Here is a 288,358-nt window from a genome sequence, read left to right as displayed (position 1 = left end):
ATTTATGGATCTCCTAATTTTTTTTTTTTTTTTTTTTTTTATATTTACTCCACACAGGAGGCCCTGAAAAAAATAATTTCTCTCAGGGCCTATGTCATCTTTGGGGATGCTGTGTGGAGGGTCTTTTTGTGGAGAGGAAGGAGTGAACATGAGTCTTGAAGAGTCCCATGTTGTAGGAGGGAGGAAACACAGAGGCCGGCAGTTCGTTCCACAGCCGAGCTGTTGAACTTAAGAACGAATCGTAGAAGCGACCCGTTCTCATGTGACAAGTGTCAACTGTGTACAAATGTTGGGCGCGCGTTTGGCGTGTATCCCGACTACGCACCGGTGCCGAAGGGATCAATGACGCTAGTTCCTCAGAGCATCTTCCATTGTAATACCGATAGAACAAGGACAGTATACCTACCTGACGCCTGTGCTCTAAAGATTGCAGTCCGTTTGTTAAGATTGGGGAATCTATCAAACGGACCGCCCGTTTCTGCACAGAGTCAAGGGTTTTTTTCAGGTATTTTGGGGCTCCAGACCAGAGATGGCTGCCAAATTCGACAGTAGGGCGCACTTGCGATTTGTACAGGGTGAGCAGTTGTGTACTAATAAAGTATCTGCGGGCCCTGTACAGTACGCCCAGCTTCTGAGAGGCCAACTTTACTCTAGCTTCGATGGAGCTCCCGTACCTGGTCACTTATAGTTACACCAAGCATATCAATAGAAGGCCTGTTCGGAAGATTGCTTCCGTTGAAGGAGACTAGATTATCATTTGGATCCATTTAAGACGTAATCAGACAGGATTGGGTCTTTGAAACATTAAATTCGACGAGATTATTTTTACCCCAGGAGGAAATACTCTCGAGATAACCGTCCATTCTCTACTTCAAAGCCCTCCGAGCCGTTGGAGTTTGTGTGCCCTTTGGGGGCTTGTCAAACAAAAAGCTATCATGAACTGTACTGTCATCCGCGTAACAATGAATCGGTGCACATGTCAAAAGGTCATTGATGTGCAACAAAAACAAAGTCGGAGACAAAACCGATCCCTGTGGGACGCCAGCATTTATGGAGTGCGAGGAAGAGGTGAAACCGTCAGCAACCGCCTGAATCGACCTATCCTTTAAAAAGTCAGCAATCCACGTACACAGGGATGCGGGAAGTCCGTAAGAATGCAATTTGTTGACAAGTCCTCGGTGCCAGACCCGGTCAAAGGCCTTGGATATGTCTAGTGCGACCGTTTGGGTCTCACCGTGACGTTCCAGGCACCGCCCCCAAACATGCGTCACATAGGCGAGAAGATCACCGCACGAGCGGTTCCGCCGGAATCCGTATTGACGGTCGTTGATAATTTTGTTCTTCTCGAGGTATGTGAGCTGTTTGTCGTTGATCACACGTTCCATCACTTTGGACAGAACTGATGTGATCGCTATGGGGCGGTAGTTGAACGGGTTGGAGCGGTCACCTTTCTTGGGAATAGGGTGAATTACCGCTTTTTTCCAACCAGAGGGCACAGTGCCACACTTCAGGGACATTTTGAAGAGCTTTGTCAAAACTGGAACTATTTCCGCAGCACACCTCTGCAATACCAGGGCAGGTATTCCATCAGGTCCACTAGCTTTGTTAACATCGAGCCCCCGTATGACGTGGAGTACATCCCGATGCCGGATCTTCAGCTTTTTCATATAGAAGCCGCAGTGAGGAACCGACGGCGGAACAGCACCCCCGTCGTCAAGGGTCGAGTTTTCCGCAAACATTTTCCCTAAAAGGTTTGCCTTTTCGGTGGCGGTGTTTGCTAGTGAGCCGTCAGGTCTGGTAAGAGGTGGCAAACTGGGTTTGCAAAAATTTCGACCTATTGAGCCTGCAAGCGACCAGAATGCTCTGCTGCCATGCGGGCAGGCAGCCAGCTTTTTGCTGATCTGCAGGTCGTGTTCGAATTTTGACATATTGATGATTTTCTTGCATTCCTTTGCCGATTTGTTGTATGCTGATCTGCTTTCGGGCGTTCGAGATGTGTTGTAGGCTCGGTAAGCCGCGTTTTTTCGTCGAACTGCTTCGGAGCATTGTCGACTGAACCACGGCTTTGAGCCCACACCAGTTTCTTTAGTAGTCGATTGTATGAAGCCATCCATCGCCGAATTGATGACTTCACCAATCTCCTGGGCACATCTTGAAGGGTCCGAAGTCCGAAAACAAACAGCTGACCACGGAAAAACATTGAAATGGGCCCGCATACTGAACCAATCTGCTGACCTATAGTGCCACACTTTTCTCCTCAGCCTCTTATTGGTTGGTCTGAGGCTAACGGGGATTGATGTCGTCACTAGGCAGTGGTCAGATGATCCCAGAGGCGCTGCGACGTCAATCTTATAACCGTGTGGCACAGTAGTTAAGAATAGGTCTAACAGATTGGAGCGGTGAGTCTGGACATCAGGAACCCTTGTAGGCTCCTGAACCAATTGCTCTAATCCGTAGCAAATGGCAAAGGATTCCGCCTGTCGGCCAGCCGAGTCCGTTGGGCCTGAGAACTTCAACCATGGTTCGTTATGAACGTTGAAGTCCCCCAGAACAACAAACTCGGCCGAAGGGTAGCGGGGCAAGAGATCATCAATAGTATCGCTCAAATGTTTGAAGAGCTCGGAAGTGTCTGATTCGCTATGGTTCGGTGAGCGGTATAGACATGCGTAGAATCTTGCCGTACTGGCAAGATTGACGCGCACCCACATTACGTCGAATCTGGAGTTTTCCAGACTCAATAGTCGCACACAGTTGACGTCAGCTCGACTATAGAGGCAGACTCCTCCTTTCAGTCGGAATTTGCTTGCGAGGGTAAAGCCCGGGCAGTCCAGATAGGAGGAGTCTGGCGGCTCGGCTATCTGAGTTTCGGATAGGAAAAGAAGGTTGGGACGTTGGGACAAAAGATGGTGATGGACGGAATTTAAATTTGTGTGCAGGCCGCGAATGTTGGCAAAATTTACCAACAGTTTTGGCCCGCACCGGGGACGCCTGCTACTCGCCGCTGTAAAGATGTTAAGTTTGTTTTTATGTATATTCATGATTTATATATTTTTTTTTTTTTTTTTAAGGGTATGAAGTGAAAGGAAGGTCTGGAATGGAAAGGTATGAAGGGTGGGTAGGAATATGGGGTTCAGGCTGTCCAGGAGTGATGAGCGTTTGGTTCCAGCCCACCCACTGCGGTGCTAGGCGATAGGCTGGGAGAGTCCGGCTGGAGAGGGCATCCAATGCGCCCCAAACGCTGCTGCTGGGTCCCCTCCGATCACGAACCGGCACAACAGCAGTGGCGGGGTTTTTTCACTCGCTGATGGGGCAGCCCACCCTTAGTCGTGAGCCTGAGGGTCGGGCCCCTGTACTATCGAGCGGCCCGGACAGCGGTATCCGGTTGTAAAGGGTCTCCCTCAACCAGCATCTCCCAACCGGCCCGCCACGCAGAAGGTGGGCCGACGCACCCGCCACCAAGACCTGGGCAAACCTTAACCCATGAACCCGGGCACCCCTGCTAAGTCACCAAACGTAGCGAACCACTTGGGGTGACCTGTGGCAGAGGTGTTGGTCATCCAATAAATGGTTCCCAGGGCGGCGGTACCCATTCCCGCCTACCAAATTGACGATCATAACACGATCATACATGGTTTTACCTTCATCCTTCCTCTGCCAATTCCATAGATCAGGGTAGGTACCAGCACTCCATTGTGGACTGCTAGCTTCGATTCTCAAGCAAGCAGTCCACAATTTTTTTATTTTTTTTTTAATAATTAAATAGTTTACTATGAATAATAATATTTGCTAACAATAATGATATATAAAAATTAGTTTTCACAATTTTTTTTTTTGAATTTTTTGTTGTTACTCTTTTATGGAAGCAGACGCTTGTGTTTAAAAGAGATGCTGAGTATCGAGATGAACATTATTTATTGTGAGTATTCTTATTAATAATTTAAGGAGTTAAGAACATTAAAAATAAAAATGTATATCAACAATGTACAATTTAACGATTTATAACGTTATATTATTTATTTGAAGAATTTCGTTATTTTGATTTTTTTAAATTGAAATGTTCTTTGATAGCTTTGAGTAGGGTTTTGTCGTCTTCGATTTTTCTGATATTATCAGGTAGGTTATTAAAGTATTTTTGCCTAGAAATGTGTAATGATGTTGTGCAAATGAGGTGTTACATTTTTGTATTGGGAATATATGTTTTTGACGAGTAAGTATTTCAGTTGAAAAACTGTGATTTTGTTTTTCTTTTATTATTTGAATTATTATGTTTTTTCGGAATGAATATAAATAAAATATAAATATATAAATACAATGGAGTGTTGGCACCTACCCTGGTGTATACAATTGACGCATCTTACAAATTTCGAATTAAAAATAATGTTAAAATTTTATGTGATTCAAAAGTGTCAAAATTTAATCGATTTGAACATCATTACTTCGAAGTTACCGGAGTATTAATACATAAAATTACTTTAATCCCTTTTCCAATTTTAACAGAACACTTCTTATTACTATGATGATAATTCAATAAGACCTATAAAAATGCTCGAAATTGATTAAAATGTCCATTTCATCTGTCAATAAAAAGACCCCTCTCAATTTCAAATCAACCCCAATTTGACTCGATTATTCTAAGAAGCTTGGATTATTCATTCAATGCACGTTTGTAGATCTAGCTTGGACCCCTAATCTCGAATCAAATACCATCTCAGACTCAAAACAATACTACTGTGATAGTAGTTTGAACAACAATAAAACTGCAGACTCTATCTACGGCTTTTGAGGGAATCGTGTTTAATCCAAATAGGATAGTCTGAAAACCGGAGAAGCCCATAATTCCAGGACTAATCCAAGTGTCCCAAACTAGAAGCGAAGTTACCCGACTAAAAAGCAAACAGAAGAAAACTGGATTTTAGTTGGTGGTTTCTCGTGACAGTGAAGCACATTTTAAAAGGGGTTGGCAGTTTAATTTGTAATATCTAAACGATTTAACATTATGTTTTGAGACCCAAATGGTCATAATTATGAGTTACTTTAGTTGTAAGTTGTAAAGTATTGGGGCTCTGACATATAAATCTGGCTTCCAAGAAACTGGTCATTTTATAAAGAGGACTGTTCAATAGTGACCAGCTGCTAACCATTCAATTGAATTTTGAAGTCGCCTCTGGGCTAGAGCCCCACAAAACTTAATAATCTCGCTTGATTCTGTGCAAAGTAGGGTTGTCTGTTTGATTGACTGTCCATTGTTAACAGACCGATTTCCATCTCTAATGCGCGGACGCAATGTTGGCGTGCTGAACCTGTTTTACGGGTATTTTATTGGAGCTTGCTCTTAGAAGCTAGCAGCTTTGATCCCGGTGCACTGGTGCACAGGCGTGATACTCGACGTACATGAGCGCAACACCCGTTCACAGTTGATGTTGGCTTCATGAGAACGGGCCGCTTCTTCGACTCGTTTTTGTGTAAGACGGTTTGTAATTGGAACGAGCTACTGGCATCTGTTTTTCCTCCTTCATATAATCCTGGCCTCTTCAAGACTCGCATTAAAAAAATCCCTTCCTACAGCCCCTACCTTAACCTGTCAACGCTGCCCAACCTGGTGGCGACATAGCTCCCCTGTACAGACAAGGACCTCCTGCGAGGTGTTGCGTAAAAATATAAATGTTTCCTTTTAGCTGCAGTATTACCATAACTTCAAAACATTCATTATATACCCACTTGTATTAAAAAAAAAATTTCATCATGTAACTTTACATTCCACTTCATCACAACAATATTACTTTACAATACCGTAACTTTTAAATTACGTTATAACCTTATTACCTTGATGTTGTTTTATATATATTTTTTTAAAGTACATTTCCATTATTATTTTATCAGTTAATTTTTGTTACATTACCCACACATAGGCAGTACCTTAATGGGATCCCTTTACTAACCTCTGTTTTATATTTTACATGTATTATATAACCATTAACCAATATTTTTAAATATTAAAAGATAGACAAATTTTCCCGGGTTACGAATAACCTGATAATATTTCTGACCGAGGAATTGAACACTCTACTCCTGGGTGGGACCCAAACGCGATGTCAACTCGGCTACTAACCGGTCTATATATATTTATTTCTAAATTTTTAAATTATTTCTGAAAGAATAAATAAAAAGGCACTAGTTTTAATTCTTAGTTGTAGATCACTTGCAAATAATCTTAAATATTATCTTAAAAATTAATTAAATGAAAATAATCAAATAATTATTTTTATTTAAGATAAATTTTTAATTTTTGGGGGAATTTATTAAAAAAATATTGGAACAATGATGAGTCATTTGGGGTTGTGTTCTTACATGTAAACACATATTTGTATATTATTTGTGAACAGTATTATAACATGAACACATATTATTTGTTAACAGTATTATAACATGAATACTTATTATTTGTGAACAGTATTATAACATTAACACATATTTACATATTATTTGTGAACAGTATTATAAAATGAGCTATATTTAACATTTCTGGCTAATTTTTACGGTTTTGGGAATAAACGGTTCCATGATAAATCAACACAATCAAAACTCAACACACCTTTAAAAAGTGATATAAATTCATTAGAAAAGATCAAAAAAAATTTTAAACCTAACCTAAACTAACCTACTTAACCCAGTTAGTAAAATTTTTGTTTCATCACTTTCCATGACTTCATATAACTTTTTAAAGATGTGATGATTTATCATTTTGATGATTTATCCGGTCACCGTTAAAAATATGTAAGAATTGGTGTTAGAAAGATAATATAAAAAGCTTTATATTCAAATATAAAAATTAAGCAAAGAATTATTAAAATGTAAACTGCTATGAAACCACAGACTCCGACCGCAATTTGAGAAAAAAATATAAAACTTTGTGGTATTTTATTAATTATTTTTTATGAAAAAACGTAAGGTGAACCATTTTTTTAAACTTTTTAATTTCAAAATTTCAGTATTACAAAAATGATTCATTTATTTCTAATAACAAAAATCTGAAAGCATCTTTAAATTAAGCATTTAATGATAGAACGTCCAAACCCTTGTCCTGCCGGAAGGAGCTTCCGGAAGGACAATTCGACGAGTGTGCGTCCTGCCAGCAGTACGCAATTTTTTGCGGTTTTTGTATGAATATAAGAGGCTGTCCTTCTAGCAGTACTCGACTTTTATGCATGTTAAAAATAGGCAGAGGTGACAAACTTTCTGTATTTTATTTAATAAAATTAGATATGGGCGCTTATTAACATAACAGGGTAGAAAATAAACAAGAAAATGAAAAAAAAAACGAAAGTGAAAATTGTATTTATTTTGAGAAAATTAAAAAAAGGTATAATAAAATAAGACATGGGCGCTTATTAATATAACAGGGTAGAAAATAAACAAGAAAATGAAGAAAAAAAAACGTAAGTGAAAATTGTATTTACTTTGAGAAAATTAAAAAAAGGATTATGCTGGAATTCCATTCGCGATATGGTAGGTGAAGCAGTTTCTTCCTGTCTGTGGAGAGCATAAAACACATCGCGGACCACATGTCTTGCAAAAAAAGCTCGCCTTCTGCTGTTTTTTGTTGACTCTGGAGCAAACTATACATTTGCGTTGAACTCTCTTTCTGTCATCTGATTTTGACAGGGCCTCAAGAATGTGTTCTCCGCTGTGAGCGATGTTCTCGTGTGGTGGCGGCTCATTCTCTTGTAGGTTATCATCGTCATTAATAGTTAGAGCTAATACCAGGTTGGTAGTAAACCACCTGTGAGACACCTGATCATGTTCGGAGCGAAAGAAATTATTAAAAACCAAATACGCATTCGTTTCTATAATGCCCAGAACTGAGGCATATATTCTATGTTCCCATTTTTGTGTGCCCCAAGCTTTCTCCAATGCCAATCCATCCTGCCTAATGTGATTGTGAATATCGATAGCCGCAGCCCCGTCAAAATATTGCTGGACTAATTTAGGCCGATCGACTTCTCGGTAAAATAAATTTCCTTCATCGTCCCACCTTCTTTTGCGTGATGGCAGGCCAGGCAGTGTCGTTTCGCAAGTGGCTACAAATGTATGAATCTTTTTGTCTCTCCAGGCACAGGCAGTGAGCTGCACAGAGTCTTTTTCTGCTGTACTCACAACAGATGCCCCCTTATGCGTAGGACACTGAGCTGCCATCTCAGACACAGGATAGAAACTATGTGCTGTCTTTACCAGTCCAATAAAATACAATCCAACTTTGAATAACTCCACAGCTGTTTTGACTGAAGCAAACCAAGAGTCACCAACTATAACTCTGCCAGAACCATACCATGGCTCTGTCAATCTCAAAGTAGTTGCAGTTCCTGCGCCAAATTCTCTTTGCCATTTCTTCGTACTCATTGCTTCTTTGCCCTCATTAATTTCCATTCTGATCATAATGTTTGTGTCACTATCACACGCTGTTTTTACTTCACAACCGACTCCTTTTGGTTTTCTTTTAATCTTCATAACTGCTGGCATTCCGTTTTTGAAGTACGCACCCCTTCCATACCAGGCGAACATGGATTCATCTACAGTTATTTTTGACCCAGGATGGATGGTATCTTTTAGTTTATCATTCACCATCGTTACTAATGTTCTAGTGTTACGCCATTTATCAGAAAAATCAAGGTCTGAGGATTGTGTGAAGCGCAATGCCATGAGAATGATCTCAAATCTTTGGCGGCTCATACCAAATCTTTGTCCAAAATTTGCAGGGGGATATATTCCATCAGAGGTGGTATTCCAATAGGATCGTCGATCTGGAAGTTCTTGAAGAGTCATAGCATATAATATGCCAAAAACAGTTAATAATTCCTTCTCGTTCAACAGTTTTTGTCTTGCTGGAAACGAATAGTTGGTGCAATGGACTATGTAACTAAGCTTCTCTCTCGGAAATATCATGAAAAATGCATCCTTGATACTTCGTGCGGGCCCCAATGGTACTAGCAAGGTAGCTTTGAAATAGCCTTGTTGTCGTTGATCGACACGTATTGCTTCATGAAAAGTCCAGGTAACACCCTTTGCAACTGTTGTATTTCGAGCAGAATTTACGTTGCTTGTACTTGAATTCGGATGTACTGAAATACTTGTCTCGTCATCTTCGCTCGAAGAAGAAGAACCCGATTCAGACGATGCTGAAAAAAAATCCATTATTAGTGATCAACAGACGCAAAGGGGTGTAGGTACTCAATATATTTAAACTTAAAATTATTTTCCAAATAAATATAAGCAATAATTATTAGCCAGAAACACCCATACAAATTGAAAAAATCTTCCGAGAAGAAATAATAACCGCCGACGCGTCGCGACGGTACTCACACCCTCCTGATTTCCGGTCAGGTGATCGATCCATTGAGCTACGCCGGCCTATCTCCTGTCCCGTCAAATTATTCAATATGTATTAGAAATATTTCGTTCAACAACTATTGCTTATTTTATTATTTCACCTAAGAACAACATACTTTATTATAGTAGGGAAGGCAATTTTACTTGCTAAATTCCCCACTAGATAGCGTCGCGACAAATTATGTCTACATTTTATTGGTGAATACTTAGAATTGTCAAATATTATTATTTTTCGTCGTCGGCAGTTATTATATCTTCTCGGAAGATTTTTTCAATTTGTATGGGTGTTTCTGGCTAATAATTATTGCTTATAATAATTTGTAATCCTTTGTGATATGCATAAAAACCTTGTCTTATAAACATTAATAAAGTTTATCAGTTAAAAAATAATAAAAATATTTTTAATACACACACACCCAGGCACAGACACACAGGCAAGCACGCGCCCACACACACAGACACGCAAATACATACGCATACATACCCATACAAGTCAAACTTAGCAAAGTTAATTTATGTTGTGCCTGTCAAAAAAAAATTGTCAATCACGTAAATAATGGAAACGAACAAGCAACCTCCAAGTACTATTTTTTCTATGGGAATATACTAGGCTTACTATAAACGTAAGCCTATGAATAAAATAAGAAAGTTTGTACTTACAATGTTCTTCATTTGTATTTGCTTCCACTAAATTGTCATTTTCGGTTTCAGCAATTAGAACTCCAACGGGCACGGTTGATATTTTTTTGTCAATTTCCCAATATACCCTTGCATAATTGTTTTCTAACTTTTTTACAGTGCCCCAACAATAACTAATGTCGTAATTATCACCAAAATGTTTGCGACTCCATGTGTTTAGGCCATCATTTTCGTCGAAATACGTGGCTTTGACGCGAACGCGGACCCCACGTCTTATACTCGCCGCCATTTTGGCCAGACTGATCGCAGAAATACGATTCAAAAACTCGCTGAATCAGAAAGAGACGCACTATGCAATGCAGTTAACGGCATCCTGCTAGCAGGCCTACAAAGCCGCATATAAACAAAAAACTTACGTCCTACCGGTAGTACGTAAAGTCCTGCTGGCAGGACGCTGGACGTTCTATCATTAAATTTGCATTAATTAGTTATGAGTTTTAGGATAGTTCAGATATCTAGAAGCGGAAATACACAAAAATTCTCCAACTTTCTTAGAAAATTTTTAAGAAATGTAACGGTGTATATGCTAAAGACCTAAAGGGTTGGGCTAACCACTAAAAACTATAAATAAATTGTTGTATTGCATTTTTTTTAATTTTTTTTTTTCATTGTTGATACATTATTTTACAATATTTCATATTTTAATTCAGTAATGTTAGCCTCACTGGGTTGTTTACCCGTGCTGAGGCCCCCATTTTATAATATAAGAAATTATACATTTAAAAAAAAAAAACAACATTAAAATAAAGATAAATTTAAACTAAAAATAAAGATTAAAAATTAAAATATAATTATCACACTAAAAGAAAAATATTAAAAGAGAATGTAAATCGGCATTTATAATGATTTATGTGTTTGAGCGTGTTGCGTGTTTGATTAAAAATTGTTTGATTAAATTTTGCATTAAAAATGTAATTGAGGTTAGAATAGTCCAGCAATATTACAACACATTAAATATTCCAATAATATTGGGAGCACAGCATTCCAGGTTCAAGAGGTGGCACTTAAATATTTATCAAGATAAATAATTATGTCTCTATGTTTTTCTATTTCAGTTATTGAATTTTTTTTTAAATTTTCTTATTGAATGAAAGATAAAAGATATTTGCCGGTGTACAAATAAATTGACAATTTATTTTTAGAATCCCAATAAAATAAAACAAACCTTCTTTTAAAGCGGCAAGAGAAAATAACAAAAAACATATTATGCGAAGAAAGAAATTACCAAAAAATTGTTGAGTAATTTAACAAGAATATAATTAACAAAAAATCCCACACGGGCGATAATAATGTGTGGATATACCTGAAGTAGTTAAGGTAGCATAAATTAATGAAATGTTTATATTATAATATGATGTATGAGTATACGAACGGATCTATATACAATCTTTGAATTCTTGCTAATACTGAAAATTATGAAGGATTTATCCAGCAAAAATTGAATCTGTAAAGCCTGGTGGGAACTAAAATATGTTTAGTATTGTTATAAAATATGCCAAAAACTATTCTATCTTTACTTACAGCAACTTTTAGACAATTTAAATCGCTTTTTTCTGTTTTACCTACCAGATAAGTCTTAAATATAATATTTACATACACACGTTAAATCTCGAATTATTCGAATAAAATACAAAAAACATAATACTTTGATTATGTTTGACTATTCAAATAAATATTTTTTTAGTCATAAACATAAAAACTAGAAACAACGAAACTGTGATGTATGGTAATAAGTTGAGTATTTAAGCGACAGATGGCGCTAGTCATAAAGCTTACTCCAGAGTCCGACAGATGTCGCTTGAGCGTAACAATTACCTGTGAGATGATATTGACAAGGAACAAGCTTCTGGAAACAGAGAATTACCAACCCTCGGGTAATGAACAGTGTAGCTAAATCCTATTATTTGTAACGTAAATAAACACAATAATAATTCATGATATTGACAAGGAACAAGCTTCTGGAAACAGAGAATTACCAACCCTCGGGTAATGAACAGTGTAGCTAAATCCTATTATTTGTAACGTAAATAAACACAATAATAAGTAGAAACTTTTACTTTTTACAAATAGTTCCCAACACTTAAATCTACAAAGTAAGGCAGATATAACAGAAACAAACAAAAAAGAATCAAAAAAGGTATCGCATTCTCAGAGTTAATTTTTTAATGGAAATACCAAATCAACGATAGTAATTTTTTCGTGATATTTGATAAAATGTCACATATAAATATTTATTATCTGGCAAACAACCCTTCTCAAAGGTTTAAAATATAATATTTTAATCCCTTACGAAAGTAAAACGTTTAAACATTTTCCCGACGAAATCTTATTTTGCCTAATCCTCGGGTTCTGGCGATACATTTTGTTTGTTTAGGCATTAAACTGAAACTTTACAATTTCCTTGAAACTATTGGAAGGTTGAAATATGTTGCTTTAGCAATTAAATATTAATGTATGAACGAGAACTTAGTTTAAAATTTGTGTTTACATTTGGGAAATAGCTTCTTAATCGTAAGATAAGTAAGCAGAGCAAACGAGCGGATTTACATTGCGGAAAATAGTGGAGATTTAAACTGAATCTTCCTAAATGTAAAGCTCGTGGCTTGGAGCATTGAGATACGTTCAATTAAGCTTACGGCTTTATCAAAGTTTGCTAACACTTTTACATTCATAATTATTTTTTAATTACCGTGCTACAGATATAACTATTCGAGGCCACGAAATGGTGAACTATGGCGATTCCGGTTTTAATTTTAAGGAAGTTGAAGAAGAGAAAATGTGATACATATATTAATTTACAAGGTTGATACCATATCAATTTCAAATTTTTTAAGAAATTTTTACCTACAGTTTTCAATTACAATGAATTCCGTATCTACAAATACATTTTTTAAATGATACATTAAATGTAACTGTACCTAAAACATTGAAATGTCTTCTGTCATAACATATTATTTACGCACTCTTTAAACTATCCCACAGCCAAGTGAGAGAGTAGGTAGTACCCAAAATTGCTATCCTCCTTATATTGGCTTAAATACTTGTAATGAAATTGCCTTTCGTGGGTGGAGGAAATAAAAATGGACGTAAAGAAAATAAAGCTTCGTGATTTGCAAATAGATTAACCTCCTGGTCAAGTGGATCAAATGTGATGAACCAACCTTGGAGCTACCTATCTGAGCCTCTCGACCCATCTTTCTCTTTCAAACGGCCGCCAATTGAGATGGAATGACCTTCTAGCTACTGTGAAAATTAACCCTTCGTGGGTTTAAAGCTCCTAACTTTTTTTTTGAAATGTAAGGAGGTTCTAACTTCTATTGCCTAAACTTCCACGAGTCCCTATGATTTTTCACATAGTAAACAAGAACTTTGTGGCTTTATCGTACAATAATCTTTCATCTAACGTTGTGTAATTTTTCTGATTTAAGATATGGAAAAGTTAATGTAATTCGTTGGTGTGGTAACCCCTATTCTTAGAAAATAGAGTGAATGAAGAACTCAGCTGTCGAAAGACTTTTGAAAGAAATAAATCGAATTTAAGAGATGTTTATATTATCTTTACTTCAATTCTTACATGTCTTACTAATGTGACCTACCCGTTTACATAAATTATAAAGTTATTTCTAATACCAACAGTCACAGTGAAAATTATTACTTTTACAACACACGAAACATGATTTTGAAACTATTAATTTATTTGTTGATTTATTCCTCTACTCAAAATGATAACTCGGTTTTCTTCTCCTCGTTTTAGATTTGCGTACCTCCTTATTGTAAACCACATTTAAAATATAATTCAAACAATCTAGACCTAGAACGAATTCCCAAGTAGAAGCTAAATTTATACAATCTACAAAATAACTATTTGAAGCCTCTATAAATAATGTATGCTTCATTATTTTACTGTATAAACCGACAGCAAATATGTCCTTTAGACAAGACCTTTGTTCTAAGTTGCACAAGAAGCTATAATTTTGTTTTAATGTTTAACAGATTCGCGCGCAAATTGTTTTCACTAGAGTCTAAAATATTAAACACTCGCTTACAATGAGCACATAACACTTTGAGAAACTTTTTTGGAAAACATAGATCACTTAACAAGGAGAAATTTTATTCAGTAAGGTTACCAAGCAAGAACGATCTTTTACGTTCTGGTGACAGTTCATAATCATATAAATGAGGGCCTGGTCCAATCTCTCTTTGAACAAAGATCTCCTTGTCTGAGGACAGTCAGTCCAATTTTTTTATAATCTCTCTTCATTTGTAAATAGCTGAAACAGTTTATAAAAAAGTCCTTATCTCAGCGCTTACGGGAAGATGCACTCCAAAGAACCAACGTCCATGTTTCTTGGGCCACTTCGAAGGCCCAAGAAACAACGGCAGAAGCCCTTCCGGTTGCTGACTCCACGGCCCGTCTTCCAGCACCCAACCTATCCTTACTCCTTCCTTTTCATATAAACTACAGCGACAGAAACTATTTCCCAGTTTCCGCTAATTCCTTTTTTGCCCGATTTGTGTGTCTTGATATTAATTGATGATATTTGATGATTGCCTCCTCACTGACGCGTGAATTAGCGTGACTACGCACATAGCCCAATTGTTGTGGCTTTTTCACTTTTGCGATTCCAACTATCGCCAGACGCGTAAAGCTGCTCCCATATTTTTACGTCTATAATTTTGCAATTCCAAATATTGCAATTGGTCGTATTCTGCGTAGTTTTTTTTAAATTCTGTCCCGGCTGCGCTATCTGTAAGGCGTTGTTACTAAGCATGCAGGTACGTTTATCCAGGTAATTATTTTGGAGCAGATAATGTAGAAGAGATATTGAGACACGCATTCATTCCTATATATAAACTGTGCATGCATTCTGTCTCGCTGGCACACATACTCTTTTATGAAAATATTACAGAGAGATTTATATATTAAGGTATGAAATTATGTCTTTCTCCAAGTTGACTTTCTTATTCTTTTTATGAAAGTTTCGCAAATGAGATCTGGCTGCCGGAGACAGTGGGACTAGGTTATCTCCAGTAAATCTAAACTGCTGAGTTGAATGCGCAAACAGAGGAAATAGGTGGAAAAAAGGAAAGGTAAAAAGTGTCTGACTATTCAGATCTGGTTTCTTAAGGTGACTAGTGCCATTTACAACAGATTCTGAATCATTATATACCAACGGCGCTTTACTGAACGTACGTATGCTTTTATATTTTATAACGCGGTACAAATACATAACATGAAAACGACATCCCGAGATAATAAATCTCACTCGACGGGGGTAATGCAGCACTTCTGAGTAAACTATTAAAGGGCTACTCGTCAAGTGATTCAGATAATATAAAAAAAAATATTATTATTTTTGGTGTATAATGCAGTATTGCGCCACCTCCTTCTTGGGCACCATTATAGTGCTAATAATCAGGGCATATGTATATTTTTATTGTGCAATAACTTATTGAGGAAAACCTCAAAAAATCTAAGAGTTGTTAATATTTTCAGCAATGATTACATAAAAAATAAACATTTACTTTAAGGGTAACGTTACTCAGCGGTATGGAAAATCAACAATAAGCGCTTATCATAATATAGGGAAAAATCAACACGCCTTTAATGACACAAAAAGAGTGATAGAAAATGAAAATTTCACAACTGGAAACTTGATGTTGAACTTTTTCAATGAATAGTTAGATTTATCGAAGATTTTCTTCTCCTGTTAATTATTTTCTTCTTCATTGCTCATACTTAGCAGTACTCAATTTTTAAAACCTTTTTAAATTATAAATTTTATACTTTTAGATATTTTATTATTTTAACATTTTATACTTGTTACTTTATACCTTTCTTTGAGTTGTCGAACTTTTACATTTTATGCTTATTACTTAATAATTTGGTTTGAGTTTTTGTACTTTCTTACTTTTGTTGATGGCAACATTATGCCGTATATATATATATAAAAAAAAAAAAATCATCAGTTTATTTACTCAGAAGGCGTGATATGTGTGTTTAGGTTAATCCTCATGCGTTTAAGGTGAAGTAAATATATGTTTTGTTAAATTGTTTAAAGAAGGCTTCTTCTTTATACTGCTATTATTGTCCGACGCAGTCCAGAAGTTATTATTTTTTTTAATTAAGATGGGATTCTTTATTTTAATTTTTAATTAAAAGATACTATTCTACAATCTTACTAATTAGATTACATATTTTTTATTGTTCTTGTATCACTGAGAATATCCTATATTGAGACAGGAAAGTTTACAAAACAAAAGTTCTGTTCGATTTTTTATGGTAGGTGTGTTATCGTGTACCCTTTTGGATTGTTTCATTTTATTTGTAGGTGGCAATTAACCTTTTCGCCAAATACAAACGGTAACGTTTTGAAAAACCTGAGCATTTTGGATTATACCATGAATGGAGGCTTAAAATAATACGCACTTAATCTTTAAAATATTTTTATTGGTCATAGGGGTGCAATGCACGGATTTTAAATTGTCGTTTGGGTGTATAAGGGTTTGTGAACCAAATTCTTTGTAAGGGAGGCTAAATTATTACCATACATTTTTCAGGGTGTTATTCGCGAAATTTAGGCGATATCATTTGGCGAAAATTTTGATTTTTTAAATAAATTAACAATTGCTTTACTGCAATGATGATATAAGACATCTAGACTCGTCATTGTTTCAAACCTTGTTTATATTTGACAATGATAGACATTCAATAACTATGTGCGTATGACCGAAACAAACGATAACGGATGGGGTTTTTGTATTTTCGTCAAATACTACATTACACATCACTGGTGTGACTGAGATGACACTATAAGACGAACACGGAATAATGTTTGAGTCGACCTACTGCTATTAGGTTGTCCTTTTTAAACTTATTAGTGGCTAGGTTCGCTACCTCACTTTTTCTGATGGAGCTGAGAATATTTGGGAAACAATCGAAATAATTGTATTTTTAATAATAATAAAACAAACAGTTTTTTTAAAAGAATTGCTTCATGTGTGACAAATGCTTAAGATTTCTCAAATAAATGTGCAGAAAATGAGACGTAAAACATTGAAATCAATCTAAAAAAAAATAATTTGCGTTACGGACCATAAAACTTGAAGTTTTATAATGATATGCCAGTAAAAATAAGTACAATAAATGGTATTAAAAAATATATTTTATTCGGTAACGACATGTAGGTATTCATATACCCTTTAAAAGAGAGAAATCATAAAATTTTGAATAACGGTAATGTTTGCCCCTTGTACCCTTTCACACAAAATCAGTTGACTTCAATATCTCTACCGTTTTTAACCCTTCCCACCAAATAAGGGATGAAATTTATCATTCGCTTCTCATTTCTACCGAAAAATTGACAGCTTTTAAAATTAATCAAGGTTGACTTTTAAATGCGACATAGAACCGTTTTTGCCCTAAATCATTTTCGAGGTGAAAAATAATATCCATTTTGGAAAGAGGCGAAATGTGTACTGTCATTAAGTGTATAAAAAAGCTTTTGTATACTAAACACTGCCAGCTTGTATATTGTCTGGAATATAAAAGGCTACTATATGAATATGTTTGGAGGAGTACAAAGCTGCCTTTGTAGACCTATTACGAAGAATGCAAAGGTGAAAGAAGATGAAATTATTCAAGAAAGGTTTCATCTTTTAGAAAGAAGCTAACATCCACCAACATTCAGATAATACATATGTGGATAAATTAAAAAATTGTAAGAATGAAATTATACATTTACGGAAAATTTGTGCGTTTTTTCGTATTAGGCGAGAAGTTATCACTTTTATCGGCGATTTTGAATCACATTTTGATTAATTCCTACGTTTTTCCTACAATTCATAATTGCACGAACCTTTTTTTTCAGAGGCTTCACACGGAATGCAAGTTATTTTGATTTAAGTTTCATAAAATCAGTACATTACAATAATTTTCTGTTATTGTACTTACTCAGTGTACTTAAACACGCCAAACGCGCTCCTAAAATATGTACACCGTTGACATTTGTCTCACGATAACGGGTCTACGAGTAGTTTTTGTGTTCAACGGCTCGGCTGTATAACGATTTGCTGGCCTCTGTGTTTCTTCCCTCTTACAAAATGGGTCTCTTTAAGACCCCAGAGATGACATAAGTCACTAGGGAAATTATTTTCTTCAGGGGCTCCTGTGTGAAGTTAACGTATTTTTTTTTAAACTTATAAACTTTTCGAGTTGGATAATTTATAAGGCTTTTTTATTGCGAATTGTAGAGAGATATTTTTTATCGGTAGTTGTTTTGCAATAGTAGAATATCAGTAAATTGCAGTGAAGGCATAAATGTATATTTTAAAAGTCATTTTTTAGCTAAAATATTTGAGTTTTTCAACTGTAAACATGTGAATAAAACCATTATTATTGTGCAACATATTAGATAGGTTACTAATTTTTAACGATCTCCATAAAAATAAATATAAAATCATTAGATTTATGAGAAAACATTGCTTGATTTTCTTTGAAAGTTCCGAGAATTTTCATTCCGGTTTCTACCTTTCTAACAAGATATACCATAGAATATAATAAAAAGTTTATATCAACAATTGTTAAGTATTAATTTTCAAAAGGGGAAAATGAAAATCATCCCTCTAACTTTTCTCAAACAGACTAGAATCAGTTAAAGTTCTCATTTAACGTCTTGAACCTACGCTTCCATACAACGCATCGCCGAGCATTACGGAGAAATAGAATAAGTAATTTGGAAATGAAAACGTTAATAAAATCCCCTTGAAAACAATAAACTCCAATGATTAACTCAAATAGCACGCACACCTAATCGTATTGTTATATATATTGATACTTTTCCACAAATATATTTGTTTTGAAAATTTAATAACACAGCCGCCTATTGTCCTGATAAGTTTTCCTTTGTGACTGTTCCAATCAGCGCCCAATATAATGTAACTAGAGGGTTATATAATCCTCCCCTAATTCCCGACTTTTCCAAACAATTCGAAAGTTGAGCAGTATAGTGGAACAAGTTCAAAATAACAACCCTAAAAAAATTGTTAAAATTATCTATTATTTGACACAATGTTGCGTTCGAATATGCGTGTGTTTTTTATATACCTCTATTATATAAATGTCACCTGTGATAGGTGAAAACATGTAGATGTTTTTAAACAGCGCCATCTGTTGTACGTAAAATCAACACGCGCTATTCTTTCTCTATGAGCACAGATAGACTGAGCCACATCAACAAAAAAATTAAAAATCTGATACGAAAATTTGAAACAGAAAAATCAGAAAAAATACGTTCGCATTTAGAAATTGAACCCAAGAACTGATTTAACCAGTGAGTTAATTTGACCCTTTTTCCTTAGATCATATTCAAATGTATCATACTTCGACTAAGGACTACTAACATATCTTTATTTTTTAATGCATGATTTTAGTAGCTGCTACATTTATGTATGATTACAAGATTCTTCTCGAACTAAATGCAATCTAGATAGTGTCTTGGATGATTACATCCGTTTTTATTTTAATGTGCGACATCTTTTGACTTTTTTGCAGGCATTGGATGAATATTTTTATATATTTTTTTAATAATTTTATGAGTAAAACCTTGAGCAAATGAAAAATGAGCCAATTATCCATTTCCAAAGACAGTAGGAAAACAGCGTGATAGTTGTTGGTTTATAAATACTTCGTCAAACTAGTTTCATAATTAAATATTAGCCATCATATAACAAAGACACTCATTTTAGACCAATCTAATGTTACAGCATTTTTTGCACCTATATTTTCATGAGATATAGGAAATATACATTGATCCGTCACAAACAAGATAAGATTGCTTTATTGTTTGTTCTGTAATAGAGAAAGAAAATCTATAAAGATTGTCTAAATTTTTTGAAACTTCCATCCATTTTATTCTCAGCAGAATTGTACAATAGTCCTTTATGAGTTTGTTTTCCGACCTAATCTCGTTTGACTATTTCCTCTGATGTTCCTCCGTTCCTTCCTCCTTCTTCCTTTCTAGTAAGTACTGGTGGAAGGGTTGATCGGAGCAAAGGAGTGGGCGGGCTTTTGTCACAAAAGGAAGACTGGATGGTAGAAGATGGAATCCTGATGGTAGAAGCGCTCATTTTATGGAGCAAGATTCAAATCGGATCTAAATATTGCGGAAACATTTTGAAAGGAAACTCTCATATCTTAAACAGATCTGTTTCCCACAATTTGCAAAGAACAAGTAAATAAAATACGCTTTGATAATTGATGATTGACTACTTGATGATTGATTAATTGACGATTGATTAATTGATGATTGATTACTCGAAGATTGATAAATTGTTGATTGATTATTTATTGATTGATTAATTGATGATTGATTAATTGATGATTGATTCATTTATGATTGATTTAATTGATGATTGATTCATTGATGATTGATTATTGATAAATTGATGGTTGATTAATTGGTGATTGATTAATTGACGATTAATTAATTGATGATAATTGATAAATTTGAAATGCATTTTTACCAATTTGAGGAGCAATAATAACATATAAGGACGATTGTTTCACAGAATTTGAACAATTCATCAAATTTCAAAAGTTGGTTGATTTTCAAGTTCTGTTAAGGTTCTATTAATTTTTTTTTCAGTTTTTCAGTTTTGTGATATAACTGGCCAATAATGATAAACAACATAACTTGAATAGAAACTTCACAGCACTTGAAAATCAACTTTGATATTTGATGAATTCTTCAAATTCTGCGAAACCCCAGGAGGCCAATTTTAACTTTGTACTTTTTGAATATTCATTAATGCCTATGCCCCATCATACGCTATTATTTTGTATTATTTACGGATGATTTTCCATAAAATATCTTCAAATTCTGATCATGCCGTAAAACCTACGTGAACCGTTCCCAACTACGTAGTAAGTTATTAAATTCTCGAACATTGATGAGAACGTCTGAATACGATAAAATACATACCATTGATTTCATAAACTTGCGGCTCACTTGCGTTGTGTGGCCTGTCTGTACGTTTTGTGGCCTGTATGTACGTTGTGCGGCCTGTCTGTACGTTGTATGGCCCGTTTGTACGTTGTGTGGCCTGTCTGTACGTTGTATGGCCCGTCTGTACGTTGTGTGGCGTGTCTATACGTTGTGTGGCCTGTCTGTACATTGTATGGCCCGTTTGTACGTTGTGTGGCCTGTCTGTACGTTGTATGGCCCATTTGTACGTTGTGTGGTCTGTCTGTACGTTGTATGGCCCGTTTGTACGTTGTGTGGCCTGTCTGTACGTTGTATGGCCCGTCTGTACGTTGTGTGGCGTGTCTATACGTTGTGTGGCCTGTCTGTACATTGTATGGCCCGTTTGTACGTTGTGTGGCCTGTCTGTACATTGTATGGCCCGTTTGTACGTTGTGTGGCCTGTCTGTACGTTGTATGGCCCGTTTGTACGTTGTGTGGCCTGTCTGTACGTTGTATGGCCCGTTTGTACGTTGTGTGGCATGTCTCTACGTTGTATGGCCCGTCTGTACGTTGTGTGGCGTGTCTGTACCAAATTATTACCAGATACTTTGCCTAAGATAAAAAAATAAATTTAAAAATAAATAAGGTTCAGGATATGTCTTTCTAAAACCCAAAGCTCACAAGTCCTGTAATGTAGGTGGGAGCGGTGTTAGTATGTGTATTCAAGATGTTTATTGGGAAGAGGATTACACAAGCATTCACACGACATCTGTGTAAGCATTCCATCTTGCTTGCACATATGCTCTTTTATTGATACATTACAGTTGCCTACAGAGAAACAATTACGTTTTGTCTAAGGGTAGTTTGATCTTCAGTATTAACAAGTCAATAACGGTGACTCGTACTTAATGCAAATTAAAAGGACGTCCCTAAGTAAATAAACAATTCTGAAAAGTACTCCCTAAATATAATTCGACAGCTGTCGAGATATCGGCTACTTTAAAAAAGATCTCTGAAATAAAATTTATGGAAAACCAATACTTAGTGTGGATCACGTAAAAGACTTATTTCAACACTATTCCTAAATAGAAGTTGTATTTTTGTAAAACAGTTTAATCGCTGAATTTTTAAATTTATGTTATTGTTATTTTTAATTTTGTTTCTTGCATTTATTATTTTTCACTGTAATTTTTTTTATTATTTTTTTCTCAAGTTTCAAAATTGTCTGTCATCAAAATCGTACCACCTACATGTAAAAGCCCTCCGGGCGTTAAATAAATAAAAATATAAAAATTAGTAAAAATAAAATAAATAACTAAGTTTTCGACGGAACAAGTAAAAGGCGAGTAACTGATAAATCTCCCCTTCCCCGGGGATGTGAAATGTTTTATAGTCTTGACCGATCCTGTTTCAACTTTACTTGTACCTAAATGTCTGATTTCCACGTAACCGTTTTCAATATTTCGCATTAAGTATCTTTTTTTTTTTTTATGGTGAATACCTCACAAGAGTCCCAACTGCTCCCGTCTGGAGCCAGTGAGACTATGGCATCCCCAATTGGGGGATGTTGTGAGGCTGAAGGTAAGTGGGGAAGGGAAAGAGGAAGGTGAGGAAGTACCTGGCTATTCAGATCTAGTCACTAAACACGGCTAAATCCATTTGGAGCAACGTTTCAATTCTGAATGGTGGTCTCACACCAGGGCGATACTGGTAGCATCTTCCACTCTGGAACGTGCCGCAAATATACTATATATTATTTTAATTAATTAATTGTGAAATAACAAATTAATCAAATAAAATTTATTTGCGCACGCCGGGTTCGAACCCGCGACCTTCGGAATGGCAGTCCAATGCGTTACCACTGGACTATGCCGGCCGTCAGAATCTTATCTCAGAAATTACATGGTCATCTATGACCATGTAATCATCATTGACACAAGATAATAAAGAAAAAATGAATGCAGCACAGATTTCCAATGAAAATTTTCCCTTTTAAATCATTTACATGTTATAAATATTGTATAAACATATTTTACTTGTTTATTAATTTATTGAACGCCTGTAGGGCTTTTACCAATATAATGCATGTCGAAAACAATTTACAAACATTACACAGAAAAAAACAAATCAGTACAAACATATATAATTATTTTTCCTTAGGTATGGGACGGAGAGTGATTTATTTTGGGGGTATTATGCCGTACTGCGCTACCTACTTTATTCATTGTTTCCGACCGCATTGTAGTGTTCATCATCATTGCATTTTTTCTATGTGTTTGCTCTATGCGACAGAACGGACGATCTCCAAAAAAATATTACACTTTCGAGGATGTAAACTCGGTCACCCTGACAAATTGGCAATTGTCGAACATTTAATTGAAACCGGCCATTACATTTGATTTGTTGCTGAAATTTTGGGAAGACCCAAAACATACAAAGCACGTCTAATTACGAAGGAAATTTAAATTTATAAAAACCCTATTAATATTTATAAGGACGACATGGTTAAGCCCAATAGTTCTTGGTATCCGATAATTGACGGCTACATCCAAACTAAACACAAAAAAGATCTTAATTAATAATGTATTTTCAACTCTTAGAGGATTAGCGTTGGCGTCACGGTATCACATCTACATACATTAGCACACACTTCACCCCAATCTTTACATATCGCTAGACGCTGAAAATGCTTCCAAAACCTTGGCAAAAGAAAGAGGTAGCGCAGCCCAGCATAATACCCCCAAAAATCACTTTCCGTGTACTTCAAATCAAAAATAATTAGTTGTGAATAATACAACTGACATGTTTCTGTATTATATTTGTACAATAATAAGTATTTATTTAACTGATACGGATATATAAAACACGTTAAATTTGATGTAATTTTATGGAATTATTTAGTAATTTAAAAAATAAAAGAATATCATTAATAGTTCAGCGGGTACAAACTAGCTGTAGTTTTTGATTACATATTAATATTTCTTTTTGCACAAAAAATGTAATAAGTGATGTGAATCATTCTACTTAAATTATATGCAATTCGGTAAGCACCTCCAGTATTTACTCAATTTATCATTGTGTATTGGTTAGATTGCCAACCCTGGAATTGGACAGACTTAGGTTGTCACAACTGCGCTCAGAAGACAAAATCGTAGCAGTTCAAAACGAAGGCACTAGCATTTCTTGTTTGACGGAGAATTGGATGTTCCTTTTGCCTGGTGACCGATGAGTCCAGCTCGAAAATCTCGTAATTATTTGAAAACTGGAGACTTCATCCTGCGAGATTAGAAATCGTAGGACTGCTCATTGTGCGTCTGGATTGACATTTCACATGAAAAGAGTAGATGAAAGGCTTCCCGCTCCGTCGAGGAAATAATATTTTTGGATCATCCTGGTTCCCGTTGAGGAATCCTGTATGCCACGGAGTTCGATTTCAACATCGCCACGAAACTGCAAGGTATCGCAGCAAACTAATCACTTTAGCACGCCCTTTTGCCTGATAGATTAACATATATAAATATGTGTGTTTTAATTATTACTCTTTCTTACTGTTATAAAAAATACGTTTCAGAGCTATGGATGAATATTTTACAAATAAATTTATTTATTACGTTGCCATCTAATCCAACAGTAACATTTTGTAGCAGACATCAATTATGAGTTGTCTCAAACCTGAGTTCAACATATCATTTATACACCCACAGTAACAACACGACAAAATACAATATTCTACAGCAGCACACATAAGCGTAACTACATTGCCCACTCTCTGATACATCGACTTCACACCGTGGGAAATCATTACTTGGGTGATGTTGACATATTCAATACCAACTTGGCAAGTTTTGTGGATCATTTAAAACATTTATTTCAACAATACTCCTAAACACATCATGTAAACCTACAAATAGCTGTAATTTTCTTTTTTTGTTTCTTGTGTTTGTATGACTTGTTGCACAGCTTTTATCAAATGTAATTTTATTCTTATTTTTTATGTTTCAAATTATCTGTCAAATTAAAATTATACTACCAACCATGTAAAAGCCCTCTGGGCGTTAAATAAATAAATAAATAAATAATATCTAAAAAACTTTCTACAGCCTCCGTGGTCGATCGGTAAGGCTCTCGACTAGCAAGCTGGAGGTCGCCGGTTTAATCCCGGCGCGCACAATTAAAATTTAGTTGAATAATTTGTGCTCTTTCACAAATTTAAATAATAAATAGTATATTTGCAGCCCGTTCTAAGTAAGTGCCTTGATGTAAGAAATTGAAACTTTGCTTGAATAGCTATGGCCGTATTTGGTGACAAGATCTGAATATATGGGTACTTTTCTACCTTCCTTTACCCCATTTCCTTCCTCTACCCCCTATCCTTTCTCTGCCCACTACATTACAGCCTCACAACATACAATTGGGGATGTCATAGTCTGACTGGCTCATTTTTACTGGAATTATTATTATAACTGGAATCACCACTCCTTAGAGACACGTAGAGGTATTGCTCTGATTAAATATTTGATCTTGTATTAAACGGACACATATCTAACAATGAGATTCTGCTCAAATAAATTTATTTGTACCAGAGTCTCACCCTCAAGGACGTCGCCATAACCTCCTTTATTGTAGAGCAAGCCGCACCAATTTGTTCATGAACTCTCCCGTAAAGATAGCCACGAACTTTTTAAATGTAGTTGATCAATAGATCGTTTTGTTTTCATGTCTTACAATGTTCTTACAAGGTTTTTGTCACTGCAAATACATTGCATAAACGGTACAATTATAATAACCTAAGAAAAGATCAGTCAGCGGCAGCATTCAAAATGGAGATATTTGACAAAGAAAAAATATAATAAGTAAAAAGCAGATATAATAATAAAACTTGAATAAAACCTTCACAGAACTTGAAAATCAACTTTGAAATTTGGTGAATTGTTCAAATTCCGCGAAACAACCCGTCCTTGGTTGTCCTAAGCTCTGGCGAAAGATAACCCTTCATTTGTATTTTATCAATTTGTCTTATTTCACAATTTATTAATTAAATACAATATAAAGTATACTTGCTGCACGTTTTAGAGTGGTAGATACTGTGAGTATCGCCCTGGTGAAGTACCCCCATTCAGAATGGAAACGTTGCTTGTTACTTTACTGTTTGGTCACCATATCTGATTAGCCAGGTACTTCATTCTTCGTTATCATCTCCTTCCTCTCCCCACTACCTTTAGCCCCACAACATACATAATTATACCCCAATTTGGATTACCATAGTCTCATTGAATCCAGACGGTTGAGAGAAGTTGGGACTCTTAAGCGTTGCTCACATAAAGCTTAATAAATATTTATATAATATGTACTAAAAAAAATCGCTTGATATTGCTTTAGCCGTGTTTGGTTAGCAGATCTGAACAACCAGATACTTCTCAACATACCATTTCCCTATACACATCTCCTTCCCTTCTTAACTCCCTTCACCATCACACATACTCCGAAATTAGGATTTCCATAGTCCCACCGGCACCATTCAGTATGTATTCACATAACAAAACTCTCTCAAATTAATACCGTTGATCATTGTTTGTTTTAATATTTTTTAATGTTTTTAATCGGATTTGTGTGATGGTTTTGTTTTTGGTAAAAAAAAGTAACACCATTAAGGGGGTGACAGCTTACGCTATACGCATCAAAGCGATTTTATATAACACCATTGCGCTCTCATTACAATCCCATACAGACCGGTCACACCTGACAGAAGGTGTGGGCGTGAAGACTGTCAAGGTGACAGATCCAATACAAGAAATGATATTCCGCGGCAGTTCCCCAGTAAATCAGACACCCTCTTCTGAGGAAGATTATAGCGTAGTGTGACATCTCAACCCTTAGTTTGTATGAGTCACGCCCATTAATGGGTTATTGGTATAGCGCAATGTGTCTTGGGCTTTAAACATATTCTAGACCAAAAATAAATCCTTTTTTAGTTACCTAGAAACAAAGGCTTGCGTATCCTTAAAAATACATTCCGTGGAAAAATAATATACCTTACGTTTAAAAAATAAATAAATTGTGTTGTAGAGGTTTTAAATTGGTGCTTTAAATTATGCAATCTATTGGCAACGAATAAAAAAACAACCGTTTAGAAAAACATTTTAAAGATACCCAATGGAAAGTACTATTTACGGATTGTAAATGATTAATAATAAATTTATTTCAGTTTATCATTAAAAAATAATGTTTATTTGGTTTTATTTCGTCCACTCTACTTCAAAAGTTCTCGAATTCACAATTTTGGGATTGTTCCGTTTGAAGGCTTTATTTAAAAGGCTTTGTTTATCCCGCTGTCACAATTCACAATTTCATAATTTCAGCACCTTAATTGTGTTGAAAAAGGTAATTAATGTTTAGCGGAATTATGAATATTTATTCAGACGATTTGAATTTCTTCATTATACAGTGAATACTAATTTAAAAAACTTATTCTTTAGTATTAATTTCTTAAACTGAGGGTACGTGAGGCGTTTATGATATTATAAATCATTTCATTTTCTATCTTTACAAATTTATTATTGTAGTTATTATTGTTAGTGCTTTTTAGTATCTATACGGAGAAAAATGACTATTGCTAATTTATTGAATCCCTACAAATTTTTGGTCTCCGGTTAAAAACGGGATTGCAGGCTTTACGAATGAATTAACAGGTTTCCTCACTAAATTTTAGTAAATTAATAATCATTATCATGACATTGGAACGCGTGTTAACGAAAATCTGAATATTTTTGCATTCCAACGAAAATAATGGCTTTTAAATGAGAATATTAAGAAATATACATTATTTATTGTACATATCTGAATTGCTTCATTAACAACATTTTATATTTGTTTAAAGATTAATAATGTCCACTGACTTCGTATAATTGTTTACATCCATTAGTATTCTGGGCAAAGAGGATTTTTTTATGTTTTTTTTAAATTTATTTACCAATATAAAGTTTTATTACATAAATTTTTCTACATCTGTCTCACTAGGGTATACCTGTGTCGAGACAGACGTATTCAGGTACTTATAGATTACTTACAATGGGGCTATTATAAAATTGTTGAATCTCTTATTTTATTTTGTATGTGAATTGTCGTTACTCTTTACGTGTAATTTGGTTTACATATGTTTGTGATAGTGGGACGCCCAATACTTGTTATCCATTTCTTTATTTCATGTTTGAATTTGGTTATTGACTCTTTTCGTCTAATAGTGTCTGGTAGTATATTGTATAGTTTGCAAGCTATGTATTTAAAATGTCTTTGCCCAAAGGTGGTTTTAGCAAAATGAGTTTGAAGAAGTTTTTTGTTTTTGGCTCGAGTATTGTGTATCGTTTGAGTTGGTTTGTATAGTGTTTTGCTGTTTTGGTGTAAATTAATCAAGATGGATCTTGCAAAGAGCTGTTTTATGTCCATAACGTTGATAGTATTGAAGATAGTATCAGTACTGGTAGAAAGAGGAAGTTTGAGAATTATTTTATGATTAATTTTTGTGGTTTAATAATGGGGTCGAGGGCAGTAGAATTTGTATCGCCATGAGTGAAAAATGCTTTTAAGATTGCCCTCGTGTAAGAAAACTTTCAAATATTGACACGTTGATTGAAATACCTTTGGCCTTGTTTGGTGACCAGATCTGAATAGTCAGGTACTCCCCCACCTTCCTCTACCCCATCTTCTTCTCCTTCCCACGATTGGGATGCCATGGTCTCACTGGCTCCAGACGCTTGCAAAAGTACACAAATATATTTACATTGTTAAAAGGTGAAATGAATCTGGAAAAATTGTTGAAATTGCCTGTATACTATATATAGTTAGCCACTATAATTGTTCGTTTTCTTATTTATTAATTACAAGCTGACGTGTACCCAGCGTTGCTAGGGGTTATAGACATATACCATGGCAAAATTTTTTGTAGACTTTTTTGAGATATTCAATTCCGTAGTAGTTAACTGTGATATATCTCATGAGGTTTAGCCAGCGTTTGCAATGTAGTGCCTAAAAATATATTTTCACGACTTTATTATAAAATATCAACTTTTTTCTACTTTCTATAATTATGATATGCATGTTTTATATATGTAAGCCTTTCGGAAAAAAACTCTCTAAGTGATAGTGAAAACCATATCAAGAACCAAGCGCACAAGCATACAGACGCGGATGGCGATTTTATTTTATATTTACAGGTTCGTTATGTTATATTTGGGCTTGTAAATGATTAGTCGGTCCTCCAAACAAGCAGCATAAATGCATTAACGTCTGTAATCTTCATGTGACTGTTTGTGGAAAAAAATATTTCTACCCATAATGATTTTATACGTGGACTTCCAATTTATTTGAATTGAGGAGAAACCATAGACATATGAATATTAGTAGACCTGCCCTAAGTGATTAAAAGCGTATTATCCCCACTCCCCATACCGGTTCCATTGGAGCCGGCTGGGCTCGCGTGTGGCCTCAAGTGAAATTTGAAAACGTGACGTCATCATTCTTGTGCGAACTATGGTCGAGGCATCATCGGTTCATTTTACGAAATAACACAGCAAAATGTTGACTTGTGATATGAAAACTTGTAAAAATAGATGTGAAAAAGAGAATAAACCCAATTGTCGTATTACATTCCATAAGTAAGCATTATTTTACTTTATTTTAAGCATATTCACATAATATAATATGAATCAGTTGTTACTATCACATCGAGAAACGTCTGGACGCGAAACACAAAGCTGGTTGGTTGCTGGTAAGTAAATTATGAACATTTATAAAAGTGTCTTAACTAAAAACTTAAACGAAATATTCGAAAATGGAACCGAATTTTTTTGCCGAATTTGGACTTCGCAAATTTGTTCATAACGTGGCGAGTAATTTGCGCTCCCATGTAAAAATGTCTATTCATTCAAAAGCAGATTTTACTTTTAAGAAGTAAATGGTGATATTATAATGCGAGATGCCTATTTACTGTCAGATTGATTTATTGACGAATCACAGTCAGCTTCACTCCCTTCGTTCTTCAACAGTTGATTTTACCCCTCGCCATTATCTTCTCGTCTATTAATTCCTATGTCTGTGGGAGAAACACAAATAGTTTATATTTGATTCATTTTTATTGATGCGTAACCCATATAAACGACAAATACAGAGAAAACGCCAACAAAGTTTCGAACACAGAAAATATCGATAAATTGTGAAAGCTGTTTGTTTCCATTAAACAACCATGAGAAATGCTTTTTCTGTCACTGTTAATACCTTTTTTTTGATGTTTTATTTCAAATAAACCCAGGCCGACCAAAATTCCTAACACAATATAATATTTATATTATTTTGGTGAAATTTTGGCCTTGGTGAAAAACCGTTATTCAGAAACTAAAAATTGAAATACTTTTAGCCGTGTTTAGGTACTTACTCAGATTCCTCTTCCCAATCTTATTCTTTTCCAGTTCCTTCGGCCCCACATCATATCCCAATGAGGGATGCTATAGTCCAACTTGCTCCAGTTATTCAAAAAGTCTTTAATAAAAGTGTTCAATGTCAACAGAGATTTTTATTTTATTTATTTAACACAAGATTCTTCAATTTCAAGTTCTTTCAATTAAGGCAAATTAAAGCAGTGCGGAGAAACCTGCCAACAGAGGCGACTAAATTGCTAGTCAATTCCTATGTTGTTTCACGTCTAGATTATTGCAACGGAATATATGCAAGTCTCCCTAAATGTCAAATCAACAAATTACAATCCGTTTTCAACGCCGCGGCAAGGCTTATCATCGGAGTATCTAAATACTCCTACATTTCAGAGCATCTCAAAAATCTGCACTGGCTCAAATGTCCTGAAAGAATCCAGTTCAAGGTATGCTGGATGGTATTTAAGTCACTTAACGGAATGGCTCCGGCTTATTTATCAGAATTGTGTATTCCAGAAGATTCCAATTCCCGACAGTCAACCCTTAGGTCAGCAACGTCATCAGCTATCGGAAGGTTGAAGGAACCAAAGCGCACACCAGATACTAAGTTCGGTGAGCGTGCTTTTGCCGTGTCAGGACCTAAAGCCTGGAATGGACTGCCACATGATTTGAGAATGATCGCAGACTCGACAGAATTTAGGTCTAAACTTAAAACGCACCTTTTCAGACAGTCGTATCCATAATTTCAGAAACCTCCAGTTTCACAGTTGACGGCCATTTAAATTTAAATTAACAAAATGTAAAAAATACTAAAAATAAAATAAAATAATAATTAAAAATAAATAAATAAAAAAGATAACAACTAACAATTTGTAGGCTTTTAAGACAGTTAAAATACATTTAAATTAAAATAAAAACTATAGCAGACTTAAGATCATGCGACGACCAGTGTTTTTTGATATAGTGTCCTCTGCGTGCAGTTCTATCTTTTATAAGCATAAACTTTTTAATATAAGTGTGTTTGTTGGAAGTGACTTGCCAGGTAAGTATGTTTTGGTATCTTTTCTAAATAACAAATGTAGATCCTAGGAAATAAATTGTACAGCGCCCTTGAGGTGATTTTTCACAAAAACGGCGCTCTACAAATTATCTAATTATTATTATTATTATTAAGATACATACATACCAAATAATACGTTTTTACTTTGCGTCGTACAAAAATGTTCACCTTCTGAACTTTAAGTCGCTTACCGTAATGCTCGCTAATTATTCAACAAGTTTTACTTTCGTAATAATGCGTCAAAGCTTTACAACAGCAATATAATAATCGGAATAAGTCTTGGAATTACGTCATATAAGTGTACGTAGGGGTAAATTCTTACCAGAGATAAATAAGTAAAGCGGTGTAAATGTGAGGGAAGCAGGGCTGGAAGATTAATATTTTTTTGTGGTGATTTTGTGAAGAAACTCTTCAAAGACATTCTAACAAAATGGTTACCGAGTAATTTAAAAAATATATTTGAACATTTTTTTAATGTGTATGTATATGTATATAAATATCTGTATCTATCTCTATATATATTTAAACAATAAGAATAACAACAACGACAACAAAAACAACACAACAACAAAAGCAACACAACAACAAAAGCAACAACAAACAATATTATTTTTTTATTTTTTTTTATTATTTTTTTTTATTTAAATATTTGTGTTTTTTTTACAATTTTTATTTATTTTTTTTTTTAAACAAATTCAATTTATTCAATAAACAAATTTACAATGTGTGATATACATATGTTTATTTCACTAGTAATAAGATAAGATATTATGATATGATTAATATTTATTATTTTTCAATCTTCTCCCATAATAAGCAATTGCTTGTGTGTATGGGATGAGGTATTATTTGTTTAGTTTCTTAGATTTTTATTTAATTTTTTGTTTTTGTTTTTCTTTTATTTATTTATTTATTTTTTAAATTTAGTTTAGGTTTTCAGTATATTTTTTTAATTGTGTTTTGAATTCTTTGAAACATTGAGTGATCTTATATTTTCTGGCAATTTATTGAAGAAATTTGTTCCTAAGTATTTGTAGTTTTGCTGACCCAAAGTTTTTTTACAAATCGGAATTGGTAACATGTATTTTTGCCTGAGATTTGCTATGTTTTTGAATGGTACGGTTTTGTTTAGGATATCATCTTTGTAAACTTGTAAGGTTGCGTGATACAGAAAAAGAGTATTTAATTTTCTGACTTTAAATTCTTTGAAAATGAGTTCAGATGAATATAAAAATGATTTCTTTAATATTATTTTAATTATTAATTTTTCGCAATGTAAAGAGGTTGTGTGTGAGTTTTATAGGCGCCCCCCCATCCTATTATACCATATTGGATTATGGATTGACAGAATGCGAAGTACGTCATTCTCAGTAGTTCTTTATTTAGAATATGTCTCAAGCAGCTAAAAATTAAGGTTAATTTTCGTACTCTGTTTTTGAGAATGGTTTTATGTGGTATCCATTTTAGGCATTGGTCAATAGTGATCCCTAGATATTTGGTTGAAGTATAAATATACAATGCTTACAAGTTATACTGTTTTAATATATACTACACTTCTATTAAAAGCATTTGCTTGTGGATGGAAGAGGAGTGTATAACTAGGTTACAGAGTAAAAAAATTACAAAATTAAAATCCATGCAAATTATTGTATTTGGAAGGAAGAAAAAACATATATTATGGAGGATAAATAGAGTATAGTAGGATAATTCGTGCGATTTTCAAGTGAAACTAGGGGAATCAATTTTTGTTAACGATTTCCCTATTTTTTTTTTTATTATTTAGTTCAATATTTATTTTTGTCATTAATGCTTCTAATTCCTTCTGGAAATTTATTAAATAAATGTTTTCCTTGGTGGGTTTAATGGTGCAGGGCAAAATAAGTGTGTAGTTTAGGGCATGCAAATATATATTTAAGTCTGATTCGATTTTCTTCTATGAATGAGTAGTTATCTTTTTCTTTTATAATTTGAATAAATGTATTTTTAATAAATAAGAGTTTTGGTGTCGCGAAGCTGCGACTCCACTATATATTTTAGAGGTGGTGTGATATGCCACACGCCCAAAGGACCAGTCCCAAACTACTCCGAATGATAGGTATGGGACGATATATGCATCCGACAAACCCGATGGACAGTGCAATAATCAAAGGTATAAATCTGGGCTTCTGGAGCACAAGATAAGCCCAGATTGGAATGCAGGAAAGATGGACTCACCCGTTGATGACTATCACACGTCTCCAGGAGTATTAGTTGATTTCACTTCACAAAATATATGTATATTCGCCCTGTCTGATATTAATTATCACTCCGAACTCTGATAAGCAACTGACACCACTTGTCAGATTTCACATGTGTCGCAACAATATTTTTAATATGGTGACATTTTGGGATGGGTAAAAGGGTAGGTAGGACATTTGCAGGATTTGGTATTGACATTACACTTGTCCATTAAGCCTGTGGATGCATACCTAACAATCCCATATATATTGCGCGAACATTCTCCCGGCGTTGAAAGTACCTTCCGAAATTTTAAGTACTTTCAAATAAAGTAAAGAATTAAATGTAAAACGAAGTAAGATGAAATATAAATATTCTTATCAATACGCTATTAATATTACAAAGTTAAAACGAAAATTTATAAAATAATGAAATAAAGAAATAATAATTATTGTGTAGGCAAAGGACACAATTTTACGACTGGTCGTTTAAAGTTCCCGGAAGGGGTCCTTACGCGTGCGACACGAACCACTCCGTCTTTACCAGGGAACACCTCCTCAACAACGCCCACCGGCCAATAAAGTGGAGGCGCATCCTCTTGATTCACCAATACTATGGTACCTACTAGAATGTTATTCGCGGGACTATTCCATTTTTTTCTCATCTGCAGAGAGTGAAGATACTCTATATGCCACTTCTTCCAATAAGATTGAACGAGGTGGTCCAAAAGCTCTTTCCTTTTCAGTAGACTAATGCGTTCATTAGTCAAATCATAAGCGGGTAGATGCTGAATCGGGGTAGACATCAGAAAATGAGCCGGAGTAAGAGCTTCTGGATAATGAGAACTGCTTAATAAACATAATGGCCGTGAATTAAGTACAGCCTCTATTTGTGTCAGAACTGTGAGAAGCTCTTCATAACATAAAAGTTGAGTACCCACAACCCTATACAGATGCGATTTAATGCATTTAATATTTGACTCCCATAATCCTCCAAAGTGAGGAGCGCGGGGTGGAATCGTCTTCCATTCAATTCTCCGAATGTTAAATTCATTGCGAAGAACTTCTTTAGTTGAATTTGCCTCTAAAAAATTATACAAGTCATCCAGACAATTCTTTGCGCCTATGAAATTTGTCGCATTGTCACTGTACATACACGAAACCGGTCCGCGTCTGGATAGAAAACGCTTAAATGCGTTTAAAAAATTGTCCGTGCTTAGATCTGATACCACTTCCATATGTATAGCCTTCGTTGTTAAACAAATAAATAGACATATATATGCCTTTTGACTTTTTACCCCACGACGCCTAGAAAGGGTTATATTTATTGGTCCGGCAAAATCTACACCCGTATGTGTAAATGCCTTTGCTTCCTGAACTCTAGCTGTAGGTAAATCTGCCATTAGCGGTATAATATTAGAAGGTGCAGTTTTAAAACAGAAATTACAAGCATGTACTCTTTTGCGTATTAGATTTCTCCCCGATAAGATCCAATAACGCTGTCTAATTATTGACATAAGGAGATGTGCACCAGTATGACAATTCACACGATGATGAAAGTCTACAATTATATCGACAATATGATCCTGTCTTGGCAGAAGTACTGGATGTTTGTTTTCAAAAGGTATATTCGCGTTTGTTAATCTACCACCTATACGTAACAAGCCATTATGATCTAAGAACGGGTTTAGTTTTCGGATTGAAGGTGAGCATAATTTATCCCTTTGTATTAATTGTATATCGGTACCAAAATACCTATTCTGTAAAGCTTTTAATACATTCATTTCAGCAATGTTTAATTCCGTGGAATTTATAACTGTTGAGCGTGATAACTTTCGCATAAATCGTAAAATATATACCACAATTCTCAGCAGTTTTGGCCATGAGGAAATTTTTAAAGCGAGATTATATATCGGAGAATTTTCCTCTATTGACGTTATCGTAAATGTATGCGATTTTTTCAATTCCAAAGTATTCTCCTCCTCTCGTGAGGGGGAAAATCTTTCGACAGGCCACTCGGATACTGGGTTCGCAGCCCAGGGCGGACCGTGCCACCAAAGAGAATGATCGACCAGCTGAGCAGGCAGTAGTCCTCGTGATAAACAATCACTAGGATTGGTAACGCCATCTATGTGATAAAAATGTTTCGCGGGTAAATTTTCCTGAATTTCACTAACTCGATTAGCTACAAAAGTTTGCCACCGGTGTGGGGACGAGTGAATCCAAGAAAGTGCTATTTTTGAATCTGAAAAAGCAAATATATCGTTTATCGAAATGCGATTTCTATAAGTATCTATAATAGATCTAACGAGTCTAGATAAAATAAGCGTAGCGCATAATTCCAATCGAGCGAGCGATACTGTTTTCAGAGGGGCCACCTTGGATTTAGAACATATCAAATTCATTGTAGTGTTGCCACCCTTATCCGTGACATGAAGATATATTACACAACCGTATGCTTTCATACTCGCATCTGCGAAGGCGATAATATTTATCGTGCAGTCCTCCTTTACTCCCAAATATCGAGGTAAATTTAAATTAGAAAGCATCGGTAATTCTTCCTTGAATTTGACATATCTATTAACAATACTTTGGGGTAGTTCCTCGTCCCATCCTACTTTCTCTAACCACAGCTCTTGTAAAAGTAATTTGGCATATAAAATTACCGGAGCAACCAAACCTAATACATCGAATAAACGAGCTATTGTGGAAAGAATTGATCTTTTACATATAGTTTTTTCCTCCGTCGGACATATCATAAATCGAAAACAATCAGATATCGGATCCCATTTTAATCCTAAAATGCTACATTTATCCGAAAAATCCACTGTCGCGCGGTGCGACTCTGGTAATTGGGCCAGTAAATGAGGAGAATTACTCGACCATTTGACTAATTCAAATCCTCCACACTTGAACATCGCCATTAAATCTGTAGCCAAAGTGATGCCTTCACTTATAGTATTTACAGAATATACAAAATCGTCCATATATAAATCATTAATTGCAACTTCCGCCGCTTTCGGATAACGATTTCTTTCATCGCTCGCTAGCTGCCGTATAGTTCGCATGGCTAGAAATGGTGAACAGTTCAAACCAAACGCGAGTGAATTAAATTGATAAACTCCAATTTGTTCATCTTCGTGAAATCTATAAAGAATTTTTTGATATTTTCGATGGCTTTCCGTTACCATTATACGTAGATACATTTGCTTAACATCTGCGGTTAATGCTACAGCGAATAAGCGAAATTTAATTAAAAGTGTAAATAAATTAGATTGCAAATTTGGACCTGTATACAAAGTATCATTAAGTGACAACCCTGAACTGGTCTTTGTACTTGCATCTAATACAACACGAGTTTTAGTTGTTGATTTATCTTTACGAATTACTGCGTGATGAGGAATGAAATATCCCTCATCAATATTAGATGAAGACGGAACTTCAACCCTCATATATCCCTTTTCCAGATATTCAGAAACTACTTCATTATAACTGCAATGCAATTCTGGCGAAGTATTAAATTTCCGTTCTAAATATTCATATCGACGCTGCGCGACACGGCGCGAATCACCTAAACTATTAGGATCTATCTTAAACGGTAAAGATACAATATACCTTCCCGATTCATCCCGTTGGACTGACTCGAGGTACATTTTCTCACATTCTGCATCTTCAGCACTCATCAACGACTTAATAGGCATGTCTTCCATCGTCCAAAACTTGGATAACGCATTATATAAATCTACATTGGTTATGGGGCCGAACGTCCACGAAACCTCCGGCGTACACGTAGGTATTTCACCCATTACAATATACCCGAATACTGTCTGTATAGCCGGTGGTGCATTCGTATTATGTTTAGATAAAACCTTATTCCCCAGCAGAATATATGGAAATAACTGTGCACCTAATAAGATATCAACATCGGATGGAACGTTCCAGGATTCATCCGCTAAGTTTAAACCCACTAAATGCTCACATGACTTTGTGTCAACATGTTGTGTAGGAAGCTTATCAGTTATTTTATCGACAACTAATAGACTAATTTTATAAGTATCTTCTGAAACGCGGGATTTAATTTTTAACGCAACGTGTCCCAATATTGGTGTCTCTACTGAACCAACACTTTTAACTACTGAATTATTTAAAGGAATTATTTTAAGATTTAATTCATTACAAGTGTTTAAACTGATTAAATTTTGTTGCGAGGCGCAATCAATTAAACACCTTACGGTTACTTGATTATTTTTATTGTCATAAGCAAATAACTGCGCGGTTGACAGTAGTACATTCGTAGCTATATTACCCGCAGAAAAATTATTATAATGTTTATTATTACGCGCTATTAATGTAATGGCTTCGTTTTTCGATTGACTTTCAGTATTCACCGTGCTCTCAAAATGCAGAGCGGTGTGATGTCGTTTTTTACAAATTCTACAATCCGATTTAGATGGACATTTCACAGTTTTATGTTTATCGCTTAAGCAGTTTACACATAAATTATTTAATTTCACAAACTGAAAGCGAGCATTTGGTCTTAATTCGTTAAATTGTTCACATTTAAACAATTCAACATGATCAGAATGATTACATTTCCGGTACCTATTACGATTATTATTACTTGACTTCGGTTCGACCACAGCGAATGAATGCGTAACTTTGTTTTTATTATTAACAACTTTATTATCATTTTGCCCAGTTCGTTCTAGGATTTTGACATGCGACCGAATGTATTCTATTAAATCGGTATATGTAGGTATAGCTTTCTCCCGTATAGACATTTCGAAATTTTGCACCAACTGTATATCTATTTTTTTCAGTGCAATATGTAATATTATAAAATCGGTTAGGTCATCAATACCTAATTCCTTGAGTGCAGCTATGGAAGACGCAAACCGTTCAATAAAATTATTTAACTCATTTGGGTTACTAGGTGCCAATAATTTTAAATTCAAAATATTGTTCAGATAAAAGGTACCTAGCACGCGTTTGTCCTGATATTTCTTTTCGAGAGCTTCCCAAATTAAAAAATAATTTTGTTCGTTCGGAAGTATTCCCGCAAAAACTGATAACGCCTTTCCTTGGAGTTTCCCTATCAGATATTGCATCTTTTGCGACGTATTCAAATTTTCATTTGAGTGAATGTTTAATTTAAAAGCTTCATAAAATATCGACCAATTCTCTTGATTACCATCGAACGATGGCATCTCGATCGGTGGGAGCTTAATTAATGGTGAATTATTTAACTTCTGTCGATCACGTGATGAATCTTGCTTTGCTATAATGCTTTCGCGTATAGAAACTACAAAACAGTACTTATTTTCGAATTTACTCCATAAATCGAAATTCATATTGTAATTTGAATCCTTTTTCAACTGAAGTGTATGAAATTCATCACAAAATGTGTTAAATTGTGCATAATATGTAGCTATATTAACCGTTTGTTTAAGAAAATCCTCCGAACTTCTCGTCTCCCTGTCCGCAATACTTTTCGCTTTCTCGTATAATTCATTAACACGATTATGCATCAAATTAATCTTCGATTCTACTAACTTGATTTTAATATCCTGAGTACTATCGCTAGTCGCCATGATTAATTGTATGTAGGAATTTAAACACAACAATAATTACAAATGCAACCTAGTACATACAAATTAACAAAGTATAAAGAGGAAATAATATTTATTTATAACTTTAAATATGTTAATTTTAAATACCCCGTTGGTAATCCGGCTCGAAAGAACCAAAAATGGTGTCGCGAAGCTGCGACTCCACTATATATTTTAGAGGTGGTGTGATATGCCACACGCCCAAAGGACCAGTCCCAAACTACTCCGAATGATAGGTATGGGACGATATATGCATCCGACAAACCCGATGGACAGTGCAATAATCAAAGGTATAAATCTGGGCTTCTGGAGCACAAGATAAGCCCAGATTGGAATGCAGGAAAGATGGACTCACCCGTTGATGACTATCACACGTCTCCAGGAGTATTAGTTGATTTCACTTCACAAAATATATGTATATTCGCCCTGTCTGATATTAATTATCACTCCGAACTCTGATAAGCAACTGACACCACTTGTCAGATTTCACATGTGTCGCAACAATATTTTTAATATGGTGACATTTTGGGATGGGTAAAAGGGTAGGTAGGACATTTGCAGGATTTGGTATTGACATTACACTTGTCCATTAAGCCTGTGGATGCATACCTAACAATCCCATATATATTGCGCGAACAAGTTTAAATGTAGAAATTTTGAATTCTTTCAATACGCGTCAGTGGGGAAGTCTGGAGGTTTTTTTAGTATTATTTTTATTATGACTTTTTGAACAATTTCTATGGGGGTCAGGATAGTTTTGTAAGCTGCTCCCCAACTGATATTGGCATATTGCAGAACAGACTGTACTAATGCATAATAAATTGAGTAAAAATTTTTTATAGATAAGAAATTTCTGAGTCGAAAGAATATATAAATTAATTTCCTAATTTTCTTTATTGTATGGCAGATGTGATCTTTCCATTTTAGGTTTTTATCAATGATTATTTCAAGATATGTAATTTTATCCGCTGTTTTCAGAAATTACCATGTTTGTCGACAGAGGTTAGCGTCGTTTTGTGTGAGGGAATGATCATTTAGAATTATTTGAAGATTTGGAGCTGTTGGTATTTATTTCAAAGGGGATATTTAGTTTTGTGTTTTATTATCTATAACTTTCTTTGTAACAAATAGAGATAATTAGCTGTACACCTTCAAGCGTTGCTGTGAGCATTCTCGAACTTTCCAGAACCTTCTAGACTCACTAACCCACTCCGCCACTCAGATTGGAACCTTGTAGAACCTTCTTAAACTTTCTACTTTCAGAACTTTCTAGAGCATTCCAGAACCTTAATGATTTTTCTGGAACCTTCCAGACTCACCGGCGCATTCGGCGGGCCCATTCTAAAATAATCCGGAGTGTTCGCAGCCTTCCCATAACAAAGAACATTTTCGTCACCTTCGCCCACTCACGCTCAGCCACCCCCACCAAACTCTCTTACTTTCGATGTGACACCAAGGGCTATCTACCACTATAATCGGTCATAGTGGTCTTTCATGAAGGCGATACTGAGAGCATCTACCACTGTGGAACCTACCGCAAATATATTCATTTTAATTAATGTGAAAGAAAACAATTACAATAAATATCATTTGTTCTACCACGGAGGTCTTCAGAAAAATCAAAATTCTTCACAAAAAGTCAAATTAGATCATTTTCAATTTCAACATCGCCCTGGTGTAAGATCACCATTCAGAATTGAAATTTAAAATAAAAAGTTGTTTAAAATAGCTTAGCCGTTTTGGTGATCATATTTGAATAGCCAGATACTTCCCCACCTTCCTCTTCCCCACTTTGTTCCTCTCTCTAATAGCTTCAGCCACACAACGTTCCCCAATTAGGAATTCCATAGTCTCACTAGCTTCAGACAGTTTTTTTTTAATTTACCAGTTATTTACAAAATAACTGGTAAATTGATCACTTTTAGGTTTGGCAGACAATTTTTAATGATAACTACTTGTATTATTATTTAGTTAAAAAAAGATTTCTTTTTTTATTTTATCTTTTTTTAAACAAATCATTGATTTTTTAAAAAGAAAGTAGTTTTTCTTTTAAATGACCTGGTGAATTTAATCATTCTCGAACCACAAAAGTTATTTCGGCCCACCGAAGCCGTTGCGAACTCCAATGTGGCCAGTACACCCCTGGAGGCAAGTGAAACTTTGAATGTTTTCCTAAAGGCCGGGCTCGAGCTAGCTTGAGGGAGTGGAGGGCCGGGCCTTAATGCCAGGAAGGGATGAACATCCCTTAATGATGAAACTAAGCACTCAACTTTTTTCACAAAAGAACAAATAAAATCAGAGGCTCTTATTGTTGTGATGCCGATTCAAGTTTGAATAGGACTAGAAACGAGGGGGATATTTACTAAACAGTCCTGATTTGATGTTGAGTACACTATCTTGACCTTTGACTGTTCTGATTATCTTGATTAATTTAGATAATGATCCAAAATAATGAATTAGATTGTTGTTTTTAAGCACCTTGTTAAGCTGAGAAAAAGATTAGGTTAGATTTGTAAATCTATTTACACAAAAGAGAGAGTTCGACTTTTATACACACTTACATTTTTATTCCGATATTGATTAAATTCGGCAGACTTGGCCTTCAAAACAAGAGAGAGGTTACTGTATACATGAAATTATAAATAACTCTGCGAAAATCCCGGGCAACGCCGGGGAATTTGGCAAGTACATAAATCGTCAATCTGTACATCTAACCATCATGTAACGCTGTTTCTCCGAATGAGTAAGTAGAAAGGATGGATCTCTACACAATTCTGTCTTGGCATAAATTGACATGACCGACTTGACATCATTAATTTTGTGGTGTCGTGTCTTTCTATGGCGTCCGCGGCTTCAATTTCTGGTCGAACATTCTCCATACTCTCTTTTCTCCCTCCATCCGCTCTACATTTGAAAACCATTTACGCGTCTCTTTGTTTATCAAGTTATCTAACTTTGGGCTTGCATTCTTTCCAAATCTTCGCATTTATAAGACGGTCAAACATGGTTTTACTACATACCCGCCTCAGGGATATTATTTTCACGCTAGTGGGACTATAGTTACCTAATTAGAGAATATTCTGGCTTTAAATATTCAGATATAGTGATTAAACTGGTTCAGCCATTCGTCCAATTTCCGGCCCGTATGTGCTGATTTGTAGACTTGTTGATGTAACCAACCACTGTGTCTGGACAACAAACCAAGAAAAGGGTTATTTGTAGAATAAGAGATCAATGAAACTGGATGTAATGATCTGCCCTTTCTACTTCAAACTTTTCCTTCTCTTCTTTCTACGATAAATTTTCCTTAAGTCCCGTAGGTAACTTTTCCATAAGGCTTTGGTTATATATATATCCGGGGTAGGAAGGTCCTCCCTGCCGTCTTTTCTTTATTACACACCTCTTCAAGTGTGTACATCCTAGTTTGTCTACGTGACGTACGACCTTGAACGTACTCATTTCACGTGACGGTTCAGTATAAAAAGGCTTCACCGAACGTTGTGTTGGGTTTTTGTTTCTCGGTTTAGAAACCTAGTTATCTATATATGTGTGGTATCCCTTGGTTCTTTTGAGATAGAGTGAGTTGAATCCATTACCGCTGTGTTTTAAAACCATTTTATAAACCTTATCTTCTAAGTCGCCTGCTCCCCCCCCCCCCCTAGCTACTCGATTCTACCTATCGTAGGGTAATGTGAATATAATAAAGTGTTAGATTTTATATATGTGATATACATACGATAAGTTTATGGTGTTAGTTGTCGGCGCCATCCATGTATATATTTTGGGAGGGGAAGGAGAGGAAAGGAAATGAATTTTTTTCAAGCTAAGATTGACTCCTCCTCTTACCAAACAAAACTGATGGGTGATAATTTGAGCAAGGCGATCGATATCTGCGTGTCTGAATATCACAACCGGCCGGGTCTCCCCTTGTTCCAAATCGGCAACCGTCACGCCAGAATAAAGAAAACCAGGTCTCATCACCAATTTCAGAATTGCCCCAACCTCAAACACCTCCAGGAAATCTACTTTACTGAGTGTAGAAGGGGAAAGCCATGACATCCCTTGTCACGAATCTAGTCGCGAAAATGTGACACGCAAGGTCCTAAGTTACGTGCCACCTCTAGAAAACGTTGTAACTCCCACGCCGTCGGGGATTTACATCCCTTTCTAGGTCAATACATAGATAACACACGACGATCTTGTCGACATTTAGCCTGCTTTTTAACGATAGGTTGTGTGCCTACCCATTCAGCCAATTATCATGTGAGATATATGTAAGGTCTATTCGAAATGCCAAATTTAGGATGAGGACTGTCTGTATTTTAATATTCGGTTCTAGTAATTATTTTATGAGGTTACTAGCATCCTCGTGTATTAGGTATGGGTAACTCCTACTGAATACCTATCCTCTCAGGTAGGTATAAACGGATAATTGGTTTGATTTTTGCATTTAATTTAAAGAGGCTGCCTACCTCTCGAAAGGTACCTGTTGAGAAAAGTTGTTCGGTTGGTAGTTTCATTTCGGAGATTACCATCTCCCTCTTTCGACTTTAGATTTGTTTTTGTGCATCCCACTTCGTAACTTAGAAAGTCAAACAATAGATGAAAAGTATTAAATTAGAAAAGTCAAATAACAGAAGAAAAGTTTTCATTCTGTTTTGTCTGGTTGCATCCGATCGCTTTCTATTTGGGCGGTCATACGCTAGCAAAACTTCCCCTTTGACTGACTGTACCTGCGTCTTGTCCTATATATGAAAAGGTCGTTGACTCGTCTCTCGCTCACAGCTGATTGACGGTTCGCCTAGCACATCCCTGTTAATGATAACATTATTTGGGCGGCAGGTGTCGTAAACTTAGTTCCTGTACCTCGGTTGTATCCGTCTTTTAAAAAGGTCCTCTGAAATTTAATAAATAATATAAAACTCACCCAGTTAGTCACCTCTCATTCTCAGCGTGAAACTTACCTGGTTACACTATATAGCTAAATCACTTTAATTTTCGACCTCCTCCCTACGCTTATAAAAGGGTAATTAAATATTCCTGTAAATAAAATTGTACCTCCCTAATCTGTCAGGATTCGAACCCACAGTTAATAATCTATTTGATTCTCTGGTTTTCGGTCTCCGTGGATAGAATGCCATCTCGCCAAATCAATAACCTAGCCCGATTAAACACTTCCTGCCTTTATATGTTCACTCTGTTTTAAAAACGCAATCATTATTTTTATCATTTCCATGTTTTTAAGACAAGTCACTTAGTTTGAACTACATATTTACGAAATCACGTTTAATTTAACACATTTTATATTATAATCGCGATCGCCCAACCCTTAGCGCCCCTGGGGTGATTTTTCACAAAACGGCGCTCTACAAATTATCCAATTATTATTATTGTCATTATTATTAATTGTTTTCTCACTGAGTCGAACCACTTTCACTTCACACAAACACCGGATCAATAATCTTTCACTTTAATTCAATATTCCACAATATTCTCTAATACCATTTGAATTCAATAATTAACTGTAATTTCAAACAACACTTCTGATTTGTATCCATTTCTCGGGGCTGTCAATGCACCCAAGTTCAAGGCTCGACTGTCCCTCCGGTCTCTCCTTTCCCGTGGGAATCTGTTTACTCCAGGCCTGTCTGTCAATAAATCTTCCGTCGTTGTCTAAACAAAAAATTTTTTTGAGCACGTTCGTTTATTATTTATCGTTTATTTTTGTGGATATTCAAAACATCACATGGTTCAACTAAGTACTTTCCATTAAAATGTTGATTAGACACTATAATACAAAAGATATCTTTGGCTATTGATTGGATATAATATTAGCGATTTTTAAACGAACAATTTAAAAATCGGTAAATAATAACCTATTAAATAGGTAAATTATAACCGATAGGTTATTATTTACCTATTTTTATTTTGTTATTTTATTTCTTCTTATAATTTATTATTCATAGTATCCATATTGTAATTGTTAGTATGGTTAACTTATGCGTGTGTCTGATAAGCCAGCACAGGTACCTTGTACTTTAGTTAACAGAAGAATATTATTGTTGCCAACTTACTTACCAACGCTTCTTTTGTTGACATTTTTGTTTTGTTTTTCGTACATTTGTTACTAAAATTTTGTTTATTTTTGTCTATCAGTCTCGAAACGACCGTGTCATAAACTTTTCTTTTTTGATTTAAAATTTAATGTTATTATTATGTTAAGTTTATAAATATGTATTTTTTAAAATGATATAATTGTAAAGCTGCACATCTTGATACAGGAATGCCCTAGTGAGATGTGCAGATTATGTTTTTTATGTTAAAAACTGTCTTTTGAATACGAAAATAAATAAATAAATAAAAAAAAAAAATTTATAATTTGAGTTTTTACTCATTAAGTTATTACAAAAAAATGAGAAATGATGTCTCTGGCGTTTTGGTTCTGTACTTGAAATAATTTCGACTTTCAGCTTGCTCATCTTCTTCTCATCTTCCTCACTAAATTTAGTGCGCCCCACTATTGAATTTAACAGCCACCTGGCCACCACATAACATATGTATACGGTTGACTTTGTCACATAAGACCGGTTCGCTTTGACGACTCATTCTTGTGTATAACAGCTCGGCTGTGGCACGATTTGTCGGCTTCTGTGTTACCTCCCTCCTACAACATGTTCACTCCTTCATCTCATCAAAAAGACCCTCCACACAGCATCCCCAAAGATGACACAGGCCCTGAGGGAAATTATGGTAAACTTGTCGAATTCCGCTAAATACAAAATCTAATGTTTACAAGTTGGGGGCTTAAATTGTACAAGCACCAAATAGGTTTTTAGGGTGTTAGTTTGGGTTATTTTAATAATAAAATAAAATTAAATATTTTTGGTTTTAAAACGACGAGTTTTTAATAATTTTTAGAACCGACTGTTTTCGCTTTACTCAAGCATCTTCAGGGTACAAATTATTACTAGACAAGAAGTACAAAGTGTGAGCTTATATATAAAAAAATTTGAGGGAGACAACATGATATAAATAAAACAAACACAGATAAATCATACAATTTAAATTATTAAGTTATCCTATATGTATTTAAAATGACTAATTTTGCATTTTAACATATACATTTTTCGATAGATTTAATACGCCTAAATTTTTAATGAGAGAGCTAGGTATAATGCCAGTAACCAAAATAACGAATGGTAACATTTTTATAGTCTGAGAATGCCAAATTATTTTTATCTCATTTGAATGTAATATTATTCCAGTATTATTAATATTATTTAAATGAATAAGTAACTAACCACTTAAAGTGGTAACTGAAGGAGAAAGATGAGTATGAAAAAAAGTCCTTGGATATTCAAATCAGGTGATAGTAATAATAATAATTGGATGACTTTTATAGCGCCGTTTTTGTGCAAAATCACCTCAAGGGCACTGTACAAACTTATAATACATCTATACAGTGATCTATGTTATTACTTAACTATTTATGGAGATAATATACAGTACAATACTTACCTGGTAGGTCACTTAAGATTAACACTTAATTAACATTGTCTAATTGTTTATTGGCGAAATTTAGATACAGGATTTAGGACTTTATTGAAAAATTGAATGTAACTGGACTTTCTCTTAGGAATGGTATATTTAATTTAAGGGTACGACAGCTTTAAAAGGTAAGTTTTCAGTTTAGACCTGAATTCTGTTGGACTTGTTATGGATCTTAGTTCCGGAGGGAGTTTATTCCAAGCCTTCGGCCCAGATACTCCGAAAGCGCGATCAGCAAACTTAGTATTTGGCTTGCGCTTAGGTTTTATCAGTCTGCCTACAGCTGATGATGTTGCTGATCTAAGCGTTGACTGCCTCAGACCAGTGTTTTCCGGGACGCATAGTTCAGAGATGTAGGGTGGGGCCATTTAATTGATGGATTTAAACACCATCCAGCACAGTTTGTACTGGATTCTTTCAGGGCACTTGAGCCAGTGAAGGTTACGAAGGTGTTCTGCAATGTGCGAATATTTAGAAACCCCGGTTATGAGCCGTGCTGCTGCATTAAACACTGATTGAAGTTTGTCAATATGATATTTTGGAAGGATGGCATAAATGCCGTTGCAGTAATCGAGACGTGAGACTACGTAAGAGTTGACAAGTAGTTTTGTTGCTTCTGTAGGAAGGTTTCTTTGGACAGACTTGAGTTGTCTTAGGTGAACAAAACCGGTGCTTAAAGTCGTATTTATGATAAAACACATCTAAATCTATTTATAGCTCCATAACCATAGACCTGATGCTATGTGGTGGGTCTTTTTAAAAAAAGGAAAGACAGTCAGTTCTGGGAAGAAAATATGTGTGAGGGGTGTGTAGGAATCTAGGGATCAGTGTTCAGTAGTGACGTAATTATGAATCTTTAGACCTAACCAGCCTCTCCCGATCTAGCATGCCACGCAGCTGGTGGGTAGACGCATCCTCATCACATCTCACCCGATAAACCCGGGCACTCCTACTAAATCACCAAACGTAGCGAATTACTTGGGGTAACTTATGTCAGAGGTGTTGGTTATCCAATAAATGAATTTGTTATGGTTATCCTGGGGCGACGGTACCTAAGTAAATACGTGGTGGGCCTTTCGAAATTGATTCACAACTGTCGATTTGAACATTGCAAAATAAATAAAAAATAAAATAAAATGACCCCCTTCATATGAATACAGCATTTTCTCCCCTAAATGAAATCCCAAATGTGTTATAGTCGGGGATTTATGAAGTTCTATGAAAACCCTCCTCTAAAGAAGTAGGCATCTCTAGCTCTAAGGTTGTACTTGTTATATTGGTTTCTCCTAGACAGCCAATATCTGACGAATGACACGGAAAATTGATGAATAGAATAACTTATATTTTTATTTGCCGAAAAGTATTGACGTAAGAAACATGTGGACGTAGCGTCTAGTTTTAGTATGTAGCTTCGTCGCTAAGCATGGAAAAGGAGAAAAACGTTTATCATGTTTTTTATATGAGTATAGTTAATAATGTTTAGACGTGTATTGGAAATGAAAGGAGAATTCAACCCCAAAGCAGCGAAGATTTATCATTTTCCGTACAAAACAATAAATTTCTTGCGTTTATATTACATTTTTCGGATTCACTGCCCAAATTTAAAAGTGATATCATGTCAATAATATTATAAACTATTCAATACGCATACATATGCATACACACTCACGCACGTGTCCCGGTAATCACTGAATATTCATACCACGTACGAGACATATATCATAGGTACCTATTCTGAAATATTTAATATCTGTTTACTGTTTCATCACTGTAACCAATCAACTGTTTGTTTCTATAATATAAAATAAATAAATATACAGGAAATTTAGCAGTCTACGAATAATGCATTATACAGGGTGTATCGGCACGTACCCAACAAACTTTAACCAGTTATTCCTTAGCACATTTGGAGTAAAAAATGTTATGGGCACTTTGCTGTCCGGTAACGTTGTTTTTCAATTAAAAATTAAAAATAAATAAAAAATCCACACTCCGTCACTGTCATGGGAACTGTTTCTCGTGTTCAACAGCTGTTATTAACAAGTATGTCAAAAAGTGTCCTCGCTCTTTCGTACACACTAAATAATAATAGTTAAAAATGAGACGAATGGTGCCGTGCCATTTTGTTGTGATTGTAAAAGCGCGCCAACGTAGGTACGTACGTACATTATTTAACGAAACTCGAACAAAATATTGCCAGACGGGTTTTCAAACTTTGACAAAGGATAAAACATTGGTGACATGTGGTGAAAATATGAATAGTAAATTTTTTATTAAAAAAAATGTTACCGGACAGCAAAGTGCCCATAACATTTTTTACTCCAAATGTGCTACGGAATAGCTGGCTAAAGTTTGTCGGGTACGTGCTGATACACCCTGTATATAAAAATGTTTTTGTGCAGGCGGCCAAAAAGATTGACGAAAGATTTTTTTTAACAACGATTATCAATTATCTCAAATGAGTACTGATTGTGATCAGTTTGTAGCTATGTGCACAAATGCGTTGAGTTTCCACCCCAAGAGGCCGCGGAATCAATCCGTTGCTCGCTCTTTCTTCATAAGTCCTATATCAATGAACTATAAACATTTAAAAAAATCTCCATTACCAAATCTGTTGAAATGTAAATTGATACTGAAAATTTTCAGGAATAAAATAATAGAAGTATATTTATTTTTTTATTGAATTAGTTTTGAAGGTTATTCCTGTTGTTTGGTTGTTTGTTTCACAAAATTTGAACAATTCACATAAAATTTCAACGTTAATTTTCAAGATCTTTGTAAGTTCTATTGAAGTAATGTATTTATTTTAGTACTGTAAACCAACTGGATAGTGATATTAAAACAGATCTTGAATATATCTTTCACAAAACCTGAAATATCATCTTCGAAATTTGATAAATTATTCAAATTCAGAAAAACGACTCGTCCTTGTCATCGAAGGAAAAGATAATACTAATAAATATAAATGAAACATAAAAAGGAACAATTTATAAAAAAACATAAAAAAAAACTAAAAGGTAAAGGTGGGAATTGAACCCTGGATCTCTGTGCGCCCTTGAGGTGATTCTACACAAAATCGGCGCTATACATGTCATCCAAATATTATTATCGATATATATGTCGATCACATATTTCAATCGCAGAATTTCTTTAATTTTCTCAACTAAATAAAAAAAAAAAAAATTGAAAATTTTGTTGTTAAATTGTCGTTAAAAATCGGGTCATAATGGCCGAGAGGTTAGAGGCAAGACAGAGATCCTGGGTTCGATTACTAGTTGCGACCGTTATTTTTATTTTCTGTATCACGTTTTGTTTAATTTATTAGTACTTACTTCTTTTTAATGATTAAATATAGTGTAAGTTTAGAATGTGTATTCGCATTTTTATTCTTGCACAGTGCACAAGTAAACTGTGCGCCCTAAGGTTTAATTTTAGACTTAACGAAATACTTCGTTTCTATGAAAGCATTATGAAACTATACAATTATACACAAGGATGAACTTTTAAATATTTACAATCGATATTTATGCAATACTTTTCGTTAGTAGTATACTGGATAACATTATTGTTGTTCTATGAATGTCAATCTGAATCTGTGAGTATTTTTATTATGTAACTACGGAACAACATTTTCGTGATGTATGGTAATAAGTTGGGTATTCAAGCGATAGATGGCACTAGTTATAAAGCTTACTCCAGAGTACGACAGATATCGCTAGAGTGTAGCAATTGCCTGTGGGATATTATTGACAGACAACAAGCTTCTAGAAACAGAGAATTACCAACCCTCGGGTAATGAACAGTGTAGCTAAATCCAGACCTATTTATTGTAACGTAAATAATCACAATTATAAGTAGAACCTTTTACTTTTACAATAAAGAGTTCCCAGCACAGAAATCTGCAAGTAAAGCAGAGACATAACAATTTTAAATATTAAAATTTCTCGGAATAGTATCAGTGTAATTTTATAATTTTATTAGAATAACTCCGCTTCCGTGGTCGAGGGGTAAGGCTCTCGACTATCAATCCAAAGTTCGCGGGTTCAAATCTCGGCGTAAACAAGTAAATTTTATTTGATTAATTTGTGTTATTTCACAATTTACCATTTGAAAAAATGTAAACCACATTTTCGGCACGTTCCAGTGTGGAATACACTCTCACTATCGCTCTCATGTAAGTCCACCATTCAGGACTGAAACGTTGCTTGGAATTCTTCTGGCCGTATTTGGTGACCAGATCTTAATAGCTAGGTACTCCTCTTCCTTCTTTTACCCCATTTCCTTACCCTATGGCCTATGAAATCTGCCATAGGGGAAGTTGAGAATGCTGTGTGGAGTGTTTTTGAAGGAAAGGAAGGAGAAAAAGGAGAAGAAGATCTGGGAAGGACAGAGGTATGATGAGTGAGTTAGAATCTGAAAGTCAGTGTGGCCAGGAGTAACGGACGTTTTAATTCATCCCCCCAATGCGTTACAAGGGGTCGAGAGAGTCCTGCTGGAGAAGTAAAAAGATTTCCCTCAAACAGTCTCCCCGAATCCGGTCCGCCACACAGTACGTGGGAAGACGCATCTGCAACCAAAACCTAAATAATCGTCATCCCATGGACCCCTGCTAAGTCACCAAACGTAGCGAACAGCTGGGTTGACCTAATGCAGAAGTTTTGGTTATCTAATGAATGGTTCCGGGGTGGCGGCACCCATACCTGCATCCCAAATTTAAATTTGCCGTTTTCGGTGACCAGATATGAATAGCCAGGTACTTACCCATCATCGTCTTTTTCATCTCCTTCCCCTCCCAATTAACTTCAGCCTCACAAAATACCACAATTGGTGATGCCATAATATCACTGGCTCCAGATGTTTGGTAGCAGTAGGGACTCGTTTTCACAGAAAATTTAAAAAAAAAATTCACCATTCGAGTCCAAATAATTACCATTGAGGAAAGTTAATGGTGAGCCAAAATAACATTACCAAAAATATTAAAATGTCATGTCCAAAAATTTCAGTTTAAAAGTAGAAAATCTGTAAATGTACGATTTTATCAAAGCCATCAATTTTAAGAGCTACTTGCATTTAAATTTGATTCCGTTCGTATGATCTTACATTAGTGCTTATTTACATTAGACAAGGGCCTTCCAGGAAATGACACTCATCAAAAAGTCTAATTTCTTAAATCCAACAAAACAGTTTGTTGCCTCTGAAAACAGAGGCATTTTTACTTCTTGGTTGAATTAATACGAAGATTTCCCGATTGCTCTGGCGGTGAAAACCGAAAGCTTGGTCTGTATCTGGTATGAAATACTTTTCCAGTTAGTCGCCCAGCGTTCGTTGAAGCGAGTTGACGTCGGACGCTCCCAAGTTTTGGTGTTTCGGGTACGCCCTCTTGCGGGATTTTACATTACCATAAAACAATATAAATTATTGTGTATTTAATCAATTATATTTTTACCTCAACAAAAACAAAAAAAGTGCGTAAAATAAATTTTATAAAAATGTGAAAGAGTTTCAATATTATTATTTTTATGTTGTTACGAAATGTTTTAAATTTTATAACTCAAGTGATATGTTTGTTTTCGTTAAATGTTTGGCAATGTCAATTTTTGTGTAGAATTTTATTTTCGGACTAGACTAAAATCACATGCGTAAAAACTGAAGACTACATTTTTTAATGTGTGAAATTAATTGACAAATTAAGCAAAGTGATAGTTGGACAATTACAAATCAAAATGACACCATCATTAAATTATTGGATAATGTCGTTGGCAGCCTTCTGGAAAATGGGTACAGAACCAATTTAATTATTTATTTAATTACTTCCGATAATTATGCGTTATTAAATATGTCGTGATATTGTTTAGATAGGTACCTACACAAATGATACTTCTTACTCAATTTTTGTTTTCATATGCAAATAAGTGGGTGTAGTAAAATTATATTTTAAAACCAAGTATGCTACGGTCAAATGGTAATACACGAGTAGGTACCATCGTAAATTTTTGATATTGTGATCGAGGTATTAAAATAGATGTTTAAATTTACAATATGATTTCTTAGTACGTACGTGCGAGTGTGTCATTTTCAAAAATATTTCTGATATACTTGTAAAATATTTATTTATTTTTTTATCTGAAATCGCACTAGAGTCCCAACTGCTCCCAACCTGTCTGGAGACAGTTAGACTATGGCATCCCATATCGGGGTATGTAATGAGGCTGAAGGTAGTGGGTAGGGGAAAGAGATGAGAAAGAGGACGGTGGGGATGTGGCTGGCTATTTTGATCTGGTCATCAAACATAGCCATAGTCATTTCAAGCAAAGTTTCAATTCTGAATGGTCGTCTTACACCAATGCGATACTGAGAGTATATTCCACTCTAGAAAGGGCCGCAAATATACTATATAGTATTTAAAATTAGTGAATTGTGAAAAAAACAAATATTATTTTTTTGAATATTACTTGCGCACGTCGGGATTGGAACCCGTGATATCTGGCTCACCCTTCTACCAAGGAGGACGTCATAGTAAAATTATTTTTTCAAATCCAGACATACGATTAAGTATCTACCTACCATATGCGAATATTTTTATCCTTTATTTGAAAAATTTAAAAAGAAATGTTTCTGTTCAAACAAAAATTTTAGTTTTCATCTTGGCAGGTCATGTTGCATTTTGTATTTTTTCTAGTGTAATAAACACTTTTAAAATAATATTGTGTAATTGTTCGAGTTCTGATCGTAATAAAGCGTTTAGAATAAGAGTAGGGAGTAACACAAATAAGGCGTAGAAGCAGGGACCAGCATGTCATTTTCAATTATTATGATTGAAAGTTTAGGAGTCAAACTCAAATAATAAGAGCAGACAAGAAACGCTTATTTGTGAAATAACTACGCAGCCATGTCAATCCAAGACTTGATATTAGTTGTTATAACTCAAAGATCAAGTTCTTGATTGTCAGAACTTCTATTTACAATCGTATATACTTAGGGATGCTGAAGATTGTAAGAGGAACGTTTGTTCGGCCTTTTTTACACTAAACTTACATTTAGATTTGAAGCCAAAATACTAATCCAAAATGAGAATTTTTTTTTTGATCAAGAGGTAGGTAAAACTGACCTTTTTATGTGTTTTGCTATACTTTTTGTCTAATTTGTAATCTTCTCCATAATGTATTGGTGAATAACCGTTTTACGGAGAACATGAAAAAATAAATAAAATAAATAAATAAATAAATAAATATATTCATAAAATATTATAAAAATACTTTAAGATAATAATGAGACTATTTGAATGAGAGTATTTCAGTTTATGGTTAGTTTATTATTAACAATGCATTTCAATAGCTAAATTACAAAATGGATTGTATACAAACATGATAATACTACCAAAATTTCATAACATAAAATAATAAAACCTACACGTAACACACAAAACCAAATAACAACAACTAAATAACACACACACATCACTCACAAACACACAACATATAATATAAATACATCGATTTTAAATTCATTTCATTTTATTTTATTTTATTTTACTTTAATTTTAAATTTATATTTTTGGTTTAAATTTATCTTAATCTTATGTTTTTTTCTTACTTACATTAAATATATTTTCTATAAATGTATTATGTATATTTTTTTGTATTATAAAATGGATGCCTCAGCACGGGTAAATTACCCAGTGAGGCCAACTTTACTGGATTGTACTATGAAATGTAAAATAGTGTACCAAAATTATAATAATAATAATAAGTATGTATTGACAAAATAACATTAAAATAGTTTTTAAATGCTTTCTTTTAATAAAAAAAAACAAACTAATAACTTATTCTGGGTTAAATAAGAGAACACAAAGGTAACCTTAAAACTTTCGCATTAATAACGCCAAGTAAACATGGCTATTTGATTTTGATTTGAATGAAATAACTATTAAATGCATAATTTTCCGTTTTCAGATTTTGAAATACTTAACTACAACGAAATGGTTTTTTTATATTTGTAGTTAGCGTGTCTATGTTATGAAAAGGCATGGCAAATATCTAGTGCGGATTAGAGCGACTTTTTTATTGTATTTTGAATAATAAAATATTGACCTTTAAAGAAGTCGATTTTTGGATATTAGTATTGTGAGTTAATGATAATTATTTTATAAAATAATTTGGACCCTACCTACTAATAATATAAAGAGACAAAAAATAAAATAAAATATTTAAAAAAAACGTTCGGTGTACTTTATCGACTCCAAGGTGTGCTCCCCACATATTTACTGCGTGCAACATATTATGCTATTATCCACTCCCACCTGAGTTATCTAGTTAGTATCTGGGGAACCATTACCAAAAAAAAGTTCCGAAATACAAGTAATTCAAAATAGAGCCGTACGTAATACATATAATCTTCCATGGGATACACATGTCAAAGATATATACTCACAGACACAAATACTTCCTTTTACAGTCCTGCCAAAGTATAACATCACAACTGCCATTCTACAAATAATTCAACACTCCTCACACACCAACACTAAACCAGTCTTCAATTCTGACATACACCAGCACAAAACACGATCACAAAATCAAATACATTTATCGTCATCTACTTAAACGACCAAATTTGGAATTAACTCTTTACAATACATTGCACATAAACAATATAACGCATTACCTAGTAATTTAAAACTTCCGGCAACTAACAAAAAAACATTGACAAAAGCTCTTAAAAGATATTTCCTTAGCAGTTTCATTAATGACTAACACAATCTTTCTCTGGTACTCCATAATAACATCTGCGTTTATTTATTTTAATGTAATTATTTTAATGTATATTATTTATATGCCTTGTCCTTTCTAATGTTGTCTTTCCCGAAATGAGTTTTATAAACTCATTGGGAATAATACATTATTACTTTGTTATCATTTTGTAATGTATTATCTTGTAATAAAAAAAAATAAAAAATAAAAATTTGATGGGCTTAGATTTTCGTAAGAACTTAAATTCGTCGAATGTAAATTAAAAAAATTCACCTAAAAAACACCTTTGTCAAGGTTTATTTATTTTAATTTTAAGTTTAGAAATATTAATACGATACGTTAGGTAAGACTATTTTTTTATAATTACAATTAACTTACAAAAAAATGCGAAATTTGCCTAAAAAAATCATGAAAAATTGATTTTTTAATAGCGTATATTTTATAATTTAATCCGTACTAGTTATTTGTTACATCTTTTGATTAAAGAAAATACATTTTTAAGTTCTGTTCAGTAATTTGGCCTCATTTCTAAATTTAAGTGTTGTAAGAAAAAAGTTGCGCAGCCGTTTCTAAAACAATAGGTACCTACCAGTATTTCAATATTTATAACTATGATGAATTAAAATAATTTAAAATTCCTTCAATCTTATTATTTGACTACTTGTATAGCGAAGGTAATGGTTTTAGGCATTTGACGTTCATCTGGAAACATTTTATTATATGATTTTGAGTTATTAGTGGAAAAATATTCAAATATATTTTTTTTATTTATTCAGGCGATGCTAGATGTCGGTGTCACTATATTGAAAGGAATTTGTTTCTTATTCACAACATAACATATGATTAAAAAACATTGTTAAAAATATATGTTTATTCATACTGTGTTTCAAATCCTTCTAAGGATATTATTATGATGAAAAAAGTGTCTCTATATCTGTCATAAGAAGAATAATATATATAATCAATTTTTCATTTAAGGGTTCCATTTCAAGTTTTTGTGAAGCTAACATAAGATACTTATAGTATCACCTAGGTGAAAAACCACCATTCAGAATCAGAATTTTGTTTTAAATAGCTGTAACCGTGTTTGGTGACCAGATAAGTATAGCCGGGTACTTCACAACCTTATCTTCCTTTTTGTCATCTTCTTTACCTCCTCATTCATCCCGGCCTCACAATATTGCCTCAAAATGGCTGAAACCGTGTTTTGTGACCACAACTAAATAGCCAGGTACTTGTTAACCTTTTTCCTCATTCAATTCAGTTTTAATCATAGCCTGATTGTGGATTATATAGCTCCACTGGCTCCGGATAGCTGGTAGCAGTTGAACTATCGTGCGGAATTCAAATAAAAATGTAAATAAGCTTATGTATCCCAAAAGTAACTTTCTTTCGAGGAATTAAAGCGTTTTTTAAAAGGAATTCTTTAAAAGAGGCAAAATACTAAAATAGTTTTCTATTTCCGACAGAATGTGAAGTTATTCAAATGATAAAACTCTAATGATGATTACAATCTAAATTAAAAGAAACAAATTATCATTAGATGTACATAATGATCCTTTTCCGGTTTCCAGCACCGCGCTCCCTCCCTCACTCTTATAGAGTCAATTAAATAATAATCGTTTCTTTCTTCCGCTCATTCAAATGGAGAAAGTTTGAAAAGTTTTATTATTTTATCCTGCTCTTTCAACTTACTGATGCCATCTTCTTGCTTTTGCAGAAGTTCCCTGTCATCTTGTCAATCCTTTGTAATCCTTCTGAGAGGATCGTTTCTTTATCTTTACATCTTTTCACTAAAAAAAGCCTCAAGTAAGAACTCTTGTTTTTATTTGTAATTTTATTGTTTTTATATTAATTATACGACAGATGGTTCATTCAATTACAGTACAACCTTCTCGTTCTGATACTCTTAACACATGGAGAAAAAATGAGTATTACTAATTTGTTAAAACTTTTCTTATTAACATTATTTTAATCCGATTAAAAACGGGATTGCAGACCGTTTCTTGATAAACTTTTGGTAAATTCGTAAAAATATATTTGAACACGTGTCAATCTACCTGCGTAAAATTTTATAATATATAGTTACGAAATGCGAAAATGTTTAGATTTTTTATGAACACGTGTTCCGACATCGTGAAAATTCATTGGTAATTTACTTAAACGATATCAAAAAACCTATCGATTCATTCGTCTAGTATTTATCCCGTTTTTAACCGGATTACGAATATTTTGAAGATATTCTTAATATATTGCTAATATTTTGTATCAGTAAGTTTTCTCCGTGCATCTGGGAAGATGATTATATAAGGAATTTAAAACATCCACTTTTTCAGAGATATCATTCAACAACACCATCCCTCGTGTCATGCTATGTTGCACTCGAATATCTGTTCTACCATGTGGTATCTTGAACAAGTCGTGGCGAAGACTATGGCTGAAGTTTTCAGGAACATATATGCCATAGCATTCTAATAGGAGTTTATATATGTATTTTTTTTTGTTTTGTATAATTTACGAGTAAATAATTTCCCTGTTTTCAGTCTCACTGGTTTTGCAACAAACATGAATAATTGTATACATCTAAGAATGTACAATGTACATAATTACATTATATTTGAAAGTTTGCTTTATTTACAATATCAGGTGTTATTATTTGGATTTGATGTAAATCTTGGTATAAGCATTTGATTTTTTTTTCTATATAGTTATGCTATTATCCATGTATTATGTTACACTTACATACATAAATTGTCAATTTCATGTGTAAAAGCTCGATATGGCCTTAATGAACAATAAATAATAAAATAAAAAATAACATTAATTCATTGAAGTAATACTATCATACATATAAACTCAGTCCTCACATTTTTATTTATACTGATATTTATTCAGATGGGATTGGTTAAAAGATTCTGTTAATACATCATCCAGCTATCTCCACTGCTATACAGAAATATTATACAGAAATATTGAATATTACTTTCTTCTTGGACGAAGTGCGGAGGGCGATAATGTAATCCGTCATTCCGCCATAAAATTGAATAATTAAGCAACACTTTTCATGAATAGATATTACACTCCGAATAAGTTCTTTGTATTTAGACGTCTACTTTACTTGTACATACAAAGTTTATCTTTTCTAGAACTTTTCATCCGAGAGTAAACCTTTTTGTTCAGAGAGGATTCCATCCATATTTATTTTGTTTTTGAGTTAATATTGTTGAATTTAATTTAGGGAACGTTCCGTTTTTTTATATAATTTACATCGTTCGTATTATTTTAATTTAAACGTATTATTTCATTACTTCACATTCAAAATTTTGTCAGAAATTTTTTAATTTGATTTAAAAAATCAATATATTTTAAACATTATTTGATAATGTGGGATTACTTACTGGATCCCTTACTGGATGCTTTACCCGTGCTGAGGCCCCATTTTACAATTAAATAATATTTAATTAAAATATACGAGTATTTCGAATGATAAATCAAAATAAAACTGAGATAAAAATAAAATACAATAATAAAGGCGGTAATGAAATTTAAAAAAAAATCGGCTAATATTAAGAGGTATGTTAATAATGATTTGATTTGCCTTCATCGGGCATCCTCTCACATTTTCTACTATTCAATTGATGTAGTATCATGACATCCACATTGTTACTGTAAACTATAAAAAAACTTTATTATTTGTACTTCAATTGAACTCCGTATCTCATTCCTGTTTTTATACATCAAGATAGATTGACGTATATCTACTCGTAGTATGTTAAACATGGTTTGTGTTAGACACTCTATGTTTTTATACATCAAGATAGATTGGCATATATCTAGTATGTTAAATATGGTCTGTGTTAGACAATCTATGTTTTTAAGTACTACTTTTAAGATGGTTTTCTGTGCATTTTCCTTAAGACTGATAACTGAGTCTGTTGCTCCTCCAAAACAATGATCGATTCTATTACTGATTAACTAAGTGCAAAATATATAGTTTTAGTTTATGTATGATTCTTATTTTTAGGAAAATGGGTATTTTTTTGATGAGTTTATGTGTGATTCAAAACAAACCTTACTTACGTATCATTCGTGATGATGCCATTATTATTTTGACGATCAAGTGATATTTTCTCCTGGTAACACTAACTTCTCTGCAAGTCCTTTAAGATCGTTCAGCAAGTTTTCCGTGGAATGTTGCCTAAGCCGGAAGCCTTTACTTGGATTCGTCCACTGTCCTAATTTCTAATGGCTTTATAATCCTTTTCTGCATAAATTATAAATGCATCCTAGTGAACTAGCTATTACGCTGCTGGTTATGATGGTTTGATAGTTATGTATACTTTCTTCTTATTTGCTTCTGTATCTTTACATATCTTCTGCAACCCCTTATTTCTGGCCTACGATCATCATAAAGATAATAGGTACGTCTTTTTTTTAAACACGGAAGACGTGGCACTTTAGGAATCCCGTCTGTGTCCCACACAGGCTTCGTGAGTTCAATTTCACAACTGGCTAAGTCCTTCTTTAGATACAAACAACATTTTCCACTTACTGTGGTGAAAGTAGATTTTCAATTATTGTCACGTTGTTCGTAAGCCGGTAATGTTGGAATTTCTTTAAAAAAAAATTATTTGTAATTACAACAATTTTCAATGAAAATACGAAGGAGATAAAGACGTAAAAAATAAAAATGTTAGCATTATCTTTTTTTATGATTAAATATAAGATTTATAAGCGTAACTAATAAAATAATTATTATGATATTTCGGTGTAACTGGTTTAAAAATGTGAATGTTTTTACTTTGTTATGAAATCCTCGCTTCCCAAAATCTTTTATCATGGTGACTGCGTAACGCAGACCTGTTAAAATTCGATTATAATTCCATCTTTTAATTTTCTTGCAATCACTCATATTCAAACGGAGGTAAGAAAATGTGAGTTTGTTTTCGCTGATAATTCTTTTACATAATATATAGATTATTCTTTTCAACGTTGTTTATTTTTCATTTTCAAAAACCATTCATAAATTTTGTTTTATTAGAATTCGTCTTCTAGAATTTTTTTCAGCACCGTTTTAACTATCAACAAGAAAAGAGAAAATCAGCAACAAACGAGAAAAATAAAATTTTATCATTCGTTCAGTGAAACAAAATATTATTCATGGAAAATAGTTGAAAGAAAGAAATGCGGAACAATCAAATTGATAACACGTTCCATATTATACAGAACAGTTTGTGAGATTTCACAAATATGTATCTTTATCATGATTTTGTTATGAATTTCCTTCAGTAAAGGTAAAAAGTACCAGCTAGCATCTTGTGCTGCGTATAAAGATGACAAAATAACCCCGGTAGTTATCATATTATTTTTGAGATATTGTAGTTCGCCCATAGTTGTCTATAGCAAGATATTATCTTATGCTGCGCATACATACGCCAGCCGAACTGCCGAACTGAACATCAACTCACGGAAAATAAGCGAAGCACCCGCAAACAGCGCGAAACGCGGCTTTCTGTTGGTTTGTTCCTTTTCCGTAATTCTTAGTTCGGCTCGCGGAAATGTTGTCAGGTTTATACGCACCATTAGACAATGACATTAATTTTGTGCATGTTCTTCACATAAATCAAAGCTGTGTGTATTTGTTTCTCGGATGCTGTAGAAATAGTTGTTCTGAGTTTATTTTTCGTTAGAAATACAAATGAAAATATATATTATGTGCTCTAAAAGCTGAGGGGGTTTTGTTAATTCATTTACAGCCAGAATACCTTTCTAATGTACCTTTATGAAAAGCAATGCTCACTGTAAATAATTTTGTATTGTGCTCCTTACATATACATAAAAAGGTACATTTATTTTATTATAACTGGTACAATTTTATGACAGTTTTATCAGGGCTTGCCAACTGATAATATTTCGGTTACAACAAAAATTTGTTTCAAGAAAAATTTGGCAACATATTTTTACTGGCGACGTGATCTGCAATATATAGAGTGTGCAAGGATAAAGTCCGGTTACTTCAGGAGGTGATTCTATATGATGGTAGAAATAAAAAAAGATAAATAACTTTTTCGAAATTTCAATGTTTATTTTCCCGTACAAGCAATTCAACGTTTTACCTAATAACTACCCTAAACCGTTTCAATTTTGAAAAAAGTAGTTAATTTTTTTTTTACCTTTACTATCATTTAAATTCGTACCTAAAGTAAGCACACTCTACATCCGGACAGCCTGTATATTAAATATTTAATAACATTATTTTTAAATGTAATATCAAAAATTATAATATATTTAAATAAAATAAATACCTAAACATCGCTATTTAATCAAAACGGATTAACATGTTTCAAAACCAATGACTTCTTCGTCAGGATAAAGTATAATTAAATGGTGGTATTCGCAAAGTATTTAATTTAAATTAAAATGACGTCACAAAGGGATTTTGCAATCATGGAAGAATTTTTTTTTCACATTAACCTCACCTAATTTCATCTTTGGGGAAGCTGTGTGGAGGGTCCTTTTAAGGAAAGGAACTTCTGCGAAGGAAAAGGGTATTATTATGTCCAGTAGTGACGTATAGGCACATCTTGAACACACCTCAACCGACGAACCCAGGTACCCCTGCTTATTTACCAAACGTAGCGAACCACTTGAGGTGACTTATGGCGGAGGTTTTTGTTATCCATTAAATGGTTCCCGGGGCGGCGATACCCAAACCCGCATCCCAAATTGAGGAGTATAATATATTAATAATATTTAAGCGAACAATCGGTCATGTATACCTTCTTCTTATTTAATAAGATGGGGGGGGGGTCAGAGACGAACATCTAGGTTAGTGAGCTTGTCTAGGGCACCAGGCTTCGCCCTGTGGACCACATCAATCCCGCCGGGGAACGACTCCAGCGGGCATTCTTTGACCATGTTTTCGGTGTTCTGCACCACATCGCATTCACACATCGCCGACTCTTTAAGTGTACCTGTGCATCATGTGAGCACCGCTTCTGTGGGAGGACCTTATTCTATTAATGGAAGACCAGAGTTTACGAAGCAGTGAGAATCCAAGCTGTCCCAGGGAAGTCGTGCAAGAGACGGGCATTTCTCACGTTGGCCGATTGTCACTCAAGTTTCCACCTATCTTCTGGAGAGAGAGATATTCGAAGATGCCTGTCTTCTGCCACCCAGAAGGGTTTTCGGGACTTCAAGCGGCATGCAAGGTGAGAGACGACATCATTGTGCCAAGGTATATGTATACCTTATCAGTAAAGAGGACCTCTTGTGCCAGATAAATGAGTCAAGATTTTTATTTTGGATCCTACATAATAATATAACATTGCTTTTATTTATAAACGAAACACATTTTTGAAATTTTTTCATTTTATTTAGTTTTTTTTGATTGGTCCGCGATATAGTTCAATCTAGTAGGGATATTATTGTAATTTGGATGGCACGGTAAGTACTTGTTTTAAAATTAGATGTTATACATCGGTTTCCATTTATCGTAAGTTGATTTTCTAACATTTACTTATTTATTAATTTTCGGGATCGACAGTATACATTTATTTCAGTTTGTACGTAAGAATTATATAGCCAAAATAAACTAATTATGGATTTCCTCCTTGTGACTTTACCTCTACTGAGAAATCATAATGAGGAATAAATCAATTAAGGAATATAAATTCAAAAATTTATACAAAACAAAACATTGAACAATACATTTATAGCCATAGAGAGAGGTTGTAGATATAAATCAAATCATAATAGAAATATAAAAAATAGAGACATAACATTATTCACAAACCATCAGATAAATATTCTCTTGTGGACCTCTTGTATTTTGCAAGTTCGCAATTGAAAATATCCACCTTGGATAATACGCTATTGTAATTATCGCATAGTGTATTATGCTTCCTTATCAAAGCGATGGACCCCCAATGACTTAATTTATTGAATGGGCTATTTGAAATGGGGGTTGGGTCTCTATCACAAAGGCCTGCCACAATATCGAAAACACTGAAAGAATTTACAAGAATGAAACAAAAAAAAAACACTTGAAAAATATGCTTTTCCCTACCAAACCTATTTTACCGTTTTTACGCACTCTTTCCAATTTTGGCGGATTACCGTTAGTACAGTCGAAATACTCACCCATAATATATGTTTATTATTCGTCACGTATGTCTTATGAGATATTTATCGGGAAATGAAATTTAGGGATACTGTAAATACCCATTAATGCAAAAGTGAATTTTTATTTTTTTTAATATGTATGTATACCGCACTTGAGCCCCAAGTGCTCTCGAGCGTTTGGAGCCAGGGAATAGCGTTTTCCATCCAACTGTGGTATGTTGTTAGGCTGAAGGTTGTGAGGATGGGTACATGATGGAAGAGGAATGTGGAAGAGTACCTAGCTATTCAAATTTAGTCATCAAACACGGCTAAAGCCATATCAAGTAACGTTTCAATTCTGAGTTGTAGTCTCACACCTGGGCGATTATGAGAGTATCTTCTACTCTGGAACGTGCCACAATTATACTATATATTATTTTAAAATGATCAAATTGTGAAATAATACAAATAAATCAAATAACATTTACTTGTGCACATTGGGATTTGAACCAACGCCCTTCAGCGTGCTAGTCCAAAGCTTTATACCTCGACCACGAAAATACACCGTAAAAATTAGTGAACAGTTACAATATTTGGCAATAATTTGTTAACTATTTTAATTCCTGAAATGTGTAATGATCTGCCCTTTCTTACTTCAACTTTTTCTTCTCTTCTTTCTCCGATAAATTTTCTTTAAGTCCCATAGGTAACTTTTCCATAAGGCTTTGGTTATGTATATATCCGGGGTAGGAAGGTCCTCCCTGCCGTCTTTCAATCTCTTGCCTCTCTCTTTATTACACACCCCTTCAAGTGTGTACATCCTAGTTTGTCTACGTGACGTACGACCTTGAACGTACTCATTTCACGTGACGGATCAGTATAAAAAGGCTTCACCGAACGTTGTGTTGGTTTTTTGTTTCTCGGTTTAGAAACCTAGTTATCTATGTATGTGTGGTACCCCTTGGTTCTTTTGAGATAGAGTGAGTTGAATTCATTACCGCTGTGTTTTAAAGCCATCTCATAAACCTGATTTTTCTGAGTCGCCTGCTCTTCAAACTAGCTACGTGAGTCTACCTGTCATAGGATTATGTGACTATAATAAAGTGTTAGATTTTATATATGTGATATACATACGATAAATTTATGGTGTTAGTTGTCGGCGCCATCCATGTATATATTTTGGGAGGGGAAGGAGAGGAAAGGGAATGAATTTTTTTTCAAGCTAAGATTGGCTCCTCCTCTTTACCAAACAAAACCGATGGATGATAATTTGAGCAAGGCGATCGATATCTGCGTGTCTGGATATCACAACCGGCCGGGTCTCCCCTTGATCCTAATCGGCAACCGTCACGCCAGAATAAAGAAAACCAGGTCTCATCACCAATTTCAGAATTACCCCAACCTCAAACACCTCCAGGAAATCTACTTTACTGAGTGTAGAAGGGGAAAGCCATGACATCCCTTGTCACGAATCTAGTCGCGAAAATGTGACACGTAAGGTCCTAAGTTACGTGCCACCTCTAGAAAACGTTGTAACTCCCTCATCGTCTGGGATTTACATCCCTTTCTAGGTCAATAACATAGATAACACACGACAATCTTGTCGACATTTAACCTGCTTTTTAGCGATAGGTTGTGTGCCTACCCATTCAGCCAATTATCATGTGAGATATATGTAAGGTCTACTCGAGATGCCAAATTTAGGATGAGGACTGTCTGTATTTTAATATTTGGTTCTAGTAATTATTTTATGAGGTTACTAGCATCCTCGTGTATTAGGTATGGGTAACTTCTACTGAATACCTATCCTCTCAGGTAGGTATAAACGGATAATTGGTTTGATTTTTGCATTTTATTTAAAGAGGCCGCCTACCTCTCGAAAGGTACCTGTTGAGAAAAGTTGTTCGGTTGGTAGTTTTATTTCGGAGATTACCATCTCCCTCTTTTGACTTTAGATTTGTTTTGTGTATCCCAATTCGTAACTTAGAAAGTCAAACAATAGATGAAAAGTATTAAATTAGAAAGTCAAATAACAGAAGAAAAGTTTTCATTTTGTTCCGTCTGGTTGCATCCGATCGCTTTCAATTCGGGACGGCATACGCTAGCAAAACTTCCCCTTTGACTGACTGTACATCGCGCCTCTCGGCCTATATATGAAAAGGTCATTGGCCTGTCTCTCACTCACAGCTGATTGACAATCCGTCTAGGGTATTCCTTTTAATGATAACATTATTTGGGCGGCAGGTGTCGTAAACTTAGTTCCTGTACCTCGGTTGTATCCGTCTTTTAAAAGGGGTCCTCTGGAATTTAATAAATAATATAAAACTCACCCAGTTAGTCACCTCTCATTCTCAGCGTGAAGCTTACCTGGTTACACTATATAGCTAAATCACTTTAATTTTCGACCTCCTCCCTACGCTTATAAAAGGGTAATTAAATATTCCTGTAAATAAAATTGTACCTCCCTAATCTGTCAGGATTCGAACCCACAGTTAATAATCTATTTGATTCTCTGATTTTCGGTCTCCGTGGATAGAATGCCATCTCGCCAAATCAATAACCTAGCCCGATTAAACACTTCCTGCCTTTATATGTTCACTCTGTTTTAAAAACGCAATCATTATTTTTATCATTTCCATGTTTTTAAGACAAGTCACTTAGTTTGAACTACATATTTACGAAATCACGTTTAATTTAACACATTTTATATTATAATCGCGATCGCCCAACCCTTAGCGCCCCTGGGGTGATTTTTCACAAAACGGCGCTCTACAAATTATCCAATTATTATTATTGTCATTATTATTAATTGTATTCTCACTGAGTCGAACCACTTTCACTTCACACAAACACTGGTTCAATAATCTTTCACTTTAATTCAAAAACCAACAAAGCTTTCTAACACCATCTGAATTCACTAATTAACTCTAATTTCACACAACACTTTTGATTTGTATTTATTTCTCGGAGCTGTCAACGTATCTAAGTTCAAGACTCGACTGTTTCATCGATCTCTGCTCCTTTCCCGTGGGAACATGGCACTTCTAGCCCGCCTGTCAACAAATCCCATCTGTTAGCCCAAACAAAAAATTTTCAGAGCACGTTCGTTCACTATTTATCGCTTATTTATGTGGATGTTCAAAACATCACAAATGTAATATCAGATATTAGAAGGATTGATTATATTTAATTGGTAATTTGAATTTTCGTATTCGAATTACCTTCAGCCATTTCAGAAACATTGAATATTTTACAAGATAGGGAAAATTCAATTCTCGGGAAAAATTATATTTTTAGACTTATATAGAATGAGGGTCGACGTAATACTCTGGAAATCAAATCATTTTTCCATGAATATATCATGAAAAAAAAGCTTTTTAACTGTTCGTACTCGATTTTTTTCCGGTAAAGGCGTTTGTGGAAAAAAAAGATCAATAAGTTTATCTCATAAATGTGGACGGCAAATCTTGCTCAGAAAATAGAAAAATATACCAGCTGCATTGCCAAAGCTTTACACAGAGTTTTTCGAAATCAGACCTGGAAATTTACTTTATCTTGTGTGTAAAATGTATTTACATCGAAATGAAACGGTAGATTTTTATACAAATCAAATCCGCATCACCCGTAACAGACCCTTTTCTTATATAAAAAGATAGTTTTCCAAGTTTCGTAAATTTTCTTATGGGGGATGCTGATTGAAAACTTCGACGGTTCTTTTAGAAAATGACAGATGGCACCACTTCCGTTTACAACAATCCTTAACGGTGCAGTCATTAAGATAATAATAATATTGTCAGACGAAAGTTGTTTAGTATGACAACATAACAGATTTGCATTATGCATTAGGATAAGTTTTACTTTTTATTTCTAACTTTACTACCATCTTGGTTTGAGATTTGGAAATTATTACTGAATATGGTGTCTTCCTATATTTGATAACATTACCGCTCATAAAGTCTTAGGCACATTACTCTATTTTGTGTGCGCATAGTTGGGGCGTGGCATATACGTATTTTATGTTGGAGTGACACACTACGCTTTAATCTTACTCTGAAGAAGGCGTCAGATCGATTGGGGAACTGCCCCCGAATATCATTTTTTTGTATAGGATCTGTTACTTTGACAGATGACAGCCGCGTTATTAAGGCGCTCCGTAAATTGTTCTTATCCTTTCTCCTGCCGAAGGTAGGAGCAGGGGTCGTATATTTTTTTAAATATAGCCTGGTTAGTGGATCGCTGCGCAAATCATCGCTACGCTCATACTTATAACACATCATCTTTTAAGGTGTGACAGATCTGCATCAGATTGTATGGCGAGTAATATGGAGTCATATAAAACAGTCAGCCCCTTTATGGTAATTAATGAACAAAAAATAGTTTGTTCATGTATGCACCGCCAAGTACCAAACTGCTCTGGAGCCAGTGGGACTATGGCATTTCCTATTGAGATACTATGTTGTGATTCTGAATGGTAGAGGAAGGTGTGGAGTTACCTGACTATTCAGATCTAGTAATCAGACAGGCTAATATCATTTAAAGCATTTTTTAGATTTTGAATGATGGTCTTTCACAAGGGTGATACTGAGAGCTTATCTGTTTTCTAGTAGATTTATATAATACATCAACAACTTACCATAATACTTTGGGTATAATACAAGGTGGGGCAAAAGTAATGTCACGATGTGAATGTGCCATGATTTTTGTAAATGGCGTCAAATGTCATTGGGATTTGGCATTTTTATTGTCGACGGATAGAGACTTAGTTGACAACAAGCAATAGAGCAATACACACCTAAAGAACGCGGAATTATTGTTACTGCTTACTTGAACAATTTCCAGTCTGTTGGTTGGGCAAAAGTAATGACATAATGTGGAGTGGCTGCCATTTTGTTACCGATGAAATATAGTTCAATTTATTGGCTTTAAACGACAATAAGGACGGGTTGTCTCGAAGAATTTCAACAATTATTCAAATTTTAAAGTTAATTTTCATGTTCCGTGAAAGATTTTATCAAGTTCTGTTATTAGTTCTGTCAAACAGCTCGCCTACAATGATATAATAACAGAACTTGAATGGGAATTGCACAGAACCCCACAGTGAACTTCGAAATTTGAATAATTGTTCGAATTCTCCAAAGCAACCCGTCCTTAGTAATCTATATATTCGGATGTATGGTTTTTTGATTGAGCGCGGACGAATCCAGAACACATCGCTCGAAAACCTCCATCGCTCAAGGCATTTTTGATAGATTGAGTGATATATAATACTCCTACAAATATTGCATATTTGGGTTTCTAAGACCATCAAAAAGAATGTAAAGTAGTTCCACTTTCCCTTACGTGAAATATTGAAAACACGCAAGATTGGGTGCTATTCTCTTTCCACTTCTCAATATTGATATAAGAACCTGTTTTTCTTCTTCTTTGTGAAGGAAATAATTTGAATTCATGAGCGTTTCAGAATTCGGTCCCAGTTTATATTCAAGGAATGAGGAAACTGAATCAAATTTAAGGTTCTCTCAGTTTTTCACGGCAGTTTAGGTACTGATTGCCTTATTTCTCGGAATAAGGGCGGATTGACAAAAACTTTTCTTCTTAAACTTGCTCGTATTCATCAAGTTTTCTTATTAGTATCATGTTTGAAAGGATAATTTAGGATCTTTTTTATTTCATTGCGTGGGGGTACATGTCCTACTTATTACTATACACTATTTATTGAAATTAATGAATTTATCCTATTTAAATGAGATCATAAGATCAAAATATGGAGCGGATGAACGATGAGAAGAAATCTATGAAGAAGAAGACGAGGATGGTCAAGGAAGACATGGCACGATCAAGTTTAAACAAATCTCCGCTTCTCTACACAAGCACTGCTTAATAAAGAAGCGTAGTATTGTAACTGAAGTATGTATGTGGTCAATGTTAATAATAAATAAATAATATATAATGATTGAAGAATGTCACATCTAGGACTTAAACCCAGAACCCTTGCCTTGCCAGGGCACCACTCTACCAACTGAGCTAATGAGACCCTATCTCCTTCGGTCATATTTAACTGTATCATACTTCGAATAAGAACTACTGAAATTTCCTTAATTTTTCTCACCGTTTTCTTTCATCTTTATGTATGATTGCAAGATTCAACCCGAACTAAATGCAATCTACACAGCGTCTTTAGATAAACATATCTTATTTTAATTTTAATGTGGGACAGTTGAAGTCTAGGATGAATATTTATTATTTGGAATAACTTAGTGCTTATCGGTGTATGTTGGTAGAGCGGTGCCCCGGCAAAGCAAGGGTCCTGGGTTCGAGTCCCAGATGTGACCGTATCTTTTTCGTATTTTTCTGTTTCGTATTTTTGTTTAAGAATCGCTAATATTGTTTTCAATAATTAAATATTTCAATTTGAGGTTTTGCTCACTAAATTATTCCCAAAAATAAATAAATAGATACTTCATTCGGGTTATGAGTATTTTCCGCAGAGTCAGAGTGATGAGTCAGAATAATAGAAGAAAGGTTTATGAATGTAAATGAAGCAAGGAATGTATGCCAGAACAGAGTCGTGTAGTGGTTCATCCTCTTTGCCTACCCCTGGTTATGGTTAAATGGTTACTTTAGTTAGCTATACTTTATTGTCGTTTTGAAATCCGTATTTTTTATTATATCCTGAAATAGTCCCATCTGACCTGGGCAAGTGAAACTATGTTATATCTTATTAGGTTTGCTATGAGACTGAACGAGTGGAGAGGGGAAGAAGATTAGGTAGAGGAAGGTTTTGAAATACCTGACAAGATGTGGTCGCCAAACACTGTCAAAGCTATTTCAGATTCTAAATGGTGGTCTTTCACCAGGGTGATACTGATAGTAAATATAATTCTGGTAAGCACCAAAGTAATAAATTAAAATAAAATACAAGCTGGTATGTGAAAAGGACGCCGCTTTATCTGCATATAAAATTCGACAAACGTCTACATAATTTCGATTCTCACGGAAATATAAAAATGTATATTCATCTAAAATAAATGTATTCATCTTTCTCTTTTTAAAAGATCCCCGTAATGCATTCCTTAAAATGACATAGACCCTGAGGAAAAACTAAGAGCTCGTGTGATTTAATGTGTTCTTTAAAAAAGCGCTCATATTTTCAAAAAGATTTTATCTTCTGATGGTTTGAGTAAAAAATATAGACTACACCAGAATTTAAATGAAAAAAAAATGTATTCTATCAGACGCTACTAGTTTTTTTTTTAATTGCCGGCAACCCGGGCGTTTATTGCAATAACATGATCAAAATTACAAACATGAAAGTAACCCGCCTCACTAGAAGATTTCTGTTCTTAGGCGGGTACATATATATGCTTACACATACATTTATACAAATATATACATCAATATATACATGGAGCATCCCATATATAGTTACATAAAAACAGAAATTTCGTAGGAACTTTAAATTTACATAAATAGTAGCGTCTAAATCTCATAATAATAACACATAATATACATATAATAGTTAAACAAATACATTAAGTACCAGTGACTGTCATAATAATATTTAAAAACTATTACAATTTTCAAACTTTTTGGTGTTGTTGTTTCTTATTTAAAAAAAATATAGTACGTGAATCAGTGTCCACAAACTTTGATAAAGATGATGCATGGGCAAGTGCTCTAATTTCAGAGAGAAAATACTAATTAAATGTCAAACTATCACCATATTTTTTTCGTTCTTCCTGATTTATTTCAAACTGCAAACATTATTTTCCATAACAATAAGGAGAATTATGTCAGATCTGGTTGTGTTACGCAGAGTCATTAACAACTTAATTGACAGCCCTGCCATCGTCATCACTATTAAATTCCATGTACCGACTGTGAACACAACCAATTATGTGAATTCGGCTGCATTGACGTCACCGCTCCGGGTAAAGTTGGTGACGTTTGGAACCGTTTCAATATGCGCGGTTTTAGATCTTTTTTGAAATCAAAGATTACGAATGAAAAATATATATTTCATAAACAGAAGATAAAAATCTTTCACACTTTCTTAACGGTATTCGTGGTTCGTGAAAATACCCCAATTACAATGCTAAAATGATTACAATGCGTGTTTCTTCTGCCTCTGTTTCTGTCTACTTGCGCGGCATAAATCTTCTCTTCACTCCCCTTTTCAACTACCGACTCTTCATGTCAAAACCAAGTGTTTTTTTTTTTAATATCGTTCATTACGTAAATACTGTGCGTATCGGCCCAGCGTTCATTCCAATTTTTTAAAAATCATGATTTATTGAGTTTTACGTGGTATTTGTGCACGTTAATATCGTTCAATGTTTATTAAGGAAAATCGTAAAATTACGTAAAATTTAGCTATAAAATTGTCGGATTCAGAGATAACAGATAATTTATCACTCGGTCTGAAAATATTTTTGACAAATTTATCACAAGGAAACCATCTCCAAATCCAATATAACTTTATAATATCGCGTTCATATTGCATTGCCAAAAAAGGCGCGCAAATAAAGCGCTCCGTGTACGAAATGTAAGCAAATGGCACGCCAAAATATGGCACGGTTAAATGATTTATGGAAAAATCATTTTTTCCCTGTGGAATGGGAAAATCCCGTGGTTCTCCGGTAAAATTTTCTCCCCAGCACGTGCCAACATTCACACACATACATTTTTTAACGATTGTGGTTAAATAGATACCTCTACAAAAAATATTTATTTTCCTGAGAAAATTATTATTTTTCTTCGAAAATTTCCGGTTCGTGTTTCCATTTTAAATGCCGTCGTATCTTTTGGCAATAATGCTTTAAATTTATTGCCTTATTGATTAAACGAGATCATGCTGAAATTTTATTTTAATATATTGGAGAGGTAAATAATGAGAGGTTTTCAATCACTTTTTAAACATGAATTTGATCGATAATATTTCAGATTTTCACGCCCAACAGTATTATCATGATGTATTTTTGTAGTACAGGGTTTTCCAGTAGGAAGTGTTATTTTGAATAGCCCGTTATTTCGGTAGATTTTACTTTTGAAGCTGTCATTTTTTGTCATTTGACAAGTAAAAACTACGTCATTAATAAAAATGAAACGATACACGCTTCAACAACGCATTGAAATTATTAAAATTCACTTGAGTAAATCAAATGCAAATCATCTTGAGTGATGAGGCGCATTTCCACCTCGGTGACTTCGTAAACAAGCAAAATTGCCGCATCTGGGGTTGGAAAACCCAAGAGTTATTGTTGAAAAGCCTTTCTATTCTCAACGTGTGACTGTTTGGTGCGGTTTATGGTCCGGCGGAGTCATCGGACCTTACTTTTTCAAAAATGAGGCTGGAGCAACAGTTACGGTGAATGGATTACGCTATCAAGAGATGATTAATGATTTTTTATGGCCGGAATTGGATGATATTGATCTGGACAACTTTTACTTTCAACAATCAACGAAACCATTGATCGTTTACGATTGAATATCAAAATAACACCTCTTATTGGAAAATCCTGTATTACGCCGTGTTTGATGATGGACAATGTAATACTGTTCGAAACATTTGTTGCGATGTTAAAATTTTTGGCTTAAAATGTGTGTTGTTAAACGGCTTTTTGTCAATTTGATTTACTTTGAAACTGCGAAGCATATTTATAAGATGCTATTAAACGTGCGCTAAATTTTTAATTCATTATTAAAAGAGATATCTAAGTGACTACATGATACAGTACAAAAATTCCCCGTTAACACGATTGACTTTTCATTTGACGAATGGAACGAGTAATTTGTCCAGTATCACTGAATGACTTGTAGGAAAGTGGTATTCTGGGAAAAAACTCTGACAAGAACACTCGAAAAAGTAATAAATACCTTTTCAATTAACCATTCCTAATGAAATACCGAGCACACTTTCCTTGTCTCAAAGGCATTTTTTCTGTTTCCTTTTGTTTCAGCACTTCCCTCACCCCTCCGGCCCGGAAAGCGGCCATTTTCTTTTATTTTATTTGAAAAAGGAACCTAACCCCTACTCTTAGATATATCCCGCCAAAGAACGAAGAGCGGGGGTAATTCTCCTTGTAGAAATCTTTCTTAACACTGCGGAAATTTATACCAATCTTTGTTTTTATAAGGCTATGAGTAATTCCTGCTGATTTGCATATCTTTGTGGATAAAGATAACTTCTCAAATACGTCTGGTGTCCCTTGTGTTGTTTGTTTCAGCCGGATAAAGTAAAAGAAAAGATTTGAGACAACATGCGAAAATCGGGAAAGCAATAATAAATACTGTAAAGTAGAAACAGACCATTTATGGCGGTGAGTCATCGTGTCTTTGTTGCTTTGAGATAGGTCGAGCCAAATGGCAGATATTATTGTTTTAGTGAATTAAGAAGGTACTAGGTACCTATATCCTTACATATGAATGTTTCTTTGTTTTTTCCATTAACCGTTCCTATACCATTCATCCGATTGCGAAGAATATTTCAAAGTTTGTTTTTATTAGTTCCAGGAGTGTTTAGAGATTGATTTAAATGGTATCAGAAGTCGTGGATGCTTGAGAAAGACGTAGTGCATTATTTCTGCACTGGGTTGAGATACGGTGTAGAATTAAGTTCGATATAATATAGCCTTTTAACAATAATAATTTGTATTTCATGATACTACATAAATTGAAAATAATTATTTGTGGTAAAATTCGATGTGGTGAAAGTGATTTTTTTTATTTTTTTTTTATGTGACACCTCACAAGAGCGTCCCTACCTGTGCAGTGTACAGACAGGGGAACTATGTCACCACCCGGTTGGGCGGCGTTGTGAGGCGGAATAAGGTGGGGGCTGTAGGAAGGGATTTGTTAATGCGGGCCTTGAAGAGGCTCGGATTATAGGCGGGAGGAAAAACAGATGCCGGTAGCTCGTTCCACATACGAGCCGACTTACACAAAAACGAGACGTAAAAACGGCCCGTTCTCATGAAGCCAACGTCAATCGTGAACGGGTGTTCAGCTCGTGTCCGTCGAGTTTCGCGCGCGTGCACCGGTGCATCAGGACTCAATGCTGCTAGCTCCTTGGAGCAGGCTCCATTGAAATACCTGCAGAACAGACACAGCATGCCTACATTGCGTCTATGCATTAGAGAAGGCAATCGGTCTGTTAACAACGGATTGTCAATCAGACGGATCGCTCTCCTTTGCACAGATTCAAGCAGGTTTATTAAGTATTTTGGGGCACCAGCCCAAAGGTGGCTCCCAAATTCAATAGTTGGGCGGACTTGAGACTTGTACGGAGTCAGCAGCTGGTCACTGTTGAAGAATCTCTTAGCCCTGTACAAGACGCCCAACTTCTTGGAGGCCTGATTTACTCGGGCTTCTATGGATCCCCGATTCTTGAGCCGGTCTGATATAGTAACTCCAAGCATTTCAATGGAGTCTTTATTGGGGAGAGTGCTCCCATCAAATTGCACCAGACAGTCATTGATCTCCCTCTTTGCTGAAATCAGACACGCTTGGGTTTTTGAGACGTCGAAACTAAACATGATAAAGTGATAAACAATGAAAGACGTGTAAGGAGAATGTATGACCTGAAAGTGAATGGTTGAAAAGGTGGAGGTCTTCCGAGAAATACATGAAACGAACAAGTGAAAAAAAACATACTATAATACGATTGTTTTTTCAAATATTTCCACCTAAAATTAGACTCAGCTGTCAGGTGCTCTAGAATTCACAACCTCAAAACATTACTCCAAACCATTTACACTCGTGCAGCGCCGGGTGCACGTCAGCTCGTAAGTAATATTTTTTAACTTTTTGTTTGATATTAATGTTTTAAATGTGTATTATTTCGAGTAGTCTTAAACGTTTATACGTAGACTGCGAATATTTTAAATTTTAAGAAATGTCTTTAAAATTTCTAATAAGGGAAGACAGGAATTTTGATTCTTAATCATTTACGTTATTGTATTTGATAAGGGATACCTCCCCACTAATCTGAATTTAAATTCATTTTTATAAAGTTCAATTATTACTTTTCAGTTTTTAGCATCTGAAAAAAATTTTAGTGACAGGATAATGTAAGTAGAGAAACTTAAAATAACGTCCCCCATAGATTAAATTCACCTCCCATAAAAATATTGAAATTTAATTTTTAACTTTTAATGAATTAAAGTTTTTTTTGCACAGAAGTGACATTTTAACAGAATTATCAAATTAAATTTTTTCCAAAATCTAAAATTCTTATTATTTTTGATGTGCACTGAAAAAACTTACTTCTTTAAAATAAATTTAATTCTTTAAATTCTGTTCAAACTATTCGTAATCCGGTTAAAAACGGGATTGCAGGCATTACATAATGAATTAACAGGTTTTCTTGTAAGATTTCATCAAAACACGAATATGTTGTCGCAACGTCAATACAATTATTCATAAAATTTTTAATATTTTCGCATTTTGTGATTGTATATTAATAGGAATAATGCAAGTGCATGAGCACGTGTTCCGATATATTATGAATGTACAAATAAAACTGTAAAGCATAAAATCTGTGGGACATGCTTAGTAGCAAAATTCTAGTAAGGCAAGCCATGGCTTCATTAAGAAAAAAAATTACACTATATGCCATGTGTTACAGATCTTTTAAACCAGAGCTATATTATTTGTCATTACTTCTTTATAAAATAATAATGCAGTGTGTCCGGAGGTAGAGTGCAAAAGTTTAGGAGGTGATTCTACGAGAACTTTTTTCGAAATTCCAACGTTTTAAGGTATTTTTCTGGTAAAGAACTACTGTTTGTATAACTTTCTACCATGGAAAATTTTTTTTTTTTGGGAAAAAACAATGGAATTTGTAGTTTACCCCCGGACACCCTGTATTGTACCTCTAAAAAAAGCAAATGACGTGACTCTATTTCTATATAAATTACTCACGTTATAAAATTAAATACCGGTGTTCCGTCAATCCATTCATTTTTGTATAAAGCTACAGGATGTTCCATTTAATATGTGATACACACAAGAAACCGGATACAGACTATTCATGTCTAGTCATTCAATTGTGGTAGGTAGTAGTATTCTTATTGTCTAATAAACACAGCTTATGGTGATAATATTTTATAGAGATAGCAATTTTATTGTTTTACCCAGCGTTTCTCAAACTTTTCCATTAAATAAGAAATAAAGTTTTTTTTCTCACTAAAATCTGCCTGTCTGTACAGTGTGCAATCAATTGAATTATATCAGAGGTAGTGGGAAGACGCAGGATTTGAGGAAGGAGAAAATAGGGAAGTTTTTGGCTGATCTGGTTTTCAATAATGGCTGAATCCATTTCAAGCAACATTTCAATTCTGACCGTTGGTCTTTCGAAATTCTCTTTCTCAGTGACGTTTAACAAGGAAATCTCTGTCAGAAGTATAAAAGTACATACAGTACTTAGTGTATGTCGATTGAATCAAAACTATTTGCTCAAACTATGAAGACAATTGTGTATGTCTGTATGTAAAGTCACAACCAGGGGAACTAAAGCACCACCTGATTATTCGTCGTTGTGAGATGGGTTGAGGAAGATTATCTAGGTATAGGTGGTCATGCACCACATGTTGAGAACCTCTGGCATTACAGTGTAAATTTGGGTCGTGACCTATTAGCTGGGCAATTTGCAACAAAATTCATTACAATTTGGAATTACTGTAATTATTCAACATCGCAATATGATTACATGTATGATTAACAATATTATGTTGTTTGAAATTACCAGGTATTACTAGTTTAACACAACACGAATAATAGGTAATATAATATACAACTACTTATAAGTATTATTTTAACCTTAATAACATACTTGCATTGAAGAAATGCTCCATCATTTTTGTAGTTTTAAGAAATTTCCAATATTGCTTTCAGTATCGCCCTTATGAAAGACCACCATTTTGAATTGAGACGTTGTTTGAAATGACTTTAGCCGTATTTGGTGACCAGATCTGAATAGCCAGGTGTTTTCTTATATTCCAATTTTCAATCTCCTTCAAATTAAAAGATTTAAATCTTAAAATAGTTGACTGTTTAATGAGAAGGCAGAATTCTGCTGATGCGCTCATATCTGATTTCACAATATGTAGTAATTATTGAGTTGTTTTAAATTATAAAGTAAGTAAATCCTTTTTTTTCTCTAAATAGAATCGAGCTTTACATAAATCAGTTCATATTAGTAGCATCCAAAACATGTTGTGGAAGTTTGTTCCATTTTTGAACTACTTGTATTTGCAAGGTCCTAGAACTGCATGCAAAATATGTTTTGATATTTTTTTGAGTGTCCTCGGAGATTATATTTTTGTTAGTGGGGAAGATTTCCAAGGCAACCACAATGTCCAGGTAGCCCCTTTTTTTTCTTTTAACTTTCTTAATCTTAATTCTTTGAATCCATCTTGTTATTTTAATAATTAATTACAATCGGATCATTATTCTGGCAACTCCATATTTATTTTCTCGTTTGAATATTTTATCAATCTTCACATATGAAAATTCAGCTGCGTATGTTTGCGTTCGCATAACTTGAAAAGTAGTTAACTGATATCTCTGAAAATTTTAAAGCTAATTCTTATTAGCGCTAGTAGTGTTTATAGAGTGGTGGAAAAAGTCGGGATATCTCTGTAATCTAATGAGATACGGAGTCGAATTAGAGTGAATATAGTTTTTTTTAACAGTAAGGTATACAGTAGTGAATTATGGAAGAAGTCTGAGTCGCCCGAGAAAGATTGAGGGCTCTCGCGCCACAGATACTCTTATTTATATAAATAGTTATAATTTAAAAGCCCATTTGAATGCCCACAAACAACTTAATAAAAAATGCTAAGGCTATATTTACGGACTACAATAGGCAAATACTTAATCTCGCTTATTTTCACTCATGTCCCTTCATCCAATTCATTCAATTCCGTCACTCAATATGCCCCAACATTGGGAATATTATTGACTTACCCACCGGCTCTGTTCCGGGTATTGGATCCCAAAAATGTAATCCAATAACGTCTCGTTATATCGGAAAGGGACATGCCTACACATCTTTATACGAACAAACAAGCGAAACAATCCTCGGAAATTTTCCCGTTTTTATTTAGATAGCTGACGCGAAATTCCTACCAGTTCCTTCCACATTTGTGATTTTGGAAGTCTCTACGAATCCAGCGAGTTGGAAGAAACCGATGCAAATGAATCAGAAATTCGTCTTGACCGTAAATTCCCCCCGATTTACTTGACAGTGGACCAACTCCTGAATGTGCTTGCGGTTGCAATTTATTTCATGTGATTTTATAATTATGAAGACTCTATTTAGAAAAAAATTGTCTTAAATTACGATATGATGATAGAGTTATTTTTTTTTAATTATAAACTAATGTTTATAAGACAAGGTTTGTATGTATAGCACAAAGGATAAAACATTATTATAATAGCAATATATAAATTATTTGTTTTGTGCTATGCATAAAAACCTTGTCTTATAAAAATAATGTTATCATTAAAAAAAATAATATTTGACAAGTCAAAATATTTCACCAACAAATGTAGATATAATATGTCTTAACGCCATCTAGTGGAAAAATTTAGCACTAACAAAGCCTTTCCTACAAAAATAAATGTGGTTGTTTACAGGTGAAAAAAAATACAATAAGCAGTAATTGATGAAGTACTATTACACATTGAATTACTAGCCGACGTGGCTTAGTGGTCCAGAGCGTCTGGCCGGACATCAGAAGGCGTGGTTTCAATTTATATTTACTCGGGAGATATTTTCAATTTGTATTGATGTTACAGGCGACTAATAATTGCTTATAATAATTTATTATGATGATAATGGTTTATTTTTTGGGTATTATGCCGTGTAACGTTACCACCTTCTTTAGTCAACATTTCTTACAACAGCATTAGTGTCTATCATCAGGGCAGATTTATAAACGAATTATAAGCTTACATTTATTCCACACACTCCAGAAAAATAATTTCTTTCAGGGCCTATATCATCTTAGAAGATGCTGTGTGTAGGGTATTTTTAGGAAAAGAAAGAGTGAACATGAATCTTGAAGAGATCAATGTTGTAGGAGGGAGAAAACACAGAGGCCGGCAAATCATTCTAGAGCCGAGCTGTTTAGCTCAAGAACGAGTCATAAAAATGATTTCTACTTCCTTAATGTTACATATATATCATGCAATGATTTTAAATATTTTTCTAAATGTCTTGATATTTTCTTCCGGGTTCCCAATATCTGACAGTAGTTGAAGATGTAACTGGAGATAGGACAGCGTCCCAAACGTGGACAATCAGATTGGTAAAAGTTCCATGACTTACATAACGATATTATTTGGTAACAAGATAGGTTTGTTCACAAAGGCACGGATTATTATTTGGGCTCCATTCGATTTGAGAAGCAAGTTACACGGACGATTTAACTACGTGAGGGGTGATGGATTGATGTAGTGGAAATGTGGTTACTAAGACGAACGATTCGGAAGACGAAGTACGGACGAGTTGGAGTATGAACGAGTTGAAATGAGAGTTTTTTTCTTATTCGCCAAAATAGGAATTTATTATGATTTGGGATTTATGATATTGAAGATTTGTGTGAGCCGTAAAACCATAAAACAAATAAAATTTTATTCTTCAAGAGTAGAGTTTGAGCAATATATAGACAATAAAACAAGAGGTGGCGGATGTACTGAATTATTAGAACGTGGGAAAATTAAAATTGTGCATAGTTTAAATCATTTTGTGTTTCGCAAAATTGGGTTAAATGCTGTCATATTTAAATTATTTCTTTTATTATTATTTCCAATAATAGGAAAATAGTTTTCTTCATGGCCTTTTTTTTTAATATTAACTCCACACAGGAGGGCCTGAAGAAAATAATTTCCCTCAGGGCCTATGTCATCTTTGGGGATGCTGTGTGGAGGGTCTTTTTGTGGAGAGGAAGGAGTGAACATGGGTCTTGAAGAGTCCCATGTTGTAGGAGGGAGGAAACACAGAGGCCGGCAGCTCGTTCCACAGCCGAGCTGTTGAACTTGAGAACGAATCGTAGAAGCGACCCGTTCTCATGTCAACCCTGTAAAAATGTTGGGCGCGCGTTTGGCGTGTATCCCGACTACGCACCGGTGCCGAAGGGATCAATGACGCTAGTTCCTCAGAGCATCTTCCATTGTAATACCGATAGAACAAGGACAGCATACCTACCTGACGCCTGTGCTCTAAAGATTGCAGTCCGTTTGTTAAGATTGGGGAATCTATCAAACAGACCGCCCGTTTTTGCACAGAGTCAAGGGTTTTTATCAGGTATTTAGGGGCTTCAGACCAGAGATGGCTGCCAAATTCGACAGTAGGGCGCACTTGCGATTTGTGGCCTACGTCATCTTTGGGAATACTGTTTATTGGGTCTTTTTGATGAAAGGGAGGAGAGGAAGTTCTAGGAATAAAAAGGGTATGAGAGGTGGGTAGAAATCTGTGGATCAGTGTGTCCAGGAGTAACGGACGTATGAATATATCTCTTCCACTGGGGCGCAAATCGATGGGTCGAGAGACCGGTTGGAGAGGTCAAATGGTCTCACCAAACTAGCCTCTTCCGATCTGGCACGTCACGCAGCTGGCGGGCAAGCATATATTGAATTTACCTCATCCGAGGAACTCAGGCACCCCTGCTAAATTACCAAACGAGCGAACATTATGACAGAGGTGTTGGTTATCCAATAAATGGTTCCTGAGGCGGCTTTACTAAAACCCGCCTCCCAAATTGAACAAGCTGGTTAACAATAAAAGCAACTAACTAAAAATCACGCTGCTCCCCCGCAGGGGTAGGCAGAGAGGACGTATTGCCAAAAAATTTCTTTCTTGGAACACACACCTCGCCTCATTCAAATTCATACATACTTTTCTATCATTCTGACTCTTGACATGACCTAACTCAAGTATGAGTATTTGATTAATTTGCATAATATATTTTCCTTACACTCCCTCCATCGTTCATTTGCCCTGCATGCCCAAACCATCTAAGCGTCTCTTTCTTAATCATACTACATACATTATGACGGCCGGCATAGTCCAGTGGTAACGCATTGGACTGCCATTCCGAAGGTCGCGGGTTCGAACCCGGCGTGCGCAAATAAATTTTATTTGATTAATTTGTGTTATTTCACAATTAATTAATTAAAATAATATATAGTATATTTGCGGCACGTTCCAGAGTGGAAGATACTACCAGTATCGCCCTGGTGTAAGACCACCATTCAGAATTGAAACGTTGCTCCAAATGGCTTTAGCCGTGTTTAGTGACTAGATCTGAATAGCCAGGTACTTCCCCACCTTCCACTTTCCCTTCCCCACTTACCTTCAGCCTCACAACATCCCCCAATTGGGGATGCCATAGTCTCACTGGCTCCAGACGGGAGCAGTTGGGACTCTTGTGAGGTATTCACTATAAAAAAAAAAAATACTCATTACGCTTACATCAGCCTAACATCCTTTGCGTATCTTCACATTTCTCACTCGATCATACTCGTACATGGTTTTATCACACATACTCGGGGGTTCTTATTTCTACAGCATTCAGTCCACAAAAGTAACATCAAATATACCTCTCCTACTTCATTTCTGAGTTACTTACGTATCATTGATCTAATTATATAGTACCCTATAAATAATAGTCACACCTTGTTTTATTTTAAACACTTTTGTTTTATTTATTAATATTTTGTAATGATGTCTGTACTAAATAATGTGTTAATAGTACCAAAATACCTATCTTCTTCTTGTTTTTTTATATTTAATTTATTTATGGCGCTCATTTTACGTAAGTTATCACAACCCTTGCAAGGTCCTTACCATTTCCAGCAAACGGTTCAATCCTACTGATCTCCTGATGATATGGGCTTAACCTCGGGATCAACTATCCCTCTGTATTTAGGTCTTCCTATGCACAACATCCGCAATATAATTTTTTTTTATTCTTCATTACAAGCACCCGCTAAATTGCCACAGCATTTTTTCAACAGGTAAATTTCACATTATTAGTTATAACACTAAAGAACATATATAACTAGAAAGCATAACATAGAAAATAGAGTGGAATATACTCTCAGTATCGCCCTGATTAAGACCACCATTGAGAATTTCAAAGTTGCTTGAAATGGCTTAAGCCGTGTTTGCTGACCATGTTTGAATAGCCAGGTACATCTACACCTTCCCTTTTCCCATCACTTCACCCCTCCCCACTAACTTCAGGTTGGGACTTTTGTGAGGTATTCACACAAGCATAAGATTTCAGATTACTACAATACAAAGGCATAAAATATAGACATATCTATAGATATACCACAGTCAACATACTCATAGGCATATTTATTCAATTACCTGCGTACAATCAATGGATACTAACGTATTTAAAACCAATATAAATATTGGCATCTTATTAAATATAGAAAGTACTAGATAAGCGAATGTTCGTTTCCCATATTTATTAGAAGTTTTTGGAATGGACATACTCCATTTTGGAATGGACATATTCCATTTTGGAATGGACATACTCCATTTTGGAATGCACGTACTCCTTTTTTTAATGGACATACTTCATTTCGAAAAGGACATGCTTCATTTCGGAATTGACTTACTCCGTTTTTGAATGGACGTACTCCATTTTGGAATGGACATACTCCATTTTGTAATGGACATATTCCATTTTGGAATGGACATACTCCATTTTGATTTTGATCTTGTATTGCGTGTCTGATTTACTTTCTTTTTATATATGCAATCCGACGATAGGTTTTGACATACATTTTCAAACCATAATATCCCTCAAACAGGTGATATATTAATTGACTCATATAGTACTTTCACTTACCGAAAGCTTAGTCATAGATTTAGAAGAATATTTCATGGTCGTCAATCTTTCACATGTCCAACTGGGTCGTCCATTTTATGAACCTTCGATATAACTTGTTCATCAAATAACATTTTTACCAATATCTCCAATAATTTTTCCAAGAATATTAATTTGAAATCAAAGATATCGTATGTTATCGTACGCTATATTTTCGTAAGACCTCAGCGCTCTCAGACGTTTTTCAATAATGATGAGTTTTTATTCAGTGTAGGTTGATGTTTTCTCTCTAGCAGGGGTTCCCAACCTTTTTGTACTCTAGAGCACATTCTAAAATATCGGTAGGGTGGCGGGCACCACCTATTTTTAATCGACAAACTCGGGGTAGCAATCGCAATCAAAGTGACAGTTCCAGGCGGGGAATGCTATTGGCATATCACTCCTTGTACACGCCGAAAACCCGAAGTGAGCCGATGATCGCTGAAGCGATCGGGACGGTACGAGCACGTGACTACTGTCAGTTTGGTTGTCAGAACCATGCTTATTGCTTTCATTGACAGACAGAGCTGGCAGAGTCATGTACCATGTGTTTTGGCGCCTTCGGCGTTCATCGGCTCAGTTTGTGGCGTTCGTTCACTTCGGGTTTTCTGCGTGTACAAGGAGTGATGTGCAAATAGAACTCTCAGTTCCAGGCTAGCGTGAAAAGCGCAGTCTGGCTCGCCGCTAGACAGGTTGTGACAAGTACTGTCAGCAAAGGAACCACTGATACATAAAATATCGCAAACATACGAAAGTATTTAATGAACCTAGGCACTCAAAAAAAATAAAACTCTAACAAATAAATAAAAATAATTCACATTTTTAATTAATGTTTATGAAAAAATAATTTCACTGTCGAATAGTGACGGGCACATACGAATCGTTCCGCAGGCGCCATGGTACCCGCGGGCACGGGGTCGGGAACCCCTGCTCTAGAGCTTTTATGTTAAAATTTTCAAAATTGTTAAAATAATTAAATGACCTAAGTTATAATATTGATTCAATCAAAACAGAAATTAAATATTATTATTCCCATGTTACAATAAATAATCCAACTCACTTCGAAAGAAATAACTTATAACGAATGAGATAAATAATAGATTTATATCCTATATCAAGTAAACATCAAAATAGTAGACTACTATTAGGATACATTATTTACTCAGCGTGCTAAGTGCTTACTTAGAATGAAAAATTTGTACTAATTGATGTATTCAATATGGCTGAAAAGTGAAACATCGTTTGATGGATGTTATTGATTGACGAATAGGTTGTTCTGTGAAATAATATTATACGCTATAATAAATAATTGAAATTGTTAATAAAATATTATTTATGGTGGTATATTTTTGGGGTAATATGCCGTGTGGCGCTACCTCCTTCTTTAGTCAACTTTTCGGACAGCATTACAATGTCCATCATCAGGGCAAATGTGATGATGGATAATAAGTATAATGTATTGGTCACCGTGAAACAGGCAGTTTCCTAGTATGGCGATTCAGTGTATCAATGGCTTGTAAATGTCTAAAAAAAAAACCTGTATTTTATAAATACGTAAAAATAAAATAATTGTGTAAAAGAAGTTGATCTTTTTTTCTAATAAAAATGATGCTCAAGTAGTGATTTTCAAAGGGTTTTATAATTTTTTAAATCTGCAAGATTTGTATTAAAAATAATGCTGTAAATATTTAATATCCTGACAGACCTAAAGCAAAATTTAAATATTGTTTAGCAGTAGGCGGCTACGAGTTGTAACTTCTCGAATCTGAGTCTAGAATGAATAACACGACACAGGAGGCCAACCGCCACGCCTCATTGATATTTATCATCGTACAAATTAACACGAAGGATACTGCGTTTGTGTGGGAATAATGTCTCTTTAAACCAGCGATTCCCAAAGTGGACGATAACGCCCCCCCTGGGGGCGTTGAAAATACGGGTATGATATATTAATCGCCAGGAATTTCCCCACCTTCCTCATCCCTATCTCATTCCCCTTTCCAATACCTACCTATCCTCTCAACATACTCTAGTCGGGAATGCCAAAAATCTATGTACCTAAGTCATAGCCTGCCAAGCCAGTGGGGCAACGGCTGGTGGGTAGTTGAGACTCTCGTGCGATACGCACATTAAAAATAATATTGTTATTATTGATACCCATTCCATGTTTAATTGTAAACCTAGAAAATATTTCGATAACTACTTTTGTAGCTTAATAGTGTATTTATATTTGTAATAACTTTTGAGTAAAACCTCAAATTGTAATATTTAATTATTTAAGACATTTAATTAGGTATTTAAAACATAAAAATGGTAAAAAATACGATCGCAGCTAGTACTTGATCCCAAGACCCTCGCCGCTCTACCAACTGAGTTAAATGTTTTATGTGTATTTAAAATTTTATTTAGTTTTTACATTTGAAATATTATTATTTTAGTGGTCATTGTTTTAAAAAATCAAAACACTATCAAATACGAATGTATAAAGATTGTTTATAATGCAAATAAATAAATAGATTAAAACTCTCCTTGGGATTATGTGTTCCACTGAATAGGAAGTTTCTTTAGATAATTCACAAATTATTTTTATATTATGGATAGTATATTTCAATAAAATGTAATCTATTTAATGTGAACAACTATTTGATTGTAAATTTTTTTTCAACAAACAAGTTTAGGAAACTCTGATTTAAATGATAATACACATTTTAGGTCAACAGACGAGACGCCATCATTAACCAAGGCGTGCCGGGTTCGTTCCCCTCAGTAAAAGATTTCCCACTGAATAGACAAGACACACTAGAAAGGCCTTTCATGAAGATTTGACTGGAAAGCAGTGTCGCCACTAAATTAATTCATTTGTATCCATTTGAATTACATAGAAACACAGTTTTGGATTAAAGATTTAAGATCCAAATGGCCAGACTCTTTTCGATTTATTTATTTTTGTAATTGTATTTTACGAATGTCGAACACAATGTGAACTTACTTAGGGTACCCGTCCTAAGGTCAAATTATTCATGGTTTTGTGTGAATTATAAATTAGGTAATTGTTTTTGTAATTATGATATTTTTTTTGTAATATTGATAAATTTTTTTTGTAATTATGATCATTTTTTTGTAATATTGATATTTTTTTTTGTAATAATGATCATTTTTTTTAAGTACGTTAAAATATTACAAGAGGAAAATTCTAAAGCCGTATCTAGAATAAAAACATAACACAGCGTTAATCTTTGTTAGGTTGCAACATTATTTATTTGTTCTTCCTTCCCGTGTTCATAATCCATATCTTAATACTTCTTTTGAAGTCGGTTATGTTTTTAATGCTTTTATTGCAATAGGAGAAAAAAGACGTATAGAGAATTACTGCATATTTTTTTGTCTAAAACTCTTTTTTTGAATCATGAAATACATCCACATCGCATTACTTGTGTTCTTCATTATTTTATGTATTAGCGATGAGTCGTATAGGAACTAAACAATTGAGCTAGCTCTGTTTGATGAGGCGTATTTGTACGACTCCCCGTAAACCGTAGTACGGCTCAATTGAACGGTTACTCTTTATATCAGGAGAAATATATATATCATAGAAAAATAACGCTATTAAATTTTTCTAATTATTAATTGTTTTTACATACTCAGAGACGTAAACGACAGTCCGACATCTGAATTTGGACGTATGTACCTACTTCTGCTAACTACCTAACATCTTATTTTTCTCGCGGCGTACCAAGAGTCATACGATCATTCATACGCTTACGCTGGGAGCATTAGCGGGGGAGCCGTATCGGGGGAGCCGTAGCGAGTGAAGTATTATCATTGCTCATACGCTCTGAGCCAAGGCCTCCTTTTAAATCCATTGAATTGAGTCGACTCTTTGAGCTGAAAATATTGAGCTAATACCGTGACTCCCGTTCTTAATAGAACGAGTCGTGGCCCATCGCTACTATGTTTTCTTTTATTAAGATCGCGGGTCTCGGGCAACAAATTAATTGACCTCAAAATTTAAGATGATTGAAACAAGATGCTGGTACAATAATGACTGGCTCCCGAGCCATTAATCTATTATTCACCGCAGCGACGGAAGACAATAACACATTTAATATTCTAACAACTGTCCCTTTATTGGCTCAATTGTTATGACTTCTTATTAAGAGCTTCATCAAGAGAGGGAACGGAATTAATTGGCTAATAAAGGACCGGTCTTACAGCTGCCTTCTCCTAAATGAAGAACACACAAAAGACGTATAACGTTTTATTAAAGTATTAAAATGTTAAGTATCTCCAATCTTTACAATGTAAGTCATATTATACAATAATTAAGCATCATTTATACTAAAAACACAAACTTAATTTATTTGTATGTATTTAGTGTGTTAGACCAGGCTTTAAAAAACGTATTTTTAAATTGAACAGTTTGACATTGAATGAAAAATGTATTGGGTCTAAAGCACCGTCGGTTAAATACTTCTGCTAGATATGTCCTCTATTATTATGTCCGGTCACTGACTGAGTTGGCATCGCGTTTGGGTCCCACCCAGGCGTAGCGTATTCAATTTTTCGGCTGGCTAAGTCCTCCATCACAACACAAGCGACATTTTCCGCTTACTGTGGTGTTAGTAAGAGATTTTAAAATATTGTCAGGTTATTCGTAACCCAGGATTGTTTGTCTTTTTTTTTTTAAAATACACAAGCAAAATATTCCGCTTATAATGATGGTAATGGGATTGTTACAAATGGTGACCGTATAAATCATCAAAATGATAAATCATCACACATGAAAAGTGATGAAACAAAAACATTATTAACTGGGTTAAGTAGGTTAGGTTAGGTTAGGTAAGGTTTAAATTTTATTTATGTTTCATCGTTTCTAATGACGTTATATCACTTTTTAAAGATGTGTTGAATTGTCACTGTGTTGAGTTATCATGGAACCGTTTCAAATACATTCAATCAATTATTTAAACAACTGATAAATACGACGCAAACAAAATCTGTCTGATGTTACCATTTCAAAATAGCATTGATCTTGATATTCTTCTTAAAAAAGCTGTCCAAAATCAAATTCAACTCGTATTACTTACTGAAGTATTTTTTCTTGTGGAAGGTACACTTTGCGAACCTTCCAGTTAATGGGGACGACGCTCTATATTGCATAAAATACTTATATCAATATTTAGTGCCTCAATACCAACTGCTAAACTATCTGGCCATCGTTCTTGTTTTGAGTGAGATTGTGCGAAAGGACAAATACTGTTTTAACGTATGTAATGAATTCAGAGAAAACAATCTAATATTTTGAACATTTCTGCTCGACTCGTAAGATAATTACTAATAATGACTCGTGACTTTAATATATATATATATGATTTGATATGATAAAACGGTGGATTAACAGTTAATGATCTTTGAAGTAATTAATTATTGATAGAATCGTTCATTTTGTCCGCCACTAGTAAAAATGCACCCGATTGTAATAGTCAGCTATTAACTCATAGTTAATTGTTACATTTATTTTTTCCCATACTCTAATCTATGCTAAGATTGAAAACCAGTATCAAAATACATTATTTATATTTTAATTTCGTTTCCTAAGACCTCAAAAATATTGCCTTATCTCTAAAACATATGTAGACTATGAATATAATAGTAATGACATTAATATAACACTTGTATAGCTCAATTTTGTCAATAGTGTGCTTTACTATCATAAACTTAAAAATAATTTTTCTATTTTTTATGCTGTATATACTGTACTGTGGATAATGGTATATTAAAACCATTTATACTTTTTTCACTAATTTTGTTTCTCAACCGTTACCGGGTTCAACTTATTATAGCCATATTCAGACTGGTACAAACATTTGGTTAAGGGGATTAAGGGGGTGGTATACATGTATACAATGTTTTTATTACAATTATATGGATTTTCCTATCTTTGTTGCTAGGTGGTGTTTCACAGCTGAATTACCATACTTTAATGGTTTCCATTTACAGTTGTCAGGCAGGTGTCTATTATGATTATATTCCTGGTAACACGGTATTTTTATTGATATTTGTTTTATGTTTACACTTTAATAGGATATATATTTTACATTGGAGTAGGAAATAATATTTTAATGGACTCTAAATAATGAAAACACATATTTTAAGAATAAATTAATAATAACAAAATACTATTTATCTTTAAAACCAGGGTAATTATGCCACTGTTAAACACGACATAGCCACGAAGTGGGCAAAAACCATAAAATTGTAATAAAATCATTGTGCACCATTCTTGTTAACCCCCCTGGCCCTCCCCCAAATGTTTTTTGTACAAAAAATGATACGAGGAATAATTTTACCAATGTAAAATAGGTGGAAAAAAGTTCGTATTTGTTTCAACATATTATAAATAATAATGATTTAGTATTCATTGGTCATATTCTTAGAACTGCTCATTTTAGGTGATTCTTACATAATATTCATAAATTAACACGAGACAACCAATCCAATGATTTTCGGCATATTATGCAAAACGTCTTGAGTGATCTCACGCCATAATATGCCATTTTTGATTCGCGCTTTTACAATTTTCAATTTTTTTTTTATAAACCATAAAAATTTAGGATAAGCGTGAAAATAGGGGTGAATTCATTGACTATATAGCACAATATGCAGTTTATATGTATCCTTATTAAAATTAAGAGTTTTTTTTTAAATGAGGACGATAAATTGAGTTCTAATCACCATTCACCGCTATTGTATTCGTTAGTGGAGGAGCTAGCGTAGTGTGAAAGACATTTTATTTGTATAGTTTACCCCCTTTTCTTTTCCCTCCCCCACTGCTTATTCCTTTCCTATAATAAGACTAAGTGTATGTCAAAAAATCTAACATATATCAGGTGGAGACGCCCCAGAGTTGAGATAGCAGAAAATCCCCGAAACCCGATACCCTATGCATGTCGGTTCAATAACTAACTAACTAACCATCACGCCGTTTGTAGGCAGGTGTGGGCAGAGGACGGACCGCCAAACAACTCGGTCTTGGCACACACTCCTCGCCTCATTCACATTCATACATCGTCTCATACATACTCTTCTATTGTTCTGACTCTTGACATGGCCCGACTCAAGTATCTGATTCACTTGGTCGTGCCATATCTTCCTCCTTACACTAATTACTCATTCGCTCTACATGCCCAAATCATCAAAGCGTCCTTTTCTTCAATAATACACTAATTTATGCAATAACGAAACTTTTTCATGTTCTCTGATTTTAATTCAAGGTCGGGAAAATTAAAACATACAAGTAACGAGTACAGTATTAGGATTAGACGTCCTGTAAGGAACAAGAGGGGGTTAGAAGCACGGTTGTAGTGAGTGGTATTTTTTAATTAATTATTATGAATACATTAATAAAATCTCTATTGTTTATAGAGAAATTCCTTGGGAAGTTACTAATTCATCGACTAAAAAAATAAAATCTGGTGCTTCCCGCTGATCTTATACAGAGTTTTCCAATAAGAGGTGTTATTTTGATATCCAATCGTAAAAGATCAATGGTTTCATTGTTTGTGTGGCACGTAGCGCCGTTTTATTAAAAGTAAACGTTGTCTTAATCAATAACATCCAATTCCAGACATAAAAAATCATTAATCATCTCTCGATAGCGATCCATTCATCGTAACTGTTGCTCCAGCCTCATTTTCGAAAAAGTAAGGTCCAATGACTCCGCCGAACTATAAACTGCACCCAGTCACACTTTGAGGATAGAGAGGCTTTTCAAAAATAATTTTCAAGTTTTCCAAGCCCCACATGCGACAATTTTGCTTGTAGTTGAAGTCACAGAGGTGGAAATGGGCCTGTTCACTCAAGATGATTTGCATTTGATTCACTCAAGTGAATTTTGATAATTTCAATGCGTTGTTAAAGCGTGTATTGTTCCATTTTTATTAATGGCGTAGTTTTTACTTGTCAAATGTCAAAAAACGACAGCTTCAAAAGTAACATTTACCGAAATAGCGGGCTATTTAAAATAACACCTCTTATTGGAAAACCTCGTAGTAGGAATGCCTCTAGAAACATTTAAGATTTTAGTATAAGTTCATAAGAAATAATTAATATTTGAGCGTCGGGGAAATTCCCCGTTATCAGAGTATTGTCACCTTAAGTATTTCTTCTACCATTCAAACACCCCTGGCACTAATAAAAATAAACTTTTAAATTTTCAGCGATATCGTTTGACTAATTTTAGAGTTTGGCTAGCCCAAATATAAGCAGACTGAATTTTTATATACATATTAAGAAGATTGAAAAGAAGTGAGATTTACGAAAAGATTTTTTTTTAAATAAATTAATTTCTAAAGCCCGTTTAAATTTTTGACATTAGTAAGAGCTGGGAGAAGTTAATTCCAAATGAGCAGGCCTGTTCCACGAAAAGATAATGAAAATGGTGTGATTTATACCTAGCGTTCTTTGAAGTAGGAAATAATATCAAAACTCGTGATAGACTTATATAATATCGATCCTCATTAATAATGTTCATTACAATAAATTATTCAGATAATGTTTATCTTTTTGTATAATATAGTAATTATATTCAATCTATCCGTACAATCACTTATGCCTGTACTTAACTGTGTGGCATCTAGATGTAAAAATACCTATACATTTGCAAATGAATCGCGAACTGAGCCACGAATGAAGAAACTGAATGCGGCTTTCGCGCCATTCGCTGTTGCTTCGGGTATGATTTGAGATTTTCACAGCCAAAATTATAATAGTGATTTGTTTTTGGGGTATTATGCCGTGTTGCGCTATTCCTTTTTAGCCAACGTTTCGGAAAGGCATTGCAGTGTCCATCATCAGGGTATATTTGTAATCTAAAGTTGTGGTGAAATGTGTGCTTAAGTATTAAGGTGCGATACCGTGTTGCCAGCTTCAACTAAGAGCTGACAGTAACGAATAATGAAAGTGGTTTTCTGCGTTTAGTTCTGGTGTAGCCATCAATTACCGGATACCAAGAACTAAGCTAAGCTCAGTAGTATTATTATAAGCCCACTTAAAGGATTACGAAAGAATCCATAGAATCTAAAAAAATATAATCTAATTCTCATAAGTTGATGTTTAGCTCGGCAGTTCGGCTCGCATATGTATACATGGCTTAAGATATCTTAAGCCGTAGCCAACTATGGGTGAAATACAATATCCCACAAATAATATGATGGCTCCCGGGTTATTGCAACGCTTCGACGAAAGCTTCCATAGATGGCATTATTCTTCTGGTGTTTCTTTCTTTAGCAGAAATTCCTTAGTGCATATGGCTTGACTAGGTACCTATCTTATTTGTGTATAAATTAATGTTTTTCTTACTGTCCCGTTTGCTTTCCTAAACCGTTCATACGATTTCGTTTTTTCTTTAAGTGCGAAGTTTTTTCTTATTTGTGCGAAGAGTGTTTAGAGAGTTGTTTACTCACTCACTCAACGTTAATGAATAAGGGAAAAAGTGATGGTGTAGTTGTATACATTAATGAAGATATAGAAGTTAATGTTGAAGAGATCAGTATAAATAATGCAAACTGCCTAAAAATATCAATTGGGAACGATACAGCCATACTAGCAATTTATCGATCGCCCTCAACCAAAAACATAGAACCTTTCCTTCATTCTCTATCTCAAGAACTAAATCAACTCAAAAACATTAAAAACGTTTTCGTTATTGGTGATATCAACATTGATATTCTTCAAAATGGACATCCAAAAAAATTTGACTATATGCAGACGCTTGCTTACCATGGATTCAAAAGCCTCATAAATGAACCAACTCGAGTATCAAATGAATGCAAAACTTGCATCGATCATATCTTCAATAAGACCAATAAACAAACTCAAGCCATTATATATACATCCACGATTACAGACCATTACTCAACAATTCTCTCCATTAACAAAAATAAAACAGGAAAAATCCAAAATCATAAAATTACACTCCAAATATCGGAAACCAATTGGAAGGAAGTAAAAAAAAAATTACAAAATACTGAATGGACAAACCTTTATGAAACAGATGATACAAATTCTGCTTGGAGCTATTTTAACGAAATTATACAACATACAATACAATCGAATACCACATTAATAGAAAAAAAGATATCCCATAAAAATAAGCACATCAAACCTTGGATTACACAAAACATCATCAACTGTATAAGGAAAAGAGATGAAATACATTTAAAAGTTAAAAAAGACCCTTACGATATATTTAAATTAAGATTCTATAAAAGATACAGAAATATAAGTAAAAATGTTATTCGCAACGCCAAAGAAAACTACTATAAAAGGAAAATAGAAGAATGTAACAATGACTCCAGAAAAATATGGAAGATTATAAAAGAAATCACTAACTCTGAACCCTCCTACAACAAGAAAATGGTTGGAGAATTAAACATTGACATGATTCCAACTTCCTTTGCAGAGCATCCTGACAAAATTATGGAATATATTAATACTTTTTTCACTAACATAGGCTCGAAATTGGCAAATAAAATCACAAAACCAATTAGTAATGAAAAGGAAATAGAAAATAGTGAAGTCTCAATCCAAGATAGCACACTAAATCTAAACCAAATAACTAGCAACGAACTAAGAAAAGTGATTGCTTCACTAGCTAACAACACTTCTTCAGGAAATGATCCTATCTCAATCAAAACTATAAAACATCTCCAAGAGGAGTTGATCCTCCCCCTGACATACCTTATAAACCTCTCTATATCAAAGGGGATATTTCCTTCTTGTCTAAAAAATGCTACAGTTTTACCAATTTATAAAAATGGAAGCAAAAATGACATAAATAATTATCGCCCTATAAGTATCCTAAGCACTTTCTCAAAAATCCTGGAAAAAATTTTGAAAAGCCAAATCGTCCACTTTCTGGAAATTAATAAAAAAATTTCCCCAACACAATATGGATTTCGGGAAAGTTTGAGTACCGTGGACGCAATTGAACATTTAACAAGAATAGCCATAAAAAATTTAGACGGTGGAAAAAAATGTCTGGCTGTTTTTATAGACCTAAAAAAAGCCTTTGACACAATAGATCATAAAATTCTTCTCACAAAACTTAAGAAAATTGGCATATCTGGCACTCCACTAAATTTACTGATGACGTACTTGACAGGACGAACACAACAAGTACAAATAGGCCAATAAAAAAGCAATCCTCTTCCAATAAACTACGGCGTCCCTCAAGGAAGTGTCTTGGGACCAATCTTATTTCTCATCTATATAAATGAAATAACCAAACTTCCCATCAATGGAAATATAATTAGTTTTGCCGATGATACTGTTATGTTTTTCCACGGAAAGGACTGGATGGACACTTATAAAGAGGCTGAACATGGACTAACTGCACTTCAAAATTGGCTTCGGATGAACTCTCTTACGCTCAATATAATTAAAACTAATTATCTAGCCTTTTCAATAAACTCAAGAGGTCAACCGGGTAAAGAATACACTCTAAAATTGCACGAGTGTCAAAACAATAAGTCACATTGCTCTTGCCCTATTATAACAAAGGCAAAAAGTATTAAATATCTAGGAGTGGAAATAGACGAAAACCTTAGATGGGACATACACATAAATGGACTCACTAAAAAGCTTACGAGACTTGTATATTTCTTCAAAAACCTAAGAAACATACTACCTAGGAAAGACATCAAAAAAGTATTTTATGCTTTGGTTCATTCCCGTCTTGAGTACGGAATTCTAGTATGGGGATCTGCTACAGCTAATAATATGAACCACTTAGATATTGCTCAAAAGAGCATTATAAAAACCATACTAAAATTACCCATCAGAACCTCCTCAAAAGATATTTTCAAGTGTTTTGATATTCTAAATTTAAAACAAATATATGCCAAGAATATTTTAATACATCATTTTAAAAACAGAAAATCTCCTAATGAAACTCGGATACATGATACAAGAGCCTCAAAAAGGGATATACGAGATGTTCCAAAATTCAAGACAAGTTTTGGCCAAAGAAACCACATATATCTGGCAACCAAACTTTACAATATCCTTCCTCCAAGTTTGAAAAAGATAGAAAAGATAAATAAGCTTAAGGAAAAAATCAAAACATGGGTGAAAGAAATTGATGCAGACATACTAGAAAATGTACTAAAAACATCATAGAAACTAAATAACAGAAAATCAAAAAAATCTACCAGCCGCCTCAGCACAGGACTACCTAGTGAGGAGGACTAAGAAGAAACTATATGAATGAAATATTATAGATTTTTATATAATGTAAATCTCATCACACCTTATTAAATAGACACTAATAAAAAAAAATAAAAAAATAAAAATAAAATAAATAAAAATAAAATGGTAGAAAAATCAATTGAGAAAAAATTCGCACACCATAAAAATTAAACAAATATATTTGTATGTACCTGTTTAAAACTGAAATATATTTTTATGTCACATAAATCCAATCACTCACTCAACAAAAGCAATTTTTAATTCTATTTGATTTGCGAATAAAATCATTTCCAATGGTTGTTCTATCGCGATCAACTCCCGATTCAATTTTCTAAATGAACTTTTCTATTTTAAGCGAACAATGATATCGTTTTATTTTGTAAAATAAAACGTTAAATCAACTTAAATGTGCCTTGCGACAAGGGAAAATACAAATACGCCATCGTTGTGATGTGACTTCTCTAACATTGTGATGTTTTTCGAAAATTTTCTATCGCTTGAAAAAAAACAGAAGGTTCATCTTTGTGTAAAGTACAATGAATCACATTAACTGGCCACTAGGCAATTTATATAATGTGCCTTGAACAAATCACTTAGTCGGACCCTATAAAATAATAAAAGATAATATATATGTATATATATTTTTTTAAAGTGATACCGTACAAGAGTTCAACTCCTGTGGAAGGAGATGGGGATGTGTGGAAGTACTTGGTTATTCAGAGCTGGTCACAAAACACGGCCAAAGCCACTTTAAGCAACGTTTCAATTCTGAATAGTGGTCTTACATCACTTGAAACTTGGAGTATCGCCCTGGACCATTCTGGAGCGTGCCGCAAGTATTTATCAAATTAAATTAGATAAAGTATACAATGATTAAATTAGTGAAATAATACAAATTAATCAAATAAAATTTACTTTTGTCTTTCCACAAACAGTTCCCCAACTTGTCGTGGAAAGAGATTATAAATAATTGGTTCATTGTGATACATCAAAGAATTTATTGATACTTCGCGTATTATAATGGTAACTCTATAGTCGACCTAACAAGAAGCTGGCTAAATGAGATCTGGGAATAGTAAGTTTGTCTGGGAGCATTCTCACTGGCCCTGGCGACTACTGGCCACTAGCTGCCATCTTACGGACTTCCAAGAAAGCTCTTTGCACTGCCCTCTATGAGTGCATCTGTGAAGCTTTTAACTAACTCACTGCTCAACACTTGCGCACGCCGGTATTTGAACCCGCGACCTCCAGTTTGCTCGTCGAGAGCCTTGCCCCTCAACCATGGAAGCCTTCATATGTAAAAAAATTAATTTACAAAAAAAAACTAAATTATCCTGAAAGTATTTAATATGTTTTTTTTTGTTAACAATGTCGTTTCAAATACATACTTCTAAGAGGTATTTACAAAATTCACAATAAAACTAATTTACTTTTGTATTTAAGTGTGCTTGCATTATTTAGCCCCAATAATAGAAAACCGAGGTTTTCAAAATAGGGCGAATAATCCAACTATAAAATAGGCGGCCAAGTCTTTTAAATTCCTTCGTCTATTTGTGTAAATTAAAACTGTGGAAACATAAAAATGTACATAATAAAGCTGAATAAAAAAAGCTAAACTTGTACAAGATAATATTGTAGTTGGCTTGTTTTTCTTAAATGCATTTACAAGAAAGCTTTTAGCCGGCAACTTTAGTTCAACTGTATATTCGCTTCTCTATATTTTGTTTCGTTCAAAAAATGTTTCTCAGGTTTGAAAGTAATTTTAAAGGCCGCAGAATTTCTTGTTTGAATATTTTTATTATCCATTTTGTATTTACTGAAGACCCAATAATATACTCTCGCAGATAAAATAATACTGATAGTAAGATGATCACGCTTTTTTTATTAAGCAAAGCAACAATGGATAAAAAATTATTATAAGCAATAATTATTAACCTGAAACACAAATTTTTAGAATTTTTCAAGACAAAAAATAAATGCTGTCGACGGAAATTGAACGAAGTAGTACAGTGGTTCCGTGCACCTAACCGGCGATCAAAAGGTGCTGGTTCAATTTCCATCGGCGGCATTTATTTTTCTCGGAAGATTTTTTAACATTAATATTTTTGTTTCAGGCTTATAATTATTGTTTATAATAAAATATGGTTGTGTATTGATAATTTTTCATTTTGTAGGTATAAGTAGGTAAGTACGTATTAGGAAAAAAACATAATTCAACTCAACTCTGACATTTCAATTCTTTTCGTAGGATAATAAAAATATAAAAAAAGTTTTGTATCAAACGAGCGAACTTTACGCACAGCCAAACGATATTCTCAAACTTATCCCAATTATTTGGCCTCACTTCTTCTAAAATGGATTAATAAAGAAATTCTATCTTCGACAGATATTAAGTTTTTTTTTTCTTTTATATATTCAATATATTATTTTAAATTTCCAATAAACAGTAATTTATAAACAGGATCTGCTGTGTACTTATTTTAACCTGTGACAGCTGAAGGCATTATCAAACTGTCAGAGGGCGAAACATCTGTCAAGCGTAATAATAATTACACAGCAGAACATGTTCATAAATAAACTGTTTTTGTAAATTTAATAATAATATTATTTGACATATTAAATGAAAATCTAAAATTAAAATAGAGTTAAACATAGTAAACGTGATAGCAATAAATAATAAAAATAGATTGAGATTGGTATCTGATGTGGAATTTTCTTTTTAAAGCCTATAATTCCCTTACTGTCGTCACCCGTGCGTCATTGAAATTGATTATATTTCATGTTCTTAATAGAGTTACACGAACTAAAAATATATTTCAGTGCAACAATAATGTAAATACCAATTCGTTTATAAACCATCACCTTGGTTGGACAAGGTTCTAACTAACTTTTTTTTTAAAATTGACCTTTGACTGCAAAACCATTTATTTTTCTCGTTTCTGTAGCCAAATACTTTTCAAAGTCTTTTAGTTGTATTTTTGTGGATACCTTTATGAAATAAAAAATATAATAACTCGATATAGTTCTAATATCGAGTTATTATTTTTTATTTTATTTTACATGGTACAAAAATCACTTTAACCTTTTTCAATCGACATTTTGTTTGTATCTGACAATTGATCATTGTTACGAGATGCAGGATAATTGGTTACTTTGTTGGATAGAGTTAGAACTTCGCCTTTCCGTGTTCTGAGAACAATTTAGAATCAACGTGACCATCTCTTGGAATGAAGACAGGGAAATGTAGTTAGAACCTTATGCAATCAATTATCAAGTCCTAGCTGGTTGCAAATGGTTCTGTCTGCATGTTAAGGTATGATCTAAAATTATAGTTCATATTTCAATATTTTCTTTTAAATTCTGTACGTTTTATTTATTTAAGTTTTAAGTTTTTTTTATTTATTTATTTATTCTTCAATACAAACTGTCAAAACAGGTTGACAGCAGATCAATTTCACAATATTAATTGAACACTAAAGCAAAAATAAAACAAGAAACCAAATTATATAAAATAGAAATGTAGTATGAGTAATACTGATTTATTAAAAATATGTCAAAAAATTATTGGTAATCTTATTTAAAACGGGACTGCAAGCCGCTTCCTGATAAAGTATTAGTAAATTCGTAATAATTTCGGAACACGTGTTCATACACTTGCGTTTGACAGAAACACTCACTGACCGATAGGATGCATGATCTGGGCAACAAGTATGGGGGTGCTATTGATTTATTTATTGACTCCATTTATAGAACTAAGCATAATCTATACCAACACTTCGTCGAATCCTACAAATTAGAGTAGCGTTGGTAAATTAGTTTTAATGATTTGTCTTATATGTAGTGTTGTTGTTATTTCTTTTTTACTTTATGTTACTCTTACGTTTTACTCATATTGCTTCGTATTTGGTTTTTTATTTAGTTTTTTTTATTATTTATTAATATTTTATCATTATACTTGTAATCACAATTTTACAATTGTGTATTTTGAAGCTTTTTTACAATGGATTACGTCTATTTACTGTGAGTATCTCCTGTATAAAACAGATATTCTTCTATGTACACTGTATCATGTAACACTTCTATGTAAAAGCCTTTTTAGGCGTATTTATAAATAAATAAATAACGACTTGCGAAAATGTTCGGATTTTGACACCTGACATCACGACAAAACATTGGCATTTTACTTAAATTTTATCGGGATACCTATCAATTCATTCTTTAATAGCCTTCAATTCCGCTTTAACAGGATTACGAATAATTTGAAGAGATAAAATAAATAAAACAGAAATATTTTTTATCAAGAAATTTTCTAAGTGTGACTTCAATACAAAGACATAAACTAAATAGACAGATTGATATAACAGTCAACATACTCTTAGGCATAAACACACTCATATTCAACCTAAAAATCAGAGATTTTATATTTTTTTATTTGGTACAGTACATATATTATATTATTTGATAATATGGGCCTCACTGGGTGCTTAACCCGCGCTGAGCCCTCCTGAGATTGGTAAATAGATAAAAAGAAATGGTCTTTGCAAACTTTGACACCTGTCCAACCATGATGACAAAACTCCTTTACACCAGCTTAGCTAACCAAAATACAGAAGTAGTTGATATTTTTAATAGCATCCAAAGAACTTCATACAAAAAAGGTTTGAAATTTTTATTTTAACAGTTTTTATTTCCTATAACCTCTTTGAGAAATTTAGTTTATTTTAATCATATTACACGGAAAAAAATTGCTGAAAAAAAAAATATTCTAATTTATTGAGAATCTCTTCTAATTATATGTTATCCGATTAAAAACGAATGAATTGAAAGGTTCCTAATAATCTTTCAGTAAATCACGAATGTATTATCACTATGTAAGAATACGTGTCAACCGGATTTTAATAAATCGGCAATACAAAATTTTCTCCGTATGGTACTTATGTTTACACCGATTAATAATAATATATATCTTTATTTAAGAATGTTTACACATTACAACTATAAATGCATATTGTAATATATATTGTGAATTGATTTGTCACATTTTTTAAAGGTTATAAAATTAACAGAAAAATATAAAAATAATATGATGATGGTAAAAATAAAATAAAAGTACAGTTAGTTGAGGTTTATCAATTATTGCCACTAGGCTAGCCTGTGTTGAGGCAAAATTGTATTGCAATCTTTTTGTATAAAAGCGATTTGATCTGTGTTAATTGTACTTGTACTAGTAATAGGCACGATCGAAAAATTTACATGATCGAAATGTTTTGATCAAAACATCAAAAGAATAGAGAGATTAATCGATATTTAATCGCTCGGAGCAGTAGCTGCGGCCAGGGGCAAATTTATTTTGTCGGCGTTGGTAGAAGGGGGGGGGGGCGCCTATACTAAGTATGGTACATTGGTATAGCAATATTTTAGTAGGTAAGTACTGCATTTCCGAAAAACTGGCAATGATGTTTATTGTTTACTTGCAGAGAGCAACGTAATGATCGTAATATTATTATAATGGGTCCCATGATAACTCAACACAGTGACAATTCAAAACACTTTTAAAAAGTGATTAGAAACGATGAAAAAAACAATTTAAACCTAACCTAACCTAATCTTACCTAACCTACTTAACCCAGTTAATAAAGTTTTTGTTTCATCACTTTCCATGACTTTATATAACTTTTTAAAGATGTGATAAATTATTATTTTGATGAGTTATCCAGTCACCATTATAATGATATGAATGACTACGAATTTAAATGCTTTTCATGTGACGTTAAATTTATTGTATATATACATATAAACTGAATAAATAATAAAAATAAGTTTCATTTATTTTTATTTATTTAACGCCCAGAGGGCTTTTACATGTAGGTGGTACAATTTTGATGACAGAAAATTTTGAAACATGAGAAAGAAATAATAAAATTAAAAATTATATTAAAAAATAATATATGCAAAAAACAAAATTAAAAAGAACAAGAACGTAAATTAAAAAATTCAGCAATTTAACTGGTTTACAAAAATATAAGTTCCATTTAGGAATAGTGTTGAAATAAGTCTTTTACGTCATCCACAAAATTCGCTAAGTTAATATTAAATATATCGAAATCACCTAAGTATTGGTTTCCCATAGTGTGAAACCGTTGTATTGGGGAGTTCGCAATGTAATTGCGCTTATGTGAGTTGCAGTGGAATAGTGTATTTTGTCGTGTTGTTATTGTAGGTATTTCTAAGTTTATGAGTTGCAGAAGTTCGCAACAGTCGAATTTAGAGTTTAGAATTTTGAATAAAAAACTTAAGTCATTTATTTTACGACTTTCTTCCAATGTGTGTATAGTTCGTATCTACTTCCAATTATACGGAAACACTACCCACTTGAATATTCCTACTGAAGGTTTGAAATCTTTTCACATTTCTCACTATTCCGTGAAATCATTCTTCAACAGAAAAAATAAAAAAAACATAAGACACAAAAACCTGGATACTAAAAGAATACCTAATATAATATTTATATATAAGGCTGATAACATCTTTCACATAAAATTCGTTCAATCTTAAGATTTTTATGAAGTGCCCTCGAGATGATTTTTCGTAAAAAGCAGCATCATAAAAATGATCAATTTATGTTTTTAATAACCTTCCTAACTTATTATTAGTCAGAATGCCATTTTTTACACACACTAAATGCACGGGCGTCGTAAATCCCAACCTTAAATATATAAATGTACATATATATTTCTTATTTTTTAATAACAATGTACAATAACCATTAAAAAAAACCAACTTACATTTCTACAAGAAAATTAAAATTAAACCAATACACATAAATACTTGTACCACTTAATCATAACCACGTAAACACCTCAGCACAGGTTCTCCCAGTGAGGTGTTCACTAAACATATAACATTACCCACCTCAGTTTTACCTACTCAAACCTACCTTACACCCAGCATAAAACAAACACCATATTAAAAAAAATAATTGTTCATTTAATCGTAGAGATATTTTTGACATTTCTCAGAGTTGTGGAATCGATTTACGTTTTCGAGTGAATTCTGACCAATGACGTGACAGCTGTTGTTTCGAATGATTTTCAAAACGATTGTCTCGGTCTGCGGGATGATTTTTGACAGAATCGATTCCTTGTTCGACGTTTCAAAAAGATTCTATTGGACTGTCTAATGATTTTTGACAGAATCAATTTTTCCATGATAATGAATCGAAATATTTCGGTGATCAAAAGATCGAATTAGTAAATCATCGATAGTTCCCATCGCTAACTTGTACCTTAAATAAATACATAATCAGTTTCTTTAGCTGTTTATTACCCAGGAATAGAAATACTTATTTATTTTATAAAATTTTTAAAAAATAAATCTGAATACTCCACTGCCCAACATAAATACTCAACTAAAGCAATAACCTAAAATATACTGGACACTCCCAGTTATAATTCGTCTTTTGAACATAGTGTTAAATTCTATGCTACGAAATTATACCATAGTACTCTACCAAATCAAACAAAAAATTACGGAAATGAATATATTTATAACAAAAGTAAAAACATGGCTGACAGAACAAAGTGATATTCAATATAAAAACATTATGAAAACGACGTAAAGACAGGCAACTAAATACAAAAGCTTAAAAGCTACAGGCCACCTCAGAACAAGAAACCCTAGCGAGGACGACTGCGAAATAATTTGAAATTATACTTTGTACCTACATCATGTACAAACTTTGCCATTGAAACTAATAAAAAATAAATTTAACTGTCCAGTTTTGACTGCAAACATCTATTTTTGAATTACGCAATGAGTCAAATCTCAAATTTTTACATTTAATTATTGAAAACAATGTTAGCGATTCTTAAATGAAAATTTGCAACAAAAAAATCAGAATAAGATACGACCGTATCTAGGACTCGAACCCAGAACTCGCATATAATACTTTTAGAACTTTCTATAGTTTTGTCACAACTTATATAATGGTTACTATTATAACAGACAAAAGTACTAGATTTTTCCCCCTACTGAATCAACCAATAGTGTTATTAAGGCGTTCATTTGAGGGGCCCCACCGCTTTCACGCCATGTTAAGTTAAGTAACTAATGGTTACTCCTTCAAGGATCACTTTACCGACTCTTCTTTTTTTTAATTTTTTTTTATAGTGAATACCTCACAAGAGTCCCAACTGCTCCCGTCTATGACTATGGCATCCCCAATTGGGGGATGTTGTGAGGCTGAAGGTAAGTGGGAAAGGGAAAGAGGAAGGTGGGGAAGTACCTGGCTATTCAGATCTAGTCACTTAACACGGCTAAAGCCATTTGGAGCAACGTTTCAATTCTGAATGGTGGTCTTACACCAGGGCGATACTGGTAGTATCTTCCACTCTGGAACGTGCCGCAAATATACTATATATTATTTTAATTAATTAATTGTGAAATAACACAAATTAATCAATTAAAATTTATTTGCGCACGCCGGGTTCGAACCCGCGACCTTCGGAATGGCAGTCCAATGCGTTACCACTGGACTATGCCGGCCGTCTAGATTAAATAAAACTACATTCATGTAAATACGACTCTACACCCTTAAATGTCCCTGCGCAGCAGGAATTCATACAATATGCGAGTGAACAGTTATGAAATTTAAACAGACAACAAAGAATAATTTTGAACAAAATCAGATTAATAGTTAACAATATCATGGTACAAAAACAAAATGATCAATGATTTTTTATGTTTATGTTTCTTTGTTTGTCCCGTATGCGTTCCTATATCATTCATCCGATTTTCAATAATTGTTCTTATTAATGCCAGGACTGTTTAGAGAGTGGTTTAAATGGTAAAAGAAGTTGCTGATGTCGAAGGAAGATTGAACGCATTATATCTGCAATTGAATGAGATACTTAACGAATTAAATTAATTCGTTAAGTAACAATGTTTATAAGTAATAATTAGTCGCCTGAAATATCAAAACAAATTGAAAATATCTCCCGAGTAAAAATAAATGCCGCCGACGGGAATTGAACCCGCACCTTCTGATGTCCGGTCAGGTGCTCTGGACCACTGAGCCACGTCGGCTTATTTCCAACACGCCATATAATTCAATGTGTAGGTACTATTAGTTCAATCAACAATTACTGCTTATTTTTTTTCCACCTTAAGCAGCCAACTTTATTTTTGTAGTAAAGACTTTGTTAGTGCTAAATTTCTTACTAGATGGCGTCGAGACTTCATTTGTTGGTGAAATATTTTGGATTTGTCAAATATTATTATTTTTTAATGATAAACTAATGTTTATAAGACAAGGTTTTATGCATAGCATAAAAGATAACAAATAATTACAAGCAATAATTAGTCGCCTGAAATATCAGTACAAATTGAAAATATCTCCCGAGTAAAAATAAATGCCGCCAACGGGAATTGAAACCGTACCTTCTGATTTCCGGTCAGGTGCTCTGAAACCACTAAGCTATAACTATTATATTATTTCCTATAGGTTTCTATTATTTCCTATAGCTAACAATAATATTATTTCCACCTTAAAAAATGCACGTAGTTTCCTATAGCTTCTTATTATTTACTCTTATTTCTTATAGCTTTCCTATATCTAACAATAATATTATTTCCACCTTAAAAAATTTACCTAGGATCACCTAGTTTCCTATAGCTTCCTATTATTTACTATTATATCTTATAGCTTTCCGATAGCTAACGATAATATTATTTACACCTTAAAAATGCACCTAGTTTCATATAGCTTCCAATTATTTACTATTATTTCTTATAGCTTTCCTATAGCTAAGAATAATATTATTTCCAGCTTAAAAAATGCACCTAGTTGTCAGGTACATTTACATTCATAACCTCAAAAATTTACTCCCAACCATTCATAACACTAGCAACGCTGGGTAAACATCAGCTAGTATGATATCAATTTAACAAGGAAACATAACGATAAATAAAACGTACATTCTATTCGCGTATTGATGAGATCAATACTGCGCAGATAATGAAATCCTATTTTTTTATAGTGAATTTAAATTAATGTAACGCCAAAGTTCCGTTCGCCGGATAATTGAAAATGGAGTATAATTTTTTGTCAATTATCCCAATTGAGTAGCGTTCGTAGGCCGTATATTACAGAGCACACTCCTCTCTCAATTAATTTCCTCTGACCCCAATTGAATCATTGCACACAAAAAGCCGACATAGTATCAGTGGCGGAGACAATTATTTTCTGACCCCAGGGCATCCTTGAAAAAAATGGCTCGAACCGTCAATATTACATGATTATAGGTAATATTTATGATATTATTATTACATTTAATCTAGTCTTTCCAAAATTAAAATTAAATCTTATACGCAGCACTGCGAGCATCGCATCGTCGGCCTACGCTGTGCCGCGGGCTGTGAAGTCAATCAAGTTAACAACTAGCCGAGAGTCGTCAGACAGACGTCGCATCGTGGGTTCAATTCCTTTGCTTGCTTAACCTTTGCTTATCTGTGGTGTATATTTACTACACATTGCTTCTAATAACTTTAATAACTCTATAAATATAATAAATTCTGGGCTTAGATTTTAGGTATTTCTCCGTTATACATTTATGCACTGAATAAAAAAATAATATTTTACATAGTTTTCAAATTCAATGAAGAATCAGAGATTTTTGTTAAAAATCGGGAACAAATACAACAATACAATCAACCGTGTGATTCCAATACGTGAAGAGTGTACGAGGAAATGACACGCTATTGATGTCCCGCTTTAATTTGCTATGCGAGAACATGAGACATCCACACGTCTGCAGTTGTATTTTGATTAAGTCCATCGATAAATACGACCGCATAGCTGTGTTTGTGCCAGCCGCCAGCCGTTAGCCAGTCGGCCGCGAACCGTTGTTAAATGTGGACCCCTCGCACGTTTCTTTAGCATCTGCCGACGGTTTTTTAATGTTTTCAGCAATTAAATTACAATTATTATCACTTTTGATATAAAATATAATAAACATAATCGATTAGATATGAATATTAATATTTTTCCGATATTAAATGGCTTATTTTGAGATGTGTATTGACTACACAGCATCGGAACGCGTGAATTTTTTTAGCACAGTAAGGGAAAGGTTAATCTTATATCATTGCATAAGCAACACTTTCCCACTGTAATTATGGAAATGGAGGAACGCAAATATTGTCAGGTTATTTAATGAACCACCGAACTATTGTTAATACTAAAATATTGTTTTTTTTTTTTTTTTTTTTTTTATTATTTTAATATACATCATATGGGTTACATTAATACATACATATTTTGCAAAATATAATATTAAGGTTCATATATGGTCATGTATACCTTATCAGAAAAGAGGAGCTCTTGTGCCTGATAAGGGAGCCACGATTCTTACTTAGATTCATAATTCATAATGAGATATAATATAATAATAATATATATATATATATTTTTATTTTTGTTTAATATATGTTTTTTTGGAAAAAAAGTTTGATTTTATTTATTTGTTCTTGTTGGTTCGTAATACAGCGCAATTCGGAAGGGAGATTATTGTAGTTTTTTATGGCTTGGTAAATATAATGGTTTTGCATTTGAGTTGTTTAAAAGATTGGCGTAATAAATTGATTTCCATTTCTCATGAGTTTATAAAATTCTTGATATTCTGTGTTATTTTTTTCTTTACACATTTTTATAATGGAAGTTTGCTTAAATATATCATCAATATTTGGTACTGGAAACAATTTAAAAAGCAATTTTGTTGGGAAAGTAGAGTTTTTTTTAAGTATTACTTTTATAATAATTTTTTGCGAGACTTTTACTGAGTTTAGGTTGTTTTTATAAGATCCTCCCCAACCTATGATTCCGTAAATAAGCAGGGAGTGGACAAGAGCATAATATACATTTTTTAGTATTTTCACATTTAAAATATTTCTTAACCTAACAAATATATATATACATTTCCTTATTCTCTTTACTAACTCCCTAATATGGCTTTTCAATTTCAGATTTTCATCGATGATCACACCAAGATATTTGATTTCAGAAGAAGAGTTGATTACAGTACACATAGGATTAAGTAGTTGACAGTTGATATTGTCACAATTTTCATCATGGATTATGATATTTACTTCGTGTTTAGGTATTTTTTGTAGTGAAAATAATACATATGTTGTTTTTTTAGCATTAAGTGTGAGTAGGTTATTATCAAACCATGATTTTAAGATATTAATACATTCATTTGCAAGTTTGTTAACTAGTTCCCATGTTTGACCTTTTATTAATAAAACAGTATCATCAGCATAAGAGATTAATTCACCTTTGATTTTCTGTTGGAAAATGTCATTTACATACATTAAAAATAGTAATGGTCCGAGGACCGTGCCTTGAGGAATGCCAAATGTACTTGTTAGTGGTGTACTAAAAGTTTGGTTTAATTTTACAATTTGAGGTCTCTCTGTTAAGTAGCTTTCTATCCATTTAAGGGCTATGTGGTCAATGCCATTTTGTTTTAATTTTAATATAAGTTTTTCATGGGAAATGCTGTCAAATGCTTTCTTTAAGTCAATAAAAATTCCTATACATTTATTTGATTTGTCCAGGGTACTCTGAATACTAGATGAAATTTTTGCAATGGCATCTTGGGTACTTTTTCCCTCTGTGAAACCGAATTGATTTTCATTTATAATTTTGTTTTTATTTAAGAATGCAGTTAGTCTTTTTTTAGCAATTTTTTCAAAATTTTTCGATATATTAGATAAGAGTGAAATGGGTCTATAATTAGAAATGTCCTCCGGGCTACCGGACTTAAATATTGGAGAGATTATGGTTTTCTTATACGTGCTCGGGAAAACTCCTGTCTTAAAGCTATTGTTTATAATATGAGAGATTGGTGTAGAAACATAATTTTTAATGATTTTTAGTGTTTTTACGGTGAGACCGTCAAATCCCGGAGCAGAACCACCTCGCATTTTTGATATAATTTGTACAATTTCAGACGGATTGGTTGGTTCGAAGAGTTCAAGTTTAGTTTTTATATTCGGAATATTTTCAATATACATATTATTTATTTTTTTCACGGTAATTTTTTCTGCTAGACTCTTTCCTATATTTGCAAAGAAATCATTAAAAGCGTTTGCTCCTTTTTTAGGTTCTTCAATACAGTTAATTATGTTATTGCTTTGTATTACACTCTTAATAGTATTACTTTTGGTTTTTTGTTTATTTTCCATGATTTCATTGATTATATTCCAAACTTTCTTACTGTCATTTTCAGAATCATCAAGTTTGTTTTTATAATAAATTTCTTTCGTGTTTTTTATGAGCGTGGTTAATTTATTTTTGTATTCTCTAAAATGAACATTTAATTTAATGTCTAGTGGTTTTTTTTTTGTTTCTTTATAAAGCCATTCTTTGTGTCTTATGGACACAACAAGCCCATGTGTTATCCACGGTTTGATTTTACGAAATTTTGCTGTATTTCCTTTTGGAATAATTTGTTTTGAATCATTTATAAAGTTTGTTAATCTATTTTCAAATATTTTACAGCACTCGTTGACGTTTTCACTTCGGAGAATATCTAACCATAATTCCGATGACAATTTATTTTTCAAAGATTCGATATTAACAATAGATATTTCTTTCTTATTATTAGCAGTTTGTCCGCAATGTTGGTTTATCGCCTGAGGTATTATTGAATTGTAATGTAGCAAAGTCATGTAATGGTCGGTAATTGAGGTTTTTATAATTCCCGAGTTTAAATTATTTATATCCTTGATATTTGTGAAAATGTGATCAATGCATGATGGACGTTGCCCATTGACGTTTCTGGTGTAAGAGTTAATACACGACACATAATTCAATTCCGCCATCATATTTAAGTAATTATCTTTATCGTTCGATGTATAATCGTGCGATATATTTAAATTAATGTCACCTAAAACTATTGTATTCGCGTTTCTGTAGTTTAATAACACATGTCTTAATTCTTCTATAAACAAACCTACAGTAGACGAGTGCGTTCTGTATAGAGAGATAATATCAATTTTTTTGTTATAACACTTCATTTGTACGTGTAAGCAGTTTGTTCCATTCACATTAATTTCTTCCTCGCACAATATGTCACAATTATTTTGTAGGAACATAACGATTCCACTGTTTTTGTTAATTCGGTTTGTAGTAGATACACAGGTATATCCCGGTGTAGTAGATACACAGGTATGTTGAATGTATATATATCTTCATAAAACATTTTTTAAGTATAATATTAAGAGTGGAGGTGTGTTTGAAGTCTTGACATTTGGAGAAGCAGTGGACTTAAAATTAGTTTGAAATAAATTTTTAAAATTAAAAATAGTGGACAGAAGAGACATCTCTGGTCAGTTTTGTATAGATTTTGCTCTGCAGGTGAGTGATAATGAATTACAGTCATCTTTGCATTAATCAGATGGATTCATCCGAATTATATCGTTTGTCAAAAGAGGTCGCTTTAAGACTAAAGGATTAAAATATTCTGTCACAATAATGTGGCAGTATTTTTGGAATTACAATGTGCTAATTCATTATTATTCTAAATTCCACTATCTTGAGAGCTGGTGGTGACAGATTATAATTTCATAGTGCGAATGAAAATATTATTGTGCCGATCACCAGTCCGCTACCGAATTTAAAGATTAAGGAGCTTAACTCAATGCGAGTGATATTTCTGGTGAGTCTTCTGTTTTTATGTATTTGGTGGCTGGATTATAAGTTGTTACTTCTCCTGCAGAGTGAATTTAATAATCAATCCATTTTTTTCACAGGGAATTAATTTAATCCCTGATTGTCTGTGTGACTACAAGCCAGATCATCACCAACATTCATAAACTTCAAATCCAGTTAAAGCTTCGAAAATGTGTTATTTCTAATTTTATAGTTGCTCTAGGGGTGCGATAAATCAAATTTTGCTCCACTCACCGTAGCGCGATTTATTGTTAAAAGATTAAAATTAATTAAAAAAAAATTAAATTCTATTCATAATTGCAAATGATCTAAGATTAATAATTAACTCAAAACTTCATACCTTCACGATGTGCCCCACTTTGTAAAAACGAAACATTGTTTTCTTGTATTCTGAAATATCAAATATTTCTAGAAAATAATATAATTCTGTGATTTATAAATTTCTGCACCGCAAACTGTTCGTTCCATCATTTCTCGTCAAACTCGACGGAAAATATTATCTCACTCAACCCCGAGTCATGATATTATCTTTTGCACTCCAGAATCGAGCAAATCTATCAACTCGGGAATAGTTATATATTTCCAAGGAATTGAATCGATTCAACACAAGTATTATTACTTCAAGATGTTGGTACTTGTCAAACTTAAGTTCATCTCAGTCAGAGTAATTTTCTATTATTACATGTATTATGTACGGTATTAATAGATTTCAGCATACCTATATTTATACCCATATTTCATAATAATCTAATAAAAAAAATTAAACAAGATAATATAGAAAAACATATAAATGGTACAAAAATTTATATAAAAAGTAGCGTTCCTTATTTGATTTTTTTAAAGTTCTATTGTGCTCGTAGCTCTACAATACCAACGAAGATATCCACATTAGGTAGTATAAAAAAACTGCCATTCGCATAGGTAAATACGGCGTAGCCAATCAGTCGTTAGGTTTTAATAATTTTTTGAACGTTTCAAAACTACAAGTTGTTTGAAAATAAACGTTTATTTTATTGGAAGTAGACAAACATTAAAATCGTTTCTTTTTAATTGCGTTAGATTCTTGCGCCAAGATATTGAAAAATTCTTACACATAATGTGTGCAGAATGTTCTCTTGATAAATATGCACCTTTAGTTTATTCAAGTATTTAAAATTCCGAAATAACCCAACGAAATAACACCAGGGTTGTAAAATATGGGCTGCGGGAGGTCTATGAGTTTTTACCTCTTCGTTATATCATTTTTTCTGGGAACATGTCCTTCACCAACAGTATAGCATCTATTTGTTTAGTTTTATTCTCTTTTTTCTTAAATGTATCTTTTAGTACACTTCATGTAGTATCCTTTTCATGTATTTCCTCCTGGGGATAAAAATAATCTCGTCGAATTTAATGTTTCAAAGACCCAATCCTGTCTGACTACGTCTAAAAGGGATCCAAATGATAATCTAGTCTCCTTCAACGGAAGCAATCTTCCGAACAGGCCTTCCATTGATATGCTTGGAGTAACTATAAGTGACCAGCTCAGGTACGGGGGCTCCATCGAAGCCAGAGTAAAGTTGGCCTCTCAGAAGCTGGGCGTACTGTACAGGGCCCGCAGATACTTTAATAGTACACAACTGCTGACCCTGTACAAATTGCAAGTGCGCCCTACTGTCGAATTTGGCAGCCATCTCTGGTCCGGAGCCCGTAAATACCTGAAAAAAACCATTGACTCTGTGCAAAAACGGGCGGTCCGTTTGATAGATTCCCCAATCTTAACAAACGGACTGCAATCTTTAGAGCACAGGCGTCAGGTAGGTATGCTGTCCTTGTTTTATCGGTATTACAATGGAAGATGCTCTGAAAAACTAGCGTCATTGATCCCTTCGGCACCGGTGCGTAGTCGGGATACACGCCAAACGCGCGCCCAACATTTGTACACGGTTGACATTTGTCACATGAGAACGGGTTGCTTCTACGATTGGTTCTTAAGTTCAACAGCTCGGCTGTGGAACGAACTGCCGGTCTCTGTGTTTCCTCCCTCCTACAACATGGGACTCTTCAAGACCCATGTTCACTCCTTCCTCTCCACAAAAAGACCCTCCACACAGCATCCCCAAAGATGACATAGGCCCTGAGGGAAATTATTTTCTTCAGGGCCTCCTGTGTGGAGTTAATATAAAAAAAAATTCATGAAATTATGTCTACGCAATATGTAATATCATGTTGTAACAACTATTAGGCAATTAATTATACAATACTGCCACCATGGATGAAACCACAGTATCCTCCTTGAATATATAAATGAAAATGATTTGTTTTTACTTATGACGGCATAAAACCTCTTTTCTAATAATAGATAGATATCCTCATAGTGAGGTGATCACAAAACTTTTGTAAATTGTATATAAAAATGAATTAGATGTATACTATGGCACGTTGCATTTTGCTTGACAAAGTCGATCTGGATATTCTCTAATCTTCTCATACAGACGTCCATTACGTTCCTTCCGCTCCATGGCCGTCCTGTTTTTTTTTTCTCATTTAGGATTGAACCGGTCTCTTTTACCTTTTTGTTCACAGATTTAATGAAATTTATACTGGGAAACTAATTTAAATCGAGCTTTAGGTGGCCGCTGACCACGAGCCCCTTCCCTGTTTGGTCGCCAGCAAGAGCGTTATCGAAAGTGCAAAAACTTTAGGCACACCCTGCATAAAGGATCGAATAGGTACACAAACACATAACTTACCGAAAACATGCCTTTTGTATATTTTTACTTAGGATTTTCTGAAATAAATTGTTAACCCTTTATGTTAGATTTTCATGAATCTCCCACGAAGAAAAATGACAATTGGTAATTTATCAAGAATCTCTTCAAAATTATTGGTAATTCTGGTTAAAAATGGGATTGAAGGCCCTACTTATGAATTCAAAGGTTTCCTGATAAACTTTTCCTAAATTACGAACATATTATTATGATGTCGGAACAAATGTTCATGAAAATCCGAATATTTTTGCATTACAACGAAAATTCTTTGTATCGTCATGATACATTATCAAGGCAAATCGATAAAATATTATTAAATTGATGTTTTATTTATAAGGCCTGTTAATTTATCTCATGTGCCAAAATTGATTTCTCCTCGTACCCCCCTATTAATGTATATTGATTATTGTGTGTTAAATAATTAATGTATATTATGTTGTTTTTTTATTTAAATTTAATCTGTCACGTTGTTGTGATGTATGTTTATTTATTGTACGTCTTATCCATTAAAGCCTATTTTGGCGTTTATATAAATATGGAAATAAGCACAAAAAAAATCAATAGAAGACGCTGTCCAACGCCCGACTCTCAAAAAATATGTGCGCTCAGGATTCAGCTCTTAAGCTACTTAAATACCCAGATTTGTGAAAAAACTACGTACCGAAAAGAAGAAAATGGATTACGATGAATTTTTTAGACGTTGTGTTACATTATACACTGTGATCTACGCTCATGCCGCGAATCTTTTGGGGTGGATTAATGCTAATTTAAGAAAAACCCTAAGGAAATATTTTAAACAAATAAATAAAGCAGTTCTAATTTCCAAAAAAACCTACTAACCACTTAATACTCGGTTTTTTGAACAAAAATGAAACTAAAAACGTCAGGTTATTTTTTTATTTTTATTTGAAGAGTTAACATAATTTAAAATTGACCAGTTTACTTGTTTTAAATTTTGCACCACTGATGAGTTGCGTAAAATTTAATACAAGTTTATTAGTAAGGAGGAATATGTTTACTGTTATATCTGAATTACTATGCAGATTTCGGTGTTGGGAACTCTTTGTAAAATGTAAAAGGTTCTCAATCATAATTGTTTTTATTTACGTTACAATTAATAGGACTGGATTTAGTAACACTGTTAATTACCCGAGGGTTGGTAATTCTCTCGTTCGAGAAGCTTGTTCCCTGTCAATATCATCTCACAAGTACTTGTTACACTATAGCGACATCTGACGGACTCTGAAGTAAGCTTTACGATTAGCGCCATCTATCGCTTAAATACTCAACCTTATTACCATACATAACATTTACTAATCACGTACAACCTGATATGAATACGGACACCTAAATAGTATGCAAGGACGGTGTAAGATAAGTATTCGGTGACGCCCCAGAGAAATATTGACAAGAAAAAACTTTTTTTTTATCGGAATACATACTTCAATTGAGTCGTGTAATACAAGGATATGATTTAAAAGAGGTGTTTGTTAAAAGTACATACGTGGGTAAATATATTAGTTTATAGGCGTTTCAGGTTCTGTCTCTGCCTCTGCGGCCAAAATGAATTTTAAGATGGTTAGTTAAATTATTGAGAAAAAACTTGAAACTCTTTACGCTTTTTTAATTGTTCGTTAATTTCATGACTTAGAAGTAGGCCCCTCGGCAAGTGCTCATAATGCCAGCTCGGTCGCTTCGCCACTGATATCATGAGTGCACATAGTGTAATGCTTTAATTAATTCTCCGTTCAAGCCTAAAAGCTACATATATATTACGCTGTATTGATTGGCGGTTCCTCTATTTAGTACATGACCAGATTAGGTAGGTTTATTGTGTTCCAAAGGTACCAAAACTGTTTGCGAACCTATTCATTCACTTTGAAAAATTCGATGCCTGTTTAAATTGATAATGTTTATTTTTTAATGCGAAACCACTCAAGAGTCCCAACTGCTCCCAACCGTCTGAAGCCAGTGGAGCCAGGAAGAGAAAGTTAAGTTTAGTTTGTAGTAAAAGCTATTCAGATATGGTCACTAAATACAGCCTAAACCATTTCAGGAAACGTTTCAATTCTGAATGGTGGTCTTACACTAGGGCCATGCTGAGAGTATATTTAACTCTAGAACGTACCGCAAATATACTAGCGAAATTTATTTGCGCACGCCGAGATTTTAACCCGCGACATCCGGCTTGCTAGTCGAGAGCCTTACCCTCGACCACGGAGGCCGTCAACTGTTATGTTATTTAGAAGTCGATTTAGCCCATGTGCCTGTTTCATTAATTTCGCTTTAAAATACGTAATAAAAAAACGGAAAAAGTGTATTAATTATTCAATATTTTTCAAAGTTTTAGGTTCGTTTATCAAAATTGGCATATTTTAAGCAAAGCGTAGGTAGATACATACCTACAATTACATTGTTTTATAACATATTTTAATGTAGAAATGTTTGCTTTTAATGAACTAAATACTCGCCATTAACGTTGTCAAAAGAAACCACACTCATTCTTATTGTATTGTATTTTTATAATTTAACATGATGTATTTTTATAATTTACCATAATGTACTTTTATCCTGCTTTAAGATATTATGATTTTTATTTCTATTTTCTTTAATATTCCGTTTTTATCACTAAGTAAATTTTTTCTTTGTTATTATCGTTTTTTTAAATATTAGTTCGCTCTCTCTAACGTTCGTATTTGCAAATCTCCCTTTCAAACCATCTTTGAACGCTTACTACGAGTTCTCAAAAAAAAATCACAAAAAATGCATTGTAATATCAAGTAAGTATCATAATATACTATGCAATCTATGCATGTAAAATTAAAAACTTTTTTAATTTCCAAAAATAACAGATACCTTTGAATAAAGCTATACTTGCAAAAACACGAAAATGCTTGTTATTTCCGATAATTTAAGAGATTTTAAAGGCTTTCCTATTAATTCGTTGAACATTATTACTCCTAAATTTAAAAAAATAGGCCAGTTCAACCATGAATATCTCGGAGTTAATTTTTAATTCATTACCAGAAAAAATTAGAAACATGAATGTAAATATAAACGAATTCAAAAGCCATCTTAAAAAGTATTCCTAACATTGAACTGAATCATATAAAATTGAAACAAAATAACAACACCCCCCATACACACAAGCCTTGATTATTTATGGGGGTACATCAAATACTTATATTATATTATGTAATTAAAAATGGTATTATATTGTTTAATGTAATTCATGTATTTTATTAATAAAAAACATTTAAAAATAAAATTAAAATTATATGAAACACCGATGAAATAGGATCAGGCAATAGGGAAGTGGTAGTAGTATATGGAATAATCTCCCAACGGAGTTCGTGTCTAGCCGCTTTTGTAATATTAGTTGAATGATTGCGTTTTCACCCTCAACAACCAAAATGGTGCTTTTAACATTCTAACTCGTTTTGTGTTCTTTAGCCGACATTAAAATGAACACAAACGTTTTACAAATTGCAAAACTCTAGAAGGCTATTCAAACCGATGCATCAATCTTTTACATTTATAGAATTGTGCTGTCGTCTGACACAAATATTGACACAAGAAGAAAACATTCAAGACAAAAGTTTTCGAGCGAGTGTCTTTATAATAGTGTTTCAAAATAGGAGTATTTTTCAAAGTAAGTCTTCTTGATCAAAGGCGAAGTGAGCGAGTTTGTCCTTGATTCTGTTCACTGTAGCAAGCAGGAAAATGTAAACATAGAATTGAAATTTCGAATCGTTTGTTTAGAAAATTTGAATTGCAAAGCGCCAAGTCGAGAAATTTCTCATACATTTCTTGAATGTGTTCCAATATCGGACATGGGATTACATTCTAGCAAATTCCCATGGAACTTCATTTCAGATTGTTTCTGCGAATCCAAGAAAAATCTCATGACATTTTTACGAGTTTTCCACCGTGGAAATGTGGCAATTGTGGCGCTAGCAAAATATTAAGAGTTTTAGATTGCTTTTCCAATAGAATAACTAGACGATAACATGTGCTTATACACAATCTCTGTAAGAATATAAGATAAAATAAGAAATATGAGAAAGAAATGAAGCATGGTTTTGGAAAACGTAAAATTTTTTTTTGGATTCATATTGTTCGAATTGCCACATATCACACAAATTCCACACATTTGTTTTGTTCGCTTAGTATTAGAAAAAATATATATGTCCTTGATAAACGATTTTTTTGCTATAACTAATCATAAATGTGTCCTGATAAGTCTTACCTGACATTTGAAAGCATCAAAGAGAGATGCAAGTCACGTTTGAGTCGACGAAGGTCGGCAGACTTTCTAGAGCCCACTAAAGTAAACAGAATGCCAAAATTTATAAAGAGCCGAAAAAAACTTTCACTTGGCCAAGACTGCTGAGACAATACCTTATATTGAAAACTTAGTTTTGCAAATTTATTAAAATAAATTTCAAATTATACGTCATCCGTTTAAAAATAGGATTGCAGGCCTGAATGAGTTAATAGGTTTCCTTTTAAACTTTTACTAAAAGAGGAATGTATTATCACGATGTCGGAATACGTGTTCAAAAAATCATAATATTTCGTCATCATTATCGTCAAGGCAAAAGCAGGTGCATCAAAATGTGTTCGGATATATTAGGAAGTGACTAAAAGTATATCGGATTACGAATAATTTGAAGAGGATTTTAATAATATTTTTTCTCCGTGAACTATGACGGCGTTGCGTTGCATTCAATAGTTTTAGTATTGTTTATCCATTATCTATTTATCTTATTTTTATATAAATAATAGTCTCAGTGGCAGACACCAGGCTGGCCCCTTGGGTTTGATTTTTGTAAAAATCTACAGTTTTATTCCGAGGTTGACAAAATTTTTCACACTTGACCATCAACATATGTAAGAGGAAGGTAACTGTTCACATCAGATTTCGAAAAAACTTTGCATAAATCCCATGGCGAGCGATGTGGTTTGTTTTTCAGTTTTATTATGAGATTGATGAAATTTTACACAACTAACCTTCAAAGCAAGAGGAAGGTCACTGTCTCCATGACATTTCTAAAAATCACCCATATCTTTTCCGCACAGCCCTTTTACCCTTTTCACCCTTTCAATACCAGAGTTCTTCCTCAGGAACACGAAGAATAAAGTAAATATCACTTGATTTTGTGAAATAAATCTTCCCGTAATCCGGATGTTACTTATAATGTTTTTTTCTGCTAGGTTGCAATCTTTGTTGCAGCGACAAATATCATATATATAATGACAGATCCCGTTTCGTAAACAAACAATCAATATATGTATTCTGCCAATATCGTTCATAGATAAACTGTAAAACATATTTTTCTGATAATTTCTACAAAAGTATTCTATAATATCAATCGTATAAATCCCTTCTGAATTTTGGACTTAATTTTAAACTTTATTAGGTTAGTATTAGTACATCTGGTGTTTTGAGTCGCTTGGTTTCGGTAATGCAATTCATATTTATTAGTGACACGAAGCTCTATCTCATGCAGCCGTTTAAGAGCCGTTGGCCATATCAGTTGGGCATATGAGCATTCCAATCTTTATTTGCGTTTATCAATGTTTTTGTAGATAGGCCCCTGTGATCCTTAACCCCCAAACGGTAGACGAAGAAAATAATATTTATGACATCTGGTAATAACACAACGAGTGAATAAAGAATTGTGGTAGTGAATAAGGTACCTCTATCACTGAAAACCAAACTAAACGACCTTACACTACTACATAATATATGGCCCTATATCTTTCATCATCTTTCAAAGTACCTAAAGACTCCTTGCAAGTGCGTTTTGACGTCTGTAAGTATGGACAACGGGATAAAAGCGTCTGACAAGTAATACATAATATCTTTACAATATTGTGAACAATGATTTTGTAAGATTTATGCACATAAATAGCCCATGGTTATGGGGTACCCGTGATCCTACTGTCAGAACTACAGATAATTGTATTTTTAGATTAATTTTGCAGAAAACCAATGTCTTTGATAAGGTTTCTATGATTCCCACCATCTCATGGCGAATTACCAGAAAGTTTTATGAAGATTATAGATAACTACAATAACAATAACCATTTAAAAAAAAAAAAATTAAATCCCAACTTACACTTATAGAAGAAAATTTAACCAATACACATAAATACATGTACCATTTAATCATAACCACGTAAACACCTCAGCACAGGTTCTCCCAGTGAGGTGTTCACGAAACATATGACATTATCCACCACAGTGTCACCTACTCAAACCTACCTCACACCCAGCATAAAACACTATATTAACAACAGTTCTAAATTTATGTATTATATACAAATGTAAATATTTGGTAGACACTGTAATGTATGTATAGAAATAAATAAATAAAATAACCACCCATCCTTACTCTACACCCTATATAAAGTTAAATATTATTGTTTTAAAACTACGTACGTAAGTACGCATCGTACTACAAGACTAGAAATAGTACCACACGTACGTCGGTAGCTGGCGGTAGTATGTAGGTGAATGAATGAAGAGCAAGAGTGTTACGCGCTGCGTATACACTCGAGGATCATTGGTCCAGGGCCTCGATTCTCGATGAAGTCACTCGTTGTTCGAGTGGAATGACTTTTGACGTTAGGTATATGTAAGTGTGTACCTTCGATGAGACTCAAGAATAAGAATGTCGACCAATATATGTTCTTTCGGTGACGATTGCGAGCGGCCTGGATTGGAGAATCTCGAAGTCGTCAGCGCTACGGGTCGACCAACACGACGGTACGCATGACTCTATTTCCAGCCTAAATAAAGCATTTTCTAAGGTTACTCGAAATCAAACACTTTGGGTGTGACATTATAAATATAATGAAAAAAACCACTTTGTAATAAACCGCTTTTTGATTGAATTAATAAATGACAGCCTCAGTAAATATAGTAGCCCTAACAAAGCTTGAGATAGGCGAAACCTGGTTGGCTATCATTTATTAATTCAAAAAAAAGTGGAGTATTACAAAGTGCATTTTTCATTCAAAGTAAAAATATGTTAGGCACCTACATTAAAAAAAGTATTAATTTGATACAGCGAAAGAGTCTATTGTTTGTAGGTGTATGTTATTTTCATTTTGGGCAGTGCTTTGATGATGAAAGAAGTGGGAGGAGACGATAAATTACAAATAAACAAAAATTTCTACATATCAAATGAAAAATACACTTTGTAAAACACCACTTTTATTTTGAATTAATATTAACAGCCAACCAGGTTTCGCTTAGCTCAAGCTTCATCAGGGCTTATTATATCAACTATCAGTCTACACTGTCTTGGTGAAACATATTTAAATGATATTGACAATACTTTGAATTAAGCAAGCTTCAAGAGCCGTAAACGCGAACTATTTCTACCTAGAGTCTTTATCAGTTGATATAATAAGCCCTGATGAAGCTTGAGCTAAGCGAAACCTGGTTGGCTGTTAATATTAATTCAAAATAAAAGTGGTGTTTTACAAAGTGTATTTTTCATTTGATATATAATGTCACATCACAAAGTGTTTGCTTCCTTCGATAAAAAAATTTCTACGATTCGTAAATATTTAAATTCACAAAACATAAATATAAGTCACTAACCAAAATTTTTAATATCCAAACCTAAAAAATAAACGAAACAAAGGACCCAATTTTATTAAAATATTATTGAACTCTAAATTAGATTGTTCTGAACTGATTCAGTCAAATAAATGATTAGGTAGAAACTAAAATTTGCATAACACTAGATAACGTATTTCTCATTCCAACTATGTTTTGCATTCTCCAATGTCCCCAATGTCTACAGTCTACACTGTCTTGGTGAAACATATTTAAATGATATTGACAATACTTTGAATTAAGCAAGCTTCAAGAGCCGTATACGAAAACTATTTCTACCTAGAGTCTTCATCAGTTGTGTACATTTAAAAACAAGTTTATTATAAGAAGGCTAGTATACTATTCATACTAGTTTCATAGTTTACAATAACCAAGCATTTATATTAATATTAATATGAATGTTGATTTGGTGGATATTGGCAGTCATTTTTATTTTCTTGTACAATTTTGAATTTTGAACTTAATAAATAAATCTCAAAATATGTGTAGGCATTATAAATATGTTAAAATGGGCGCTTAAGGCGATGCACTACGTCGTGTAATATTTTAAATTGAGCCGCTATCAATAACAACCCTTACGTAGATGGCGATAAGGTTTAAATTTCCGATTAACACCATCCGCCTGTTTTGATTTATGCAAGAAAAAAACATGGCCAAAAATTGCCTTTTATTTTATTTCGTGGATGTTCAGGCATAAATATTTAATTTTTTCTCGATCATTTTATAAATAACTTAATTTGCCACATTATCCAATAAAATCATAACCGAAAATGGGTTCGTAAGTAGGAGATTTTGAACTTTAAAGTAGTTTTCATAGGCCTTATGCATTATTTTTTTCTGGGCTTATAAAAAGACTTATCTAAAAAATACTCTATTACTACAAAGGCCAAGATGTATTCTAATCGCAGTATTTAATTAAAGCATCTGAAAAATTTCTGGTCGACCAAATTTTCAAACCAAAAACACATGATTTTGCGTTACTACGTATGGCATCGCCTTAAAGTAAAATAAACGAAATATAGTAAATCTGCGTTTTGAATCTGGATTGTGGTTTGTGACCAATAATATTAGTAATTATAAGCCCATTAACTCCACATAATCGTCTCGCTTAATATAGTCTTCCTTAGTAATATCTCCATAGAGTGTCCTCCGCGTTGTGTATAGGTCTTTCAATTAACCTAGATGTTAATTAATTAGGCCACAAATTGACATTCTTCCTTTCCCCACCTGTGCGCTTGAGTTGTCTCTAACGACATCGATTAGATGTGTAATCTGTCTGAGCACGTCAATTAGGTACCTGCTACCGCTTAACATAACCTCTCGTGCTAAGGGACTGGTTAATTTGTCAACTAGGTAAGTTCTATCTGGGTACCAAGAAATAACTGTCAACATACTAATAATGATAAATTCCTTACCTGAGGTTAGGATGGGTACAAGGTACTTAGCAAACATTTCTGACCTAATATTATGCTTTAGTTTATACGCATAGTTTCATCGTTTCATAGGCAGTTGTTGTTAAAATCTGGACAAGACTATCTTTCAAAATTAAGTAACTTTATTAAATCTTTGCTTATTTTTTTCCGTAATTTTGTAGGAATAATCCATCAAACCATTTCATATACCCACGAGAGCTACTCGTTCTAAAATTTTGTTTATACAACAATATCAGGACTGAGTATTCCAAACACTCGCTTGTACCTAGGTTGCATGAAGTTAGTAATAGATACGCAGATGTGGCAGATCTATTTAACTGCACGCAAGGTAGGTACAAGAGGGCTATGCTATCAAATCTTTTCAATCAATATTAATTTAATCTAATTCTACCATATTTGCACTATAGAAACTTATGTACTTGTATCTCTTGTTTACTTACTTACTTACTCTCTAATGTCATTTCACAATCAAATGCCACATATATATTTGTAATAATTTTTTAAAAATATTTCTATGATTTTAACTGTGACATGTTATCATTGTTTATGGTATATTTATACCGTTGATATTAAATAAATAAAATCAAGTTTCGAAAGCATTCATATTATAATGATACGATACGAAACGATACAATTGTATCATCCCAGCCAGGAGGACTCTATTTCCGGTGCGACCGATACACCAAGGGAAAATGAACAGTTAGGACTTTGAACAACTTTCGCTGTAAGGATGGAAAGGAGGTTGTAGTTTAATCCACCTGTATAAGTGGAAACCTAATCAGCCAATGTTGGAAAATTAGAATGAGCAGATATAAATGAATTGATTGAGCGTTGTTTTTTTTCTTTTTTCTTTATGTCTTCATTATGCTTGGCCTCTTCTCGGGTTTTATTGGATCTTCTCGTCTCTTTTTTGCTCCACTTGACTCTTCTTATCTCTTCCTGGCTCTTTTTGGCTCTCCTTGCATCTTTTTTTGTCTATTAAGCTCTTCTCATACATATTTTTTATGGAGAAAAAATCAGAAATCATGTTTTTGTGATAATCAAATCTTGTGGCTCTTCTGACTCGAAATCATAAATAAGTAAACCATTCCGCCATGGACGCTAGGTGGTCAAAAATATCATTAAATTTGTCTAACCTTTGCAATGTTGTGTTCATTATAATATTATGTTACGTTTTGGCAATATGTTTTAACTGAAGTAACTACAACCACAAACATCACAGTGAATTATCACCGGGTTGGGAAATACAAGACTTACAAAAATACGTATTCATCTATTGAACCCCCGTAGGGTTTTTTCAAATATGATTCAAGTACAGGGTTTTCCAATAAGAGGTGTTATTTTGAATAGCCCGCTATTTCGGTAGATGTCACTTTTGAAGCTGTTATTTTTTTTTTTGACATTTTACAAGTAAAAACTACGCCATTAATAAAAATGGAACGATACACGCTTCAACAATGCATTGAAATTATTAAAATTCACTTGAGTGAATCAAATGCAAATCATCTTGAGTGATGAGGCCATTTCCACTTCGGTTGCTTCGTTAACAAGCAAAATTTTCGCATCTGGGGCTCGGAAAACACAAAATTATTGTTGAAAAGCCTCTCTATCCTCAACGTGTGACTGTTTGGTACGGTTTATGGTCCGGCGGAGTCATTTGACCTTACTTTTTTGAAAATTAGGCTGGAGCAACAGTTACTGTGAATGGATTGCGCTATCGAGAGATGATTAATGATTTTTCATGGCCGGAATTGGATGGTATTGATCTGGACAACGTTTAGTTTCAACAAGACAGCGCTACGTGCTACACAAACAACGAAACCATTGACCTTCTACGATTGAATATCAAAATAACACCTTTTATTGGAAAACCCTTTAGAATAATACATAGTGCAGACACAATGATGCAGAAATTTAATATAATGTATTTATGATAAATATCATAAGTTACAATAAATACTTTTCATGCTACTTAGTAGTTACAGTATTGTAAAATTTGCATAAAGGAGTACAACATGTTCACAATTTTATTTATTTATATTTTTTACAATATATTTTTTCAAACATAAAAGAAAGATTTTTTTAATTTTTGAGACGTCATACTACTTTATTTTGCTCATCAAGAGTTAAGCCATTTCACTAAAAATTCACGTCTATTTGAAGACAAGAAACGTATTAAGGCAAACTGGTAATGTCACTTTTTTTAACCAAATATATCTACAATATTAGAGTATATAATGTCGCGCGTGGGACCTGGGGTGCCCTGACTTTCCCTCGGCCAGCTCAGAGCGGGGCATGAGACGTCTCTCTCATAGTCAGGGTTCGGGGTCAGCGCGAGGCTCAAGAATCCATATCCCACCGTCTACACAAAACACTCCCATACGACTGCTATTCCCAAATGAAAGAGGTTAGGTTTTTTATGAATCAACATTGTATTTGAGCGGCAAAATGGACATTACATGGGTGAATAACAATAGAATACAGGTTGTTACATCCTAACTGGAATTATCATCAAAGGGTTCCCTAATCTCTCTCTGGGGAGTAATTAACAGCTCTCTCTCTAGACCGACAGGCAGCGTGGACGAATTTAGGTTATTAGCGGACACATTCAAGGGGTAATAGGAAGCGTAAGAAACTCACAGCGTGGCGTGGTCGGGACATGGGAGTCCTCGGGGCATCCTGTTGATTGTAGGGCTGAGCGCCGTGTTTCAAACAAGCGGTGCCAGCCTGTCGATGTTCAAAGCGCGCCATTCTCGTACATTATGCTTTTTGACCGTGCGGTGCGAAATTGGGAACGCGGGGCCGGAACGCGCACACGTCCAGCTAGGTCAGAGGTCGGGGCGTAAGAAAGAACGAGGCGCTTGGTCGCCGGGGGTGGGGGGAACTCTAGCGGATCTTTTGTGCGTTTTCAACTCCGTTTGGCCCAGCAACCAACCTGATAGTTCCCGCTACTCAGGCTAGCAACTGTAGGATCTTCGCGCCTAAAATCTGTTATATGACACCTCCCCCCGCGCTCGTAAAAAAGGCGACGTGGCAATGGAGCATCAGGGTTAAAAGATCCTCTATATGCCTCCCTTGGGGTTTTTTTGACAAAACAAAAGTTGCCCTTAGTTTGAGAGACTTGGATGGCCAGAGAGATGCCTAGCTAAAACATAATGACTAGCTTATGCCATAGGCTAGGTAACAATATTTGTGGGGAGAAATGAGGAAGGGTACATATCATGTTTGGAGCAAATAATTTTGGGGAGAGAGCAGGTGTGGAAACAACAAGTAAAATTATGCAATTAGAAAACAATAGACATGGTTATGCAATTGAAAGACAAAAGACAAAATTATGCAATTGAAAGACAAAAGGGCATGGTTATGCAATTGAAAAAAACAATAGACAACATTATACAATTGAAAAACAAAAGACGGAATGTTAAGGTGTGATTCTAGGGTTTCATTGGTCTGGAAGCTAAGTTTGCGTTGCGTTGGTTTTTTTGGTTTCGAAGAGTTGCGAAGGAAACGAGATTTCACTGACTCTAAAAGATTACATTATCACTGTAATCTGACCCATTGAGATAACACTCAGGAGTACACTTAGGCCTTGGAAAAACACTTTGCTTCGTTGTGGGCGTTGATGTTTGCGAAGTGGGGCTGTGGTTTGCGGGGCTGCGGCTATGGTTACAGTGGTCATTGGAGAGAGTAGTCCAGGTTCCGTAGTTATGCCAGTACGAGTCCTATGTGCTATTATGGTGGGCACGGATCGTATGTGTTGGTTATCGGAGCATAATGTAGCCCAGGATAACTTTTTAGAGATGCGCAGTTTGTGTTTACTGGAGGGGCAAAGGGTAATTATGATTCACCCATGACCTGGTATGCGTCACTGCATGACAGAGCAAGAGACGGTATAACTGGCATTGGCATTGAGGGCAAGAATTTGAACTCCGGGACTAGCGTGTCCGAAAGGTAGTTCAGAGTGTCATAAAGTATAGTGGGACAACTCGGCTTGCAGTGGTGCGACAAACGTCATACATATGAGTGGTATGGTCTGTGCTTTCAGGAACAAGATGGAACAAGTGTGTAGCGAGTAGTAGTCGAGGGACCTTTGTAACCACAGCGCAGGCTGCTAGGAGGTGAGGCTCAGCTTGGCTGCCGGAGATGGCATCCGCCTGGGCTTCTTTTTAAATCCGGGGGGAATTATTATTAAAGCAAATTTCTTGAAGTTTACCTGCCTAGGGACCAATGAAGAAAAGTTTGGAGAGAAACAAAATGTGTCCAGAAAAATAAACAAACGAGGTTTAGCTGCCGGTCCAGAGAGTGACGAAGAGTGTAAGAGAGAGTTAGAGAGAGGTTCCTAACTAGTTTTGATTACATAAACATTATCCTTTATTAGGATGACTTGGCGTTTGCCGAATGACAAACTGTCTTGGTTGAAAAAACAACCGGCCTTCCTTGGCCTATGTTAACATACAGGTGGTAACATTTTCGTAGGATTTCAAAGAACAAGACAAAAAATTCGTGAACGAGTCACGGCAACAGCAGGGAATTTAATTCATGAATAAAGGTTGTCAGAAGAGACAGACGATACGCCAAGTGCGTATCATACATATTCAAAATTCATGAATGTGTTTCGTTGAGGAGAGAAAAAAATGACAACATACGTGAAAGGTGAGGTAGGAAGCCTGTTGGTGACCGGAACAATTACCGATTCGAACTCGAAGTGAGGGCGAAATATGGTCGACAACAGATTTTCCACTTCATACATATGCCTGAGGGCATGGGGGTAGGGAGGGGGAGGAAAAAGGACGAGAATTGAGTTACGAAATTTGCTAGAGACTGAACTAATTTCCAATTCAACCTCTATGTGAGAGTGAAACATATTCAACCAGCAGATTTCCTGACTCTTTACATTTTAATAAAGTGGATTAATTTTAAACAGCATTTGAATACACATTGTACTAAAGAGGCTAATCTTTTGCGTGTGTTTGGCAAAAGATTAGGGGTCGTTTTAAACTTCTACATGATTGTGAGAAAAGACAGACCCTAGTTCCAATTTCACAAACCTGGGATTCTTCTTATTCGTTTCCCAGACGACGAGTTTAGTGGTTTTGTGCCCATCGATTAACTCCTGCGGCACTATGCCCCATAATTGACAGTGAAGCTGAAAACTAGTCCTTTTGGGATAGTAGATATTCCTGGGCTTCTTTTCTTTTTGGAAAGCAGCAAAAACAGGAAGTCCACGGGCATTGGCGTTGAACAAAGGGGTTTCTGTGAAATACTTACGTAGTTCACATATAAAGGTTTGATATTATTTCGTTCGCACGATTCATGGTGAGTATTGTAACGTCTTCACGTATAGTGTACAAGTATGCAGTATATGCAAGGTACAACTCAATTATAGACAGAAGTCAAAGAGTGTAAAAACAGTTCCTTAAAGGAGATGACGATGTCGATATTATGTCGTTCACACGAATCACGGTAAGTATTATTATTACGTCTCCACGTCTCGTGTACAGGGTTGTACACAATTATACACAAAAGCGGTTCTCATGACATGTTAATGACACACGACCAAATTATACACAAGGGCGGTACTCATGGCAAATTAATGTCACACGACCAAATTATACACAAGGGCGGTACTCATGGCAAATTAATGTCACACGACCAAATTATACACAAGGGCGGTACTCATGGCAAATTAATGTCACACGACCAAATTATAACACATGGTTATAAGTATTAAGTAATTGTAACGAACTTCTCGTGTAGTGGTGGATTTTTTAAGGATCTCTCCTATCGCGTGACAATTTTTACATTTAAATATAATTCAACAAAAGCTAGCAGTATCATTTGATACTGTTTGCAAAGATTTGTTAGATTGACTAACTCCGTAGCCTGGAGAGGCGTACGATGGAACAATAGAGAAGATAAACAATTTTAATGTTACTTCATGTGTTACAAGGTGCAAGATGATGGTAGAAGGTATTTCTACTTACATCGTGCGATGGGTGAGAACAGGCCCATAATGGCTTTACATACTGTTCATTGTAGCGTGCAATTGGGTTGCAAACACTTGGTTAAATGGTGAGACAAAGGTTGGGTGTTTATATTATGCAACGATGATCGAACAAAGTCCTGTTGATTTACGTTGTGATATAATTATTTGCGTTCGAAGATCAGGATAAGGGTCATTCCGCCGTTTCGTTCAAATTTGCCTGTTTCCGCGGATTTTTTTTTTTTTGCCTTTTTACTATATATTTTTATAGAAATGGGTTCCCGTACCTATCAGATGTATAAAAGTGAAAAGGGCACCTTTGTGCGACACTTGGATTCGAAGAAAATTGATGGAAGGTAATGAAGGTGTGGATGGTAATGAAAAACTGTTGGATGGTAATTTAAAAATTTGGATGGTAATGAAGTTTGGTAATGAAATATTAATAGATGGTAGTGAACATGTTTAAGGTTCTTAAAATGTCTGTGAATAATGAAATTTGAATAGAAATTGAATAATAAAATAGATTTCAAATCATGCTAAGTATCATTTGACGTGGTGAGCGGATTAGGAAAAAGAAGAAAAACCTATTATAGTGAAAAACTAAATGCTTTATTCAGACTTTTGAACATTGGAGACAAGAAATACATTTTTTCATACGTAATCAGTTCTGCTTACTTATGCTTTTGCAATATCTGTATGAATTGTTAAAAAATAATGGAAAAAAATATCAAAATACAAATTAAGAAAAGGCAGCTGGAACATCAAACCCAACACAACTAAAATTTTCCTATTATACTACTTACCCAGAAATTATAAGGAATAGTCAAATTCTTTATAATTACGTTTTATAAGTAGGTTTGTACACAAGAAATACAAAATTTTCACATTCCTAAGCAAACATTGTAATATTTGAAAAATAGAAATAATAAAAATAATAATTAAAAATAAGAAAAAATCAGAAGTCAATTGAAATGCAGTTTAAAATAAAATCAGAGATACTTAAAACAAACACAACATATGTAACTAATAAGTACAAGATAAAGGTCTTATATCTAAATAGGAACATAATATTTAAGGAACTTGAGATCATTCTTGTGAAAGTTTTTGCTGGAAAACTATTTCAAATCAAAGTTCGGCAAATTTTTGAAAGTGAATTGTCCTCTTTCATTCTCATCTGGATCTTGCAAGCGCTGAAGAATTTGTGATTCCAAAATGAAATCGTCGTCACTAATTGTTGGCCAGACAAATTTTTTGGAATTCCCTTGAGCTTTTTTCAAGAAAATTACTTTGTACTCTAGTGTGTACTCATGTTTTCCAATAATTTTCCCAATGAAATGATGTGTCGTGTTAGTTATTTTATATTGAACCATTATCCAGTCATCTAAGTAGTATTTGAATGGCGCCTCCTTATCCTCTTTGTTGGTTTCCTCGTCAATGTCCATGTGTGGGAGTTCCACAGTTTTGGGGGACTGCTGTTTTGATTCATCGAAATCAGGATATTCTACTCTTAGGGATCGGATGAACTTCTCGAACTCACATTGATCGAAAGGATTGAATTCTTGCGTACTATTTTTATAAAGGGAATAATGCTGATAGTCGAACGGGACGTTTGAGAGTATTTTCACTTTACATTTCTTTTCTATAGTTTTAGCAGGCTCTGGCGTTGAAGCAATAGTATCGTCCAAAAACATGGAGCCGTCGAATTCGCTCAATAGCATATTGTCATCAATATTATTGAAAATAGTAGGCGAGTCAATTTGTAGGCTTAAGTTTTCAATATTCATGTCAACTGTGACATCTACCCGTCTGGCTGTCTACATAGTAAAGTACTCCTGTATGAAGAGAGACTTGTCCTCGGCTGCCACCAAAATGAAAGGACTGAATTTCTTCATGGTATTTCAACCAATAGTTCTCGCTAAAATCAACTTGTATGAGAACCTCCGTGTCTGTCAGATTATCTTTCAATTCTCTGATAGCGGAGTACTGCATTACGATGTTTCGTGTGTGTTTTAAGAAAACATCCATGGTGGCATCTAACTTTTCGATTATTTTACGAGGGTTGTCCTCGAGCTTCTTTTTAGTTGTTATGGTTTTCATTTTCTGGATTCCATCCTTTCCCCTGTAGGTTTGTTTTTCTATTGTCCACTCATAGTAGTTAATGTTTGTGCTGTTATTAAATTCTCCGTAATTATATCATTGAATAAAAAAATCGATTTTCAAATAAAAATTCGCAGGGTAAATTTTAACAGATTGTTTTTCCATATCAGTAAATAGATAAAACGAAAATATGTATTTCACCAAAACTGAAATTGTCCGACGCTAGAACGCAAGAAACTGCTTTTATTGATAATATTAACTTTTATGAACCCCCAAACATGGTCCCAGATGCACGTAAAAATAACCCTTACAAATTTATCATTACCCTCCACACCTCTAAATTACCATCCGGCAAAAAATTTTACGATACGGAAGGTAATGAGACGGAGGGTAATGAGGTTTTGACAATCTTTCCTTAATAACTCGCTTAATAATGACATTACAAATCTTTATGTTTCAATAAAAAATAGTCCGACTAATTATAGTTTATAGGTTCATGATTCGAATTTTTAAAACATGTACTTACTTTAAAAAATGCTGGAAGGTAATGATGCCTGGTCGGTGACAAAGTCGTTTTCGAGCACGGAGATCGCAGATATTTCTTTATTCAGCGACGCACGTCCTCCCCCGTCCAGATATAGCGGTACACTGATTAGTAACGGAGGCGCGGGGTGGGGTACAGCTGACGAAAAGTGACAAACACGGTCACAATTTTGGTCAACAGTGACAAACACGGACAAAAACAAAATCTCAATTCTTTCTATGATACAGTAACTTTAAAAATAAATTAAACACCAATAAATATGCAAAATTAGTTGTACATTCAGGTCGATTAATGAATGTAGTGATTTTACTAGTGTAAAATGTTCTTATTTATTGATCAATTTACCGGTCCCTCATTTACACGGGGAAGGTAATGAGATTTTAGCATGTTTTTTGTATACCATAAAGTTATTAAGTAACAAATGCCTAATCCGGTAAATACTACTTTTTCCTTTTTTAAATAACTACATTTTCCAATAAAACTTTCTTGAAAAACATTATTTTTCATATGACTTTTGTGCAAGAACATGCGATTTGAACGAAACGGCGGAATGACCCATTACCGTAAGGTTTTACTAACCTGTCCCGTAGGGTTGAAACGTGAGGTACGAGACATGCGTGACGTAACAGTAGAGAAAAGAAATCGAGATCTCGTCATACAATAAAAGACCTTAATGGGTTTTACATACTTTTAGTTGAAGCGAGTCCAGTTATTTGTATGTGGTTTTATAGGACCGACATTTGGTTTTCTTTTATAAATACAATTTCCCAAAATGGATGAGTCAAAATCCAATTTTTGGTAAATGTGAGCTTGGGTAGGACGCCATCAATTTTTAAAAGGAAAAAATTGAAAAAAATTATATACATACAAAGAGGGTAATTATGTAATTAATTGCTACTTGGTTCTTGCCTTTGAGACCACTATTGGGTTTTACATACTCAAGGTAACGTTGAATTGGACAAGAAAGAATTAATGGCTGTACTTGACAGGTTTTCTTTTTTTTTAAAAAAAGGGGTCGGTATTTAACACTTTGGAATTTTACAAAATCCGCACTCTTTTGGATGGCACTCTTATGAGTGATTACCAATCGTTATTTTACAAGGACAAAAACAAAAGTGGGGTGGTTCTTTCTAACACGACGAAGGGAACAAAATGAAACGAAAATGGGGTGACATGACATAAACATTGCATAGTGTAGAAGTTGAGAAGCAAAAGCGGGTTCGCGACTTCCCGGCGATTGTAACTCGAAAACGTGTCTCTATTCTAAAATGATCAGTTTCAGAACAGGTGAGAAAATAAAAGGTAAAAAGGGAGAAAACGATTGTCGTGAGGGAAAGAACGTTATTACAGGAATAATACTTCATGGTCATAATATGTTAATATACATTTATTTACAAAGGTAGGTTAAACTCGTTTTTGACGAATAGGTTGACATGTAGTTGACACTTTACACGCCTAATTATGGTAAGACTTCATAAGCTTACAATAGTTTGTGATAATACACAATGGGTTAGTTTAAAGTTGCTGGGGTGGTGGGGCAGTTTCAACTGTCTCCTCACTTCCAGACTTTACAATGTCCTTAATATGGTAATTACCAGTATGTTTGCCGGAGGAGTCGGACAGGTAGTAAACTAAGTCCGATATTTTTCTTACAACCTTGGCCTTGACAAAACGGGGTGCCAGCTTGGCAGAGAAGTACAGGGCTCCTTGAGAGAGGGTGTTATTCCTTCTCCAGACAACATCGCCTACATTAAAAGTGATGTGTTTCCTACGTAGGTTATATCTGTCCGCACTTTTTTGGTGGGCCAGCAATAGGGCATCAGTAACTTCACTATAAATGGCAGTGAGTTCTTCCAAACGATGAGCGTAATCAACGGCAGGATTGCTTGTGGAGGTGGTTGACGTGGGGAAATTCGTGTTCCAGTGCAATGAACCATGTACCACCTGTTCCATACCGTGTTTTAAAAAGAAGGGGGTGTAACCAGTGGTTAGGTTAACAGTGTTATTCATGGCAGCTTGAATTTTATCTAAATTCTTACACCAATTACGTTGGTCTTTGTCAACCAAAATGGCCAGAGCTGTGTTAATAGTCTGGTTATACCTTTCGACAGTGTTATTTTGGGGAGTGTACAAGGTATTATTATAAATATCTTTAATCCCGTATTTAGCAAGGAAATCTTTAAATTCTTGTGCTATAAACTGTTTTCCGTTGTCAACTATTACGGTTTTGGGTGTTCCGTAGGGTATGAAAATGTGTTTTTCCACAAGTTTGACAATGGCGGCGGCGTTGGCTCTTTTTAAGGGGAAGATCCAACAAAATTTGGTAAAGATATCCACAACGCTGAGTATATGCATGTGTCCAGAATAACTTCTGGGAAAAGGTCCGACGAGGTCCATAGATAACGATTGGAGGGGTCTATCAGCACGTTTGGGTTTTCCCATTAGGCCGGCAGGGGGTGCCGTACTGTGTTTGTAAGCTTTACATGTTTCACATTTGGAGATGTAGTTGCGAACTTGCTTGAAAAGACCAGGCCAGTAATACTTCAAGGAAATCTTTTTATACGTCTTGAAGGTTCCTGGGTGTATAGAGTCGGGAGCACTATGATTGTCGATGATTACTTGTTTTCTCTTTTCGAGGGGCACAACGAGTTTCCAAGAGTAGTCTTCAAGGATGGACAGTGGGGTCTTACAATTGCGATATAGTTGTCCTTCTTTTATAATAAAATTGGGAAACTTTTGTTGATTGTTTTTGCACCCTTCATAGATTTTAAGATACCATTCATCTTTTGTGGATGGGGTAGAGGCAATTGTATCGATGTTTAATGTGGCAAGTTCAATTCTTGACAGGGCATCTGGGACAATATTGTCCGCACCTTTACGGTGGATGACATCGAAAGTGTATTGGGACAAACGAGAAGCCCAGCGAGCGAGTCTGCCGGAGGAATTACTTAGAGAGATCAACCATTTCAAACTACTATGGTCTGTGACTACAGTAAATTTGCTACCGTCTATGTAACCGCGAAAATGGTGAACAGAATCCAATACTGCCAGTAACTCTTTTTCGGTGATTCCGTAATTTTTCTCGTGTTTATTCAAGGTGCGGGAAAAATAGGCTACAGGGTGTTCGCCATCGGGGAATTCCTGAGTTAGGACTCCACCGATCCCTACGTTAGAAGCATCCGTATGGAGGGTAAAAGGTAGTTCAAAATTAGGACAATTCAGGACAGGGGCTGTTTGAAGAGCATTTTTTAAAGTCGTAAAAGCTTCTTCGGCTTCAGTGGACCAACGAAAGTTGCTGATACCTTTACGGATACCAGTAATTTTGTTTAATGGGGCCGAAATAGTGGAAAAGTCTTTAATGAATCTCCTATAGTAACTTGTAAGTCCAAGGAAACCTTTGACTTCTTTCGCGTTTTTGGGTCGGGGGAAATTTGCCATTGCTTCCACCTTAGTAGGATCTGTTCTCAGACCTTTTTCGTCGACAATGAATCCCAAATAACGCAGGCGAGACTTACAAAATTCAGACTTCTTTAAATTGATGGTTAAACCAGCAAATTTAAGTTGTTGAAAAACTTTTTCCAGCATTAACAGGTGTTTTTCGAAGGTGTCACTAACGATGATGAGATCATCAAGGTAGCAGAATAGGTTGTTGTCAACTTCAGGGCCGAATAGTTTGTCCATCAGCCTCTGTAGTTCGGCGGGGCTATTTTTTAGACCAAAAGGTAGCCTTTTAAAGTGGAACATTCCCCTACCAGGTACAACAAAAGCAGTTTTTTCGCAGGATTCCGCATCTAAAGGTATTTGCCAGAAAGCTTTGCTTAGATCAATGGAAGAAATGAATTTGGCGTTGCGTAATTTGTCTAAAGTTGCGTGAACGAAAGGCAGCGGGTACGCGTCGGCTTCAGTGCAAGAGTTTAAACGTCTGCTGTCGAGGCAAAAGCGTGCAGAGCCGTCTTTTTTGGAAACCAAGAGGGTTGGGTTGGTCCAAGCACTTCTGCTGGGAACTACCACTCCCATTTTCAACATTTCATCAAGTTCATTTTCTAAAAGTTTCAATTTTTGGGGGGCTAAATTGTAGTAGCGTTGCTTGATTGGTGGGCCGTTGGTTTTAATGTGGTGTTTTACCAAATTAGTTAAACCCAGTCCGCATTTTTCGAAAGATATTGATTCAAATTTATTGATCATTTCCTTTAATTGGAGAGCCTGGTCAGTGCTTAGGTTTTCGTGAGGTATTATTGTACGAATCTCACCAACTTGAGCGACCGGAGGTTTTTGGCCAAGAGTATTAAATACTTGTGGAGCAACGTTAAAAGCCTTCCAGAAGTCAACGCCAAGGATGAAATTCTGGGATATAGAGGGTACTATTAGAAAGTTAATTGTAACTGTGTTATTGTTAAATTTAATTGGTAATGACAGAGTACCGATGACTGTCTGGGGAGCATTGTCCGCAGTTGTCACGAGTGTAGGTTTGGAAAAAACTTTAAAACCGTTGTTAACAAAAGGCAGGTGGGCATTGTTGCCAAGGCAACTAACAGATGCACCACTATCCAGTAGTCCAGAGAAGGGGACATTGTTAACGGAGAAAAGGGCATAAGGTCTTCCATCTTTAGCCTGTTTGCAACAAACCGAAGAAACATTTAAGGTCTGGTTAAAATATTTAATGTGTGATAACCAATCAGTCCATTCCTTAGACCTTGGTACAGAATGAATACCTGAGAGGTTATTATTTAGTTTTTTGGTTTTCTTGCATGAAAATTCGGTGGGGTTTAGAGAAATCCACTTGAGGTTTAACAAAGTGAGGGTCTTGCAACCTTTCCATGTTATTTCTTGATCTTTTGAAAATTTCACGCAGTTCGTCGCGTGGAGGAGAACGATCCCTGGAGCGATGTCTCTTTAAGGTTCTGGGTTCTTTAGCTTCCAGAAATTTGGCCTGCTTGAAACAAGTGGTAGCTAGGTGACCTACTTTTTTGCAAAAGGAGCAAACTTTTTTGTTGTCAAATTCTGGTTTTAATCCAGAAGGACGGCTTGGTACAGTGATATTGTCCGTGGTGGTTTTGTTGTTTTTCCTGTCTTGGTGGGATTCCAAAATGAGGCAAACTTCGTTTAAATGGGCCAACGACACAATTTTCTGTGAGGTGATAATGTTTTCATATCTTTGTAGGAGGCCATCAGTTATAACTGGTAATAATTCGGCTTCCGAGACAGGGTGGGAAAGTTTGATGTTGATGGACTCGGCCCTCTCTATGAATGTTGCCACAGTTTCGTTTACTAATTGTTTAATGGATAGTAACGATAATTTAATTCTGTGTTGGGCCTCTGATTTGCCGAAGCTAGTGATCAGGGCTGATCTGAGTTTATTCCAGTCCTTGCATTTTGATTTTTGTATTCGGTGCCACGGGATTAATTCTGGAGATATTAGTTCTATAAAGTTTTTCTGCAGCACGTCAAATGGAACATTTTTAATTGAGGCCGTTTCTTCGATTCGGTCAATGAAATCCAGTACATCAGAAACACCGTTATATTTGATCCTCCAAGGAGTGAGATCGTATGTTTTTTCTTGTGCCGTGATGGGTGCATTGTCTTGTTTTACTGTAACATGTGTCCTGGTTTCTTTGTTAGAAACGGGGATTTCCAAAACTGGGGTATTGGGTGCCTTGTCTTCACTTGCAACGGATAGGTTTATTTTCCTGATGAACTTCTTGTTGAATAACAAAGCGTATGCTTTCAATGCTGACTTTGATTTGTTTAGTGGTGATATTCCTCTGTCTTTTAAGACGGCTTGTAGGTGCACTTTGGATAAGTTGTGTACATTGGGAATGACACCCATGTCCAAAGATGTAGCCATTTGATTGGAATTCATTGTTAAAAATGGTTTAAAAAGGGAAAAAAAAACTCCGAAATTCTTCTAAGTCTTTTTGAAGAAAAATTGGCCAGGGAGACACTTTAGGATTTGCATTTTTTAATTTTTGTGGGCACTATTCGCACTTATATTCACTGCACTTGAGGAAAGGCACGAAAAAAGGCACAAAAAACAGCACTTCAGAAGCAAAAAAACACTTTTGATGGAAAGATTTTATATTTGCTTCATTTACTGGCACTAAATCGTGAGATTGAACACACGTTCTTATATTGCGTCGAGAAAGCACTTCTTTGCAAAAAAAAAACACTGCACTTCTGAAGTTAATTTGAAACAATTCACTTAAAATCACTTTTATAACAGTCAATGCTGAAAAAAACAAGAATATGGACAAACACCGTACCTATATAATTAATCGGAATAAAGAATTATTTGTGTTTTACAGGTTGTAGCTGATATACTTTTTAGAAATCAGCTTCGATGGGCCGTTGGGTGTATTGTGCTTTTTTTTTAAAAAAGTCACTTCCGGTGTAAAAATTGGCTTCACAGTTCTAAATCCTGACTGTTATTATTACGGTGCAATTTATGCCGAAATTAAAACAGTGGGTTTGTTTTGTTAAACCGAGAACACAGAATCTAGGTTATTGAAACAAAACATTATGTTCGAACTTTCGTTATCACAGCATTTGGCGGGAATTTCGCGCGTCTTTTTTATTCGTTCGAGAGAATTCCTACCGTTATTTTTTCGCGGCAAAATGCGCTTGGCAACAAGGTCACGACGGGATTGCGTGCGTTTCTTATTTATTCGAGAAACTTCCACCGTAGTTTTCGCGGCAAAAATGCTCTTGGCACAAAATTGCGCGCTTTGTGTGGACAAAATTGCATAGTACATGTTTTCAAATTGGGGACAATCGTAAAGGTAATTCTGTGCAGTCGGGAAGGATATGTTTAAAAAAAATTCTGCCCCATGTTGGTCGACAGTGTCGCGCGTGGGACCTGGGGTGCCCTGACTTTCCCTCGGCCAGCTCAGAGCGGGGCACGAGACGTCTCTCTCATAGTCAGGGTTCGGGGTCAGCGCGAGGCTCAAGAATCCATATCCCACCGTCTACACAAAACACTCCCATACGACTGCTATTCCCAAATGAAAGAGGTTAGGTTTTTTATGAATCAACATTGTATTTGAGCGGCAAAATGGACATTACATGGGTGAATAACAATAGAATACAGGTTGTTACATCCTAACTGGAATTATCATCAAAGGGTTCCCTAATCTCTCTCTGGGGAGTAATTAACAGCTCTCTCTCTAGACCGACAGGCAGCGTGGACGAATTTAGGTTATTAGCGGACACATTCAAGGGGTAATAGGAAGCGTAAGAAACTCACAGCGTGGCGTGGTCGGGACATGGGAGTCCTCGGGGCATCCTGTTGATTGTAGGGCTGAGCGCCGTGTTTCAAACAAGCGGTGCCAGCCTGTCGATGTTCAAAGCGCGCCATTCTCGTACATTATGCTTTTTGACCGTGCGGTGCAAAATTGGGAACGCGGGGCCGGAACGCGCACACGTCCAGCTAGGTCAGAGGTCATGGCGTAAGAAAGAACGAGGCGCTTGGTCGCCGGGGGTGGGGGGAACTCTAGCGGATCTTTTGTGCGTTTTCAACTCCGTTTGGCCCAGCAACCAACCTGATAGTTCCCGCTACTCAGGCTAGCAACTGTAGGATCTTCGCGCCTAAAATCTGTTATATGACAATAATTAGAGTATGTTTGTAGAGTGTGTTGTCCTGCCAATATACATCAGTATACATATCAGAGAATTTAAAGAATGAATACAACTTAAACATATATTTTCAGAAAGCACTTCATATATATTGCATTCGAACCGGTGATACGTAATGAATACGGTTTGGCGGCCACTGTGAGAATTTAACATACAGTCAATCTTACTATTGTTAACGGGGAACCAAAAGATCTTCACGTTTCTTCTCCATATCATCCATTACGTTTGAGTATGCATTCCCTCTTTGCGGTTTCATTTCTCACTCGGTTACATTTTCGCCATTTGCACATTCTTCTCAGTGATCGCATTTTCATTGCATCCGACCTACTTTCACCCCCATCCCTCCCCTATTCTTCCACTCTCATATCCGTATTGTCAGTTTCCTCTCTAGTGGGATATCAAACGCAGTTTATGGTTCTGTGATATTTTATTCTTTAGGACAGCAGTTTCTGAAACAGATTGTTTTATTAAACAAAAAATCAAACGATTATTTTTCTTTCGCAAGTAATGATCCCTCGCAGTAGTAGTGACAAACATTTTCTTTGCAAATAAAACATAAAAGGAACAATTTGTAGAATTTATTTAATTTATCATAATGTATTTCTGTATATTACAAGATCAACAAACAAATATCAAACATAACAACCAATTTTTGATTTTAAACATTTGTAATACCATTTTTGATTTGATGGAATAATCATATTTGAAAATGAGATATTTATCTTTGTTCTTATTGTATTAAAGTTTTTTATTTATTTATGGCTTCTCACGGAATAAAAAACATTCTTTTTCACATAATGATCAACCTTACTAGGACTAAGCCTGTATCGAGGTTAACAATTAACATATGTGAGTGAAGCGATATAAGCGCAATCACTTCATATTTATGTTAACACAATATATTACTAGGATAATGAAAAAAATATGTTATATGAGTGGCCAAATGGATGAATTACAACAACATTTGGACCACATTAGAATAATAAATCATTATTTCCAATAAAAAACAGAGTAAGCATAAAAACAACTAGGGTGGCTCTCTATTTTGTAATATTTATGTTGATGTGTGAGTATTTCACAGACTTTTATATCGTTGTATGTAATAGTAGCCAATCTTACGTTAAAAATATTAATCATATAATTTTGTCGTCGTGTTCTGTACATTATATTAGTATTAAAATTGTTAATGTTCTCTAAAAAAAGTATATAAATTGTGTTTAAATTTCAGAGTGAATTTTAGACAGTTAATTTTAAAATTGAAGCAATGCAGTGATTTAAGATGTCATAATATTCAGTTTGAGAAACAAAGCATACCTTACAACCTCTCTTGGATTACTTTATAAAATACTAGCTCTGTGCCTACTGAAGGCACGGTCCAACATTATCTTGTAGAAGAAGATGGAAGAATAGTAAAAATAAATGCTTTGTCCAACAATTGTCAGCCATTTTCATCTGTACTAGACTTCGGCAAACCGTTTTTCGTGAAAAAACAATAATATATTATTACGACTTTATTTGCGAAGGATAAACAGTAAATAAACTAAATGAAAATCGACCACGTACAAGAAGATTTGTTACTCGATCCAAAGGAAATGAAAAAATTATCTGATAAAAGCTTCTTAACATTTTTTCATTACGCTCAATAATAAGTTTACTTATTTACTAAATTACTGTAAGTCGCTTTGCTAGATAGATACCTAAGCGAGACAAGAAAGGAATTTGATGAAAGCACAGAAATTTTTTAATCTTCCTTTTTTTTAGGAACTCAATTTATTTTATAAAATAAATAGGCCAAGTGATGATTTAAAGTGCCAAGTAACAAGTTAAATTCTACAAATTAGTTTTTGGACAATCTATCAAAAAGTCGCGAACCCGTTTTATAATTAATTCTTTCCCTATTGGATTCGACAAGTAACGCCAATCGTTTTCAATTAAGCTTAGTATTATATCCCTATATTATAATAAGATTTAAAGTACGAAACGAATTGACAGCATTCGGATGTGTGTTTCTGGCAAATTATCCATCCCCAAAATTAATGGTTTTTTGATGGCATGTGTTACATTTGACAATGTTATTATTATTTATTTTTAATTCCATATCAACTGACAGAAAACGTGATTTTTGCTTTCTCGAATGTTGGGTTTTTTGGGGCTGAAAGTTTGGAGCTGGCTCTTAACCAATACCTGGTCAGGTAACAAACGTTATCATTTCAAGCAACAATGTTCCGATTCACAATGACGGTCATCTACCAGGGTGACACTGGGATTAAAACAACCACAATTGGTTTACGTCGATTCACGCAAAAATTTTTGCCGTCGGCTTTTAGACCCTCTTAGGGTTTTAAGCTAGCCAAGAAGCTAGCTTAAAATCTAGCTAAAAAGGTTTCCAAATAAGCAAAAAATAGATTATATCCTCGTTGAAAGGTTTATTAAATTATTTAAGAGTCTCCTTTAATAAAAAAAGATTATTTAAAAAAAACTTTAAGATTTGAAGAAATTTTATAACTTGCTCCATAATAAGATAATCAGAGGAAATCTTATAAAGGCTTTCGTGAAAGCTTTGAAAAAGCTGGAAAATGTAATGACAAAGACGCAGCAGAGACAAAGAACATTTCTGAATTCCGCTGAAAACCCAAGAACACATTAAGACCCGAATACGTTATCCGCATTAAATAATACCGCCACCGTCCCCTAGTTTTTCATCCCCATTTGGTCTCCCGACCGCGGCTTTGGAGTTGCCACCACACTGCGACAACTCTTCTCGAAGAAGAAACTAAACTTGATGATCTGTGCTCGAGCTTAGTTTAAAAGCGAGCTGAATTTACACTACTTTGCGGAATGCCCCAGGGAATCTTAATAAAGACCTCTGCACTCAACTTAAAAGCGTCACCCGGAAATTAGATGCAGGTTAAGGATTTAAGAATTTTACAATCTTTACTCCTATTATTGCATTTTCTGGTTTTATCAATCTTCTTCGCCCGTAATCGTTTTGACAGTTAAATTTATTTCAAGTGGAAGTAGAAAGCCGAAATAAATAAATGATAACAAGAAGTAATCTTTATCTTGGTCTCAACACTATTTTAAAAATATATGAGTATATATTATTTGATAATGTATTTTTATAAATTTTCCATTCTTCTATTTTAATTTCACTTTTGTTTTCACTAATTAATTAATGCAAATCTCGGAAGTGGAAATTAACCGACTTCCCCGACATCCGATCAAGCTGAAACTCAGCAGATATACTCGCTGTCGATGACAACAAAAATACGTGAATTTTCCAATTACCTACTAAATTTTTGTTTTTATCAAATAATATATTTTTTTATAAAATCGCTTTATAACAATCTCAAAATACGTGTACTTTTCTACGTCCGTATCGTATTCAAAATCATTCTTCAAAGTTGTTATCAATTGGTGCATATGTTGAATATTACGTAGGTTTTTGCGATGCGCAAAAATCAAACCCGCATGAAGTGTATAGATTACTATGCTGCGTTACTTAGTCGTGGCCGTGGCTTTTACTTTGAACGAGTTGAATAAGAAATCTAACCTACCGTTTTGAAGATTTTAACAAAAAAAACTACTAAGTAATGAGGAAGTGTGATAAAGAAACTAAATCTGATTTCATAACTTAACTTTATCAAGCATATTGAAATAATAACCAACAAAACTTTGAAAATGTTGGGATTTATTTTAAGGGTATCTAGTGATTTCAATATTGTCAATACTGTAAAAACATTATACCTATATGTCACTAATAAGGAGTCACGTAGAATACAATTCCATGGTTTGATCCCCAAATTATGAGGTTCATTCACATGCGATTGAAAGAATCCAAAATAAATTTTTAAGATATGTAAATGTTAAAATAGGCATTCTTAGAGAAAACTTAAATAACGATAACGTACTTTGTTCATTAAATTTAATAAAATTATCTGATCGTAGAATCATTTCCGATTTAACCTGTTTGTATAAAATCATTAATTCAATGTTTAATACACCTGATTTATTTTATGTAATTTATTTTCATACTCCAAGCAGGTCGATTACAAGACAGTACTACCATATTATTGTAGCATTTCTATATCAACGTTCCAATATCACACTCCTATGCGACGGATTCAACAGCTAGGAAACAAATACTCCGATGTTGTTGATATATTTAGTACATCAATTTCTTTATATAAGCGTACCTTATTGAAGTTTTTTTCATCAAGTTTAGTGGGGAAATATTTTGATAAAGCTATTTAAATTGACAGTATTACTGTATTTTTCACATTAACACTATTTTGTCGGCTGAAACAAAAAAAATATTTTGGAAATTTTATATTTATATTTTGTACCTACATACTGTGTGGATCAAATTCAACAATATTTTTTTATAAATGTGTTTTAAACAGACATTTCCTGCACTATTTACGAGTATAATTTCTTAAATATTGTTATATATATATATGTAAAAGCCTTAACACGCTTGAAAAAAATCCGTAAATTCAAATTCCTCCAAAGATTCCAGTGAAAAATTTTCGCCTAAAAGCTTCAACATCGCATAGAGCTTATCCAGTATCTGATGGAAAATACTAAGGGATAAAATAAAAAAATTGGTGAAACTGAGTGACAATGTCAATTCTGGCTACTTGCTGACGTCATTTATAATTTTTCACGGAACTGGAATTATTTTAAAGCAAGACTTTCAGGTAAGGGATATTTTACGATCGAACCGGAGCTTTTTAATTTTTTGTATAAAAATTGTAGATATAATGTCTTTGTTCAATAACATTGCATTGTTGGATTTCTTAAAGAGAAACGCTGCTCAAATAAACAGACCTTTCTCTACGCTCCATGTTTCTTTTTTTAATATTTGAATACCTCTCAGAAGTTCCAACTGTTGAAAGCTATCCGCAGCCGGTGGAGCTATGGCATTCACGATTGATGTATTTTGTGATGCTGTAGGTATTGGAGGTTTACGATGATGACGAATAGGAATAAGGTCGGGAAAAATCTAGCTTATCAGATCTGGGGGCCTACTCTGTATCTTTAGAAATTTTTTTTGCCGCCGGTTTAGCAACGTTACAAACGCGTATTAACCCTTCCCTTACGCTGTTCAAAAATTCCTCGTCTTCCGGTGCTATACACTCGGTAAATATATATTTATTGTAATTACTAAATGCAATACATAAAGGTATTGCGGAAGAATACCTAAATTTTGAAATCTGTGTTTAATATATTTAGCGAGATATTTTATTTATTAGGGACAATGTTCACTCAGTTGACAGCACCGGCAAGGGAAGGTTAAACCACGAACTCACTGGTTTGTTAACCCGTAAGATACAAAAATTCCTCATAAAAATAGTCACACAGTTTAATACCTGAATATTTAATTCACTGAGCTTAAATGTAGCAGTCTGTTAATTTTTTTGTACGTTCCGTTTCCAGTTCAATGGGCGTTTTAATGGTGCAGTAAAGATTATTTTTGAAATGCAAAATCGCATTTTGTCAATTTTATGGTACCTACCTGTCTGATGAAAGTTTGTAAAAAGAATTGTGATTGCGATGCTGACGTTTCTTTGGACAAATTGTATAATTCATAGCATAATTTTTTGGTCTTTAAATATTTACCTACTTACAAATAATCTTAATATTTCAGAGGTTATTTAATTTGATTTATTAAAAAAGAGAAATTATTTTTTGGACGTTAGGCTTACTGTCCACAGAACAGCTGGTTAATACAATGTTTAGCAAAGTGCGAATATTATAGTATATAACCTCCTTGATGTCATTCCACTCCTCGATATCTATTTACTTCAGTGCTCTGGAATCTTTCCGGAATGCAATTATGTGTTGTGTATGCATTGCATCCTATTCCTTATTCCTTAGCAAGGGGTCGAACAACAAAAACTCTTCCTTGGAAGCTGTGGAATGTGAGCCTTCCAAGATTCCAATCTCCGCATCAATATCATTGCGATGGCTCGTGTTTTCTCCGAAGAAAATAAGATTGAGCACTAGCTCAGTTGTGTATTTTATCCACTCACATCAAAGGGTGTTCGGTTTTCGATTTGACCGTTTGATTTAATTATAATGTTTCCTCAAAATATTCATACGGGAATATATATCAACTACTTACGTCTGTCAACGCCAATAAAGCCAATTACTCCATCTATAATTCAGCGCTTATTAATTTTATCAGGTTTCATAAATTTGGCACATAAAGGTAATCGATCGCTCAAGACATTTTTGCAAACTTGCCATAATGTAACAAAAATAGTTTAAGTGGTTTATTTTAATCAAAATATTGTAGTTTATACTATTCTCAGGTTGAATTTTCCTACCTAAGATTGGCTGTCATGATCTTCATTCCGTCGGCTGCAACCCGTAATAAATAATCTGTGGAACTGAACACCCGTCATGTACATTTAGAAACAATACAGCTCGGCGTTTTCCTTTAGCATGTCTTCCATTATCGTACCCTTGATTTTTTTTAAATTGAGATGTCATGAGGAAAATAATTTTTTTTTCTTCCCATCTTAGGCGATACTTTGTGGAGGGTTTTGATTCAAGGAAAGGTGGTGGAGGAAGTTTTGGTAAAGAAAAGGTTATGAGTGGTCTGACATCTGACATTTAAACAACACGTAGAAAAATTAAAAGCAAAAATCATCCCACTAATTGGTGTATTTGGTAGAATAGTAATATCTGGCAAGCCACCCAGTGAGGCCTACATTACTGGAAAACATAAATTGTAACAAAATAATGTACCAAATAAAAAAAAAAAAAAAAATTGCCCATCTCCTACCAAAAGAGGTAAAGAGGGGCTTATACTTTAGTTTAATCCAATTCCATCTAAATTATTTAATAGAAATATGGGGAAACACATACATTACATACTTAAATGATTTACAAACAATACAGAACAAAGTTATTAAAAAACTCAATTTTAACCCGGACACTCCCACAAAAAAACTGTATCAGGAAATGAAACTTTTGAAAATAAGAAAATTGTACGAATACAACATATGCCTCCTAATCTACAAAATCCAAAATGAACTAATACACACAAACACAACATTTAAAAAAACGTCACAAGTACTCGAACATTATACTAGGCAGCATAACAAATTGTACACACATGCTGTAAGGACTGAAAGTGGCAAAAGAAGTATTGGCCACGAGGGTATACAAATATACAATGTCCTTCCAGATAAACTTAAAACGGAGAGTATAAATGTATTTAAAAAAAACTTTTTTATCTTAAGTTATTAGAACAATATTAGAAAACTACTTATTTAATGTTATTTATTTAAGTTAAGAAAGTGAAATGTAAATTTCTTTTAACTTAATAAATAAAAATATAAAAAAAGGGTGGGTAGGAATTTTGGGATCAGTGTGTCCAGGATTGACAGATATTTGAATCTATTCCTCCTACTGCGGCTATGGGTCATGAGAAACCAGTTACAGAGGTCAAAGGGTCTCCCCAAACGGCCTCTCCCGAACTAGCACGCCACGCAGCTTGTGGGCGGGCGCGTCATGAACCCGATAAACCCGGGCACTCCTGCCAAATCACCAAACGCAGCAAACCACTTGGGGTGACCCATGGCAGAGGTGTTGGTTATCCAATAAATGGTTCTCGAGTCGGCGGTACCTAAACCGGTCTATAAGATTAGTGGATATTATTAAGTATTCAAAAAAAATATTTTAGTCTGTTTTCAAACACACCTATTTTTTTCTACGGGATATAACCCTAAAGCCTCTTTTTGAGGCTTTTTTATATTTTCTGCAGAATGATAAAGTAATTTTCAAGCTTCCGAAAGAAGTATAACATCATTAAGAAGGCAAACAAATAACAAAGATTATGTAATAGTCCATCAATCAAAAAAAGATCTGGTAAATTTCGGTCATATTTTAACAAAAGCCCTGACAATATCTAACAAAGGTTTCTTGTTTAATGTTTGTGGAAAATATACAGATTGTAATTTTTAAACTGATATATATTGGTTTTCGTCGTTGAGGAGCACGGCTAGAGGTCACGGGTTCAAATCCCAGCGTTGCAAGTAAATTTTATTTGATTAAATTGTGTCATTTCGAAAATTACTCATTTAAAATAATACATAATATATTTGCGGCAAGTTTTGGAATGGAAGATGACCATTCAAAATTGAAACGTTTCTTGAAATGGCTTTAGCCGTATTTGGCCACCAGACCTGAATATCTAGATATTTTACCACCTTCCTCCTCCACATCTCCTTCTCCCTCCTACTTTATTCAGTCTCACAACATACCTCGATTGGGCATGCCATAGTCTCACTAAGTTGCATTTAAAGATACACTGTGTATTTTTATATGCCTATAACTTATTAAATAACGGAACAAAACGGGTTTTTAATAATTTCTTAAATTTACTTTGATTTTTTTTTTCATACAATTAACGTTTTGGCATAACCAATGTACATATATTATCTTCAAAAATAACATTTTATTTTTTTCGGAACTTGAAAACATAAAGAGTTAACGAGAAACTTGTAGTAAGTCCGTAGAAATTGGGTATGCGGGGGCTTTAAACATATTTCTCGACATGACAATGAGGGAGATACAACTATTTCTATTAGACCATATGAGCTGTTCCCAAAACGGATAGCTTACGTTAGGCTTACTTTTTACACTAATAACAAAATAAACCAAAATAACCAAACTAAAAAATTAGGAGTTTATGAACTCAATTGCAATGTTTGCAATTTCTTTTACATAAGTAGAACCAATAGAAACTTTGAAATTAGAACTAAAGAACATCTCAGAGCTCTAAATGGAAATTGTGAATCTGAGTTTGCAGATCATCTTTTAAATAACGATCACACATTTGATAAAAACTCAGGTCTTTAAGTACTGCACACAGGATATAAAGCTTCACAAATAAATAATTTAGATATTTTAGAAATTATAAAACATGTAAATAAAAAAGCAAACTTAATTAAAAAAAAACTTTATAAACCCTCTTTTAAATATTTTCCCACTAAACTGGTCTTTCCCGTCTAACAATATTTTAATTCCTTATTCCGAAAAACTCCGTTAACTCTTACCCCTCCCCACTCCTTCCACTGTTCAATTGTAATCTATATTTAATTTTTTGACTTGCTCTTAATGAGGTGAACTTTGTTTGTGAAACATGTAGAGGTTATGTATATATATATATTAAAGTGACGTAAACAAAGTTATTTGTGTTATAATATAATAAATAGCTGTTGATTCCCAAAACCAAACAAATTTACCAGAGGGCTTGAAGTCTTAATCCCTGCATTACCGATAGCTATACGCCATCTACGGGTAACCTCTTAAACTATTTTATTTAATCTTTTTATTGATACATTGGTATAATTTTTTAATAAAATATGATTCGGTACTGTAAGCCTCTCTGGGTGCTTTTCCCGTGCTAGGATATCAAAAATATCATATAATTTTATTTCAATCAGTATATTCATTATGTAGTCTAAGTACATTGCCAACTTTGTATGTTCATAAAAACTACTAAACCAAAAGCTCTAATCCAAATTCCGCGAGAGTTTAACTTCTGGCGGTGCTGGTGTATTTTTTTCCGGCAACGCACATTGCCCCGTGAGTTGTGAATCCCATCTCACTATTTCTTTACACTTTTTACAGCGCTGTCGTACAATTTTACGAGAGGGCCATAAAAGCGCGATATTCCACCGACAATGGCCTCGGGTCTCAATGTAACCGTTCTGTTCCTCTCGCGGATTTAGTGTAATGGTTGCCTTGTAATAATCATGATATTGCAGAGTACCATTTGTAATGTATAAATGTATACGCTTATCGGTGCATGGCAATAGAGGAAGACCAAGAGTTTAAATAATGAGGAATACACAGAAATTCTCTTCTATCTTACACATACACAGAATAAATATTTTCCAGACTGGTATATATTTTCAGTATCGCCATCGAGAAAATACAATAATCACTTTATAGTGATTCGTTTTTGGGGTATTATGCCGTGTTGCGCTACCCCCTTCTTTAGCCAAATTTGACCAGATTTGAATTGCCGGGTGCTTCACGACCAATCTCTTTCCCATCCTCTTACCTTCGCACTACCATCAACCATACAACAAACCCCATATGGGGATACCATAGTCCAACCATATTCGGCTGAATATGAATTTGACTTCGAATATGACTTTCCAGCTAAGGGTACAAGGATACATCTGAAAAAAAAACAATAACAAAGCATTAACATCGTTTTATTTTTATCGTTTGTGTTTTCCCATTCTAGAGAAATGTTATTTTATCGTTGGTACTGTAGCTTTCATTCGCAGAGAATAATGTTTTGTATACACATTCACATAAATGAACCGCTGCAATAAAACTCAATGCAATGTCAGGAAACAAGCATTGTTAAAATAAGTACCCGTTATATCTCTGGAGGTTATTCAGCGAGTGGAAAGTAGGTTTGAAATGTTATCATAATTAATTATAAAGGTTTTATTTTAACAATAAACTAAATTCAATGTATTACCGACTCTCATAATGAATGGGTGGGTAATTTATCACTTTGATGTTACACCTACAATCATTACTGTAACGTATCGTTGTTTTATAGGATAGAATACTGGGCCCTTAATCTCCAGTATTCTAACGAGGAAGGGATCTGGTAATATATTTAATAGTCGTAGATTCTTATATGCGGACGTTGTTTAATTCAGAATATAATAAACTGACAATACAAGTAACAAGTTGCCTAAAGGCCGTCTAGCGAGAGATTGAGCTCCTCGCGACCCGACAATGTAATCGGAGGCCGTTGGTAGCGTTCGGTTATGTTCGGTAAACCCGAACCTGCCCGAACCTAAATCACCAAACACTACAATTACTAACTGGGGCAGAATACAAGTCATCAAGCATTATAAAACTTTGGTTAAAATTAGATAGTTTCGTATGAATTTTAGAGCTTTTATGTTTTCTACGATTTTCGACCTGAAAATTATTCATCTTTCCCAAAAGGACAGTAGTAGATATTGCTATTAATAGCACGATAAATGATTTTTTTTGCAATAGTTTACATGTCCTTAAATAGATGTAAACGTACTAGAAAATCATTGATTTGGGATACAGATATACAACGCAGATACTTTTTGCACAATGACACAAGAAAAAATTGTTAGAGGTTAGTATTGCTTATGTACTGGTTAGATATTTCTTCGGTTGAATATAAAAATAATCAGCCTTACTAATAAAAATACACTTCACAACTGTTAAACTGTGTTTTTGTTTCACATTGCACAAAGACTTTACAATTACTATATCGAATTATTACTAATAAAAAATGTTTCGTAACATTGCGCACTTGAGGTGTTTTACTATTTTTTTTAATTTGTGATACCTTTTGTCAGTTTTAATTCATTAATAATGTCATTTTTTAAATTTAGTTTAATATTATCGGAAAAGGGTAGGTTATTTCATACATTTTTATTTACTGTAACCGCGTGAATTTCATAAGAATTTTATGAAAGTGATGTTTTTTATAATATAAATGCCTTGTGCATATTTTTGTAAATACATTTTTCGTAAATGTACCTATGCATCGTGCCAAAATGAAACTAAAATATTTTGTTTATAATTTTTAATTGTTCATAACACATCTCGTTCATACGAGATAAAAATTTAAGTCAAAAGTTTCTTGCAAATTTCTTAAATAAAGGGACCGTAATTTTGGAATTTTAGATTCTCTGAAATTTTTCGACGTTTTATTAAAATGTTCGTTATGTGCTTTTTCAACTTTTGTCATGTCTGAAAATAAAATATTGAATTTTTAAAAAATATTTTCATGTATTTCAAATACAATAGTCTAGAGTTTCCATTATGGTATTAATTTTAACCACATCTTCAAGATGAAGAAATATGTAGAGCATTTAAAATGTCTTTGTGAAATTCCTGAATTCGGAGAGAAAAATCATCATTTTTTCAAGTTTATACAACAGATAAGAAATCCCCTTTTGCTGGATAAGAAATGTTTATATCTTTCCACAGACATTATTTATTTATTTCCCACAAACAGATTTTATGTCAGTTTCTATTTTACGTTTCAATTAGTAAGGTTTTCACGTACACGGTCGTTTATCAATTGAATAAATTTTTCACCACATTTTCTAGTAAGGCCGTAAGTTTATACACATTTGCCTATTTATCCTTCTGTGTTTTTTTGCACACGCTAAACAAGTCTTGGTTCGAACGTGTTAAGATTCAATAAATGAAGTTTTGCTTTCGAAGTTAGAGTTTTAGACAAAGTTTTCACAGGAATTAGTAGACTTTGAAGGATGTGGAAGTAATTTCAGAATTTCAACACAGTTTGTTAAATTTTCGTTAAAATTTTCATAATAAACATAGGATAGATTTTGCTATACCGACGTTTTTATATGAATAAAGTTGATTCGCTAATAATCGACAGCCTTTTAAGGGTTATATTTATTCATATTAAAAACACACTCACTCGTTCAAAATAATAAAAAGTTATTTTTAATCATTGAAAACAATATTAGCGTCTCTAAAACGAAAATTTGTATCAGAAAAAGATACGGTCACATCTAGGAATTGAACACAGGACCTTAGCTTTGGGGAGACTATTTCTTTCGGCCGTCTTCAAAGCCAAGGTCCTCGGTTCAATTCCTGAGTGCAACCGTATCTTTTTCTGTTTTTTTTCCGTTTAAATTTTTCGTTTGAGATTCGCTATATTGTCTTGATAAAAAAAAACTATTTGAGAATTTACCCGTTACTAGTTATTCCAGACGAAAAGTTCTTTGTTTAAATTTATTAGGGTGAGGTTACGAACGAGTCATAATCGATCTTAAGTCAAATCTTCCAAAATCATTTCATCCGTTTTTTCTGCTAAAGATAAGTTTAATCTAAGAAAGTGGCTATTAGATACAGATGATCTATATTGATGCCCTACTGAATCTCTTGTGTTGTTAATTGAAATTCCATTACAACTCGTATTTTTATTCTACCTCATGTACCTTTATTTATATATCTATTGTATTGCGTATATTAATATTGGTTGATTATAAATTTAATTACGCTCAGTGTAACGTTTACATTAAAATGAGTAGATTTCCGTAATAACCGTCATGATATATTGCCACAACTGACATATTGTAATTTTGTCACGGATTATTCATAAAAATACCAAAACAACGGTATCAATACACAGTTTCCGCACTCCCAACTTTCATCCTTGATTTTCAGATAATACCATCCCCCTTGGAAAAAAAACATTCAATGATTTTCATACAAAATGTGGGTAGTTTTCTTCTAACACCACACAGCAACATAGCCTGCTGCATGGTGTAACGCTTGCTATAGACACGTGACATCCTTTAGCGAGTTGTGCTTTGCTTTTAAATTTCACCCCGTGGCTACACGTCCAGGAAACACACAGTATGTGCTCCCCTACGTGGAAAATTTGCCTGATGGCTTTGATAACGAATGAAAAGCTTCTCGTTATATTTTTAAAATGCAGATTTGTTCATTTTTGGTTAAATTCTGGCGATTTGCATAACACGCTGAAGAATAAAAGACAGCTACATTAATTGAAACTTGGCCTTGTGAAACAAAGCGCTTTTCGCAGATGGAAAACGGTTCTTGGAAAGTCGACTAACTTTCAGTCGCTATGCAAATAGAATAATTTCTCTTCCAAGAAACTTTCCTTTGAATTTGGAGGCTGTATGATCGATTCCTGCCGAAGTCCTAAATTTTACATCTATATGAGTTTAAACGAAGTTAGTGATTTTACCATAAATACAATACGAATTTTCAGACTTCTAAATCACTTTGAAACTTGTCTGCATGTTTTTGAAAAATACGAAGAATATATTATAATTTTTTTTTCAATGTCTTATATTTTTCACTTGTGGTGTGGTCACAAAAAAGACTATGAAAAAAATTACTTTAAGAACGCGAGAGCAGTTTTCTTTCACGGTGTTTCTGATACATTTTAAGAGATTATAACGAAACCCAGTAAAAGGTATTTACGTTGCTAACTGTAGTTACTTTTGCACCTACGTTACTAAAAAGCAATTATGATACAAACAAATAGGCGATCCAACATCCTCTTTTAATTTAATTTTAATTCCGCATTATTTTACTGATAAGAAATAAAATTGAGAAATTATGTGTTTAATGCTAATTAAACTGGGGACTTGCTTGCAGACAAAATTACAGTTTGTGAATTCTTCTTCAGACGCTTGTAAGAAGGTAATCATTCTTTTGTTTGAAGTGCAGTTTTAAAATTCTAGTTGGAGACTATGTGCGGCAAAAACCGGAGGAAACCATTTTCGTGTTCTGAGTGTAGTTTTAATTAATGTTGGAAAATTGCACAAAGATTCAATCATACATTTAAAGCAGTTCCGAATGACGCATTTTGAAGGAAACCATTCACATGTTCCGAATGGAGTTTATATAATAGTTTCACACCATATGCTGCAAAATTCCGAGGAAAACGATTTGCTTGCCAACCGCATGTAACGATTAGATTCAGTTCGTGGACTAAGGGGACTTATGGGCGAATTTCCTGTTCCGTGTTCAATAGGAGGCAGTACTAGAGTTAAGAAAGGGAATTAGCGTAACAAACCTGTGCGTGTTTCAAGGCAGTACTACCGTATTGCCTCCTATTGAACACCGAAAAGGAAATACGCGACCCGTGGACCCACATGAGCAATTTTTGGCATATTGTTACAAATTTATAAAAACATTTAAAGCGATCTCCTGTCATTATATGGAATAAACGGCGAAATCGAGGTGGATTCAATGATTTGGTTTTAAACCGCAGTAAACAGATCATATATTTCAGTATTAAAATTTATTGAACGATATTAATTTAATAATATGGGTATATAAATAAACAATCAATGGCTTGAGAGGTTATGCAGTATCCTATTTTGTACACAATTTAACGTACGCGATTTGTGGATTCATCTGTAGACGCAATTCAAGGGAAACTATTCTCGCGTTCCGAGTGCAGTTATGAATTTCTAGTCGTTTGGTTATGCATTTTTATTTATTTTAAGTATTCTTGTCATGTGTGATATAAAAATAAAATAAAATCGGTACTTGGTAAAACGATGTCATAATAACATATCGAGGATTCCGACACCCCTGCATTAGGACCTGTGAAGGAAAGATAGGATTGGGACGTCCAAACATTATTAAAGTATGTGCACCTTTTTTCTATAATTCAGATATATATGTCATGTGATTTGTTTGTCATTGGAATGAAAAATAATTATGATAATAATAATTAAATTTATACAGCGTCGTTTTGTGTTATTTCTCTTCAAGTGCGCTTTACTGTAGCAAATTTACAAATAATAATTCAGTGTTCAATGGTTATGTTCTTAAGATTACTCCTACAGTGCGTTTTACCTAATACAGATCAAATAATATAATTAAAAAAATGTACAATATGTACAAAACGATGACAAGAGAATAATAGCACACAACAATAATAACTATTAACATGATATAAAAAGGAACTGTAGGTACACAAAAAGCAAAATAAGAAAAAAAAACAATAATAGCGCTATAGCACAAGACAAAACAAAAACATTAAAATTAAACATAATTTAAAACAGGAGGCAGTTTATGTTTATGTTTACGAATAACCTGAAAATATTTGAAAATCTATTACTACCACCACAGTTAGCGGAAAATGTTTCCTGTATTTTGATTGAGGACTTAGCCAGCCGAAGAATTGAGCATACTACCCTTGAGTGGGACGCAAACGCGATGTCAACTCAGCCAACTTAAGACAAATTTATAAATATAAACATATTAATTAGAGTAGAGGGAGTATTTTTCTAAAATATATAAAATAAAAAAAAACGATATTCCATGAAATTTTACAAATAAAAATATTTTAAATCGTGAAAGGTAAATGTGAAAATAATATCTCCGACTTTGACGGCCTCATTGGTTGAGGGATAAGGCTATCGACTAGCAAGCCGAAAGTCACGGGTTCAAATCTCGGCATGCGCAAGTACATTTTATTGATTAATTAATTCGAATTAACTTGCGGCACGTTGCAGAATGAATAATTTGACAGATTTCCTAACAAAGTATTAGTAAAACGCGAATGTGTCATGAGGACAGCGGAACACGTTCATAATAATACAATTCGCATTTCGTCATTATATTTATCAGGAAAATAATACCTGGATGAACTCGTCTTCCGATATATTCCGGATGGACTCATATTCTATCAATGAATGGATTGCAATCACGTTTTCAACAGTGTTTTGTAAATCGACCACTCATTTTCATTCTTGTACATACTTTGGTAGTATCTAGTACATACATACTAGGTAGGTAGGTACTTCCCTACCTACCTCTTACCCATCTCTTCTCCCTTCCTATTACCTTCAGCATCACAACATACCCCAATTGGGGATGCCTAAGTATCACTGGCTCCATACGGTTGGGAACAGTTGGGACACTTGTGCTGTCTCACATAGTTTTTTAAAACTATGTATGTTATAAGGATGGTAGAATTTCATAAATATTAAAATGTTCAATAAAGTATAAGATTTAAAAAAAATTATAACTCATGAACGCAACCCTAGATTATTCGATACCATCTACTACAACTTTAAGAGCGGGTTTCTGGAAGTAAAATATTTTGCCCGGCGAAATTGGAATTGTATCGGATTTCAGGTAGAATAATGTAATTAAAACAAGGAACAAATATTAAATCTGTGCAAAATCAAATAAAATAATTAATCAACTGATTAGAAATGACTGATTTTGAGTAATGTCTCGTATTTAATGTCAAATAATTTGATCCAATTTGTCTGGAAGAGCGGAAAAATATTATATTTTAACCAATTAATCGGATTTCGAGTAACTACGTATCCGAACTTTATAGGCTCATCATTAATATTATTTTTATTAACGGACATAAACCGAACATCAGGAACATGAAAAAAAATATGACTTGATTTTGTGAAACAAATTTCCCCGTATTTTGCGTATCGCTTGTGACATTCTTCATGGTGTCTATTTATTGTGTTAGGTTGCAATCTTTATTCCAAAGACAAATACCGTAAATAAAATGACAGATCCAAATCTGGCCTTTTTACTGAGATCCATTAATATTTATTTTGTTATCTTTATATTTATGCATGTTAATGCTGTAAATTAATATTTTTTCAATAAAGAATTGCTTGGGTGATAGGTTTTTTCTTGCTTATAAAAAAAACGACGCCTAAAAATCTAATTAGTAAGCAAAAAGAAAAAGAAGAATTTCAAATAATCATTTAAAGAATTATTAAGCATAAAATATGGTCTAAATGTGGAAACAAAAGTGCAGCGCTAAAAAGGTTAATCAAAACTATCTGAAAAGGGCCTAAAATTTTATTTTAAAAATTAAAACTTTACTAGAAAAACTTGTCTAGCAAGTTATATTTGGTTTAATTTGAACTGGAAATTTTCCACACCATTTCGCCACCTATTAGAAGGAGCCAAAAAAGAACCAGTCTATTTGAAAACTTACTTACTTATAAGAGTGACTGGTTTGTCTAATTAACAATTTGTGATAAACATTGCGATTAACATATACGCAAGGACGACAAATAGGAACATTTTTATTTTACAGGTATTTCAATGGAACCTACCCGTGGTCGTAGGTGAAGGAATTTTAACCGTACAAGTGTAAACATTCTGAAATTTCTTAAAGTTTTATTCATATTCAAATAAATGTTATTTTGAATTTTTGAATGATCAGAAATTTCTGCAATCATTTTTTGAACGATTTTCTGACTTAAGGATTTAATACACCGCATAATCGATTTTGACCGTGAATCAAACTCAGGATTTCTGTCTTACAGGGACAATGTATTTAACCACTAGACTATTAAGACCAATTTAATATACCTCATTTTTGTCGATCTCAAATCTCAAATTCTGAAATAAAAATGTTATCTAGCGAAAAAAAAACCGATGAAAAAAACATTTTCTTTTTCTTAGCTGCATGAACTACGAAATGTTTTTTTCCACATTTATGACAACTTTCTTTTTGAATGATTACGAATCTTACGAATCTCTATAGAATTGGTTTGTAACCTAGATATGTTTCGGAAAAAACATATCCGATTTTAATTTACATGGTATACCTATTGACTTTTTTGAAAAGTCTAAATGAATATTCGATCTTTGTATTACCTTCAAAAGTTATTATAGAAAAGTTGTTTCAATAAAAAACTAATTAAGTATATAATATTTCAAAGTATTTTTATATAATTTAACTACTAATTAAACACTGTATTGCATTACATTTTAATGTAGCGTTTATCGCCAGATATGTTTTTTATTATTTTGAAAATATTTTTTGAATTGCGGCAGTAGACGAGACATAATCTGGTGAGTTAAGATTCACACATGTCTAAATATTACACAGAGAAGATTGTGATAATGTTAATTAGAGCAGATTTTATGAAGATGAAGTTTGCACGAGCTGCCTGTTCTTGCAAAGGAGGTTCTTGGGATGCATGAACTCATTAATTATGTGCCGATGGTTGGCCTCATAGGAAGTCCTATGTCGATCGTGAATAACCCGCTCATTGAAACCTGCTCACGAGCTTTCATAGAGCGAGAAAATTATTTTTTCCTCAGTACCCGGGTCCCGTGACTCACTCTCGTGACCTACTCTGTAACCGTGTGTAGCCGGGTACTTTAGTAGCGAGGCGAGCGAACATAAATTGTCAAAACCTTGGTCGTGACCCATGTGCCGGGTTCCGGGGTAACGGGTGCAAACGCTCATAGATTGTCAGCACCCGGGTGTCGCGACCTATAGGGTTTTCCAATAAGAGGTGATATTTCATGAAATTTCATGATATTTCATGAGAAAAATGCCATTTTTTAATATAAATGATTGAATGTTTATTATATTATAAAGAAGAAGGTATTCCATTAATAATAAAAAATAACTTCAGTCAAATGACTACGACGACTACGCCTACAGTACCATATCCTTTTCATGAAATTTTCCATAACCAAATCGCAAAGTGGCTGCCTTATGTCCTCGATAGCCTCACGAATTCCATCTTTGAGGTCTTGAATCGACGCTGGGCTGTTGGCGTAAACTTTTTTTTTCACGTGGCCTCAAAGGAAGAAGTCGCAAGGTGTTAAATCACAAGATCTCGGTGGCCAATTGTGATCACCTCTTCTAGAGATAACACGGTCCGGAAACATTTCCCGTAAAAGATCAATGGTTTCGTTGCTTGTGTGGCACGTAGCGCCGTCTTGTTGAAATTAAACGTTGTCCAGATCAAAACCACCGAATTCCGGTCATAAAAAAATCATTAATCATCTCTCGATAGCTCTTTGAATATCAAAATAACACCTCTTATTGGAAAACCCTGTACTTTAGTGACCCGAGTCGGTGTGGCGTTGCGTGAAATTAGAAGAATGTGTATTAATTTTGTAGACCGGGCATCACGTCTCGAATCACGTTCGCGCAACAGACAAAGACATGTGATCGGGTTTCAGGTTTTGGGTTATGTATGACCTTTTACGGCAGCCGACAGCACAAAGAGCGGGTTTTTGCGACCCGCTCATGACGCTAGTGGGTCGTGAGCGACCCGGGTCGTGTAAAACGATCTATTGACCCAGCTCTACTCATATGTAATAGAAACACCGGAATTAGGCCATGCACTATACGTTTCATTAGGACAAAGACAAAACAGAACATTAAAGAAAATATGAGAAAACAAAAACCTTACCTAACATATTCCAAAATTACCTGTTCTAACCTAACCTATAATTAAATTGTGCTTTGTTTTGTCGAGTTACCTAAACATTTTTTACTCTTTTTTAATGTGAACACCGTACAAGAGCCCAAATGCACCCAATATTCTGGAGCCAGTGAGACTATGGCATCCCCAGTTGGGGTGTGTTCTGGGGCTTAAAGTAATGGGGAGGGGAATGATATGATGAAAAGGAAGATGGAAAAATACCTGGATATTCAGATCTGGTCACCAAACACGGCCAAAGCCATTTCAAGTAACTTTTCAATTCTGAATGTCGGTGACACTCAGAGTATATTCCACTCTGCATCGTGCCGCAAATTTTATGTCTTTAATTTGTGTTTTGAAATAACACAAATTATAACATAAAGATGCCAGGATCCAAACTCCGGATTGCTATTCGAGAGCCTTATCCCTTGACCATGGAGACCGTCATTGTCAAATTTAAAACCGCGCATACAAAAGTGTCGCCAACTTCGTTCACTCATACTACTGCAAATCGCATCTACAAACGAAACATATAACCATCATTGACTCCGCCACTTTATTAGTCCGTGCAGTTTGGTCGTAGTTCGGCGACTATCATCACAATTCCAAACCATATCTCCTTATATTTCTACCTACACCCCCTAACGCATAATTATCATTGGCTCCACCACTTTAATAGTCCGTGCAGTTTGGTCGTAGTTCGGCGACTTTTATCGCGACTCCAAACCATATCTCCCTCTATTTCTACCTACACACCCAACGCATAACTTTCATTGGCTCCACCACTTTAATAGTCCGTGCAGTTTGGTCGTAGTTCGGCGACTTTCGTCGCGATTCCAAACCATATCTCCCTCTATTTCTACCTACACACCCAACGCATAACTTTCATTGGCTCCACTACTTTAATAGTCCGTGCAGTTTGGTCGTAGTTCGGTGACTTTCGTCGCGATTCCAAACCATATCTCCCTCTATTTCTACCTACACACCCAACGCATAACTTTCATTGGCTTCACCACTTTAATAGTCCGTGCAGTTTGGTCGTAGTTCGGCGACTTTCATCGCGATTCCAAACCATATCTCCCTCTATTTCTACTTACACACCCAACGCATAACTTTCATTGGCTCCACCACTTTAATAGTCCGTGCAGTTTGGTCGTAGTTCGGCGACTTTTATCGCGACTCCAAACCATATCTCCCTCTATTTCTACCTACACACCCAACGCATAACTTTCATTGGCTCCACCACTTTAATAGTCCGTGCAGTTTGGTCGTAGTTCGGCGACTTTCGTCGCGATTCCAAACCATATCTCCCTCTATTTCTACCTACACACCCAACGCATAACTTTCATTGGCTCCACCACTTTAATAGTCCGTGCAGTTTGGTCGTAGTTCGGCGACTTTCGTCGCGATTCCAAACCATATCTCCCTCTATTTCTACCTACACACCCAACGCATAACTTTCATTGGCTCCACCACTTTATTAGTCCGTGCAGTTTGGTCGTAGTTCAGCGACAGTCGACAAGCTTCTATGCCATATCTGTTTTGTTTGATTATCTATGGCGCAAATTCTGTGCCTGTGGCGCATTGATTGGCCTCCTGCCAGAAGTATATCAGTAAGCTTTACGACTCATAACTTTGCCCACAACAATAAAAGCGATAATATAATTTACGTTGTTATTCTAAAGCGAGGAACGTATGTGTTTCTGTAGTGAGTACTTAACATTTCGAGCAAATCTTCTTTACAGCTATGACGTAATATACTTTATGGCACGTAGAAACATAGGAATGATCTTAACTATAAAATAGGCAATCAGTTTAAATGTTAACAGAATAGGCCCAAGTGTTTTAGTTCCATATGATAAATTTATATGGTTAAAATTTATACATTTATGAAATGAAACATAACACCAACCACACAGGGAGCTATGGTGGGATGCAATTTGAAGGGTTTTATGAACCGCACAATCGATTTGACCTGGTGTATAAAAATATTAAAATAATTATATAATACAGAAGAAGAAGATAATAAAAATAAATATAAACGTAACATGAAATAGAACCAGACACAAAAAATAAAAATATATCGGTATAAGCCGGGAATTGATCTCAGGATCTCTTTCTTCAGGGACAATGTATTTAATCACTCGACCATTGGGACCAAATTAATATACGTCTTTTTGTCGATCTCAAATTCAGAAATAACAATGTTATCTAGCGAAAAAAAACTCATAGTGACATTTTCTTTTTCTTTGCTGAATGAACTTCGAAATGTTTTTTTTCCATATTTGTGGCAGCTATCTTTTTGAATGATTTCAAATTGCTATAAAATTAGTTTGTAACCTAGATATTGTCTCGGAAAAATATATCCGTTTTTTTTAGTCAACCCAGTTATATTCAGCTTCCAACGTAATTTACTGATGAATTTTGAAGCTTCGTAATATCAACTTTTACGATAAAAATATAAAACCTGTCCCATATACTTGCTATATTCGTGAATTGTTCCTTACAAAGAATTTTAGATCCCGGGCGTAACTAGTTGTTCATCAAATAATATTTTACTGTGGCTCAGTTGGCTAGCGGAAGTTCGCGTGTGATAAAGTCATCAATTGGGCATTCAGTGCCTTTTTGTTTTTTAACATTTGAAAGGTTCTCGTTAAATACAATTTTTTTTTTTTTTTTTTTTTTTACTTTATTTATTTTCATTTCTTTACACATATTATACATATTAATAGATAGTATAAAATAACATAATATATAATACCAAATAGTTTACAAAAGAAATGAAAACCCACTAAGGCACTGACTGCCTGAGTGTGGGTAGTATAAAACGATTACTATATTTCAAGTACCTATGTCCGTTTCAGATTTTGAACAAATTGTGATCAGTAAAAGAACAACTATCATGTTGTTAAGCCCTCCAGCTTATAAGAATTTGATAGAAAGCTAAAATGCTCCTAGAATTGCCGTTTAAAAGATCAATTAAATATTATTATTTTTTAATGATAAACTTATGTTTACAAGACAATTTTTTTTATTCATAGAACAAAGGATAACAAATTATTCTAAACTATAATTAGTCGCCTGGAATATCCATACAAATTGAAAATATCTCCCGAGTACAAATAAATGTTGGTTTTTTACACGTGAAAAAATATAATAAGCAGTAATTGTTGATTGAAGTACTAGTAAATATTGAATTATTCGGCGTGTTGGGAATAAGCCGACGTAGCTCAGTGGTCCAGAACACCTGACCGGACTTTCAGAAGGTGCGGGTTCAATTCCCGTCGGCGGCATTTATTTTAACTCGGGAGATATTTTCAATTTCTATGGATATTTTAGGCGACTAATTATTGCTTATAATAATATTTTATAAATTATTATATAATAAACTATGTAGTTTTTTCAGGACGAGGAGTAATTTCATTATATTTGTACAAATCGTACCTACACCAATTGCCGAGTTTCCATTTGAAATAAATAATTCACAATGTAAACCTACGCTTTAGACCTCTTTAAAAGTGCGTTTAATTCAACCTAATAAAATATCTCGAAATTTATCTATCCATTTGTACAATATTTATCGGTAGAACATTTAGACTTGAAAGGGATATTAAATACACGTAAGTTTTTCAAGTTAGTTCAGCCCACAGGTTACAGGTAGATATAGGCATCACGAAAAGTTTGGGGTAGGAAAACTTAGTGCTTGGAAAACTTGGCCACCTTTTCCTGGGGTGAATAACACCCCAGTGACACGAAAAGCCTGCTTCCCTTACCGAGCATCTCAGGGAGCCGATATATCGAGCTTTGGGATGTATCAGCAATTCTGCTATCATATTTTAGCACATCAAACTGTATCACATACGTGTTTTGGTAAACCGATATTTTATTGCTTGAACCTTGAAGCATTTATTCGTAAGTGTTACATTTAGTATGTACATCCGGAATGCGAACATTTGATGCGGCAGTAGTGGATTTCAATCCTTTGCCACAGGGATTGGAATACCCTACACGTGGAATATAAAATATATACGCGAGTGGAATCCGACGTGATTTATTGAAGGGTTTAATTCTGAGTAAACTAATATACATTCAATATAATAATAATATCGCGTATCTGACGGCCTATAATCAGTCATGTCGGAGATTTAATATAACATTAATTACAAATTCTATAGATAACATGAAAACCATGTTCGAGTATATAATTCATCTATCAATATTATAATACGTAGTGTATTAACCGCATTTACGAGAGTCGCGGAAACTCATCTTCCTTCTCACCAAACCGCGTTTTGAAATGTTGGATTGGCAATTTACTGAATATAGCAAATCAAAGGCGTTAACAAATATGCTGCAAAATTATTTACAGCTGTACCCTGCCACACGTTGCTTTGGCTCAGTCTTTTTACGTCCATCAGATTGAGCTGTTTAAAAAATAACATGTTTCTACCTGTCACAGGCGATTTCTATATAATATAAGTATATAAAAACTCACGCGTATTCTAATGCTACAATGTGTCGAAATTTCAAAGCAATTGGTGAAGAACTTTTGGAGACTTGAGATTTTGTACAAACTAACATTTTTTTTATTTATTTATATATATAGATAGTTAGATAGATTATTCAAGTATTTTCCGTTTCTTTCGCGGATAACCATTTTAACCTAATTTTATGACATAACATAAAAGTAGATTTTACAAAGCTATTATTATATAATCACTTGTCTACAACTGACGAAAAATAACACAAATAAATATTTACTTATTGAAGACAGGAAGCTGTCAACCTAGGCTTCCGCGCTTGAAGAATACCATAATGCGTGAGGTCGCAAAAAAAATTGTTGCTATATTTAAAAAACAGAGTTAAAGTTTTTTTTTAGTACCAACTCGAATCTTAACTTTCACATTCTTAATACAATCACCGTTTAACCAATGTGAACTGGATTTTCTTTGGAAAGGCTGACAGTGTACTACTTGTTTACAGCATATTAAATATGCATTATTATTAATTTAATATAAAATTTATTTATGCAATTGTTTTAAATTATATATATTTATAAATATAATGTTTTGATTCCGAACCCAAAACAGACTTTGCTTGGTGAGGCTTGTAAAGACAATATGTAATAATTTATTTTTTTTAAATATAAAAAAATACCCAGGTGGCCGGTGCTGAAACTGAAACAGAATATGGAATCTTTTACCAAAACATGATCGCTTTTAAAGTAGTATGTACTTATGCCTTTCTATAAATTACGTACTAATATTATTCTTGTAAAATTATTACGCCCATTTAAACACAATGTTAGCCTCGGTACACAAGCGAGTATTTGAGCTAAAAAACATCCCCGTAAAGCCTATGAGTTTTGCCAGTAATATAGATGAAAAAAAAACAAACTCCAAATTGAAACATAACAATTAAAAACTGTGGATGTTTTTGACAGGCTTAGGCCAGACGAAAATTGGTTTTCTCTTCAAATTAGTACTTTGCGAAATTGATTGAATGATCATTGGTAACGCGTTAGAGAGTTGATGGAAAAGTTGTTGATTTTAAAGGCAAAAAGAGTTTGAAAAAATCACACCCGTTTCCGAAATAGCCATCTCGTTACAGCGTCAAAGATCAGAAGGTAAAACTTAATTAAAATTAAATAAATTAATTTATAATCTTAATTACAAAATGAACAAAATTTTTCAGATATATCTAAAGAAATTTGGGTAGCTTTTTGCGTCAGAAATTACTGGATGAACAATTTCAGCGTCATTTAGTTATGTCTATGGTGATTAATATTATATTTACAGGTACATAGAAATCCTGTCTTTTGCAGAAAATAGATTCATTGCCCTGTCTAGAGAATAATTATTGACCCATTGATTAATGATCCGAGGAAAATTCATTTCCAGTATTGAAATGTAATTTTGTGGACTATATTTTACAAGAACTTCTTCAAAGTGATGTTTTTTAAATGCGTAATGCACGCGTTGGTAACCAACCATATATCGAAGAAATAAAAAATTTAAAATTTGGAAGCAATGCGTTAAACATTTTAGTTTTTTCGTTGTTTCTTGGATATTTATAACATTTTTTTTTGTATGCACGAGATGAAAAGTGAGGTGATAGTTTTCTTGCAAACTTCTTAATGCATTTATTTGACTGGACATAGGGTACTGGAAACCTTTCATTTTTGCTTTTTTGGGAGTGAGTTATGTGGTAGGTGATGTTTTGAAACAATTTTCATAGGTGATTTTCTTACTGAATATATATATTTATATTATTTTGTTTTTAATCATTAGCTGTGCAGTCGAATATTGGTAAGGTTTTTTATTCATTGTTTTATGATTTATTTTAAGAGGTTTGAGGTTAGCATCTGCCGCTAGTCCCCATACTGGTACATACCAAACGTTTAAATACTTTGACAATATTATTGGAAACTTCGGCAACATCAGAGCTAAAATAAACTTATCCACTAATCGAAAGGTGCTATTATTTGAAGTTTAGTCGCTCTTCATATGGTACTTAAATAAGTTAAAAGTTTTGTTTTCGAAGGATATGGATTGTAAAAGATTGGTATCTTGTATATATTGTGGGGCAGATCTTTTCACAGTATTTTATTTAACGAATAACGTTTTTATGCATAGAACAAAGGATAACAAATTATTATAAGAATTAATTACTCGCCTGAAATATCCATATAAATTGAAAATATCACCCGAGTAAAAATGAACCCGCACGTTCTGATGTCCGGTCAGGTGCTATAGACCACTGAGCTACGTCGGCTTATACCCAACTTGCCAAAAAAATTCAATTTGTACAAGTACTTCAGTCGACAATTCCTGCTTATTATAAAAATAAGAAAAATAATAAAATTAAATAAAAAAATAATAAAAAGAAAAAGAAAAAATATATAAATAATTAATGTCTGTATGATTTCAGGTTCCAGTGGAGGTCACGAGATAGTAGACCTCGTGGTGCCCGTACTGGCTGACCCAAGGGAAAATGCCACCCTCAGCTGCAGGTACCGCATGGGCAACGACCTCCTCTACTCGGCCAAGTGGTTCAAGGATGACCAGGAGGTCTTCAGATATATGCCAGGACAACAGGTACATAGATAACTTTATTATTTCATATTCAGTTTCGAAAACGATCGCGTTATACTTTTTTATACTTTTTAAGTGTTTGTGATATAATAATAATAAGTATTTAATTATCTTACTTTTGTTGTAACAAATAAAAATAATGATATCCTCACTGTGATCTCCCGAGCTGACGTTTTTATTTACAAATTAATAAAATTAGAATTATGGTTATTGTAAAGTAATTATAAATACAAAAGATAATTTTTTTCCTGTAATAAGAAAAAGGAATAAGATAACGAAAGATTTTTTTTCAATATTTATGTTGAGGGATCAGTAGGATTTAAAGGCCCTATTAGGAGTTATACCGAGCCGAATATATGATATGAAAATATCTGGAGTCGGTGAATTATTTTCCCATTTGATCTCTGGTGAGTTGACGTGTTGTTTTTGTATTGTTCTTGTATTTATTCTGCACTTGCATAATGTAGATAGACTAGATCAAGGCTGCCCAACCTTTTTAACAGTTGGGCGAAATTGACGATTTTGAATCACTGGCGGGCCACTGAATATCTGACGGTTCCTATTTCCAAAGGGGGGGGGGGTTGTTAGAGTTAGTAATAGAATTTTTATAAACATAATTCCCCCCAAAATGAGTGCTCCCCACAAAATATTTGAAATCCATGGGGGGGGGTTGTTACGGAACTTCGCTGGGAAAAAATTCCGCTTCGAATTCCATGGGGGGGGGGGGGTGGCTACAAGATTCCATTTCGGACGCAAAAAATATTATATCAAAAACCGGTGTATTTTTGTTTAAAAAGTAAGTTCAACAGGTTAGATTTTTTCGTCGCTGATTCTCGTTCTGAGTAGCCTAAATAGTGATAAGTTGCCTTCGTTGGCAACACTGGCGACCGCGCGCAAGCTGCATTGTTTTTTTTACCGCGGGCCCGCGACACTTTTTCAAATTGGCGGGTTTTTTGAAAATGGTTCACGCGGGCCACTTATAATTCGTTCGCGGGCCACATCGTGGCCCGCGGGCCTGGGGTTGGGCAGCCTTGGACTAGATGATCATTTATGGAAAAGTGCGTGGAAGGGTTTAGTTTTTCCTATGGGGAAGATTTAACCCGGACATAAAGTCGGAAAATTATAATAAATATATAACAAGCTGATTTTTGTTTATTTGAGTGCTTTCGGTTTCAATCGGTATTTGGTGTCAGTATATTATCGATTTCTGATCTCACTTTTTTTTGTATCCAGCTTTTATTTGAGATTTTAATGTTATAATATAGTTGCGAGTTTTAAATGAGAGTGGGATTTTGTTGTAGAGTTCAGTAGGTACTATACATAGTATGGGAAGCTTTTTTGCCCAAATGTTGTATTTGTAGTCGCTTGTTGTAAGTGTTTTTAACCCTGAAATCTAGTATTTCTAAAATAGCTGTTAGTTGGAATTTCTTGTGTTTAATGTAAAGTGATTTATTTATTGTCATTTGCACTGCCCCATCCTATAATACCATATTCTAACAGCGATTGGCAAAAAGTCACGCATGTAGATTAAGATTTTTTTACTGATGGTTTTGGAGATATAACTTTGTTTTTTGATTGTATTATTTAAATAGTTAATATGGTTACTCCATTATAAATTTAAACAATTTTTAAAACTAAATAAGTTAAATGGTCAAATATATATCGAATAATAGCTAGTACCTATCCCCTTGTTTCGTAGTCGTTTCCAGTCATCTAACGTAAAGAATCTTCGGAATAAACCTAATCTTTGAAAGCGATTATCTCAGAACATGATTTAGCGATAACAATTGTTTTTACCAAGTGCTTCATTTACATACAAAATACCAGTTATGTTTTTGAAATGTTAAAAATAAAATTTTATTTCGATGAAATTTTCTTTATTTTTGAAAAAAAATTTTTTAAGCAAAAATGTGTCCTACACGGAGAAAAATGAGTACTGCTACTTTATTAAAAATCTTTAAAAAATATTTGTAATCCGGTTATAAATGGGATTGCAGGTCCTTAACGACAGAATTGATAGGTTTCCTGATAAACTTTTGGTAAAATACGAATGTATCATAACGTGTTCATAAAAATTCTAATATTTTCGCATTTCGTCAACATATATTATCAAGACATGGGACGGTCGGTCTAAGAGCGAGGTTGACAGCCGTATACACCAGGCTAGGCTTGCATTCAATAAAAGGTCGAAAATAATTGAATTGAATAATATAGACCTAAAACTGAGAATACTCCTCATCAAGACCTATGTATGGAGTATCTTGATGTACGGCTGCGAAACATGGTGCCTATCCGAAAGAGATAAACGGAGACTAGAGGCTTTTGAGATGTGGTCCTATACTGTTAGGAATTTCCTGGAGAGACCATATTACAAATGAGGAGGTTCTCCAAAGAATCGAAGGAGGAAGGCACCTGCTCAGGACCTTGTCCGAAAGGCGTGCAAGATGGATCGGCCATGTTATACGACAAGAAGGCCTCTTGCATGTCATAATGGAGGGTATGACCGAGGGGACCAACTCTAGGGGACGTCCACGCCGAGAGTACCTGGAGGACCTGCTGGTGGACGTGCGCTGCTCATCATATGCAGAAGTCAAAAGAGCCGCACAAGACAGGGAAGAATTGAAGAGGAGATTAGATGAAATTGCTGCAAACCAATCCCAGGATTGAAACCAGAGAGAGATATTATCAAGGCAGGTGCATGAACACACTTTCCGATATATTAGGAATTTACTAAAAGAAAACGGCCTGCAATCTCGCTTTTAACCGGATCACCAATAATTTGAAGAGATTGTTAATAAATTAGCAATATTTATTTTTATCCGTGTACAACCTACATTCCGTTGTTCATATATTATAAAAGCATCTTACCAAGGTAATAAAATACGGAATAATCTTATTAACTCGCTTAAGAAGCAAACTACAAACTTTGCTAAGTAATAGAGTATTTAATAGTTAGGAAGAAATAACACTGAAGCTCAAGTGCCGATCGGGGATATTGCTAGGCCAAATAATATAAGATGATGATTAGAAGGGGTTATTTTGGTTGTGCCTAATCCAGCTTTATAACCCTAATAAGATTATAAGCAATACTGAAATCAGTCGTAAACAAGTGTCATAACTACGAATTAATTGTAGTTAATATTTGGGAGAGATTTCACACCAAGAAGACAATAATTCTTACGGATTAGAGGGTCTGAAATACATATCTCATGAAATAACTTTTCCGAAACTAATTGTTTTATTATATAATATTTGTGTTTGATGCCCAATTGGCATCTTAAACAATAAAATCGATCATGTTTTATCACAAGGAAATACGAAGAGAGAGGAAAGAAGTCTTTACCTGGTGATGATGTGGTTTTCTTTTGAATCCCGCTGGGATTTATATATAGGGAATATTCTTGAATATTCCCTGAGTCACTAATAGTTTATGAAAAAATAAGATAATTCGATTGTTCTTTATCACAAAGAAATGCGAGGAGAGTGAAAAGGAAGCCTTTTGAGTCCTGCTGGTTTCTTGAAGATTCCCTGAGTCACTTATAGGTTATAACAATAATTAAAAAAGAAGACAGACGCTAGCGTAATACATCTGTTATTAACACACATAACATGTCATTTGTTTTGTGATTCGAATTTTTGTCATAGTTAGGTGTACACCTTATACAATCACTAGTTATGTTATGTTTTCATGACACGAACTACGTTTACATTCACCATCCAACAATATTGCACTTGGAGATGAAATTTGCACTATTTAATGAACTTTTCACGGAATTATTGATACGAGCAGCAAATAAACATGCACTCTCAAATATGACGAAAATTTGATTCACAAAAAAATTACATATTATATGAAAACACAAATGACTTTGTTTACATCACTTTAATATATATAACCTCTACATGTTTCATGAACAAAGTTCACCTCATCAGGAGCAAGTATACTAAAGTCAAAAATTAAATATAGATTACAATTGAACAGTGGAAGGAGTGGGGAGGGGTTAGAGCGGGCGGAGTTTTTCAGAATTAATATAATATAATTTATTGCCTTGTCCTTTCTAATGTTGTCTTTCCCGAAATGAGTTTTATAAACTCATTGGGAATAATACATTATTACTTTGTTATCATTTTGTAATGTATTATATTGTAATAAAAAATAAAAAATAATGTTATCACAAAGTGATAAGCTTTCAGAAGAAATTTTCTTCGAAAAATTTAATTACATTTTATGTGTGTTAATAACAAATGAATTACGCTGGCATCTGCCTTTTTTTCAATTCTTGTTTCTTCCGAGGTAAGATTTTAAGGAACGGAACAAATAAAATGACAATTTGAGTAGGACATTGGGATATGGAATGATCACAAAACTGTTTCAATATTGAACAGGATGCATTTCAAAATTCAACTTCACTTAAAATTTTATACATGAGAAAAGGTGTTTTTTTCACTGGTTCTTATAATGTCAATGGTTTGTGGAGTTATTTTTGGACATCTGTATTTTTAAAGGTGTATTTCAGACTGCTTTATCAAACTGAAACAAAAAAATTATTTCTGTTGTTTTTATGAAAGTGATACAGTAAAATATAAAAATTACACAGTCGGGACACATAAAACATTAATTTTATCGAGTTAACATCTCTCTCCTCTTGTCAGTTTCCATCGTGAAAACAGGCATTATTAAACTTCGATGAGAGGCGAGTATAATAACACGAAGTTGTACAAATTAAACACAAACACCATTAATAATCAATTTCCACAAGGACAACATGTTGTGGAACTCTCCGCTGCTCCAATGTTGACTCAACCCTCTCTTTACAATGAAAAATACACTAGCCCCGAGGGTTATCCTTATCCTAGAATTTCCATGGTTCTTATCACGACGACAACACTATATAACCCCTTTCTTACTAGTGTTGGTACATCGTGCTAGTACAACAACCCACAGATTTTTCGTAGTCTCATCGCCAGTTAAACATTTCGACCCCTCCTATGTAAACTATCGTAACCATTTAATACATCTATGATCGTAACCCATAAAATGGTCATTTTGAGTTTTCGTGCATTAGGTTTGGATAAAATACAAACTTTACATGGGAGTAAAGAAAAACAAATACAATTTTTTTTTTATATTTTACAATGTATAATAAAGGAAGAATCATTTAAGATAGTATACATCGTTTACTTTTTTATTATGTAATAATTTTTTTAAATTTTTATTATGTAATATTTTTTTATTTTTTTTATTATGTAATATATATATATATTTTTTTTTATTATGTAATAATTAAACAGTTTACAGTGTAAAATAATATTTGCTAACAATAATGATATATAAAAAATTAGTTTTCACAATTTTTTTTTAAATTTTTTTTTATGTTTCTCTTTTATGGAAGCAGACGCTTGTGTTTAAAAGAGATGCTGAGTATCGAGATTAACATTATTTATCTAAGTATTCTTATTAATAATTTAAGGAGTTAAGAATATTAAAAATATAAGTGTATATCAACAATGTACAATTTAACGATTTAAAACGTTACATTATTTAATTGACGAATTTCGTTATTTTGATTTTTTACATTGAAATGTTCTTTGGTCGCTTTGAGTTGGGTTTTGTCGTCTTCGATTTTTCTGATATTGTCAGATAGGTTATTACAGTATTTTTTGCCTAAAAATTTGTAATGATGTTAATGTAATGACTTTAATTCAAATAACTATCGAGTGTAATTGTACATAGGTTATTTTATTATCTTATACAACAAAAACTAATTAATTAACTATTTCCTCCGCTTATTCTTACATTTTTGTCTATAGGTACCTACTTTTTTAATGTCTTAATTTTCAGTATACTCTATATTTTTTGTAAATGTATGCAAGCATTTATTTATTTATTAGTATTTTAGTTCTGCTAGTATTTTAGTTTTTATTATTGTGACAGCTGTGTCGGCATTAGAGGTCATTATAAAATTGCAAATTCTTGGGATTTTATTTAACCATACTCAATTTTTATTTGTATGTTAAAGTGATTTATTGGTATTTGCAGAATACTTGCAGGACTTGATTTACTTAAAAAAAATCAATGAATATAAATGATCAACAAGTATTTAATACTTTCGAATCGTTTGTATTTAATATAGTAATTAATTTTGGGGGTATTATGCCGTGTTGCATACCTCCTTCTTTGGCCAACGTTAGCTGAAAAAGTATGTAGCGCAACACTGCACAATACCCAAAAAAATAATTACTATAATATTTATCCATTTATCCTTTTGTCATGAAAATCACTAATCATTTTCTATTCAAGCGGTAGCCATGATTATATTGAATTTCCGAACATTGATTTTTTTTAACAAGTCAAGCTTACATTTTTTCCAACGTTAAGCGCCGCGTAATATTTACAGATTTTACCAGCGCAGACCTGTGAAAAATCACGGGATATTATGATTCTGAGATTTGTGAAGACGAAAAAAATAATTACTGTCTTCCAAAAGAAGAAATTTATCCGAATTATATTAAACTTAAAAAAACTTATGACATTTATCCAATTAATTCATCAAGCTTCTGTCAAGCATGTAAACAAAAGAAATGCAGATTTCGAATAAAAAAATATTACCTAATCATTAAATTAATGTTGGTAGTTACTTATTATTTAGCTGAAATGATTTATATATGTATCGGTTCCAATTTTGAAAATTGGAAATGATCACTGACTAAATTTAAGCATAACACAGGAATGCTATATCAAATTACCCACCCGTACACTGACCGTAAATAGAATGTTTAATTGTAAGGGGATACCTATAAAAGTAAAGCATAATGAAATAAATCCCTAATCTGACCTCTATGATTGCCTACAGCCTCCCGGTCTCTCATTCCCGCTGGCAGGAGTAGAGTTGGCGCGCATCCCCCGCTGTTCCCCCGTGGCGTGTGACCTGGAGCTGATTGACCTGGTTGCCATGTCTGCAGGTCATTACCGGTGCGAGGTCTCCACAGAGGCGCCAACCTTCAGGATAGTCCAGAAGAGCGCCAATATGACAATTGCTGGTGAGTTTTTCTTTTTTTTTCTTCTTGCCTTCTAATTAAAACGAAATCGAAAAGTTTCCTGAATGAAATTATTGTCTGACTGAAGAAATACCCTTAATAGAAATCATTCCGACTTTATCCCTACTATCGTATATATATTTCTTCAGTCAGACAAATTATTGTCTGACAATAATTTTTCTTCAGTCAGATAAATTATTGTCTGACTGAATAAATAACCTTAATAGAATTCATTTCGACTTTATCCCTACTATCGTTTATATATTTTTTTATTTTGGTTTTTGTATTACCATTTGTATTACGAAACAAATAAGTAAATAAATTGAACGGGCAAAGCAAAGTCCTGGTTTAACTCGACCGTTTTGAATTACGTACATCTGTAATTTTTTTTGTTCATTCCGTTTCCGTTTAAGATGGTGGCCGTTTTAATGGTTTGTTAAATATATTTTTTTTGATTTTTAAATCGTAATATATCTCTGAACTTTTTTATTTGCATTTTATTCATGATTATGGTAGGTACTTACATGTCTATCTGTTGGGCGGGTGATTGATGAAATTTTACTTGACCTTGAAAACAAGAGAAAGGTCACTGTATATGATTTTCGCAGCCCTTTTCCCACCCTTTCCGGCACAATATTGGTACTTTATGAAAAAATTGTACAACTTTAAAAATAAGAGAAAATTTTCTGTTTACATATGATTTCGAAAGTCTTTGTGTAAAACCTGGGCAACGCCGGGGACTTCAGTTAGAGAGAGTATAAAGCATTGTTTATTTTAATCAGTAGACTTATCTTTTGTAATCTTATCTTTTCTCTTCTGGTACCTTCTTGTAGGGTCTTGGAAGAGGAAACATATAACATAATCGTTTATTAGTTTGTAGGCAAAATTGCGGCTTCTTTATTTTCTTGTATTGGTTGTTCCTCGTGATGTTTAACCAAGTTGTTTTGCCATTCTAAAAACCGTAAAAGCTACTTAAGATTTACGTAAGTTGACGCACGTTTAAAAATTGATGTTGGCTTCGTGAAAGTCACAATGAACTCTAATATCCTGGATTGAAATACTTTACGCTCACCCGCAAGCTGTTCAAAAAATGCATATACGAGTATTAAGATATTGACGGCCTCGTGGTCGAGGGATATGGCTCTCGACTAGCAAGCTAAAGGTTGCGGGTTCTTATCCCAGCGTGAGAAGTAAATTATATTTGATTAGTTTGTGTCATCAAGTTACTGATTAAAAATAACATATGGTTTATTTGATTTCATTCAGAATTGAAACGTTGCTTAAAATGGCTTTGGCCGTGTTTGGTGACCAGATTTAAATTGCTAAGTACTCTCACACCTTCCTCCTTCCCATCTCCTTCCCCTTACAACATATCCCAATTGGGGATACCATGGTCTTACTGGCTCCAGACGAATGGGAGCAGTTGGGATTCTTGTGCGGTTTCACATAAAAATAAATAAATTAAAAAAACAATAATAAATTACTCAAAATCGTGTAAAGCACCGGTTGTATTTATAAATAATATAAATATTTAATTCGGTCACATGAAAAATGTGGACCCTAAAATGTTCAACGATGTTGTGAGATTATACATTACACCAAATAAAGACAAATTGAACAATCAGGGTTTCCACCGCACAATTTATCTGTAGGGACAAAAAGGTTGACAACATCACTTACGTCGTCCTTTTTTTGTCTCGATTTGGGCTCTGGCAGGATGAGACGGCAAGAAACTGGTCTGTTATGCTTTCATAAATGTTGGCAAGGATGGATTATTTACTTACGTAGGGATCTTTTGTCATTATGGTGTTTCTAAAACAGCATTTCATATAGTTTTATTATTTTTTTATGTAAATACCACACAAGAGTCTCAACTGCTCCCAAGAGTCTGGAGCCGGTGTAACTGTGAGTATTTTGCAAAGCTGAAGGTAGTAAGGACATGAAGGAGACGGTGAAGAAAAAGGTTGGGGAGTACTTGGCTATTCAGATCTGGTCACCAAACATAGCCAAAGCCATTTCTAGCAACGTTTCGATTCTGACTGATGGTCTTACACCAGGGCGATACTGAGAGTATCTTCGATTCTGGGACGTACCGCAAGTGTACTATATATTATTTTAATTGAAAAAGTTCGCACACAAAGGACGATAAAATGGTTGGGGCGAAATCCACAGAAACAATAAACTAAAAAACATTTTTTCAAATAAATAATTCCCACGTTGTTTTCAAAATAATACCAATTAAAATGAATTTTTTATCATTCGGGGAAAGTTTATATATTGATAAGAAAAAATGAGCTTTTGATATGAAAATAACGTGAATTTCACATTTTTCACAATTCATTATATTGAAATTTTAAAGCAGGTAAATTTTATTTTCTTTGTGCTGTTTTTCTTGTTCCTTCTACGCAACTGCGTATTTATTATAAATGTGTGCCATCTTTAATTAGAACCTTCAACACATAAAACATTTATTTTGTCGTGAATATAAATCCACATAATCACTTGTTTTAAAATTTGAGTATTCGAAAGTATGTTGCCTGTTGTATGCTGATGATGCGATGCTGATTGCTATCAGAATAGAAAATCGACAGTCTCTCGTGTCTAGGATAAATGAAGTATGTATGAAGAATGAGTTAATGATGAATGTTAGAAAGTCATAATGTTCGAAAGAGAGAGTACAAAAACAGTGTGAAATATAGTTGTGAATGAGGATAACTTGGAGCAGGTGGATGAGTTTGTGTATTTAGGGAGTATGTTTACAAGAGATGGGAAGGCTGACAGAGATATTGAAAGATAGGTAAATGCAGGTAAATCCATTAATGGAGGACTGAACGCAGTTGGCGCAAGCAAAAAAATATCCGAAGAAGCGAAGCTAGCATTCCACAATGGAGTGCTGGTACCTACCCTGATGTACGGAAGTGAGGCATGGAATTGGCAGAGTAAGGATGAAAGTAAACTGAATGCTGTAGAAATGAGATCCCTTAGGCGTACGTGTGGTAAATAAATGTATGATCGTGTGAGAAATGTTGAGATCCGCAAAGAGTGCAAGGCTGATGTAAGCGTAATGAGTAAGATCAAGAAAGGAACGCTTAGATGGTTTGGGCATGAAGAGCGAATGAGCAAAGAAAAGATTGTAAGGAGAATATAATGATACAAATGTGAATGGTAACTGTAGTCGGGGACGCCCGAAGAAGACATGGCATGGAAGTTAATCAGATACTTTAGTCGGGCCATGTCAAGAGTCAGAATAATAGAAGAGTGTGTATGAGACGATGTAAGAATGTGAATGAGGCAAAGAGTGTGTGTCAAGACCGATTTGTTTGGCGGTCCGTCCTCTCCGCCTACTCCTGCGGAGAAACGGCCTGATGGTTAGTTAGTTAGTTTTTTTTAATCACTTTTAGATTGATTTTCGCTATGAAAATTTATTTACCCTCGATGTTGGTGAAAGTACTGAAAAAAATACTGAATTATTTTCAACTTTTTACATATTTCTAGCAACATACAGTTACTATTCAAAATTTCGTTTCACCTGAATGGGCATGTTTTTGTATAAAGTTATTTTTCATTGCCAATCATTCAGCCCACTGAATTTCGTGAAATCGGTTTATCAACAAACCTTTTATTTTATTCTCCTTTACCTCTCTCTAGATCCTCAATGAACAATGATATCTCCCACACGGTAAAATCCTAAATTGTTCGTTTCCTGACTCGAAAAAAATAGGAATTTGGAGTGCCAAATAGAATGGCAATTTTTCTCCCCCATCCGGAACGATTTGTACAGGGAGGCTGGCCTATATTAAGCACAAATGGAAAAAAAAATGGGAACAAATGGTAAGGATCTCGGCTGTTTTTTGGTGTTTGTTTTTCAACGACAAAACCAAAGTGTATGTACATAGGTTATTAATTTATAATGGTGCTAGCACATTACTGCCAGCCGGTTGTTTTCTTGTGCAATTCATTTGCATTATTTTATAATGAGACTATTATCAGTTATAAATAAATGAAACAATTTCACATTGTTTGATCCACCACATTTTTTTACATATGCCAACCGGTTTCGGAACAATCGCTTCTTCCTCGTGGCAATATATACTAACTAAACATTACAAAGCAATGAGTGAACATAAAATATTATCAAGTGTTGAAGTGGGGGTGGAGGTGTGTTTAGGAATTATTAAAAATTTGTCTAATATGGGACAGTAAGATTTTTTTTTGTTTTTTGATCATGGAATAATTATTATTAAGGGATTTTTTTATTCAATCAGAAATAATCATATTTAAATAATATGAAACTGAAAAATACGCAGAAAATAAAAATGATAAGGTTGGTTAGGACTTGAACTTAGGACGTCTATTCTATTACTAGGATATTGTGATGTATTGTAACAAAGTTGAGTATTTAAGCGATAGATGGCGCTAGTCATATTAAGCAGACTTATAGTGCTCAATGTCTTAAATTTATTTATACGCGACCAAACAACTTTATTAAAAATTCAAATCGTGCCAGCCAAACATGGCGCTTGTGAATATGCTGTGCCTCACTGCAAAACCAGGTTGGCCCAAAGGCATATTAGTTTTATTGCTCCAAAAATGTATAATTCTTTATGTACAACCTTTAAAAGGGACACGTGTGTAAACCTTCAATCATTTAAAAAGTACATCAAATCTTGGCTAAAAAACACTGAACTAGATATTTTTTTCTTATAAGTTTTAGCAAAGCTATCTGTAACATTTATATCAATGTATACATTATTTTTTATTATTTCACATACATACAAAACAGCGGATATATTTTATTGTTTGTAATGCTTTGTCTGCTAATTCACTTTTTAAGATGTCTTCAAAAACTAGTATTTACCTTATTTTTTGTGTTATTTTAAAACTTTTACATGTTACATGATTTAGTTTCTTGTATTGTATCTCTACAGTAACTCTTTTAAAATAACTTAAATTTATATTTAATATTGTATCTTCACTTAAACCATAGAAATATGATAAAAATACTTATAATACCCACACTCAGGCTTCGCCTTCGTGGGATTTTTTTTAATAATGTACATTTATTTCAATAATTTTTTATACATTTTTCAATATTTTATGTAACCATGTATGTATAAAAAAAAAATTCAATAAATAAAAAAATAAAAAATAAATAAATAAATAAAAAAAGTCATATAGAATCCGACAGATGTCACTAGAGTGTAACAATTACCTGTCAGATGATATTGACAGGGAACAAGCTTTTCGAACCAGAGAATTACCAACCCTTGGGTAATGAACAGTGTAGCTAAATCCAGACCTATTATTTGTAACGTAAATAAACACAATTATAAGTAGAACCTTTTAATTTTTAATAAAAAGTCCCCAACACTGAAATCTGCAAAGTAGGCAGATATAACAGATGTATACAAATAGAGTCTAAATTTCTTGCAATATCAGTGTGAAATGCTGTTTCCGTGAGAGAAAGAGGAAATAGGAAGGGGGTGTGGCGGCTGTCTCCCGAATCCTTCCACCACTTAACGAACTCAAGGTGACCGGAGGCCGCGCGCCGCCGCCAAATGCTTCATGAGTTTTTAACATTAATTAGTCAATTTACACGACTACTGGTTATGTTAAAACCCCCATTTACCGATGAAAGGTTATACCATTGCTTTGCCTATATTTTTTAGTACAATTTGAACGATATCTCAGCGTGCATGTTGGTGTTTTGTAGTTATCGCTGGAAACCTCTCCAGGCGAGCGCTTGTAACCGACGGATGCCCGAGATATCTCACATCGGACAGTAATCCGATACGCTTGGCGCATACTTCGTACTGTATCTAGGAGGTACACACTAACCAAGTAGCCACAATTATAAAAATATGCAAAGATGTGCAAAATGCAAAATTGCCAGAGCTCCTACCAGGGAGCAACTTGACAAATGTAAATTATCTCTCATAGCGAGGTTGAGGACCGACTGATATTTGGGGCTACTATGAAAAAAAGGTGAGTGGAGATAGTAGGAAGTATGTTGCAAAAAAGCATTTAAAATGGAAAATTCATTGAGAAATGCATTTAAAATGCAAAATGGTTTTTAGAAAAGCATTTAAAATGCAAAATGGAAAATAACCATTTTGCATTTTGCATTTCCATTTGAAATGGATTTATTTGAAATAAAGCACATCTCTGAAAATATAACATTCTTCGTCTTTCGTATGGTGGGGGGGTCATCTAGGTCTGCGAGCCAGTCTAGGGCTTCAGGCGTCGCCGTGTGAACCGCGTCAATCCCTCTGGGGAATGAATTGAGCGGGCATTCGTTGACCACCTGTTTGGTGGTCTACATCGCACCACATTCACACATCGCCGATTCTTTAGGGCCCCATCATGTGGGCACAGCGGCTATGGACGCACCTTACCTATTGATGGCGGACCAGGTTTTGCGAGGCAATGAGAACCCAGGCAGTCTCCAGGTGGGGTCTTGTATGAGATGGGCATTTCCCACGTTGGCCGTTTGCCACTCAAGTTTCCACCTATCTTCTGGGGTGAGAGTTAATCGAAGGAGCCTCTCTCCTTCCGCCCAGAAGGGCTTTCGGGACTTCAAGCGGCATGCCGGGTAGGAGACGACATCTTCGTGCAAATGTATTGCGCTTTTTTGCAGCGACTTCTTGTATTCCCTCAGTGTTGCAATTTCTCGCCTGATGGAATGAAACATATGACATTAAGGTACTTAGACGAAGTATTGCGTTATGTTACTATTTCAAGTTATAAAACGTAAGAATATACATGCTTTCTTTAAATTAATCGCTGAAATTGGTTGTTATACTGAGATTAATATTACAAAGAAACCTTTTATTATAACTCAATTGTTTATTTTCATCATCACCGCTGAAAAAAACTGACAAAGGGCACTACTGAAAACAATCGTACATCCATTCATTGTATAATAAATTCATTTCTTGTAACTAAGCTAATGAGGTATTTTTTTATAAAAACACCCCATTAGCTTTCGTAGGAGACAATGATAAATTTTATTTCAAACGCAGATTTAAATAAATTAATGTCCCCAACTTCCGAATGTTTACCAGAATTCTGCAACTTCAGCTAATCGATAGAAAAATATTATTTCAGGAGACAACTTCGGCAAGGTAAGCGGGAAAAAAATGGCCAGAAAAAAGAGTTAAATTAATTTTAAAGCGGCGGAAGCAATGAAAGAGAACCAATAAATATTTGACTTTTTTTCATGTTAAACTGCTCATATGTTCATGATTTCCTCGTATTTAAAACAGATACTGTGCTGTATTTCATAATTTTTTTTATTAAATGATTTTCTCACACATCTTGGAAAAAATATATCATTTCTTCAACACGTGCACCTAAAAAATTCATAAGTGCACACTTGAAAGGTAAACTACACAATACAAATTGTATTATGTGTAGTGTTCCAATTGATGCTAACAACTACTCAGAATACTGAGCTACTCAGAATTTAAAAATAAGTCTAGTATTAATTTACAATAAGGTCATTGGGAAATGAGAAGCTTGCGTTTTGCGGAACCATTACACAATCACATTGGAGCCCTTCAAGGTTTTTCATCATTCTTATCAAAATTATTTTTTACCTGCCCCAATTAGTTGTTCGGTAGTTTTCATCTAGTATAAATTGGGATACCTACACATAGAAGCCTTAATATTAGCGTGACCTCGTATTATCTTTATTCTTACTGTTTTTACCGTACCTAACAGTTCCCACGTTTCTCTACTCATTCTTCGATATCTACCCTACGTTATCTTTCATTACGTCCTTTCCTTTTCTACAGCCAACTCTTTACTTTGAATTCAGGTAAAAATGACTCCCAAACTCAGAAAGAACGATCCTTCTGAGAAATGATTCACATTATTCCAATTTGTATTCAGAACACCACTGCTGGGCCAATCAGTCACGAAAAATTGTGAAGGGGTAAGCGTTCCCTGGAGGGCGTCTCGCGCCCGCTCAGATTTGATCACTTTACATCTCATCTCTTGGAACTCCATTGGTCCAAGGGATTTATGTTTTACACTTACTTTTAACAAACATACGTATGCGTCAGTCGCATTGCACTCACATTTGTCCTACACTTCAGCCTCGTAAGTGTCCTATCAGACGGAGGAACTAATACTTGCAACAGCTCGGAGAGTCCAGAGAACATCGTGATCACACGATAATCTTGATTAAAATACAAAGTGAACACCTAGAATGGAAGTGTCTCTGATTACTCATCGCGTTACATTCAGAAACTAACAGCGAGTCTAGAAGCATCTTATTTCCTGGTACATCCATATGTGGTCTAAGTTAAGTGATGTATAATGTTGATTAGGTACATATGATTATTAGTGTAATATGTTTTTTTTAATATACAATTCAATTAACAGATCATGATACAATAACAAAAATTAGAAATATTTACTATTTTTAACATCCTGATATTTTAATTTTTATTTTTATCTAAAATATACCGTTCATCTGATTTCGAGAAAATTTCAAAGCTTGTTCTTCTTTGTGCCAGGAGTGTTTAAATAGTGATTTGAATGGTAGAATAAGTCGGGACGTCCTAGAAAAAACTTTAAGCTTTATCTCTGTACTGGAATGAGATGCGTAATCGAATTAAAGTCGTTATAACTTAACTTTTCAATGGTAACAATATGAAGGGAATAATAGAAAAAGTTGTGGTCGCTTGAGGAAGATATGGCATGATGAAAGTAATTAAAATATCAAAATACGCTTCTTTTTACCACGCAAATGCTTATGTGTCGTAAAATGTGACGAACGAAATAAAGGTGTATAGAGAATGCATCACGTAGAAATGATTGGCAGAAGAAGTCAGGGATGCTCGTAATTCTTTACAATAATATTTATAACAAGTTCTATTACACGGAATGGATTGTAAACCAAATCAATAATGATGCGAAAATATAAAGCACATTTAATTGGGTTAGAAAATCACGGGAAATGTGGAATGATGGAAACAGCCTACCTTGAATTCCCATGAATCACTGCAGTATGGCTCTCGACAAACTGGCACTGTACACGTACACAGGGTAAAAAATTCCTCCAAAATGAGATGATAATTTGCAAACAGAGCACAAAACATGTGAATATACGACTCCAATTCACGACGACACAACGATTGCACCAGCTTGCCACACGACACGAATGCGAATAATGTACTGACTTGTGACAATTTACATTGCAACAAAATCATCTTCTTCTTTCCAATGTGGGTGAGGCTGTTTTGAGGAAGAAAATGGATAGTAGGAATGATAGTATATGATGGGAAATCATAGTAGGTATTATCCTAAACTGTTTCAATACTAAACAATATTATTTCCACCTTAGAAATGCACCCAGTTTTCCGGTATACTTAAATTCATAACCTCAAAACCTTCATCTAAACCATGCACCGCTGAGTACAAGTCAGATAGTATAATATAAAAGTATTTTAAATTTACACTTCACCAAAAAATATTAAATTACTCTTAAATTTGCCGGTTCAAGCAATTTTTGTTTTCCTTCATTATAATTTTCAACACGCAAGGCATTTTTTCAAACACGCATCGTGTTTTATTTAAACATACACGGTGTGTTATTCATATAACAAGTGAAGCATTTTTTTACAAGCTTGATGTTATTTTCGATGATGTTTTAGGTTTAAATATCCGTCAGTTATGAAAATTGCAAGCCTGGTAAATTAATTTTGTTCAAATAAACACTCGATCAATGATCCTCCCACGAAAAGCTTCAAGCCTAATTTGCAGTTATCTGATTGTGTTACTGTTGATTCCCATTCCGCTGTTGATTCGTACTTTCCTAGCAAACCGCCAAACTATCACATTTATTCCCTTGAGTCCAAAAACAGTAAGTGCGTACTTGGTAACTTGTTCGTTGTGGTAATTAGAGGCCGATAGTTAAACCACAGTTCCCTGGATAAGCACTATGAGCAGCTTGCTGGGAGAAACTGTTGTTCCCGGTTAGTTAGCTATCAAGCACTAGTTACTTTACTAGAACATGTTTCTAGTTTCTATTAGCATGCGAATGAGAATAGACTGTGCGAACAACAAAAAGACTTGAGTTAATCGGACCTGAAAGAGGGATTTGTTTGAAATAATAAGAGTTTGTTACCACTCACCACCTAAACTCTTACATAATATGCTATTGTTTATCAATGAAAAGTGCTTGATGTTTATAATAACGTGTAGTAAATCTTATTAATGATATATAAAAAATTCAGCCAGCGTATGTTTGCGCTCACAAAACTCGAAAAGTTGTTGACCGAAATTGCTAAGTTTATTTGTTCTTATAAGTGACAAGAGTGTTAAGAGGTTGGTTCGAATAGTAGCAAAAGTCTGGGACGTCCGAGGAATACATATATCTGCACTGGAATGAGATACAGAGTCGAGATAGAATCGATGTAATGTATTTTTTTGACAGTAACTTTGTGGTATACAATATTGAATGGTGTTGGAAGTTGGAGACGCTCGAAAAATACATTAAAAAAGCAAAGTATTGCGTGGTCCACCAAACTGGTGATTTTTATAAAGAAACTCTTCATAAAAATCTATTACATTATTTCTTTAATTTATGCTGTATACTTTCCATAATTGCTAACTATTAACGGAAGTGCTGCCATCTCTAATATTCAACGTGAACTGTTAAAGTTTTACTTGCAATTTTTTCCACCTACTTGTGGATCATTAAAAAGAGTTCTGAAATGCCTGACAGAAGTGTTAAACACGAACAGTTCCAGCTACTTAAAATATGTAGGTATTTATATTTGACTTATCTAACCCCCCGGAGCCGACAGTTCTCCGTCCGTCGTCAGCCCATCACATATGTGAGCCAGCACTATTTCTATTTCCCAACTGTAAAACAGTTTATTGAATGTTTTCGAAAATTCGAGCTAATTTTTTTTGGTATTTTAATTTAAATTTAATTTCATTAAAAATATGTTCAAAATACTTTCAAGATCACTTTCTCTTTATAAATGGAAAAAAGATTTAAAACTGCCGAAATATTATTATTTTTTTTTTAATGTTATCTTTTCTCTTTCACTAATTGATAACAACAACAAAATAACAAAAAGCTTTAATAAAAAATGCTTTTACCGACACCAATAATAAAACGCTCTTCATTGTACGTTTTCTTTTACATCGTATTTTTCCAATAATAATTTAATTTGATGAATCGGCTCACCTTTCCAGTAACAAGACTACATCATTAAAAAAAGGTTTTCCTTATTTTCTTTTTTGAAAAATAAATTTCACTCGAGACGATAATAATAATAATATTAATTGAGGAACCTTGTACCTTCAAATTTCGAACCATCTTTTAGTTATTTATGCTTCTTTTGTTTTTTATAGTCGCAAAAAAAAACAAATTTTCCTTGCCGCTTTTTAACGAAAAACTCGATATAAAAAAATATCGCTTGCCTATCTAATATTTCTCCTGTCAGGCACGAAATGTTTTCACAGCATAAAGTGTAAACCAACACAAGCTTATATTATGCTTATATAAGTTTTACTACCAACAGGCGAATTTAAAATATTCTAATTACCACTGCTATTACTATTTAAACAGCCATTTTATCCATTGAACTAAAAAAGTATAATATATACAAATTGAAATATAGCTGTAAAGTTTATGAACAGATTGATTAGGTCAAATATGGAGGTTGAAGCAATAAACATCTCACTATGATTATAGTGTTTATATTTATGATATTTTTACCTTTGAAACAGAAGGAATTAAACGAAACCGCACGCTTTCGTCATAAAAAACATGAATAAAATTTTTACGTCTTTATTTATAACTCTCCTTTGAACCCATCTGAGGCTAAGGTCCTGTAAATAACGGCTGTTTAATTTTAAATAAACAAAATTATTGATGTTATTTTTAAGTTTTGCAAGTAAGTATTTCAGTTTTTTATTATGATGACTGATGCTGTTTATGCGTTCAAGACCATTATCAAAATGTGGTTACGTCACATTGAGATGACCTACTCTCCGCAGTATGCATAAGCGGAACTTCATTGCCAATTCTCTGACACAGCGATTTCACACTATGGGAAACCAATGCGTAGGTAATATTAACATTTTAACTTAGTAGGTAATATTAACATTTTAACTTAGTGTATTAAAAAAATTCCAACCCTATTCTTGAACTTTTGGTTCAAGAATAGTTAATCAAGTTTTGGTTGTCTCCTTGTAAACCTATCACTGTACTTCAAATTTTTTTTTCTTGTATTTTTATATCATTTATGTATTTTTTTTTCTAGTTAAATTTTATTTTTGATATTTATTTCTCGTGTTTTGAACTATTCATCATGTCAAAATTTTATTTTGGAATGTAATACAACAAAAATGGTGAAACAGTATTTGGCTAAAGGAAAAAAAACTCAAGAGTAATAAATTTACTGTCTTCGGCTAGTGAGACTACGTTTTAAAACGTAATAAAACCACTGTTTCAGTGATATTAAGCTCAATGAAGAAATGTGTATAAAACTTGGAGCAACTTACATTGCTTTTCCAAGGGCTATTATAGTGGCTTGTAGATATAAAACGTATGCGCTCGGTCAGTACCTACCTGTCCATCTATCATCAATCATGACTACGACGATAAAACTTTTAATCCGGTCAGTGATACCCCTCTGCTTCTTGGATCGTTTTAGAATCACTATTTCCAGTCAATGAGTCCAAACATAGGTGGCATACACGGAGAAAAATGAGTTATGCTGATTTAATAAAATCTAATCTAATGAAATATACTGGAATCCATGTTCATGCTCCTGTATTTGCCCGGATAATATATATTGACTAAATGCGAAAATAGAATTTTTTTATAAATTTAATTTAGATTAAATTTGATAATATTATCATTAAGTTCTGCAAGTGTTTTAGTTTTTTATTATTGTGACAGCTGTTTCGGCTTACAAGGCCATTTTCAAACTGTGGTTAGTCCACATTGAGACGACGTTTTTATACTATTTCAAATGTAAATTTTGAAGGTGCATACATTGATTTATTACTGGTTAGAAAATGGCCTTGTAAGCCGAAACAGCTGTCACAATAATAAAAAACTAAAACACTTGCAGAACTTAATAATAATATTATCAAATTTAATCTAAATTAAATTTATAAAAAAATTAAATGGAGTTCTACGAATTAAACACAAAAACAATAAAAAAAAAACGAAAATAGAATGATTTTTATAAACACGTGTTCCGACATCGCGATAGTACCTACATTCTTTTTTTACTAAAATTTTAACAGGAAACCTATCAATTCATTCGTTAAGGGCCTGCAGTCCCTTTTTTAATAGAATTACGAATATTTTTAAAAGATTCTAAATAAATTAGCTTTATTTTATATCAGTTAGTTTTCATATCATTGTCTCCGGTCAGTGAGACAAAGTTTTCGGATGTAAGAAAACAAATGTCACCATTTGTTAGCTTGAAACGCTCTTGCACCTGGCAGAATAAAAAGGTAATATCAAACACGGCTACCACTTATCAGGATTGACTGAATACGGAACATAGAGATTAACAGACAAGTGAAATGCAAGTCAGCCGAGTTCAAACGGGACTTCGCTACGCTTAGCCAATTAACTTGAAGCCGGGAATGTTTGAGCACCTACTACTATTTGAATCAGGTGGACCATGATTTTTTTTTTTTTTATATTAACTCCACATAGGAGGCCCTGAAGAAGATAATTTCCGTCAGGGACTATGTCATCTTTGGGGATGCTGTGTGGAGGGTCTTTTTGCGGAGAGGAAGGAGTGAACATGGGTCTTAAAGAGTCCCATGTTGTAGGAGGGAGGAAACACAGAGGCCGGCAGTTCGTTCCACAGCCGAGCTGTTGAACTTAAAAACGAATCGTAGAAGCGACCCGTTCTCATGTGACAAGTGTCAACTGTATACAAATGTTGGGCGCGCGTTTGGCGTGTATCCCGACTACGCACCGGTGCCGAAGGGATCAATGACGCTAGTTCCTCAGAGCATCTTCCATTGTAATACCGATAGAACAAGGACAACATACCTACCTGACGCCTGTGCTCTAAAGATTGCAGTCCGTTTGTTAAGATTGTGGAATCTATCAAACGGACCGCCCGTTTTTGCACAGAGTCTAGGGTTTTTTCAGATATTTAGGGGCTCCGGACCAGAGATGGCTGCCAAATTCGACAGTAGGGCGCACTTGCGATTTGTACAGGGCCAGCAGTTGTGTATTATTAAAGTATCTGCGGGCCCTGTACAGTATCCTCAGCTTCTGAGAGGCCAATTTTACTCTGGCTTCGATGGAGCCCCCGTACCTGAGCTGGTCACTTATAGTTATACCAAGCATATCAATGGAAGGCCTGTTCGGAAGATTGCTTCCGTTGAAGGAGACGAGATTATCATTTGGATCCCTTTTAGACGTAATCAGACAGGATTGGGTCTTTGAAACATTAAATTCGACGAGATTATTTTTACCCCAGGAGGAAATACTCTCGAAATAACCGTCCATTCTCTGCTTCAAAGCCCTCCGAGCCGTTGGAGTTTGTGTGCCTTTTGGGGGCTTGTCAAACAAAAAGCTATCATGAATTGTACTGTCATCCGCGTAACAATGAATCGGTGCACATGTCAAAAGTAATTGATTGAACTATTGTCAAAATATTTTGAATAGCGGTCTTTCAATAAGGCCGGAGTTACATATACGTTATTGTGAAAGTCTTAACAAAGAAGTAATTAACAAAAAATAAACAAATATTAGATTAACTTAATGAGTAAAATCTAAAAAATTAAAAATATTTAATTATTGAAGTCAATGTTACAATTCTTAAATGAAAATTTGAAACGGAAAATCAGAAAAAGATACGGTCGCATCTAGGACTTGAACCCAGGTTCTTTGCCTTGCAGGAGAGCTGCTATACCAACTTAACTATCTCCCACCATCATATTAACTGTATCATACTTCTAATAAGAACTACCAACATTATTTTCATTTTCTCGCTGCACATTTTTATTGGCTGCTTTTTTAGGTATGATCGTAATATTCAACTCAAACTAAATGCAATTTAAATAGTGAATTTGATAAATATAACCCATTATTATTTTAATGTGCGACATCTATTGACTTTTCTAGATGCGACCGTATCGTTTTTATAATTTTTCTGTTTCAAATTTTCATTTCAGAATCGCTTATATTGTCTTCTATAAATAAATAAAAAATTGTGTAAATGTTGGTTGAATACCTTCCATTATTATACTGATTGACGATAAATATTTTATGAGTACCTATATTAGATTTTACCGAAAGGCCATCGCTCGTCAAATCAAAAGAATTGTGTAACAATGAGGTCAACGACTTCAAAAATTGATAAGTACGTACAGACGAAAAATTCATTAAAGAATTCAACCAATCAACTTCGAAAAAAAATCTTATGTGACACTGATAAAATCTTCCCCTCCTACTATAAATTACTTTTTAAATTTTTTTTAATTATGTTTGTGTGAAAAAAATCCAATATTTGGCAAATATCCAAGGTTTTCTGCCCTACCACGAAGCTCTCCAGGGCCTAAATAGTTTACTAAGTAACTAGAATCAACCCAATCTGGTTTACATAACTCAATTCCCTGTTTCAGAAGAAAGTTCAGCATTAACTATGTTCGTGCTTAATTCAACAAATCTCCGAGTAGTGATTGCAATACCGTTGTTCAAATAGTATAACAGCTGTTTTCTCCGTTCACTGTGCTTACTTTAAAATAGAATCATGATTTTTAAATAAAAATCGTATATTTTTATCCGAGACATTATCTACGTTACAGACCAATTCTTGTGAACTTTTTAACCATTCAAAAAGATTGTTGTCAAAAATAAGGGAAAAATTAATTGCAAGATGATATTGTTAATTCTGAATTTGGTATTTGAATACGATAAATATGACGTACGTTAAGTCCCAATGGTCAAGAGGTTAAAGACGGTGTCCCGGTTATACAGAGATCCTGAGTTAGATTCTCAGTTGAGACCGTTATAACCTTCAAAAGTTATTAAGAATGAAAATGTTCTAGTATAAAATTGAATTACAACGTTATTCAAACGTTAAAAACGAATAAGTTATTTTCAACGACCCGAACTTGTATTACTTACTCCGTACTTCCGATGGTGAAATTAAAAAGTATTATTATGGCATAATAGTGTAAGAAATACATCTAAATAATATAAAGTTGTTTTTGTACGACATCAATCTCATTGATTAAATTTTATTTTCAATCTTATTGAAAATAAAATGAATTAATATTTTTATTTTGTACTAAACTTATTAACCAAAGGTACTCCTTTACCCTAAGAATATTTCAGAAATTTTTAAGAATCCGCTTTGCAACAAATGTGAAGAACAGCATTATATTTTATATCGCTAAGAGTCTTAAAGTAGTTGAATTAATTTTAGAGAGCTTAAAATAGTTTTAGTTAGTTTTTAACAATCTTGGCAATAACGCCCGCAATATTAATTTAACAAACATGGCATCATGGAAAATATTTTGTGATTTTTATCCAAAACTAGCACTACCCCTCTCGTTGATGTGGCTCAATATGTGTGCATATGGAAAAACAATAGTGCATGTTGCGTTAACGGCTAACATATGGCACTGTTTAAAAAAAAGCACCTGTCACAGGTGACATCTATATAATGTAGATATATAAATGCATATTCAAATGGAACTTTGAATCAAAATTTCAAAGCAATCGATGAAGAACTTCCCCGGAGATTGAAGATTTTTAACAAACGATCATTTACATTTTTATTTATATACATTATTAGACATTTTGTGGCTAAATGGGTTCGTAATAAATTGTAAAGAGTTCCGAACTTGCTCAGGTCTAAAATATGGGTTTTCGTAATTTTTCAGTGCGGCAGGCTAATATGAAAGCATGGACTAAAATTTTAAAATGAGCTTTTTCAAACTGCTTTTAAGTTCTTCAATTAGACCAAGTTCATTAAATTGGTATAGCAATCCCTATTCCCGGACAAACCTCATTTCGATTTCAGATTTAAAGAAAGTGGATTTAAGACCTCTACCTATATTCCCTCTTTATTTAACGGTTGAAAGGAATTTAGAAAAGTTCCTCAGGCTGCCCCATCCCCCAGAAGTTCGTATCTTTAATATTGATAAACTTTTTTAATTATCTCATTTCGAATTCACTTCATGAAATCGAGGCCGAAGTTATGAAATGGTCCAAAACCCGTATTAAACTCTGGGATTAATCCACCACATGTTTCGTTGGGTAATATTATACGTAGACATTTTGATAGTTTTCCTTGTTCTTGAACTTCTTTCACACGCCTTAACGAGACTCGGTCTAAATAATGTTCAGCAAGAAATCATGTGCCTTGAATACAAAATAAATAAGTTTTTGATATCTTTGGGTGAGATTTGAAAAGTGAGAGGGGAAAGCGGTTTCCGAAGGAATGTGAGGACTTGGTAATCGTTTATTTTGGATGTAGAACTTTTATTTCAGAAAGGGTTTTTAATCGATAGCTTCGCACTTTCACCAACAATACGTAAATAATATTTTTGAGTGGAAAGCAAAACAAAAAAACGGACTGGGTGGAGAGCGTCTGGAGAAGGTAGATAGAATTTAACATAATTACTAAAAGCTGTATGCATATTTTAAACACGTCTTTACTATTATATCATTCATGGGGTTGTTTTTAATTACCGATCAAATGTAGTATCAGAGTTGTGTGATAAAGTATACTCGGTGGTGTGGATTAGATACAGCTTCACTCAGAAATTCCGCTTTAGAGAGACCAGCTGCAGTGTTAATAATCCACCGTTTCTAAATCGATAACGTAATCTTTTAGTGAAATTATAAACTACGCTTTATAAATGCCATGTTATTATTATCATTTATTTATTTATCAACGCCCTACTGGGTTCTTACATAAAGATCACAGCATAAATTAAAAACCACAGTATTACACAAATAATAAAGCATAAAATACAGTAAATTTATGTTAAGTTATTATCACAATTAACTTCAAAAGAAACTCTTTAAATTTATATAGGTTTTTTTATATGACCGGTCGGTGTACGGGTTGACAACGCGTTTGGGTTCCACCCAGGCGTAGTGTGCTCAATTCCTCGGCTGGCTAAGTCCTCCATCACAACACTAGCAACATTTTCAGCTTTCTGTTGTGGTAGTAGGAGATTTTCAAATATTGTCAGGTTATTCGTAACCCGGAGATGTTTGTCTTTCTTTTTTTTTTTTTAAATGTGATACAAATTAAAAATAAATTATAAAAGATATTATGTATATTTAAATAAGCATTTTATGATTAAATTATGATAACCTACTCATTATTTACATAATCCGAAAATTGCTGAACTGATTTGGATTTGTACGGGCCTAGAATATTATTATTAAGAAGTAGGGTTCTCGCTTAAATTCATTGCTCCATTTCTTTTTAATTCTAACAAAAAAATCTTCAAAAGGAAGAAATATGAAATATTAAGATTAGCGAGGTGATAATTATAATAACATTGGTTCTAGATTATCTTAAATCATTTCATATTTACAGAAATATCAAATCGCAAGACAAATAATTTCACATCAAATTTAACGAAATTATGAAAAGATGATTATATTATGATTATTACAACCTTCGTTAATTGGAATTCCACCCAATGTATAAGCATTAGTTACCCTTCTTAATATCGGAGAAAACATTTTGACTAGGATTTAACATTTCCAATACGGTTGGATAAACACTAATATTTATTATACGGATAAGTTAATTTGGAATGGGTGAAGCCAGCACGAGATAAAGCGTATTGCCTACGGTGAAGTTGGAGAGAAAAGCATATAATATTGGGAAAAGAGTGAAAATGGAGCTCTAATTATCATCCCATGAACCGAACTATTATCTTAAATGGGTTTATCTACAGAATCCACATACAAGTGATCCCCCTTGAACCGAAACTTCTGGTGATATTATTAGACTAACTGCCTGATTTTGAAAGCTTGTTTATGATGTTGGCATATTTCTTGAATCGTAAATGGTTAAGGAAATTTGTTGAAGTAGTAAAAGTTTAAACTGGTCTCAAAATCTGTATAATCTTGTAATATTAAGTATGTTTGTTTATGAATCTTTATATATATATATATATACCGAGTAGAGGTAGAGTTCTGATAGCGGTTCACAAACGTATTACTGCGAAAGTACTTAAAAATAAAAATAGTGACGTAGAATAAATATTCGTAATGATTAGTGGTGAATTTAAGAAAACTATTATTGGAAGTGTATACCTATATCCTTCCGGATTTCAATATATCAGTGTACAAAAAATATTGTAAAGACGTTGAGAAATACCCAAAATATAAAATCATTATCTGTGGTGATTATAACTTACCTAAATGCAATTTTAATGTTTTTGACAGTAACTATAATTCCACACCAGTAAATGTTTGCGAACGAGTGATCTTGGATATGTCTTTATTTTCTAATTTAACCCAATTCAACAAAGTTTGTAATATATATATATATATATATGTATGTATGTTTTTTTTAATACATCTAATTTGAAAGAAAAAAACAAAATATCAATAATAAAAAACTTTTAAATTGGTGTACATATGTATCGTATGTACAGATCATTAAAAAAAATCACGTCTATGGCACATATCCTACGAAAAGAACCAGGACTTGTGGCATCCTTTAAGGCTTTTAGTAGGTTATTATAATGTTTTTGTCCTTCATAAAACAAGCTGTTTTGTGTGTATTTATGTTTCGTTTCGTAATTGTGAACATTTTCATAGTACATAATATTAGTTTGCAGATAATTAGGGAGCATGTTATTTTTTGAAATTGTAGATAGGTATATGAACGAATATTACGTGTTATTTCTTTGTCATCATATGTTTTTGTATGTAATGATTAATTTAGGTTGCTTCACTCAAATGTGTAAATTGTTAACCTCATACAGGCTATTAGACCCAGTGGGGTTGATTTTTATGAGAAAAAATTCGGTTTAAATACATTGAGAAGCAATAAAAAATAAATCCTATGAAGGAAGTTTATAAATTTTAGTAGACACATACTTGTTTTTTTATGAGTATTATCGTCTTCTTGAAAGATTTAATATTAGATTGATGGGTATCACCTTTAAAAGCAAATTTAACCACTAAACATATTAATTACTTCCCTAAAACTGTTAATGCTTTGCCAAAAAATTCCAGATAAATAAACGCATCCTCTACTACCAGAATGCCAAGGGCATCAGAACTAAACTCAAGGAATTGAGAATAAGTGCCCCGACTTTCTCATATGACTTCTTCTCAATCTTTTCAGCGGAACTTGGATTACACAATCACCATACTACCGAGTAGAGGTAGAGTTCTGATAGCGGTTCACAAACGTATTACTTCGAAAGTACTTAAAAATAAAAATAGTGACGTAGAATAAATATTCGTAATGATTAGTGGTGAATTTAAGAAAACTATTCAATAATTCCGGAAGGATATATACACTTACAATTAAGTGTATATATCCTTCCGGATTTCAATATATCAGTGTACAAAAAAATATCGTGAAGACGTTGAAAAATACCCAAAATATAAAATCATTATCTGTGGTGATTATAACTTACCTAACTGCAATTTTAATGTTTTTGACAGTAACTATAATTCCACACCAGTAAATGTTTGCGAACGAGTGATCTTGGATATGTCTTTATTTTCTAATTTAACCCAATTCAACAAAGTATGTAATATTAATGATCGTGCACTTGATGTTGTTTTCTCGAATGAGGTTGAAATAATTGTTAATAGACGCACTTGCACTAAAGAAGTCAATCGAAAACTTACAACTCCTACGTTTATTTAAAAAAAATGCTAACTATCGTGATATAAATGATTGCCTCCACAAGGTAGACTGGTAATTTATTAAAAAAGGTGATATTAATAAAAAATGTGGAATCATTTTATGCTTTGCTGGATGAAATTATTTCTAATTTTAGCACACTCATTCATTTTAAAGAATCAAAATATATAGTTAAATTAATTGCTCTTGAAAAAAATTAACATAAGAAATATAAAGAAGACAGATATTAATTATATTACATTGAGTTTTAAAAATAATAAAAAATATTGTCAAAAATCTCAATAAAGAATAATGAAAAGTATTTTTGGGAATATGCAAAATAAATGAAAAATAACAAACTATACCTACCAACTTGGAATATGCGGGCCAAAAAGCCAATGACACTCAATTATCGTTGAATTATTTGCTGATTTCTTTAAAAATGTTTATGACTGTGATATTCCAAATTTTCTTAATGCTAGATCAGATTTTGTTAAAGATAATAATCTTAATTTATCTCTTGTTTATATAGAATCTAATGGTATCTTGACTGAACTAAAACTCCTATATCTAGGCTAAAATGGTGGACCCGATAATATACCTCCTATATTTTTGATTAATTGTGCCACCAATTTAGCAGATCCTTTGTATTTGCTTTTCAATCTATCTTTACAAACAGGATGTCTTCCAAATACATAGAAATTCAGTTTCCTCACCTCTTTTTTCAAAAAAAGGTGAAAAAAAAGAACACGAAGCAGTTAACTACAGACCAGTGCCTTCTATCGATGATTCCTAAAATGTTGAAAAACTTCTTCTTAAAAAATTTATTTTTAGATTGAATCAAGGTATTTCTCGCAAGCAACATGGTTTTATTGCAATAAAATCTACTCTTACTAACTTTTGTTAATATATCAAAATTATTTACCCGATTCAATGTCTAGTAAACATCAGGTTGATTCTATTTATACTTATTTTAGTAAGGCGTTCGACAAAGTTGATCGTGATTTATTACTGTATCAACTGCATAAATTGGTTAAAAATGGATCACTTTATCAATTATTAAAAAGTTGTTTAATGAACACAGTACTGGCTGTTAAAATGGATGGCATAACATCATATAAATTCATTGCTACGAGTGACGTTATGCAAGGGTCACATTTGAGACCGATCTTGTTTTTGCTATTTTTGAATGATGTTTTTTTATATTTTCGATGATGTTCATGTCTTAATGTTTGCATATAATCAAAATTATTCGAGGCAATAAGGTATGTTAGTGATCGATATATAGCACCTGTATTAAAACAATTTAAGGTCAGAAAATAAGGTGCTCTATACTTTACCATGCAACATTACAAATTTATAAAAATAATATTAAAAATAAAGTGGAACCCTTTAAAAATAACAGAAATCTTAGACAAACGTCAATACTTCCTACTCCGAAATGTAAAAAAAAAATAATAGAACAGTTCAATCATCAATATCTCGGAGTTAAATTTTTTATCTCATTACCAGAAAAAAATAGAAACATGAATAGAAATATAAAAGAATTTAAAAGCCACCGTAAAAAGTATTCTGAACAGTTGAACTGAATCATATCAAATTTAAACCAATATAATAACACCCTGCCCTGCCAAAAGCCCTGCTTATTTATTGGGGTACCTCAAATACATATATTGTGTAATTAATAACTGTATTATATTTATTTGAAAATTGTGTATGTTTTTATTATTAATAAAAATAATAATAGAATATAAAAATATTGCTAAATAACTTGACTAAATTTTTTATATAATTTCAAGAAAATAACTTTTTTTTTTTACTGTACAACAGATCATTCATTCCAGTTAAAGTACAATTTTACATACAGTTCAATTTTAAATCATATCAGCATTTAGGTAAGTGATCCTTCAATAGTTGTCTTAGGTTATTTAGAGAACAGTCACTTAAATCCAAATTCTTTGCTAGTTCGTTCAACAGCACGACTCCCCTCGTCATGCTTTGCTTTGCCAGGACGTCGGTTTTGCCTTTTGGTACTCTGAATAAGTCATGGTATCGACTTCGGCTGCAGTGGTCTGGTACGTATAAATCATAACATCCCAAGAAGAATGGGCTATCAATAAAAATTTTAATATTTTGAACTACATAATGGCTAGACTTGCTTTCCGCCTAGTTTCCAGACTCACAGAATTAGTTTCCTCAAGTAAGCCGTACTTCTGGTGGTACGGTGCCCAAGCATCGCTTGCATACTCCAGCTTGCTTCTCAGTATACCATCGAACAATGCTAACATAGCATCTTGGTTATTGAACTGTTTGCATGTCCTAATGACGAACCCAAGAAGTTTGTAGCAAGACTGAGTGAGCTGCGATATATGGCCAGAGAATTTCAGTTCGGGATCAAAGACGACACCGAGATCCTTTACGGAATTTACACGTGATAGTGTTTCGCCCTTTATCTTATAATTGTAAAGTTTAGTATTTAGAGAACGAGTGTAAGACATAGTGACACATTTTTTTGTATTGAAATCTAATTGGTTTATCAACGACAATTTGCAATACAACATAAACAAATGTCAAATTATGAGGTTTTATCGAATAAGGAATCCAATAATTTTTGATTATTCCATTAGTGATACATCGTTAGTTTCTGTCTCGGAAATCAATGACCTGTTATAAGGTTTGGTGTGAAACTCAATTTCATAGAGCATATAGAAATCATATCCAACAAAGCTTTGAAAGTGTAAATTTTAGAATAGATATTCCTATAGAATGCCTAGATTACGGTTACCTTCTTTATTCTTTAAATTTATTAAAATTATCCGAACGAGAAATAATTTGAGACTTAATGTGTTTGTTTAAAATTATTAATTTATTTTTGAATACCTCTGAGTTGTTACATTTAATTTCGTTCCATATTTCTGGCAGGACAGTTACAAAACAGTAGCTATTCGCGCATAAAACCAATTGTTATTTCCAATAATTATTTCCTACCTTCCCGTCCTTGTAACCTTGTCACCAGGAGATGGGAAGTACCACCAATACAATTTCTGCATTGCCTTTGTGAGTACGTTGTTAGGTTTCAATTCCGGGTTAAGTGCAATTAGGTCGTGGAGAGTTTTTGAAGTGAAACTTCTTTAGGCGCGTAATGGATTTTCGGGGACGGAGTAAAACCGAGTCAGAATCGACACGAAAATGCGGGTACCCCCACCACCGCTCACCGTTCACTGTCCCTCTCTCACCATATGCGCTTGTTGAGGTGGGGGAGCCGCTCACGAACGTTCTCTCTCTTCTCTTCTTTCCTCTCTCTCAGACACCAGCGAACTGCGCCACGCCAAGCATCAGCTGCTTGGTTAGTATACTGCGTCGTGAGTGTAATACGAGTGAAATACGTAATTGATTGTGGTTCATACGGTTAATTTGAAAATAGAGAGAGAGGAATAAATTAAATTTGAAAATAGAGAGAGAGGAATACTAGAAGTTTCACTTCTGTCTTGCGTAGGCTTGACACACCCACTTTTTTTTTTTACGTGCTGGCAGAAATAAGGAACATTGAAGACACCAGAACTAAAGGTAGGACTTTCATTATTCTGGTGCCATCCTCTCATAGTTCCATTTCCTTCCCCTTTGGATATTCTATATTTTACGAAGAAACTTGCGGCCGGAAATATTTATGGTATATTTCCAAGAGCTATCGAACTATACCTTCCAAACTATTGCAGCAATTTAAGTATTACGCGCCTATGAGACGAATTCTAAATTTGGAAAACATATACTCCGATGTTGTGATATATTAGCTCAACAATATTACAATATAAGTTCACTTTAATACATTTTGACTTCAAATAGAATTGTTTCGTTTGGTGAAATGGAAACCATTATAAACCAAAAGAGTTAAGACTCTGGATATGCAAATGTAGTTGATTGATTTATTGTACCTAGTGATCAAATGATATTTATTTTATGTACTTAGGTATTAAATTTCTACGTTATTTTAACTGTATTATGTCTGTAAAAGCCCTACGAGAGTTCAATAAATAAATAAAAAGTACATTGATTACCTTCAAAATTAAATATTACATTGATGGGTATTACCTTCAAGAAGAAAAAAATGATATACTGTACAGTATTAGTATTTTGCTATTTTTTATTGTTTTTATTATACCTACGTGTTGTTACTTCGCTCTTTAAAATAATAAAATGGTAATTTATATGCTCGCGGTAAAACAACATTCAAATGAGCAGTAACAACGAGTATCAAAAAGAATCGCCGTCATTTTCAAACTGTTGTTGCTCTATTATGACACTGCACTGAATTATCATAAGATACCTTAAAACCCGTCAGGCGCTCAGGTTTGCAACTCTAATCGGGCTTGAGCTAGTATTCGACGCTACTTTTGAATATGAAATCGCCGCTCGGTCCTATCGTTGATTTGTTCAAACACGTATATGTTTTTAGTGTCACACATGAGCAACGTTTGAAATAAGAATTTATTGGAAACGTGGTAATGTTTCTACCTTGTCACACTTTATCTTTGTGAGATAATAGCATGTCTGATATATAGTAACGTCATTGCCATATAAACAAAGTGAAGATACAAAATTTGCAAGTCCGTTTTCTTAACTTGACGCATTTTGACTTACTATACTATAGTTAGAAAAGATTTCAAACACTTGAAATATTAATTATTATTTTTTTGGTAAACTAATGTTTTTAAGACAAGATTTTTTATGCATAGCACAAAGGGTAACAATTATTTTATAAGCAATAATTATTAGCCTGAAACACTCGTCCACATTGAAAAATATAACAAGCAGTAATTGTTGAATGAAATACTAGTATATATTGAATTATTTCGCGGATAAGAGATAAGCCGCCATAGCTCAGCGGTCAGAGCTGTCGACCGTAAATTGAAAGGACACGGGTTCAAGTCCCGTCGGCGTCATGTATCTTTTATCAGGAGATTTTTCAATGTGGATGAGTGTTTCAGGCTAATAATTATTGCTTATAAAATAATCGTTACACTTAAAATATTGTTATTTTCTTATTTTCGTAGTCATCTTGGGTTTGTCTTTTCCCGTATTGAATCCTTAATATAATATTTACATAAATTGCATCGAAGGCCATCAACAGAAAATTTGTTCATAATTTAAATTTTAACATAAATATTGGTAAGTATTACAAAAACAGCTCGATGGACTATTATAAGATAAATATTGGTAACCATGACATAAAAAGCTCAATGGACTATTTCAATGTTCCGAGCTTCTGAACTAAAGAAGAATTACTTTTTTATCTTTATAAATGTTGTAATAATCTCGAAATCTAAAACGAAACGCTTTTATATTCAGAGCATGTAACTTATTTAAAAGAATTTTAATGATATGGATATAATTTTGTGTAACAAGAACATATCTTATCTGTCATTGAATAATTTTTAATAAAATAGTCAATTTATCATGTTGTTGCTATAAATCCTGTCCATTTGCATACCATTCATTTTTAAACATTTGTTCAGTTTAGTTTTAGATCTATATTAGTGATTATTGGATTTTATTTATAAATTGTCAAATATCTTTTTTATTTATTTAACATTTACAATTATTATTTTTTGTAAATATTTTAGCCCACGCGTACTGGACCCTTCGTTTTATGTTTTAATTTTATTTTTAAAAGGTGTAAATTTTTAAAAGTATATTTTACAAAATAAATAAATTGCGGGTGTACGGTAGGTATAATTGATATAAGTAGGTATTTCCTAAAAAAATAAGTTAAATTCGTAATAAATAATAATCTGATCTTATACGGCAACTAAAAAAATACTCGATTTTATTTAAATAGTTTACTTACTCAAAACTGTTTAAATTAATTTCCTTGTAATTTCTGCTGTAATCCTGGTGAAAGCGAACGAATAAATATGAAACCACAGATACTGATTTTGTGCTTGCTTGACTGAAAATTATAAAAGCTTGTGAAATATTAAAATAAACAATTATAACCACAAGCCGCGAACCAAATAGCATTTTCATTCTGAAGCAAATAAACTTAAGCTAATTAAAAGATCATTAAAAAACGGCGCCTCAGATGATTCGTAAGCTAATTTGGAGCCAAAACACTCCGGTTTTATCACTAAACATCGGCAAAATCTTAATCGCTTACTAACTTGGGATAATGCGGATCATTGAATGAAACGGTGCCCCACTGTTACTTCTTGACAGGGGCGGACTCGCACAATAAGAGACAATAAACTGATTATAGGATCAGTATGCAGTATAATTTTAAAAAATGATTAATTAAACAATATACAGTATATATACACCTTTCTACAATACATAATACACAGTACCACTCACTGGTAGATACGTAGTAATATGATGGAGAAACAATACATAAAGATTACTAGCAGTTGAGTACTAGCACCCGAACCATTGGACCAGATGGTTACTTCTGTCGATTCTCACCTCAATATTCTACTTTGGTATTTTAAACGGAGACACTGTTAAATGATTATAAAAGCCCCTGACAGTTCATACACGGCACAACATACATTTTTGCAAAAAACCTCTAAGTTAAACGTTTTCACCCAAAGCAGTTTGTTCTCGTTCTTGAAGCTAGCGGAGAGACAACATTTATAAAGAAAAAATATAGGCGCAAAAGAAAAAAGAAAGGGAAAGCAAATTTAAACACTTTACCGTGGCAGTGAACGACACAAAATCAGCTTAAGCTTCTGGCGCATCACAGGCAGTCCCATCAAGAGACAGTGAGCAGTAGGACGGGAAGGTGGTCCTACGAACCCTTCACGCGGTTCCCTGCAGCACAGTGGCTATACGTGACTCCTTCGAAGACGTGGGATAGTGGAGAAGATACTTCTGAAAAACCTAAGGGACCAAGTATCTTACTCCAGATGACAGGACCACAAGAGAACTGAAGATAAGTGTCTAAGGAAACCTTCCATTTCACTACTAACCCTATGTTAGGGGTGGCGCTGTGAACAGTACAGGAAACTATGTTTTAAAAAATACCGAAAATATAGACACCACCTGTACAAGGCAGAGACAAGGGGCTATTCCATCCCCTCGTGGGAAGAAAATAACAGCACAGACGAAGAAGCAGTTCGGTTCCAGCTAATAAGAGAAATCATTAAAATGAATTATTGCTAGCAGTAATAATAAATAACAATATATCACTAAACGAATGATTAATAGCAGATAAAAACCCACTACTCAGTGTTTCTTTCCTGCCGAGCTTGCTGACGGCTTTTTGTTGGGCTTCACCCAATTACATTTACGCCATGAACGATAGAGGTCGAGACTTATTTTTCACACTCGTCGAAAAGATCATTGTTAAAAAATATGCATTAATCCTGATTAGAAATGAATTTCAGACTTTGTTTGCATGTGAAGGAATAATATATCCGATCATACAGATGGCGCCACTTCTGCTTACAATAGTCTGAAGCTGTATATATTTAAGAACAGTTATATCATCATTATTGACATATTAATGTAAATATTCATTGCATTCTCGATCACTGACATCGAAGAAATGTGTATTTAACTGTGTATAACTCAGCCAAAGTCAAATGTTAATTTGTCACAATACGTATATTATATAATTAATATAACCTGGCCGGAATTTTTTTCTTGTTTCTTGAATTAACCTATATTTTTAGAATCATAAATTTTTGAAAACGTTTCAAATATCTTAAAAGGCATTCACGTTTTTTTTAAATTTCTCAATACCTACAATCGCCTACATGGAAAATAAAATGTTAACAAACAGCAAAGCAATTTTATCCACCATAAAGAGAAACAAATTATTTCATAAACAAAACATGATTGACTAAGGAGTTTTGAGAGACATTAAGTTAAGTGGCTTTGCGACATGGAAGTAATCATAGAATCCTTGGACATTAGGAACTAGAAATAATGTAACAGTACCTGCCCTCTGAGGAAGTCTAAGGGTTGTAACATAGTGATGTTGATTAATCTCTGGGGTAATCTGAGATTTTATCGTCAAGTTACTTTAAATTATCTGCCAGATTCATAATTTATTTAGAAATATTACCGGTCGAAATTTTCCAATAGTTTAGAGGTTTTTGAACGTATTTCAACATGAAAATTTGTTTTTGGAATCGAATAAAAGATTCTTCAAGATTTTAATATTACAAACGGAAGAATGCAATTAAAATAATGATTGAAAATGACGATTATTTTGTTAACTAACTAACTAACTAACCATCACGCCGTTTCCCCGCAGGGGTAGGCAGAGAGGACGGACCGCCAAACAACTCGGTCTTGGCACACACTCCTTGCCTCATTCACACTCATACTCTTCTATTATTCTGACTCTTGACCTGACTCGAGTATCTGATTCACTTGATCGTGCCATGTCTTCCTCGGGCGTCCCCGACTTCTGCTACCATTCACATTTGCATCATATATCCTCCTTACACTCCTATCTTCGCTCATTCGCTCTACATGCCCAAACCATCTAAGCGTCCCTTTCTTAATCTTACTCATTACGCTTACATCAGCCTTGCACTCTTTGCGGATCTCCACATTCCTCACACGATCAAACATGGTTTTACCACACATACGCCTCAGGGATCTCATTTCAACAGCATTTAATCTACTTTCATCCTTTCTTTGCCAGTTCCATGCCTCACTTCCATACATCAAGGTAGGTACCAGCACTCCGTTGTGGACTGCTAACTTCGCTTTTTTGGACAATTTTTTGTTAGCGCCTACGGCGTTTAGTCCTCCATTAACGGAATTACCTGCATTTACCCTTCTTTCGATATCTCTTTCTTTCTATATCACGATTATTTTGTAGCTTACCGATTGTTTTTTTATGGTAAACTATAAAAAATACCACTTCATGCGAAACTAAAAAGAACTTATTTAACTACACAAATGTATCATAAAGGTAATTGTCACTCCTTTATTTTCACTTTCATACTTAAATAATTGGTTACAATTTCAGAAACTTTGACAAATCTTTGAAAGGCAATATCAGTCGATAACTTTTAGACTATATTACATTTATATGGGAGGTGTTTATCGTAGACTTTCATGAAAATACCGAGCATGTTTTTGCCACTCTCTAACTTATATCTCACTGCAATACAAAATGAGCTAGAACGACTTGTATGATTCCTTCTCAGTTTGTGCCGTAAAGTACACAAAAATACTCCACTGCTATCGATGTATCGTGAATTAGGTAGGTGGCACATTTTGCTATACGCACCATGGCTTGGCATATTACAGTACATCTTTCGACATCCACTACCAATGGGAATGTATGACAAGCAATATGCTGAAATATGCCAAGAAATATAGCGTTATCTGTCATAGGCATTAAAAGGCACAAAAATACCAAAGAAGGTGTTAAAAAAAATAACAATGAAAATTAATGTAAATAGTTAAAGCTCTTGAACATTACATCTGATTTGTAAGGCAGAGTTGTTTCACAGAATTTTTATTTTTTATTTTTTTATTTGGTACAATATTTTTTACATTTCAAGTTTTCCAGCAATGTTGGCCTCACTGGTTGGCTTGCCCGTGCAGAGGCCTTCATTTTATAATATGAAAATATAATCTACATAATACATTTAAAGAGAAAATAATACATTTAAAATACAATCTTGTGTTTTGTGAGTGATGTGTGTTTATATTGGTTTTGTGTGTTACGCGTAGGTTTTATTTTTATTTTATGCTTTGAAATTTTGGTAATATTGTATTTTTTGTTCTTTAATCCATTTTGTTATTTTGTGGGTGAATTTATTTTTATTTTCTTCAATTTTAATTTCAAGTTTTACACTGTTGAAAGCTTTTATAGCATAGTATTGGTAGTGTCTTTTTCCAAAGCTTGAATTTACTGTCGGAGTTTTTAAGTTTTCTTTGTACGCTTGTCTAACTGGTCTGTTAGTGTTATTTTGTGTATGTTGAGATTTTTTTTGTGAAAAATGTAGTTTAGTAGTGTTTTAACGTATAATTGGCGTACATCTAGTACGTCACAGCTGTTGAATATTTGGTCTGTATCAGTCAGTCTATGTTTTTTTAGTATTACCTTTAAGATCGTTTTCTGTGCGGTTTCTATGTAATTGATAGCCGAGTTTGTTGCTCCTCCCCAAGCAATAATTCCATATTCTATTATTGATTGAATTATAGATAATAATAATAATATTATAGAGAATACTTCAATTTTCAAGTTCTGTGAAAGTTCTATTCAAATTATTTTATTATTTTAGTTCTGTGAAGCAACTAGCTCATAATGATCTAATAACAGAACTCAAATTGGACTTTCACAGAACTTGTGAATTTACGTTGAAATATGATGAATTGCCTTAAATCTAAGTAATTAGGAAATTAATAAATTAAGGAGGATTCTAGTGCCCCTTTTGATCACAAGTCCTCCCCTGGTTCGCGAGGGGCTGCTATGTTGTGTTCCCTGGACCGTAATATTAAACGCCGCAAATCAGGACAATGCCTCTATTAATTAGATAAGAGATAATAATTAATCTAGTCTACCGCGGTTCGACATTCAACATTCAATTAATTTAATACAATGAACGTCTTCCGGATATACGAGTACCTACCCACAGTCAATGGTGTAAACAGGTTGCTACTTTTTCAAACAAGGTGTCTACGAAGTCCTGAATTAGTTACGTTTAACTATTCATAGCTTTTGTGTTACTATCCACTATGCTCCAAATTAATTTCCTCCGCGTCGCATTTTTACGTAAAAGTCTTTTGAAATAAATCCACGGTTACCATTTTTCTTTTGTAATAAATTTTGTTCCCCAATTCGGGGGTTGAGGATCACAGGGGCATATCTAAAAAAACACAGATTTCAGATAAACATAAATAAGTTATGTATATAATATATTAGTATGCTCTTATGCACAGCTGTGTTTCTAAAACGGCTGTATGTACGAGATGGAGTTTCGTGTCACTAATAAATGTGATAATTTCCCTATCGAAAGCAAGCTTAAATCAAAACACCAGTTTTTGTAGTTGGGCCCCTGTGATCTTTAGCCCACGACTGTGAAAAAAATACGTTGCAAATAAACCCAAAGAAATCACACTGCCTTTCGGAAGAATAGCAGTGTATCCCATATTTTAATCTGTATATTCCGAAGCCTTTAGTTTTGCTTAGTTTTGATTAACTAAGCTGAGAGTAAACTGATGTATTTTTTTTTTCAAAAATTTTAGTCGATATTATATCGAATTTCTCGAGTCTCATATCATACCGTGACTCTCCTCATTCAGCTGTTATACCATTTTTTACTAACCTCATCTGGGATTTTTCACTTGAAGTAACATGAGTTCTGGCACGGACGATCGATAAAGCTATGTCAATACAATACTGATAAAATCTGTCATCTATGGTCAGATATCGATATTTGCGAGCATGGTCAGAACATGATTCCGATCGTCAATAATAGACAAAAGTCGTTACTTTTAACGCAGCCCCCAAGGTTTCATTTTTATTTCGAGAGATTTGGGAATCGTATTTGATACGCACCTAACATTTCACATCCAAATAGAAACGATATACAACAAAGCTTTAAGAATGCTAGGATTTGTGTTAAGCAACTCCAGACATGTTTGCAGCTCAGCCGCGATTCATGTGCTATACTATAGTTTAGTAGGTTGCATTTTGGAAAGAGTTTCTGTAATATGAGGTCCAATCATAGACATATGAATATTAGTAGACCTGCCCTAAGTGATTAAAAGCGTATTATCCCCACTCCCCATACCGGTTCCATTGGAGCCGGCTGTGCTCGCGTATGGCCTCAAGTGAAATTTGAAAACGTGACGTCATCATTCTTGTGCAAACTATGGTCGAGGCATCATCGGTTCATTTTACGAAATAACACGGCAAAACGTTGACTTGTGATATGAAAACTTGTAAAAATAGATGTGAAAAAGAGAAAAAACCCAATTGTCGTATTACATTCCATATGTAAGCATTATTTTACTTTATTTTAAGCTTATTCACACCGTACTATATGGATCAGTTTTAGAAACATATACTATCACATCACAATGTAGCGATTCTCAAGTGTGCTCATCGTTGTTTACTGGGGTAAGTAAATTATGAAACATTTGTAAAAGTGTCTTAACTAAATACTCTGAAACTAACTACGACTCTGCAAACAGAAGAAATTTACTTTGCCGAATTTGGACTTCGCAAATTAGTTCATAACGTGGCGAGTAATTTGCGCTCCCATGTAAAAATGTCTATTCATTCAAAAGCAGATTTTACTTTTAAGAACTAAATGGTGATATTATAATGCGAGATGCCTATTTACTGTCAGATTGATTTATTGACGAATCACAGTCAGCTTAACCCCCTTCGTTCTTCAACAGTTGATTTTACCCCTCGCCATTATCTTCTCGTCTATTAATTCCTATGTCTGTGGGTCCAATGGATTTAACTTACTCTCAAATGATAGAGAAAGTACAAAAGAAGTTTATGAAATATTTATATCTTAGAGACTTCGACTATTATTCCTGGTTATATCCATCAGCCTTTTTGTCCGGGATGCTGGGTATTAATAACCTCACCGATGGAAGGAAGACTGCTTTGCTGACAACAGCATATAAACTTCTAAACGATAACATCTGTATTCCCGATATAATAGAAAAAAATAAGTTTTATGTCCCCGACAATTAAACAAGAGCACGCAGGCACAGAACCTTTGTAGTTCCAAAATGCAGAACTAACTTACCATTAGTAATGCCGCTCGGAAAAATGATTTTGTTACTAAATTACCTGTCTCCTGATATAGACATTTTTAATTAAAATACTCAACAGTTCAAACAGGCGTTTATTACTTAATCAAATAAAATTAAATGTATATTTATTATTGGTTATGTATAACTGTAAATGTGCATTGAAAATAAAATAAATAAATAAGCTGTAAATGTACACAGTTTTTTTAGATAATGTCATTTGTTACGCAAAATAACTGACTTATTAATTAATGTGTTGCGGACTAACTAAGCTCTTAGAATTGAAAGGAATTGTATATACGATACAAAGACTCAATTAATTACGTTCCAGCATTGAAGTGACCCACCGCTGTCCCACCCCGGTATAGGTGACTTATGGTCACCCCTTCGGAGCTCTCGCAAGAATCTAATTTTTTTGTGTAAACGACTCTACATAAAATAAGAAAGAATCTAGACCTTCAATGTCCCCGCGTAAGTAACTACAGAGCAATAAATGCTTCTCAACTAAGAAAGACAACAACAAAACAGAAAAAAGATGGACATTTTGGAGAACGTGGAATTCGTTATCATTTGACAAAACCAAGAAAAAAAAATGAAAAGACTATAAAGTTTAGATGTATCACCAACCTGGAATGAAAAAAAGAGATGAGAAGCATATTATTACAGTGTAAAAAAATAAAAAAGATAATGATAATAGAAAAGTAAAAAAGGACATATTCCAGCATCGAGAATCAAAAGTGGTTAGTTATGACTAATGACTTCATAAACTAACTAATTCCCTTCTTAGTGTCAAAAAGTGCATGCGGACAGCCAATGTATAACTTAATATTTCAATTTGACAATGTCAATTTATTATTATTTTTAGCTTTTGATGGGTGGATGGTTTAGATGGATTTCATTAAGAGAATTTTGGTTGTGTTCGATATTGTAAATTTATCGATTTCACTGTGCTAAACGTCCGGAGTTTGTTTATTAGACCATTTATTAGATTACCAACACCCCTTCCGTAGATAAACCCGGGTGGGTGGGTCTCTACGTTAGATGACTTAGCAGGGGTGCCCGGTTTGTGAGGTGGGGTTTGTGTGGGTCTCGGCAACGAAAGCTGATCCAGAGACTGATTGAGGGAGATCTTTCGACCTCTCCAGCCTGATTCTTTTGGCCCATTGAGGGATGGATTCATACCTCCGTCACTCCTAGACACATTGACCCCCAGATGCTTACCCACCACTAATACATTTTCCCTATCCAGATCTTCTTCTCTTTCCTTTTCCTATAGAAAGCCTCCACACAGAATCTCCAAATATGACACCCTGTGTGGAGGTAGTTTAAAAAAATAAAACTTAACGTGCAGTGGATATTTTTTCTTAATTCCAAGGTTTTGCTTCCACCACCCATCTTAGGAATTTCATTTTGGCAAGCTAGACCGAAGAACACACTTTCTCGTTAATCATCCAGGTTTGATATCTGCAAGTAGAAAGGGGCAGGATGTTCTGACTAACAAACAACGCTAACATCGTATGAATCAAAACAATCAGTTTGCCTTTTTTATCGTTGGGTTATACAGCACTTTCTGCGGTCAATCTTTTGATAGCAATTATTAATGCTTTATACCATGTCGTTTAGTGATGAAACCAAAAGACGTAGAGTAAATAGTAAAATATTAGCATAGAATGGCGCAGAGCAAGTCGCAGGCGCGCTATAACGTACCAATATCTCATCGAAACGTATTTCATAAGTTCACGCAAGTATCAGTGCGCGGGGACCAGATTCGGTAGTTTCCGGTCGTTCGGCGTTAGAGCGTTGGAAGTCAAATTTGATTAATTGGAGGTAAAAAAAAGGAACCAATTTTTTTCGCTTCGTGTCCGAATTCTCGACAAATAAGTTCTAATTTTGAAAATGGCTGTTAAAATTATATTAATATGAGCAGGCACTTGTCTGAATTCTCCAAACTAACACTCTCAAATTTTAAAATGATTAAAAAATAGTATGTTAAAGTATAAGTGGATAAACAGGTCTTTAAAACACGCGCGACTTTTTGAGCACGACGGCGTAGCCGAGTGCTCGAAATAAAGCAAGTGTTTTAAAGACCAGTTATCCACGAATACTTTACGCTATTTTTTTTTATTGGTACACTTTGAAAACATAAATATTGATATTATTATTTAAAATTTGGAAATAAGAACTATTAATGAATTCGTGATGTGACATCACAATATCTTGTTGTCATGGAAATGAAAAACACAAACATTAATTTGCAATCTGTCACATAAGATTAATAGTTGGATTTATAGTTAAAAGTTGACATTTAGACTTCACATTTTGTTGATTTGTTGATGTTGCCATGGTAACTTTAAAAAAGGCGCGTTCCATAAAGTGCGATTTAAACACGCTAGAGCGTACTTTAAATGAGTAAAAAAGGGCACCAATAAAAAAAAATTATTATTCAAAGCGAAATTTATAGAGTTCATTGAACCCGATTAACAGACAGAGCACAAAAATCATAGTTATTATTTTAACGAACTTAAGATTTTGGAACTATCTAAAATATTTTAGACTCCAAATTTTTGGTAATGCCTGGTATAACTTCAAGTGACCAGTTCAGGTACGGAGGCTCGATCGAAGCTGGAGTCAAGTTAACCTCCCAAAAGCTGGGCATACTGTAAACTGTACAGGGCCCGCATTTACTTTAATTTACTGCCTAACTAATGACCATGTACAAACCGCGCCTCACTATTGAATTTGTCGATCACCTCTCGTCTGGAGCCCCAAAATATTGTATTGATCCCTTTGGCACTTGTGCATTGACACTATCCTTACATATGTACACGGTTGACATTTGTCGCATAAAAACGGGTTATTTCTACTAGTGTAAAAAAATAAAATAAACAAATTCGTGACTTATGAGACACCCGATACTATTAAACAACGACCCATCTATATTATAGTACTACTAGCTAGTAGCCATACTAAGGCCCGTTCTTTTTACTATCTACATAAATGAACTTTGCAGCATGAAAATAGATGGTAAAATAGTTAGTCATGCTGACGACACAGTTTTACTCTTCAAATCTAAGGATTGGAAAAAAGTATACAACATAGCGAATTTGGGAATCTCGCAAGTGAAAACATGGCTAGACTCAAACATACTTACACTAAATATATCGAAAGCAAAATTCACCACACACAAATATAAATAGCACGGGACAACCAAAAAACAACATAAGCACCCTAAAAATACACGAATGTTTAAACACCAACATCTGCAATTACCCTCCTCTAGAAAAAACAGAACAAATAAAGTATCTAGGAATCGTAATTTACAATAGTCGTAGATGAATACCTGACATCAAACAAATCACAAATAAACTCTTCAAAGCAATACACATTTTCTTAAACACAAGAAACATATAAAAAATGAAACAAATGAAAACAATATATTTTGCACTTTGCAAAATATTTGACCAGTTAGACAAGCGTACAAAGAAAACACAAAAACTCCGACAATAAATACAAGCTTTGGACAAAGACACTTTCAATATCAATATTTTTATAGAAATATGGCTACCATAATACGGGCATGTGCATAGTATGGTGGCTGTAGAAACAAAAAACTGTAGTCATTTAAATTTTTATCAATAAAGAAACAAAAAATACCATGCTATAAAAGCATTCAACAGTCTAACACTTGAAAATAAAATTGAGGAAAACAAAAATAAATTCAGACACAAAATTACAAAATGGATGAAAAAATAAAAAAGACAGTATTATCAAAATTTCATAACATAAAATAATAAAACCTACACGTACCACACAAAACCAATATAAAACACAAATCACTCACAAACATACAAGATTATATTTATTTATCTTAATGTATTATGATTTTTTTTAATATTTCAAAATGAAGGCCCCAGCACTTGTAAGCCACCCACTAAGGCCAAAGTTACTGGATAACTATGAAATGTAAAACAAAAAATATAATCGTATTCGACTAATGATAACATTTTCAAATAATTTCGCAATTTATTAACATTTTTTTCCCAAACGAAGTAGTTAACTACTTCTTCTTGGAAGAGATGGACTGGAAAACAAGCAATTAATTAATTTTGAATTTCAATAAAGCAAATTCATCAAAATATGTATTTATTTATCGAAATTAGCTTACGCAAACAAAGGAAAATGTAAACAAAAAATAATGGATCTTGTTAGCGAGTACTTCGAATGAGAACAAATAAAAACGTTCAATATTGTCCAGATTTTAAACGTTGTTTATTTTTCTCTTATGGAGTGTGCCAACATCACAGTTTCAAAGCTTGCTGTATTTCATACAGTCTACGTAAGCAGATGTGTCCAACCAACGGACCGCGGACCTTCTGATCCGTCATGCTGGACATTTTTACTGCATTTTTGAAGAACATAGGTATGATTTATTAAGCCTTCCTGAGTAATTTAACTTTTATTAAATATTTTGGTTTTCAGTTACAATAACTGGACACGCTCATCACGAATATTTTCTGGAACACTTCGATTCAAAACAATAAAATATAACTTAACGTCGTTCGTAGTTGTATAGTTCGTTCAAAATACGGATGATTTGACGTATTTTGTTGGCGACATCTTTTGACATAATAGTATCAAAAAAATTATTTTGGCAACTTTTTTTTATGCAACCTAAACTAAGAACCAATAATTATTACCCGATTTCTTGGATTCCTAAGATCTTATTTTGGTGTCAATAAAACGAGAAGAAACAACTAACCTTAAAACTGTCACTTCAAAAATGATAGACTACAAAAATTTTTAAGGTAAACGAAATAACTATTAAAATTCGGTATTTTTACATCTCCCCAACGTAAATGGTTGTTTTTTTTATGGTAATCAAGTTTAATCTAAGCGTTCTTTCAAAATAATATTCGTATGAAGCTGGTACTTCTCTCAAATTTACAAATAGTTTGACTATATTTCTTGAATCATGTTTGAAACCATTATGAAACAGTAAAATTTCTAAGACAAAGATAGAATTTTGAAGATGTCGCAAGATCGTTAATATTTCCTGGCAGCGAACTGGGTTCGATTACTTAAACCTCCGTAACTACTTATCAATTTCATTTGTCCACTTGACCCCCTTGTTAACCTAGATTCTTGACCAGCGTCAGCTGTTGATCAAGTTTTCAAAATGTCCCTAACCGACGATTTTTAACGACTTCAAACATGGGAGCTTAAACACCTCGAACTAAGTGCAGCAAAAGCAATAAATAAACATATCGCTAAACATGTTGTGTTATCAAAAGAAATGAATTAAACGAAGCGATACACTAGTGTTACGAGTGTTCAGAATCATTTGTGACTCTGGACATCTAATGATCAGTTTAGTGACTTCAATTTTTTTTATTTCTACAACCGGGTTAAAATCCCAGTATGCACAAGTACAATTCATGTGTTTTTTCATAATTATTGATTCAATTAATATAATATTATGGGTGACCGGATAAATCATCACAATGATAATTCATCACATCTTTAAAAATTTATATAAAGTCATGGAAAGTGATGAAACAAAAACTTCATTAACTGGGTTAAGTAGTTTCTAATGACTTATATCACTTTTTAAAAGTGTGTTGAATTGTCACTGTGTTGAGTTATCATGGAACCAATATTATGATTGCACAAATTATTGTGGCACATACCAGTATGACATATAATCTTACTATCGGCCAAAGACTAACATTAAGAATCAAATTGATGCTTTGAATAACTCTAGCTGTGTTTGGTGATCAGATCTAAACAGCCAAATACTTCTCCATCTTCCTCTTCTTTATCTTCTCCTGCCCCCCAACAACCTTTAGCCTCACAACATTTTCCAATTGATTGGAGATGCAATAGTCTCATTTAGTTAAAATAAAAAATATAATAAGAATAATTGGATAATTTGCATTGCCCCGTTTTTGTCAAGAACGCTGTGTAAGTTTTTTTTAGAAATAGCTCATAGAATCGAGTTGAACACCCCTGGTCTACATGATATCCGTCAACGTGGCAGTTCCGTATTCTTGGCACGTGGGAGTTGATAGATGATCCGAAGAAGGAAAATGGGAAAAGGAAGGTGGAGCAAGTCAAGGCCGACTGATACAATCCTGAGTAACACTTAGACAAAAACTGATATTGGAAGCGCTGACGTTTTATCTGTCATCCATCTTTTTTTTTCCCCATGTTCACCCTTCTCGGACCATCAAAAATATTTCTTCTATTTGTGGAAGTAGTTCATTTTTCTTATACAAAAAAAGAAGTAAGCAAATACGGAAAAAATGTTGATAAAAATAGCAATAACAAACAAAGGACAAATGTTAATGAAAGTAACTATAACAAACAAAGGACAAATATTGAAGAAGGTAGCAATAACAAACAAAGGACAAATGTTGATGAAGGTAGCAATCAATAACAAAGTACAAATTGTCTTACAAAATTTACTTAGTTTACTAACGGTGTTCTTTCGAAAAGTATATTTCTGATTTCTCTCTAATTTTAAACACAAATATTTTTTTTTTGAAAGGCAAATATTTTATAAATATTTTCAAAATCATAAATCCTACAATAATTATAATATCCCGTGATTTTAATAAAATCGTGAGGACTGTTATCCATATTCTTAAAAATAAAAATATCTGAAAAATAAGGCATCCTTTTCAACTTATTTGAGTCGAAGGTGAAACGTAACAAGCATCCTTTGTGTAATTCGATACAAATTGCTAACCTTAAAAACAACAACGTCATGTAAACACGGAAAGATAATAAAATAAGTAAATAGTATCGTTGACGAACAGTATTTTCTAAAATTTTCATTTCATTTTAAAAACTTTTTAGCGGATTTTTCTATCAAGAACCAATTTATCAAAATTGATGGCATTTACTGTTTTTGGTAGTGATTCAAAATACCTTATTGATTTATTTTATTAAAGCACTGATGCTGCTTAATCTTTTTTATGACCGGGCTCGGGTGATTTATTTTAGAAAGCGTAAAAATATTGCCAATTTAAAATAGAAAATATCACAGCATTTTTTACATTCCTAAGTGCTGAAATTGAAAAATTTAACACCATATTCTGGGGGCGCCTTTTTCGATCGGGTGCCTTGAGCAAAAAATACCTCTATATATATCTTTGTATTAAATACCGCTACCTTGTTTATTGAATATCGATTTTGTGTTACAGAATTGTCACAGAAAAAACATTTTTATCACAGTTCATTGAGATTTAGAGCGTTTATCAGCTAGATCCAAATAGCCAGTGTCATTTCAATAAAGTTTTCTCTCTTCCCTTTTTTCGTCTTTATAGTATGTGAATGAAAACGTCATGAGAAAGACCACAAAATCTAAACTTGATTTAGTCATGGTTAGTGACCTATCTAAATAGTTGGGTACTTTCCAGCCTGAACCGGGTAACTCATCAAAATTATACAAGTGATATAAAATCATGAAAAATTATGAAACAAAAACCAGGATAAATATGTGACGTAAGCTAGGTTCAAGCGTTTTCATCACTTTTAATGACATAATATAAATATTTTATGTAAGCTAAGTTCAAAGGTTTTCATCACTCTTAATGATTTTATATGATGAAACCAAAACTAGGATAAATATGTTACATAAGCTAGTTTCAAACGTTTTCATCACTTTTTTTAATTTTTTTATTTATTTATTTATTAAAAGTATACAATACAGAATATAGTATATTATATAAAGCATTGTACTCCCAGGAGTTAATAAACTCATTGCGGGAATTATACGCATTACATGAAACATATAGTTGTATGTATTAAATGGACATATAATGGGACATACACAACATTATTATTTCAGATAGTCATTAATAAGTTGAAGTTTGAGCATGTTAGTTTGGGTCTTTTTACATTGACTTGCACATTTGATCTCGTTGGGTAGTTGATTATATTTTGTGTGAGCTATGTATTCTAGGGATCTTAGTCCATATTTTGTTGATTTGATTTTTGGTATATGAAGTTTGTTGTGATTTCTTGTGTTGTGTTGGTGTACGTCGCAATTGTAATGCCTTTATATCACATTTTGAAGGCGTATTAAATTGTCATTGTGTTGAGTTATCATATTATAACCGTGTTTGTGTCTGTATATGTGTTCTTGGGTGAATTTTCGCTATAACTGTAATATTTGATATTTATTTATGTTTTTGTTAATGTTTAGATACTAATGCGAATACTGCAGACGCATTAGTCTAGGGACATTTATGTTGGAACAGTATTAATTTTTGTATTGTCTACAAGCATGTTTCATAAGTTTCCTATCTTTTTCAAGAGTACATAAATAAATGCTTAAAATAGATTACCTACGCAATTTCAAACCATTTTTTTGAAATAGTGAAAACAATATTAGGGGTGCCATTATTCCACTATCTTGAAATTGAAAATCCTTATAAGCGCTTCACTAAATTCTATTCAATGCTTATAATAATTGAGAAGCCGAAGTCAGTCGTTCTGGTAGCATTTATCATAAATTAAAATCAACTTTCTTAGTTTATCAGTCTTTCAGTAATAATTCAAAATGATAGACCTTCACCTTAGTTTGACCTCTAACCTTTAGGTTAGAACTCAAATGATGCACGTCATCAACCGAAATGCTTTATAATATTCTTATAATTTTCCATCTCCCATCGGCCGCCTTTACAGATAGAAGAAAAACTGAATTAATTCAAATTCACAATCTTAATCATAGTAAAACCTTTTCTTTCTGACTGAAACCTTTTTGTTCAGTGTCTTAATCATGGTTATATCTTTCTGTTCAGTGGCTTAATCATAGTAATTAATACCTTTCTATTCAGTGACTTAATCATGTTAATACCTCTCTTTTCAGTGACTCATGGTAATACTTTTATGTTCAGTGGCTTAATCATGGTAATACCTTTCTGTCCAGTGACTCAAACCACAAAAAACTCTAGCTCTGAAAATTCCATTAAATTTAATAACGTTAAGAAGTTCCTCTTAACATTTCACCTAAGATTCTGTTGCTTGGAGTGTATCCACTCTTGTCTGTGAGAATTTCTTTATTGGAATTTTCAGGAGGAAATTCTATGACCGCTTTGAGGACGCGATCCAGGGGAAATTTGAGTTTTGGGTTAGTTTGAGCGTAAGGTGACCCCAAATTAAGGATCTAGTAACTGGGGAAGTATTTCTGTTGGTCAATTCATTCGCTTGTTACTTTGTCGCTGGATTGTGTAAGAAATTGCAATTATTTATTTTAAAATGTCAAAATTAAAGATATAACGGAAATCTAAATTAATATTTAAAACAGACTTTCAACTTAAAAATTCCATTCTCACCATATAAGTTCTACAAAATAATATTTCGTTTGTCTGTGATGTATGTTAGTTACTCCTGTGTGATATTTTTAAAAATCAAATATGTTTTAATATTAGTTTCATGTTTAAAATTGACACTGATTAAGTGAATAATAATTCAGAAAGTACGAGCCTACGAATAATAAATATAACATAAAATTATTTTTGTTGTCTTTTCAAATATTGGAATTATAATTTCTTGTGATTTTTCACGGGCCTAGTCTTTTACATAAAATTCAATTACTTTTGGTATAAATTCAAACATAGCTCATACTATTTGAAAAAAATCATTCTTGGCAAAATATTCTCTAAAATTATCAATATCAAAAATGGGTTTGTCTCGTCTACATCTACTCTCACAAATCTTATAATATTTCAAAACTATATAAACACAGCATTAACTAAAAAGAAACAGGTAGACTCCGTCTATACTGACTTTTGCCACAAAGTACTAACAAAAAGCTCAGAAAATAGGGAAAAGTGGCAATTTATTGGCTTGGTTGATTAGTGACTTATCTAATACATTACTTTTGGAAGATTATTAAGATCAATTCTGTTATCTTATAAATTTATTGGGTGACCGGATAAATCATCACAATGATAACTCATCACATCTTTAAAAAGTTATATGAAGTCATCGAAAGTGATGAAACAAATATTTTATAACTGGGTTAAGTAGTTTAGGCTAGGTTAAATACATTTTTTTTCATCATTTCTAATGACTTTATATCATTTTTTAAAGCCGTGTTGAATTGTAACTGTGTTGAGTTATCATGGAACCCTTTATTGCTACCAACGGTGTCCCCCAAGGTTCAAACATGGGACCTTTATTATTTATCCTATTCAAAAATAACGTTACTGGCATTTTCTACAGTGTCGAAGTTTAACACTTTACTGATAATATGAAGCTTTTTAAGGTAATTAATGATGTGGAAGATTAGATATCTTGCAGGAGAATCTTATTTACCTTCTCAAATGGTGTTATTGTAAAAAAATTCTGAATAAATATTTTTTTTAAATTCCAAATTAAAGGGTTCTGCAAAATTAAACATCCAATTATTTAAAATTATTCGTTAAGTAATGTTGACTTAATTTTTTTAGTCGAAGTGATAGACTAGGCTTCCATGTTTTACCAAAAACTCTGCTTTGTATATCATGTATGGGCTATGAAAATGTAGGGTTTTAAAGTAAAGATTTGTAACAATTTAAAAAATATTCACACATTTCAAATTCTGTACACATCTCTCGTCAGAAGCATTTTAGAATATAACTCTACGATTTGGTTACCTGTCTTTAATAATAATACTAAAATTATTGACAAGTCCAGTACACATTTTAGGAAGTGTATTAATTTTAGACTTAAAATTTCTTCAGAATAATTAAATGACGAGTTTTTATTTCATTCGTTTAAGTTAAATGACATTTTTATATAAAATTGTACATTATTAGTTAGATAGCCTTCAAATATTAATGTTGATTTACTTTAATTTTCTTACCAAGGTTGCCTGGTATTTATTATTGAAACGATCATATTACATTTAATTCTGTTATAAATAGAATACCCGCCATTATAGAATAAATAATAAGGTGATGTTTTTAATATGCTTCTATCGAAATATAAATCTGTACTGCGTAAATACTTTACGAGTGCATATATTAATGCGATCACTGGACAAAGGGTTTTTTTAGTTTTGTTTCTTCTTTATTTCTTTTAATAACTTTTTACTGATGTACATATTTTTTACTTGTTAACTTATATAATTTTAAGCGTGGATCAATAGTAATGTGCTCCTATATAATATTAGTAACTAATTCCAGGAAACATGTACATAATTTTACTATCTGGTTTCCTTTCTCGTCTTCATATTATTTCAGTCATAACAAGTAATTTGTTGAGATTACTGAAACTCTTTTTTTTTGTACTGATACTCAGACTGATAAGTCATAGAATATTTCTTATTAACCAAAAATGTTAGTAACTAGGAATATTAGAACACTGAAAAAAATTATGTGCTAAGACAGAAATAATACCCACCAGACAATAAATTCATGCTAAAACTTCAGGACGGAGTGATAATAATACAATCCGTGACAATGGGTCCAGAGATCGTCAGAAATCTACATTACTTAAGATAGCATTATTCAACATTAACATAACATTAAACTTCAATAAGTTTGTACATTTCACTAACCCCATTGTTTCGTTTCAAAATGAGAAAATACTTAGTATCTTTCGGGATGACATTTATCCCTTTCACATCCGTATTATTGTTTCAACATAATATATAAAATATATAATGCTTAGAAAATTATTTGAAAGTTTTTGGTATTTATTTATTTTTTGTTTTTTTTACAATTCATTCTACCTTAATTTGGCTTTTAGGTTCCATATTAGGCCCAATTTTATATATTATTTATGTATATTTTATTAAGTACATTTTTAAACATGTAAAACACTTTGTATATGCGGACGATACTGCATTGGTGATTTCTTCACTTCAGTGATTTGCAATTATGTATTGAACTATTACAAAAATATTACATTTAACTTTTGAAATGGTCTCACGACTCTGGTTTAATTATAAATGCCAAAAAAACTAAATTGATACATATTAGATAACCCAATGCTAAGGCAAATATTATTACACCTGAAATAAAGACACACACTTCAAATTGCTTACATGTTGGTATTCCTGCAATATGTACATGTGAAAATATTGAACTGGTCACAGAGTATGTATATTTAGGTATTATTATTGATTGTTTTTTTCAAATGGGACTTACAAATAAATAAAGTCTGTGAACGTCTGAGATCTATTGTTAATAGATTATATCTATGTTCCAATACGTACACTTAGAATAATTTATTTATCACTAGTTGAATCTATTATAAGGTATGGAATCACAGCATGGGGACTTTCATGTAAAACAAATATAAACCATGTTCAATCAGTTCAAAATTTACTAGTTAAATTATTAGCTCATAAAAGTTTATACGAACAAAGGCATAATGTTCCATACCTTTATCAGAATCTTAAAATTTTCTCAGTAAGATCAATTCTGTGGTATAAAATTATATTTCAGCATATGAATAGCCCTTTATACATAAATAGACTGGACCACACTTACAATATTCGTTTTACGATAAATGAAGGACTAATTGTACCTAAGCATTTAAACAAATATGGACAAAGAACACTGGACTACATGATACCTAGTTGCTTAAATATATTACCTTCTGAAATAAAAAAATGTACAAATGTAAAAACAAATATAATGTTGAAAAATTGGCTCACTGAAAGAAATTGTTTGTATTAGAGTCTAATACAATTTATAGGTAGATACTATCACTGTTGCGTATATGTTTTTATATTTTTAAAACAAATTGTTTTTTTTTTATTGTTATCACTGTTGTCATTAAGTAAAATAAGTTTTTATCTTTTTTGATATTTTTTTTATGTGAAAAGTTGCCATCGACAAACTACTGAAAAGTAGTTTATTGGAACTTTTCTGTTTTTTTTTCTGTATTTTATTTTATTATTTACTGTAATATATATTTTTGTCTTGCTTTCTTAAAAAAAAAAAAAAACATTGGACGTCAGAGGGTATTTTTATCGTAAGGTAAAATAAACATAACAAAAGTAATACAAATAACTGTTTATGACAAAAATTCACATTAAAAATGTAGTTATAATCTGTAAGGTTTGAAAAAAATAACATTTTAAGTAAAATTCATTCAGAAATTAAGAAATAATCTTGGATTATAATTTTTAAACATCGCCAGTGTTAATTTTGAATGAACATTTAATTTGTTTACGATATTCAGATAAACAGTGAATTGAACTAATGTTATTATTATAGAACACATTTATATTGATATCTCACCTTAAATTATATAATCAACTACGGAAGAAATTCGATGAAACTTACAATCAGTAGATGTCTAAAACAAGGATTTCAACAAAGCAGAAAAAATAGACGCCGCAGAAAAGACTAAAAACTATAAGAAAACAAAAACGTGGCTTTTCTAAATCGCTACCATTACGGTGAAAAAAATCACAAAGTTCGTGTTAAGTTGAATTAACCCTGTGGTTGAAAGTGCTATCCTAACCATCACAATGTTGGAAAAGTATTTTAAATTTGGAACAGTGGCAAGAAGGATTGGGACAACCTCTGAAGCGTTTTTTTAGTGTTTTTTGTTTACATAATCTTGTTAAAGAAAGGACATTTTATCGTTTTAAGTCCTCTTTTTTGATTTTTTGTTGCAATAACTCGGGATATCGCGGTGTAACTCACTATATTGTAATTGTGTTGTGTGCTCCTTTGCAGAGATAATATAGTAGTAAGTGATTGGTCATCCTGTTTTCTCTTTTTTCATATCTTGTTCATTCTTTCACATACCTATACCCAATTCTAAATACAAACACCTATTCATTTCGTCTTATTTAAATTATATACCATCCATTCGCATCTTTATCTGAAGCAATACGTAAACATTTTTGAAAAAAACAATTAAAAATGAAATTTTAACCACTATATTTTAAAATTGAGCCAACTTCGAACCAATATTATATTTTCGTAGAATCGCAGCTTTTGCCACGAAAATAAAACAACCCAGTATGTTGTTTCCGGCACTAACAATATTTATTTTGTAAATATTAATCTCGGCTTTTCGTTAGAGTGATGAATTTCTACTGAAAAGTAAAGCTCCCATCGTTGGAGAAATGTTTTTGGAGTTGAAGTACGATTGACGGAAAAATATAGTGCCGGAAAAATATTTTAAAAGGAGATAATAAATTGGAGGAATTTTTCGCTAGAAAATTATACCCATATTGAAACGATCAAAATGCAAGTCATGATGTTATAAAATGTCATCAATTTTTATATAAGTAATCATGGTACATTAGTTTCAAAATAATCTTCAGTCAATATTTGGCTCGAATACTCTAATAGCTATATAATAATAGTTTGTTTTTTCCACTTAGAAACATAGAAACAGAACTTTGGTATACATAAATATTTAATTAAAATAATCGTCATTTTTTTAATCAATGGTTTCTTTGTTGGTATAAACGTGTGACGAAATTTTTCAGAGATAAGAATGGACAAACAATATGCAAAATTATTGTTTTTCATTAAATAGCATAACAGACTCGGCATACCCACATTGCTTCTATGCATTAGTGATGGCAATCGTTCTGTTAACAATGGATTGTCAATCAGACGGACCACCCTACTTTGCACAGAATAGGTGTAGTAGGTTTATCAAGTATTGTGGGGCTCCAGCCCAGAGGTGGTTCCAAAATTCAATTATTGTTTCTAATTTTTATATAATTTTTTGGTGTACGTTCTTTTATTTATATCTGGAAAATAAAATACACATAAAAATTCTTCCACTTTTTAATAGCCCTTTCAAGAGAACATTATTTATTTAATGAAATAAATTTTCGCGGTGCAAAAATTTAGATTTAAATGACAGAACAAAAGCACCAAGTGCATACTTATTGGTAAAATAATGAACATTAAATTTGTGTGGCTTACTTTAACCGCAGTCAAATAAACAATACCAATGTTTAAGAAATAAAACGTCGCTTTTAATTAAAACAAAACAAACTGTACATTAATAAGATAGATTAATTTATTTTGATAAATTCACATTCAAAATTTAAGACCAAATTTAAAAAAAAGGAAAAATTCATAACAACAACAGTTATGATAAAGCGCTACTACTTAAAGGAACACAAAGTTTTTTTTAAGTTTCTGCTTTTACATTTAAACATGGAGTGGTTATTTATAATAACGATGAGAGAAAGTGATGTTATTCAATTGAAACTGCCGCTATTCAATTGTGCTGATAATCTGCTATTTAAAGTTTTTTTCAATTCAATTGTAAGCGCAACAGGATAAATGAAGGAATTTCGAGAAAAAAAAATCAATAATTTAATAAGTTTTATGACATATACGATTGAATGTTATTTTTTAAGAATTTTATGAATTTAGTGAGGTTTGTGTTAAATCAATCAGTGTCTGAGCATAATCTATTAAAAGTGCCATAGCTTATTTTTATAAACATTTTCCAGATAATTAGTATTAGTACTATCATGAACATAAAATAAGACTGCAGATCGAATAACTCTTAAGGGACATCTGATATTAATATTTTGTAATAGGTATGAGCTATCAACAACATTGTAAAGCATTACTTGTTCTCTAATATTTCGGCATCGATCAAGAGTAGTTCATGGAGACATGGTTTTTTACATTAAGCATGCGATAAGAAACATAGGTATTTCAAAAACTTTTTCCAAACTATTTCTATGTTTGATTTATATTTAGAGCACTGAGGGTTTCAAACTCTTAGGTGGTTTCTGACGTAGGATATGTAGAGAATCCTAAATATTTGTAGATTTTTGAAAACTGAACTTCTCGAAGTATAAATCCTAGCATTTTCAAAGCCTTCGACGTGATATGCTCGATGTGAGATTGAAAGAGAAGCCTAGTGTCAAAATAATTTGTATGTACAGTATAACTTAATATCAACGGTGGACATTTTTAATGGCCAGCTTAACCAATATAAAAAGGCCATTGGTGATGATCTGGATTGTAAGCCACACAGACCATCAGGGGATAAATAAATTCCCTATGAAAAAATGGGATGATTACAGAAATTCACTCTGCAGGCAGCATAATAAATTATCATCCAGCAATCAAATACATAAAACAGAGAACTCACCGAGTATATCACTCGCATTGAGATTGGCAGCAATTCCTTATCCTCAAGGTTAATCCCAAAATTCGGCAGCGGACGGCAATCAGTACAGTAAAACTTGCATTTGCACCATGAAATAATGATCTGTCACGACAAGCTCGCAAGAGAGTAGAATTTAGAATAAAATCTGAATAAACACATTGTAATTCAAAAACTGTCACTTTCTTGTGACAAAAATATTTAAATCTTTTAGTCGTAAATCGAACAAACAGGAATAGTGGCGCTCTCTTTTGTCAAACAACATAATTCGGATAAATTCAGCTGTTTAATGCACAGATGACTGAATTTCATTGTCACTCACCTGCATAGCAAAATCTATACTATAACTGACCATAGATGTCTATAATGTCCACTATTTTTAATTTTAATTTTCAAATTTTAAGTCTACTGCTTCTCCAGCCATAAAAGAGTATTATTTCTCTGATATTTTAAACTTTTTAGAATTTTAGAATTTCTTAGAATTATTAAGAATTTTTTTATTTTTTTATTGTTCTTTAAAGTATTATCCCTTTAAGCTACAAATAAGCAGTTTTTCAACAGGATGAACGTGCTCAATAACAATGTAAATATATATACATAATATTATTACTAATTATAAATCTTCATCATATGGGTACAACTTGTTTTTTTTTTTTTATTTTTTTTTTTTTTTTTTAAACATATTATTATTATAGGCACACATAATCTAAAAACACTCTAAATCTACATGCTAATAAATAACAACTATTGATTGATAGTTATGACAAGTATAAAGTATTTCTACTTATGAGCCATATTTTCAGGATAAATCTGAATCTATTTGGGAAATTACGATTATTTATGCTACTTGGCAACGTGTTGAACATTTTGGGCACATTGTGTTCTAGGGTTTACTGTCCGTATTTATTGCTATAATTTTAAACAAGGATGCCTTCATCCTTTGTGAACCTAGTGAGGTGTTCATGTTCCAATATATTTTTATATTCAGAGTCAGATATATCCTGGATTTAAATAAGTTTTTTCAAAAATGACCCCAAGTGGTTATTCCATATCGTAGAGTTGATTCTGCGAGTAATAGGTAAATGATTTCAAAATATTCACACGAACGGAACACTTCAGTTTATATAATCTACCCAAAATTGCTCTCAGTCTTTTAAAAATATTGTTTACTTGAATGTCCCATTTAAAAATGGCAATCAACAATCACTCCCAAATAAACGTATTCATTTACCATTTAAATTTGATCGCATGTGCAGGGCAGCAAAATGTTTTGATGAATTCATGTAAAATTGTGATGTATTATTTTAGGTGTAATCGAAACTGAAGAATGTGGAGATCATCAATTTGGTTTTTTGATATATAAATATGATTAGGGCTGCGTCATTTGACCATTTTATTATGAATAGTATTTATATTAATATCTTTTATGAATTGAATTTGTTTTATGTACCTACATCATATATTCTTATGATAAATACCAATAAAAAAAACCATAACAATAGATATGATTTTTTTTTTTTTAATACCTTTTATTTTTCCTAATTTTTACATAAAGTTCATTCAATATTATAAAAATCAATAAGAATAATGCGAACCCACTAAGGCGCAGCCTGTGCGTGGGTAATATAGTTAAATACATTTTATTATTGTACCTAGAAAGAAACAAACTGTCGACATATAAAACAAAAACAAGATTACAATTTTTCTAAGCGGTTTGTATAAAATAAGTTTACAATAGTGTAAAGTACTGTAAAGTGAAGTTATAAGCGTTTAGTGTAATGTAATTACAAATAATGTTTTCTGATTTATTATTATCATGGGTGAGTTTTTGTTGTTTTAGTTATATATAACTCTGTACTGAACTTAATTAAGGTTATATCCTGTCTTATAATTTGATCTTTATGACTCCTTTACACTAGAATAAGCTATTTAAAATAAATGTTTTTCTTGATTTTTATTATTCGTTAACATTTAAAAAATATATTTTTTAAATTTTAATATAAGGAATATAGATACATAAATATTTAACAATATTACATTTTAGATCATCATTGGTTATGTATACCTTATCAGAAAAGAGAAATTCTTGTGTGTGATAAGGGACTCACGATTCTTACATTGGTTTTATGTTATAATAATATTTTTGTATAGAATAAAGATTTTTCAATGTTATGTTTAATTTAATTTTTTTTAAATTTATTTGTTCCGATTAGTTGACAATACAGCGCTTTTCAGAAGGGAGATTATTGTAGTTTTTTATTGCTTGGTAAATATAATGGTTTTGCATTTGTGTTGTTTTAAAATTAGATTTAATTAATTGATTCCATTACTCATTAGTTTGTAAAATTCTTGTTATTCTTTGTTATTTTTTTTTGCACATTTTTACAATGGAAGCTTGCTTAAATGTATCATTGACATTTGGTACTGGAAACAATTTAAAAAGTGATTCTGTTGAGAAGGTAGAATTTTGTTTAGACTTTTATGATGATTCTTTGTGAAACTTTTACAGAGTTTAGATTGTTTTTATAGGGTCTTCCCCAGCCCATGATTCCGTAGATAAGCAAAGAGTGGACTAAGGCATAGCACACATTTTTTATTGTTTTCACATTTAAAATATTTCTTAACCTAAGAAATATTTACAGTATAAATTTTCTTATTCTCTTTAATAGCTCTGTAATGTGGCTGTTCCACTTCAGGATTTGATCAATGATCACACCAAAATATTTAACTTCAGAAGAAGAGTTCATTACAGTACAAATAGGTTCGTGTTTTTTCTTATCAATTTTTTTGTCGTTCGATTGTGATACAAATTTTCTGATTTATGTTGTCTTATTTGAGGTACAGTCACAAGGAGGAAATAAATAATTGGTTATATTTTGTCTCTACTAAACATGTATAAACTGATCAAATGTTAACTATTATTTCCCGAAAATAAATTAATAAATAACTACCAAACGTTTTGTTACAGGAAATTTAAATATACCTTCTATCCATACATTACCCCAAAACACTACAAACACTACCCCCCCCATACACACAAGCCCTGTTTATTTACGGGGGTACATCAAATACTTATATTACATTATGTAATTAATAACTGTATTATATTGTGTAATGTAATTCGTGTATCTTTTTTTATTAATGAAAAAAAAATTATGTGATTAAAAAGTGTTTTGCAATGTCGCAAACTCTACACTACACAGTACATATACAATTTTATCTTATTTTCGGTATAATACCCGTATAATTCTGTAAAAGTAAGTTAATTTATTTCCACGTTAAAGGTAACCTTTCCACGTTATTTGCTAGACCGTGCGTAAGATTTATATTATTCCCATGAACTTAGGCATAGCTCATTCTTAGAAAGATACTTGAGGAGTTCTGAGGACTGGAAACTACTTGTTCTTAATTGAGGAGAACTTCTAATGCTCGTATTATTTTCAAGGGTTGTTATTACCCTCGAGTTTGTGAATCTTGATAAGAAATTCTAAGAATTTGTTCTCAATCATTGAAAATTTTCACGAAAATCATGCGACTAATTTCTGCGATTAAATAGACTAAATTTAATATTTACTTAAGGAATCTCAAAATGTGCTCTTCAAGGTATTTGTTTAATGAACTTAACTAAAATTACCACACATCGCTTTACTTAAACCAAATATTATGGAGGCTCCAACAACCTGTGATAGTGAGTTCAAATTGATCGAAAATACCTGTAATAGGTAACCTCATTCTGTAGATTGAATAATAATAATTTATTCCAGAATGTATAAAAGGAAAGTGCAATGCAATCCATATTTTAAGATAATTAGAAAAAGAAAAATAATAATACACAGATATATGGAGGATATTTGGACATCTCCCGTCTCCAGAGGGCCATCAGAGGGACTCCATCCAGGCAACCATGGCAGTGATGATTGTGTTATTGGTTAATTGATTAGGCAACCATGGCAGTGATGATTGTGTTATTGGTTAATTGATTAGGCAACCATGGCAGTGATGATTGTGTTATTGGTTAATTGATTAGGCAACCATGGCAGTGATGATTGTGTTATTGGTTAATTGATTAGCGTAGTCTGCGTCATAAGCTTCCTATGTGGTGGCGGTCTCTTCAGAAACATTTCCGTAGCGCTGCAGTGTCTCGGTGGGCAAAATAGTTAGCAATAAGCATTATTGTAAGCGACTTTTAGCTTATGCCAAACCAAACAAACATGAATTAATCAAATTATAAATTCTTCTAACACTTAAAGCAAACTTATTTTGTGGCACCATTTTATTAATTTCAAATTATAAATTATGACTTTTTATTCTACATTTATAAAAGTAATATTATATTCTGTTTATATGTTCTGCACAATGCCTCGCTTCTTTCAGTTTTAGCAATTTTCAGAATTAAACTATTTCATACACATATAGAGTTTTTGAACAAAAAAATATTCTAGTTTCATTATCATCCTGAAAAAGTGACAAAATTGTTTGTTTTAACTGTTTTCAATAAGTTTACGTACACTGATCAGAGTGTAAACAATTTTCATCGGATTATTATTATATTTGGCTAATTTATATAGCGCCGTTTTCGTGAGAAATCACCTCAAGGGCGCTGAGGTGATTTCTCTTACTGGATGTAACAGTAATGGAATAAATTAGTCCGCGTTTTGAAGCTCAAGTAAAGCGAAAACATAAAATAATGACATTGTTGAAACAAAGTTCCTGACTTTGTTAATTTATATTGTCACCCCGATAGCGTCTTTGAAATACATCTCTTTGAATTTCAAAATTGTTTTCGTGAATAAATGAATGAATGTAAATCTTGTAAGTGGAAATCAACCCACTTCCAGACATTCGGTCGAGCTGAAACTCAGCAGATAGACTCGTTGTCGACGACAATGTATTCTATAAACTTTGACCACCACGCATGCACAAGCAGATATATTCGCATTTCTCTGAAATTCAATGACATTACAGCAGTTTATACCTACACGAAAAAAAATGTCAGCGCGATTGACTCCAGATCTTCTTTCGTATGGGGGGGTCGGGTCAGAGGGGGACATCTAGGTCTGCGAGCCATTCTAGGACCTCAGGCGTCGCCATGTGAACCTCATCAATCCCGCCGGGGAATGAATAGAGCGGGCATTCGTTGACCACATAATTTTTTTTTTTTTTTTTATAGTGAATACCGCACAAGAGTCCCAACTGCTCCCGTCTGGAGCCATTGAGACTATGGCATCCCCAATTGGGGGATGTTGTGAGGCTGAAGGTAAGTGGGGAAGGGAAAGAGGAAGGTGGGGAAATACCTGGCTATTCAGATCTAGTCACTAAACACGGCTAAAGCCATTTGGAGCAACGTTTCAATTCTTAATGGTGGTCTTACACCAGGGCGATACTGGTAGTATCTTCCACTCTGGAACGTGCCGCAAATATACTATATATTATTTTAATTAATTAATTGTGAAATAACACAAATCAATCAAATAAAATTTATTTGCGCACGCCGGGTTCGAACCCGCGACCTTCGGAATGGCAGTCCAATGCGTTACCACTGGACTATGCCGGCCGTCGTTGACTCCAGTTCCTGGGGAGAAAGGTTCGATCCTCAGTCAAACCAAAAGAACTTAAAAATCGGCCCAACGGATGGCGAAATCAGATCGAAATTTTATTAAAAAAAAATTGTTTAGATCTGTTGATTTTTTTGTATTAATATTATTCATTCATCAATAAGGTGTATTCATCAAATCAACGAAGAAAAAAATCATTTAGACTCAAATTGTTTCTATCGTAGGCATCTTAGTTTATAAAATACGAAAAACGTTTTGAATAAGTAGTAATGGACGAACGTGCAAGAGCAACTCTAAATATTTTATAATACATTATTTCAGGAAAAGGTTTCAGCCAGTCAGATTCCTTCAGAATTATTATTAACACGGTCATTATATTTGATTAAAAAGGGAAGTAACTTTAACCCTACGGCATTAGGGTCCTTGATTTTATCAATTCCAGGGTTTTCGGGTTCATTCTCATTCAGGTTTTGATAACGTGAGGATATGTAGTAGCGTTCTCTGACATCATTTGATTATACAAAACAAAAAAGTCTTCAGTTGACAGTTTTTAAATTCAATTCATTCGTTTGAATTTTGATGGGTGGAGAAATTTTTCAAGAAGGTTAAAAGCCCTGAGGAAAATAATTTTCCTCAAGGCCTATGTCATATTTGGAGATGCTATGAGAAAGGTCTTTTTGAGGAAAGGAAAGAGTGATCATGGGTGTTGATGAGACCCATGTTGTAGGAGGGAGGATACACAAAGGCCGCAAATCGTTCCACAGCCGAGTTGTTGAACTCAAGAACAAGTCGTAGAAACGACCTATTCTCATATGACAAGTGTCAACCATATCAGGCGCGCGTTTGACGTGTTATCCGACCATGCACCGGTGCCGAAGGGATGATCATAAAAATCTTCCATTGTAATACCGGTAGAACAAAGACAGCATACCCACCTGATGCTTATGCTCTAAGTATTGCAAACCACTTGTTAAGAAAGGAGAATCTATCAAATGGACTGTTCGTTTTGCCCAAAGACAGGAGTTATTTTTGGGTATTTTGGGGCTGCAGACCAGAGGTGGTTGACAAACGAACATTAATGTGCATCACAAAAGATCGATTCTAAAATCAAATATTTTCGTCTGTAAATACTGAGGGAAAAGCTTTTGTACTGGATAATCAAAATAAATACATGAAAATTTGAATTAGTTGAAGAAAGTGATTTTTCTTCTAAAAATTAATAAATGTGGGTGCTACCGATATAATAAAACAACATTAGAAGGGCCTTCTAGACAAATATGAATTGAAACATATGTTCTATTTAGCCCTATAGCGCTCCGCAATTACACTCGTCTGAAACCGTAGATCTCTATCCCATTTGAATTTCGTGAACAATGTTTTGTATTTAAATTTTATGCCTCCATTCGGCAAATATTTGGATCACGAAACACGATCACAAGACATTTCTTGAGATATTCTTTATTTTATGGTGCTATAGTATTCACAACGGTATTCTTACCCACAATGACCGTCTTTCGATAATAAATCAAAATAAAACATGAAGACTTATGAAGAGTGTGACTACTCAAGTTTTCCCGGATCCAGCTTTTTAATGTTATTCCTTTCCAAATTTTGCTACCGTTATTAAAGTGCTTAGAGCATTTTTTTTAATTTGCTTGTTTAATAACCACTCGAGGGATTGATGTCATATAATAAAAATAATAATGTGTCTTTATTTCAGTATACGTTATATAGTTCTCCGTACTTTGAAATAAATTACATGATATTAAGATGAAAATAAAATAAAATAAAGTACAATTAACTGTTGTACTACGCGATTAGTGTCATATATAGACCGGCCAGTGGCTGAATTGGCATCGCGTTTGGGTCCCAACCAAGGCGTAGTGTCTAAGTTCTACTGGCTAAGTTCTCCATCATAACACAATCAACATTTTCTGCTTACTGTGGTGGCAGTAGGTGATTTTAAAATATTGTCAGGTTATTCGGAATCCTGGAATGTTTTTGTTTCTTTTAAACCGTAAGAAAATAGAAATATAAACAAAAACCAAATTATTAAATTAATACTAGAAATTATTCAAATGAAAACATATGACACTGCTCACTGCCGCTTAAAGCCAATGAATCTAGAAAATATTAAAATGAAAACATATGACACTGCTTACTGCGGCTTAAAGCCACTGAATCCAGAAAATATTAAAATGAAAACATATGACACTGCTCACTGCGACTTAAAGCCAATGAATCCAGAAAATATTAAAATGAAAACATATGACACTGCTCACTGCGACTTAAAGCCAATGAATCCAGAAAATATTAAAATGAAAACATATGACACTGCTCACTGCGACTTAAAGCCAATGAATCCAGAAAATATTAAAATGAAAACATATGACACTGCTTAATGCGGCTTAAAGCCAATGAATCCACTAAATTTTGCCGTTTATCCCATATAGTAAGGTTCTATTAATTTGACACATTGTGGCAAGCGATCGCTCAGAACGTTTTGCAATCTTATAATGACAAAAATCGCTCCAGTGGTTAATAAGTTTAGTGTTTGTATCGAACATCAAAGACATCAAATAGAAAACGGGATTTCTTATCTAGGCTCAATTCAGAGCGGTCATCCGTTTATTGTTGTCTAGCTTCTACTAAAGAAAATCAATCAAATTTGTAGAAATCAACCTTGCAAGCTTTTCCTGAATAACTAACTTTGCAAGCTTTTCCTGAAATGTTAACTAACTAGTTTTATAGAGATATTTATTTATTTATTGGTAAAGGTAAGAGAAAAAGAGCTTATACATAAAATATTAATATAAATATAAATATATACATGTTAGATACAGTCAAGCCAAAAAAGTCTCCTATATAAAAATTGATTGTAGATGGAGTTTTATTGCATAAAAAATATATATATAAATATATATTTTTGGTGAAGAGGGGAGGAATAGGAATTTAGGATGAGGATAGGAGATGCTCTGGATACATTCCATACTATTGTATTAATTTTCGATCGTACGTGTTACTTCTAATCGATATTTGTGAAGTGTATTGCTAAAAATGTCTATGTTTTGAAATTTAGTATTATATTGGGCACATATACGTGGAATTGGTGAATTTGTGCTTAATGCTTCATGTATATTAAAAACATTGGAATCGGCAATCAAAACATGTTAGTACGTAATAAATTTACGTATTTAGCGAAACTCGAAATGTTAAGAGATTTAGCGTCTTACTCATGGAAAAAATCTTATCAAAAAACAAATAAAAACTTATAAAAGAGAGTAATTAAAGCTTACATTTTCAATTTCAATTTGTTTCTGAGATAAACTCAGTTGATGTATCAACGCAGCATGTTTCATACCGAAAAATAAAACGTGGCATAAGGTTTGATCTAATAAGCCTGCACTGAGCGTGCAATAAATAGGCCGCAAAAAGTCCTGTTGACTTTGCTTCAAACTTCCAGACCGTTCAACACCTCGTGCAATCTCTCACCAAAACCCCATTCGCTTTGTGAAGACTTCAAATCGCTGTGTTTGATTTCAATCCAGCCTCTCCCCACCCCCCTAACTTCCTCTTCTGCTGACGTCACCCCAAAGCGCGGCCAGCGTGCTGCGCCCCCTCCCTTACTCCGCTACTATCACCGGCCACGACTGCGTACCGATCCAGCGCCACAAAGAAGTCGCGCCCTCAATCGAAAAAACTAACCGTCCTTATAATGGCGTCGATTATTTATGCAATTACCAAAACCGTATACAATCGACTTTCTTAAGACGATGCTTTGAACACTACGTAAGTCGAAGATCCCTTTATTGTTGTGATGATTTAAATAATTTTGTGACGTTTTAAATGAACTACCTAGACTGGTTTATTTGAATCATTACAAAGGACGAAGGCCAATGTGTACCGGTGTCAGTTTTATCTTGTGCAGGACTAGAAGCCCATAAATTGTTGATCAATAATTTCAGTAACAGACTAAAGAAAATTAAAGTTTAACTAATTACTTACTGAAGAATTTTTATTACAGTACTTTTCTCTGGCCAAATAGTCGAAGTGAACTCGATCGTTACAAATACGGATTACTTCTAATTTATAAGAGTACGAGGAAAAATAAACGATGGTTTTGTTTTTATTCAGGAGCGTTTCGTGAACTAGGTCATGTTCTCTTACTAAATTTATGCCAACTGAAGCTTTTGACTTGAAAATCTTTTAGCTTTGTACGACCATTTCCATTTTTCGCGATGAAGAAAAGTATTTTTAATGAATAAATGAAAAAAAAACTCGGTAATAAACAACAATTGTACGACAAAGTGAATTTAATTTGTTCCCCGACAACGCTTCAAAGGCAAACATGTAGTAAGAACAATTGTGTTAGGACTCCTGACAGAACTTGTGTACGCATTTTATTCTGAGTTTGAAGGTCTGGGGTTTATTTCTTACATCAGAAAAACCAAAAGTATTTTGATAATGTTTTTGAATATTTCTGCTTAACCAGTGTGAGCGTTTTAATGTTGATCATTATGATTTAGAACATTACAAAACTGTTTTTTTATATGAATACCGCACAAGAGTCCCAACTGTTCATAACCTCCTGGAGCCAGTGAGACTGTGGCATTTTCAGATCTAGCCACCAAACATGGCTAAATCCATTTCAAGCAACGTTCCCATTCTGAATGGTGGTCTTACACCGGGGCGATACTTCTCTTGTATCTTCCACTCTGGAGCGTGCCGAAAATGTGCCTAACATTATTTAAAATTATTAAAATATGAATTACAAAATTCAATCGAATAAACTTACTCGCGGACGCCAAATTTTGGGACAGGGAGAAGATACATTCCTTAATAGATACGTTAATTAAAATTTGAAAAATGAATATAAACTGATGTAAAATGTATATATGAGTCCTAATTCTTACTGAACTGCATTTTTTTGTATTTGATTGTATTTTTATTATTTTTTCTAGCCCTGTCTCGTAAGGACCCCCGAATAGAGGGTCTGGCCCCGCGCTACTCTCTGGGCGAGGAGATTCGGGTCAACTGCACGTCCGACCCCGCGCTGCCCGCCTGGGAACTCACCTGGTTCGTCAACGACGTCCAGGTAAACACCACAAATTACTCTAACTACCTACGTAAGGATAGGTTCAAACACTGAATTCCGGGATAGTGCTTTCGAGTATCAGCACATAAAGCTTTGAATAAGGTCTCATATGAACCGAGTCAAATCGACAATTTCGACAAATAAATTGTTGTCCTCTAAAATAGGGGTTTTATGGAATCATCAATGTATGTATTTGTTGATTTTTCACCAAAAAATCTGAACCAATTCACTGCCTTAAATGTTTCTAAAATATGTTATTATTATAATTTAAATACTGTTTGATGTCCAAATGCCAGTTAAAATGGACTGTAATTGAAAAAACAGAATGTTCATTCGATCGGATTTAAATCACTGGGAAGTACTAGGAGAAATAAAAATGAAGCATAACCTTATGATGTCGGTTTCGATTTGTTAAAAATTCCATCACTTGGATCACTAAAAATTTATAGGTGTACACCTCATATAAATCACTATTAAATGTTATATTTTCACAACACGAAAATATTAAATTTGGAAATGCAATTTAAAAAAACTATTCAATGTCCTTTTCACGAGAATAATAATAAAACAGTGAGATTACGTACACTTTCAACCACGACAATATTACGTATAAAAAACAAATGACATATGTGTATCTATAAAACTATACAATTCACTTCCAACACAATATAAAACATCTAATCTTACAAAATACAAAAATCACATATGGAACTAACTACAATCCTTTCAATATTTAATTTTTTATATTTCACTTTTTTTTGTTATAACTATGGAAAAATCGATTTTATATTTTAATTTTTATTGTTTCTCTGTGTAACTAACTCCACTGTATTTTTTTAGTATTATATAACTTTACAATTGAAAAAGTCCTCCACAACACAGGTGAACTCCTAGCGTGGAGGACAATATACTATATAATATATTAAAGAATATAAAATATGAAAAAAATAAAATATTACTGGCATAGGTCTTCTTTTTTTCGTCCTTGTTTCTTTCCAGGTAAGACTTTTAGAAAGGAGAGGAACAAAAGAAATGACAATTTGAACAGAAACTTCTAATGTTTTAATTTAAAACTGTTTTAATATAAAGCATATACCGTTTTTAATATATTTTAAAGGTAGGTTAATCGGTGGTTCACCACTAACGTGATTGCACACACCTACCGCTGTTTGCTAAGTGGTTCTTTTCGCGGTTTCAATTTTAAATTTATTAACTCACTCCGTTTCCCCGCTTTTACATGTTTATTGATTATGTGAATGATAGGTACATAATTTCACCGAAATTAAATTCTACTTATTTAATTTTTGAAATATACGTTTTGCTAAGAACGCTCAGTAAAAAAATATGTTTTTTTTTTTATGAAAGCGACTGAACTTCAATAATTGTGATTGTGGTAATAATTTCAATTCCAATCCAAAACGTAGAAAAAACAGGGAATAGTTCTTCGCTTTGGGTTAAAGTTTGTATTATTTTTATTTATTTATTAACTACTGATAGGCTTTTTTCAACGTATTTATGTATATGCTTTAGTTCAAGTACAGAGAAGAATTGGTTTTATTTAAATTTAGGTAACAAAACCTTTAAAAATTACATAACAAATGGTATTTATAAAGGTGCATTGAGTTGTATTTTATGATATTATATAAGAAAATAATAGAACACCTAATTTTAATTTAAAAAACATCATGTATAAGTGAATTAATAATACGTAATTAAGCGAATGACGGAAAAAAGAAAATATTTTAATTAGTTTTTACACTGTGGATAAACAGATACTGTATTACTAATATACGTGTTTTAAAACTTACGCAACTGGTAAAATACCATCAAATGTCGTCTAATATTTACATCGCGTTATTTTACCCCTCCTTCCACTTCTTCTTTGCAACTGTAATCTATATTTAATTTTTGACTTCGGTGTTGATGAGTTGAACTTCGTTCATAAAACATGTAGTGGTTGTATATAGTAAAATTATTATTTTTTTTAATAATATTCATTAAATTTTATGCTTTTGACTGTCCAACTAGGAAGGTTCCCGTTTTAGGACAGTCAAATTAATGTAAACAAAGTTATTTGTGTTTGAATAAAATAAAGTTTAATATAATTACGTTATTTTATCTATTTCCGTTGTATATCAACGCAATAAAATGTCATCATTATATTTTTATAATCTATTGTTTCATTCATCTTTGTTATAACCATTTTAAGTTGTTGTAACAGACTATACGATATTGATTTACCTTATAGACATTGACGGTTGTAATACATAATATTTAAGCACTGCAAGTCTCCTATAAGCAGATTTAATTAGATACGGTAACAGTTAATATCAGTTGTAGACATGTAGTGAATAATAGTATTTCATTTTAAATAATCCATCACAAATACGTAAAATTTAATTTATTCAAACAACTGTCATTCTTATTATGCCTAAATTGAACATGTTATTATTCATGAACTCCTTCCTCTCTCTCTTTAAATGAACTTGTATCTACCTATTAAAGGTAACTGTTGTAAGTATCACTTAAACTAGGCGAAGCCCAACCAAGTGCCGCCCGCTGGGCCTAGCATCAAAAAACTCGCGGAGCGGGTTTTCAACTGCTAGCTGTCTTTATTACAGCATGTGGGAAAGTTATTGGAATTCCACACATCCTATAGAGAGTAGATTATATTGTATTAATTAAATACAAAGTTACATGCAAGGCTTCAAAAAGGTAAAAAACATGAAACAAAAAAATTAAAGGTTAATTACACTTTGCGCTTGCTAAGTTTTCATTGATGAAAGAAACCATCAACCAGTGTAATAATTACTCTTCCCAATCCAACAGGCATCCTTCCTTGGCGTCGAGGGCCCCTGGCTTTACCCCGCGGGCCGCGGTCTGTGGCGCTCCACGCTCTCCCTGCGTCTCCCGGCAGACCGCGCCTCCTTCCGCGACGGGGAGCTACGCCTCAGGTGCTCGGCCGCGGCCCCCGAGAGCGCTGCCCTGCCCGGGGGACCCTACCGGCGGCAGGCCTCCGCGGTGGCCACCCTGCAACCGCCGGCATTCCTGGACAAGCTGGCTTGGCCGGGAAGTACGTATCTCACTCACCAAAACCATAAACCACTCAACCGCATTAAAAAAAAACACAACCTAAATGATACGTTTATAGTTTTTTGATAACTTCATATATTTTTATTTTATTTTATTTTAAAAGCATATAGAAAGATGTTATAAAATAATACATTCATACATCATCAAATATTGAAACAAAATATCAAAGATAAACAAAATAATAAGGAAAAAACAATTTCATTAAAATGAAAAATTAATGGAAAAGGTCAGGTTAAAGGGTTCGTAACTGTTTGATTTAAAAAAAGATTCATACGCATTTAGTAAATTGACCTGAGGACAAATGGAAAATATATAATTAACTAACAGAGAGGATAGACCGCCAAACAACTCGGTTTTGGCATACATGCTCTTCTATTTTTCTAACTCTTGATATGGTCCGATTCCCGTATCTGATTCACTTAAGCGTGCCACGTATTCCTCGAGCGTCCCCAACTTCTGCTACTATTCACATTTTGGTAATATTTACCTTACGCTCCTTTCTTCGTTCATTCGCTCTACACTCCCAAACCATCGGAGTGTCCCTTTCTTAATCTTAGTTATTTCGCATGCATTGGCCTTGCATTATTTGCAGATCTTCACAATTCTCATACTATCATACATGATTGTACCACAAATTCGCCTAAAGGATCTCATTCCTCTCTCTTTTATTACAATTTAGTGTAAGGAGGATATATGATGCAAATGCGAATGGTAACAGAAGTCGGGGACACCCGATGAAGACATGGCACGATCAAGTGAATCAGATACTCGAGTCGGGCCATGTCAAGAGTCAGAATAATAGAAGAGTATGTATGAGACGATGTATGAATGTGAATGAGGCAAGAAGTGTGTGCCAAGACCGAATTGTTTGGCGGTCCGTCCTCTCTGCCTACCCCTGCGGGGAAACGGCGTGATGGTTAGTTAGTTAGTTAACCTCTCTCAGAAGGCTCTGAGAAAAATAAATTCCTTTAGAGCCTATATCATCTTTTAGGATGCTGCGTGGAGGGACTTTTTTAAGGAAACTAAAGAGAATAAGTTTTGGGAAGGTAAAGGTATGAGTGTTAGGTAGGAATCTAGGGATCAGTGTATCCAAGAGTGACGGACATATGAGTATATCTCTCCCACTGCGGCGCAAGGCGATGGGTCGAGAGACCAGTTCGACCAAACCAACCTCTAACGATCTGGCACGCCACGCAGCTAGTGGGCAGGTGCATCCTGAACACACTTCACTCGATGAACTCGGGCACCCCTGCTAAACGTAGCGAATAACTTGGAGTGACCTATGACAGAGGTGTTATCCAATACGTGGTTCCCGGGGCGGCGGTACCCAAGCCCGACTCCCAAATAGAATCCTCTGCCTTCTTCTGCCAGTTCTATGCCTCACTGCTATACATCAGGGTAGGTACCAGCACTCGTAGTTACCAGTACTCGTTGTAGACTGCACGCTTCGCTTTTTCGGAAAGTTTTTTGTTAGCGCTACTACTAGTCTATTTTCACCTTTCCTTTTATTACATTAGCTCCACACAGGAAGCCCCGGGAAAAAAAATCCCTCAAAGCCTATGTGATTTTTCGGGATGCTGTGGTGAGGAGTCTTTTTATGAAAATGAAGGAGAAAAAGTTCTGGTAAGACAAAAAGTATGAGGGGTGCATAAGGTCATTGGTCGGGAGAGTCCAGCTGTAAAATTCAAAAGGTCTCCCTCAACCAGTCTCTCCCGAATCAGCCCGCCACGTAGTAGGTGGGTAAACGCATCCGCCTCCAAGACCAAGTCAAATCTCATCATGAGCACGGGCATCCCTGTTAACTCACCAAACATAGCAAACCAATTGGGGTGACTTGAGAGTATTTTATCCATCTCTTCTTTTGAACCACTTGGGGTGACCTGAGAGTATTTTATCCATCTCTTTTTTAGAACCACTTAAGGTGACCTGAGAATATTTTATCCTTCTCTTTTTTAGAACCACTTAATGTGACCTGAGAGTATTTTAACCATCTCTTTTTTAGAACCACATAAGGTGACCTGAGAATATTTTATCCATCTCTTTTTTAGAAACACTTAAGGTGACCTGAGAGTATTTTATCCATCTCTTTTTCAGAACCACTTAAGATGACATGAGAGTATTTTATCCATCTCTTTTTAAGAACCACTTAAGGTGACCTGAGAATATTTTATCTTTCTCTTTTTTAGAACCACTTGAGGTGACCTGAGAGTATTTTATCCATCTCTTTTTTAGAACCACTTGAAGTGACCTGAGAGTATTTTATCCATCTCTTTTTTAGAACCACTTAAGGTGACCTGAGAATATTTTATCCATCGCTTTTTTATTCCTCAACATTTTTCCATCTTTCGATTTTATCACTTTCATACGTCCGACACTTATGATTTTCTTGCATCCTTATACACTTATTTCACTTGATTTCTCTCTTCACTAGAAACACTGCCAGTCGCTATCAGACACATCCATGATTTCTTGTTCTCTGAAACCAGTGCTTTAATCTCATCTTCCCACCATGCATCACTTTTTTCCTACCTTGCGTTCTTCCTCCACACACCACTCTTACAGTTTCACAAAGACTTGCCTCTATGTGGTTCCTTGTTTCATCTATGCGTATACCATCCATTTCCTTCTCATTCAATCTCATTTCTGCACAATACAATTTTTTTACACTATCGTTTTGCAGTTTTTTTTATATTTTAACTCTTGTTGGAGTGGCCACCATTTTTACTTTAGAGTCCCAGTTACGGAAGAGGTTTACTTTATTCTCATCATTGTATTGTTCACATTATTCCAAAAATTATCTTTCACTTCGTCGCTTTCAGAATTAGCAGGGGCGTAGCAAATAACAGGAAACACCCTCGTCAAAACCGATTTTAAATCGGATATAAATAATTCTCGGATTTTATACACATTTATACTGCAACATACATTCAACCATTCTGGGAGGCAATAGAGCTGCAACATCCTGACAAGCCGTTTCCTCATTTGATTTCCCAGACCAGATGACGAACTTTTTGCATCGAGTGAAAGATTGTTGAATGCTTTTATTCCCTTGTATTTATGGTGTCTTATTCCAAAGCTTGTATTTAAATTCTACCTGAGTCACTGTAAGTGACTGAGGTAGAATTTTAAAAAAAGCATGAAATTCAAAGTGCGTATATTTTTACAGCCTTTTTCATCAAGAGCTTTTAATAGTCACTCATAGGTATAGGTATTCCCCTCCTGTTACTGCATACTTCCTGCACCCCTACACTAGAGCGGATTTCACACAAAAACAGACTGGCGGAAATTGCATTGCACTTAAAGCCCTGCTATTTGAAGAACGCTTTAGTATCCCTCTAGTGAAATAGCACCCATTTAAAATTCGTCAAGCGAATACAGAGCCATCCCAAATCGGGTATGTAAAAGACAAAACGGCACGGTTAGAAATCGATATTTGCCCTCACGATAAATTAACAATCTTTATCAATCAATTTAAAAATGTTTTATCGATTTGCCTTGATAATATACCATGAAAATAGAAATAATTTTCGTTGTAATACAAAAATGTTCGGATTTTCATGAGTATGTGTTCCGACATCATAATAATGTATTCGTAATTTAAAATAAGTTTAACCAATGGAGCGTTCTGAAATATATACAATTTCAACAATGAGCGCTCAGATTTTTAAGTGTTTTGTTTATAAATTTCCCGCCCTCTTTTAAAAAATGATATTTCGAAATTTTAATATGGAGACACATATAGTGTTTATAATCCTAGAAATCCATTGAATGCATCTACATTTGAGCGCTTATCTCATATTTTTAAGATTCATGAAAAAAATATTTAAAAAAAAAAAAAAATTTATAAAGCATGAATGCTGCTTACCATTTACTTTAAAATTGCCGTTTGTGATACCTACTTGGAGCAATATTAAATATTATGATGTTCGTATGTTTTCTATGGCCTGGTCAATAAGCACTGCTATAAATTTTATTAATTAACAAGCTTTTTTTAAATATAAATGATTTGCAAGAAAAATAATTTCAAAAATTTCGGTTCTTGAAATGTTAACAACAAATAAGTGGGAAGGCATGTAAGACATCTTAAGTTGGAGTGTAAAAGATAGTTTTATGATTGATCAAAAATTTCAACGTGCTAAAGCTTACGAAATAATTACAATAAATATTTTAAAATATTTCCGTCGAATTGCCCACATTTTGGACAGCGTGCGCTCGCAGGCTTTTGCAAATTGGCCGAAACGTTGCCTAAAAAGGTGCAGTCATTATCAGGAAACCTTTTAATTGATTCACTAAGCCAACAATCCGGTATATTTCATTCGTGCCTTTTAATTAATATGCAATAGTCAATTTGCTACGTGCATCATTTAAATAAAATATTATCTGTACAGATGCGTACAGAGATATTCCTTATTCCGATATATGTTAACAATTTGGTTGAAAACTGATAAGGTCAATTCGTATAAGAATACTTTCGATCTTTTTGCTTCAAACATCCAATAAGAATGAATATCTGTTCCAAAATAATTTCAACATTTGAAAGCTCTCTTTAAAATTTGATTTAGGTGACGTAATAATTCTAATCTTTCTTCGGGCACACCCACAACTTCTTCAGACTCGATTTACTCGACAGAGAAAACTCAAATCAAAAAATTAATAATATAAATTCGACTAAATATAAAGTGAGGTAGGTTCACCAGTTTTCCGCTAGTGCTACGATTTCTGGACACCGTGTATATTATGTCTTTCAAGATAGTTGAATTCGTTATGCAGAAAATTCAAAACACAACGTTTTTTAGATGTTCAATTTTTTTTAAATGAAGTCCTAACTGCGTCTGGAGGTGAGACCATTGCATCCCCAATCGGAATATGTCATGAGACTGGACGTAAGAGGGAAGGGAAGGAGATTGGGAAGAAAACGAAGGATTTTTTTTTATGTTCATTACATTTTATGCAAGGAAGCTTTTGACTGTTCAACTAGGAAAGTTTCCCGTTTTAGGACAGTCAATAATAATACCTGGTTATACAGATCTGGTCACCAAATGCGGTTAAAGCCTTTCACCGGTAAGATACTGATAGAATCTTCCACTCTGGAATGTGCCGCAAATATACTTTGTATTATTGTGTACAAAAAAAAATTATTTATAGTACTTTAAATATTCGATTGATATTGACGATTGAAAATCACGGGATATTATAATTCCATTTTTGAAAATAAATCTGTTCAAATATTATTTTATAGGTCGGTACTAGCTTCATCGCTTGTCTGTAGCATTATTCACAAAATCAGTTCCTATTTGAAAATGAAAATTAAATTCAAAGCAAACATGAGTTCATTGAAACAGACTTCATGCAGGAATAACTAACGAACCCTATAAACCACCAATATTAGTACGTTCGATTATAGTAGGTACCTACCTACTTTATTGCTTGTTTGAAATCTTCTTGATACAATTAGTTCCAATTTCGAAAATAAAATAACTAACGAACACCACAGATAACCGAAATTAGTGTGCTTTATTCTAAAAACTTGTATAATTTAAGTATGAATAAATATTATAGTTAAATTAGAAACATACTGTAACAATTTCAATGAAGACATACTGTAACAATTTCAATGAAATACTGTAACAATCTCAACACTTTCTATGAAGTTTTCAATTAAGCAAGCAAATTTTTCGCCCTACAAAAAGTTTTAAAAATCGTTATCTAAATTGTGATTTTCATACAAAAACTAATTGTATCACATTCAAAAAGTGGATCGTTTTCCGATTATTAAATAATCAAAGTGTGAACACATCTACTATAACAGTGATTCTAAAAACAAAATCTTATTTGCGTGACAAGTGACATTTAAAGCCATAGACATAAACCTAATGAAATATTGTTGGCTGTCACTGAAACCAGAGACAATATTTTGAATTTGAATTGAAGTGGGGGCATTTTTGAACCCAACTTCCTTGTAAACTGTGAACAAAATGTCTAATACCCAAACACGTAGCAATAAATCAAACCTTGATAAAGAGGACAAACAAACTATGGATAAAATTTTTGATTATATCGACAAAAAGTTTGATTCTTTAAAAAGGATATAATTCAAAAAATTGAATGTCAGAATACGGAATCTATAAAAAGTATTGAGTACATAAGTGCTCAATATGACGAAATTATTAAAAAATTGGATACAAATAATAACCAAAATAAATCAATCCAAAACGAACTTGAAAATATAAAAAAAGAGCAAGTGGGAAAAAACGCTACAATAAAAAAAATGGAACTAAGACTAGATGAAATTGAATATACATCAAATCTGCACTACCTAGAAATTGCAGGAATTCCACAAAAAAATGGTGAACAACTGGAGGAAATTATAAAAAAAGTCGCATCTGCAGCTGGAGTTCAAATCAAACACGCTGATATAAACAATGTGACCAGAACTACAGACCGAAGACTTAATGCTCCGCCAAAAATCCTAGTAAAATTTACAGAAATTAAACTAAAAGAAATCCTTCTATTTAAAAAAAGAGAAATGGACCTTAATTTACTAAAGGATTTGACAAACGAAAAAGTGTACATAGGTGAAGTAATAAGCCCCTACAAAAAAGAGTTGCTTTGGAAAGCAAAGCAACTAGCCAAAGAAAAAAATTATGAATTTGTTTGGATCAAAAATGGGAAAATAATGGTTCGTAAAGGTCATGATCAAAAAATTTTGTACGTAAATCATCTGGACGACCTCGATAAATTAATATAACAAATCACTTACTTGAACACACCAAACTGAAATACCTACTGAGAACATGGATAAGGAAACAATAACTACAAACAAACCAGATGAACTGCTAACTCTTAAAAACAATTTTAATATATTAAATAAAAATATACGAAGTATCAACAAAAACTTCGATGAACTTCAAATACTAATTAAGAATCTAAAAATTAATCTTGATATAATTATCCTCACTGAGTGCTGGATAAAGGATAAATATTCACCCTTACATATTAATAATTACACCTCATATGCAACCAATTTGAATTACACAAAAAATGATGGTGTGATAGTGTACATTAAAGATGACACTAAAACTGAAGTCAATGAAATAAAATTCCCAAATGCAAACTGTTTGAAAATCAAAGTGGGTGATGAAACCACTATATTAGCTCTGTATCGATCACCAGCTACAACTAATATTAATCAGTTTCTTGAAACGCTTTCTAATGAACTCAATCTTCTAAAAAACAAAAAAAATGTCTTCCTCATCGGAGATATAAATATTGACATACTAGAAAACGGTCATCCAAATAGAACTGATTATCTGCAAACACTGGCCGCCCACGGACTTGAAAGTTTGATAAATAAACCTACGCGTGTTACAAATGACAGCAAATCTTGCATCGACCACATATTCAGTAAGACTGTTAAACCAACCAACTCTATCATATTCACCTCTACTATAACCGACCACTATACAACAATTTTATCTATTACAAAAAAGAAAATACAAAGATCGCAGCCCTACCCAATTATCGTGCAGAAGACAGAAACCATATGGAATGAAGTAAAACAACAATTACTTAATACAAACTGGATAAACCTACTGGAGAACCTTGATACAAATAGTGCCTGGAGTAAATTCATTGAATATATAACTCATACCATCATTTCAAATACCAAATCAATAGAAAAAAAGATTTCACATAAAAATCACATCTTAAACCATGGATAACCCAAAGCGTTATAAATTGCATTAGAAAAAGAGATGAACTACACAGGAAAGTTAGTTTAAATCCTTGTGATATTTTTATACAACGATATTATAAAAGATACAGAAATATTTGCAAAAATGTTGTACGCAATGTCAAAGAAAATTATTATAAGAAAAAAATAGACGAATGTAACAATGACCCACGCAAATTATGGAAGATCATAAATGAAATTACAAGTGCAAAATCATCCCATAACAAAAGCATAGATGAACTAACAATTGAAAATACCCAAATCTCTTTTGAAAAGCATCCGGACAAAATTCTCGAATACGTAAACGAATTTTTTACAAATATAGGGTCAAAATTGGCAAAGAAAATCAGACATCCAAAAACTAGCATTTTACCAGAAGAAAAGGAAAGTTTGAACCAGATAGATAAATTAAAGTTAACTAATGTAACCAATACTGAAATCAGAAACGCAATTGTATCCCTCAATGTTAATAAATCATCGGGAAATGATATAATCTCAAATAAAACAATAAAACAACTCCAAAATGAACTGACCTTCCCTTTGACATACTTGGTCAATCTGTCTATATCTACAAATGTATTCCCCTCATGCCTTAAAAAAGCAACAGTTATACCTATACATAAAAGTGGTAACAAAAAGGATATATATAACTACCGACCCATAAGTCTCTTAAGCTCCTTTTCAAAAATCTTGGAAACTGTAATGAAGAAGCAAATTGTTCTTTTTCTTGAACAAAACAAATTATTATCACCATCCCAATATGGCTTTAGGGAAAATCTAAGCACCAATGATGCCATAGAAAATCTAACAAGCATAGCCATAAAAAACATAGAGATGAAGGGAAAAAGTGTTTGGCTTTATTCATAGATCTTCAAAAAGCTTTTGACACAATAGACCATAAAATATTACTAACTAAGCTAAAAAAAATAGGAATGGCCGAAACAACAATGAACTTATTAGAGTCATATATAACAGGGCGAGAACAACAAGTACAAATTGGCAAACAAAAGAGCAAACTACTATCTTTAAACTATGGCGTCCCTCAGGGAAGTGTACTGGGACCGATCCTATTCATTATCTATATCAACGATTTAACTAACCTTACCATTAAAGGAAACATAATCAGTTTTGCTGATGATACTGTTTTATTATTTCAAGAAAAAAATTGGACGGATACATTTAATGAGGCTGAAAAGGGGCTTAGTGCACTTCAAAATTGGCTTAAAATCAACTCGCTTACCCTTAATATAAGCAAAACAAAATATATAACATTTTCAATAAACGCAAGGAGCCAACCAATAAAATCACTAGAACTAAAACTACACGAATGCCATGGAAATAATATACAATTTTACTGCCCCGTCATCGAAAAAACACAAAACATAAAATATCTCGGAGTAATAATCGACGAAAATCTTAGATGGGACCTACACATCAAAGGTATTACGGAAAAACTCACAAGCCTTATATATTTCTTTAAAAATCTAAGAAACGTATTAAATAAAAAGGATATGAAAAAGGTCTACTACGCATTATGTCATTCTCGAATTGAATATGGAATCATAGGATGGGGATCTGCTACACATACGTACCTACACAACCTGAATACGATTCAAAAAGGAATCATAAAGACCATATTGAAAGTACCAATTAGAACGCCTTCAATTGAAATATTCAATTCCTTTGACGTACCAAATGTACAGCAAATATATGCCGAAAATATATTATTGAAGCTCTTCAAAAATAACAAATCCTCTACTAGACTGTGTATGCATAACACTAGATCGAACAAAAATGATATAAAAAATATTCCAAGTTATAAAACCACATTCGGACAAAGAAACTATACATACTTTGCAACAAAACTCCATAACATCCTTCCCCAAGACATAAAACTAATAAAAAATCCTAATGAATACAAATCATTAATAAAAACATGGCTGAAAGAGGTCAATGAAAAAACCCTAATGAAAACACTAAAAACGATATAGAAGACACTAAAAACGACATAGAAGACACTAAAAACGACATAGAAGACAAATAAACCATATTTAAATAACTTTAGTCCGCCTCGGCACAGGACCCCCTAGTGAGGAGGACTAAGAAATACAATATTTTATACTTAATTTCACCATTATATTTTGTATGTAACAATTATTTTATATAGTCGCTAAAATTAAAAAAAAAAATTAAAAAAAAAAATTGATATCTTTTTAGGAGAGAGAAAAAAGAGAAGAAAATAACTATTTATTGATGATTTAATCACAAATTATTGACCAAACTAGCAGCTCCGTATGTCTTTTATAATCTTCTACATCGCTCGATCGAGAGAAGTGGTGTTGCCCTTGCAACTGGAAACCCTTCCTCGTCTTATATTTTTGTTAGGCTTCTAATTGCACCCCATAGCTGACCACGTATAAGTAAATGGGCTTCACACTACGTTACATTATTTTGGTACAGACATTATTGCTTATCTGATATGATAGAAGGTTCCTGTAAGTAGTTACTTCAGTTAACATATTAAAAGAGAGTATCCAAATTTCAATTTGAATTCATTGAACTTAAACAACTTAAACATTACGTATACCAATTACACATGCACTAATAAATTAGTATTTTTGATAATAGCGACTGTGAAAAAGAGCTTTTGAACAGATAATTAATTATTTTCAAATATAGGGTTTTCCAATAAGAGGTGTTATTTTGAATAGCCCGCTATTTAGATGTTACTTTTGAAGCTGTCATTTTTTGACATTTGACAACTAGAAATTATGCCATTTATAAAATGGAACGATGCACGCTTCAACAACGCATTGGAATTATTAAAATTTACTTGAGTGAATTAAATGCAAATCATCTTGAGTGATGAGGCCCATTTCCACCTCGGTGGCTTCTTCAACAAGCAAAATTGTCGCATCTGGAGCTCGGAAAACCCAAGAGTTTTGTTAAAAAGCCTCTCTATTTTCAACGTGTGACTGTTTGGTGCGGTTAATGGTCCGGCGGAGTCATCGGACCTTACTTTTTGAAAATGAGGCTGGAGCAACGGTTACGGTGAATGGATTGCGCTATTGAGAGATGATTAATGATTTTTTATGTCCGGAATTGGATGGTATTGATCTGGACAACGTTTACTTTCAACAAGACGGCGCTCCGTGCCACACAAGCAACAAAACCATTGATCTTTTACGATTGAATATCAAAATAACACCTCTTATTGGAAAACCCTGTAGATTCCACCCCTATTGAATAAAACCCAGAAATTTGCTGAAATTTCATTTTACGAATAACAATTAAGTTTTGCGCAAAGTGAATCGATCAACCATGAGTTTATTTTTAACAAAGCCTTGACCAATGTTATATGCAGATCAAATAAATATTTACAGCTTTAAATCTGCTTGCGGAATTATGATATTGATTTTTTATGGAACATAATCAGTTTTTCCCCTCTCCGTGAAAAATAAACTGTATTTGCGTGCTTTGTTTAGTCATGTTTATACATTTAACAAACATAAATATCCATTTGATTTTTTAACAGTGTTTATAGATTTCGTATTAAAAATTTTTCATTCAAACAATTTGCAAGATTTAGTAACTTTCGGCTCAACTGAATTGTTTAAACTGTTTCAGAAAATTGTAACGATTCATCAGATTTCAACGTTCATTTTCGAGTTTCGTCAATGTCTTATTCAAGTACTGTTATTATATCATTATAGGCCAGTTACATGATAAAACTGAAATAATAACAGAACATGAAAAGAACTTTCACAGAACTTGAAACCAACTTTGAAATTTGAACAATATATCGAATTTCAACGTTCATTTGCGAATTCTGTGAATATCAAGTTCTGTTATCACTATAGGCTGGTTACATGACATAACTGAAATAATAACAGAACTTTAAAATTAACTTTGAATTTTGAACAATTCCTCAAATTTCAATCTTTCATTTTCGGGTTCTGTGAAAGTTCTATTCAAATTTCTTTATTATATCATTATAGGCTAGTTGCTTGATAGAACTGAAATAATAACAGAACTTGAAAAAATCTTTGAAATTTGAAGATTTGTTCAAATTCTCCGTAACAACCCTTCCTTACAGTCACGATAAATTATAACACGCATAACATACATACTCTCAGTGAACACCTTGTAAAAGATCATCATTCAGAAAATAAAAATTGCATGAAATGGCTTTATCCTTGTTTGGTGACAAGATCTGAATCAGACACTTCCCAATCTTGACCGATCTCCCACTGAAAAGTCCCACTAGCTGCGGACATTTGGGAACAGTTGGAAGACAGTTTTTACATTATCTCCATACAAGAGGTTCCGACGGATGATCTGTTTAAGGAAAGGTATGAGAGGAAATCAAAGGAATGAATATGTTGTGAGGGGTGGGTGGGAATCAGGGGGCCATTGTGTTCAAGAGTGACGGACGTGTGAATCCATCCCTCTAACTGTGGTACAAGGCGATGGTTGGAGAGAGTCCTGCTGGGGGAAGGAATCAAAAGGCCTTCCTCAACCAGTCTCTCTCGATCCAGCCCGCCACGCAGTAGGTTGGCAGACCTAGACACACCTCACCCCATGAACCCGGGCTCCTTTGCTAAGTAACCAAACGTAGCGAACCACGTTAGGTGACCTACGGCAGAGGTTTTGGCTATCCAATAAATGGTTTTGGGGCGGCGGTACCAATACCCGCCTTGGAAATTGAGATCACAATATATTTGTCACTGTTAATGTTAGCACGATTACCAAAATATGTAATTAAAACATTATTTTTAACATGTAATTTTATTTGTTTCACAGGTGCGGCAGGCAGGAAACTTTCTTCAATCTACCTAATTATCATCAATTTCGTCACAATCCTTGCACTTAGAAGATTTTGTACATGTTAATTCTTGTATAATATATTAAATAATTTACTAATTATTAACTATAGTAAAAACTCAATTATTTTTAAAATCGATGTGATCATTTTAAAAACACTTTTAATTTAATTAGAGAGCACCAACATATTTGTAAATAATCCTTTCTTATCCGTATTAAAAAATGTTTAAAATTGCAAATAAAGTTTATATTGCATGCCGTTACATTTTAAAATATTTAAACATGTTTTTATTACAGACTCAGTTAAATAATAACCTAGAAGATTTATATTTTCATTTGTACAGCGCTTCAAAATTATCAATTTTTTCGTCATTCGACAGACAAAACTCTGTAAAAGCGATGTTCCAACAGCTCATAAAATTACGGTGTTAAAGCAATATTAATAATTTTTGAGATAAATAGTTTGATTAAAATCTATCAAACATTTCGCTTGTTTGCTGTAATAATGACATAAATCAAACATAAAAATATCCACATCTAGTTCGGTCAAAACCAACCATTTCCACTTTACCTTACCTGGGGTCTATCACAGTGAAATCGGTTACATTACAATATCGGATCGATAGGCGTAACTACCTACGATTTTATACTGATTTTCGACCATGGTCGCTATAATTGATTTTCAGACCGATGTTGGTAACGCAATAAATCAGAACTTATATACACTGGCAACACTGACGCGTCTTCTTTGAATTATTTTTTCGAAACGTCATACGGCTACAAAAAAATTTACAATACCAATAAATTTACTATCTGAAACTGATTACGTTAATATATACTGGCAGGCTGCATGTATTTTTTGACACTAAAAATGAGTTAATTAGTTTTTGAAGTCATTAGCCATAACTAAACACATTTGTTTCGGAATCAATTGATTGCGTCTTTGATTAATTAATTAAGTCTAAGGATTACGACATTATCGAAAATGTTGTGCATATTTTTGTTATTTGTTTTTGGGGTGTTATGCCGTGTTGCGCTAACTCCTTCTTTAGCCAACGTTTCGGACAGCATTGCAGTGTCCATCATCAGGGCAGATGTGTTATTTGAGGTTGTGGTGAAATGTGAGCTTATGTATGAGGATGTGATACCGTGTTGCCAGCTCCAACCCTCTGAGCTAACATTAACGTATCATTTTTTATTTAAAGTGGTTTTCTTCCACTGAAGAACACGGCATAACACCCCAAAAACAAATAACAAAAATACTTTTGGCCGTGAAAATCTTAAATCATAGTTGTGCATATCGACTGCTTATCCGACACAGCGACGAAGTAGCAGATTTTGTCAACCGACTGTCGGAATCATATTCTGATCGTGCTCGCAAAGATCGCTAACTGACCATAGATGACATATTTATTCAATATCGTATTGACATGGGGCTTTATCGATCGTTCATGCTAGACCTCTTGAACTACCAAAAGTTTATGTAAGAAAGCAGTAAATGATTACTTCACGATATTTTTAGAGTTATTACAGATGTTCAAACTCGATTCCTATTAAAAATGGCTAATTTTGAATTGTGTCATTATTGCAGCAATTAATCAATTTCTAAATAAATATGTAATTATCTTTGTACTAACATGATATTATAAATGTGTAATGTGGCTCACGTTCTTACATATTTATAGGTTAAATATATCGTTTTAATCTGAAGGTGTTAAAATTTTTTTATTGTAATTTAAAATTGTGTTTAAATTCAAAATATTCTATATTTTTTATTACTTTAACTTAAATAAATATGAAAAAATGTTTTTTATGTACTTTGATAAGTTTATCTTGATTTAAACTTATAATTAGTGTGTGTTATCGAATATCACAAAGAAAAAAATGTAATATCCAATTTGTGAAGCATAAAAAACGACGGATTTGTCGGAATACAAAAAGGAACCTAAAAATATATTTTAATATTAAAAGTTGTTTCTTCTGTCCCGTATTATCATGAATATTTTGTATTATTATCTACCTATGATAAAGTGTTAACATTTTGTATAGAAAATAAACCGGGTTGAAGTTTGCAAACAATGTAGAATAATCCTATTCAGGTCATTATAAAAAAATATTTTGCAAAAAATACCTTTTGAAAGTGGACGAAAATAATATTAATAATATAATTATTCCTCTCAAATTAATGTAAAACTAATATTTCAACAATAATGCTGTATTGATTGCAAAATGATTTTTATCGTGATAGAATGTATGACAGTGGAGAGATTATCAATGTATCTGTCAAAACGAAACAAGACGCCATTACATGTATTTGCATGTTTTTCAATAAAGAACAGTTAAAATTAGTTTGTGATACATATTTAAATATATTTGACCGGTCAGTGGCTGAGTTAGCATCGCTTCTGGGCCCTACCCAGTCGTCGTGAGTTCAATTCCTCGTCTGGCTAAGTCCTCCATAACGATAAAAGCAACATTTTCCGCTTGCTGTGGTGGTAGTAGGAGATTTTAAACTGTTTTTAGGTTATTCGTAACCCGGAGATGTTTGTCTTTCTTGAAAAAAATGGTTATGACAAAAATTACTGGACAATTTTCAAACAGTGATTTACGGGTTTATTTTAAGTAAAATTTGTAAGTAAATGGCATTTTAACCTCTGGTGACATTTTTGGGAGGTTAGACGGTTACTCAGCTGAGCGGCCAGTGACAAAAATGTCACCAAAGACAAATAAGTCTTATTTTAATTGATCATCAAAAAACTTAACTCTTTAATTTATTTTCAAAAAACTCTTGACGAATATAACATAGGTATTGTGTTGCGACGAAAATAACTTTGCCGAAAATTTTGCGACGAAATTTCGTTATCGATTTTGATCGGTAAAATATGAGGGAATGTGTGGGTGGTTCACCAATTCTCAGTTGATTAGTTCAACCATAGATGGAAGTGATTGAGTGGAGGGGCCACAACGATTGAATATTCTTCTTTGCGACAACAGGAAGGAAATCAAGAACCAAGTCCATAAACAAAATGTTTATATTTATGTTGAAAAAGAAGATTTAATTTAAAGAAAAAAGTAATAGTAATAAATGTACTAAATATATCACAGAATTACATAAGTCGAAACAATCAAATAAGTTCGAACCTAGTTTAATCAAAGGTAACCAAATTGGACTTGGTTCATTTTGCATGTATGCCGGGTAGTTAGTAAAAGCAATTAAATTATTAAAATGCGTTTGAATATAATGTGATTAATAGTATTAAATGCAAAAACCTTTTTTAATGCTAGAGTAATAGGAGCCGGTGGAACTATGGCATTCCCAAAATAGGTATTTCGTGGGGCTAAAGGGAATTGGAAGGAGACACAGATGAGAAAGAGAAAGGTTGGGATGTACGAATGATACGAAAGCTTGTGTATCAAGATCAAGTTTCAAACCAATATGTCAAAGTTGATAATATTTGCATGTTGTCAGGTTCTTTTTTAATGAAATTATTACCTGCTCCCTTCAAAAGAAGGCATTATTTGTATCATTTGGATGCAAACGATACCAGCATTCACAAAAAATACAGCAATTCCATGTACAAAAAAAACTATCCGAAATCATTAAAAAGAACATAAGATTTTTCTCACAACTCTAATCACGTGGATTCCAACTTTTATCCAACATGATAATATCATGACGGGAAGATAATATTTTGGTTGCGTCACGCTATAAAGTACATTATTGAAGGAAACATACAGAGTATTCCTCCAAGGGTAAATTCGTAAGAGTTGGAAATAAGATTCCAAAACTTAATCCTGATGTCCTTACATTTTGATATATTTTTACATAGCACGCGGTTAAAAGATGGACTAATACACCATATATTTTTGATTTAGCTGTCGAAACATTTTTAAATTTAGTTTCTTCGAAGCTTTTTTTTAAATGTAAATCTATGAATATTGCAATACCTTTGAAAAGTGATGCACGAAATTCAATCCTCAAGGCTTTAGCATTTAGTAGTAATACTATCAGTATCGTTCTAGTGAAAGACCACCATTCAGGATAAACAAGCCACTTGAAATGGCTTTAGCCATGTTTAGTGACTTTTTAAAATATTTTTTATATATTTTGTTCAATTAGCTCCACATAGGAGGCCCTGAGCAAAATAATTTTCCCTCAGGGCCTATATCATCTTTGGAGATGCTGTGTGGAGGATTCTTTTAAAGCAAGGAAGGAGAGGAAGATGTGGGAAGGAAAAAGGTATAAGAGGTGGTTCAGTGTGTCCAGGAGGGACGGAGATGAACTGTGATGCTATGTCGAGAAAGTTCTGCTGAAGAGGTAAAAAGATAACCCTCAACCAGTCTGGTAGGTGATCAGATACATCCGCCACCTAGATAAAACTCACCAGATGAACTCAGCCACCTCTTCTAAGTCTCCCGACATAGCGAACCACTGAGGTTACATATGGCAGATGTATTAGTTATCCAATGAATTCCAGGGCGTCGGTACCCATACCAGCCTCCCAAATTGGGACTCTTCTGTTGCAGAGGAAAACGTGCATCTGTAACTATTTCACATTTAACTTAAGAATGTTTGTCACGGCAACAACAGTTGCGTCGCTGCATCAAAATCCATTGCAGCATATTATACGGAGGATATAGGACGTGGCATTGGGGCGACTTTTCTTGGATTTGTATGAATTGTATGAATAAATAGGCACTCAACTGTTCTCCTGTGTACTCCTAGCTTAATACTTCGTGCATCATAATTTAAACATATATAATCTTACCTTGAAATAAATTTCAATGCTAAATTCTGACGGTTTTTCTTGATTATTCTGTGTCACTCCAATTGACACAATAACAATTCTGACGGTTTTTCTTGATTATTCTGTGTCACTCCAATTGACACAATAACAATTCTGACGGTTTTTCTTGATTATTCTGTGTCACTCCAATTGACACAATAACAATTCTGACGGTTTTACTTAATTATGCTGTGACATTCTACTTGACACCATAATAAGCATGATGTTTGGTTCATCGTACCATCCGTTTCTGTACAGCATTAGCCACGGTACACACGTAACAAAGCCCGTCTTACATGGTTTATCGCTCATATTTCACCAATATTCTAGACTTCATCCCTTACATTAGGGGTAGACTCTGGTATTGGAAATTATTGATAGTACATAATCCTATATATCTAGTTAACATCAATCTGCCAAGGAAATTTCCTTAATTAATTTAGGTAATTACTCAAATGTCTTATGCAATACAAGAGATTAAATTATGTTGGCATGCTTACTACACAACTACCCGGCTATGCTCGATTTTCAGATAAGTTTTTTGTGATTAAATTTGCTTATGATTTTTTTTAACACGGAACCAAATGTGTGTTCAATATGTTTTATTTGTGTGATCATTTTACAGTTCCGTATTTCTGGAAAACATGTTGCGTTGATCTAAAAATTGTTGACATTAGTTTCTAGATAAAAAAAAACCTAAGCTATTTTGACCACCGTTCGCGAATTTTCTCAACATCGAATTTATGTTTTGTAATAAAGTTTTTGTTCAAAACTGTCAGTAATGTCATATTAGCATTTTTAAGTTATGTCGATCATGAAATTGGGATTTTTTGAGAATATTTTGTTGGTTCTGAAAATTTTTGTGTTTTTTTTTTATATTAGCTCCACACAGGAGGCCCTGAGTAAAATGGTTCCCTTAGGGCCTATGTCTTCTCTGGGGATGTTGTGTGGAATTTCTTTTCGAGAGGAAGGAGAGTAGGAATGAGGAAACACAAATCAAATCAGGCAAACCGTTCCACAGCAGAGTTGTTGAACTCCAGAACGAGTCGAAGAAACAACCCGTTCTCATGTGTCAAATGTCAACAGTTAACAAGTGTTGGGCGCGCGTTTGTCGTGTTTCCCGATGCAGCATTTATTTTCAGAATGGTTGTATTTTATTATTATACCCGAGCTGCCTAATATTGTTTTAGTAACACTTTCCAGAACTTCAGAAGTTCCAGAAATGAGTAGTTTGCATGCTGTTCATTTAAATATAACAATATCAACAGTTAACTCTGATTTTAATGTTACAATTGATTTATTACAATCTGTTCCTCTAAAAGAAACATTTATCAAAAACAATGGCATTAATTAGACATAAAGTGCTTGGCAACGAAAGTAGAAATTGTTATTTGCATTCTAGAAGAAATAAAACACTTTGATGACTTCCGCAGTCGAGGGGTAGGAATCTTGACTAGCAAGCCAGAGGTCGCGGTTTCATATCCCTGCGTGAGCAAATTAATTTTATTAGATTTTTGTGTTATTTCATAAATTACTCATTTAAAATAATATATAATGTATTTGCGGCACGTTCCAAGAGTGAAAGATACTCTCTGCATTGAGAATGAAGATTCAAAGAAGACATAAGGCATCAATTACCTACTGTATTGCATAAATGCTAAATTGTGTATGCCCATTTATCTGATTTATTACGGTTTATAAAAACTGTTAGCCGATTACCAGCTGATGAGAATTCAGAGTGTTTAATGTAATGTATCATTAGTGCAATCATTTCCAACATGTGTTGACACAGAATTGCTAATTAAACAAGAATCAACATATTATAATTGAACATTAATTGATGTTTAGTTCCTAACATAGCTTGACGAGCGTCACACTACTTCTCAATGAGTATTAAGTAATCAAAAAGGATTCCAGGAAATATGATACAAAATTTATCTCTCTTAGACCAGAAATGTTTCTTGTAAAATCCACTGTAATATTGAACGAAATATCTTATTTTATTAACCTGCAACCAATATAGCTAGCTTTTTAAAAAAATCAAAGTTTATTTTGTAACCGAATATCTCTCCAAGTAGGAAAATTTATTTAACAATACAAAAATGTTTACAATTATGTACCTCGATATTATAGCAATCTTGCGATAAACAAATAGTATACAATGATTATATTACACTAGACCGCCCTTGTGGTAGGTTTTCTCTAAAAACAGCGCTATTCAAAGTATCCGAATTATTATTATGTTAAATATTAATAATTGGATAATTTGTACAGATTAAAGATAAAGAAAAATGTATTTTTGTGATCGTACGGAATTTCAAATAATGTTTTTTTGTCTCGATAACGGTAAATTATTAATGCAATAAAGAAAGATTTAATTAATGAAAACAGACAATGCAGTTTTAACGGGCCGACACATCCCGTGTGGTGGGGATAAGAACCTGGTCTCATTGTGTCGGAGGGTCGTGCCATTTTCAGTCGTTACCATGGAATTTTTCGGACAACAGCGATGGCTTCGCCTTTCGCACGGCTCTTGAAAATAGCCGTTCTTTCATCGCCAAACTACCAAGGAAACTTTTTTTAAACTTCGCCCACATACCTTGGAAGAACTCAAAGATCGAATTTCATGATGTACCAAATGAAATAAGTATCCCTTTAAAACTTCACGCACTCTACATATAAAAATCTTTATATATAATATATACTACAAACTATATTAATATGTCGACTGTTTACCCTATCGTTGTACCTTCCTTGGGACAGTTTCAAATAAACAACTGATATAACTGGAAATACTCTCCTGACGTAGGTAGTAGAAACTACCTAACCTAGTTGACAGAAGTTTTTATAACTTTAAGGTGATTTAAAACTAAGTGATAATTTATTTAATTATTATGTCAAGCCACAAATGGATTGCTCCCTCTGTGAAACATTATTCACGTACTTTGGAATGTTCGATAAACACACTAAATTATAATGTATTGTTTTCAGTGAAACAAAATTATTTAAAAATGTGATGTTTATTTTAAAAGGTAAATTGCCTAATCATATCGTATTTGCCCTTAAAACTATGGAATAATATTTAGTTTAATGTTATTATACCATAATTTTTTTTTTGAATTTGGTTAGATTTCATTATATGTTATACTTTATTTTTTTTATTATCTGAACACATATTTAAGACATTTATGTAAAATACGATATTGAGCACATTGGTGTCAAATGTAAATATAATAAGAAGCACATTGTGAAAATCTTTATAAGTATTTTAAATAAAATATTTGTTGTTATAAAAATTATTTCTTTCTCCTTTCATGACGCAATTTTATTTTATTATTATTGTAACCACATTTTACCTTTGACATATTCGTACATAGAAGAATGTACCATTCATCAGTTCCCCTATGGCACGTCAGTTGCGAACCAAGTGACCCCCCGATGCCGTTAACTGGATGATAATTCTCAGCATCCCAATTGAAACTACATACAAAAAAGATGAAGTATTACAATTATGTATTGTCTGGAAAGAATAGATCAGGCCATCATCAACATCATCATGGTCAACCACTTTGGGTAGGTCAAACCTCTACCTGAATTCACAGTGGCTTCTTCAACCATTCGCTTCCAAGTGACACATTGTCCTCACACCTCTTTCTTCATTCATCACGTACGCCTCGTTTTTTTTTTTTTTTTTTTTTTTTTTTTTTTTTTTTTTTTTTTTTTTTTTTTTATTATTGTACGACAGACAGGTAAGTCCAATTAAGGTACAATTTTATTAAAACTAACAATACATGTACATATATTTTTTAAAACATGGTATAGTGATATTAAACACATCTATATCACCTCTTCTAAGAGTTGAGAGGAAGCTACAAGCCAAAAAATACAGTATGTGGCAAGCCTACGCACGACGGAAGTGAAACTTTAAGTATTATTCTCTCTCTCTTTTCATTTCATATTATTATTATTCAGTATGTACATATTTATAAGTAGCATGTGATAAAAAAAAATAAAAGTTATAAAAATATGGGATTCGAAGCCGGGTCCTGCATAACGAGTAACGAACGCTCTGCCTCTAGACCGCGAGGAGAGGTATCTCGCGCGACGAGAACCGCGTATTCAACGTGTACTCCTCAATTGACTAGTCCCCCGCAAAATTTTCGTTTTCAAACACGACAAATGAATAATATCACATAACGTCTCGCTAACGCTTTATATAGGGTCGAATCGAAGATATATCGGCAGTGTGAAGTCATATCTCTCGTTTTTAAAAATATTTCCGTATATTTGTCCGTTTTGGAAAAGATCTATCGTGTTTTAACAGTCTCATACCCGTATGGAATCTGAATTTGAAAAACATTTCTAAATTTTGAAAAACTCACTTACGGCTGTGTTTTTTACTAAAAAAACTTGTCACGCACGTCTGCGAGGGTAATTAGTCGCGTTATCGGCCTTGATTAGTAATTTTAATGATTCAAAATAAAAATAATTAATCAAAATACCGAGCGACTCTACCGGCTCGATTTGTAAGCTATATTTCGACCAAAATATCATGGTACCGACCGTTACTTTTACCCAATTACTCGAGTGAACACCTGCCGGTCTAGAGTCTCACTAAATGGATTTAGACATTTCGGGATACTCTCGGTTGAAATTAACAAATTTATGTAATTTTTTACAACATTTTTACAAATCATGTAGATATCTTCTTATATGTATGCCTGACAAAGTCGCAGCACGAGAGCATTTTATCACTTTTCCTTGTATTAAAAAAATCACAAAAAGAAAAAAAAAAATTGTTAAAGCGGGGATCGAACCTCGGTTCTTCACGACGACCGTCGGGCGCTCTGCCTCTACACCGCAAAGCTGAGTTTGGAGAGTGACCTAAACTAGGTATATAATATTAGCTAGGCTCCTATAGCGAAATGATCACGGTTTTTCGTGACGGTCATGAGTCGGTTTTACTCCGGTCCTCGAAAATGTATAACGCACGTAAAGAAGTTTCACTTCAAAATGTGTATATTCTTGGTATGCCTTATATTGTCACGAATGTAGGTAATGGGCATTTAAATCGCTTGACAAACAGAGTCTAGAAACGTTCGATTTCAAGCCGAAAAGTGGTTTTTATTTATTTTTTAAATAATATTATAAAAAATCAAAAAAATTAATCAAGGGAGACTGTCACAGATAATCTTAGCTAAAATACAATCTTAGCCATAATACTGTATTTTGTAAAGTTGTTTCCTTTACGCGTTCGTACAGTTCAATTGAAAAAAAAAAAATTGGTAGTTTACATTTATATATTTTATTGAGTAATTTATTTTTTATTTGTATTCTACTCAATAGATAACGATAGTAAAATCCTTAATTCATCTAAAGCATATTTTCTTTTTGTATTCATAATATACACCAATTAGTTATAAAGATTAATAAAAATAGTGATTTAGCATTAAGCTTCGCCTTAAGTCTTACTCGGGCGTCCCAGACTTTTGCTACTTTTCACATCTACCACATTGTTACAATATAAAATCTACATTATATGGACTTTAATTCTACTCCATATCTCAATCTCTTACATAGATAATAATGCGTCTCTAAAAGTCTTCCTGGGGCGCCCCTTACTTCTACAAAAATTCAAACTAATCTCTCCTGGCGTGTCTATAGGGGACAAACAAAGAAACATTAATTTGTTAATACATAGATTAACTCTTTTGTATTTACTTAGATATTCAATCAACGAGATTACGAGAAACCTGTGATCTCTTTAATCTTCTAGACATCAACTATGGCATACAAGAAAAAAGAATAACAAATTATTAAAAGCATCAATTACAACTAGCAACTAACAACAAGCCTGAAATATCCATACAAATTAAAAATATCTCCCGAGTAAAAATGCCGCCAACTGAAACAGTACCCGCATCTTCTGATATCCGGTCAGGTGCTCTGGACCACTGAGCTACGTCGGCTTATTCCCAACCCGCCAAATAATTCAATATGCACAAGTAGGTACTTTAATCGACAATTACTGCTTTAACAACCAAATTTATTTTCGTAGAAAAAGTTTTGTTAGTACTGAATTTCCCACTAGATGGCGTCGAGATATATTATATATATATCTCGAGATATATTTGTTGGAAAATATTTTGACTAATATTAAAAATGATTTTTTTAATGATAACTAAATTTTATAAGACAAGACTTTTTTCAATTTGTATGGATATTTCAGGCGAGTAATTATTGCTTATAATAATGTGTTATCCTTTGTCCTATGCATAAAAAAACCTTGTCTTAAAAACATAAGTTTATCATTAAAAAAATAATTACAAGAAAAAATACTGTATTAACAAAGACAGTCATTTTTTCAAGTAAATTTGTTTATTGTTTCAATAGAATAAAAAAAGATTATGATATGTGAAAGTATCTACTGAAATTCAAAATAAACATTCTGTTAAAACATATCAATAATAATTTTACTTAACGTTAAAAAAGTATATATTTGGGCATGAATTGTGGATTTCCGAATGTGTGTAAAATTGTGAAAATGAATAATATATACCTATGTGATTGTGAATATTTTCGTATATATTGATAGCCAACGACATAAATTTCCACTGCTTCTCAACATAGAACATAATAAAAAATCTATTCCAGCAAACTTGTACAAGGAAAACATTTTCGGAAAAATTCTTCGGAAGAACGTGAGTTTTGTCTCATTTTAATCAATAAAAATAGTTAACAATGCAAATTTATTGTTCAACAAGATTCGTCATATCCAGAAAAAATAGTTGACAATGCAACAAAATGCATCATACCCACAAAAAATAGTTGACAATGCATTTTTACTGTGCAAAAAAATGCGTCGTACCGACAAAAAATAGTTGACAACGCAGCAAAATGCGTCATACCCACAAAAATAGTTGACAATGCAACAAAATTAGTCATACCCATAAAAAATAGTTGACAATGCATTTTTACTAAGCAACAAAATGCGTCGTACCCACAAAAATAGTTGACAATGGACACATTTTTATTCATGGCTAAATATCAAAAGTTTCAACTTACGAATTCCATAATAATCTTTATCATGGTTACAACCATTCCGCATTATGGGGAACTCTGTATTTGGGTTATGAACATCGGGTGAATTAGGAAACCACACCCACTCAGAAACTAAACCTCTAATCTCCTGAAGACGCTGCGGCATTGAATGCTAATAAAATAAGTTCTTTTCTCTCAAAAGAAGCGGCATTACAAAAAAGAGTGGCGCAAAAAACCCGCTTAATATAAAAGGCAAGACGACCTTACGAATTTAAATGAAACTCGTTTTTGTTACGCAGAACAAACCCAATTACTATTTGCACAGAAAGAATAATTCATTCTGGCTGACATTTTTAAAGTAAAAATAAGTCCTTTCATTACTCCATTCCTTCTTTGTGAGTGTTGCCTGAAAAGGTTAGCAGGGAGGTATCAAAGTTAGTTACAAAATACAAACAAAATTAAAAAGCTTGAAACCATAGACTTGCTGCTAAAGCTACGGCCAAGTTCTTAGACGCTTTCTTTTCACATCTCTCCAGATTTCCTAATCAGACTCTGAGGGGTTTGACAGATCAGGAAACTCATTTCATTATTATTTTTAATCAACTCTCTACTCTTTAAGGGACTTTTTTTGTACTCTACAGGATGGGGTAAAAGTAATCACTCTATTGGAAAATGCTATAACTTTTGCAAATGGCGCCAAATGTCAATTTGGTCTTAACATTTATGAAGTAAACAAACGCAAAATTCAAATTGACAAAACATGAATCGGTTTACCGAAAAAAAAACAAATTTCACAAGCAGTACCAAAGTTTATCATAAAAAAAAATTTACAGCAAAAGAACATCGGGTGGATACCTTTTCCCCACCCTGTATATTATATATTAGTAGGTACTAATATACTTTAAATGTAAAATATATATGAAGGTCAAGGATTGAACAATAGGTCTTGAAGGTACCCGTGATGTAGGAGGGAGGAAACAGAGAGGCCGGAAAATAGTTTCACAGCCGCGCTAAAATTAACTAAAAAGCTAGTTGTAACCGCGACCCATTCTCATGTGACAAATGTCAACAGTTGCACATAGATAGATTTTAATGATTTAGGCGGCCAAAATTATTTTTGGGGTTATTTTAGTTCTAAGTTCAATTAAAATAAAGAAAAGGTATATATTTATAAAAACATACATATATTTGTCAGGTTATAAAGAACAGTAATATATAACAGAGCTAAATTCACTAAAAAATACAAATGAATGGAAACAGAATTTAACAAGTTTTCTTTAAATATAAAATAACATTAAAAATCGGTATCTTCAGGTCCAGATGTCTCTACTGACTCTGTGTTTGGGTCACCAGGTAATAAAAGTTTAACCGTTTCAGGTAGAAATGCGTTACGTGAAGGTTTTCTTATTTGTCTCAAGCAACTAATGAAGGGATCTGAACTTAACAAAAGCCTATAATATACATCTAAGTTACATTCTTCCCTGGAAAACTTTCTGGCAAAGTTTAGCCGGTACGATCGGAAATGCTTGTTCCGGGCTTCTGCAGCTTCTTCCGATAGCTGTCCAATTGGAAGGAGCCCCGAACTTTTTATGATTTGGCTTCCATGTACCAATATCTTGTGCATAGTTGGCGTCATTGGGTGCCAACCATACTGTTCTACGTACAATTTTGCTGTGTCGTACGCATACTTATCATATTTTTCAGCATCAATTTTATGGCCACTAGAAATAGTTTCTAAAATAACCTTGAATCTGTAAATCAGTTCAAAGTTAATACCTGTGATGGCTGAAGCCAATTCGGGGTTTTCAAAAAACCTCCGGCTTGTGTTGCCATCATTGGTGTTGCCAAAGTTGGCCTTTGGCATGTCAATAAGCAAGCCGGTTTCATTTCGAAACCTCTCCTGAATTTCCAACTTCTTTTGGGCTTCTAATGCCTTGTCTTCTTCGGTTTTTCTTTCCCTGTATTTTTTTACTGGCAGTTTATACGAAAGGTGTATAATGCTTTCGAAAATGCGGATCCGGGCGTGTAATACTGACAAGCCGAATTCCAAAGCTTGAGGGTTTACACTATTTTTCTTCGATAGATCATTTAAGGTTTTCGAAGTAGCTCCACAGATGTAGCACTGGGATGTTGACTTTGTGTCTGTGGCTGCGTTACACACCTTTCCGTCAATCAAAGTCATTTTGAGTTGGTGCCCGAACGAAAACTCCTCTTCATTCAACGTAACAACTGTTTTGTTTAGTTGCTTAATGGACTCCTGCACATATTTTATCTCTTCTTTAGTTATGTCCGTTGTTTCTTTTACAAATCGGAATCGAATCGGACGGCAAAACCTTGACGAAGAAGGAGTTGGATTCTGCCAAACAATTTTACTGCCTTCTTTTCCACAAACAATGCGCAAAGGCACAAAGAATCAGCTTCAACGAACATCTTAAGTGCTTGCAGAGGCGTCAATTGAGGTACCTCATCGTTGTTGGTAACTCTACTGTAGGCTTTTCTATATTTATTAGCCCGTGTTGGGGAGTTCGTAATATCTTTAAGCACTTTCGAGGCGGTCCTATGTCCCGTTGTCTGCAACACAGATGTAGCAGCGTGAACAATAACTTCATCACCTGCGGAGGCCCTTATTTCTTCCGTTTTTCTTCTTTTACTACGCTCACTTAGTTCTCCAAAAGACTTGGGTGGTCGACCTTGCGAGGAGGCTGATTCAATGGGAATCTCGAATGTTCCCTCTAACCATGATTGGTTTATTTTCAGGAAAACATCTTGGTGTTTATTTGCCTTTACCCATCGTTGCTTAATTTGTGATTTTACATAAGAAAATATTTTTTTAAAGTCTTCTTTAGCCTCTTTGTTGTGCCCATAGCGCATAAGGAGAAAATTCTCATAATAGTCAAGTTTTTCATTTAAAGTTGGTAAATTTTGACTCTGTAGTTGGTCAAATATGTATTGACGAGTCACTACTTTAGTACCCGAGGTAGTAGGTAGACCTGAAACAAATAAAAAACTATTTTAATACAAAATATCGCACACTTAATATTTCCTATATTTGACAAAGAGCCTTTCAAAAGGGCTTAGCTCAAAAAAGCGCGATTTTGCGCGGCTATTTCTTATGGAATTAGTTAGTTACATATATGCACTATATAGTATAATGAAAATTAATACAGGGACGGACTCATAAGTACACTAAAAAGGCACTCGAATTTAAATATATTAAAAAAAAAAAAATTTGACAGAGTGATGTTTGTCGTTTTAAAAATGAATGACCGAGAATGTTAATTAAATTTTTCTGTAACGAAAACAAATTGTTCTTACCTGTATTATCGCAATCCATCACAGTTAAAAGGGAAATATTAGCTTGAAATGAATAATGCACGTTTGGAAAGTAATAAGTTTAGGAGAGCGCCGAGAGCCGACACGTACACACTTGTTCACTATCGAATTCCGACTGATCAAAGTCGACTCCCGCGCTTCCAAGGAGGGGGGAGGGGATGTTATATTGTACATAGAACTGTTGACTCGCCAATTAAATAGATACCTTACCATTATATTGATTTAAAAAAAAATACTTTTGGCCGTCTAAATCATTAAAATCTACGTATGTGAGTTGGCTGCGCGTTTGGCGTGCTTCCCGACTTTGCTCCAGTTCTAAAGGGATCAATAACGCAAGTTACTAGGAGCATATTCCATTTTTACCGATAGAACAGGGACAACTGAGTTACCTGGCATCTGTGCTTTAAGGATTGCAATCCGCTTGTTAAAAGAGGGGAATCTATCAAACGGACCGATCGTTTCCGCACAGAGTCAAGGTTTTTTTTTCAGGTATTTTTTTATTTATTTTATTTATTTATTTATTTATTAATCTTAAGTTAGATCACATCTTCGTGTGTGCTAATAGTTTTATAAACATATAAACATGTACATTGTTTGGCAAACATAATCTTTCTTTAAATATTTCAATAAAGTCACAAAAAAAAGAAACATTAATAATTGAGATAGACATATTTTCTTAATTCATTTTTGAACTTATAAATATTTTCTATTACAGCAATTTCCTTCGGGATTTTGTTATAGAGTTGAACGGCCTGGTACATCAGAGATTTTATGGGCTCGAGGCCAGAGATGGTTGCCAAATTCATTAGTGTACAGGATCAGCAGGTATGTACAATTAAAGTATCTGCAGGCCCTGTACAGTAGGCCCAGTTTTTGAGAGGCTAACTTAACTCTGTGCTAGATCTGGTCACTTAGAGTTACACCAAGCATATAAATTGAAGGCATGTTGGAAAGATTGTTTACTATTGTTTTTTATAATAAACTAATGTTTATAAAACATGGTTTTTTATGCATTTGCGTTTTTTATGTTGACAGGTGAAAAAATATAATAATCAGTAATTGTTGATTTCAGAACTAGTAGGTACATATATTCAATTCCCGTCGGCGGCATTTATTTTTCATTACCGAGAACAAAATAAATGGAGAATTCTCCAAAATAAAGCAATCAATGAAAATAATACTAAGCGAAATAGATTTCAAATATTTTAGATACAAAATGTTAAATGATATATTGGCTAACAATGAAATAGATTCGGACATTGAACGCAGTGATAGTTACCAAAATACTTTTCAAACAAATTTATATACAATGAGGACACTCACAGACATAAAACAAGGACTTACAATGAAATCAAACTATTCAAAAAGTACAAAGTCAAAACGCGAAAGAATTTATTCTAAAAGGGATGAAATTTTATTATTTGCTGCCTTGAAGCCATAACAACTACACCAATGAATAAATTCGAAATAGATTTTAGGAATCGTATTAACCATGATAAAGAATATAAGTTACAATAGTTAATTTAAATATGCAAAAAAAAATAAATAAAAAATATTATTTCTCAAGATTGATCGGGTTGTTTGATTTATAAATAAATTTTCTTTGTGATTATCTCAACCACGCTCATGACTATACCAAGCTAAACGTACTTGATATAAATTATCACGTAAGAACTATGAAAATAACATTTTTTTAAAACAAATAATATAATAATAAAAACAACATTTAAAAAAAACAACCGAAATACATAAAGCATAATAGAAATAAAAAAAATATTTTTTAAAGTAGCTATCACTTTACTGTTATCCATTTTAGATAAATGAAACAATGTAACTTTGTTTAAACCACTACATATTTATTTTTTATAAACGCTCACTGCTTTCGAAACTACCGTTCCTTCCTTAGGGCAAAATAAATACTAACTTAACATTACAATACTATGGGTGAACATAGTATATTAATTAAAGCAGGGTTGTGGATATGACTGGGTTTTAGTGAAGAGTGGGAGGGGGGAAGAGATGAGGGATGGTCAAAGGGAACATGTCTTAGATGGGAATGTAAAATAAAATTGTTTTTGATAATGGACTCATTATCGTAAAATTTATGGTGAGCTGTCATTCTATGTAAATAGATATTAGTTCAAGTTAAAAAACTCTACGTAGATACAATGAAAAAACCCTTTCTCAAAATCAACTGACAGCCCACCATAAATTTTACGATAGTGCAAAAAACTCATCATATCAATTCCTCGACAGCTAATATCTTTATTATCGTAACAGTCTTTCTTATATACCAATTCCAATCAGAATGAATTTATGCAAAGGACATGTAACTACTATAATAATAAATTTGCAAATATAGACACTCGTGCTGACATATTCACTGCTAGTTACTATCACTGCAGAATTTCATTGTATCACATTCTAACTCATATTCATGACTGTTAAATTGATTGTACCTAATATTTTAATATTACTTGAGTGGCAACTTTTCCTTATCCCTCTCCCCCCCTTTCCCGTTCCAACCCAAGTCTATTTAAGTATAGTTTTTTTTCCCATTAATTCTGGCTTTCACCCTTCAAGGGTGTTCTTGGCCATCATTTAAAATTATTGAGAAATGAAAGGTGAATTTAAATATTAATTTTATTTAAATAGGCAAATTTCAAAATTATAATGAAAATTGGGGTCGAGTTCAGACTTAGAAGAGATGAGATGTTGAATGGAGGGGAGGCAATTTTAGATAAGGCTTGATAGAAGAGAGGATATTTATTTAGAGAGGGACAACCAAAAAATATGTGATCTAAAGTGCCCACTTCTAGACCACAGAATGTACAATCTGGGGAGTCAACAACGTGAATTTTAAAAAGATGGGAAGGAACGGAACAATGTCCGATCCTCATTCGAATGAGTGAAGAAATTTCTTTTTTGGAAAAATGAGGAAATTGCTGAAACCACGGTTTTGATGGAATAGTCCTTTGTATTGAGGCATAGCAGGCTCCCTTGGATTGACTATCAATGTGCCAATACTCCGACCAAACATTGCGGGATCTATCTTTGATGATGGAAAAAATGTCAGATAGGGGAATGTGGTTTACGAGGGTAACAACAGGGTTGGACGCTCCTTGTTTTGCCAAGGCATCCGCAATATCATTACCCATGACACCAACATGTCCAGGAATCCAAATCAGAGTTACAGTTTTACCAGAGCTTTGAATGGAGGCTATCATCTCTCGAATAAGGCATACAAAGTGATCATCAGGATGAAGAAGAGGACTGGATTTAAGTTTTTGGAGGGAACTGAGAGAGTCAGAGAGAACGAGGGAATGTTCAAAATTATTTTTGATTATATATTTGAGAGATTCTATTATTGCAATACACTCGGCTGAAAATATTGAAAATTGATGTGAAATTGAATGAAATATTCTGTCATTAGAATTATTGTGGTAAACGTTAATACCTATACCACAGTTAGGAGAGTCGGGAGATTTGGATCCATCAGTAAATAAAAGAGAAAAGTTGGGCCATTTAGATAAAATAATGCCATTGAACATATTATTGACAGTTCGGGCCGGGAGATTGGAATGACTTTTAAGGATTCCGATCCCTTCTATTATTGTTGAGGATAGGGTGACGTGACTATATTTTAATTTGTATAAGGGAAGTAGATCATTTTGGATGATGTGAAGCTCTGAGAGAGACTTAAAATTTTTACAGATGTCAGGAAGAGCTTTAGTTGAAGCTCTGATTGTAGATGAATGGGTTGAGTCAATGAACAACGAGACGCTGGGGATAATCTGATGACATTTAGAATTTAAACATTTAAGAGCAAATTTGTCAGCAAATAGTTGACGCCTTAAATAAAGAGGAGGATCAGAACATTCTACTTGAAAGGAATTGATGGGTGATGATTGCATCGCTCCAGTTATAATTCGCAAAGATTTAGATTGAATTTTGTCTAATTTATCAAGTACATTTTTTGAGGCAGTACTAAAAAGTGGGCAGGCATAGTCAAGATGGCTTCGAATAAGTGCGTTGTAAAGCAACTTAATGCAAGTAGGGTGAGCTCCCCACCAAACGCCAGATAATGATCTGATGATATTTATATTTTTTTCGCATTTAGTAACTAAATTATTAATATGGAAAGACCATTTAAGTTTCCTATCAAATGTTACTCCCAAAAATTTTACTTCAGAAGCGTTGGGGATGGGAGAATTTTTAAATAAAATTTGAACGGGGGGGTTTTTATGGCGGTTTGAGAAGGTGACACACTGAGTCTTTTGGATTGAAAGTTCAAGACCATTTAACGTGAGCCATGTGCAAAGGGCATTCATGGCTTCGTTAAGATATTTGACGGCGAGAGGAATGATTTTGGATGATAAGAAGAAAGCTATGTCATCTGCGAACTCAATAACTTTTACTTGTGGGGGAATAGCGACATGCATATCATATGTGTATATATTATACAGTAAGGGGGACAATACATCGCCTTGTGGTAAACCCTTCCAAATAGACCTACTTTGAGGAGAAATATCTGGAAGTTCAATGAAAATTTTTCTATCTAGAAATAGATTAATAATAGATTGGACAAACAAGGCCTAGAAGTTTTTTTTTCAAGATTGGGATGGAAACATTGTCAAAGGCGCCTTCTATATCTATAAAGACGGCAAGACAAACTTCCTGTTTAGAAATTGATAAATTAATATCAGTACTGATGATGGCAAGGTTATCTTGAGTGGATTTTTTTTTCCTAAATCCAAATTGAGATGGAGAGAGAAGCTGTTTACTCTCGACGAAAAATTCTAATCGGTTTTTAATTAATTTTTCATAAAGTTTACTGAGGGTGGATGAAAGAGCGATTGGCCTGTAGTTGGATCCAGAATTTGGTGATTTGTTTGTTTTTAAAATAGGGATGATTATTTGACAACTCCAGTCATCAGGCATTATACCAGTCTGGAAGATTTTATTTAAGATGCTTAAGAAGTGGTTTAGAACATTATCATTACTATTTTTGATTATGCTGTAAGGTATACCATCTCTGCCTGGAGATGAGTCCTTGACTGTTGATAAACAATTTTTTAGCTCAATTAAGGTGAACGGAGAGTCTAGCCAATGATAAGACATAGGAGTATTATAGATTGGCGTTATTTCATCTAAGTTAGGTACAGAAGGGGGGGCAATTTTGTCCAAGAATTCATCGATCCATTTAGAATGAGACGCTCGAGGAGATGGTGAACTGAAGGAGGATCGAAATCTTCGGATCATAGAACTTCCGAAATTGGAGTGTTCGGAGATACTGAACTGCAGAAGTTGTACCATCCGGATCTTTTTTTTGACCTCAATACCCTTTTGGCATTGGATTCAGCGTTTTTGTATATAAGATAGTTCTCCATAGTCATATTGTAACGATAGGTAAGAGATTTAGCTTTCCGAATTCTTACTACTTTGGAGCATTCCTCATCCCACCAGGGAGTTGGAGGGAGTTTTTTGAGAGATTTAGTTTTAGGGGGAGGATTTGATTTATTTATTGCAATTATGAGCATTGATTTGAAGTTATTATAATCATCTTTGACGGAAAATATATCGGTGGCGGTAAATTGAGTAGGAACTTGTCCATATGAGAGTTAAATTCATCCCATTTGGTGTGTTTTGTTTTAACCTTTGTCGAAATATGAGACTTGTCTGATTGGAAAGAAGTTTGATAAGTAATGGTGATCGGGAAATGATCACTGGAGCAAGGGTCGGGGGACACCACCCACGAGGTGAGAGAAGCTAGACTAGCAGAGCATATCGAGAGATCCACTGCACTGGGGTTTGTGCTGGGGCGTGAGATCCTAGTAGGAGATCCGTCATTCAAAGGGAAAAGGTTGGATTGATCTAGGAAATCCATCACACTTCGACCATCTCGGTCGGAGAAAGCAGAACCCCAGACAGGAGAATGGGCATTAAAATCGCCTTATATAAAGAAAGGAGGGCTTAGTTGACTTACAATTTGCAACCAAATTTGTTTATTGAAGTGGGCTGTTGGGGGAAGATAGACTGAAATAAAGGATGTATCCTTTATTTTAGCTGCAACCATTTGGAAGTCAGCATTGGGGGGTTTGATATTATTTATTGGGGAAAATGATATTGATTTTTTAATAAAAAGGCCAGCACCGCCGCCCGTACCTCCTGGGCGGTCGTCGCGGAGACAGAAATACCCTCCCACATTAAAGTGGGTGGATGGAGTAAACCAAGTCTCCGAGATAGCAGCCAAAGAAATAAAGTTGGAATTTAATAGGTTAAGGAGATCAGATTTGTTAGAAATAGCACTTCGGCTATTCCACTGAAGTATTCTGACATCCTGAAGAGTCATTTTGTATAAATGATTTCAATGTGGAAATAATAGTAGCAGCGTTGGACGGTAGATTAGTTTGAGAAGAAATGAGGTCAATTAGAAGCATAATAAGAGTTTGGATAAATGAAGAATTGTCTTGGGAGAGTTTTTCAGAAAGTTTATGAGAGTTCATTGAGGATTATTGAGGATTGAGGGATTATAATTATTTGCACACCCATTTGTGGCATTTGAAAGAGATGAACCATTGGGATTTAAGAGCAGTGAGTTGTGTTGTTGCTGATCGTATCCAGGAGCCGGTTTAGAGATAGCATTTTTGTATGTGAATTTAGTTGAACGAGAAGAAGTTGTTGTAGAGGAGGGAAGAGGGTTGGATGAGGAGTTGCTGGATAAAGCCTCAGCAAATGATTTTTTGACAGGCGGGAATAGTTTAGAAGCCTGCAGAAAAGACAAGTTCTGAGAGGCCATAGAAATTTTGATATTTTTTTGGCGAGATTGTTCTGGGCAAGAAGTGTTGATGGCTGTATGTGAGCCTGAGCAGTTAAAACATTTAGGTGAGGAGGAAGAAGGACATTGGTCAGCTTCATGGTTTTCTCCACATTTAAAACATCTGGGTTGAGATCTGCATGCAGCTTTGGTATGACCAAAACGGCAGCAATTGAAGCATTGAGCGGTGGGATAAGTATACATTTCAACTGGTAATGAGTTGAAGAATAAATATATATGGGAGGGAAGAGATTGACCTTCAAAGGTGATAACGACAGATTGGGAAGGCTTCCAAGAAATTATACCCTCAGAGGAGTCCTTGTAATTTAGCCTCCTGGCTTTTATGGGATTGCCAATGTGTTGGGGAGTTGAAAGTGAAGACAGAATTTCTGCGATGGACAGATCGGTCGAGATACCTCTGACCAGGCCCATGCGAGTGACATTGAAAGTAGGGATATATGCCTTGAACTTTGAATTAGATGAAATGAAGATATTTTTGATGAAACTGTTGGCAGCTGACCCTGAGAGGAATTCGACGGAGATTCGGAAGCGACCCTCGGCTTTTACACCTCCAGGCTTGATTGAAAGATTCTTGCTATTTGATAGGAATTTGCCAAATTCAAGAGGGTGGATGGTTTTTCCTTGCTCAGTTTTTTGGGCGTATACTATGAATGGGCCACGGGAATGAGGAGAATAAAAGTTTTTTGGAGGAAGTTGAGAAAGTGCTGGTGGGGACTGTGAAGTCGAAGGCGAGTCAAGTTTTATTGGGGAAGAAGGAGTAAATTTCCTTTTTTTGGTAGAAGTCAAAATGACAGAATCACTGTCAGAAATTTCTACATTTTCCCCATCTGGGGGGTCCGGAGAAGGATCTGGGGGCTTTGTAGGGGGTCCAGGAGGGAAATTTTCCTCCATTATTCACAACAGTAAACAACTACAACAATAGTATGGAAAATGACAGAAGTAAAAAAGTTTATAAATATCTGGAAATCAGCAGCGAAAAGTGACTCCTGGAAGATGAGGAGGGAGAAGAAACCTCAAGGCACAACACACTACACTTTTTTTTTGCCAGAAAGCAAAAAAGAATGGTATAAAATTTTTTTTAGATAGAGCAAAATAAAACAACTGATGACAGCCAAATGTTATTGTTGCAATCCTTAAGTATAGTTATAATCACATTTATTTTATTGCTGTTTATTGTAGGCATATTATAGGTTTATCGTTTTTTGAATTTACATTCGTATTATTATTTTTCTTATTTGCTGCTTTATTTTGTTTTTTTCTATTTTTATTAAATATTCTAGTTTACAGGTTAGTTTTATGTTTCTGAATATCTATCTGTGAACATTAATAATAATTGGTCTGTTTTTTTGTCATCCTCTTATGCATATTGTATTACCAAGACTGTTTATGTTCCTCAAATAAATAAATAAATATCAAAAATAATATTTAAATTACTGGTGAAATTGTTGCTGTAGATGTAGAAACAGCCGTAAAATATTTTCTCTCCGAAAACTACAAACTGCTTATAAAAGGTAATAAAAGAAATAAAATATAATTTACAAAAAATTTAATTTTTGATATCAAACATAAAAATGTTTTTAAAATGGCTCATCTCAATTTTTTTTTCCTTAAACACTGATATAATATTGCTAATAATAAATAAACATATATTAATAACATATTTTACTAGACCTTCACGACACCTAACTTTTGTAGTTTCATATATAAGTATTAATAAGAATTTTACAAAATTTCAATTTTAATTGCGGTTCGGAGCTTTGTTTTCATAGATACTCGTATGCAAATTTTAATTCTTCTGTGGTTTTCTTCTTTGAATATAAAGCGTGGTGTTTTCTATTTCTAACTCAGTTTAGTTATTATTTCTCACCGTGACAGTAAGGGAGATACAACGATGTCCATGAGACCATATGAGGTGTTCCCAAAAGAGAACAAAATTATTCTACCGGTCAAAACCGAACAAATTAGCATCAAGAGTTGAATGGCAACAAGTAAAAAAACATATATGCATCAAAATAGCTACTGGCTAATTTATTAGGCAACTCAACAAAAATATTTATGATGCCGAAGACATAAAAATCCTGTTATCCTGTTAAGTTATTCAACGATTCTAATAAAATCAGTTTTATACTAATTTGATTCAACAGTTTTAATTAGACTGCTCTTATTAAAATGGGCTATTCTACTAGAAATATGAATTCTTATTTTTAAAACAAGTAACTAAGATGTAGTTTGAATAAATTTTATTTTTATTGTCCTGAAGAAACTTTATCAAGTTTTATTACTTTTATTAATAATTTTAGCTTTTTGGAGCACACGAATTACGTGATATACTCAAATTATAAAATAACACGCGGCTTTGATTATCGAATTGGAAGAAGTGACGAGTAACCTACGAATATATAAGGACACAAAAATACCGTTATGATAAATTGTTGTTGGGTTAGATTAGGGTTAAAAAATGAAGGTCTGTGTTTTCATACTGACGTATAAATTTAGAGATTTGTTTAAATTTCTTTTCATCTAAATATAAGCGTTTTCATTTTTCTATTTTCCTGAAACTGATGGTAAAAAAAACTTTAATCTTCTTTGAGAAATAAAATAAAGTACGTTAATATTTTAGGCTGCTCTTGAAAATTCACAACACTTCGCTGTTACTTACCATCCAGATGCTAATTGTAAGAAAAAATATTTCTTTGTTGTGGATTTTTGATAAATAAGTATGTTTATAAATTTATGATTCTCTTTATCCTCGTATTCTTATTTATCCGCGCTGAGAGCATTTATTGTATTCGACGTGAAGAGACTAAGGAATGAAACGGTCCATTTTGGATGCTGTCTGCATCAGGGGGGTGCCTGTATTTTCTATACACTCTACAGTAGGTAAACCTCACATTTATAGTACCTAGCTTTACTCTTTTGTACATTGTTTGTATGCAGGGTCTATTTTATTTATTGATAATCCTCGATATATTTAGAGGGTTACTTATTGATCTGAATTTGTATAGGTCAACAGAACTCAACATATTACATATTAATGTTTACTTAACAAATGCTACCAAAACAAACAAAAAAATTAACATTGTTTTTATGATGTCAAGAGCATTTGAATCAAATAAATGCGATTTCCAGATAAGCTGGATTTGACGGAACCGATATTGGACGTCTATAGGTGTGCACATTTATTCTAATGACTCTTCAGCAAATTTAATATTTTGGTGGACCGCACATGGGCGAATAGCTCAATAGGTAGAGCAGTTACCCGGAGAGCAAAAAGTTCAAGATTCAGTTCCGTTCAGTTTACGGTTTACGGAACATATCTATGAAACAACCTATTGATTAGGATTAGTCTGTGCCTTATTTTCATGTTAAAATGACATATAAAAACTACTAAAGTTATTACAGTTCAGTCTCATTTTGAAAGAAGTTTTGAATTTCCTTTACTAGTGATAATACCTACACTAATTATGCCTTACCGATTCAACGATAAAAAGTGTTTTAAGAATGTATTACTTGTAGTTCTGTGAAAAGTAGTCTTCACGTAATGTTAATATTCTGATTTGATGGCTCGTGCGCCAAAGCGCATAAGCACGTTCTGGCCTAATAAAAATGCCCTATCCAATACGGCTACCATCTTGACAAGATTGACGGGACCCGAAACACAAACAAACTGACAGAGAACATCGCTATATTAAGTCAACTATAACAGATTTAATGTCATTCAGTTTATTATTGATATTATGGTTAAGCCAGTGGAGCCAAGAATAGTTATCTGTACCATTTTTTTTTTTAGATAAATTTTAAAATTTGTGTATTTTTTTTAGAACTTAGTATACCTCAGGTGTTTACAGTTTACGCATACCTACGCCATGCAACACTTGCGCCCAGAGTATCTATTCCAGAGTCTCTACAACGAATTACTCGCTATGCGCCATCTACGAACGAAAATCTCTACGACTTTTGTCATAAGTTCTATATTTATACATTTTCGAGTGTCGCACGGTTGAAGAGATGACTGTGTTGGCAACCCTGTGAATATTGTCTATGTTTCTGATGTGTTTGAGGTTTCTATGGAGTTAATTTGAAATGTCAAAAACAAACCGTTGCCACGTCGTTCTGTCAACGTTTTTATTTGCTACCGCACTTTTTCTGAAATGAAAATACATATCGAAATGCCAGAAAAAAATCTTTGGTAAATATTTACCTACAACTACCGTTTTTTACACGCATTTAAAAATAAACAATAATTTGATTCATCTTAATGACAATAAACAACAATTTTCTGCATTTATGATTTTGAAAAATATTGATATTTAATATTATTTACGTAAATAATAATTTACGAGAAAATTTTCCGTACGACACACCATTTTGACAAACCAAGTTCTCGCATACTTCGCGTTTGTTATTACGTAGTGTAGGGCACTGCCAACATAACAATTAAAAAATACAATCGGATAGTTTTTAAAATTTATATGGCAAAACGGTTTTTTATATCATAGACAATGAAAAATATTTTTTTTAAATGATGTGTTAATTTATTTATACATAAAAAATATTGTAAATAAAAAAACCGTTATTTATTAAAATTAAAGTATTAAGGGAAGGTTTTTTGGTAAAGGTTACGAATTCCGCTTCACGGTAAATATGGAATGTAATTTGAATTAATACTCGAATTTAGTTATATTATTAAATTATTACTAAAAGTTACTATAAATGTTGGGGAACCTTTAATAACGCCTGCTCGCGTCCCCTTTAGAGTTATATCCCAGTTTTCAAGTAGTTTGTGGGCTACGCTTGGTTTGTATAGACTGGTTTGTGATTTAATTCTACCTAATCCAACCTAACCTAACCTAACCTATCCTATAATAATCCAACCTAAACTATCCCATAATAACCCGACCTAACCTAACCTATCCTAATCTAACATATATATTAATCCAACCTAACCTAACCTAACCTATCCTAATCTAACATATAATAATCCAACCTAACCTAACCTAACCTATCCTAATCTAACATATAATAATCCAACCTAAACTAACCTAACCTAACCTATCCTAATCTAACCTATAATAATCCAACCTAACCTAACCTAATCTATCCTAATCTAACATATAATAATCCAACCTAACCTATCCTAATCTAACATATAATAATCCAACATAACCTAATCTAACCTGTAATAACCTATAATAACCCAACCTTTCCTAAAATGAAAACGTTTTATTTAAAAAAAATCCTAGTAAACCATTAAATATTAAGAAACTAAATTCATCTGATGTTTGGTATCAAAGTTGATCTTCTAACAATTAACGGGTGCGTGTCTAGCGATCTCTATAAAATTGTCTATTATGCCTTTCATGTTTCCTACACTGCCACTACACAAACAAACGTGAAGTATGCGAGAACTCGGTGTGTCAAAATGGTGTGTCGTACGGAAAATTTTCTCAAACGGTAGTCGTAGGTAAATAATTACCAAATCTTTTAATAGAGCTGGTTGGTGCAGACGCAGAGTTGATGTCTGGCAAATTTTCATATATTTTCACCGTCAGGGAATCCAGAAGAAGGTGGACAGAGATCGCCGAGAAGCTGAATGCTTGATGCTTGATACTCAATACTTGATACTTGAAACTTTATTAGCATTTTATATTTTTTTGTATAAGGCAATTTACCAGAATGCAATGAGATTTTGACAGTTTTGCCGATCTCTACTGCTTTGACCCACTCGTTGTTTAAGTTGAATGAATTTTGACGTATGGCGTGTAGTATGTACTTTTGGTGAGACTCAAGAATAACAAACTCTACAAGTGTATGTACTTTCAGCGGAAATTGCGAGCGATCGAGACTGGGGAATAGATACCCAGGCCTGCGGACCGAACATCATCTCACTGGAGCATCGGGAAGACTCGTGGTCTTCACCAGCAGTGATAAACATCACCATTCAAGTATAGCTTCTGCCCTCATGACGTAGAGCTACCGACTACATCGCCACGACCACTACCGTTCATCTCCGCTTCTACGGTGTCGAACATCGGTCTGGAGAAGTTCATCATCCGGTCTATGCCCACCGCGTGTTGAGCACGGATTCACATCCCACAGTTATGTGACTTACATGCATCCTATTGTGATGCACACCGACACACCTACACTACTTAATGAAATCACTGCAATACTATAATCTCTTTCATTTGTCCTTACCTACCGTCACCCACATACATATCAGTACTACCTATCTCAGTTGAAAAATCTATCCTCATGTTTGAGATGGGGAGTAGTGCTATTACAGTTTTTATGTTAAGTGCATAATATAATAATACAGGGTTTTCCGATAAGAGGTGTTATTTTGATATTCAATCGTAAAAAATCAATAGTTTCGTTGCTTGTGTGACACGTAGCGCCGTTTTGTTGAAAGTAAACGCTGTCCAGATCAATACCATCCAATTTCGGCAATAAAAAATCATTAATCATCTCTCGATAGCGATCCATTCACCGTAACTGTTGCTCCAGCTTTATTTTCGAAAAAGTAAGGTCCAATGACTCCGCCGGACCATAAACTGCACCAAACAGTCACACGTTGAGGATAGAGAGGGTTTTCAACAATAACTCTTAGGTTTTCCGAGCCCCAGATGCCACAATTTTGCTTGTTAACGAAGCCACCGAGGTGGTAATGGGTCTAATCACTCAAGATGATTTGCATTTGATTCACTCAAGTGAATTTTAATCATTTCAATGCGTTGTTGAAGCGTGTATCATTCTATTTTTATTAATGGCGTTGTTTCTACTTGTCAAATGTTAAAAAATGACAACTTCAAAAGTAACATCTACCGAAATAGTGGGCTATTCAAACACCTCTTATTGGAAAACCCTGTACAATGTAATTTTTTTTTAAGTGCAATCCCGATGAGTTACAAAACTCATTGTAGGACGGGAGGAACTTACAATACATAGATGGGTAGTAATAAGTTCAATTTTACTACATTTTACCTCAGAACAGCATCCATTGCCCTGGTTTTCTCAACGGCTGAATACTGTGCTCCAGTATGGGCTAGAAGCGCCCACACTTCCATGGTAGACGTTCAGCTTAATGCCACAATGCGAACCATCAGCGGGACTTTAAAATCTACTCCTCTCCCTTGGCTCCCCGTACTTGCAAACATAACCCCGCCAAACATCAGGCGAGAAATTGCAACACTGAGGGAAGACAAGAAGGCGCTGCAAAAAAGCGCAATACCTCTACACAAAGATGTCGTCTCCCACCCGGCATGCCGCTTGAAGTCCCGAAAGCCCTTCTGGGCGGAAGGAGAGAGGCTCCTCCGACTACCTCTCACCCCAGAAGATAGGTGGAAACTTGAGTGGCAAACGGCCAACGTGGGAAATGCCCATCTCATACAGGACCCCACCGAGAGACAGCCTGGGTTCTCACTGCCTCGCAAAACCTGGTCCGCCATCAATAGGTTAAGGTGCTCCCATAGCCGCTGTGCCCACATGATGCACAGATGGGGCCTTAAAGAGTCGGCGATGTGTGAATGTGGTGCGGTGCAGACTACCGAACATGTGGTCAACGAATGCCCGCTCCATTCATTCCCCTGCGGGATTGATGAGGTTCACATGACGACGCCTGAGGCCCTAAAATGGCTCGCAGATCTAGATGTCCCCCTCTGACCCCCCACCATACGAAAGAAGACTACATTGGTATTTTGGTATCAAAATTGTTACGAGGCATAAATGAAATAATAGGGCACGTAGATAACAATACAAAGATCAATTATTTTTAAATAAAATAAAAAGGCAATATATCAATAAATTGTATTGTCATAGAGCAAGATTAATGCAAGATTTTTGGAGGATGTTTCTTTTTTATCAGTTTCATGTATTAAGGATTTATTTACGTTAAAATAATTCACGAACTAAAATCAAAGACTAACTGCATTTTAAATTGTTCATACTTCATTTGTTATTTTAGTTTAATTTTGTTATTAAATAATAATTTGTTGTAATATTTAATACCTAAAAAATTATAATGATGTTGAGCCGTAGTGGTTTTGAACACATATGTGTAATGGTGACCGGATAAATCATCAAAATGATTATTCATCACATCTTTAAAAAGTTATATAAAGTCATGGAAAGTGATAAAAAAAACTTTATTAACTGGGTTAAGTAGGTTAGGTTAGGTGAGGTTGAAAAAAAATTTTTTTTCATCGTTTTGAATGACTTTATTTCACTTTTTAAAGGTGTGTTGAATAGTCACTGTGTTGAGTTAGCATGGAACCATGTGTAAATATAACATTAAATATCCCATGAAAAGAATCTTGAACTAAATTTTTCAGAAATACTGACTGGACAGCTATCTATCAAAAGGCTTTTTGAATGCATTTTCTAAGGCAAGTAGTCATTCGAGATGATTTCACAGTGTCAACACGAGAATGTTTGAGGGTCGGAAGAGTCAGGTTGTACAGGTATAAGGTAGATGTAGCCTCCACTATTGTAAGAGGCAGACGACAAATACTGGCGAAGTTTTCTCAGCATTATTTACCTTGCCGGGGTAATCAGGAATAAAAGCATTAGGTGCGCCATCAGTGCTATGTACCTACTCACGAACTACTTTGATGAAGTTTCCAGAAAAACTAATACAAACTTTTTTGCTTTTTTTTTGCGAAACGCTCGCAGCTACAAAGAAACCCTTTTATAAACTAAACTAAACGATAAACTAATTTTTCTCCGTATTTTTGATTAAATTGTTAATTAGTGTGTACAGTTTTATAGTGATACTAGCTGATGTGTACCCGGGGTTACTCGACTTTTCTCTACTTTCTAGAAATATAATATGCATTATATTTATGACAAAAACCTTCTGAAAGAAATTCTCTAAATGACAGTGTAAACTCCATCAAAATCCGTTGTGTAGTTTAGAATAAAAAAGTGCACACACAGACAGACGCGAATAGTGTCTTTAATGTTTACTACTTAGAGAAGATTCATTAAATTTATCGCCGTGTAATTAAAATTTACAATATAATAATACTTAAGTATAATATTGAAAAATCTGTTTGAAAATACACAGATTTAGGAAATGAAATGAAAAGAATTTGGCATCCTCAGACTACAAAAATATTACCATTTGTTATTTCGGCTACAGGCATTATACCTAGGTCTCTCATTCAAAATTTTTGTCAAAGCATTTATGTATAAAAATTCTAAAATCAGTCATTTTAAATACATGTAGGATTACGAAAGATTTTTTAAATATTTATATTGAGGGATCAGTAGTGTTTATAGGTCTAGTTAGGAGTTCTACCGAGCCGAACACTCTGATATGAAAAGATCTGGAGTCTGTGAATTATTTTCCCATTTGATCTCTGGTGAGTTGACGTTTTGTTCTTGTATTGTTTGGTATTTATTATGCTAATATAATTCACTTACATAATATGGATTGACTAGATGATCATTTGTGGAAAAGTGTGTGGAAGGGTTTAGTTTCTCTTGTGGGGATAACCCGGACATAAGTCGGAAATTTTATATATTTATAAATGTTACTTAGTTTTAACCAATCTTTATATTTTTTATACTATGCTTACCGGTTTCGGAACAACCGTTCCTTCCTCAGGGTGAAATATACTACCTTGACTGTACAAAAATATGGTTAAATACAGGGTTTTCCAATAAGGGGTGTTATTTTGAATAGCCCGCTATTTCGGTAGATGTTACTTTTGAAGCTGTCATTTTTTGACATTTGACAAGTAAAAACTACGCCATTAATAAAAATGGAACGATACACGCTTCAACAACGCATTAAAATCATTAAAATTGACTTGAGTGAATCAAATGCAAATCATCTTGAGTGATGAGGCCCATTTCCACCTCGGTGGCTTCGTCAATAAGTAAAATTGTCGCATCTGGGGCTCGGAAAATCCAAGAGTTATTGTTGAAAAGCCTCTCTATTCTCAACGTGTGACTGTTTGGTGCGGTTTATGGTCCGGCGGTGTCATTGGACCTTACTTTTTCGAAAATGAGACTGGAGCAACAGTTACGGTGAATGGATTGCGCTATCGAAAGATGATTAATTGTATGGCCGGAATTGGATGGTATTCATTTGGACAACGTTTACTTTTAAAAAAACGGTGCTCCGTGCCACACAAGCAACGAAACCATTGATCTTTTACGGTTGAATATCAAAATAATACCTTTTATTGAGAAACCCTGTATGATATATTACTAGGTGTTGAAGTGGGAGTAAAAGAAAAACCCCTACTCACCATCCGATTTGCAAGACTGCTTCCAGGACAGCATGTTGACCGCTAACCGAATTAATATTATTCCGACAAAGGGAATAATAATAATTTGACTGCCGGTTTTTGAATGAGAGAATAGTGGAGGAGGAGAAAGAACGAACAGTGAAAAGGAACATATCTAAGATGGGACTGTACCGTCCGTCTAATACCGTCTAATTCAACACAGGTTGTGCAATAACCAAAGAACTCACCTAAGTCTAGCGAATTTTGAATACGGTTATTGTACTATGGACAGTGATTAAAGTATTAAGGTACCTTCTAGTAAATACATTTTTTTATATGAATTATTATTTTTTTGGTAAACTAATGTGTAAGAAAAGATTTTTTTATGCATAGCACAAAGGGTAACAATTATTTTACAAGCAATAATTATTCGTCTGAAACACTCATCCACATTGAAAAATCTCCTGACAAAAGATACATGACGCCAACGGGACTCGAACCCGTGTCCCTTCGATTTCCGGTCGACAGTTCTGACCACTGAGCTGACGCCATCTAGTGAGAGAGTTAGCACTTACAATGCCTTTCTCATATAAAATAAAGTTGGTTGTTTCAGGTGAAAAAATGTAACAAGCAGTAATTGTTGAATGAAACACTAGTATATATTGAATTATTTTGCGGATAAGAGATAAGCCGCCATAGCTCAGTGGTCAGAGCTGTCGACCGGAAATCGAAGGGACACGGGTTCGAGTCCCGTTGGCGTCATGTATCTTTTATCAGGAGATTTTTCAATGTGGATGAGTGTCTCAGGCGAATAATTATTGCTTATTAAATAATTGTTAGGTTTTATATGAACTTATTTTCTATATGTTGTAACATTTCTGCCTCAATACAGGTTCTAGAAGTGAGTTGTGTTGGTGATTGTGAGTGGTGAGGCACGTTATACCTAACTTAAATATACCTACTATTATTTTAGTTTTATTACTGTGCATTTATGCATATGTTCCATTACTGTTCTTATATATCTAATGTTTACTGGAATAGTACGTATGTTTATAATCCTGTATTGTTTTTAATAATAAATAAATAAATTTAAAAAATGTTTAAAATAGCTTGGATAAGTCCGATTACTTAGTAGAGTCTTACCGTACTAGCGAGACTCGTTCCCACATTACGTCAAATCTGGAGTTTTTCAGATTCAACAGTCGCATTTAGTTGACGTCAATTCAGCTATAGAGGCTATAACTAAATATTGGAAGATACTCTTAATTTCGCTCGGGGCTACGACCTGGGTGGAAGACAACCATTCAACTTTGCCTCATAATGCCAATAGTAAAAAAAAAAAAAAAAAAAAAAATGGAGTTCTACAAATTAAACTTAATAACAATAAATGCCAATAGTTTTACTTACTGCATAGTAAGTAGATCTGTTTAGCTAGGTTTTTCCTAAACTTCATATTTACTTTAGTTCTAAAATTAAATTAAATTAAAAAAAAAACCATTGAATTCTGTGAAATTTAATTTGAGAATTTTGTCTTTATATGTCCGACACTTGAGAATCAGCTAAAAAGGGCTATTTTTAAAGAATATAGAAAATAATAAATTCGTTTCACTAATTTGGTAAGACTAACATTACAGAGAACATACAAAAATAAACTTTTAATAAAAAATAACAGTAAAAAAATAAATAAAATTACACCTCTTACATAATAAAAATTTATTTATGTAATTTTGAAAATGTTCCTATCTTTTATACATTTGAAACGGAATTCTGTTTTATCAATTTAAAAAAAAAAATTGTTTGCATAAATTTCCACTAAAAATATTCAAATTTATCAGAAAGTCGCTACAGTACAAACACGTTTTTCAAAAGATTTATTTACTTAAGAAATTAATACTATTTTTACCATTATTTATAAGATACGCCAATAAATCCTCTATATAACTTAATGAAGGATAGTAATAATAATAATATTAGTCATAATAGACCCGATATAGTTTTACATGACAAAATTAAAAAAATAACTTATATCATTGATGTTGCTATTCCAAATTCCTGTAATATTCAAAAATCTGTTAGTGAAAAAATAAGAAAATACACAGATTTAGGAAATGAAATAAAAAGAATTTGGAATTCTCAGACTATAAAAATATTACCATTCGTTATTTCGGCTACTGGCATTATACCTAGCTCTCTAATTAAAAATTTAGGCGTATTAGATCTATCAAAAAATTTATATATAAAGATGCAAAAGTCGGTCATTTTGAATACATGTAGGATAACAAAAGATTTTTTAAATATTTATGTTGAGGGATCAGTAGGATTTATAGGCCCTGTTAGAAGTTCTACCGAGCCGAACCCTCTGATATGAAAATATCTGGAGACGGTGAATTTTTTTTCCCATTTGATATCTGGTGATTTGACGTGTTGTTGTTCTTGTATTGTTTTGTATTTATTTTACTTATATAATGCACTTACGTAGTGTTGATTGACTAGCTGATCATTTGTGGAAAAGTGAGTGGAAGGGTTAAGTTTTTCCTTTGGGGAAGACTTAACCCGGACAACTAAATCGGAAGTTTAAAAAAAATACATATTCAAAAATCTGTTAGTGAAAAAATAAGAAAATACACAGATTTAGGAAATGAAATAAAAAGAATTTGGCATTCTCAGACTATAAAAATATTACCATTCGTTATTTCGGCTACTGGCATTATACCTAGCTCTCTAATTAAAAATTTAGGCGTATTAGATCTATCAAAAAAATTATATATAAAGATGCAAAAGTCGGTCATTTTGAATACATGTAGGATAACAAAAGATTTTTTAAATATTTATGTTGAGGGATCAGTAGGATTTATAGGCCCTGTTAGAAGTTCTACCGAGCCGAACCCTCTGATATGAAAATATCTGGAGACGGTGAATTATTTTCCCATTTGATCTCTGGTGATTTGGCGTGTTGTTCTTGTATTGTTTTGTATTTATTTTGCTTATATAATAATAATAATAATAATAATGATTTATTGTCTTTATTTATGTAATTTTGAAAATGTTCCTATCTTTTATACATTTGAAACGGAATTCTGTTTTATCAATTTAAAAAAAAAAATTGTTTGCATAAATTTCCACTAAAAATATTCAAATTTATCAGAAAGTCGCTACAGTACAAACACGTTTTTCAAAAGATTTATTTACTTAAGAAATTAATACTATTTTTACCATTATTTATAAGATACGCCAATAAATCCTCTATATAACTTAATGAAGGATAGTAATAATAATAATATTAGTCATAATAGACCCGATATAGTTTTACATGACAAAATTAAAAAAATAACTTATATCATTGATGTTGCTATTCCAAATTCCTGTAATATTCAAAAATCTGTTAGTGAAAAAATAAGAAAATACACAGATTTAGGAAATGAAATAAAAAGAATTTGGAATTCTCAGACTATAAAAATATTACCATTCGTTATTTCGGCTACTGGCATTATACCTAGCTCTCTAATTAAAAATTTAGGCGTATTAGATCTATCAAAAAATTTATATATAAAGATGCAAAAGTCGGTCATTTTGAATACATGTAGGATAACAAAAGATTTTTTAAATATTTATGTTGAGGGATCAGTAGGATTTATAGGCCCTGTTAGAAGTTCTACCGAGCCGAACCCTCTGATATGAAAATATCTGGAGACGGTGAATTTTTTTTCCCATTTGATATCTGGTGATTTGACGTGTTGTTGTTCTTGTATTGTTTTGTATTTATTTTACTTATATAATGCACTTACGTAGTGTTGATTGACTAGCTGATCATTTGTGGAAAAGTGAGTGGAAGGGTTAAGTTTTTCCTTTGGGGAAGACTTAACCCGGACAACTAAATCGGAAGTTTAAAAAAAATACATATTCAAAAATCTGTTAGTGAAAAAATAAGAAAATACACAGATTTAGGAAATGAAATAAAAAGAATTTGGCATTCTCAGACTATAAAAATATTACCATTCGTTATTTCGGCTACTGGCATTATACCTAGCTCTCTAATTAAAAATTTAGGCGTATTAGATCTATCAAAAAAATTATATATAAAGATGCAAAAGTCGGTCATTTTGAATACATGTAGGATAACAAAAGATTTTTTAAATATTTATGTTGAGGGATCAGTAGGATTTATAGGCCCTGTTAGAAGTTCTACCGAGCCGAACCCTCTGATATGAAAATATCTGGAGACGGTGAATTATTTTCCCATTTGATCTCTGGTGATTTGGCGTGTTGTTCTTGTATTGTTTTGTATTTATTTTGCTTATATAATAATAATAATAATAATAATGATTTATTGTCTTCTTTTCTTATTAACACATAGATATAATGATATCCTCACTGGGATCTCCCGTGCTGAGGATGTCATTTACATATTATAATTTAATTATAAGAAATTAATATTACAACAAAGTATAATGTAGTATATATATATTTTTTAAGTAATTTTAAAATAAGTAAGGTACTGTTTTTTGGTATAGTTCAGTTGATTCTTTTTAGTCTGTGTTTGATTTCAGTAAATTTTCTATTTCAGATCTTCCTATGTTAAGTATCCAGCTTTTTATTTCAGATTTAAATGTTAAAGTGTTGAGGTTTTTGAGTGTGAGTGGTATTTTGTTGAAGAGTTTAATACTGTGATATAAGAAGCTTTTTTGCCCAAAAGTTGTATTTGTAATTATTTGTTGGATAAGTTTTTGATCATGAGATCTAGTGTTTCTATTGTACGTGTTTGTTGTTATTTCTTGTGTTTTGTGTTTATGAATGTAAATGAGTATAGTTTTAGAATATAGTTGTTTAATAGACATGATGTTAAGATTGGTGAAGATTTCGTTAGTGCTAGTTCTTACAGGAACTTTCAGTATAATTTTCATTATGGCTTTTTGAGATTTGATAAGTGGATTTAGTATGTTTTTATTTGCACTGCCCCATCCGATAATACCGTATTCTAACAGTGATTGGCAGAGAGCCATGTAGATTTTGATTAAGTCTTTTTTAATGAGCACATTCCTGATAGTTTTAAAAAAATAACTAAGTTTTTTAATTTTATTATCTAAATAGCTAATGTGATTGGTCCATTTTAAATTCCCATCTATTTTTAGACCTAGATACGTTATATGGTATGCACTTACATAATGTTGATTGACTAGATGATCATTTGTGGAAAAGTGAGTGGAAGGGTTAAGTTTTTCCTTTGGGGAAGACTTAACCCGGACAACTAAATCGGAAGTTTAAAATAAAAAATTGGATGACTTGTATAGCGCCGTTTTTGTGCAAAATACCCTCAAGGGCGCTGTACAAACTTATAATACATTTCTACAGTGATCTATGTTATTACTTAACTATTTATGGAGAATATATACGGTACAATACTTGGTACAGTACAATATACAGTACAATACCTGGTAGGTCACTTGAGATTAACACTTAATTAACATTATCTAATTGTTTATTGCGAAAATTAAGTTACAGGATTTAGGACTTAATTGAAAAATTGAGTATAACTGGACTTTCTCTTAGGAATGGTATATTTAATCTAAGGGTACGACAGCTTAAAAAGGTAAGTTTTTAGTTAAGACCTGAATTCTGTTGGACTTGTTATGGATCTTAGTTCCGGAGGGAGTTTATTCCAAGCCTTCGGCCCAGATACTCCGAAAGCACGATCACCAAACTTAGTATTTGGCTTCCGCTTAGGTTCTATCAGTCTGCCTACAGCTGATGATGTTGCTGATCTAAGAGTTGACTGCCTCAGACCAGTGTTTTCCGGGACGCATAGTTCAGAGATGTAGGGTGGGGCCATTTAATTGATGGATTTAAACACCATCCAGCACAGTTTGTACTGGATTCTTTCAAGGCACTTGAGCCAGTGAAGGTAACAAAGGTGTTCTGAAATGTGCGAATATTTTGAAACCCCGGTTATGAGCCGTGCTGCTGCATTAAACACTGATTGAAGTTTGTCAATTTGATATTTTGGAAGGCTGGCATAAATGCCGTTGCAGTAATCGAGACGTGAGACTACGTAGGAGTTGATAATTAGTTTTGTTGCTTCTGTAGGAAGGTTTCTTTGGACAGACTTGAGTTGTCTTAGGTGAAAAAAACCGGTGCTTACAGTCCTATTTATTTGACTTTTAAACGAAAATTCTGAATCTAAATTGACACCGAGAAGTTTGACTGTTGTTTTTGGGATGATATCGCTGCCGGAGATAGTACAGGTGAATTGTCTATGAAATTTTGGCGTTTGTTTGTGGCTGCCCAGAGAATCTCAGTCTTAGATGGATTGAGCTTCAGCTTGTTTGAAGACATCCAATGAGTTTTTGCTTCTAGACATTCAGTTATACGGATTTTGAGACTATTGATTTCATTTGGAGCGCAGTAAAAATAAACTTGCTGATCGTCAGCGTAGCAGTGAAACAAGAGATCAAATGACTCGATTATTTTGGCGACATCATTTGTAAAAAGGATGAAGAGAAGTGGACCCAAAACGGATCCCTGGGGTACCCCTGAAGAAAGTGTTGCGAAGTTGGACAATTTATTTCCAACCCTCAAGGCTTGTAAGCGATTGGATAAATAGGATACCAGCCAATTTTTTATGTCGGAATTCAAACCAAATGTTTACTCTAATCTCCTAATGAGGAATTCATGATCAATTGTGTCAAACGCTGCACTCATGTCCAGGAGTGAGATAAGTGATAACTTACCTGACTCTACGGCCAGAGTTATGTCTGATAGCAGGATCCATATTTTATAGAATTTGGTCCTTTAACTAAACATGACATCTAGGTTTTCGGATAAACACTACATTCGTCTTTTCAAATCTTCTCTTAAAGTAATCTGAAATATTTTCTTAATGGTGAAGCAGAAAATTTGATTCGGGAATTCTACTTAAAGTAAAGCTCTTGTGTCATGAAATTTTCAATGTTATGTCCACTTCCTAAATGAGCACAATTCAGACCCCTCGGGTGTAAACAAAATTATATCATGCGAGTTCGTCAAGTTTCTTAATATTTATTTTGAAAGAATCCCCTCATGACAATAATTTTTTTAACATACCTATATATTTATTGTTTTTGTGTTTAATTCGTAGAACTAATAAAAATCAAATTCAATTACATAATTATTAAGTTCTGTTAGTATTTTTTTGTAAAAACTAATTGCAGAACTACTATCAAATCTTGAAGAATTATAAATTTTGAAGTATATTAAATTAAAAAAAAAAATATATATATATATATATATATATATATATATATTTTTAAGTATAAGTATATATATATATAAGTTTATATATATATATATATATAAGTATATATATATATATATATATATATATATACTTATGTATGGTAATATTTTACATGCAAATGAGAAAGTTTGGTTTTTATCTTTCTTATGTCTGATCTTAATGAAAATGTAGATTGAACTAGTTTTATGAGAATGTCATCAGTGCCGGTCCTATGCGGGGGCAGATAAATTTATTATATATTATAAAAATTAAAAAAGT

The 288,358-nt window shown here is 33.7% G+C and overlaps 1 protein-coding gene across 1 annotated transcript; it reads left to right on the top strand.

Moving 5' to 3' along the window:
• The first annotated feature begins 52,227 nt into the window (after nucleotides 1-52,227).
• LOC149417200 (uncharacterized) lies at nucleotides 52,228-256,632 on the top strand. The gene is made up of 6 exons (XM_089640166.1): nucleotides 52,228-52,680; nucleotides 165,402-165,568; nucleotides 172,420-172,606; nucleotides 232,814-232,947; nucleotides 235,777-236,020; nucleotides 248,576-256,632. The coding sequence occupies exons 1-6, from the start codon at nucleotides 52,626-52,628 to the stop codon at nucleotides 248,662-248,664; spliced, it is 876 nt and encodes a 291-aa protein (XP_089496292.1). The 5' UTR covers nucleotides 52,228-52,625; the 3' UTR covers nucleotides 248,665-256,632.
• The last annotated feature ends 31,726 nt before the right edge of the window (nucleotides 256,633-288,358 follow it).

Source organism: Hesperophylax consimilis, chromosome 15 (assembly GCF_061612785.1).
Source record: "Hesperophylax consimilis isolate HC1 chromosome 15, BYU_Hcon_1.0, whole genome shotgun sequence".
NCBI lineage: Eukaryota > Metazoa > Arthropoda > Insecta > Trichoptera > Limnephilidae > Hesperophylax > Hesperophylax consimilis.
This window is presented reverse-complemented; position numbering and strand designations above follow the sequence as displayed.

What these genes read in the sequence shown, in the direction of transcription:
- LOC149417200 (XM_089640166.1), top strand. Translation starts at nt 52,626, where the DNA reads ATGACACCATCATTAAATTATTGGATAATGTCGTTGGCAGCCTTCTGG. An exon ending in GATATATGCCAGGACAACAG is followed by an intron (nt 165,569 to 172,419) that starts GTACATAGATAA and finishes GATTGCCTACAG; the next exon opens with CCTCCCGGTCTCTCATTCCC. An exon ending in GGTTCGTCAACGACGTCCAG is followed by an intron (nt 232,948 to 235,776) that starts GTAAACACCACA and finishes CCAATCCAACAG; the next exon opens with GCATCCTTCCTTGGCGTCGA.